Here is a 240,953-nt window from a genome sequence, read left to right on the forward strand (position 1 = left end):
GGTGGCTCTCTAGTCAGCACAGTTTGGTTCACATCACGGCAGAGATAGCCAGGTTGGCCTCCTGGACTGAACAGCTCCTTCTGTTGTTGAGACAATATGGGCACTGGGGGTCTGGGTGCTGCTGGGAGACATGCATGCGGGTGAGTCCCCATGTACTGTCTGCCTCCCCTACCCTTAGTTGACAGCCGTGTGGGCCTGAATGACATTTTCAAAATATTTTGCGGGCTGGACTGGGGATGTGCCCAGGCTATAGAGTTTGAGACCCCTGCTATACAGTGTTTGTAACTGTAGCTTAGGGAAGAAATAATAAGTACCCCCCAACGGATTATGTGTGTTCTATTTAATTCACCTAGGGGCTTACCAGCAGCTGAATGAGGAGCCCATTCACAGAGAAAAATGAGAAAAGCAGTTCATGGCTGGCATAAACAGGTAGCAGCTTTCTTTGAAGTTAATGGGATAGAACCCATTTATTCCATATGTGGACTTGGCCCATGCCAAGAGAAACACACAGCATAGGCACAATCATGCAAAGTGCTGCGCCCCTTACATTTCCATGTAAGTCAGTGAGAATTGAAGAATATTCCACTCCTCCTGGAGAGAGGCTCTAGCCTACAAAGTGGTCATAAACAAATAATGATGGGCAGGTGAGATGGGGGGAGATGCTCTTGTATTTAAAACACTGGATTAGAACTCTGGAAAACAGGGGTTGATCCTCAGTTGTACCACAGATTTTCCTGTCTGACTTTGGCCAAACTACTTAATCTCTTTGTGCCTCAAATTCCATGTCTGTAAAATGGAAAAGTAATACATTACTAATATCCCATGCTTTGTCTATCTTCTCTATTTATACCATAAATGCTTTGTGCAGGGATTATCTCTGATTATGTCAATATGCATGATCTAGCCCTATGTGGGCCAGTATTCTGAACTGATACAAATATGATATTTATACAGTTATTATAACATTTCTTGTTAAGTCATTACAAACTTATTTGCTCTTTAATTGAATGTTAAGATTTGGCTTAAATTATGTCACAGCTAGGATGCTTTGGAACCTAACAAAACATGTTTAGCTAGTTATGCTACAAAATATTAAAGCCAATCAAAGAGCTTGCAAAAGGCTTTGCTTCTATATTTCAAGGATAAACACAAATCAAGAGGCTATACCATATAAAAACGTTCCTGTTTCAAGAAGCGATTTGATTGTGAAAGGAATGTAAGGTATGTAATCAGAACAATAAGTCTAGATAAAGTACCAACCTTCACCTGCTTGCCTGCTTGCATTCTTAAAGTTTTAGAGGAAAACATGTAGCTGAAAATGTTCTAAACTTTTATTTCTTAATGCTGAAGTGAAGACATCTCTGTGAAATGCAGACATGTTAGCCAAATGCAAAGCTCCTATTATAGTTCCTAATGTCACTGCTATGTAAATGGCCATATGCTTTATGTACTACCATGTAATGTAATGACTTTGCTAAGCTAATGACGAATGCAAGAAGCTATTTACATATATAATATTTATATTAATGGAGAATTAATTACCTCAAAGGAAAATAAAAAGAATCATCATGCTAAAAGTTGTCATGGCAGAATCAACCATTTTAATTTTAAGACTATTTTGAGAATTGAAAACTTTGTAGGAAGTAGCGTTTAGACTTTTTGAAAACAGAATTTTGCTTACTCTTCATACTAATCAAATTGAAAGAATATTCAGCGCATTCAAAGCTAGTTAAAACTACCTTTGAAACTTATTTAATGATTGCCTGCCCCTAGAAGAACAATGATGATTAAAGAAATACTGGATATTCATTAATAAACTACATATTCATAGATGGAGCACCTAAAGACAAACCATTAGACATGAAGCCAATGAAAGAGTGACAGCAGCCATTTTGAATCCAAGTAAGCCTGAAAAAGGTGTATTTTCCTATAATTTCATGAAAATAAGGAGTGTGTATAAAAAAAGACTCTAAAGTGAGCACTTTCCTCACTGATACTCTTCTTAGACAGCAAGCACTCCATAACTCAGCCTGTCTACACGCAAGCTGCCAAGAACAGAGACGGAAAATGGAGACGGCTATAGGAGAAACCAAACCTCCCTAAGACTTCAACATGGCTCGGTGAGAGAAAGTTCAAACACTGCCAAAGGATTAGATTTAAGATTTTGTAACAATTGTATTGAGCTATGAAAACACTGTTGAAAGTTAAATTACCAAATGTTTCTCCTGTTAATCACCCAGGGTTAGACGATGAATTCCTGAAGGGACTGCAGGAACTACGCAATGGTAATCAGAGAAACTGGGATTTTAAGATTCTTAATATTCATTAATTGGCCTGTCTCAAGACAGCTTCCTAATGGAGTCTTCTGAGTAAGTAATATAAAGATTTTCTTCGATTCCATAAATTAAGAGTTCATACTTTGCCCAATTTTAAACTGGCTGGCTATTTATTAATAACCAACAGGCTTTAAACATATTATTTTGCCTGTAAACAAACCATTCATGTATCTAATAAAATACTAAGCTGAATTCACTATTATTTTGGAAACAACATATGGTGGTCTTCGCTGACCAAATGAAAAATGCACCAGAGCCAGTTCCTTCTCCAAGGTGTAATCTCTGACAAAGCTCTTCACAGATTATCACATGTTCTGTCATTTGTGTTTCGTCTGATGCTTTATTTTCCTTTCTTTAATAATAAAACAGCCACAGTTAATAACTGATTATTTTGCTTTGTCTTGATCATGCTGTCCCATAATCCTTGTAAAAAAAACTCCTGTGATTTAGCACTGGAAGCCATATCCATGTGACAAAGTGGGGATTTTATTCACTTTGTTATATTGCAAATATAACATTGCAATAAATATTGCAAATTTGTGAGTTTCTCTATCGTATAGGAACTCTGTGTGTGTGCTTCAGTTTCCCTGGGCACTGTACTAATACCTAGGAGGTGATAGGAATTTCAGTGTGATAGCTTCCCATACATAAACACAGTGGCTGATTCCCTCCATAACCTGAGCCTGGGACGGAGTGCAACTAGGCAACACCTTTTTCTAGGAAAGCAGGACAAAGGCTAGAGCAGGGCCCCACTGGGAACTAGGTGCTGGGAGTGAGTCAGTCTCAGCTGGCTTGGGAGGCAAAGGGAAGCCCACAGTCCTGGCACTGAGTCCCCCCTTTCCCAGAGATGGATTGTACTGAGTGCTTCTGCTTTCTGCGCTGACAAGTCTGTTCTACTCTGTGTCCCTGCTGACTAATAAACCTTCTCTTCTATCTGCTGGCTGACAGTCACATCTGACTGCGGATGTGGGGTGCAAGGCTCAGTGACTCCTCCACATTTTGATGATACCACTATGTTGGCAATTTGAGAAACAATTTGAAAGAGCTGGACTGCCCTTTCTTGTTTCTCTGGACTAAATACTTTTTAGGATTTTTTAAAACAAAATTATCTGGCATCCAATAATTTCAAATTACCTTTTCCCACTCCATATAGGCACTGTTGCATTCCCCCAATGTGAAGACGAGGAACAGACATACTATCAGAGAAGCTACAGTTAAACCATCAAAGAGGATGATTTGATTGCAGCTTTTTAGGTGTATTGACAGGTATAGGAAGAAGGGAGGCCAGAATCCAGAAGACTGCACTAGGTAAAACAGGATAACGAAGACATGAATCAGGCTTTTTGCAGTGAAGACAGTTGGGAGAGAGGGTAGGTTGTACACAAATAATGTGGACAAAAAACTGATGGGTTTTGGCAAGAGTCAAATTCTCATTCCGTTTCCATATTAGTAAGTAAAGTGTTTATGTTCAATCCCAGGTTTCACAGGAGACTGGCTGGCACTTTGATTAGTACACTAGTTAACTGCAGATTATAAAATCAAAGATCAAAGCTTAAGGGAAATCCTGTCATGTTTGGAAATCTTTTCGTTTGCCCCTTGCTGTGTAGGCAACCTTTGGCTAATACATTACTTAGGATGCATTCTAACATTGCAAATAACTGCCTTGCTCCGTCTAGACCTTCCTCTCAGATCCCCAGTGGGCAGTAGCATTGACATGCTGTTGCTTACTAAGTAAGAACTTTGAAATCTTGCATAGCTCTCTCTTTTCCAGTCAATTTAAATGGATTCTGGACTCCTGGGCTCCCCTTCATGTGAGGAACATCATAGACATGATAGTCTGACATCTCAAGGGCAGGAAAGCAGACCCTAATACTTTATGATCATACACAACTGCCATGGGGGAACAGGAGGCTCTAATACCTAGTTCTTATGTAGCACTTTTCACCAGCACATCTCAAGGCGCTTTACAAGAAGGCCATCCAGTGTTATGAGATTTCTCTGAAAGTCCTAAGTCTGCTTTGGACTTAACTATCTGGTGTAGTTTAGTTTGCAAACATTGCTGTTTCACTGTTCACTCCCTTTTCCAGATCATTAATGAATATGTTGAACATAACATAAGAACGGGAGTACAGAGTCAGACGAAAGATCCATCTAGCCCTGTATCCTGTCTTCCGACAGTGGTCAATGCCAGATGTCCCCAGAGGGAGTGAACAGAACAAGTAATCATCATGTGATCCCTCTCCTATCACCCATTCCCAGCTTCTGATAAACAGAAGCTAGGGACACCATTCTTACCCATCCTGGCTAAAAGTACAGTACCAGCACTACTACAGATCCTTGGGGGACTCCACTGTTCACCTCTCTTCATTGTGAAATTGACCATTTATTCCTATCCTTTGTTTCCTGTCTTACAATGAGTTACTGATCCATGAGATAGAAAGTCTCAGAGGGGTAGCCATGTTAGTCTTAACTTAAAAAACATGTAGTTCTGTGACACTTTAGGCTGTGTCTAGACTACATGCCTCTGTGGTCAGAGGCATGTAGATTAGACACATAGGCAAAGTCAAATGAAGCCGCGATTTAAATGATCACGGCTTCATTTAAATTTACATGGCTGCCGCGCTGAGCCGACAAACAGCTGATCAGCTGTTTGTCCGCTCAGCGCGCTAGTCTGGACACTCCCCTGCCGACATCAAAGCCCTTTGTCGGCAGCCCCGTTATTCCTCGTGGGATGAGGTTTACCGGGGCTGCTGACAAAGGGCTTTGATGTCGGCTGGGGAGCGTCCAGACTAGCGCGCTGAGCGGACAAACAGCTGATCAGCTGTTTGTCGGCTCAGCGCGGCAGCCATGTAAATTTAAATGAAGCCGCGATCATTTAAATCGCAGCTTCATTTGACTTTGCCAAAACAACAAATCTACATGGCTCCGTCGACGGAGCCATGTAGTTTAGACGTACCCTTAGAGGCTAACAAAAATATATAGTGTCATGATCTTTTGTGGGTAAAACCCACTTCTTCAAATGATGAAGTGGGTTTTACCCACAAAAGTTCATGATGCTATATATTTTTGTTAGCCTCTAAGGCACCACAAGACTACTCGTTGATCCATGAGATGACAATTGCAACTTGCTTATGAGAAATGCTTTCGTAACTCATAAAAATGTTTAGCCCATATGATTATGTATGATTTATATACAAAGTAGTCTGGAGCAATGTTCACTTGTTGTCATTTATATTTCTTAGAGGACGAGTGAAAAAACAGAATTCAGCTGCTGAATAAAAACTGAATTTTTTATCTAGTGAATGAAGACCAAACATTTTGACAATCTGCCAGAAAATGACTGGGTGTTTGTCACTGATTTGTATCTGTATGACTATAGCCAAGATTCACTCTGAAATTCCAGGATACAATTTTGCACTTGTTGAGTCTGTTCCTTTTAAAGTGGTGAAAGTGAATCCTCTGCCCATTAGAGACACTATCAGCTGATCAAGATTAAATGGTTCCCTATTGTAAAGACAAGTCACAGCCATTTTAAACAGCCTGATATCTTTGAATCTCAGCTGCTTAATGTAAGAGCTGCTCATATCATGTAAATGGTGTGACAGAGTGCTGGGGAACACTCTGGTCATTGGAGCTTTAACTAATTACTTGAGAGCAGACTTTATTAAGAAGAGCTGTGCCTAACTGGGGTGGAGCTGACCCAGTAGGCTAATTAGGTCATTAGGTGATACAAAAAGCACAGAAAGAAAGGAGGAAGCAAAAAGGGAGTCTCTCTATTTCATGAATGTCAAGATTTCCCTGCATTTTGAGCTACACACAGAACATGGGCTGCAGACTTTATAACATTTAATCCTGAAAATGAGGTGTTAATTGGTATTAAGGGAGATCATAGAAACAGCAGCAGGATATTTTAATGCTCCCTCTAATTAGCTAGCTCACAGGGATCAAGAAGATTTCTGTCAAATACCAACAGATTTCATATAGAGGTAATAGTTATGCTAACATCTAAAATTGTTAAATTGCTGAGTAATAGACCTAACAGAATGCCTGGACATGGAGCTATCATGCAAAGAAAATAGAACAGATTTATAATAAGATACATATCAGAAATAAAATTAATAAAAATAATGGACAATAATAGTGTTGTATCATCACAGGTAATTAAGGTGTCCAAACTTGAACTTTCTGATTGTCCTTGTTTCCTTTTTTAAAATAACAAACCAAAAGCCCTCTTTAAAGATGATTTAATACAGCAAACAATGTTAATAGGGATAAGAAAACAAGGTAACTAACTGAACAGGCTTTTGGAGCTAATTTCAGTACCAGCAGTTTCCAAACTGTAATATATGCAGTGTATATTGAATAGTAAAATTTGATTTTTTTTTTTATTTGCCAGTAAGCTGGATCTGATTATCCTTTGCTGGCACCACATCAGAAATAATTTCGAACTGGTTCCATAAATATTTCCTTTACAAATACTTCCTATGCCTAGCTAACATGACTTAGACCACTACAATGAGCTCTACATAGGCACCATATTACCAATCAGGGCCTGGAGGCGGGGGAGCTTGCAAAGACTCCTCCTGTCCAGCCAGAAGCGCGTGCGCTTCTAAGTGCCCCATGCTCCTCGCAGGGCGGGGACAAGGCGGAGGAAACTTTGGGTGCTCTCCCCAACCTCAGGCCCTACTTGGCATGGTGGCGGGGGAGTGGCAGGGCCTCCGCGAGCTGGATCAACCTGGTTGGTGGGCCAGATCCAGCTTGCGGAGGCTCTTTTGCCCACCCCTTATCTACATGATCATTAACATGTGTCTGTCTAACCCGCTCTTAATCTCCTGTGATGGAGATTCCACAACCACCCTAGGCAATTTATTCCAGTGTTTAACCACCCTGACAGGAAGTTTTTTCTAATGTCCAACCTAAGCCTCCCTTGTTGCAATTTAAGCCTATTGCTCCTTGTCCTGTCATCAGAAGTCAAGGAGAATAGTTTTTCTTCCTCCTGTCTGTAACAACCTTTTTGGTACTTGAAAGCTATCATCATGTCTCCTTCTCAGGGCATGTCTACACTAGGAAATTATTTCAAAATAATTACATTTGAAATAATAACTTCCAAAGTAACTATTTCAAAATAGCGTGTCTGCACTACAGGAAAGCCTTGAAATTAGCCCAACGCAGGCTCCCTTAATATGGAAGAGCTATCTCAACTTAGAGTCCCGGGAAGCACTAGGGAGTAATTACTTTGAATGGCCCTGGGAAGTAGTTATTTCAAAATAGCAGCAGTGGAGCATCCATACTACCGCTATTTTGAAATAACTATTTCGAAATAAGCGTTATTCCTCATGGAAAGCAGGATTTGTTATTTTGAAATAACCAGTCCGCTATTTCAAAATAACAGGCTCAGTAGTCTGGACATTCCACTTATCATTTCAGAATAAGGGGAGTTACTTCAAAATAACTCCCTAGTCTAGACCAAGGCTCAGTCTTCTCTTTTCCAGACTAAATAAATCCAGTTATTTCGATCTTCTTTTGGAGGTTATGTTTTCTAGACTTTTAATCATTTTTGTTACTCTTCTCTGGAACTTCTTCATTTTGTCCACATCTTTCCTGAAATGTGGCACCCAGAACTGGACACAATACTCCAGTTGAGGCCTAATTAGCGCAGAGTAGAATAGAAGAATTGCTTCCATGCTTTGCTCACAACCCTTCTGTTAATGCAGCCCAGAATGAGGTTTGCTTTGTTTTACAATAGTATCACACTGTTGACTCATATTTAGCTTGTGATTCACTATGACCCCTACGTCCCTTTCTGTAATACTCCTTTCTAGGCTTTCCTTTCCCATTTTGTACATATGTAATGGATTGTTTCTTCCTATGTGGAGTATTTTGCATTGTCCTTATTGAATTTCACCCTATTTAACTCAGACCTTTTCTCATAGCTATGTCCCCTGCAATCAGCCATATTTAAGTCGTCTTCAACTTCTCTGCACTGACCCCCCCCCCCTCCCAAATGCTCTCTCCTGCTTTGGTGTGAATATCAGTCAAATCTGCAAAGCATTAAATAGAGCACTCAAGTACAACAGGAGGGGCACTCAATAGGGCCCACAAAGCATAATTTGGGGCTCTAATGCTCAGGACCTGGGTTCATTTGGAGCAGTAAATATGGCCTCAAACACACAATTCAGGGTGCTAAACAAAGCCCCAAATTCACCATTTAGAGAAAAAAAATGGGCCTCCAAGTAAACCATTTGGAGCAATAAACAGAGAAAGCTAAGACCCCAGAATAGTGCAGAATAAAGAAAAATAAAATAAATAAATATAAACATCAGGGCTCTGTGTGGGCCCCTATCAGGCCTGAGTTCAGTTGCACCCCCCCCCCCCCCCCCCGGATTAGGGATGTTAACATGTGTGTATTTGTGTAAGCGTGTAACCACTGAATTTTTCAGCGGTTATACATTTACACATGAGGGACGGGGTGTGCAAGCACTATCTCCCATTCCCTCCTCCTCCCACCCCACTGCTGCCTATGTATCAGAGGCAACAGCGTAGGGGCAGGCAGCTCCGTGGAAGTCGGTGCTCAAGCAAGCACCAGCTCACTCCATCCCTCATGCTGCTCGTTGGTTAACAGTGCACGCTAATCCCCAGATTAATCGGTTAGCAATGTACTCAGCTACACTTCTATATTCCTACCTTCGATACAACATGGTAATGACACTAGTTGTGCTAGACAGCTGGCTAATTAGTAGATGGCCAGAGGACATGTATCCATACTATTACTTTGAAATCTATGAATGGCCTTTAAGCAACAAAGATCATGAGATTTGGATAATGATACACAACTCTTCACCTCATTAAATTCAACTAGTCCATTTGCACTGGTGTCTCCAGTCCCCTGATGGGTGACTTGCCCTAACTTCTCTTTTGAATATGACTCTTCAAATGAGAGGCTTTGAGAAGAGGCAAAGAGGAGAAAGCTATGTTTACAAAATGCACATTCCTAATATGTGAAAAATGTATGTAGAGATGCCTGGCTCACATGGTGAAAACTGCTTTAAAATACAGGGTAGCATCATAAAATTCTATAAAATCTAGAACATAGCCTAGGCCATCTGCCTGCCAGATCAGGACTTCAGTCTCCATGACTGTAAATTCAACATTTTAAACAAGTATTAAAACCAGCTTGTGTTTTAAAGATCAAAAACAATAAATGCAGAATGTTGTACAGCAATGGTGTAATTTGGCCACCATTGTGCATCACTAGCTCCGTATAGCAACTAAATTGTACCAGTATATGCAATGGGGTCTCTCAAGCCTTCTCTCCCCCTGCTGAATTTGACACTCCTCCTCATCTACAAAAAATCAGCTCAGACCAGTTGACTAACAGACAATCCCCAGAGCAGTGGTTCTCAATCAGGAATATGGGTCTTCCAGGGGGTACTCAATTTATGTAAATCAGTCTCTCTCAATCTGTGAGTTGTAGGGATGTAAGATCCCAATTAATCAGTTAACCGGTTAAATGTTATAGTTAACTGGTTAACCAATTAAATGGTGTTGAGTGGGGGCTGCTCCAGCCTACCGGTTAACCATAACAGGTAAGCACCACTCAGTAAGGATGATGCTTACTGATTAACCATTCACATCCCTAGTGGGTTGCAGCCCCTAGGGGAGTCATGGGATGGGTTTGGGGGGGTTGCAAGTGCAGGGCCAGCAGTAGGGGGGCAAGCAGAGCAATTGCTCGGAGCCTCATGCCACAGGGGGTCCTACAAAGCTAAGTTACATGCTTCAGCCATGCCAGCTGGGACTCAGGCTTCAAAGAAGGCTCACAAGTAAAAAACAGGCTCAAGTATCACACTGAAATGTAAGTATAATATTTATATTCCGATCCATTTATTTTATAATTACATAGTAAATATGGGAAAGTAACCAATTGTTCAGTACTGGTGTGCTGTGATGCTTTTGTATTTTATGTTTTATTTTGTAAGCAAGTTATTGTTCAGTAAGGTGCCATTTGGGGGTATGCAAGATAAAGCAGACTCCTGAAAGGGGTACAGTTGTTAGGAAAGGTTGAGAACTACTGCTCTAGAGATCTAGAAGGGCCTGGAGAAAATACTGACCAACTCAGAACCATCAGGCCAGTTAAGAAGGCTCACCTGTATTTGCTCAGGGTCAGAGCTAGGTGACACTGGGTCAGAAGAGGAGCGAATCAGAGTGAGCCCTTGCTCAGCAACCAAGTGCTTGCATTTTGAAAGCTTTTTTCCCCTTTTTTTCTTTAAGGGTACAGATAACAACTCCAGAGTCCACTGTTTTATTACTTGATTGTTTAGAGCAGTGATGCTCAAACAGACTGGCTGTGACCCACAAGGGGCTCTTTAATGTGTCTCAGGTGGCTCTTTGCAACACAAGATGTTAAAACACCCTGTGATGTAATTATTAACCAATTTAAGTCAGGATGCTTTTATTATGTGAACCAACTGTAGTTGATAAAATAATATTTGGTCAGTCACTTTGCTGTGAGAATAATTAGGAAATATTTAATTGATATATAATATTATCATATTATTTAAATATGAATATACAGTACGTGAAACAATGAATTCCCACTATTGTGGCTCTTTTAAGTAATGCTGAGCACTGATTTGTCTCCTGGACCACTGAGGCCTTAATATCATTTAGGGTGTGTCTAGACTACAGGGTTTTGTCGACAAAAGTGGACTTTTGTTGACAAAACTATACCTGCGTCCACACTACCGCTGAGTTCTGTCGACATAACGTCGACAGAACTCAGCAGTTTTGTCGACGCTGGTAAACCTCATTTTACGAGGCATAACACCTTCTGTCGACAGAGTTTCTGTCGACAGAAGGTGTTATTGCATGTAAACTGTCCTTTGCGTCTACACTACCATGTCGACAAAGCAGCTTGCTTTGTCGACAGAACTCAATGTAGTCTAGACGCTCTTTGTCGACAGAAGTTTTGTCGACAGTATCTGTTGACAAAACTTCTGTCGACAGAAGCCTGTAATCTAGACGTACCCATAGGGTGCACAGCAGGACTTAACTTTAAATAAACTACGCAAATTGAGCTACAGTAGAATCCCAATTATCCGACCTAAACAGGACCGCCAGGTGGTTGGATTACTGAAAGGCTGTGTCTACACTGCACCCCTTTTCCGGAAAAGACAAGTCGGAATTATGCAAATGAAGCGGGGGATATTTAAATCCCCTGCTTCATTTGCAATTCCAACTTGTCTCATCTGCATCCCTTTTCCGGAAAAGGGGTGCAGTGTAGACACAGCCCACATGTCGGATGATAGGGACTCTACTGTAACTGGAGCCCCTTGGTCCCCATCCCTGCCTGGCCCTGGCCCCTTCCCTCCCTGCATCTCCTGGGGTGTGTGCCAGGAGAATGACCCCGCTCGCTGCCCCGTCGCTCTCCTGTAGCCGCTGATGCCTGCAGCTCCCGGGGACAAAGCGGTGCTGCGGCATCAGCGGCTCCAGGGCGCGAGCTGGGAGAATGGCTCCACTCGCTGCCCCGTCGCTCTCCTGGAGCCGCTGATGCCGCTCCTGCAGGCGCCGCTTCGTCCCCGGGAGCTGCAGGCATCAGCGGCTCCAGGAGAGTGACTGGGCAGCGAGTGGGGCCATTCTCCTGGCCCACGCTCTGGAGCCACTGGTGCCTCTCTTGCCGGCACCGCTTTGTCCCCGGGAGCTGCAGAGTCGGATAAAGCGGAATGTCGGATTACTGAAGGTCAGATAATCCGGACTCTACTGTACATCAATTGCATATCTTATTTCAAAATAGGGAGTGTCTACACAGCACTTATTTCAAAACTACACAGCACTTATTTCAAAACAGACTACCCTTCCTCTAACTTCCCCTACTCCTCATACAATGAAGGTTACAGAAGTCAGAGTAAGAAGTACTCCAGCGTGACAGGATTTTGACACTATGTCAAAATAACTGCCTGCTGTGTAAACGCAGACTAAGTCATTTCAGAATAATGCTAGTTATTTCGAAATAGTGTTGCAGTGTAGACGTACCCTAATTAGAGACTGACACCAAGTTTATGAGCTTCAGGGGTAGCCGAGTTAGTCTGTACAGGAAAAAACAACAAATGGTCTGGTAGCACTTTATAGACTAACAAAACATGTAGATGTTGTCTTGAGCTTTCGTGGGCACCGCCCACTTCTTCAGATGACCAGAGTTTATGGTACAAATTCCCATGCTTTAAGCATGGGTACAGACTGGGGTGTGCCTGCAGTACCATGTGTTCCCTGAAGAGAGCTTTACAGAGCAGCCCAACCTATCACAGTGCTTTACCACAAAATGTTATAGATGGAAAATGCAGGGTTGATAGCTTTGCTCTTAAGCTGAATAGCTGAAGAACAATAAAAGTGAAAATGTATTGATTTTGCCATCTTTTCCCTGCCCACATGCACACCTACTCACAAACTTTACTTTATTCTGACTCATTAACTGTTATAGATATTACTTTCATACTTTTTTTCAGCTTGAGACATGTTGAGCATTATATGTGAAGTTCATTCCTGGTCAAAGCTCATGTACAACCTATAGCCCACTAAATCCCTCAGATTAGGACTTAGATGTGATTTAAGAAGTGCTTAGGCCTTGCACTGACCCTCTGCACTGAGGGACTCTCACTGTCTTCGAGTAAACAAAATACAGGACTATGTAGCACTTTAAAGTCTTACAGTAATGTTCTTAAATAAAATTCCTCTAACCAAGAATCAATTTACAATTAAAAAGATGTTTTCAAAATGCACAAGTATAATTCAATGGCTCAGAAGCCATTAACAACATAAAAATGAAAGTTACTGGAGACTTATTAGCCTTCCAGACCCATTTGTTTACATTCATTCCCTTTCAGACTCTCGGGCTAGCATATCGCAATCAGTAAAACTGGAGCCAGAAGGCCTGTGTTCTCTGGAAGGACTGCTATTGACAGAGCACCAGTGGAAATAGGGACCACTAGGAAGTTAGGTTGCAAGGAACTCAACTATACAGATAGAGCAGTGCAGAGAGTGTAATAAAATTCCAGTTCAACTTTCAGCTTCACTTCTTGGCAGCAGTGTCTGAGAGTATGTCTACATCCGTGGTCCCCAACACGGTGCACGCGGGCGCCATGGTGCCCGCGGGGGCATTTGCATGCGCCCGCCAGGTGCTCGGGGCTGGCCTGGCCCCGGGCACAAGGCGCGCGGCGCTTGGCGGGGGGAGCGCCGGCCCCGGGCGCGCGGCGCTTGCGGAGGGAAGGGGGAGCGCCGGCCCCGGGCGCGCGGCACTTGGAGGGGGCCCCGCCCCCGGGCATGCAGCTATGGGGGGGCCCCCCCCGGGCGCCCGGCGGGCAAACGGCCACGCCCCCTGGCGTCCGACAACCTGAAAAGGTTGGGGACCACTGGTCTACATGATGCAGTTTTTGCAACAATACTGTTGACACAGCCTTGTCACTAACCATCAGTTTGTGTGAACTCTATTGGCATGTCTGAGCTGTGTGTGAACTCTGTCTTTCTCTGACACATTTTACTGACACATTTTATTTAGGGTGTTTCACTTTGTTGGCAGGAGAGTGCGCTTGCTCACAAAGCAGTGTCCATACTTTCACTTGTCATGGCAAAACTGTCATTCGTGGGGGGGAGGGGAAGAGGGAGGGAGTTAAGCACCTGTGCAGGACAACAGTTTTGTTGATCAAGTGCCAGTGTAGACAAACCCTGAGCTGTGAGTTCTCTGATGTGCAGCGGCAGGCAACATGAGCTGTGGACCTTGGTCTGAAGTCCCTAAAGCTTTGGATTTGCAGATATAAACCTAGCTGTTAGCCGGTGGCTGGGGTAATGAGTGGTTTGTGAGCCCTATCACATCCGAGTCTTTAACTGCTAGGACAGAGTCCCTTCGCAGCGGGCAGCCAGGGGGCTGACGGGTGCCCCAAGAGTCTGCCCCATAGAGGCAGCACAACTCAACGCTCAGCTCTTACTGCGTTTGCCCCTGACCGCGGGAAGATAGCCAAACCGGCTATGGTTCTTTTGATTGTGTTCGGTTCTGTTACAGCAACAGGAGGAGTCAGGTTAAAGCTTAAACAGTAACTATTTTATTGTTACAAGGCAAGCTTAGCTGTTAAATGTTACTGCTGTGTTACAGATAACACAGTCACTACAAACACAAGACAGAAAAATACAATAAAAGTCACTTAAAGGTACCGTGGAACCCTTTTGGTTCTCTGAGCTCTTATTGAAATGTGCGCAAAATAGACACCTAGCAGGTATATTCTCACCCCTGCGATCCTTACTCCGGCAAAGCCAGTGTTCCTCTCAATCCCAATGAGAAGCAGTCAGTACGAAACGAAGGCGTCCCTAAAGTCTCGGGGGTCCAAGACCACCTGGCCAGCAGGTATGTGATTGGATCTCCAATTAGAGAGGGGCACAGGGCCCCACTTTATACCCCTGTGGTCATGTACATGCTTCTCTTGTCATTAAAATGCCAATTAAGTTGGAACGTCTTTATGACGCCCATTCTCACAGAGGGTCCAAAGCTTAATTTGCACCTGTGAGGTGCAGGTAACTAAATCATTAGGGCTGGACATTCTTTTTGATGGGGTGGCAGATTCCTCTTCTGGGATGGTGTGTGTAGGCGTATCAATACTGCTACCAGCCAAGGGCAGCCCGAGGCCCCAATAGTCTGCTGGCCTACTTGCCGCTGTTATCTGGGTCCTGTCTAGCATCCAGGGCCATAGTTATTCCAGCACCTCTGGAGGCCCTGGAGGCTTTGAAGACAGAGTTTCGTAGGGACGGGGGGCGGTTCTGTCTGGCTACACTAGCTCAGTGATGAACGCAGTGGAAGGAGGTGGTGGAAGTGTACACAGACTTTGCCATACAGGAGAATGACAAGAATAGGAAAGTAAAACTGTTATTTTGCCTTATTGGGGAACAAGGTGGAGGGGTCTGCAGGGTTCTGTAGCTCACCACTGCCTCAAACCTCACAGCAGTCCCAAGAGCCTGTTGGCCCTACTCCTTTCCTAGGCAGAAGAAGGCTGTGGAGTGATACAGGTTTTCCATGAGAGACCTATTGGAAGGGGGCGGTGTGGATATTCCCCTATGTTATTACATTACCCACATTGGCTGCTACATGCAATTTTGGAACACTTCCTTAATAAGGACAGGAATAATAATCTGCAATGCTTAGTCACCACCTAAGGGAGCAGCTTCTCCAGCAGGGTGATCTCGCACTAGACCAGGGGTGGGCAATAATTTTTGACTGGGGGACATTTCAGAAATTTTTGAAAGGGACGGGGTCAGGACACTTCCATGCTTCCCCACCCACAGACCCTGATTGGTCTAGGGGTGGGGCGGTGCATGAAGGCTTTGCCCTTCCTCCCAGAGTGAACCACCAGCTGTTATGAAAAGCTAGCAGTTCCCTCTAGGTACCCATGCCCCTGGAGGGGGGAGGAGACTGCTCACTCCCCTGCCCCCAAATCAATCAGGGCCTGGGGAAGGGGAGCATGTGAAGTCTCTCACTCCCTGCCCCTGCCCTGCAAGGGAGCGCTGTGCTTAGAGTCGACCGCCAGCTGAGCAGCAGCTGGCAGTTGACTTTAAGTGCTGAGCCCCTTGCAAGATGGGAGGAGACTTCACGCCTCTCCCCCTCCCCCCCCAAACCCTAATTGGCCTGGGGGCAGGGGGAGTGAGCGACATCTCCTCCCACCCTGCCCCTGTCCTACAAGGAGTGCGTGGTTCTTTGAAGTTCCGGGTCCTTCGGAGAGCGGGAGGAGACTTTGTATGTTCCCTCCCCCTCCAGTCCCCAGGTCCTAATTAGCCTGAGGGTGAGGAGAGCAGCAGGGCATCCGGAGGCCGGATCAACTTGCTTGGTGGGCCGGATTCAGCCCGTGGAGTCCTTTTTGCCCACCCCTGACCAATAGTGTGACTACCTACCTTTGACTTTAACAGCAACACACAGTTTCTGTTGCCCATTTGGTTTCTGGGTTAGGCTCCAAATGCCTGATGGGAGGAAAAACATTGCGGTGGGTGTTTCTGGGTACATGTTGCCAGCTTCCCATAATGCACGTATCTCCTCCCTCCCGTCCTACTTGAAAGCAACAGCAAAAAATCTTTTCTCACGCTTTTCTCCATAGTTATCCGTGCAGTCGTCATAGTACAGCAAGCATGGACCCTGCTCAGCTGCAAACTGCTGTGGCAAGCATTGCAAACACATCATGCAGCAGTTTGTCCAGAGCTGGCCCCAGGCTCCCTGCAGCACCCCCCTTCAGCCCGCTGCCTCTATGACTAGGCAGCAAGGGGGGAACAGGAGCTGGTGCTAGGGGGAGCCGGTTTAAAATCCGGTTCCCTCAGCACTGTCTCCAGGGTGCCACCTGATCCCACTCCACTGCTTCTATCAGAGGCGGTGGGGGGAATAAGGGAGGCTGCTGCGAAGCAGCCCCTGTCTGTAGGGGTCCCAGCGGGGAGCTGGGCTCTCTCGTGGACAGGGGCTGCTGCCACCAAGCAGCCCATGTTCACAGCAGCCAGGTCTGGCAATGGGTAGGGGTGCTTTGGCACCAGCCCCTGGTCACGGCAGCCAGGGCTGGCCGCAGACAGGGGCTGCTGGACTCAGTGCAAGACAAGACCAAGCAGTCCCGGCTTACGCCGATCACTGCACCTCTGCATTTTAAATCTAGTAAGAGCCTGCCCATATCCACGTACATGCAGGTAAATATAGCAGCTGTCGCCCACCAAGGGCTAACACTAAGGAACCAAATCTGGTCTGGGGGGGCTGGTATTTGCCCACCCTTGCCTACTTGCTTGGTTCAAGTCTACAAAGGATGTTTGCATCACAGCTGGGATTAAAATTCAGGAATGCCTAGGCCCCTGTTCTTAGTGGGAACTGCTATGGTTATTCATTAAATTCATTGCTGGTAATTGATCACAGTGTAAGAAATTTTAGCTTTGATGCAAAAGAATTAAAATGTTAAGTGAATGAGAAATTAGTAAGTCCTGTAGCATCAAGTGGTGTTGTGCATGCCCAGCATTAAATAACAGTTGATACCTGTGTGATAACTTGAATTTTTCATGGATTAACATGCTACTCAGTAATGTAATTGTCCCTAAGGTTAAAATAGGCTTTTATGAGAAGATTGTATTTCCTGTTATCTCTTGAAGTGTTTGTCTCTGAGCTGCCCTCCGTTCTTGCATAGATTTGATTTGGGTTTTCAGATAATCATGGGTAACTTCATTTGACCTTAGCTGGCCTATCCTTTTATTACAATTTACAGATCGTGAAATAGGCAAAAATCAAAATTGAACTAATATGCTATGTCTAGGGACTAAGCTCTCTGAAGTCCCTATTGTTGAATAAAGATGTTTTCTATATTCTTGCATATGATACAATACCTATGTTGTTGAAGTTCTGTACAGAATGTAATTTTGGTTGCCTTCCACTAGACCCTTTTCAATGCATCCACATCCTTTCTGTAGTGTGGGGCCCAGAATTGGATGCAATACTCCAGATGTGGCCTCACCAGTGCCAAATAAAGGGGAATAATCACTTCTCTAGATCTGCTGGAAATGCTCTTCCTAATGCACCCTAATATGCAATTAGCCTTCTTGGCTACAAGGGCATATTGTTGACTCATATCCAGCTTCTCATCCACTGTAATCCCCAGGTCCTTTTCTGCTGAACTGTTACTTAGCCAGTCATCCCCAGCCTGTAACAATGCTTGGGATTCTTCCGACCCAAGTGCAGTACTCTGTACTTGTTGTTGTTGAACCTCATCAGATTTTTTGACCCAATCCTTTAATCTGTCTAGGTCACTGTGGACCCTATCCCTACCCTCCAACATATCTACCTCTCCCCCTAGTTTAGTGTCATCCGCAAACTTGCTAAGGGTGCAATCTATCCCCTCATCCAGGTCATTAATAAAGATATAGAACAAAACCAGCCCTAGAACCAGTTCTTGGGGCACTCCACTTGAAACTGACTGCCAACCAGACATCGAGCAGTTGATTACTACCTGTTGGGTCCAACAATCTAGCCAGCTTTCTATCCAATCCATACTTCCTTAACTTGCTGGCAAGAATATTGTGGGAGACCATATCAAAAGCTTTGCTAAAGTTAAGGTATATCACATCCACCGACTTCCCCATGTCCCCAAAGCCAGATACCTCATCATTAAAGCTAATCAGATTGGTCAGGCATGACTTGCCCTTCGTGAATCCATGTTGACTATTCCTGATCACTTTTCCCTCTTCCAAGTGCTTCAAAATGGGTTCCTTGAGGATCCTCTCCATGATTTTTTTTTCAGGGACTGAGGTGAGGCTGACTGATCTGTAGTTCCCTGGATTGTCCTTCCCGTTTTTAAAGATGGGCACTACATTTGCCTTTTTCCAATCATCTGGGACCTCTCCCGATCGCCACGAGTTTTCAAAGATAATGGCCAAAGACTCTGCAATGACACTTGCCGACTCCTTCAGTACCTTCAGATGCATTAAATCCGGACCCACTGGATTGAGAAGTGTAAGGTGAGTCTACAGAAGAGTTTCTCCTGTTGACCTCCTCCCCCCACCCTCCCCAAAGTGGAGATGCTGCAGTAACTCAGTCTAAGGTATGTTGACTCCAGCTACCCTATTCATATAGCTGAAGTTGCATACCTTAGTTTGACATTGTCCCCTTGCATAGACCTGGCCTTAGAATCATACTGTCCGCAACATCCCAAAGATAGATAGAGAAGAAAAATTTTCCTTGTTTATTTTTACTGTTTTCTTCAAGATATAGGATAGTGATTGCCAACCAGAAGAATAGTAGAACCTCAGACTTACAAACACCAGAGTTACAATCTGATGTGTGGTCAACCACACATTTCATTAGGAACCAGAATGAAATCTGGCAACAGCAGACAAATAAGAAAGCAAATACAGCATAGTACTGTGTAAAATGTAAACTGCTAGAAATATAAAGGGAAAGTTTTAAAAGAAAAGATTTGACAAGGTAAAGAAATTGTTCCTGTGCCTGTTTCATTTAAATTAAAATGGTTACAAACTCCATTTCTTTTCTCCATAGTAAGGTTTCAATGCTGCATTAAATCAATGTTCAGTTGTAAACTTTTGAATGAACACCCATAATGTTTTATTCAGAGTTACTAATACTTCAGAGTTATGAACAATCTCCATTGTTTGTAATTCTGAAATCCTACTATACATGGACAAGATTTTGCAGCCTTATGTGGTTCTAAGCAGACACCCACCCTGATCCTGGAGCATCTCCCTTCCTACTGTAGAGAAGAACTTGAGATTCAGATGTGTCTCTGTCAGACTCTGAAACAGCTTCTCAAGATGACATTTTTGCATTGTGTGGTGAGCAATGGAAATCTTGGATGTCCCCAAATGGGGTCCACTCCTCCAAACACTTTGGGCTGGATTCACAAAAAAACACAGACATGGCGACATTCAGCATCACCACGCCTAACTAGAAAATCACTGGGATTCGCAAAGCCTAAGTTCATCACCTAAGAAATACCTTCTATGAAATGGATGGAGAGAGATACCTTCAGCCATGTCTACATCACAGATGCAATTACATTCCGCAGCTGCGCCACTGTAGTGTTCGCACTTCCCACATCTACAGAAGGCATGTTCTTGTATCAGAGTGTAGGGGAGCCTGGACTACCCTGCCTTGACAATAAATGCCTTGAGCACTGTGCGGATTACTAAAAAGCAAAACCCAGGCCTGTCTCAAGTCTGGTGCACAGGCACACAGACAAAGTTTGGGAGGCAGGAATGTTTTGAATAATAATACAGATTAAGCCTGGTACACGAGACCACATCAAGAACACACGACAAGCAACCTTGTGCTGGTACTTCTGTTTCTGATAAGCAAAAATTACAGAAGCAGCCATGAAACTGTCAGCTACGCACGTAGTTTCGGCAACATCCTGTGTAGCAGGATGAACTCCAAATTGGGCATTGAGCATTTTAGGTATCTTACACAATACGTAATCAATTGGTAAATATTAGAATGACCAAGTCTCGGTTTGCTATAAAATGGGCTTAGTAAGGAGAATCGATGGGAGGGAATGGGTAGGATTGACCCACAGGCCCTGCTCGATGTAACTAGAAGAAAATAGCCTCTTCACACCAGCAACCCCAATGCATGGTGTTCCTATGCGTGGGAATCAAAGGAACCACGACCCCCTGCCTGGTACTGTAGGTAACATACAGGTGAAGTGTAAGTGAACTAGGTTTTATTATTGTATTATAGTAGATCTTCTATCAATTGCTTTTGCATTGCTTTGTGCTGCATTAATTGCTTTAGAATTTATAATATTTAAGGTTTAAATTGTATAGTAATACAATTATGTTAACTGCTTAAAGCTTGCAATAAATAAGAAAGTGGTTAAGTCTCCCTGAAGTGTCCCAGTTTCCCTTGGATCTAAAATAAATTGACCCACGCGACACAGTGTAATTATTAATCTACTTCTCCAGGTGGTGGTAACTAGGTTGCTAAAATAATCTTTTCAACTCCCTACTCTGCTCTACACTGGAAGTTAGGTCAACTTAAATATGTTGTCCAGAGAGTGAAATTTTGCATAACTGTGAACAATGTAGCTAGGTCAATCTAAATGTCAGGTGTGAACCAAGCCATGGAATGAATTCACAAAAGTCAGCATTGTAGGAAGTGCCTCACCTAAAATAACCAGTGGGAGGAGCCAAGCTGAGGGATGTGTGCTAAGCCCTGCCCTTCTCTCAGAAATAGGTGTCTACGTCCAGGCTGCAGGAAGGCACTTCCCTCTGCTAGGGATTCTCAACTGGAATGGGAACCTTCTCTTAGCAGTGGAGGCGGCAGAGCCAAATCTCTTAGCCTGGTCTAGTGGTTATTGCATTTTTGGTGGCCTCAGTGCAGCCACCAACTCTTGCTAGTGGCTGCTCTGACAATTGTTCTCCCATCCGGGGGCTGAAGCCCATAGCCCTGCCATCCCTGGGAAGGTGGATTAGGAATTCACTGACTGTCTGCATAATCCCAGGTTTCTCTGGCATTATGCACACCATCTACATATGTCTCTAGAGGCAATGTTTGGAGGCCCCTGATGAGGCTGCATGGTGCAGGATACCAATTCCTGCTGGCAGTGCCAGCAATCACCAATATAGCATATCCAGGGTTAACAGCTGGGTGTGCTGGGAGGGGCTGATAACTTAACCCTCCCAATCTTTGCCCAGGAGTCTGCTGTGGGAGCAAAATATTAGCTGGTGGCAGCATTTGAGAAATACTACTCACCTGGGACATGGGAAACTCCTGGCTAAAATCTCCCTTTTACCTGATGAGGCAAAAGGATCTGAACGGAATCTACCACTTCTTAGAGTGCTTTAACCATTGGGTTACTGAATTGTCAGTTCTGGGGGGAGGTACCACAGTCTTTTCTGTTGAAAGTGTTCCACACTGAGGCTGTGTCTAGACTACATGCCTCTGTCGGCAGAGGCATGTAGATTAGACAGATCAGCAAAGGCAAATGAAGCCGCGATTTAAATGATCGCAGCTTCATTTACATTTACATGGCTGCCGCGCTGAGCCGACAAACAGCTGATCAGCTGTTTGTCGGCTCGCCGCTAGTCTGGACGTTCCTCCTGTCGACATCAAAGCCCTTTGTCGGCAGCCCCGTTATTCCTCATGGAATGAGGTTTACCGGGGCTGCTGACAAAGGGCTTTGATGTCGACAGGGGGAACGTCCAGACTAGCGGCGAGCCGACAAACAGCTAATCAGCTGTTTGTCGGCTCAGCGCGGCAGCCATGTAAATGTAAATGAAGCCGCGATCATTTAAATCGCGGCTTCATTTACCTTTGCTGAACAAACAAATCTACTTGCCTCTGCCGACAGAGGCATGTAGTTTAGACGTACCCTGAACGAATAATGCAAGACTCACTGGGCAAGACAAAGAAAGAGTTTGTGACCTGGTAATCAGAACACCCATCAGGGAGGTGGGAGACTCAGGATCTAGTCACCCTGCTGCAAAGGCTCTTTAAATTATATATTTACTGTGTGGGTACAGCTTCCATGGGAGAGAGTGAGGCAGCGCCACATCAAAACGAGCCAGAGCTGTGTGGTTAGGGCACTCCCCTGAGAATAGCAGATCACAGTTCAAATCCCTTCTTGTTTGGGAGAGGGGTGACTTGAAATAGGGGTCTCCCCCAGGGGAGTACTCTAAACACTGACCTAAAAGTTACGAGGGAACATATATCAAATGATGAGGGGTGGACGATAAGCTCAGCTATAGTGGCTCAGTCTAAAAGGCAAACTCTGAGCATGCTTACCAGATTTGGCCCATGAGTTACGCAGGAAAAAGCCCATCTTTCCCCTGTTCATGATCCCTTTGGGGCTTAGGCATCAGGATGAATGGGCTGCAGCATGCAGGCTCAGTGGTGGGGATGTTAAATTTCAACTAATAAGCTATTTGAGTAGTCAATGGATTTTCCATCATCTACTCAATTAGTTGATAAGGGAGGAGTGGGGTGCTCGCTATCCCATCTGTTCTATGCCTTTTAAATGTAGCAAGAGCCCCATGAGGCAGAGGAGCAGCAGTAGGATCCAGCACAGTCCCCGCTTGCCCTGGGTTCCCCACTGCACCTCTGTCTTTTAAATGTAACAAGAGCCCAATTGGGCCCTTGCTACATTTAAAAGGCTGAGGTGCAGCAGTTGGACCCAGCAGAAGTGGGAACTGCTTGAGTCCCCACTAGTGTTGTTTCCCCTACTGTGCCTCTGCCTCCCCTGCCCCCACAGAGAGACAGTGCTGGGGGCAGGGGCGGATATAGGGCAGGGCAAGCGGGGTGGCCGCCCCGGGCCCCGCGCTTCAAGAAGCCCCGCGCATGCGCCGTGGCAAAGGGGGGTCCTGCGAAATTGGGCTGCCCTGGGTCCCGCAAAATGGTAATCTTCCCCTGGCTGGGGGAACCAGCTTTTAAGCCAGCTCCCCCCCCGAGCACCGGCTCCTGCTCCCACTCCTCACTCCCCACTCCTCAGAGGCAGCAAGTGAGGGAGAAGATATTAGTTGAGTAGTGACACAACTGCCTGATAAGCCTAGGCTTATCGGGTTGTTGACTAGTCACTTAGGGTATGTCTACACTACCCCCCAGTTCGAACTAGGGGCGGGTAATGTAGTCATACGGAGTTACAAATGAAGCCCGGGATTTGAATTTCCCGGGCTTCATTTGCATAAAGCCGGCCGGCGCCATTTTTAAATTACATTTAAATTCCTAGGAAGCCTAATCCAAACTAGCTAGTCCATGCCACGTGTAGCCGCGCGGCACGGGGTCCGACCTAGACGGCATTTAAAAATGGCGCCGGCTTTATGCAAATAAAGCCCGGGAAATTCAAATCCCGGGCTTCATTTGCAACTCCGTATGACTACATTACCCCCCCTAGTTCGAACTAGGGGGGTAGTGTAGACATACCCTTACATCCCTACCCAGTGGTGGCAGAAACAAAGGTGGTTAAGGAACTTTTATTGCAAATGTTTAGGCACCCACAAGGTTCAAGGGCTCTGTGAATCCCAGTAGTGCCTGCTTCTGGGATTTAAGTGCCTAAAGTAAGGCTTCTATGTTCTTTTATGAATCTAACCCTTATTATCATGAAATGTTCTTATTGTAGTAAGCACCACCAGCAGCAATAAATGTTTGCAGAACAGGACAATTGTTTGCAGGACAGGACAATTGTAAGTGCAGAGTATTTATCAAATTATCTGACATTTATATTATAAAGCAACAAATAATACTGCTGTTTTATTTTCACATCCTTTCCTAATAAATTAACAGAAGTGTAATAAGAGCATATTTGTAGAGCTCTGCAAATTTGTGGATATCAGGTTTATAACTGTGAATCATTTTTGCGGATCAGATGTGGATAAAAATCCACACAGGGCTCTACATATTGTCTAGTCGGTAGCTCTTCCATAAGAATTTTAAGAGGCAATTCAATTAGTTCAGTGTTATTCCAGATTATCTCTTCCTATAAGCAAATGAAATATATAAGTAGATTTTCAGAAAGAGAAAAATGATTTTTCCTGCAATGAATGGATTAAAGAGATAGTACAAAAGTCTGTCTAAGTGATTGGCTGTAATCTTGATGACAAGCTTGGAAAATATAGGTCAGTATATTTAAAGAAAAGTATTTTAAAAAACAGTTTAAAGCATGTTTAAAAAACACACCAAAATTCTATATAAAAACTGGATGTGGGTTGATATTTTTAAATGTTTCTTACAGTTTAGTATCACACAAAACACCCTCTTTGTTACAGTCAGCTTTTGCCACCCTTACTCACTCTGAGTTGTACTTTCCTCTATAAATAATCCTCTTTAAATTAATGGAACTACTAACAGAGATAAGACTGTACTCAGTGTTACCAGGAGGGCAAAATCTGTTTCTTATTTGCTGCCAGTATATTAAGTTGAAAAACAAATAAAGAACCAGATTCTAATACCTTTACTCTGAATATGTGGAGTAAGATACTTCCGATTCTTGTGGAGTAAGATACTTCCCAGCATCAATGAAGGTGAGGGTGGGCAATAATTTTTGAAGGGGGGGCATTTCACAAATTTTGGAAGTGATCGTGGGCTGCCCTGGAAAGGGCAGGGCCTCAGACAGAAGGGGCAGGGCCAGGAGACTTTATGAGCTCCCCTGCCCACAGACCGTGATTGGCCTGGAGGTAGGGGAGGACGTGAACTCTTTGCCCTCTGCCCTCACCTTGCCAGGGATGTGCGGTGCCTAGAGAGAACTGCCAGCTCTTTTGAACAGCTGGCAGTTCCCTCTAGGGGCTACACACCCCTGGCAGCAGAAGATTTCATGCACTCCTCCAGAACAATCAGGGCCTGGAGGCGGGAGAGTATACAAAGTCTCTCGCCCCCAACCCCACCCTTCCAGGGGCATGTGGTGCCTAGAGGGAACCACCAGCCATTTTGAACAGCTGGCATTTTGCTCTGGTGCTGTGTGCCTCTGGCAGGGGGGAGGACACTTTGCACACTCCCCCATCACCAGGTCTCAATTGGCCTGAGAGCAGGGGAGTGGCAGGCAGGCTATGGGCTGGATCAACTGGCTTGGTGGGCTGGATTCAGTCCGCGGATGCTGTCTTGCCCATCCCTGAATTAAGGATATTGGAATCTGGACACAACTAAGGTTACTTTGATTCAGTTAACCTTCCTATTTAACATAGCCCCTCTTTAAATAAATACATTTGTCCTGCTTTTCTCAAAGTGACAAAAGCAATGAGGAGTCCTGTGGCACCTTATAGACTAACTGAAGTGTAGGAGCATAAGCTTTTGTGGGCAAAGACCCACTTCGTCAGATGCATGTAGTGGAAATTTCCAGAGGCAGGTATAAATATGCAGGCCAGAATCAGGCTGGAGATGACGAGGTGGATCCAATCAAGGAGGATGAGGCCCACTTCTAGCAACTGATCTGGAGGTGTGAATTCCAAGAGAGCAGAAGCTGCTTTTGTAGTTAGCGAGCCATTCACAGTCTTTTGTTTAATCCAGAGTTGATTGTGTCAAACTTAAAGATGAACTGTAGCTCAGCAGTTTTTCTTTGAAGTCTGGTCCTGAAGTTTTTTTGCTGCAGGATGGCTACTTTTAGATCTGCAATTATGTGTCCAGGAAGATTGAAGTGTTCCCCTACAGGTTTTTGTATGTTGCTATTCCTAATATCAGATTTGTGTCCATTGATTCTTTTACGTTCATCTTTAAGTCTGACACAATCAACTCTGGATTAAACAAAGACTGTGAATGGCTCGCTAACTACAAAAGCAGCTTCTGCTCTCTTGGAATTCACACCTCCAGATCAGCTGCTAGAAGTGGGCCTCATCCTCCTTGATTGGATCCACCTCGTCATCTCCAGCCTGATCCTGGCCTGCATATTTATACCTGCCTCTGGAAATTTCCACTACATGCATCTGACGAAGTGGGTCTTTGCCCACAAAAGCTTATGCTCCTACACTTCAGTTAGTCTATAAGGTGCCACAGGACTCCTCGTCGCTTTTGCAGATTCAGACTAACACGGCTACCCCTCTGATATCAAAGTGACAAATGACTGTATATCTAGTTTTCTATTTCTGATAACTTTTGGGCTCACACTGATGAACCTTATTGAGCTTCAATCTATTTAGCTTCATAGAAGATCATTTACATGAAAGTTCCTTGAAAGCTACACTTCCAAAGCAGCTTAAGCAGCTGTGGCACCTAGTGCTGTTGATTCTTCACAAAAAATGAATGTACATAATTTTAAGGTTTGTCCTGATGTTGATCCCAGACAGCTAACTGACATCTGACAATCTGTAGCTGATCTGAGAATTCACATATATAGCCACGCTGAAACTTACTCATGCAAAGATTTGGGATGGAATAAGTAGTTGAGAAACTCTAGTCACTGTCACTTAATAAGAGTCAGGAAGAGACAATGGTATCAATCTCCTACTCCTTACACTGAGATAAAGCAGGCATAATTCCATGGGCCTTAATGAAATAACATTCATGTAAGAGAGAATAGAATCAGGCCTGTGCTTATTACATTTTTTGTGTGTGTGGCATAAAGGTTATAATTGAAGTATATATGATAGATGTACACAGCAAAGCAGAAGGCTTATACGGGGTAAAATATATTTTTAGTAACGTAAGATACACAGATATACAAAGAAAAAATATATCATCCGGCTCTAGGCACTGTGTTATATAACCAGAAGTTTTTCATTTCCACTCCATTTGAACAAAAGGGTAAAAATGCAGTCAATGGTTGCCAGCAGCAAAAGGATACAATCAACAGAAAAAATATTTCTTGTTTCCTGTGCAAACTCATAGTAATTACAATTATTAACTGCATTCTTTAGACAACTGGATAAGATGTTGTTTTCCAGCCAGAGGCAGAATTAATTATGCTGCTTTTAGATTGTCTTCATTGATTTTTGTATTTTCCTCATTAGTTCAGGGTTTGTTTGGGGTTTTTTAGCAAAACAGTTATTGGCCTTATTTCTGGGCTATTGCCAGGGAAACCCAAAGGAGCAGAAACTTTATAAAAATTCCACCATATATTGCATGGTTCAATGTATTGTGCATATGCTGTGATAGTGCCCACTATACAAACCTATAGGCAGACACAATCCCTACCTGTTCATTTGATTCAGTTTATTTTTAATTTGCTATTTTAGCAGTTAGATTCCTAAATAATATGCTAATTTGGTAGCAGCAGTGCTTGAACTACCCACTCCCTGATCCTGAAAATGCTTGTCCATGTGCTTATCTTTACTCATACAAGTTACATGCTTCCATGACACTTCTCGAGCGTATAAAGTTAAACATTTGCAGAAATGTCTGTAAGAAAGGGACTCAAAAATTTTGCATGGTTTAGGATCCCATTTCCACCACTAAAAGGAACTATAGTATAACTACCTAGACAAGGTTGTAGTTTAACTGGGCTCTTAATATAAGCATGCGGGATAGGTTATGTAGATGTAAGCAAGATCTGAATGAATGCTTCCCTGACAGCTAGCTGGGAAGAGGGGAAGAGATTCTGGGTGTGTTTATATAAATACAGTTGCCCCTATTTTGCTTAAATTTGTTAGATATTCAGTTGATGGAAGGATGTTTTGCTCTTTGTAATTAATTTGGCTGGTGTTTAATCACAAGCATATTAGTTCTAAGTGCAGGAATTGTTCATAAGGAGTCTCTTTTTTATTGCTCCATTAGAGCTGAAATCATTTGAGATGGGGTAGCATTTCTGTCCAGCCTGCAAAATTAAGAGACTGATGTACAGAAGTCACAATGAGAGATGGATAGCCATGATGCTGATTGATGGCCAGCAGGGCAGCAATAGAGAGGCATGATGAGCAGCCAGCAGGGTAGTGGCAGAGAGACATGACAAGCAGCCAGCAGGGCGACGGAGGACAACAGTGAGCAGGCGGATGCTGAGCACCCAGGAGTGTGAGTAAGATGGCTCTTTACCTCCCTCTCATCCAGGGTGAAAAGTGATCTCTGAAGATGCACCTATAAACTCTGGGGCTGTGTCTACATTGGCACCCTTTTCCGGAAAAGGGATGCTAATGAGACAAGTCGGAATTGCAAATGCCGTGGGGGATTTAAATATCCCCCGCGGCATTTGCATGAACATGGCTGCCGCTTTTTTCCGGCTCGGGGCTTTGCCGGAGAAAAGCGCCAGTCTAGACAGGATCTTTCGGAAAATAAAGCCTTTTCCGGAAGATCCTTTATTCCTGATTTTGATATTTAAATCCCCCGCGGCATTTGCAATTCCAACTTGTTTCATTAGCATCCCTTTTCCGGAAAAGGGTGCCAATGTAGACACAGCCTGGGTCTGTGAGTGGGGTGCATAGAAGGGTTGGGCATGTGAAGGGGAATTTTAGGTTGCTGGACTTAAGAACCTGAGAAGAAAAGGGCACTGTCCAACCTATCTGGGGTGGGTCTTTAATTCATAGCTTCTCTTTATGAACCCTGTTTGTGGTGTTTCTCAAATTAATAGCAAGATATTTCCCTCCCTTTATTTAAAGGGTTTTTTATACACTTTTAGAATCTGTACTTGTGAATAGGGAAGACCTCTTCGAGGCACCCCAGGGTGGTGTGTGAATTTCCCAGTTTACTGGATGGGTGCTCAATACAGTTGTATTGGATAGATGGAGAGGAACCCCTAGATATTGAACCTGGCCTTGGCTACTGCTGGCTCCACCTGGCAGAAGGGTTACATACATAATATGTGATTTGTTTTCAAAACTGTATTTAAAAGCCACTAGTTATTATGGTGATTGATACTAAGCAAGTTAATATATGTTTGGTAATTTTCTGGAGACAATAAACTTAAAAAACAACAAATAGTCTTACAGCACCTTAGAAACTAACCAGAAATGTAGATGGTATCATGAGTAAGGATGTTAAAGACTAGTTGACTAGTCAACTATCCAATAAGCATTTACTTATCAGATAGTCTTTTGACTAGTAGACTAGTCAATAGGCACTTCCACATTCCTCCTTTGAAATGTACAAGAGCCCCCGCTGAGGCTCCTGTACATTTCAAAGGAGGAATGCAGAACTCAGCATACAGCCTGGGGCCAGCAGGAAGTCCTGTTGACTCTAGGCTGCATGTGGGTGCATTCTTTGAAATGCCCAAGAGGCCCCAGTGGGGGCTCGTGTGCATTTCAAAGCCATGGAGCCTGGGATCAGCAGGGGAACCCGAGTACCCCACTGACCCTGGGGTACATGCTATGCTGCATGCCACTAGGAGCCCGCACTCAGCTGGGTATTCCCCAGCTGATCCCAGGCTCCTAGCAGTATTTTCCAGGGAGCCCAGGGTCAGCTCACAGCCCAGGAAATGCCGCAGGGGAGCCCGGGATCAGTTGGGGAGTCCCCAGCTGATCCCGGGCTCCTAGCGGCATGCAGCATAGCATAGAGCCAAGGGTCAGCTTGGCTCTGAGTCCCCTCTTGGGCATTTCAAAGAAGGGTCAGCTTGGTTCTGAGTCCCCTCTTGGGCATTTCAAAGAAGGCACCCGCATGCAGCCCGGAGTCAGTGGGACTTCCCACTGGTCCTGGGCTGTAGCATTTCTCCTTTGAAATGTACAAGAGCTCCTCTGGGGGCTCTTGTACATTTCAAAGGAGGAATGCGGAAGTGCCTATTGACTAGTTAACTAGTCGATGGAACTTCCATCAACTAGTCGACTACTCAATTAACCGCATTTTAACATCCTTAATCATGAGCTTTTGGTTCATCTGAAGAAGTGGGTTGTGCCCACAAAAGCTCATGATACCATCTACATTTTTTATTAGTCTCTAAGGTGCTGCAAGACTACTTGTTGTTTTTTAAGTTTTTTCAGTTACAGACTAACACAGCTACCCCTCTGAAATTTCTGGAGACACTATTTTGCTCCTCCCCTTCTGTTACTAGTGCCACAGTTCATGGTCCAGCAAAGGTACCCACTCCAGGCTTCTTACCCATCACTTCACTTGGGACGAGCTCCAGGTCTCTCCGTCCTGACCTGGATTTTTCCAGGTTGCACATTGCCCTGCCATGATGCTTCTGAGAGCACCAAAGGTTGAAAGTCCACTTATTGTCAATTGCTTTCAGCATGAGGGAGTCTTGACTGTCTAGCTCTTAGTTCAAGCCTGTCAGCCACTCAAGCACTTTCTTCTGGGTGACAACAAATACTAGTTGACAATAGAAACACTCAAGTCCCTTCAAAATGTCCCCTCTTTGTATCATTGGATACCCACAGACATCCCAGATCCTCCATTCCCAAAGGAACAGTGTACCTCACGTTATCAAGTCTCCGAGAGGCAGCTGTGTTAGTCTGTAACTGAAAAAAAACCTTAAACAATGAATAGTTCTGCAGCGCCGTCTACTAATCCTAGCCTTTCTCATTCAGACACATCTGCTCATCTTCGTTTCCCTGCACCACCCTTTCCCATGTGTCCTTATAGCCTCCATCAGCCACACATCCCTCTCCTCCACATCTCTATGTATCCTTGCACTGCCACTACCATTCAGCCCTTGCCCCAGTCTGTCTCCCCACTAATCCTTCTGAACCTGTCTGTGACACCACTCCCAGCAACCCCATGCAGTTACTCTCCCCATATCCTGTGCCTCCTCATCTGGCTTCTCTGGCAGGATGCTGTAATAAACACACCCTCTTCTCTATTCACTGCTGGGGCTGCTTGTGCCTGGGAGCAGTGGCTCTATTCTGATGCCACAGCATTTCCTGGTGGATAAAAAGTGTAACTGCAGCACCTCTCCGGCATAAATGCTGTGAGAGAGATTCATTCTGTACATGTGCAGTGATGCAGAATTCCCTCAGGAGTAATGGATGCAGTGTCTTTCTCTGACCTGTAATATCCGGAATCAATCTTTCGTCTTTATTCACAGATGGGGTAACCCTTTGCTGTCATATCATTCCATTTCACTTCTAAGTCGTTTCAATGCTTATGGGTTGGTTTTAATGGTTTTCCATTGACTATTCTGGGTTGATGAAATAGTGGACAACTGAGTAATACATTATTTAATCAGTGAGCCATGGAGGGATAACTCCTGTTTCAATGTGCTATTACCAAGATATATGATTCCCTGGAAACTCTTTCACTACAAGACCATAAGGACATAATTTTCTATATAGTTACATTATTCCTTAATTAATATTTATTGTTATTACCTATGCACACACCTTGCAATAAGTATCCATAAGTTACAAACTTTCAGAAAAGCTCTCATATGCTACCTTTTATGGATAAATGCCATGAAAGTGGTGTTTTGAGTGTAAGAGTTGCTTACAAGAACAGAAAATCCTTTGCCAGTTGGCACCAAAAAGCTTGTGTGTCATACCTGTTTACGCTGTGAGTTCCTCAGCAAGGCAGCCTAAGCAGGCCAGCATCTGAGCTTTTTCTTTTAAGTAATAAATAATTGCCACACAGCCCTAAATAAGCACATTTGTTTCCAAGGTGAAAACTGTTATGGCAACATATTCCAAACAATAAAAGTACACGCATACTAATAAGTTGACTAGAGATCACCCCACCATGAGTCTTGAGCTCTGATAGAATTCAGGCCTTCAAACTCTACTAATGGTTATTCTGTAGTCACAAGTTCATAATAGCTTTTGCTCAGAACAAGAAATTCTATATGTACGTTAGCCCAATGTTTCTCAACCAGTGGTATGAGTACCCTTAGTACAACTGAAATTTGGAGAAAACAGAATTTTTAAGTTTTACAGTGCTTTATTATTTTTGTACTTTTTACACCTAAAAATTCCATTGCCTGCCAGGCTACAATTAAGTTGTTTAAACAAATGTGTTGCAATGGTAGAATAAAATGTGTGTGTCTAAAAACTGTAGGGGCTGGGGGTACTTATAATTATTTTTTTGAAAAAGGGGTACTTTATAAAAAAAAAAGGTTGAGAAACACTGTGATAGCCCTTCCACTTTGCAAGTGGGGGGTTTGGTATCCAGAGACTGTGAATAGGTAATCTTTCAAGCAACTGTTTTCTCCTTCAGAAGGCTAGGTCTAGAAGTGGACATTTGCCTTTATTTTGCCCCAACTATTTCTTTTTTTGTCTCAAAAATTTATTTTTGTCTGCCACTTTGTTTAAAATAATCTTTTGATAATCATAACACTTCCCAGGATTTACTTTGGTCATGTCTCCCTGAGAGAAGTAACGCACATTTTCATATTAATACATAAAGTTTGCATTTATGAGACAATGGACTCCACAGTTATTTAAAGTTAATTAAGAAATCACCCTCTTTCTCACAACTACCTTTAGGATTCAAAACCTCTAGCCAATTTTGTGGGTAAAGTTTTAGGTGAAGGCTGAGGTTGGATCTTATTTTATTTACACATTCTGCCTCCATATTGGTAGTCTTCAGTCCTGCCAGGAGCACAGGGGACTGGATTAGAGGATCTTTCAAGGTTCCTTCAGCTACATCTACACTGTAAGTTATTTCAGAATAAATTAGCTTATTTTGAAATAGCAAGTCTACACTATAACACTACACACGCAGGCTATGTGTACACTCGCGGCTTCATGCACAAGTATGGCCATTCTTGTGCAAGAATCGGTAGAGCGTCCACACTGCCTGCCCACTCTTGTGCAAGGAAATTTACAGTATGGCATGGTAAGAGAGGGTTTCTTGCACAAGAGCGACACTCTTTTTTTTTTAACAGGTGTAAGCCCTTTTGTGCAGGAGTTCTTGTGCAAGAGGGCAATGTGGATGCGTGGCAGGGATTTCTTGCGCAAGAAAGCCCTAAGGCTAAAATGGCCATCAGAGCTTTTTTGGGCAAGAGATTGTCCACACTGCTATGGGCGCTCTTGCGTAAAAGCACAGCTTGCACATGGCAGTGTGGACGTTTTCTTGCGCAAGACTTCTTGCACAAGAATCCTTGTGCAAGATGTTCTTGCACAAGAAGTCACCAGAATAGCCCAAAGGTGGCTGAAAGTTGTTTTTTTTTTACTCCAGTCCCACTCACTGGCATTCACCTTCCTTCACCCCCCCCCCCCATCCCCCTTCTGTTCTGTAATGTGATTTGTCCTTTTCATGTGTGTTCATTTTTTTTAATTGTATCCTTTGGTATATATGGTTGTGACTATTTTCTTCCCCTATTTGATCTGAGGAAGTGGGTCTGGCCCACGAAAGCTCATCATCTAATAAACCATCTTGTTAGTCTTTAAAGTGCTACCTTGTCCTGCATTTTGCTTCAGCTACCCCAGACTAACACGGCTACATTTCTATCACTATCCATCTCCAGTGGCCCGATGCACGATGAGGGGGGTTTTCACCAGGGATGTTAAAATGCCTGTAGCTGGTTAACCGTGTAACGCCCCGTGACACGCTGGGAGGGAGCCAGCCCGCCGGGAGCAGGGCGTAGCAGTTTGGGTAACGGAGACGCATGCGCGTCGGTTACCCGTTTACACGGCTGCACACTGACACGCCTCCTTTGCGGGGGGAGGCGGAGACCACGCGCTGCGAGCCCGGCTCTGACAGGGAGCAATGGCCCTAGCGGCCTCTGGAGCTGCCTGCCCGCCCCGGGCGAGCTTGCGGATTCCCGCTGGGCACTAGCTGGCGCGCGGGGCAGCGGCTGCGCCTGAGACCCCCCGAGCCCCCGGGGCGGATCCGCGCCCGCCCAGCACTGGGGCGGAGGGGAGGGCACGGGGCGGAACGGGCGGCGCGCGCCCCCCCCCCCCCGCCCATGTCGCGAGGCGGCACCTATGGCAGGGGCGGAGCCTGGCCGCACGAGCCGCGACATCCGCCCATTCTTCCCTCCCCGCGATGTCGCAGCAGGGCCGGAGGGGACCCCCCCCCCCAATGCTCCGCCCCTTCCCCCATGGCTCCTCCCTCGAGCTGTGGGCGGTTTCTGCGTCGGCGCCGGTTAAAAAAAATGGCGGCGCCCAGTGGGCAAGCGGAAGCTGGTAGGAGCGCGTGAGGGGCGGACACCCGCAGCCGGGGCTTGCGCGCAGGTAACACGAGCCTCCTGGCCTCGCGGCCACCCCCTCCCATTCTCCGTCGGCATAACGGCCCCGAGTTCCCGCCGCCCCACGTGACCCCGTAACGGCCCCAACCGCCCCATGGCACCCAGCTCCCCGCCCCAGCCTGTAGCATTGCCAGTCTGCCCGGCGCTGTACAGGAGTAGCCTCCGCCGAGCATCCTACCAACAGTTCTCTGCCCAAATCTCCTCTCCTGTAACCTAGATCCCCAGCCCTAATTAGGGGTGCCAGATGGTTTCAACAAAAATAGGGGACACACTTGACGTTACATCACAATCTACATGACATCTGATTTAGAAAACACCGGACATTTCTATTTTCTCAGTTACGTTTTCTCAATTTGTTTCCCAAACAGAAAGTTCAAATACTGGACTGTTGGGTTCAGAACTGGACACTTGGCAATCGTACTCCTAAGCGAGAACTCTCATAATTTCCTCTTCCCCCCAAAATGCTCCAATGTTGGCATTGCTACTCCAAACTAGAAGCCCATAACTATGGCTCTTTAAACCACCCTCTCGTCTAGAACTCCCAAAGGTTATGTCTACACTGGGGGGTTCTTGTGCAAGAACACGTCCACACTGCCATGTGCTTTTGTGCAAGAGCATCTGTGGTAGTGGGGACGCTCTCTTGCAAAAGAAAGCTCTGATGGCCATGTTAGCCATAGGGCTTTCTTGTGCAAGAAACCCCTGCCGCGCATCCACACTGTTCTCTTGCGCAAGAGCGCTTACACTTGTTAGAAAAGAGTGCAGCTCTTGCGCAAGAAGCTCTCTCTTCCCATGCTTTATTGTAAATCTTCTTGTGCAAGAGTGGGCGGGTTGTGTAGACAGTCTGCGGAATAACAGCCATTCTTGCGCAAGAACCCACCAGGGTAGAAGTAGCCAGGGTGTTCTCAGCCCACAACTCCCACCCCAAACTAGAATCCCTGAAACTTCCTCCTCCCCAGAGCATCCCATCCCAGAACCTTCCTCCTGTAACCTAGTATCCTCCTAACTACCACCCAAAACATTCCCAAGCCCCCATCCTAACACAGAACCCCCTATAGCTGCTTCTAGAGTCCTGTGGGGATACAAAAATAAGTGTCTGCATCTGATTTTCAATCCACCAAAGCTGTCCCTGGATATCTCTGGACTTGCAGGCCTCTCTGTGACTTCTGCCAAGGGGTGAGGTGTGGCTTGGAGCCACAACCTGTCCATGCTAAGAGCCAGGTGGGCAGCTACAAGGAGCTGTAGTGGACCATCCACCTATCTTGGACAGGGAACTCTACAGCTCTGCTCATCTCCCGGGCCACGCCAGTGTGGAGTGTAACTGGGGAACCATAGCAGACCCTCCACTTGCCTAAGGAGAGGAGGGGATGGAGAGTAGCTGCCAGCTGTGTCCCTGTCCCCTAGAATCCCCTTCCAGGCAGATGGGGAGGGTCTATATTATGGTTCCTCATAGCTGCCTGCTCTCTTTTTTCAGATTCCTGCACATATTCACAAAATGTGTATCTGCATCAATGTTGCTGTCTGCAAAAATGATCCATAGATATAAAACAAGTACCCCCAAATTTGCAGAGCTCTAACTACTTCCTCTGTAAAGCATTTCACGCCCCCCCCTTCAATCACCATGCTGATGACAAGTACTGTTGTGTAGCTAACTCTTCTCTCCCAAGCTGCCCCCCATTACAATATGCTGTCCCACATCAGTACACCCCTAGAGGAGTGTTTACACAAAGTTTTATCCTTTTTTTTTTTTTTTTTTTTGTTCTTGTTCAGAATTAAATACAGGGAAAATGACTTGTTTCAGTTATTTATTAATAATTACTACTTATATTAAAACTGCAATAGGTTATTCATTTGGGGGGCACTTCTGTTAACCAGATGAAAGATTTAGAGACCCTACTGCAAATTAAAACTTTCAGGGACTTGATTCCATTCCACATGAATGATTTGTCTCTTCTCAGAGAAGGATTCAATTATAATAGATACAGTGGGAAGAAGAAGTTTGTGTAATAGTAATTAGGGATGTGAAGATTTAATCAGGTGAGGCTTACCAGTTAAAGATTAATGTGGGCAAGGGGCTGCTGCAGGGACAGGATGCTGAAACAGCCTCTGTCCATGGCAGGCCAGGACTCCACACAGGCAGGGGCTCTTCTGACCAGGATGCCAGAGCATCCTCTGCCTGCAGTGGTGGGTGGGGAGAGGCATTCCAGCTGGGCTAGAGTGCCCCCCCCACTCATTTTCCTTTAATTGTTTAATCATTTAAACAATATGGCTATGTCTACAGTGGGAGGTTGTTGTGCCAGAGATATGCGAATGAGGCGAAGTGTGGAATATCGCTGAGCCTCATTTGCATACCTAATGAGCCGCCATTTTGCGGAAGAGGCTCTTGTGCTAGAAGGAGCTGTCTCCACTGCCCCTTCTTGTGCAAGAAAAACCCTCTTGCGCAATGCCGTTATTCCTGAAAATAATCAGCGTAGCGGCATTGCGCAAGAGGGTTTTTCTTGCGCAAGAAGGGGCAGTGTACACGCTCCTTCTAGCGTAAGAGCCTCTTCTGCAAAAATGGCAGTTCATTAGATATGCAAATGAGGCTCGATGATATTCCACGCTTAGCCTCATTTGCATATCTCTGGCGCAACAACCCGCCACTGTAGACGTAGCCTAAGTGTAACCAGTTAGCCAGTTAACAGGATTTTACATCCCTAGTAGTAATGCTGAAGATGACCACTTATGGGGAGGAGAGGAAAAAATAGTTTGCAGCAAAATGGCCAATGTATTTTTGAGCTGTATAGATAGACATTACATCATGGAATGAGTGTGATAGTAAAATACCATCTGATGCTTACATAGCACTTTACAAAGGAAGTCAGTATCATTACCGATTTTATTAATGAGGAAATGGATGTATAGAAAGGTGAAATGGCATGCCCAAAATCATCTGAGGAAGTGGGTCTGGCCCACGAAAGCTCATCATCTAATAAACCATCTTGTTAGTCTTTAAAGTGCTACATTGTCCTGCATATTGCTTCAAAATCATCCAGAAAGTCAGGAGTACCCAGATCTCCTGAGTGCAGGCTCCCTAGCTATTTTCTGTATTTTTTTAAAAAAATTACACCTCTAACTGAAACAGTTATACCACCCAACTTTCAAGAGTAGTCTAGGTGTAAGGATGGAGAAGAATTGGCATGGCACAAGGGATACTAAGGAGTGCTTGTCATCAGCATGGTGATAGAAGAGGGTGTGGAATGCTTTACAGTAGGAATTTTAAATATCGAGTAATTGACTAATCAAATAGTCGATAGGGCGCCTCCGCCTTTAGAGTGTAGCAACATCCCTAGGGCTTCAAAGATGAATAGGGTTACCAGGTGTCCGGTTTTGAACTGGGCAGTCCAGTATTTGAGCTTTCTGTTTGGGAAACAAATTGACAAAATATAAAATGAGAAAATATGTCCGGTATTTTCTAAATAAGATGTAATATAGACTGTGGTGTACTGTCAAGTGTGTCCGATATTTTTGTTAAAACCATCTGGCAACCCTAAAGACGAAAGCCCCGCATGAAGCCTAGGGTCAGCTGGGGTCTCTAGCGCTTACCCTGGGGTTCCATGTGGCACTGCCACTTTGAAGCACCGCGGGGAGCCTGACACTGGGCTCCCCACAACGTTTCAAAGCAACAGGGTTCCGTGGAGCCTGGGGTCTGGCCCCAGCTCCATGTGGAGCTGCTGCTTTGAAGTACTCCCACCTCTTCCCTCCGTCCTTGCTGCTGCTTTCTGATGCATTTGCTTATTGGTTAGTCGACTAATCTTTCACATCCCTAATTTACAGAGGAAGTAGTTAGCAAGGAATAATGGGATGAGATTTTTTAAATGGGTAATGGTTGTTTTTAAGACTGGGTAATATTCTTTTCATATAAGTGAGAAAAACTGCTAGTCCTGGCAACACTGCTATTGGGAGCAATCCTGCACTTGCAGTGAGATGGTCTAATAGGTATTTTCCATCTTTGACTTCTTTTTGTGATAACTGGATTGAGACTTTCCAAAGTGTGTGAAGAAAAGTTTCCATAACTTGGGTATTTTCTGAGAAAATTGGGACACATTATTATCATCATCATCATCCTGACTTGCTGAACCATAGTAAATTAAGTTTTAAATGTGTAGGATTTCAACCTCAAGCATTATTCATTTTATTGAATAATTACCATACCTAGTAAATTTGAATCAGAAACTCTGAATTAGTGAAGAAAATTAACTGGTGTTGGTCAAAATAAATATCAAACTATAACAAAATAAAAAATTACATTGAAATAAGTCTCTTGGTGCATAAAAATCTTTAGACAATGATATCAAACAATCAATTCCTATTCTTTATGATATTCATCATGCAAAATACCTTTTTCGATGTTCATATTTGTTTTATTGTTTACCTCAAGAATGGAAGTCTTATTAAATAAAGCTTCCATTACTCTTTCTGTAACTAATTTGAATTACTTTGTGGTTTGTAACAGTAAAAATTTTCTTTGCACTAAAATGAGTTGAATAGGTGATTTGGTTTTAATTTTGTTAGCAAATAGTTTTATGAACTGTAATCAATGATCATAATAATCATGTATTTCTGATGAACAACAAAAATAATTATTTAAACCTTTCACCCAGCATATTGGTGTGTAAAAAGTTGTGCATTTCAGCTAATTTAAGTGTCAAGACTGTTTATGAAAAATTTTGGTATCTGTAGGTAATCACAAAGTATGACTTTATTTTGAACAAACAAATCCACAAACAAGCTCTTCAAAATATATAGTATATTGCAAAACTAGTTTCATGTTGGTGCCCCTCCCAGGGTCAGATCCAGTTCTTTAGAGTTAATTGAGAGCTTTAACAACTTACAGTATTTGAAATATGAAGTACAATCTGAAATAATAAAATATTGTTTAAACCATGCTTAAAATACATTTCATTACAACAAAATTGTCATACAAATTTCTCCTGTGGTACTCATTGCTTGACCTTGGATTAAAAGTTATATTTGTGTATTTTTCAGAACAGCCATTGTATCCTAAAGAATGCAGTCTGCTTGGCAGAGATACGGAGTTTGTTCCTCATGTCTGAAAAGGCAGCTAAATGATTTAATTAAATGGCAAAGGAGATTGGTTCCAGGATGCATCAGATCTATTTACAGTGAGACGGGCAAGTGGGAAAGAAACTATGGATTAGAAACAAGAAAGAAAATTGAGAAGTGGTGGCTTCCGAGAATGAAGGAACAGTTTTGCAAAACATCAGAAATAGATGTAAGCTTTTTGAGAAACTTGAAAAATTCAGATTTAATTTTTTTTTTAAAGTGAAATGTTTTTGAAGCGTCCATCTGGAGTATTTTAATGTAGATGTTTTAAATAGTGTTTTCCCCACATGTAATCTACTTGGCAAAATATATATCTTGTAATGGACTATTTGAAAAAGTTATAGTAAGAAAAGTGAATAAGGACACAATATGGTTAATGACATAAAGAATTTTTAAATATATGGCTCCCATTTAATAGTTTTCTTCAAACAAAATATTTACTGGCAGTAAAACCAACATATTTTGTTTGTTTTTTAAAAATACTACTTTCATGCTAGGAGTAATAAAAAAAAATCCTGAGTTGGGGTGCAGTGGAAGCAATAGGACACCAACAGAGAAATGCAAATAGACCATTCTTGAAAGAAAACTATAATAAAGAAAAATAAGACGTCTTAAAAGGGCCAGCAATTAGAAAGACATTGAGAACAAAGCTTTCCTGGTTATGGACAAGAAAATGAGACAACTGTGAGTTGTGCAACAAATGTGAGTTGTGCAACAAATTCCCCAAATTATTAATAAATAGGTATTTAGATGTTTGGATTTATCTAAATATATGCAGATGTCTTTCTAGATTTTTATGAACTTAAACTAAGTTGTCATCATTTCTAGGATTAGTTTTACATAAGAGGAGCAAGTAATGTTTGTGAAGCAGTAAAACTAATGAGAATAGAAGGTGATTGCCAGCAGAGAGTCATGTAGAATCAATTTGTACAATGACAAAAAATAACTTTTTTTTTTTTTTTGGAGGGGAAAGTTCTCTGTACCACAAAGGTGCCAGTAAACTGAAGGGAAATTACAGAAAAGCAACAAAAGTAATTACAGTGCTTGCAGAACTCATATGAGGAAAGATTAAAAACTAAGGTTCAATTCCATAATCCAGTAACATGAGTGCAGGAGTCCTCCCACACAAACTGGATTTCCTTTGACTTTCATTGACTTTAGAGGTACAGGAGCTCACCCATGGTGATTGGATTTCTACATTAGGACTTAAATATGTATATTTGGTAAAATGATTATTAAGGCCCTGATTCTTGTAATTCCTACAACATGTGCTTAATTTTATATACACAAGTAGTTTTGTTAATTTCACAGGGACTACTTGCATATATAAACCTGTGTGTATACGCATATGTAAGAGTTGCTGGTTTGGGGTTGAAAGTGACTATGCTAACTGAATGCAACTGTTAGAAGACTGTAAACACTATAGCTACGTCTATACTGCAGGCATCTTGTGCAAGAACTGTTTTGCACAAGAGTTCTTGCACAAGAGTGCATCCGCACTGCCATGTGCTTTTGTGCAAGAGATGTGCTTTTGTGCAAGAGCATCCATGACAGTGTGGACGCTCTCTTGCGCAAGAAAGCTCTGATGGCCATTTTAGCCTGTCGCCTGTCCGCACTGCTCTTGCACAAGAGGGCTTATTCCTCATGGGAAGAGGAATAACTCTTGTGCGAGAAGCCCTCTTTTCTGATGCTTTACTGTAAATTTACTGTAAAAACGCACGTTCAGTGTAGACGCTCCAAGTTTTTGCACAAGAATGGTCATTCTTGCACAAAAAGCCTGCAGTGTAGAAGTAGCCTAAGATTATGCTTAAAACACCAGAATAGTGCTTTAGTGTAGACACTTGCTGCAGTGAAAAGAGCGATTCTAATGTTTGCTGTAGTTAACCCACATCTCTGCGAGACCGTAGCTAGATCGACAGAAGAATTGTCAACCTAGTGCTGTCTACATTGACGGTTAGATTAGCATATTTGTGTGTCTAAGGGGTGTGGATTTTTCCCACCACTAAGAGATGTAGCTATATTGATACAAGTTTTTAGTGTAGAAAAACAGAAAGGAATTGCTAGTACAAGATAAAATCAACCGAGTTATATTTTAGGCTGACTGAGAGACGTTTTCTTAAAAGAGGTATCTATTTTGCTGTGACAATCTCCCAAAGGAAAGGACAGATATTTCCATTGTTAGAGGGGTTTTTTTAATTGGGGAGTACAAAGCACTCAAAAATACTATAAAAATTAATCCTAGATTGAGAAGAGAGATTTAGGTAATACAAATCTATGATCCTAATTTCCATAGTTCTGTGATTGGGTAATACTTAATCATCTCACCCGCAAGGGAGCCATTTCTAAAGTAAATCATTTTCCTCTGAACACTTCAAAAAATGAAGAAAAAGCCTTTGAGATTGTAAACTTTGAAAGAAATCAGTTTTCCCAGGGCGGTTTGGCTTCACTGACCAACTGCAAAAATATATTGTCCCACTAGTGTGACATGTTAAATTTACATTTAGGGAAGCTTGTTTCTCAGAGTTTTTCTGTAATTGAAAGCATCCTAGGAACATTGATTGTCTTTAGAAAAATCCTCCCCACACTGCAAAGATCTTTGACAAACAATTTTAATATATATTCTGTCTCTAATACAATTCTGTTTCTTTTTCACTCTTATCTATGTTCAATCACATAGCTGTAAAATCTCATTCTTCCTTCTCATTTGCTTCTTTTCTCCCCATACCTGCCCTCCCTTAGACAGAAAACAGAAGTCATTACATTGTCACAAAGATAGAAAGATGACCAGACTTGCATGGAGAAGAAAAGTAAAATGAGAATTGTATGTGTATTCCAAGGGAAGCATTGATTTAAATGCATACTTTTTAATACCAGACAGCAATCTAGAAAGCATTCATAAATATGCAAAACTCATAGGATTATTTTTTAATATTTGTTCTATTCCTGGTATTAATGTGACATTTAATAAAATCCAGGGTTAAGGTGCTAGTTGTCTGTAATATCCCAGTAAACCATTTCAATTCCTTTCATTTTGCAGTTTACTGGAGAAACAAAAGGGAAAATCTGAAGGGCCAAATATTTTTGGAAGAATGTTTATTAAATAGGAATACAGAGTAATAATCATTGTACAATAGAACCTCAGTGTTACGAACACCAGAGTTAGAAATTGACTAGTCAACCACACATCTCATTTGGAACTGAAGTATACAGTTAGCAGCAGAGACTGGGGGGAAGAGAAGGGGCAGAGAGGGAGCAAATACAGGGTGAATTGCAGCCAAGGGGAGCCACAGAAATCAGCACAGACCAGGCTGTTGCTTTCCATGGTTCCCCTTGGCTGCAAACGGTGAACAGTAGTCGATGGAAGCCACAAGGCTCTGTGGCTGCCAAGCCAGTAAATAAACAAGTGGGAGCGGCCAGTTATCAGGTTTCTCAGAGTGGATCTGTGGACCACTTTGAGAAACACTGCTTATTTGTTTTTAAAGTTTTTTTTTTTTTTTTTTTAAATTAAAATACCGTACTTCTGTTTCTCTAGGTTTGTATTTTTACAAAACCTAAAATCTGGGGCAATTTTGACCACACCTTCTTAAAATATAGCACAAATTACAGTTTTAAATTAACAGTCATTTCTGTTTTCCTTTGTTATGTAAAATAATCTTCTTGTAAAAATAGGTGTATGCAAAACCCCCATGAATGTTTGCATTTAACTTCTGAGCTAAAACACTAGGTTCCAAATTCTCTATTCATGTAAATTGGTACAAAGCAATTGACTTTTAGAGCATTGCCGGTTTATACCACTAGGGAATTTATCTCGAATGTTTTTTATTCAAACCATATTTTTGCCTTTGTGTAACATTACTTTGTTTTCATACTGTTGCGTATAAAGTGCTGACTGATTTTTTTTTTCCCCCAAAAATTAAATGCTAGCTTACTTGGATTTAATTTTTTTAATTCTTCCTAGAAATCAAGACCAAAGTTTTATGTGCTTTCAATGTTCCCATACCCTTCTGGAAAGCTTCACATGGGCCATGTTCGTGTCTATACCATCAGTGACACAATAGCACGGTTCCAGAAAATGAGAGGGATGCAGGTAAGGAAAGAACCTTATAGCTATGAATGTTATTAATAACTGAATACAACATTATGGCTTCTTTCAAAAGTTTACGACTGAATATTGACTTAGTAAAGTTTTGAAGCTTTACTAGGCAGAAGAAAAATGCTGTTTTGACCATCTCTCAATTTAAATATTTAAATGAGACTGGCACAGAAACAGCTCCCTTACCTTGTCAGACCTTTTTAATAAACTTTCCCTTTATTTCTTTAGTAATTTCTTATATTTGCTCTGTGTGGGGGGTTTTTTGTTTGTTTGTTTGTTTTATCTTGTCTTGTCTCTGCTGTTTGATTCCATATATCTGGTTCCAAATGAAGTCTGTCCTTGACTGGTTGGTTCATAACTCCAAGGTTCAATTGTAAGTCATTGGTTCAGGAGTATATTTATACATGTACGGCAAGCCCTGTACAATTCTTAGAAATACCCAAAATTCCAGGCCCAGAAAACATTACTGTGGCTGAATGTTAAAGGGCTCTTTCGATGCCTCTGTTAACTTCATAGCTTCACACTGGGCTTTATAAATGTCCCTTGTATCTGGCCGTTCATCCTCAGGCTAAAGCTTCCCATCTTTGCTCTCCATTCTTGTGGCAACTTGTGTCCCTTTGCAGGTATTGTGCAGGATGCAACAGAAAGCTATAATCCTCACTGAGGTCCAGTCTATGGATGTAGATTAATTAACTAATCGAATAGTTGATGTTTTTTTTTTAACTATTTGATTAGTCGATAAGGACTTCTTCCCCCTTTGAACTGTAGCAGGAGCCCTGCAGAATCACAGCAGAATCAGTGCGAGCAGAGACTGCTTCAGTCTGCATTTGTGCCATTTCCTGCTGTGACTCTACCTCCTCTGCCCTCCCTGGAGACGGTGCTGGAGGGAACTGACTTTTAATTCAGCTTCCCCCAAAACCGGCTCCTGCTTCCTTCCCCCTCCCCCCTTACTGCCTCTGTCTGATAGAGGCAGCAAGAGAGTGGGAGAAGGGACTAGTCACATCACTAGTCAGCTATCCGATAAGGTTTTGCTTATCAGTCAACTAGTCACTTACATCCCTAGTCCAGTCTAGTGAGTAAATGCCACCACAGTCTCTTTGATCTACCAAAAACATATTCAGCAATTATTCTGTACCTGCTGAGCTGGTAGTTGAATTTGAGCTTTCTAGTGGCTGGTATGACTCCATCAGCAAAGGAACATGGGGTAGGTGTGGTCACTATTGGCATTTCAGTATTGCCAATGGTAATCCCCCATCTTGGAAAGAATGTCTGATTGTAGGTCTCTGAAGAGTCCTGAGTTCTTAAGAATGTGATTATCATGCATCTTCTTTGACCAGCCACATCGATGGCAGAGAAGTGTGTTCCCCTTGATCCGCCAGTGCTTGCAAAACCATAAAAAAATAGCCTTTTTCTGTTATGGTATGCCTATACGGCTGTGTTGTTTCAGAATAATTTACATTATTCCGAAATAACATTGTCTGCATCTACACCACAAGCAGTTATTTCGAAATAATGTCGAGCTGGAGGACTGCTTACTCCAACTCTTGTAAACCTCCATTTTATGAGGAGTAAGGGAAGTCAGAGGAAGAGTGCTCTTCCTCAGACTTCCTGCTGTATAGACAGCATCATAAGCTGAAATAAACTATTTCGACTTAAGCTGTGCTATTGACGTAGCTGAAGTTGCTTAGCTTTTTTTTACTTTAGTCCTGCTGCATAGACGTGCCCTTAATGTATTCTCTGTCAAAGTGGGCTGGTGTCAAAATAGGGATATGCATGCTGTCGCAATGCAGTCTGGGATACCATTGCTACAAATCCATGCACTGTGCCCTGCACGTTGCTGAGTGTCAGTCTTTTTGTAGCAGGAAATGATTCATGACTTGACTTAATAGTCCCCACGTAGATTTTCAAACTCCAAAATTATTTGCTGCTGGTCAGTGGGAATCTGGAATTGTAACTTTTCATAGTGTAATCACTAGTTGCTTCTCCACTGTCAATGCAACTCTCATCTGGTGGTGTTCTGCTGGGAAGCGGGAATAAGCTCATTACACAGACACAGGAATGAGGCCTTTTACATCTGAAAGTTCTTCAGCCAGTGTTCTTTGTCCCAGGCCTGCATTATGATGTGATCTGAGCAGTCAGTGCCATTTCTCAGACCCAGAAGCAGCGCTCCATCACTACAACTGATCCATAAATACAACCAACAATTTTGAATCTTTTACATTCTATCCCTTAGCAAATTGTGCTAGAAAAAACTGTCAAGTCCCCCAGTGTTGTTGTACTTCCTCTGGGTCTGCCAAGACAAAAGAATCACGTGTTTTCTATGTGCAGTGTTCATGAGAATAGTTATTATTTACTTACGGTATATTGCATTTTCCATTAAGAGTAGTACTAGTGAGTATACACAACACTGATGCAAGAAGCCAACTATGCACATGCCCGAGAAATATACAAATTTTGGTGGTAGAAGATGAAGTTAAATTGCATCCACCAAAGTTTGTGGCTATCTCATTTTCATTCCAAAAGTTGGTCTTTATTTCTGAGGTTGCCTCACTTTCATTATCTGAGGAGTTCTGAAAGAATTTTCTCCCAACCAGTTTTTATCTGATGAAGTTTCAGACCTCGTACTTCATATTCTTTTTTTCTTTCATGTGAAAAAAGACTGTGAAGTGTATTAGAAGCAGTGGTTGCAGAACACTGAATTTCCTAGGGAGCTATAAATAGGCATATCTTTGCCTTTGTTAACCTGCTTGAACATCTGTTTATGACTAATGATGATCAGCCAAAGAATTCAATCTTCAGATACCATAACAGACATAAAAGGTCTCTTCCGTGATTTTCATTGTGTGTCAAACTCAGAGCTGTTAGGTCATGATGAATTTTTGCATGAAAAGAAATGTTCTGGAGCCTTTTTGAAGTTACGAGCTTTACTAATTCCTACAATGTAGGAATCACTGTCATCACTCTTGAATTTCTCCTTTATATAGATTAATTTCTGAATCCTTGTCTGTATTTTCAAGAAACAGTCTCTGTTTCTAATCTTTTACAGGTTTGCTATATGTGATGATTACAACAGACAAGGGATTCAGAGTTTCCATTTGAAAACCAAGAGAAATTAATTAATTTCCTTACATGATGGGATTTTATTAAATATGCAGTACAGGTTGTGAACCACTCTAATACAGCACTCTCTGGTCCGGCAACATCCATGGTCTGACATGATTTTAGTTAGCCAGATGTCTACTTGTCATGGGTGTGGCCAAGTTTCCCATGGTCCCATAAATTTTGTTTACAGCCACCAGTCCTGGCTCTTGGTGTTCTGTGCCGTTATATCATAGAATCATAGAGTTGGAAGAGACCTCAGGAGGTCGAGTCCAACCCCCTGCCCAAAGGAGGACAAACCCTAGCAAGATATTTAGCTCTAATTTTCCCCTGAATGTCTCTAAGAGCCCAGTAAACAGTGAAAGTGTTGATGTTGCTGCTGGATAATATTGACTTCCCATGGATCCGCAAATTCTCTGCTTCAGCACCAGAGAGGTTCAACCTGTAAATGCATGACAATTTTAAAAAAATAACAAACCAAAATGTATTTTTGAAAGCATGAATTGGAGAGTTTTTTTTTTTATTTTATTTTATTTTATACAGCAAAAAAGCAAATTTGAATTTTGCCAGGCTATAAGTTCTTACATCTCTTCCCAATAGAAATTATTAACTTTTGTATTATGGCACATTTTATTTTGAAATGTTTTTCTGGGTGAAAATATTAAAGTTAGAGAACAATGCCATTTATATTTGCTTGCTTTCCTCAAGAAATGGATATAGTAGAAAAGATAATCTTTTTTTAACATTTTCACATTTAAGGTTTCTGCATGAAGATGAAGAACTATTCTTCTGTCTGATCTAGGTCCATTAGCACTAACATAGAATACAAATGAAGTCTATTTTATGTCACCTGAGCATCTGGCCCATGATCCATTGGGAATGACTCCACTTAATCTTCTGACAGAACTGTGGTTATATGTAAACCTAAAGTCCTGTCTGGCTCCTGGGTTAGGTTGTTGAATAAAAGGTTTCTAATGTAACATTCATTATAGGACAAATAGTTTACATTTTAATTACTGAAGACAAATATTTTACTGTTAACACTACAGATTATACTGTTTTTAAAAAATGTGACCTTAAAGTAATAATCTTATTTCTCAGATACAAATACTGTTAAAATAGATCTTCAGATATATAGTATTAATTACAAATCTTGTTACAAAACTTATTTTTCAAAAGTGCTATGGAGAAATCAATGTGTAGATTTTAATTTACAAGAAAAGTATTCCCTAAATCAACTAGCTTCAAACAGAAATAAATGTTAATTTATACTTTATTTCTTAATGAATTTATACATACTCTTCTGTAAATTCAATGAGAGATGATTTGGACCAACCTATCACATTTTCTTTTCAGTATTTAAAAAAAAATCTTTATTTTGAGGGCATTGTGGACTTTATAAATCTTGAAAAATGTCAGAAATATTTTTAAAGTCATCCAGCTTGCCTCCATTTGAGGCAAAAAATTCTACCATAAATGTTGTTATCAAGATGATTTAAATCTTGATTTAATTCACCAGGTGAATAAATAGTTGATTTTAATACACTTTTGCATATGTACTACTTTATTTTCCAAAGACGGGTGCATTCTCATTCATTGATAGAGCCATTAAAACATGTTTCTTTACAACTAAATAGAGCCTTTACACTGCATTTGGTATATCTTTTTGCTACCTAGGAGGATGCACTGTAACGACATACATTTATTTAAGCAATTATATAACTTCATATTTTCAGATTTATTATACATTTTACTGTGTTAGAAGGTGAATTAAGTATTGCTTATTTTACTAGATAATTAACTTTTTGTTCATAATTTGTCTCAAGCTGTATTATATGTTAACTGGACTTTAAACCCACAAAACAGCATGTCACATTTGTTTTTATAACTCAAAACAACCTTTAAGTGTTTTGTATATATAAATTTCATATATCAAAATGTTTCACATTTACAACAAAATGGTTTATTAAATAGAGTGATTAAATGTAGTTAATGAATTAATTATTTCAGGTCATCCTGGGAAAATTTTCAAATATGCCCAAGGGAAAGTGATTGGAAAGTTTCTTCTTGCCTAAGCCTCTTGAAAATGTTGCATTCTCCTAATTTACATAGGCTGACCTGTTTTGCCATATTTAAAAAGCCCTAACTTGATCTCACAAGTTATGTTTTCCCCTTATTGTTTCTTTATATAGAAAAGAACCTTAGCTCTAACTTAGTTCTTGATAGTGGATCATGGACTGAGCATGCTTGTTACTGAAATGTTTTAAGAATTTATAAAAGTTATGGCTTTAACATAATTTGTATAAATTCGGTTATCCTTTTAAACAGGTTTAATTTTAAAAAGGAGGATATATAATTTTAAATAGCAAATTAAAAATTCTGATTTAAATAAAATGCTTTTTAATTTTTTTCAAATAAATCAGTGATTTCTGTCTACAGTGTTTCTATCAAATTCCTACACAAATTGACCATATGTGTCCTTCCAGGGTCTAAGAATAATTCTCTTAAGAATGAGTAAACACAGAGAAATCCAGTTAATTTGTTTCCATGATGTTATTTTAATAGAATTATAGATTAAAATTAATACCATAAGTGAGAGTACCAATTTTTGTATCAATGACTGGCAATCATACTGTAGTGATAGTCTGAAAATTATTATAAGATTTTTTTTCAGTTGGAAGTGACTACTTCTCCATTCCTCTGCATTGTGGATAGATTTATTTTAATTATAGTTAAAAAAAATTTCCTAATGGATGGGATTCCAGACCTACTTTGAATGTTTCTGGTATCATTTCCATATCCCAAAGGGACTTGAAATGATTTTTCCCTCATAACCACATCACAAATTCCTTCTTTGAAATGGCTTGAGATTCTTGTCATGTCTGTCTTATGCTAGTGCTTTTGGAAATGTAGGCAGTTGATGGTATTGAAGACAGGCAAACAGATCTACCTAAGCCTTATAATGCACTTGTCACAATGACATGTTATACCATTGCACTTCAGTTCTGATCATTGTTAGCTTTTACTTCTACTAGCTTCTCCTGAGGAAATGTTGCCCCTTTTGTTAAATTGTTAGATGGTTACTGTATTTCAGATTAAGTGGATAGCACCATATACATCTCATGAGAACTAAGTCAAATTTGAATCCAGTTTTCCAAAGGCACATAACTAAGATGTTGATTAGCTGACTGACTTTGACATTAAAAAAAGAGAAATTTTTGGGGGATGCAATTAAACATGATAAGAACTTAAAAGACTGAGGATGACAGAGACCTCATTGTGTTGTCTAAGCAGTTTTTGTTGTGTATGGACATAGAGTAAGAGAATAATTTTGCATTTTTTATTTCTTTTGGGAGCAAGAATAGAAATAAATTAGAGCATTACATAAGCATAGTTATTATGATGATAGAAGTCTGTGGGTTGATTTTTCTTTTAATTGGGCAGTAGATTAGTGGAATGTTATAAAATGACACTCTGTTGCAGAGAATTATTGAAATAATGCTGCTTACATGATCATACATAGTAGTCAGATATTCACAGTTTTGGGGTTTCCAGTTCCTTGTCTTCCTGATTTTTAGCTTCTACATATCAGATTCTGTTAGCTGATTGTCTTCAAATTGCCTTTTAAGTTTATCTCAGATGGAAAGCTTATTTTTAAATATCATTCTCACTCAAATGTATAGGTAAGTAGAGGAATGTAGGATCTGTCAAAACATACTAGGCCATTGGTCCTTCAAATTCTTTATCACTTAAACAATAACATTTGTTTTTGTCTGAGGTTGTCTTCTCCTTCCAGCTTTAAAATAAATAATATCTATATGCAGGTTGAATCTCTCTAGTCTGGCACACTTTGATCCAGCAACAGCTATGGTCTAGCATGATTTTAGTTACCTTGAGGTCCAGTTATGCATGTGGCCAACTTTCTCGTGATCCCATAAAGTTTGTTTACAGCCACCAGTCCTGGCTCCCAGTGTTCTGTGCTGTTATTTAACTCTAATTTACCCCCAAAATGTCTTCTAAAAGCTAGGAATGTTAAGTTGTGATTAATTAGCTAATTGAGTAATAGTTGATTGAATTTCCATATATTAATCAATTAGTCGATAAGAGGAGGGCTGCTTGCCACCCCTACCGCAGCACTGAAGTTTAAATGTAGTAGGAGCCAGGCGCACAGGCAGCCTAGTTCCTACTATATTTAAAATTCATAGCTGCAACGGGGTTAACTCTTGGGGGCGGTATGAGCCAAGACTGAATCAGGCTTTTCCTCCTCTGTCTTCCCTCCCCCCACACCACAGAGACGCTGATGGGGGGGGGGAACTGCTTTTAAGCCGACTCCCTCCAGCACTGGCTGACACAGAGGCAGCAAGGAGGGAGAAGTGAGTAGTCATCTCGACTACTCAATAAGCATAAGCTCTTCGGGTAGTCGACTACTTCCTTACATCCCTACTAAGATCCCTGTAAGCAGTGAAAGTATTGGTAATGCTGGTAGATAATATTTACCCTCCCATGGTTTGGCAAATTCTCTGGTTCAGCACCAGTTAGACCCCAAGAGTACTGGACTAGAAAGGTTCAACCTGTATAAAGTTTATTAAATAGATGTAATTTTTGGTACATTTATAAGTTTTCATAACGGAATGCAGCACATCATGAAAGAAGAACTACAGGGCAGCTTATGACACACTATTCCTTATATACCAACTAAGGATGTTAAGTATCGTGTAATTGACTAATCGAGTAGTTGATTAATTTTTGCATCAACTATTCGATTAGTCAATAGGGCGATGCTGCCCCTTTGAAACTTCGCATCAGTTTCAAAGCAGCAGCACTGCACGGAGCCTGGGTCTCACCCCGCCTCTTGCTGCCTCTATAAAATAGAGGCGGGGGAAGGGGGATGGAAGCGACTAGTCAACTATCCTGTCGACTATCTGATAAGCATATGCTTATTGGATAGTTGACTAGTCCTTAACATCCCTAATACCAACGACTCCAAAAATGCAAACAAGCCCTTTGTTTCCTTTTAGCAATTAAGCAAAGGGCTTTCAATCATTTTTCATGCCTTCTTTAGTCAAATCGATAGGGAGATAAAGTTGAATATTATCAGAATATTGACAGTGTTATCATGTAGCATTCTTGATCTCACCCAACAATTTCACACAAACATGAAATAAGGTGTCTGTCAAGACAGAACATAAAGAGATTGCACAGTTGAAAACTTTCCAAGAGGAGGGGTCTGAAATCTCTGAGAGGAATGGATGAAACTATCTTAAATCTTCCTCTTTCAATTCTGTAATCATGTTAACAGGGCCTCCTGGTTAACAGTCATTTATCACTGACAGAAGCACCTGGGCATCTGAGTTCTGTCCCATTGTCCTGAGATTATGGACCACATCATGAAACTAACACGGTTTCTGTGCCATGACCTAATGTTAAGCTTGATTCTTTGGAATCTAAAAATCTTTCAATATATCACTTTCTGTTAGAGTTGGCCCAATTGCACCCTTCTCAGAAATTTTCTCTAGAAGAGACAAGAGATTGTGTGTGGTAATGGTCAGGAACATGATATTAAGTAACCTTTATTGAGGTAACTTCATGGGCCCATGTAAAAATGCAGATTACAGAATACCAGTTTCTGAATAGCAGTTGCTTCCTAATAATAGGAGTAGTTTTTGGCCACAAGCTTGTTGTGCTTTCCTTCCTCTATATGAGCTCACCTACTGCTTGTTAGGTTAAAATCGCTGATGAGGGAATGTGGAACAAAGAGCATACTTATTTGGTTAAGCGCTTTCTTCCTTTCTGCTAATGCTCTCTCTCAGAACTGACTTATTACTGTCTCTAAATGTCCTTTCTGCTGACTCTCTCACTTAATAAGTGTAGACCTCCTGAGAATTACAGAAAAGAGCCTGAACTGGGAGATGGGTCTATTACAGTGATGGACAATCAAGGCTAATGAGTGGGCCACATAAATGGCCCTCCTTCATGTCAGTGGGCTGCAGGATTGTTGTAATCAAGACATCTCCTAGGATAAGGTAGTTTTGCTAATGGTGCTTGTATACCTACAATTTGCAGGGGGTGCCAATTGAACCATAGCATCACTTTTTTTTTTTTTGGATGCAGAGGGAGCACATGGCTCTTTCAGTCAATGTTGTGTGCAAGCATCATGAACCTCATGTCATTTGCCCTTGTGTGTCACGCTAGTAATACTGGCAAGAAAAAAAACTATGAAGATGGAAACCAGCAGGATGTTTTGCAGGCCACACGTAGAACTTGATGGGCTAGAGGTTGCCCACTACGGGTGTATTTTTTTCTTGCTATCTGGTGGGTTAGGGAACACCTATCATATTAATGGGTAGCAGGTTTAAAACTAATAAAAGAAAGTTCTTCACACAGCGTGTAGTCAACCTGTGGAACTCCTTGCCAGAGGAGGCTGTGAAGGCTAGGACTATAACAGAGTTTAAAGAGAAGCTAGATAATTTCATGGAGGTTAGGTCCATGAAAGGCTATTAGCCAGGGGATAGAAATGGTGTCCCTGACCTCTGTGTGTCAGAGGCTGGAGAAGGATGGCAGGAGACAAATCGCTTGATCATTGTCTTCGGTCCACCCTCTCTGGGGCACCTGGTGCTGGCAACTGTCGGCTGACAGGCTACTGGGCTAGATGGACCTTTGGTCTGACCCAGTACGTCCGTTCTTATGTTCATATAACAAGACTTCTCAGCCCAGGAAGAGGCTACTGCTGTGCTCAATGATCTCTTAGTAAGCAGAATTGGTCAGTCAGTTGTATAACCACAAGATATAGTGACCTTATTCTGAAGTCAATGTCAAGTCAATATATAAGAAAGTGATTGACTTTCTCACATTTCATTGGTTCATCTGTAATCATGGGGGAAATAGTGTGTTTTCTGATGGTGCCTGAATCACTGTACATAACTAAGGAACTGATGCACATATCCATATGCCTTACAAATTATTTTCTTTTTGTCCCTGATTTGTTTGTTTTCTTTTTAGAAAATGACAGTAGTAAAACTGTCCTTATATCTTCTCAGTATTATTTGAGTTTGATGTATCTTCTGATTTACAAGTAAGGTGTGTATTTCAGATGCTCTTCTCTGATTTCTATCCTGTATTCAGTACTATAGGAATCATACTCAGTTGAATAGGCATCTTTCTCTTGTGCTGTGTCCATGTTACTTGAGTGGACAAGGATAGTGTTGAGAGCTGTGTGGGAACTATTGTAATCTGTAGATTCCCTGATTTTGGTCAAAAGGAACAGACATCTTACTATTTAGACAAGTGCATTTCACAAACCTTTCTAATCCATTCTTACTATAGAGCAGGGGTGGAGAGCTTAAGGCCTGGGGGCCGAATTCAGCCCTCCCCCCCACCACTGGGGACCCTGCACCAGCATCGCCCACTCCCCAACCCTACTACTGCACCCCTTCCTGCCCTCACTCCTGCATCCCTAGCCTGCTCCTGCCCTCTCAGATACCCCAACCCCCAGCCCACTCCTGCAAGCTCCTTCTGCTCACATTATGCACCCCTCCTCCCACTCAGGACTCACCCCTGCCCTCCACCACTTCAAGCCTGCTTCCTGGCATCCCACTCCCCCACACTGAACTCTTCATGTTTGGCCCTACCCCAGAGTCTAAGGAGACCCACAAAATCTATTAGCCCTAGGCTATGGTACGTAAGGGGAATGTGGAAAGTGTCTTTCTGCTTCTTAGTTGGGGGCCACATCAGTGAGTGTTTTTGTTTTTCTTTTTGCTTCTCACTTTGGTGTAGCCCCCAACTGACTTTTCTGTTCATCAGTGGCCCCTGACCCAAAAAAGGTTCCTCACCCCGGTATAGAGATAAAAGAGACAGTGAACTTGAAATGATTTTCTGTAATATATTATGTGCACTACATTAGTCTCTATGGCAACTACATAGACACATCTATTCTGGAGTTTGACTTGCGAATATTTGTAATATGTCTCTAAAACTAAGGCTTCAGTAAAACCTCAAATGTAAATATTTCTTTGGTCCTTAAATTTTAGGGTCACCTTAGATACCTATTAGAGCAAAATATCTTTTGCTGTTGAAACTCTTAAATTGATGTCCTAATAAGAATAAGAATTCCAGATATTGATTAAAAAAAATCTGTGAGGAGATATCAGTACTGTATCACCTCAGAAAAATAAATGTTAAAATTTCCTCCAAGATTGATAGACCTAAATAGGAAGGCACAGAGTACAATGATTGCATGGTTTTTTTATTGTGATGAGCGGCCTAGTGCATTAGGTAAGATCTCTTATTGGACCAGCTTCTGTTGGTGAAAAAGATAAGCTTTCAAACTTCAGAGTTCTTCAGTCTGAAAAAGATAATTAGAGTGTCACAGCTAAATACGACGTGGGGCAAATCGTTAAGGATAAGGCATAAACACATGTTGTAAAAGACTTTTTAAATTGAAGTGGACAGTTAGGAGAAGGAAGGGTTAGTGGGTTACAGCGTGTTGTAACAAGTCATAAAACAAGTAACTCTTGAGTCCATGATTCTTAGTGTCTAGTGGAGTTGTGAATTCAAGCTCCTAGGCTCATCTTTGGAAGATATTGTGCAGGTTTCCTTTGAAGACAAAGACTGATATGTCAGATATGGAGGGATTGCTTTGCGAAAAGAGTTTGTCCTCGAGTGATAGCAATCGTTTTATCATTTACCATGATCAGAGTGTCTTTTATCGTGTTTCTGAGTTCATTTGAGAACGTAGTGATTGTCAAGTTTTATTTACATAGTTATTGAGGCATTTCATGCATTGGATGGAACATATCACATGTTGTGATAGGCATATGTAGGACCATGGATTTTAAAGGTGTGTTGTTATGAGGGTTATTGATCACTTTCGCAGTAGAGATATGTGGAGGTTTTCCATCTGTTATTGCAAGGTCAGGTGCCACTTAGAATCCTTGTGTTCTGTTGGGAGCTTCCTTCTGTTTGAAGACCACAAAAGTGGGGTCCAGGAAAGATTTCTTTCAGGATGCAGTCCCCATCAAGGATGGCTTGTAACTGTATAATGCACTGGTGGGGAACTTTTTTTGAGTTGGGGGCCCATTGACCCACAGAAAAATCAATCTGGGGCTGCACACAAAAACTCCTCACACACTAGAGCCTGGGAGACCCAGTCTTGTAGATTTGTGTGCTCCAGTCTCCCCAGCTGCTCCACCACAGGGCTAGAATGCCAGCACAGGGTCCCCAATGCAGGAAGGGTCCTGAGCCTCAGGGGCCGGATCCAGACAAGTCAGGAGCTACGGTTCTCTGCCCATGATTTAATGGTACCCTGTATGGGTTTCGGTATGGAATGGTAGGTGATGACTAAGTGTGCATGGTCTGTGGTTTGGTTTGGTTTGGTTTTCTGTGGCCCCATATGGTTTGTTTAGAGCCACCAGTCCTGGCTCTCAGTGTTCTGTGCTGTTATTTAGCTCTAATTTACCCCTAAATGTCTTCTAACATCCCAGTAAGCAGTGGAAGTGTTGGTAATGCTGCTAGACAATATTGACCTTCCATGGTCTGGCAGATTTGTTTAGGCACTGGTCAGGTCTCGAGTGTGCCAAACTATGGGTTGAACCTCCCTGGTATGCACGCTCAGGACCTGACCAATCCCAAAGGAGGGAGTTTGCCAGACAAAGGTAGGTCAGGCCCCTCTGCTGACAAATCCTGGGAGAGCTTGGAGTTTATCGGCAAATCACCAGGCTCTCCTGCATCTAGGGCCACCAGGCTCCCAGCTCCTTTACTAGCCCCAGGGTAGCTGGGGCTCCACTGCTCTAAAGCTGCCGGACTCCACAGCCGCGGGGCTATGCTGTAGTGCTCTGGTCCAGCAACATCCATGGTCCTGCAACAGCAGCAGTATTAAGGTGTTAAATTAAACCATTTGTACACAGTTACCAGACTTTCAGGAAAATAAAAAAGCTTCTTGAATTTACCTTGTACTTCTGACTGACTAATCGGATAGTTATCCGTTCGAAAGTTATAGTTTCCCCCACTTTAAATCAACCTCTTTATTTCTGTTGTATTTTAAAGACTAACAAGATGGTTTAATAGATGATGAGCTTTTCTATGGTCATGCCAATTCTCTTCCAGAATATAATCTGAGGAAGTGGGTCTGGCCCACAAAAGCTCATCACCTGTTAAACCATCTTGTTAGTCTTTAAAGTGCTACATAGTTTTTCCTTTTGTTTTAGCAAGATCAGACTAACATGGTTATCTCTCTATTACTATTTCTGTTGTGTTTTTCAGTTGTCTTTTAATTGACATCTTTCTAAAATATTGTGTGTAAAAGTCTTCAGCCAAAATTCCCAAGATTGTTTTCAGCAAAACTTGTTTAGGGTCTCTGTGTATGTTTTGTTTTGCCTGAATTATTTAGGGCTATTTGAAACTCTTTCCTTCCTCTTGGTTCTCACTTAAACCAAAATACAAGAATTGGATGAAAAGGCACGCTACAGGTTCAGATTTGACCAGGAGCTATGCAACAGGTTCTCCGATCCAGGAATTTGTGTCCAGATATACTGGTTCTTCATTTTTTCCCCCTTTTCTAGTACAAAGATTTGTATTACAACTGCTTCTTCAGACTCGTAATGTCAGTTGTTTTGCCTTCTGGCATAGTAACCAATTACAGAGGGCTGATGTTGTTAATGTTAACCCATTACTGAAATAATGATTTAGAAGCACTATGCGAGTGATCTATAAATTAACTACTCCTACTTCATTCATATTCCCTATGTCACCAAACTACAGCAGGCAGATATTTCTCATATTTCCATTAAAGCTGAATTAGTCTCAGTGGGCACTTTTTGGAGTGACTCAAATCAGGGAAAGCAAATGTTGAAATGTGAAACAGTTCATTATTTTGAGCCCTGAAGGTGTTACTAACTTCACTCCAGAAAGTGACAAAGGATAACATTTTTCAATTTTTGTTACAAGGTGATAAATCCAATGGGATGGGATGCATTTGGATTACCTGCAGAAAATGCTGCAATTGAACATGGGCTGCACCCAGCAAACTGGACACAAAGGTATGTTTTATCTACTAGGTACTTATCAGATTCACAATATAAATAATGAATTGTACTGTTGCTTAAATTTTTAAAAGCTGAAGTATAGCACTGTGATTTTATAAACTCGAAAGGTGGTCTACTCCAGATGGCAAGTTGTAGAAGACATAGTAGCTGAATAGTATAAATGTGACATTTCCCAAACTCTGAGATCAGCATAAGTAGGTTTTGAATTTGTTCTTGAATAAAAATTGCTAGAGTACATAACTAAGGGAGATGAATTATCTGGGTGGATTTGCTGACATTTTCACGATCAAATTGAGGGTGGAAGATGATTGGCCCTTCATTTGGGCCTGACCCTAGGACATGACAAGCACTTATATTTCCTACTAAGTTCAGTGCGAGTTGTGTGTTCCAAACCTCTCAAAATTGGGCTCTATTTCTCCCATTATTGTTTGTTTTTGTTTTGTTTTGTTTTTGTTTTGTTCCACTCAGTAGTATTAACATTCTCAGAAGTGTTTTTCTTTGCAAAATAATCAAACATATGAACGGCTCATTAATATGCATGCACACAGTGGCACAGTATTCTCCCAGGAGTAAATCATGTACTACATAAAGGTAGTTCAGAGGAAAGTGTAAACTGCTGAGCTCATAGAATTATTGCCACCCTTCTCCATCCACCTTGGGATTCTTGTGTGTGTAGGAATTATTATTATTACTATTATTATCATTACTTTTTGTATACTTAGATAAGTTTGGGATTAATTATGTTAATGACATTTTGGGAAGGAATTCAAGTGATTTGTGTTCTTACTGTAGTGTTTGCTGTGGTGATCATAATCATTATTCCATTAGCAATAAAACTATTTTCTAGTTCATTCCTTGAGCTGAGGTGGTGTTGTGGTTGGTCGTCTGTTGACCTCAAGAGGAAGAGACTTGTGGTTCCACGGAATTGTAATCTGGGATAGAGGGCGAATTTAGATCTATTCTAATCAGATTGGCCAGCCTTACTCATGTAAAATTTTCACAAAACTCTTTCCCAGGCTACAATCCCTACCCCCACCTCCATTCCTATACTCACCCATCCTCCCTAACCTCTCCTCCTCCCCACCCTACACTGCTCATCCCCCTCCAGCCATCCCTACCCCCACCTCCTTCCTCCATTCCTACATCCCCATCCTTCCCTAATCCCTCCAAATCCCCACCCCATACTGCCCATCCCCCTGCCTCCATTCCCATATCTCCCTGACCCCCACCTTCCCCCCTTACTGCACTGCCCATCTCCACATACACTCTATCCCTTCCTGCCTCCCTACACACACCCTGTCCCCTCCCACAAATTTGTCGAGCGGTGCGCCCCGTTCCTCAGGAGCACCACCAGACCGTGTAGCACAGCCCCGGGTAGCACAGCCCCAGCCACCACAGCAGGAACCACAGCCCACCCGCAGCCCAGCCTTTCTGAACAGGTCTATTGGGGCATCTTTGCACCATGGCGAGCTCAGGGAGCCCAGAGTGCAGAGTGGCGCTCTGGAGAGCTGGGAAGGCGGCTGGGGTGCAGTGTGACTGTGCCATCCCTAAAGAGCAGGGTGTGCAGTGTGGCCAAGACCTGCCCAGCTCGTGGTGGGCTCAGAAGAGAGCCTCTGAGCCAGGGGTCTGGCCCCAGGTCACTGGTACACACCGGAGCCTCTCATTTGGGGGGAAACCTGCAGCCCGTCCCCAAAGTGCTATAAGCAGGCCCAGGCCGCACAGAAGAAAGCTGCGTGGCAGGTGCATGGGATGGGCAGGTTGGGGATGATCCCAGAGGCAGGCAGACACTGCTTCAGGAGGTGTGCAGGGATGGAGCCACCATCCTCCCACCCCATTTTGCAGAGGCCAGTCAGTGGAGAAGCCTGCCAGCAGCTTTGGTAGTGTGGCAAGAGGTCAGGGGGCAGAGGGCAGTGTTTGAGCAGGCTGTGGATGCAGAGTCTTGGCTGAGGGGGATGAGTGAGGAGGCTGGGGGTGGCACACAGAGGAGCTGCAGCCAGTAGGGCTGCAGGCGAAGAAGCCAGTCAAAGGGGAAGCCTCTGATGGTGCTGTTAGCATGGCAAGAGGCTATTTCCGGAGTAGGGGGCATGTTCTGGGCTTGGAGTTGGGGGTGTGGTGATGCAGAATGACGTGTGTGCATGTGCGCGCACACATAGCAAGAGAGAGAACAAAACAAACTAAGGTCAGGTCTACACTGGAATTTTTTTATTTAAATTGCAAAACACACAGTAAATAATCATGGAAAAGCATTTTTTCCAAAACTAAAAAGTTGGCCTCCTCTCTTCAGTTACACTCAAAGTATAGGCAAAAATCAGTGTGTAGTTCAGATGGTCATTAAAAGTTGAACAAAAATGCATTGGAAGCCTTTAAGTTTAAAGTGTTCACATAAGAAAGATTTGCCTGTTAGACAACTACTTTCATTGGACTGTTTATGTAGTTTAATGATATTTGACTCTTCTGTTGTACCTTTCTGGTTCAAAGAGTTTTACAGGCATCTGATAACAAGTGCATTACATAATAAAAAATAGCTAGATATATTCTTTAATGTGCTTGTTTCATATTTTTCTTTTGCAGTAATATTAAACACATGCGGGATCAGCTTGATGCACTGGGTCTGTCTTTTAGCTGGGAACGGGTAAGCTTTTTTTCCTGTAAGATTTTACGTCTTTTTAAATGTATGAAAATAGTGCAAAATAGAATAATAACTCCATAATTGTATAATGTTAGGTAAAAAAGAAACTGTATAATATGTAAATCTGGGATGATTACTGCTTCAGACTACTACACAGCATGAATATACTTGAAACAAATTTGGAAAACTTAGTTACCAAACTTTCCCCACTTTTGAGATAATCACTGACACCGCTTCCCCTCCACCCCATCCCCCATAATGTGGGGGGTGAAGGGAACACTGCTTTTTTTTTTGGCAACTGAAACATTAACAGTTTTATTTGGGCATAAACTTTTGTGGGGAAAAACCCACAAAAGCTTATGTCCAAATAAATCGGTTAGTCTTTAAGGTGCCACAGGATTCCTTGTTATTTTTGCACGTACAGACTAACACTGATTCCCCTCTGAGCCTGTTCATCTCATTTGTGCATTAGAATAATTTTTCCCTTAGTTTTTTGGGCCATCTTTTATAAGATGTATATTTTCAGATATGCTTTTTAATATGCACATATTTATCGTGTGCTGGGAGTGAAGAAATTGTTCAAAATAGTATCTTTAAATGCTGGATTATTCTGTTTAAGAGACTATAAAGCATTGGCTTGTATTATCATAGTTGTCTGTATCACCACAGGAGGGAGGGTGGGAGGAAAGCACATTGGAAGCTGGAAGATCTATTTAAAACAGAAGTGCTTGAGAAGCAGCTGTTACTAAGGCTTTTAAGGTAAAGAAAATCAGACAAAAGACTGTGCAATTATGGAGATAAGAATGAAAATGTATTTCTTTCTGAAGCACTTACATTGCAGGGTTATTGCATTTATCAACAGATTGAAGTTATTCACTATCTTTGTATTCTCACTGGTAAACTCTGCTTATTACGTTAGTATGATTCTGCATAGAAAGGCAAAGATGTTAACAGTGGGTTTTTATGGCAGGACTACAGCTCTAAAAGTAAAGAGGGTTTGTTTTCTACCTACCAGTGTAAGACTGCTCTCTATTTTCATTAGATTTAGAGCTAAGGACGTTGAATTACATGGCAAAAATCTGAAAATCATGCTACTGTGTGTGGCAATGAGATCCTCACTGTTGCAGTTTAAGTAAGATAAGTGTCCTGCATAGCCAAGAAGTGGCTTTGGGAAGAACAGGCTGAGAGAGTGCATCTAACACATGGTTTACACTTAAATGTTTTCATGCATTTGTAAGCCTTTTTGTGTCAGAGAGCTTTTCTATCCATATTATGATAAAACTTTCAAATTGGGTAAACCTGTGTGTGCCTACTGTAATGTATTATAAAGAGTTAAGTATAATATTGCAGACAGTCCTTCAGGAGAAGTAAGAACATTTATCTACTATTTAGATCTTTAACATAACTTTATCTATTAGCCAGTTTTACAACATTGGCCATATCTAGGATGTTGGCAACTGAAAAGGGAAGGGTATATGGCTGCTGTGAGGTAAGATTGTCAGACTAAGTGAAATGAGTCCAACCAAATTCTCCTATTGTGGATTGTGGCTAGTCTATGACCTTTGCCCTTGCTTCCCTTACAGCTTATTTAAATATGCCCCCCCTTGTTAATTGCTGACCTTTCAGATGTCTCTAAATATTTGTGACAGGTTCTGACACACATCTGTTTTAGCCCTTGTATTGATGGAATGATTTAAAATGTGCTAGGGACATTTTCGCTTATGGGTCCTATGCAACGTTTTCTGAAATGGGCAAAAAAAGAGTTAATATAAATTCATATAGAAGTTGTTACATAGGAAAATAAGCTGGTGAGCTCTATTTTGTTTTACTTAATTTCAGATGGCTGGTTCTTTGCAAATATTTAACTAAGATGTTTAATGGCCTGAACAGCTGTGCAGAAATGAAGATATATACTTATTTAATGGAAAAATCAGCCAACATTGCCAGAGCCACATCTCCTGAAAAATGATAGGAAAATACTCTTTATTATGGGTTGATCAAACTACCCATGGCTCTTTGACAAACAGGAGTTTCCTGTTTTAGTGGAAATGTATTGATTTTGCTTAAATATGTGCCTCCTCTATTTCAATAGAGCTTGACAGGTAACACATATATACTAGAAGAGCATGGTAAAAACAAAATTTAATAAAAACGAAATTGTAATACTTAAAATGCACAACTGTACTTACCAAGCTGACTAAATGTAAAATTATCTTTGGCTATGTTGCAAACTCCTGTGCAAGACTAGTGGAACCCAGATGTGGTTTTATTACTTAACTGAGGTATAACGTAGATAAGGAATTTCCTATTGTGTCTAGATACTGGAGGTCAGCCTCTTGTATACTTGTTTTTATTAGTTTCTGTCACAACCTAAAAGATACCATTTTATGTTTTGGTTTGCATATTGTGGTCAGTAAAATTGCACAGATAGAACACTGCAGGATCTCATGGTCAGCTTTATAACATTATCAGAATATTATAGCAACATTATTTCAGAGAGCCAGTAACTCAGATCTCTTAGTATATTGTTTGCATTTAAAACAAACATAATTAATGGAATTAGTGGAATTAGTAGTAATGGTCTATACCAGTGGTCCCCAACCTTTCGGGGCTGTCGCGCGCCCGGGGGCGGGGCCAGCCCAGATCATTCAGCAGGCGCACATAAATGCCCCAGCGGGCGCCATGGCACCTGCGGGCACCGCGTTGGGGACCACTGGTCTACACTATTACACAGAAGGAAGAGGTCCTGGCCTTTAAGGAGTTTGGCCAGTAAAATTACTGCGAACATGTGGTGAGAGAAACTTGGGTTTGAATTTAACATAAATTGTTAATAGGGTTGCCAGATAGTTTCACAAAAAATACCGAACATGGCAGGGAAAAAAAATTGGTTGAGCTGGGACAGGGGGGGGAGGACCTGCAGACACAGCAGGGAAAAACTGTCCCCACCTGCCTTCCATCCAAGAGAAACAGAAAATACAGGTATTTTCTGGGTTTTTTTTTTTTTTTTTTTTTTTTTTTTTAAACCGGACAGAAGACACAATTGCCGGACTGTCCAGGTGAAAACCACACACCTGGCAATCCTAACCCCATGGAGGGAAGGGGTGAGGGGGCTTCTCTTCCCTCCCCCGCTTACAAGGTATTCCCCCCCCCCCCCCCCCCGCCTTTCCCTCAGGTTCCACATGCCTCCTTAACAGTTAAGGAGGCATTGCGTCCAGTGTAGGGCTAGCTTAGGCTACAAGACACTGCTCCTTGATGCAACCAGCTTATTGCAGGGAAGGAGTTCTGGGGCTTGCCCAGATGTGGCCACCCCTTCCTCCCTAAATGCACCTCATGCAGGGAAGGGGCTGGGGGCGATTCTCTTCCTTCCCACTCCTGCAATGTATCCCCCCACCCCCGCTCCAGTCCTGCATGCCTCTCTTAACAGAGGCTAGCCAGCCTATTCAGGGAAGGGAGCGGGACGAGGGGAGAAGCTGGCCCTGCTGTGGCTTCCCCTTAGTTCCAAAAGGTGCCGCATGCAGTGAAGGGGCTCAGGGCCTTCCCTTCCCTCCCACTTTGAGAATGGATCCCCTCCCCTTTCCTCTCATTCTGCTCACGGCAAAAGGAGTTTTGCTGGCAGCCGCCTGGGCCTGGGCCTGGGAAGGAGCAGCCACCTCTTTCCCTGCCGCCTGCCTGACGTGCCACAGGGCTCCAGCACGTGGAGCTTCTCCCTCGGGCCAGATCTCCTGTGGGGCCTCTCCCACGTGCAGGAGAGGAACCAGAAGTATCTGGCCATGCGGCAGGGGAGGCTGGGGAAAGTGTTTTAAGTGGCCCCAGGGACACCCCTTCCCCCCCGCCAGACGCGGCAGGGGAAAAATGTCCCCACCAGCCTTCCATCCGAGAAAAACAAAAAATACCAGACATTTTGCATGTCTGGTATTTTCTGTGTTTTGTTGGGGTTTTTTTTTTTACTGGACAGAAGACACAATTCCCCAACACCTAGCAACCCTAACTGTTTAGTTAGGCACCAGTTTCATTTTATCTTTATTTTTCTTGTAACCAGTTTTTACTTTTATGCCTCATTATTTGTATTCACTTAAAAGTCTATCATTTATTTATTTATTTATAGTTAATAAACTTGTTTTATCTAAACCAGTGTGATTGAATTGAAATGTTTGAGAAACTCCACTTGAGATAACAGAATTTATGCATAGTTTCTGTTAATAGAATGATGGCCTTCTTATGAGCTTACATTGTCCAGGAGAGAGCTGAACAGTACAAGACCTGTACTTTTGGGAAAAAGCTTTGGGACTAGGAGTGTGCGGAGATCACCCCGCACTGCAGTAATAGTCAGGCTGGTAATAACCTGGGTGAAACTGGCAGACTACAAGTGCATAACTGGGAATGATTTATATGCCAGAGGCTGTTTGTGAGCAGTTCAGGAGTGGAGACAAGAAGAACAAAGCATTGTTAAGGGGGCAGTCCAAGTTAATCTAGATTGTATACTGTGTATGTCGCAGGCAGTGTACTCAGTGTGCAAGTTTCACGAATTGAATACAACACAGCACTTGACTTATGAGTTTATATTTTTTAAACCTTCATGTTAAACGTACAAGAATATTTATTTGTCTGACAAGTATTTTAAGAAGTCTAAAAAATAACTTGCAGCAGATGGACTCCATTTTCAGTATGCTATAATTTGCCTATTGAGGGCATTTAGGTTGCAGATGAGGACAGGATGGGATCACTATTGCCTACTTATGTATTTGAACACCTACAATCCAACATTCAAGGAGTTTGTTCCCTTAGAAGACAGACTAAAATCATTGTGTTAGAATCATGTGGTTCTTGTTTGAGTAGTGGCCTTGTGGGTGCACTATTCTAGGTGTCTTTGCATCTCTGTGCCCTAAGATGACAGATTTTTGGTAGCAGTGCCTGTTTAGGCTGCATATGGGCTGTCCATGTCTCATACCTTGGTCAGATGCAATATTGCCATTCTTGTCTTGAGACAAGAGTCTGTTCCTTGTGAATTGCTTTAGTAAATCCCTTTGTTAATCGTGGTAGTGTTTGCAGTTAGACTTAATAATCTCTCTCACACAGGAGAGGCAGCATTTAAACCCAGGGGACCTAGGCATACCCCTGTTTAGATGTCACTTCCCTAAAGGGAAGACAAAGGGAAGGGTAAATTGTCCTATTCGATAGTTAATATGAAAAAAAATTAAAGATAAAGATAACGGCACCATTGCCACTTACTTCTGCGGAGCTCATGCCCATTATGGTACTGTAGGAATTTCGATTTCCAAAGGATTTACTGGTCTTGGAAATGTCCAACTCTCCACTGCTGGGTACTGACATAATTGCAGTATGTATCACATCCCCCGACTTAAATGAAGTACTGACACAGTCTATTCTGCTGTCTGTAACTGGTCTTCCACCCCCTTTAGTGATGTCAAAAAGGAAGCTAACATTTATTCAGTCTCAACCCAGGACTCTCCATCATAACATGAGCTACCCAGATTGAACCTTATTGAACTACTTCCAATACAAATCAACTTTCAGAGTGTTCTCTAGAATCCTTTCTGTGTTAGCGGCACAAGGAATTTCCGTATTTAGGCGATTGCCTTCTCAAAGTAAGTTCTCTGAACAAGTTGTTAGCAGCCACACAAAACCCATGAGCCTTTTCTTATTACTGGGACTACAGGTACATGCTCAGCAATAAACTTTAACCCCTGTGACACCTTAATACTCCAATATTTACCATTGTCATGTACTTAGGATATGTTTTATACAAAATATAAGTTGTGAGGTATCATTCTAAAAGGCTTGATCTGTTAAACATTCATATCTCATAGGATTGTATGTGTTAGTATTGTATATGAAGTTTGGCTATGTATGTGCTACTAAAAAATGTTGTGAGGTTCAATACACCCACAAGTAGCCTTTCAGGTACAACCGTAAAAAAGCCCAAACTGATGTGAATAGCTTACTGAGGAAATGCATACAAGCACAAGGATTACCCCAGGAACTGTGTGCAGTAGAAACCTCTCAGAGACAGCACTACACGATGGGAACTGTTTGACCTAGGATACAGTAAAAAAGGTTTCCAGCGAATAGGATGTAGATATAAATGGGGGGACAGTGACATTATGGGAAGATCTCACTCACTCTACAACAACACACCTGAGGAACAAAGCCTAAACTGTGGGAAGTCATGGTGGTCCAAGGCTAGAAGGATTTTTTTCTTGGGTATGCTAGAACTTGGAACAGTGTAGCCAGACATGAACCCCATCTTGGTTTCCGCCCTCCCCACCCCCCAGAGAGCAAGAGAAAGGCAGTCTGCCTTTGATGCCCTGGGAACGTAGGTGTGCTGCCTGTCCCTGACTCTACCATAAACAGAAACCAGACAGTAAATGGGCTAGCTGACGACTCGGGGCCTCCCGCCGTCCTGATGGCTAGTACCGGTAATTGACATGCCTGCACTGTCCCAGGAGAGGAATCTTCGCCCATCACATTCCAGAGGTGTCCATTGTCTGCATTTTCCCAGGTGTGAATTATGCTTTGCACCCTTTGTGGGAAATTTGGTGTTCAAAGCCATTTTTCCTAATTGGCCACTTGAGACCAGGAAGAAGCCTACGTGACCCAAGGGGCATAAAGAGGGGTTTAGTAGCCCATCCCATTTGAGCTCCAATCATCTACACCTGCTGACAGGTATTGATTGTCTCCTGAGGTCTGTGGGACGCCCAACCTTGCCCTACTTCTTCCCGAGGGATTGAGAGAAAGATGCTGGCCATGCCAAGTCTGGAATGCAGGGGTAAGAATATATACCTGCTAGGTGTCTATTTTGCATGCATTTAATAAGAGCTCAGAGAACCAAAAGGGTTTCATGGTACCTGTAAGTGACTTATTAGTGTAATTTCTGTCCTGTCCTTTGTAGTGGCTGTGTTATCTGTAACACAGTAGTAGCATTTAACAGCTAAGTTTGCCCTGTAACAATAAAATAGTAACTGTTTAAGCTTTAACCTGACTCCTTCAGTTGCTGTAACACAACCAAGCACAATTTAAAAGAACTTCAGCCGGTCATAAGGGACAGGTATAGGAAGAGCTTGGGCGTTTTGGATTGTGTCACTCCCAGGTGACAGATCCATTGGGGCATCTCTCAGTCTTCCCTAGACTGCCTGCTGTGAAGGGATCCTGTATCCTAGCAGCTGAAATCTGAGGTGTAATAAGCTCTCCCTGTAAACTTCTTGGGGTGCCCGTCAACCTTCTCCAGGTTGCCCGCTGCGAAGGGACCCTGGTCTCAGCAGTTGAAGTCTCGGGTGTATAACACACACACACACTACTCACTGCCCTGACCATCGGCTGACAAACAGTCAGGAAAACTTCTGCCCAGAATCACAGACAAAGATGTAAAGATGACACATAACATGTATGTTCTATATAAATTGGGAGGAGAGGGAGGGAGGACATGCTTAGCAGAAAGTTCTCCCAAGACCGTGAGTGGGAAATAGATGTCATCATTTGACACAGCGTGTTCACATGTTGGGAATTCTGAAGATGAACAACTTTTCCATAGCCAAAAAAACCCCCAAAAAACTCTCAATTCTGCTCCAGAGTAGGCATGTGTCATCAATCTCTCAGGGATGCCTGATTTCTCAAATAGGACAGACATCTTTTATACACATTTCCTCTAATTCTGCTAATATCCAAAATGATACACAAAATGAAGAAAATGACAGAGTTATTGCGATAGCTCCAACATGGCCAAGACAGACATGGTTCTCTTATCCTTTTCCACATGCTCATATGCCCACCAATAACTCTTCACCCATTTATACACCTCTTTCAGGATGCAGGCCAGATCCTTCACCTGTGCCTCAAACTTCACCTAAAAGCATAGCTCCTCAACAGTTCCAAAATATAGAAAGGAAGTACTCTGAAGAGGTAAAAGAAGTCTTTTCACATAGCAAAACAAACAAACACACACATTCATCATACCATAAGAATGGACGTACCGGGTCAGACCAAAAGTCCGTCTAGCCCAATATCTTGTCTTCCAACAGTGGCCAATGCCAGTTTCCCCAGAGGGAGTGACAGAACAGGTAATCATCAAATGATCCCCCTCCTGTCATCCATTTCTAACCCCTGACAAACCGAGGCTAAGGACACCATTCCTACCCATTCCGGCTAAGTATTGATGAACTTAACTTCCATGAATTTATCTAGTTCTTTTTTGAACCCCATTAAAGTCCTGGTCTTCACAACATCCTCTGGCAAGGAATTTCACAGGTTGACTTTGTGCTGTGTGAAGAAATACTTCCTTTTATTTGTTTTAAACCGGCTACCTATTAATTTCATTTGGTGACCCCTTGTTTCTTGATTCCTAACATTCTGTTTGCTTTTTTGACTGTTGCTGCACATTGAGTGGATGTTTTCAGAGAACTATCCACAATGACTCCAAGATCTCTCTCGAGTAGTTATAGCTAAATTAGTCCCCATTATTTTGATAGGGTTGCCAGATGGCTTCATCAAAAATACCGGACTCACTTGACATTACATCACAATCTACATTACATCTTATTTAGAAAATACCAGACATTTATCTTTTCTCAATGTGTTTCCCGAACAGAAAGCTCAAATTCTGGACTGACCGGTTCAAAACCAGACACATGGCAACCCTATATTTTGTATGTGTAATTGGGATTGTTTTTTCCAATGTACTTTACTTTGCATTTATCAACATTAAAATTCATTTGCTATTTTGTTGCCCAATCACCTAATTTTGTGAGATCCTTTTGCATACATTCATGCGTGCATCATGCGTACCTTCAGAAACGGAAAAGATTCCAAATCTGGTGTGACACTAACAAGTTACTGCTATATCCCTGTCTTCATTAGTGTTCTCATACTGGCAATAAGATTGTTCCAAAATACCTTCATACTAGACAACTACCTATCACTGTAAAAACAACTTCCTGCCACTATATAAGCTGGCTTTTTAAAACTTTTTTTTTTTTTAAAGAACTAGACAATACAATTTTCATAGAGAAACACATCACCAACAGTAAAAGAAAGATATTATGACAAAACTCTTTCCGTCTTGGACTCTATCACAATGAACGCATAGTCTCATGAAGTCACCAATTCATATCTAGAGTAATTATCAAATTGTATCTCTTTTTACAGGCTCCATTCAAATTTGGTTTGTGAACAATTTCAGCTGGTTTATGATGAATTCTCCTATAATTTTCAAATGTAATATCCTGTTTTGTCTCATTAGTAAATTTTAAAAGATAGTAATTTCTTTGACCAATATTTTTTGTGGGTTAAAGTGACCTCTTTATTGCCTGAAGAACATTTAAGAATTTAACAGTATATGTCGTATCTGCTAATTTTTTCCTCCATCATAGTCATTACTTGTTTACTTATATCCATGTTAAAAATTTAAGGTCACATCTTCAGCTAAGTCAGCACAGTTCCTTTGACTTCAGCTAAAGATCTGGCGATCTGGCCTTAATTTCTCAAGCTGGAATATTTACAGCTATTGGGTTTCTAATGTAAATTTATGAGGTTATAAATAATTTTGGAAAGAGTGAATGAAATGCTACTGTGGAAATACTGGTTTGATATCCAATCATGCTATATATGGTTGAATAGAAAAGGGAACTTTTGAAATTCCACAGCTTATAATATGAGAGTAAAATTGCTTGGAGAATTGCATTCTGCATGGACTATGCATATGATGTAAATAACACATGAAAAAGTAGGTTGCAAGTACTTGAATAACAACTATTTAACTGCTAGGTAGGACATATAGTTTAGTTCTGTGAAAACCAGAAAATTATTTTACTTCCAGCATTCTGGATTCTGCTTAGGTATCTAAAACGCCATATGATGTCCAAATGGACAGGTAAGATATTAAACCAGTGTTTCTTAAACTGTGTTCTTTGGCTCACCGTGCTGCGGAGAACAACAGAGTTCAAAATGGCTGACCTTTCGCCCACTCCCCTTCTCTGCTCAACAAAAAATCCTTGGTGTTCCTCATAAAAAAAAAATTGTTTGGTGTTCCTCAGTCTTAAAAAGTTTAAAAAACACTTTATTCAACACTGTTTAATTTTTTTAATGGTTTGGAGAAATGTGTCCAGATTGTTTGTTTCCTCTTAATAAGAAGAAATTCAAGTACAGTGTGACTGCCTTGATACTTGGATGTGCTAGAAAAGAGTGATTACTAATAAATTAAGAAATGGGTTCCCTCTAGTCTAGTTATGTATTATTCACTAAAGCTAGCTGGGTCACAGCAGGAACAGTTCTCTCTTGCTCTTAAGCTGCATGTATTGCTGATATTAAAAAATACCCGTGGAAATAGCTTAAAGGTAAACTTCAAAAATATTCTCCCTTTTTTAAATGCAGACTGGTTAAGTTCATGGTTCAGTACTAGAAAATGGAATATGTATAGCAGACTTTTAAATGGCAGATGATTACATTATAAAACAAGGTATTTGAAACCAATTCATAAGGACAAACTGATATCTTGCATTGGAATTCTTCAGACCTCTCCATAAGCAACAACCTTAAATATGGATTTCCTATTCTTCCCGTGGTACCTGGAAACAGGCCAGAATTTTGACCTGAACTGGACTTTGAGAGTATATCTGCATAAGGATGAAAGTCCCATGACAGGCATAGATGCTCTTAGTGTAAATGTTTGGACTTGGGATGGAGCCAAAGCTCTGGGATCCTGCACCCTTGAAAAAGCAGCGAAGAGTCCTGTGGCACCTTATAGACTAACCGAAAGCATAAGCTCCAACACTTCGGTTAGTCTATAAGGTGCCACAGGACTCCTTGCCGCTTTTGCAGATTCAGACTAACACGGCTACCCCTCTGATACTTGCATCCTTGAAGGATCCCTGAGCTTGGGCTCCAGCCCAAGTTTGAACATCTACACAACAATCTTGAGCTCTACCAGCCTGAGTCATCTGATCCGGGCCAGCTGTGGCGACACCATAGGTCTTTTAGTCCTGTATAGACCAGGCATGCCAAACAGGTGTCTGGAGGGCCGCATGTGGCCCAATCAAAGTTTTTTGCAGCCCACCACTATGTTTTATAAAAGAATAAAGTGCAACCCACTGGCCGCTTGGAGCATGTGGCTGAGTGCAGATCAAAACTGGCCAGCCGCTCTGTGCACAGTGCCACAGCAACTGCTCATGGCTGGCTCGCAGCTGGCCGCTGTACTCACGCTGCCCCAGCTCCTGAGGAAGAAGTGTGTGGCAGCGACGGTGGCTCCGGGACCCAGGCAATTCGTTTGGGAGGGCTGGTAGTGCTCTGGGGGAGGGGGAAAGCTTTAGGTTAGGGATGCCTGGCTCTGGGGGAGGGGGAAGGTGTTAGGTTAGGAATGAGGCTGGGAGTGCCTGGCTCTGGGGAAAGGTGGAGGTATTGGACCACAGACCTTTAGCTCTTCCCCTTGTATAAGCATACAATTCAGTGTTAATTGAATGGTGTGTTATACTGTTTCTCAAATAATACGATACAGTTTTTTCCACTGAATGGAATGGAATCGAATCAAGAGTACTGTAATACATACACACACACACAAGGGGATGATTTGTGGTTCCCAGTTTAATTTTCATATATCCTGAGTTTTAAGTACCTAACTGTACTGTGTTAATATTTGTTGTCCAATTTCCTTGGAATGTAGGTATTGCCAAATCAGCCAATGGGACCCTCTATTGTAGTCCAGCATTGTAGCTACAAAAGTGGCCAAGACAAGATGTGTCATAGGATGGGGTGTGAGTGTTCTCGCACATATCCACAAGAAACTACAGTGGACATTTATCCCCAGCCAGAGAATGTTTCTTCTTCACTCCCATCAGTTTGTGGCTGGCTTATTACCTGAAACATGAGTGGGTTTTAATTTGTTTTTTATCATACCTATGGTATTTTAGATGTTTTCATTATCAATAAGCCTTCATCTTTTTAAAAATCTTACAAACTTTTGACCTCCCTGCTATTTAATGGCAGTGAGTTCCACAGATGAATTGAGTAAAAAAAGATTCCTTTTATCAATTTTTTGTCATGTTTTGGCAGTTTGCTCATCAATTCTCACTTTGCACACCTGATATCTATCTTACATTTTACCTATCCTTATTTTATTTTCTGCTCTATAGACTTAACTTAGGGTTAAGTTAAGTCTTGGGGTGGGTTTCCACTTTCTGAAAGATACCCATTTGGCTCAAATAATATCTGCTTTAAAGATAAAAAAGGAAAAGAACATTATCCAGTTTTATATCTAAGAAATACCAGCCAGTCAAGGGAAACCAGGGCATACCAATATTGCTAATAAATATGCACTTGTACATCAGGCAGCCAAAGTGCAATTAACTTGTTAGTCTTGCATGGATTTTCTGTGTAAGAATATTACATGTATCTTTGAAAGTGCAAAGTTTAAGAAATCCTAAGGATAGCATAAAAGCCAGCTTTGCAAGCCACTTGATTCATTTTGGTAATCCTTCTGGGGACAAATAGACACTTGGCGGGGCAGGAGAGGATGGATGCAGAATAAGGCAGCCAACACAGATGTCATATTTAAATTCCAGGGCAAAAAAAGAATCCGCATGTACCTGGTTTACACTGTGTTTCTTTAAAGAAAATTCAAGGCTATTGTTTGCCAGGCTGAAGCAATTATTCTGAAATATGAGTCTCTCCCTTTTTGTTTTGGTCTATACTTGGTTTTATTTCAACAAAACAAGTTATGTGTTGTATAAAAATATATAAAGTACCTTAAATTTATATTTAAAAATTATTATATATGAGCAAATAACAATTTTACCCATCAAATTATTGTATTATATGCAAACAAGACCTGAAAAATATTATACAATATACCTAAAACATAATCTATAATAATAAATAATTACGACTTTCCGATAGATAAGTACATTGGTGGCCCTGAAAGCTATCAATTTTCATTAGTGTGGCCCTCAGTAGACTTTGAGTTTGACATGCCTGGTGTAGACAAACCCTAAGACTCCTCTCAGAAACCCTAGCCAATGCAGGAGCCAGAGCAGCACTCCAATCAATTAGAAACTAGCAAAGCTGTTTGTTCACTTAAATTGAGAATTTCTTTGCAACAGAACCTTTAACTGAACTTCAGACAATAGTGATAAGGTGCCAATTAACTGATAATACTAACTCTTCCAGCATAATCCTCTCTGGGTGGGATAAAATATTGGGCATAAATGGAGTAAGAGAGGAAATTTCTGGATAAGAGATTTCCTTCAATATCAAAAAACAGGACTATGTAGCACTTTAAAGACTAACAAGGTGGTTTATTAGGTGATGAGCTTTCGTGGGCCATCACGAAATAAACCTAATTATCACCTAATAAACCATCTTGTTAGTCTTTAAAGTGCTATATAGTCCTGTTTTTTGTTTCAGCTAGACAGACTAACTCGGCTACATATCTATTACTATCCTTCCATATCAGACAGTGTTAAGAGAGTGATATGTTTGGTTATGTCTACACTAGGAAATTTTCAAAATAATAACTTTCAAAATAACAAAATCAAGATAGTGTGTCCCCACTTTGGGGAAGCCTCAAAATTAGTCCAAAGCAGGCTCTGTTATTGTGGATATACTACCTCAACACAGAGTCCCAGAAAAAATACTGGGGAATAAATACTTCAAATTACTGTGGGAAGTAGTAGAGAGGTAGCCGTGTTAGTCTGCTCTTGCTAAAACAAAAGGAAAAACTATGTAGCACTTTAAAGACTAACAAGATGGTTTAATAGGTGATAGCTTTCATGGGCCAGACCCACTTCCTCAGATCATATTCTGAATGAGAATTGGCATGACCATATATACCAAAGGAATACAAGGAAAAAAGTGAACACATTATTAAACTGGCAAATCAGATTTAGAACAGAAGGGGGGGAGGGAATAGCTGTTTATAAGTCAATGAATTGGCTAATCAGGGGGTGATAAGTAGAGAAGCTGTCTTTATTATGTGTAAGGTAATTAGCATCTTTGTTAAGGCCCATTTATAAAGTGTCAAATTTAAGCATGAATGAAAGTTCTGAAGTGTCTCTCTGTAATCTGGTGTTAAAGAGTCTCTGCAGCATCCACACTGACATTATTTCAAATTGACTATTTTGAAATTAGCATTATTCCCTGCGGAAAGCAGGAGTACAGAAAGCAGGAGTACAGCCTGTTTTTTTCCAAGTAACGGGCTTGATATAGTGGACACCACTTATTATTTCAAAATAAGGGGGTTATTTTGAAATAACTCCCTAATGTAGACCAGGCCTTTGTAGCATTGTGTCATTCCTGAGAGAGTACAGCAACGTTAGCTATAAACGATGATACTTTTTAGTGAAAGTAACATATATTTGTGCTTAGCCAGTGAACAAACTGAGGGAGAAAGAACAGGGAGGATCACTTCCCTTAAAAAAAATTTCATCAAACAGCCTGGTGGCATTTTGTCTCTAAATGTGTCACAGAGACTGAGGAATACTTGCAATGACCAAATGAAAAGAATAATTCATTTTTGTAAATATGGAGGATTTTAACATGTATTTATTTTATTTTAATAGGAAAAATGCAAATATTCTAATAGGTGAAAACACATTCACCTGAACTGCTTTGTGTTACAGAATATTTTTCTCTACACCATGCCCAAACGGGTGTTTGTGTATGTATTTATTAGGGATGTTAGTGTGTAATTGAATAGTTGTGTAACTGCATCAGAATTTAGCAGATACATGACTATTCGATAATCCTTGGGGTGGGGCCGGCAGCCAGTGCACTCCCAGCAGCACTTCTGGGGAGCCCCGTGCCATCCCAGGCTACTCCCTTTATACCAGATGCAGCAGCATGGGGTGGCAGGTGGGAGCTGGTCCACAAAGGGAGCTGATTTAAAAACCAGCTTCCCGCACGGAGCAACTCTCACTTGCCGCCCCATGTTGCTGCTTCTGCGGCAGCAGTCCTTACCTATGGGGGTGGTCTGAGCTCCCCGTGGACAGAGGCTTGGGGGGAGCGAATGAATGTAGTTGTCAGGATTAACCAATAAACCCAGATTTATCAGTCATTCATGTAGTTGTCTACACATTGACATCCCTAGTAGTTATTATATACTAGAGGATTGTGCTCACAAGGAAAGGAGCTAAATTTGATTGACTGCAGGAAGAATCCCATTTTGTAGTTTTGCAGACACATTTCATGAATGCTTTCTTGTTAGTTTGTATCTGAAAGGCTGAAGACCTTCAAATCTATGTTGGGGGGTCATTTGAGGCAGCACACATAAAACCTTTAACTCACACCTGTCTTTAATTAAAAATGTTAGCAAGCTAACAAAAGGACATTACCAAAGATACTTTTAGAGTTTTGTAGTTGGGAAATATGCAACTTTAATTTTTTTCTATAAGTCTTAATGTGCTAAACTAAAGGTAGAGGGATCGTTTTTTCACATTGTCTTTGGGGGTGGTTGTTGGCTTGTCATCAGCAGCAACACAATTTCTTGATCTCAGACCTTGTTCATTGTTTAGAAAGTCTCTTTATGCTTGACTTGCAATGATGTTGCTCTATCTTTTTTATTCGTGACATGAATCTTCAGTCCTTTGAGGTTATAATGTTAAATAAATTATGAATTTGACTAACCTCTTTGCTGTTTGGTGATTTGAGAGCAAATCACTTTTAGTGATTTATTCTATTTCATCTCATGAATGGCAAGTCAGGTCACCACCTACAGGAGAGAATACAAATGAGATTCTGACTGCACAGTTGAGATTTTTATTGTGTCGTTCTAAGTGTCCTAACTACCATTTTAAATTGAGAATGTCGTCTCCTGTAGTTTCAAATGATAATCTGCCCATCAGGATCAGAGACAAGCTTCTGTTTCATTACTTTTATCTCAACCTTTTTTGATACATTATTTCATTTGGTTTATAGTGTGAGGCTACTATGATATCCTGATGTATCAAAGAAAAAAGTTCAATTGAGACTGATTCTCTACTCTTTTATATTACTGGTATTTACACTGACATAACTACATTGGCTTTACTGGTACTATGCTAGTATAAAATTGGCATCACAGAGTGGAGAACCAGGCTAAATTAATTGAATTTCATGCAAACAATACCAAATAGATGCTGTATTGTCTAAGACAGGAGTCAGTCTTTTAATGAAGTGGTCCGTTTTCAGCACAGAGTATGAAGTTAATGAATTGCTAAATCTTCACACGTGCTGAAAATTTACCATTAAATTTCTCTCTTTGGTCTTTAAAGCCTTATTTTCAGTTCTGAGACATATTTGCACAAAATGTATTAATTGTTCATAGCTGCAAGTCAAAACTGTAATATTGAAATTGTAGAAAATGAATGAAATTATTATGCAGAGATTATTTCAAAGGCCTTTGAATGTCAGGTGATGTTATACGCATCATGTCACAACTAACGGAGATAAAGGCATTATGTGGTCTATGCTTGTTGACATTTTTTGAAGATTCTAGATCACATTTGCTCAGTTTACAAGTGTAAAGTTTTTACTGTTTTTTCTAATGGCTAATGTTGGAATCTGATAAGTTATGGTCTTTCTGATTTAGTGACCATGATAGGGCCTTAGATAGAATCCAGCTCACACTTCTATTGTGCTGTGTTTGTAAAGCTAACAGAAGGAAAAGTAGTAGAAATGTATTTATATTCCTTAAGCAAGCACATGACTGAATCTAAAAGCAACCGGACAGTGGATCTATTGCACAAGAAAGCTCAGTCACAGGAACTTGACACAGCACCCAGGTGCTCAGCCCCAATGGGACTAGAAACACAGATAAACCCATCTTACTTTTCTTAAAAGTTTTATACAGAGCAAGCTCATAAGTTGTTCTCCCCATTTATCAATGAAGAAGTGATATGCACAGCTGTTGTTTCCCCTGGGTAACAGCAATTTATGCTGTGTTTAATGATAAACCAAAGTGAACATAAGAACGGCCGTACTGGGTCAGACCAAAGGTCCATCTAGCCCAGTATCCTGTCTACCGACAGTGGCCAGCACCAGGTGCCCCAGAGAGGGTGGACCGAAGACAATGATCAAGCGATTTGTCTCCTGCCATCCCTCTCCAGCCTCTGACAAACAGAGGCCAAGGACACCACTTTATCCCCTGGCTAATAGCCTTTTATGGACCTAACCTCCATGAATTTATCCAGCTTCTCTTTAAACTCTATTATAGTCCTAGCCTTCACAGCCTCCTCTGGCAAGGAGTTCCACAGGTTGGCTACACGCTGTGTGAAGAACTTTCTTTTATTAGTTTTAAACCTGCTACCCATTAATTTCATTTGGTGTCCTCTAGTTCTTCTATTATGGGAACTAATAAATAACTTTTCTTTATCAGCCCTCTCCACACCACTCATGATTTTATAGACCTCTATCATATCCCCCCTCAGTCTCCTCTTTTCTAAACTGAAAAGTCCCAGTCGCTTTAACCTCTCCTCATATGGGACCCGTTCCAAATCCCTAATCATTTTAGTTTCCCTTTTCTGAACCCTTTCCAAGGCCAAAATATCTTTTTTGAGGTGATTTTTTTCTATGTATAAAAAGTAGGATTTAAGTGGTTGCAAGTGGTGACAGACAGATCAAAGTAAGTTACTAAACAAAATACAACAGAACATAACAGCTAAACTTAATACTCTAAAACTTGTTACATGCAATTTCTTACCCTAACAGTAGTTTTAATCATCTTTCTGACAAACTAGGCAGCCTCCTAGTTTGAGCCCAATCCTTCTCCTGTTCAGTCTTAGATGTTTCCAGCAGGTGATAAGTAGGGTCACTTGGTGTCTTGCAACTGCCAACTTCCCCAGCTGTGTTCAGCTTCAACTCTTTCATACCTCCATGGAAAAGTACAGCATCCAAAATGGGTTCCAGTATCAGGTGACCTGGCCACATGTCTTGGTAGGACAATCATAGTCCAGACTTACAGGAAAAATAAGATGACTATTCACAGATCATTGTCATGACTTTCAGACCATTAAGATCCTTGAGTACTGTTAATGGGCTTCACTAGCACATCTAGATATTGTCAAAGTCAGACAGGACTCACAGATTTGGCAGACTGCTCTGTTTATTCTGCAAAGCTTTGCTAGAATGCATGGAGGAAATGTGAGTACCATACAAGGTTCAAACCCCTAGATTTTATACAGTCAAAAGGCCAAGTTAACAAGATCAAAGGGTGTGGCAAAACTTCACATTATTAGTGTGATTAAGTATCTTCATTTCAATATTAAGCACACAGCAATCTCCTGGCTATATCTCCCTGATTATCTGGAATTGTTTCCTGTCTAACACTTAATGTTCCTTTTCCTGTTAAACTCAGGCCCAAATTGGCTAGCACCTTGATCTGCATACCTACAATCAACATTAACATACTTTTCTTCTTTCTCTTAAAAAGACAAACAGAATTCCTTCAACTTATTCAGTTATTACAGCACAATTCATCTTTTTCTTACAGTATAATTCTTTCTACTTTCACAATATATAAATGGGTTTATGCTTCATGTTTCTAACCTGCACATGGATTGGATCAAACTCACCCTACTTTCTTGTCTGAACCCCTTTCTGCCCTGCATGGACCTGTATCACATTGAACCGATGGATACTTTGCACAGCAGAAAGGGATACTCACTCAAATTCTCAGCCCTCCTGCCCTTCCACTCCCTTTCTTTGTTGCTCTTCAGGGACCTTCTTGCAAGCAACTCCTGAGAGGAGGTGTACTTGTTTCTATTGCTAGAAGCAGTGGTAAAGATTCCTCAGGAGCTGAAGGTCTATGGCTTCTATCCCAGGTATTTCCTAATGCAGAAAGCCAGAGGTGGGCTCAGGCCCATCCTGGACCTGTGAGAGCTCAAAAGTTTCATGAAGAAACTCAAGTTCCACATGGTCTCTTTGGCCATCATTTCTTCCCTGGATCAAGAGGACTGGTATGCCACCCTCAACTAGAAGTATGCATACTTCCATATAGCAATCACACCATCACACAGAAGGGACCTCAGGTTTGTGGTCAGCGACAGCCCCTACCAATTCACAGTTCTGTTTGCCTTGTCAGTGGCACCTCAAGTATTTTCCAAGAGCATGGGAGTCGTGGCCATGTTTCTATGCAGGCAACAGGAGGACTGGCTGATAAAGGACTACTTCATGGCTTAAATGGAGGTATAGGTCGACTTCATAAGAACAATGTTCGACAAACTAGGCCTTCTCCTGAATGTGGGGAAATCTACATTGCCCTAGTTTAGAAGACAGAATTTATAGGGATATTAGTGGACTCGACCTATGCCAGAGTATACCTTCTGGAAGTGAGGTTCTGGGTCCTGGATGGTATCATTTGAAGTCTCAGGCAGTTCCCAGCCACCCAGCAAAGGAACTGCTTTAAACTCCTGTGACACATAGCAGCTTGTATCTTTGTGGTGCAACATATCAGGCTTAGACTGTGGCTGTTGCAGTCCTGGCTAGCCTCAGCATACCGGCCAGGTCAGGACAATTTAAACAAGGCTGTGACTCTGCCTCACTCAGTCTTTGATTTCTTCCTTTGGTGGCTTGGACCCGTACTCCAGCCCTCAGTCATCCCTCTTGCTAGTGACAGTCAGCCTTGGGATGGAGGGACCTCTGGGAGACCTCAGAACATAAGTCCTCTGATCTCAGATGGAATACACTCTCCACATCAATGTCAGAGAGCTGAGAGAAGTCTGCCTAGCATGCCATGCTTTCCAAGCCCACTTGGCAGGGAGACGCACATCAGTTATGACCAGGGCTCGCTAAGCGGCGGTGAGCTCCGCTTGCCAGCCGCGTGGTTTTGTGCCATTCTACGCATGCTCAGATCGCTCTGTGCCGGCTCTTCCGGGTTGTAATCTACTCGCCATAGGCGAGTAGATTACATTATTTGTCAAGCCCTGGTTATGACATAGCAATGTTTTATATCAACAAACAGGAAGAACAAGCATATTACTCTCCCCTGTGCCAGCTGTGTGCCTTTTGTGGGGAGCATTAAATACACCTGCAAACATCATACCTCCCTGGAATACAGAACAAGTTGGTGAACCATCTCAGCAGGTCCTTCCAAAGCCACAAGTTGTGCCTATGCCCATATGTTGCAAACTCAGTCTTCCAGTGGTAGAGCTTTCCCCATATAGACCTGTTCACCATGCAGCACAACAGGAATTGCTAGCAGTTTTCCTCCTTCCTGAGTCTCAGAGCGGACAGCAGCATGGACACATTCATCTTCCTGTGGGGAGGCCATCTCCTATATACATTTCCTTTCATTCACAGGGTATTCCTCAAGATCCGTAGGGAAGAAGCCTCTGAGGTATTGATAGCTCCAGCCTGGCCTCACGAACACTGGTACACACATCTCCTAGAAATGTCTGACCGATTCTGCTAAGGGAAAAATCTTCTGGCTGCTGTGCCTGTGCACATGCACATACCTGATTAGAATGGACATGAACAACAGTTACAAGAAGAGGAATAACCATTTTTTTCCACTGTCCAGCTCTTGCCTGGACAGCTTAGATATTATATGTCAGTTGCTGCTGCAGGAGGTCATTATACAGTAGTTTACTACTCTAATTGGATTTACCAAACAGTTCAGTTTAACCAAAACAATGGATTAGTTTAGATTTATGACAAGCTTATTTAACTCTAAAGAGAGATTTTAAGTGAGTGAAAGGATAATGTATTAAAGACAGAAATGGTTACAAGAGAAATAAATATAAAATGTTTTCTTGTAGCTAAAACTTAACAAAGTTAAGACTGGGTTCAAGGTAAAATCCTTACCACAAGTTGTCAGCACCATTGCTGACCAAATTCTCAGAACAGGAATTACGCCAAAGTCAGTGGGCTGGTTTCCCATGTTTTCATAGGAGAAAGAGAAAGTGATAAGCTGAGGTGTTTTTGCTCCTCTCTTTTATGGTTCATTTACCTTATGAAATGGATTGTCCTGAGGGTTATGTCTAGATGGACTTCCTTCTCCTTGTGAGGATAGAGTTATGGAGTCTTGTGGTGAAAGAAGTTCCATGTTGTTTGCTAAAATGCCAGTTGATCTGTTCCTGCTCCCCTTTTGTTGCCAAAGGATGGCCATGTGATGGGTGGTTGCCCATCTGTTGATCACACCTCACTAGAGGGGTTGGCTTATTCTTTGTCTTTATGAAACCAGTTTATCCCCTCCTGCTGCCAACTTCAGAAAAATCAACCCGCTCCACCGTGTAATCTCTCCCGTCCTATCTCCTCCAGGGGGCTGGAAAGAAGCATTATAGGAGTATTGCAGCTCCATGGGTTGGCTGTTACTTGAAGGTACTGAGGGACATTCCCCCACAAACCATGATTTCTTTCATTTTGCATATGTACATTTTCAGTCCTGGTGCACATTTTCTAAATTAATGTAATTAATACAGTATGTATTTTCTCTGCAGGTTGCAATTATTTATATGGCTAATCTACAGGCTGCAAATATTTATAAGGTCTACTAAGTAAATCACTTGATTTATGATGTAACAGGAAGATAATAGAATGTTTTCCCCATCTTTTTACAGGAAATAACCACTTGTTTGCCAGAGTACTATAAATGGACACAGCACCTCTTTATTAAGTTATTTGAAGCTGGGTTAGCCTATCAAAAGGAGGTAAGTGCAAACTTTGACCTATAAAATTATACATGTACCTTAAACTTAATGTCTTGACTCTCTCATACTATAGATCTTTTTTCAGGCTCTTCAGTTCATGTTCATTAACAGAACAGATATCTGCATTACTGTGTGTTTTTGTATATCGCTGTAAAAGAAAATGAAATGTTAATGGGTAACATTATGCATTGCTAGGCATAATGGCAGGGCAAATGAATGATCTGTATTATCAAATGGTTTACGCTGTCCCTATTAGTATGCAATATTAGTATGCCAAATGAATGATGTAGATCAAATTTGTTTGTTTATTTTATGGCTCTTGATGTCATAGAACAACTCCTGCTTGCTTATGGTGTTCTCCTCCTCCTAGCAAAGTCAATGGAAGATTTGCCATTAATTTAAATGGGATTGGGATTGACCTCATCATCAATAAGACTCTTCAGTCTGTGCTGAGACCAGTTAATGCGGATCTTCATCTCTGCTTCCAGCACACTTGAGATATTATCTAAAACAGTATTTCTAAACAGCCAGTAGTATCGTTTATTGTTGTTATAAATGGAGTACTAGAAGACTGACTGTGGCTTTGCTAAGGCTATTAAAATGTACTTTTGAGTGAATATGGATGTAAAGCTCCATTCCATTATTGTGAATGCCAGTCCAGGAATTATTAGTTTATACATTAGAATCATAGAATACTAGAACTGGGACGAATCTCAAGAGTTCATTAAGTCCAGTCCCCTACCTTCACGGTAGGACCAACCACCATCTAAATCATCCCTGATAGATTTTTGTCTAATCTGTTCTTAAGTATCTCTAATGATGGGAATTCTACAACTTTCCTAGGCTATTTATTCCAATGCTTAACCATCCTGACAGTTAGGAAGTTTTTCCTAATGTCCAACCTAATTAGTCTTAGAGCTGGAGTCAGTGAAAATCAACAGAATCTGTCTCTGTCTTTCACCCTCAATAAAAAACCGAGTTTATATTCATCACAACAAAATCCTGTCTCTTCTCTAGTGAGAGACTGCATGAGTTCTGAACACTAATGGAGAGGATGCAATAGTGAGATAGAAGGGACAAAACACCGCTTTAAAAATCCCTATGACTTTCAATTACAGGCAGTCCCCGGGTTACGTACAAGATAGGGACTGTAGGTTTGTTCTTAAGTTGAATCTGTATGTAAGTCGGAACTGGCGTCCAGATTCAGCCGCTGCTGAAACTGATCAGCGGCTGATTCCAGGAAGCCCGGGGCAGGGGCTTCCTGTAGTCAGCCACTGGTCAGTTTCAGCAGCGGCTGACTTGGGGACGCCTGGGGCAGAGCAGCTGGGGTGCTGCTGGGTTGGTCCAGTAGCGCCGCCGCTCCTCGGCGCTACTGGACCAACCCAGCAGCACCCAAGCTGCTCTGCCCCAGGCGTCCTGATTCAGCCGCTGCTGAAACTGACCAGCAGTGGCTGAATCAGGACACCTGGGGCAGAGCATCTGGGGTGCTGCCCGGTTGGTCCAGTAGCGCCCAGACTGGCGCTACGGGACCAACTGGCAGCGCCCCAGCTGCTGTACCACAGGTGTCCGGAGCAAAGCCGCGGAGCACGGGGGCAGCGGGACAGCCCAGACGTGCCGTGGCTGTCCTGCTGCCCTCGGGCTCCGTGGCTTTGCTCTGCTTTGCTCTCCGTCCCCCTGGTCTGCAGACCAGGGGAACGGGGAGCAAAGCGGCGGAACACGCGGGCAGCGGACAGCCCAGACGCGTCTGGGCTGTCCGCTGACCGCGCGCTCCGCGGCTTGGCTCTGCTTTGCCCCCGTCCCCCTGGTCTGCAGACCAGGGGGACGGAGGTGGGGAGGGGGCAAAGCAGAGTCAAGCCGTGGAGCGCGCGGTCAGCGGACAGCCCAGACGCAGTATCATGAGCTAGTTTTCTTTTGTTAAATAGCAACAACACATGTAAGTCAGTACAGGCAGTCCCCGAGTACAGGGTACAGGCAGTCCCCGAGTACAGTACAGGTCAGCTGACAGCCCAGAAGCAGTATCATGAGGTAGTTTTCTTTTGTTAAATAGCAACAACACATGTAAGTCAGTACAGGCAGTCCCCGAGTTACGCGGATCCGACTTATGTCGGATCCGCAGTTACGAACGGGGCCCTTCCTCTCCCTGGTCTCCAGCAGACCAGGGAGAGGAAGCAAAGCGGCGGAACAGGCGGGCAGCGGACAGGGCTGTCCGCTGCCCACGTGCTCCGCGGCTTGGCTGTGCTTTGCCCCCCTCCTCCCCCCCGTCTCCCTGGTATGCAGACCAGGGAGACGGGGGGGGGAGGGGGGGAAGCAGAGCCAAGCTGCGGAGCGCGCGGTCAGCTGACAGCCCAGACGCATCTGGGCTGTCAGCTGGCCGCGTGCTCCGCGGCTTGGCTCTGCTTTGCCCCCCCCCCCCCCCCCCGTCTCCCTGGTCTGCAGACCAGGGAGACGGGGGGGCAAAGCAGAGCCAAGCCGCGGAGCACGTGGGCAGCGGACAGCCCTGTCCGCTGCCTGCCTGTTCCGCCGCTTTGCTTCCTCTCCCTGGTCTGCTGGAGACCAGGGAGAGGAAGGGCCCCGTTCGTAACTGCGGATCCGACGTAAGTCGGATCCGCGTAACTCGGGGACTGCCTGTACTGACTTACATGTGTTGTTGTTATTTAGCAAAAGAAAACTAGCTCATGATACTGCTTCATTTTGGCTTTTTAGCGTTTTGTTATTTTTTTAATATTGTCCATTTTATATTAATCAGTGTTTTATTTTAATTATTCTGTTATGGAGTTTTATTTTAATAAAATGGTTGCCATTTTAGAGCCACTTTTACAATATGCCACACCATTATTGAAGAACTGTATTTTGATTGGTTTTGACAATGGATTGTAATAAACTCATGCTATACTATTAATATCTTTTTAATTTAAAAAGTTTGACATTATTAGTAGGAAGGAGATAAAAAGTAGCTAAATCACATTAAGCATGAATTCCCATGAAATACTTGTATTTGTATGAGACTGGTTTGAAGATAGGAATTTAAATTTTTCATCAAAATATCTATCTTTACTTCATTATATCATAATTTATACTGTACAAGTCAATGCAGGCAATCAGATGATGCATAAAAAGTTAGTTAATAACAATAGTATTCCTAAGAGGAAGGGAATGAATCAGCTACCATCTACAGTATTTTCCTTCATACAATTTGTAAAGAGACTTTTGCTTCTTTCCAAGAACAGGCAATGTGCTTAAAGAAGGAAAAAAAAAAGTTTGAAAATTAGAATATTTTGAAAGAAGAATGCTGATAAATATGCAAAATGTAGTAACATGAGAATCAAAATCTCAGAATTTAAATAAGGATTTTCTGTCTTCCCCCTACATCGTATGTGTATTTAATTTATTTTAAATTGTATGTTAATGTGTAAAACATTGTGGAGCAGAGCATTTTTTCAGTTTGAGTGTGAATAGCACAGATGACATTACTAAATAATGCTTCATATCATGGATTCATTTTTGAAATCGGTTTTATTCTTTTCTTGATATTTAAATTTCCATTCATGTTTTTTTAAAATATACACCTGTTAGCATATCTCTTTCATTTACCATGCCATGAGAGTTCTTCAGTCTCTCATAAATGGTCAGCTAGAGGTTCCAATCTTTCAAAATTTATGCATGTCCATTTCTGCTGTTTGTAACATGCAGCATTTGGGATTTAGGCCGAAGTATCACAAAACACAAATTGCGTACATGTGCTTAGGCCTGGACTTGAACACAGATCTTTTCTCCACTGCACTATTTTGTTCTTTCTAGTTTACTTAGATAGCTATAAGTAGGAGAGAGTGATACTAAAATAATGTACGTTGAATAGTCAAATTCACTGCAAGAACTATTAACTCTGTTTAACATACTTATATTTACAGCTGACCAGTATTACTACTTGAACATTTTAATAAGTGACTGTACATCGTCTCGGTTTAGAGCACCTTAGTTATAAATTTTCCCCATTCTTGCCCCCAAAGATTTTTGATCCGTACCAACCTATTTAACATTAGACAATTTTTGCTCTGTAAAGTCAATTAGAATGACATTCAGTTGTGTTTTTACTTCATTACTGTAGATAACAAATGTCCTTGAGTCAGTATACCCCCTTCTAGTACAATCCATTCAAACATTCATGTTTTGACTCTGTAGAAACGTAGTAGGCTTCATTGTTGGCCTTTGAGCTCTGAAGAGCACAGCAGTCAACAGATCCTAAGTCGCATCTCAATTCATGGAGATTACTTTAATGGACATTTTTATGCAGAGATCATGGGAGCCTTGGAAACTGTTTTTATACTGAGTGCTGTCAATTTCTGAAAAGTTAGATCTACTCACGCTGAAACTAGTGTTTTGTTTCCTGGAACATTTTTAGGCCATGGTTAATTGGGACCCAGTGGATCAGACTGTTCTAGCAAATGAACAGGTGGATAAAAATGGCTGTTCATGGCGTTCAGGAGCAAAAGTGGAACAGAAGTACCTTAAACAGTGGTTTATCAAAACTACTGTTTATGCAAAGGTATGAGTATTAGGTTTTTGTACATCAGCCCATATGTATCTCTTCAGCAGACTAGCAAGAGACTATGTTCTGCATGCATGTGTGTACACACTTTTAGTCCTGTTTACCTTTCTCCTCCTCCTCTAAAGTAAGATCTAAATAACTGGTTTAGGATTTAGCAGTGGAGAAATAAAAAATGGGAATGGTTTGTTTTCATCAGTTGGTTCTGTTTGTTTATATCATGTTTTAACTTTCTAACTGTTCATATTTGGCCAATCAAAAAGAGTAGGTTTGCATTTCACACATGCTTCTCATAAGTAAGAATCAGTGTTTTTTTCTCCTTGCTGCTACTTTTGCTTAACCTCCAAGTACGTGCTTAAGTAACCCACCAAATATCAATCATGCACAAGGGATCAATAATGTGTTTTGCAGTTACCTACACTGTTGTATTAGTCAAGTACTATATTTTGTTTATATACTTAACATTCTTTAGGCTTCTAGTATGTCAATTGAGTTGTGTTTTTTTTTAAATTTGGTTACTGTTACTGCACCTATAGTCATTCATTTCTTAAAATACACAAAAATGCTGTTTGTTCATATGGCACTTCATCAATGGTGACACATTTTCGAGGGCAAAAAGAGTGACAATGCTTTAAATTTGTAGCAGGAACCCTTACTTGTTGACTATGCAGATACTATTTTAAGTAATCATGCCCATGTTGTCCCATTTTTCAAAACTATTAGTAAACTTAAGACCATGTCAAATAACTGTTATAGATTCTTTTTAAAGTAAATTTTAACTAGCTTTTTTGTTTTGACAGATTTCTTTGGCAAAAGGATAATAAGCTTAACTGATGGCATTATTATTCAAATTGTTATCTGTGCGTTTTAGAATCTTACACTGAAATATTTAGTTACTATGGTTACTCAGCTAGGACTGTATGCAGCTTCATTGAAAAAGCTATCTGTTGCTTAGTTATTTTTGTATACAACTGTAAAATGGCACTGTTATTTTTTATGAACAGCCAGCCAAGTCTTCAAATAATATGTCAAGTTGGTCTTTGTTAGCCTTCCCCTCTCCTAAATGGGTGCTATGAACATTTCAATAACATTTTGATATTTGGCTTTAAAGGCTTATCACTAAAGAATGGAAAATTGATGCATTTTGAATGTTGCAAAGCGGAGAACAACTTTTAGATTTGATTTTTTTAATTAATTCATATACCTGTTTTTGTCCAACTCTAGAATAGTATATTTATACTTCAACTTAAAAGTGTGGAAATTGTCAGGAACCATAAAATCCTGCCACACTAGTTTATAGCTAAATCTCAGAATCACTTTTTCTGAGTGCATGTTTTTAAAGAGTTATTGAGAGGCACTGGTACACAGGTTCAGTAGCTGGTTAGTACATTATGAAATTTTAGGCATAACTTCCTACCCAATCCATATGTGAGGAAATGGTCAGTGAAGGGACCCACCAGCTTGGCTTCATCTTTACCCTTGGCTTGCCCTTATAGCTAACAGTCCCTTTCTCAGCATTTTGAAGGGAAACCCCTCAAAAGAAGGATTCCTGCTTATAGGAGTTTGTGCCATCTGGCCAGGGGTTAGGCATTCAGCCCTACCAACATCCACACATTCTGGAATCAACTGAATTCCACTGCTATTCCACTGTTTGTCACTTTTTAAGGTAAAGAGCTAAGTGGGTGTCTCTGTGAATGTATTCATGGAGGCAGATGGTTTGTTAAAGTACATAAATTAAACATCAGACGTGAAGAAAAAGATAATGAAGGAATCATATATATAGTAGCCCAATGTCTGAGAGTCTGTAACTCTGAAATGCTGTCTGTTCCTTCTGGGCGGCCCATGCTGCATGGGGAGTGCGGGGCCCAAACGGCCGCTTGCACCGCTTGCTCCCCCGCGGCAGCCTGGCTGAGCGGTGCAGAAGTCGGCCGAGCGCCACAGCGGGAGGCGAAGGGGTGTGGGGCGGGGCGATGACGTGCGGCGTGACAGCAGCTCCAGGCCCTGCCCCCTGGCCGTGAATGTCACCGCCCCGCCTTCATTCGCCTCCCACCGTGGCGCTCTGCTGACTTCTGCGCTGCTCAGCCAGCCTGCCATGTGGTATCAAGTGGCGCAAGCGACCATTTGGACTCCACACTCCTCATGCAGCACAGGTCATTTGGGCTCTGCAGTCCCCCGAATGAGAGGCAGGAGGGGGAGGAGAAGAGAAAGAGAGAGACAGAGAGAGAGGCAGGAGGCGGTGGAGAGCTGAGAGAGAGGGGGGGGGAGGCAGGAGGATGAGGAGGGAGGGTGGGAGAGAGAGAGAGAGAGACCGGAGGCTTAGGAGAGAAGACGACCGATGTGGAGGAGACCTGAAAATCCCGTCTTATGATGGGCTAATTGGCTAGTTGTCTAATATGAGTGAAGCAACAGGAGAAAGTATTTCAGTGTTATCAAATGCAAGATTGAGTTGCTTTTAGAATTAGAATTCTGTACTCCGTGGCAAACCATTGACTGTTCTGTTAATACCAAGGACAAAAGAAATCTGGAAAAATATCTTATATTTTTAAAAAGTTTAATGCTTATTTCTACTGAATGTTTTATCTGTTAGTATTTAGAACAGCATTTCATGCTGAAAAAAGTGACATTTTGTGTGATGTACACAAGTGAGATTAATAATTAACATGCAACCCTTGCAAGGAGAGAGTGCTCAAATTAAAAGCAAATTCTGATTAACTTGTATTAATGGTTTGTTATGCCATAGAAAAGTAATGCTGTCATTTATTTGTCAGCAGTAGTGGTCACATCAAGCATGAAATGTAGGTCCAAATGTAACTAGTCTTGTTTATCCTGATTTAATTCTCTTTATTGTTTTATTTTGCTTTATTTCTGTACTACTGTGCAGAATGTCGCCTCCTCACAATAAAATCAAATCAAATGGTGCATTTTAGTGGAGAATGGATCTTGACAGTATCTCAGCTAAAGTTCCTAATGTAAGGCAAAGTCTTGGAATCCTGAAGAGAATAAAAATATTGCTTTTCAATTTTTCACTCTTTGGGATTTTATGCTTCCCGCACTCAAGGTTCGATGTCATACTTACTATCCCGCTGGCTGAATGAGACTTATACAAATCCCTTTGGAGCCCTTATTCTTGAGTCACTGTCTCCTGCAGAGGCGCCCAGAACACCGTCTCCACAGCTCTCTTGGCGCTTATTAATGCAAGGAGAGAGCCTGTGTGCCCCACATGACAACACAGAAATTACTTACAGGTTTCCAGGCCAGACTGTTCTTTCAGGTTTAATATAAATAAGGTATAGCATTAAATGGTAGAATACTATAGCTTTAAATTCCTATTATATAACAGTAACCAAAGCAATGGACTTTAAGGATTAATTTTTTAAAACAAAAACAACTCTTGGAGTGTTTGGAGTCAGATTTGCAGAATTAATATGACTATTTTTCAGTTTTCCCCAAATGGTATATATTATGTTTATGACTAAAAAATATGGGGAAAAATTATCTTCAGTGTCATAATCAGAAAGAAAGCTGAATATTTTAGGAATTCAGTTATCCTGTCTCTTGCAATTTAGTTATTTATCTCAGTTCTATGTCAGGCAACAGTGTTTATTTGATAATGAGAGAGACGCAAAAACTGCTAAGAATTGAGGCACTGGTTAGTGAGCATTTGAAGCAAGTACAATATCAGTGTTACTGCTCCTTGTGCATATGTATTTTTTCAGCATACCTCACACTTGGGGAAAAAAGATTTGTGTGTGACCTCTAGCAATGTAAGACAATTGAAGGTAGAGGGATAAAATAAGAGTTTGGGAAAAAATTAAAAATCCGTTTTTAAGAAAAAAAAATCAGTAGAGCAGTAAATAAATGAGATGTGTAATATTACTTTTATTTGCCAGCATCTTGTTGTATGATACATTTTAGCAAATTACTTTCTGTAGCCATCATACTATTTTAAATATATTCAGTTACTCTATTGTGAGTATGGCTAAATATAGGTAAGAAATTAATTTCCAGTGTGAATTTAACAAAGCTTGACTATACCCTTGGCTTCACTTTTTTGTATTGTCCTCTCCTAGATTAGAGAGCAGTAAAGTCATCCAATATAGTAAGTGTCAGCAATAAGCAGAATAAAAAGTTTTGGTTTTACAGCTGATATTTAGTTTATTTTCTCAGAAGGTAGATGTATCTGTTTATTTAATTTTCTATCATTGAAGTATCAAAACTCTTCTCATATCTGTATGGATATGATGTTAGGCATCCACCTGTCATAAAATTCTTATTTCCCTAAATTCAGATAGCGATTGAGTTTTCTTTATTTTAAAATCTGTCACCCCAGCCCATCCCTTTTAGTGCAATAGAAGAGGGATCTCTTCTTTTTTGGGAAACTATTAGAAATCCCTTAGCTTTAAGTCTTCTGTACCCTGGATTTATTTGAATAGACTGCTATGTATCGTCACTATCACCATATAATTCTTGACTAGACATTACCAAATTTGACCTGGCTTTACTTTGACGTTGTTTCTGTTAAAGATTGTTATTCATGCCTTGCGTTTCCCATGTCAATTATTACAATTCCTTCTATTATGATCCAACTAAAATTGGTTTTCCTCAACCTTCAGAAAGTCACAGAATGCTGCTACTCTCTTGCTTCAAAGTAGGGCCATCTCAAGGCGATATATTCTCACTGGCTTTAATCTGCCCTTCTGATTTCCATTACTCTCCTTAGACGTCTACTAGTCTCCTTTTTATCTCATTTACCTTCTGTTTTACTCACACATAATTTACTTTGTTCCTCCTTTCTGGTTTTAGAGATTTTTTTTTCTGGTGGTGCTGTCCCTGTTTTGTAAATTTCCTTCTTTCTAGGCCAACCAAAAGAAAGAGAGTTCTATTTAGAAAGAGACTCTGCTCCTTTCTTCTCTTTGGGTTTCTCTTTTTTCAAAGCTTCTTCTTAAGTTGAAGATGTGAAGATGTAATTTATTTCCCTGACAGTTTTATCCTTCTCCGTTTGGCAAATAGAATTTTCTGTTTTTCATACATCGCAGACGCCAATATGATAGCTGTTTTGTTCATTTGTCTGTAAGTAATTTCCAGTGTTAGCTGGTAGCTACATCATAAACTCTACAAAGCTGTTGGCTTCAATAGGAGCTGTTTACTGATTTCTGAGGGCAGAAAATGGCTCCGTGTTGTTTAAGAAATCACAACAAAATGTGTATTAAAGTATTGATAGTAAGAATAATAGATATAATCATATTTAAAGTTAAAAAAATACTGTGTAGTCTACAGGAAATTCCACACTGGCTTATATAAATCATAATATCAGGAATGTTTCAGATCTAAACAAGTTAGACAATTATCTCTTTAAATGAAATTTTATAGCTTTAAATATATATTTAGTACACACAAATATATGCTATATCTATATATACTGTATATATATATTTCTATAAATCTATATATGTGATTTTATATGCTTTTGTGTGAGAGATTATAAAAGTATGAAATGTGCTAATAAATTGATAACATTTTAAGTGTTCCCACATTCTGTCTCTGACTAGCATTTCCAGGATCTTCTCTGTAGTTGATCAGAGTTTTGAGTGTGGTTTATTTGCTCTCTCCTAGCTTTCTTACATATGTGTTAAATTAGCTTATTTACAAATCATGAGTGTTTCCAATAAAGATTTTTTAAAAGTCTGCCAAATCAGTCCTCTACCTTTCTAGTCACTTCCTTCAAAAATAATTCAGATCATGTCCAGCCCTGGAAGATGCTCATATTTCTCAGTCACTTTTTCTGGTTTGGTGGTGTTATTCTTTACCATTTTCTTTTCCTCTCCTAGCAGATCTAGATTTGCTTCTATCATTGGTTGTCTTTTTTTTTTTTGCTTATAAATGTGATCATAGTTTAATCTTTCCAGTACTCTTTGGTGCCTTATTTATGTCTCTTTTAGGGTTGGTCCACATTACAAAGTTAGATCAGTTTACCTACATGACTCAGGGCTATGAAAAATGTCATGTCTGGCATGATGTAATTAAGCTAACCTAAGCCCCTGTGTAGACATTGCTAGATCAATGGAAGAATTCTTCCATCAATCTAGTTACTGCCAGAAGCGGCTTTACTGTAATAATGGAAGAACCACTTCTGTTACTTTAATAAATGCCTATTCCGCAGCACTACAGCAGCACAGCTGCAGAGTTTCTAGTGCAGACATACCCTGACTCTTGGTTTTTATTTCTTTGATCATTTTGCTAGTACAAGCAGTCCCCGGGTTACGTACAAGATAGGGACTGTAGGTTTGTTCTTAAGTTGAATCTGTATGTAAGTCGGAACTGGCGTCAGCCGCTGCTGAAACTGATCAGTTTCAACCGCGGTTGAATCTGGACGCCAGTTTTGACTTACATTCAGATTCAACTTAAGAAACCCAGGCGGCCCCAAGTTAGCTGCTGCTGAAACTGATCAGCGGCTGATTCCAGGAAGCCTGGGGAAGAGCAACTCTGCCTCGGGCTTCCTGTAGTCAGCCGCTGGTCAGTTTCAGCAGCGGCTGACTTGGGGACACCTGAGGCAGAGCAGCTGGGGTGCTGCTGGGTTGCTCCAGTAGCGCGGCTCCTTGGCGCTACTGGAGCAACTCAGCAGCACCCCAGCTGCTCTGCCCCAGGCGTCCTGATTCAGCCGCTGCTGAAACTGACCAGCAGCGGCTGAATCAGGACGCCTGGGGCAGAGCAGCTGGGGTGCTGCCGGGTTGGTCCGGAGCGGCGCTGCGGGACCAACCCGGCAGCCCCCAGCTGCTCTACCCCACGGGTAGGCAAGAAAAGCCTGGTCTGCTGGGGGGGGGGCACTAGCTGCACCCCCCCCCCCCCCCCAGCAGACCAGGGAGACGGGGGTGGCGGGACCACCCAAGTCCTCCACGGTTTTGCTCCGTCTCCCTGGTCTGCTGACCTGGGAGACGCGGAGCAAAGCCGCAGAGCACGCAGGCAGCGGGACAGTCCAGGCGCACCGCGGCTGTCCCACTGCTGGCGTGCTCCGAGGCTTTGCTCCCCATCTCCCTGGTCTGCTGGTCAGACCAGGGAGACGGGGAGCAAAGCCGTGGAGCACGCCCGCAGCGGGACAGCCCAAGCGCGCCTGGGCTGTCCCGCTGCGGGCATGCTCCAAGGCTTTGCTCCCCGTCTCCCTGCAGGCCAGGGAGACGGGGAGCAGCTTTTCTCACCCCGGAGGACGGGGGTGGCAGACCGCGGCGCATCTGGGCGTCCCGCCACTCCTGTCCTTCGGGGCGAGAAAAGCCCCGTTCGTAACTGCGGATCCGACATAAGTCGGATCCGCGTAACTCGGGGACTGCCTGTATGTGAATTGCCAGGGCACAGTTTACACTTCATTACTCTCTTATTTGTCATAGGTCTCTTAACCTTTCCCCTTATGTCCGTTCTCTTTATCACATTTGATTTTACTCAACTCTTTGTCTCAGACTTTGCTTTGCCAGTGTCTGATGAATTTATTTTCTCTACTGTTTTGGTGGCTAACTTAATTACAGAGTAGTCCTGTGGCACCTTAGAGACTAACAAAAATATATGTATAGTATCATGAGCTTTTGTGGGCAAAACCCATTTCATCAAATGAGCTGGAGTTGAAATTTGGCCGTGTGTGTGTGGAGAGAGAGAGAGAGAGAAATATTTTTTTCTCTTTAGTTCCAAATTGTATCTTCTTCGTTTTCAAACAAAGTGAGGGACCAGAATTTTTCAAACTCAGAAGCCTTAAGCTAGACACCTATATCCACATTTCAGGCATCCAGATAAGCATATTGATTTCCAGTGGTGCTGAGCACTTGCATTACTTAATCAGGAGAGTGAAGAAACTAGTATTGCACTTGTTACTGACCTTTTTTTTTTAGCATCCAGTCTATATTAATTTTATTTGGTGATGAAAATTTCAGAAAACATGGAAGCTCTGCCCACATCCTGAAATAGGAGTAGAAAGCCCAAGCAGGAGAAGTTTCTGAAATGAGAACGTCTCCCTATTGCTGACTCCAGTAGCTGTGAGTGTACATACCAAAAATGACAGCTTGGCTGGATGTGTTGTCAGGCTGTTTACACTTCCTGTAACATACAGTGTGGACAGTTACGTTTTTCAACATCGCACCATAAACAAGGCACTAAAGCAATCCAACTTCAGGATGACATTGGGATGCCTGGGGTACAGTAGCTTCAACTCAGGAGTCCCAGGTTTGCACGTGAATTAAAAATTTCTTAACCTGTCCTTGACAATCAGTATAGATGCTCACGTGGTAGGTTCTCCATCCCAGAGTTCTCTGATTAAAGTCCCACTAGCCCTGAGTTTACATTGCACTGTAGACATACCACAGAGTATGTCTATACTGTGGTAAAATCCCCACAGCCCTGAGCACATCCCTAACTCTCAAAGCCCAAAGGGCTTGCAGGCCTCAGGCTACATGGCTATAAAATTGCAATGTAGATGTTTGGGTTGGAGCTGAATCTGAGGCTGTAAGACCCTGTGAGGAGGAAGATTTCTGAGCCCAGGCTCCAGCCTGAAATATTTACACTGTAGTTTTATAGCCCACAGCATGAGTCCTGCAAACCCAAGTCAGTTGAACTGGGCCAGCAATGTTCATGCCACAGGTCTTTTACTGCAGTTTCGATGTACCCACAGAGGTAATTCAAACAGCAAAAAAAACACTCAGGCTGCAGAGAGTGATAGTTATCAGCTGGGGAATTGTACTAACCTGAACTGTAGTTGATATTTTTTGATGAGTTAAAAGCTCACTCAGACTGCTTTTGTGTTTGGAATGGATGTGAGTTGGAGCAATATTCAAATTATAAAGAAAATGCTAATAGTCATGTAGTGGCTTTTGAAGAGACCAGTATCTGTCTAGCCAGTTCTGTGTTGTCTGTTGACTTACTTGCATATTGTTAAAATGTATTTATATAAAATATATATATTTTTTAAATTATCCACTCATTGTTCGCTGGATTCTGTAGATTGGGTTATTATATGTAAGCACTCAATATTCACTGTAGATACAGCCCAGTACTCTTTGAAACAGGATACTAAGTATGATAAATAGCCTTCATGTGTAATATAATAGTACATGGAAAAGTAAAGAGAATTGTTGGTTTATATTCCACTAAAGTCATTACATTATTTTTGTTTTAAAGTAGCAGCAGCAGCTAGGCATTCTTATATCTATAAATCAGCTGAAAAGGAAGTAGTTATTTGAGGATGTAAGAGAAGATTAATATAATAAGGAATAATAATCCAAAACAGTATTAAATTATGGGGTTTGGATGACAAAATGTACTATACAGTACTGTGAATTATAGAGGCACTGTAGTAAAAACACGAGTAGCCAGCAACTAGCATTTGTACTAAGTTTTTAAGAATATAATTTTGGGCATTTCTGAGTATAATTAAAATATAATAATTGAAAAAAGCACATTATGTGTTCAGTAATTATATTCTATGAAGTGGAGCATATTAGTGCTATACAGTATGAATGATCCATGCTGCCTGATAATTCTAAATTAACAAAATAATAAAAGGCTTTCACATTTCCTGTGCAACTTGAAGACAAGTAATACTGCATATTGATTTCCTCCACTTAAAAATTAACTACTGAACATTGTTATCAACTATCTGTCTGACTCATGCCTCCAGTTGTATTTCTTCCAAGGTAAAAGTTTTCAACAATGCTGGAATACTCGTAGCAAAAAATGGCAAATGTTATGTAGTATAGATTGAGATGGGGTTTCTATTATACCTCCCTCTTTTAAATTCTTTGTTTAAATTCCTTGTGTTTCTTTAATTTAAAAAAAAAGTTTCAAATTATGCGAACCATCACTGTGAATGTCTTTATTGTGTGGCTATAATTATATCTGTAATTAGGATTGCCAGGTGTCCCCAGTTTTGAACTGGACAGTCCAGTATTTGAGCTTTCTGTTCAGGAAACAAATTGAGAAAATATAAATGAGAAAATATACATGTCTGGTATATTCTAAATAAGATGTAATGTAATGTCAAGTGTGTCTGGTATTTTTGTTGAAATCATCTGGCAACCCTATCTGTAATACTGTATTAACATAATAACATTTTATATTTAATTTACCCCAGTGTTCTCAATTTATATGATTTGTTTTGCAGAGCAATCAGAGGTCCCATTTAGAATTGGGCCTTCTGATCTAGGTAAAATACAAATAATATTACAAAAATTGCATAAGGTATGTAAAACCAGTGGATAGCATCTACCTCGTTGTTATGGTGTAACTGTTAGTTGAGTTTGAAAAACTTAAGCTAAATGTGACCTCTCTGTATTCAAATCTAGGCTTTTGGCCAGAGAACTAATTCAAATATAGAATTTTGTCCTCAAAACACATATGCATATAAACATGCATATTTTCAGGATGAGAATTACAATTGACAGAGGTTTAAAATGGTATCTTTCTTTGTTTATTTTTTCATCCTAGATTTTCTGTGTTCGCTATGACTGCACCCAAAAGGAAACTGTCTCAAACAATTGAATGAACCATATTTCTGGCCTATGCTGGGTTCCCCTAGTTCTTGAAAGATATGAAATTGGGAGAAGCTGTAGTACAAAAAGACCCTGTTTCTGTTTTCTCTCCTGCAGCCCAATTGCTGTGCCCCTTTTTATAATTAAATTCTAAAGTGTTAATATATGTGTATTAATGCACATTAGACTTCCTAACACCTCCTTTGTATTGTCAGGCCATGCTTGATTCTTTATCTCATCTCCCTGAGTGGTATGGTATAAAGGAAATGCAAGCAAACTGGATAGGTGATTGTGTCGGATGCTACCTTGACTTCATGTTAAAGGTAAGTTTAAAAAGTTTACCATCCCTTTCTTTGTGTGAAATATGCAAAATCACTGAAATGAAGAATGGGATTTCTTTTTCTCTCTAGAAGACTTGAAAGTTAAAGATATTATTACAGGTTGAACTTCTCTAGGCAAGAACTCTCTGGTCTGAAAACATCCATGGTCCGGAATGATTTTGGTTAGCCAGATGTCCACTTTTCATGGGTGTGGCCAAGTTTCCTGTGGTTCCATAAAGTTTGTTTACAGCCATCAGTCCTTACTCTGTGTTCTGTGCTGTTATTTAGCTCTAATTTACCCCTTAGTGCCCTCTTACAGCCCAGTAAGCAGTGGAAGTGTCAGTAATGCTGCTAGACAATATTGATCTCCCTTGGTTCGGCAAATTCTCTGATTCGGAACCGGTCAGGTCCGGAGGGTGCCAGACTAGAGAGGTTCAACCTGTATAAATATATATGTTTATTAAATGTATCATTTTGTATCATTTTTCTTCTTGCTGCACTATAACATTCATAGCTCATTGAAGATTTCCTGCAGAAAGGTTATGGCAGACTTTGGTGTTTTTGTAAGTGAACTTTAGTTAATAACCCAAATCTATGGCTGTTCAGAGTTCACATTGTAACCCAATGCAAATCAAGATGTGAGGTTACTTATATATCAGATTTAATGAGAAGCTACTGTCATGAGATTATATTTAGTCACTAGAAGGAGTACAAAAATAAATATGTAGGATTAAGATAAAACAAAGAGGACAAGTATATTGAATTGTTTCTGAGTGTTCTCATAATGATCATTTCAACTTCTTTGATCATATTTAAAAGGTCTAATGCTTCATTATAATGGAATTTATTCGTGGGAGAAACATAGTAACATTTTAGTAACTTCTCAATATAGAAAGTAAGAAACTGAAATCCTCCACCAAAATGTGGTGTGTGATTTGAGCAGTTTGGAACTTGCACCTGTTCATTTTTGTCTGTCCCCCCTACAGTCCACAAAGTCCACTGAAGAGTGCCAAGAAGCTATGCAGATCTAACTTAGTAGTTGTTCAGTCTCTGACGATTCCCAAGAAAAGCCAGTGTCAAGTATAAGTTTGTTTTTGCTAGTGTGGTTATTGGCTTGTAGGACAAAAGTCATATGAAATTATTATTAGTTCTTATTGGGACTCAAACTCCAGTAGTATTTTGCAACTGAGTCTTTAAAACTATTTTTGGTTAAATGCTTTGGATACAGAAGCTTTCTTTCCTATATATTTGTTTTCTTCCTAACATTGAGATCACAGAGCCTGTCCTGCCAACCCACATGACCGTAAAAACTTTTTAGAGCAATTGGTTGTTGAGGGTGCACACATAACCCTGAAGTCCTTAGATATGAGTGTAGACCAATAGAGTACGGTTTTTTTCCTTTTCTTCCACTGTTGGGAAATCTATGCTAAAGTGAGTTTCTTTACGTTGATAGTGCTATTGTAAGTACTATGTTCAATGCAGACTAGAAAATAACATACTGAAAGCGATGGGGGAAAAAAGAAAGCTAAAGAAAAGTGCCAGTAAAAAAAGAGGAAAGAAGCTACAGAGAACTTAAGAAAAATACAGGTGCACTTGCTCTGTGCTCCGTCCACAGAAAAAAATAGAGAATATTTGACATGCTTTTGCAAAGATGCAAAAATGAAAGACACTTGATGCTCTAGGGAGAGATTTTCAAAGGTACAAATGGTGTTAGGCACATAGCACCCTATCACTTCAGTGAGAGCTAGGTGCTTATTTGCTATGGCCTAACATTTCATAAATGTTTTAATTTCTAGGAGCCCAAAATGAAATATCTTAAAGAAGCTCAGTACATTTGAAAAACAGGCCATTTTAGTTCGAGGCTTCTGCAAATGTATGCCTCTATGTGCACTTGAAAATCACTCTGAGGGCTCCATGTGCTAGAGCATGTAACTGGACCAAAATTCTGCAGCACTCTGGTGTGGCAAACTTGGAATTCTACGGTAGTCTCCTTTTAAATTTTAAAAATATTTTAAATTAATAACATATGATAATAAATACCATCTGTACAGTTTCCCCAGTGTTCATTATATATTACAATTAATTTATTTCATCGTGCCATCTTTTCCAGTTTGTATTGTGTTGTCAGTACAGAAATCTGTAGCATTAAACTTCATTCTAGAAATGTCAGTGTGGAGTCTGGAGATGGAAACAATGAAGGGTGATGCTTCCCCGTTACTTGGTTACCTGGTTGTTATCCGTTAACATCCCTAATAATAACTATCTTTTTGGACAAAAGAGAAGTTAGTTTTGATGGGCTGGAGTTGTTGGTTCAGTAAATCCCATTTCATCCCAGATGGCATTTGGGATTCAGCTGGAGCTGAGAGGTGGCAATGTTATCTGGGCCCCTCTCCCTAGCCCAGTCTGGTTAGGACATCTCAAGATTAGGATAATGAAGACCTGGGGTTCCAGGAGATGAAGGGGATGGAAGCCATGAAGGTGAAGCTTGCTTCAGTAGCCACCATTTCTGTTATTTCACTTTATCAGTTCTTTCTGTATTTTCTTTCCCCCAAAAGTTTGTTACTTTTAGCAAGAAGTGATGGATGGAATAACCCATCTCCACATTAATTTTCACACCATTAGGCCTAATATCTGATACATTTGTTTTAACAAACACAATTTGAACAGTCCTTGGATTATATCAATATATGCATGGCCTTCTCTTTGAACTAATTTAGTCTGTTTCTCTTGCACTTGTTTATAATATTCTTTATTAAAAATAATTTGACCTGCTTTCCACGGTATATCCCTATGCAGGCAAAAGCAATAGAGCAATTGCCACAAAAGGAGGAAATATAAAAAATGCATTTTAATGGAGAAAATTAGCAATAAAACTACTCTGAAATACTTTCTGTCCTTTATCAGGTTAATGGCAAAGAAACAGGAGAGAAATTGGTTGCCTATACATATACACCTGAAGCCATTTATGGTGCTTCCCACTTACATATTTTACCTGATCATAGACTCCTGCATGGGAATAGTAGTGTGAAGGAAGTGTTGCAGAGAGAGTTTGTTCCAGGCAAAGGTGAGTTTTTGCTCAAATTTTTTTTTCTGGAAGTAAGACAGTTTCAGAGCATAATCTTAAAAAAAGTAAGCCTGAGCGTGACAATTCCTGTGGAGGAGAAACAATTCCCTTTGATTCTTTGTACATAGCAAGTAGTATTACTTTTCCTCTCCCTAACTTCAAGTACGGTGGGGTGACAGTAACTGGAATATCAATCTTAGTGTTATAATGGTTGTAAAATCTTTAAAGAAGTCAATTGATTGCATGAAAATAGGGAACTGAATTCCTGTTTCTATTCTGGGACCTTTCTACCATGAATAGTAGAAAGAGTCCACATTCTGGCTGTAGTTGCCCAGTGGAAAATTCTCCTGGTGGAGGGTTGCCTCCACATTGGCATAAAGCTGGCAGGCCTAACCACAAGTGCCTCCTTATTCTGCCCTCCATCCCTGGGGTGTAGAAGACATGTGGGAAAGGATCAGAGTGTGGAGGGCACATGACTAAGGTATGCTTTGTCACACTGATCCTCAGCTGGCATAGGGTCTCAATGGAGTAAATCAGAGTTGGCATTGACTTATTCTGAAGCTGGTACAGACTGTGTTCCAGTGTAAGAGAGTTGTAATTGACTTCTTAGGACACCCTACTCACGAGGGCTAAGTAGAGCTATGGCCCATTGTTTTGTTACATTTGGAAACCCACAATAATAAGAGTAACAAGATGCCTTAAAGCAGATTAAGTACAAAATATATATGATTTATTTCCACTCCATCCTGCTAATACTTGCATTTTTATTAAGTTGAAAAAAATATTACCTACCTTGTGCACACATGTTATAAAATCAACTCCTCTTACATTCAGGGGAACAGATAACCAGTTGTATATAGGGTTACCATCAATATTTTTTGTTAGTCTCTAAGGTGCTGCAGGACTATTTGTTGTTTAAGTTCTGTATTGCTTACTTTTTTCCTGATGTCTCGCTGGGCATAAAATTAAGGCTACTCTAAATTGCAACAGCTCACAATAGTCCATAAAGGGCCATCTGCTTGCTGTGGGTAGTTGGAGCACAGCGCATTTCAGCCACTCGTCCCCACTGTGACATGCTCACTGAACAGAGTGCTGAAGGTGGTATAGGAACTGGCTATGCCAGGTTTACAGCTGTTGGGGATTTGCCCACAAGGGGGAAATCCCCAACAGGAAAGAGATGCCTGATTTCATCACCTTTGCACCACTGGGCACATGGACAAAGCCAACTAGAGAATCTTGAATACTAATTTTTCCACCTCATTCAATGACCGAATACTTGGCTCAGAGCTTGAGGCAGCTGTTTAAGAATTATTTTTATCTTTGCTGCTCAATGTGTGGCTCATTGCCTCATTAGCTTTATATCCTCCAACTTCTGCAGGGAATGAGGAAGGAATCATGCAGGGAAAAAAATGAACATGTAATTAAAGATAGTGTCATAATGCCCATGCACTGGGAGCAGAATTATGACACTTCCTGACTTGAAAGGTTCATTTTTGCAACTTGGATATTTTTTCATATAGAATCAGAAGAAACAGGAATCGGAAGGTATTGGTTATCTCCAGCTTCTTCCATGGAAACCAGGAGAAACAGGTGTTGTGATATCAGAGGGATTCTGCTGTATGATTAAACATCATACTGCCCCTGAAAAATGCACGTTAAGCTCTTAGAATTCACCTAAATCAGAACAGATTTTCATTGGCCCAGAGAAGGGCACAGATGCATCCTAGGGATTACCTCCTTGCCACATTTTATATTCCTGTGCCAGACAACCAGAGTGCAAAAGCTGTGCAATAATGATCATGTGGTTTTTTTATATCTGCAAAATTGTATTTTTACACATTTCCTACACAAAAGTAGTTGAACCATTGTTGCTTCAAGTTGCCCAAAAGAAGTCACCCTCCTGTGAGACCAGATCCATAAAATTTCAGAAATAATGAATGAAAGTTTGAGACAGTTATAAGCAATTGTGAAAAGAACCTATAAAATGGAAACAGTTACACACCTTGTGATGTGCCCCAGTGTATAATCTGGAAGTATGGGACTACTGTGCTCCATCAGTTCTCCTCTCTGGGCTGTCTCATACAATACAGTGGTAGCAACAATCAGCGGAATCCCTCCAGGTGCTGTGATTACTCAGTTAACTGTAGAGACACTTTCAGCTAAGTTGCATGAATGCTCTGTAAGACACTCATGAGTTACACAGAGACCCCACTCAATTTTCCAAGCCTTGCACCCCAGAAATGCACCATTTTGCACAGCTCTCAGTGCAAGCTCACCAGTTAGTTCACTACTTCATTAAAGAAAAGTGGACACTTAACAGCCTTTGAGACATGGGAGTTAGGTAATTACCCTGGGTATGTGCCCTTTCTGAAGAGTCTCTAGAAGAGTGGATTTTTATTGTTGGGCCATCAATACATATCTAACTGGTCCTGATGTACTGTATATCTGTCTTGTCAGTTGCTCCTTTGTTACTACTGAAAGGCAAGCTGTGAGCATTTCCCACTTATCCCATGTTTCAGTAACAAACACAGCAATATTTCATAACTCCACATAAAATGATAGTATGTATAATCCAACATGATAGTAATATTCAACAGATACCTCATTTTAAATGATACCTTACAAGCCATACTGTGTATAAAACATATAATCATATAACTGCAGTGTGCTATTTTGAGGTACAATGTGTCACACATCTACTATAGTACTGCTATGCACTTGTGCTATTATATATGTGTTCATCTGTACATGGACATACTGGCCCCCTTGAAGTCACTTTTGCCATTACCTTGAGTGATGACAGACTTTTACCCCAGATATTCAGATAGAAGTTTTGTATAAAAGCTCTAAAAAAGTGTATCAAATTAGACCTTACCAATGCTTTTAATTGCAGAATAATACATCCCTTTGCTATTAAAAAGGAAGACTTTTAATTTTTGTTTTGGCAAGAAGTGATTTCCTGACACTGCTTTGCATCATTGTGAGTTCTCAATTGCACAGCTGGAAAGATGTGGTTGCCAGGAGAAAAAAGATGTGGTATGGCAAAGTAGCTTAATGTTCTTGTAGTGTTAGCTGGAATGTTCCATTACTTAATATTTTATGTAATTATTGTTTCAAGAGAAGTTAGCAATTAACTTTACAGTGTTTAAGCTTTGGCTCTAGCACAGTATAGTTAGGAAACGAACCTCCATTCAGTATGTATTAATGTGGAGTGTCTTGATGCAAGGATCTGCCCCCTAGATTGTTCATCAGTCAATTTGAGTATATTAATAGATTTGTATAGGTTTATAATTAAAATGTCATCCCTTTGCCATGATTATAATTACGACATGAAGAGACCAAACAAAAAACTGAGATATTAGACTTGAAAATTGTTTCCCAGGCCATTCCAGGCTTCGCCATAAAACTGATTTTTTTTGCTGAGGGACGAGAGAGAGATTTAAAAAGTTGAATCTCCTATACATGAATTTTCTCTTTTTACTTGCTTTCCAAGAATGAAAATGACTCCCCGTTTCCTTTTTTTAATAGAAGAGGAAGACTTTGGGTTATGTTTAGCAGAGGAAATTTTCTGTGAATGCTGATAGTTCAGCATTAAGCTGAATATCCAACAAAGATGAAATCTAGAAAAGTAGTAATCAAGAAAGGGAAAAAAAAGAGTAGTAGCTTGCAAACTGCCAAGAATAGTAACCGTACCCTTTCAGAGCTATTTATTTTACTTCAAGAAAATGTATTGTTTATGTTTTTCTAACAAGACTGAGTTTTCTGCTAAGCTGAATAGAGCTGGTATAACTAAGGGGAAAATATGAGTGGTCTAAGTTTCAGGTTTGCGGTACCATCCTAGACAGATTCAATTCCCAGAAGGATCAACTCAAGTCCCTCTTCCATCCAAGACCGGTGAAATACATGCTAGGCAATTTGCCATGTGAGTGTTTTTCAAACTAGACCTTAAACATTTAGGTCCTTTACATTTTGAATAGACTTTAAAGATCCCACAGCATTTTTAATAAGAGTAGGCATTTGCTTTAGTATCCTTGACTAAAAATTCTCTTCCACTCACAGTTGCATAGTATGCTGAGCAGTGTTCATCTACATCAATGTTTCTCAACCAGTGATACAAGTACCCTTAGGGGTACTCGAGAGAATTCTGGGGGGAGGGGGGTACGTCAGCACAACTGAAATTTGGAGAAAACTGAATTTTTGTTCTAAGTTTTACAGCGCTTTATTATTTTTGTACTTTTTTCACCGAAAAATTTCATTACTCATCTGGCTACGATTAAGTTGTTTAAGCAAATGTGTTGCAATGGTAGAAAAACGTTGTGTCTGAAAACTGTAGGTACTGGGGTTACTTATAATTTTTTTTTCAAAGGGGTACTTTATAAAAAAAAAAAAGGTTGAGAAACACTGATCTACATGACTGTAGAACTCTGCCATGGTGAAAGTAATTTTTAAATGACTTTGATCTGAAGGGCACTGAAAAATTTAGAGATGGGCCTAATTTTCCAAATTCAGATCTGGATTGTGAGCCTTCAGTATTCAACATTTTGTATCGCAGGTTTTAATTTGTCCCACTTACCCTAAATACTGGGAACTTCTGCAAAATGCAGATGTGACTTCAGATTCTGAATTTAATGTCATGTACTTTTCTTTAGTCGGATCTGAAGCAGTATTTTTTCTTAGTTTTGTGGTAATATCCTCTAGCATCCAAGTTAGGTGTTTCTTTTGCTTCTGGCCCCAACCTAAGGCTAGCTCATATGAGTTAATGGTAATCCCTTATTCTGGTTGAGAACTATTTTTCTTTCTTAAATACTAAATTTCTGCTTTCTGTGAAACCTTTTGTGTTTTATTGATTCTTTTGCCTGGAAAGGAAAGTGAGCAACTTCTGTGAGCAACATCTGGGATTGTGAGGGAAGACAGGTAGGAGGTACTGTTATACCCTTCACCTTTGAAGGATAATTTTGTTCAACTATCTCAGCAAAAAGATATGAGAGAGCTTCCAAATCTATTTATGTCAAACTCCTCCGTTCTGCTATACCTACTACTTTTGGCAGGTATCAGGTTGACTAGAATTTATTATTTTAAAGGAACACTTGCTATATATATGTCAGAGGAGTAGTCATGTTAGTCTGTAAGGGTATGTCTACACTACCACCCTAGTTCGAACTAGGGTGGTTAATGTAGGCAACTGGAGTTGCAAATGAAGCCCGGGATTTGAATTTTCCAGGCTTCATTTGCATATTGCCCGGCGCCGCCATTTTTAAATGTCCGTTAGTTCGGACTCCGTGCCCGCGGCTACACGCGGCACGAACTAGGTAGTTCGGATTAGGCTTCCTATTCCGAACTACCGGTACACCTCGTTCCATGAGGAGTAATGGTAATTCGGAATAGGAAGCCTAATCCGAACTACCTTGTTCGTGCCGCGTGTAGCCGCGGGCACGAAGTCCGAACTAGCGGACATTTAAAAATGGCGGCGCCGGGCAATATGCAAATGAAGCCTGGAAAATTCAAATCCCGGGCTTCATTTGCAACTCCGGTTGCCTACATTAACCACCCTAGTTCAAAGTAGGGTGGTAGTGTAGACATACCCTAACTTAAAAAAAAAATACCTTAAAAACAGTGAGTGGTCCTGTAGCACCTTAGAGACTAACAAAAATATATATGGTATCATTAGCTTTTCATGGGCACAACCCATGATAGCTCATGATACCATATTTATTTTACCGTCAATAGTAATGCATTGCTCTGAAATTGTTGTATCTACTGTTGTTTCAAGTAATTTCTAACATGAGTAACCCTGAAAGAGATTGGAGAAAAATAATGTGTTTTACTTGGTTTACTTTGTACAATTGTCTTTGCACATCTGTTCCTTTATTTCTTCTGTATAGTCACTTAGCTTCTTTTATTTGTGGGGATCTTTCAGATGCCATCAGGAAACAGAAAAAGGTTTTAAATCACAAAATTTGGCAATGGAACTTACAGAAGCTTTTAACAGGTTTAAATTCATATTTTGAAGTTGACTAAATTGAGCCTCTCCCTTTAAAAAAAGAAAGTACTTTTTAATTCAATGGATTACTTCATAAGAGATTAGGATGCAAAGCACAGAGATTTTCCTATTAATTAGTGAGATTCTTAGTACTGTTGGTATCATATTTTAATTTTTGTCATGTCTTTTCAGACTGTCTTACTTCAGTGACAGCAGTGAACTTACTTACCAAACAGGAGCTTCCTATAGTCATTTCTGCAAAATCAGATTTTGAGAATTATATTGATACTAAAATAGGTAAGTGACAGTTAAAATATAAGCGCAACAGTGAGTTTTTCAGTAACTATGTTGGAGCACCAGAACTGCTGCTGCAAATGTTTTAAGGTAATGACTGCATTAAGATCTGTAGAGGCCATATTCTTCTTAATTAAGGGAAAGGGAATGAAACTGTAGCTATGTAGGATTTTTTTATTGATCTGAATATGAAGAGGCAGGGTAATATATTATAACAAAAGCGAAAAATATTATAAAAATAAATAAAATTAAAAGCTGTCTTAAGTGAGAAGACCTTCACATTTTCTCTTAAGAATTATAGTGTAAGACATGTCAATATGAGTGCTCTCTTTCTCTCTCTAGCATATTATCATGATCCAAAACAGAACCTCATCAGTGTTTGACGCAAAATATAATCGCAAAAGACCAAAACTTGTAGCAGTATTTTTTTTGCTTTGCCTAAGAACCCCACAAGATAACTGTTAAAAATTTCCTGATATTAATAAATATATCAAACTATCAATCCAATGTGGCTTTATCTAATTATATTTGTTTTTATATCAATGAAATGAATGTAAAGTTATTGTGTTTGATCTTGGTCAGTAATCTCAGAACTGAAAACCTGAATGTAACATTCCCCAGGGCTCTCTGGTCTGTCTTTCCTTGCTGCTTCTAGTCTCTCTTCTGCTTCTTTCTTTGCACCTTATTACTTTTACATCCTGGGGAGTATTAGGCTATGTATGCTACCCCACTGGGCATGACCAGGTGAAATGTGGAATATTAGCGTGGGAGGTGCGGTGTAACATTTTCCTGCCCAAATTTGAAGCTTTCTAAAATACAAGGGCCACTTCTATAATAAAATACAGAATTATAGAGGTTCCTCTTGGTGAGCTCTTTTAAAATCAGTTCTGAAGTTCATTGTATTCTCATAAGCTGCTGATTTTTCTTAGAAATTCTTTGTTAAAAGTTATTAGAAAAATGGATTGACTAAATCAAGAGATGTGACTAGCCTACTAGCTGTGATATTATTAATTTCACAGCGTGGGTTAGAACTTGTTAGCCCAATCATATAATAGGCTGTATTATTATGCCCAGTTTTGAATCAGTAAAATGTAGGTGAGTAATGTGAACTGTTAAAGTGAGAATTTTTTAGGTTGTTTTATCATTTTATTCATCGTATTTTACTTCACAAAATTTTTAGATAGTCTTACAAAGCTGTAAAAGCTTAATACATATTTGGAAGATGTATATGAACAAGTGTGGGGGAGAGCATTGAGAAGGGAAAACAGAAGGGAACAATACATAGCATACATTAAAACTTTTCATTTTATGTGAGAGTTGAAAAATAAACTAGCTCACTCTTCTTAGTCCAAAAAGTGGGGCTTTTTAAATCTTAAAGATTGCATGTATTGTCTTTCCCCTGTGTTTTGCCTGTCTTTCTCATTCACAGTCATTGCCTTCCTTTTCAATATCTCCTTTCCAACCTTTGGAAAGCCAAGCATGGTTGCAAAGTCTGGTAACTTTTTCAAACTATTCATCCTCTTCAAGCTGTTTAAACTAACTTGGCTGTTTTATTAGGAAGAGGCCAGATTTTCAAGAGTCTCCAGATTGGCACATTCAAAAGTTTAGCTGGATGCCAACTGTTGATTTTTGACACAGAATTTTTGACGTCGTCTTCTTGGGGGAAAAAAATAGACTAAAATGTGGGTGCTGCTTTCCTCTGTACAACGTATGGTAAAATCACCTGTGGTAGATTATATGGGGTTCTTTAATTTATTAAGATACTGATATATGGTGCCTTGATATGGATTTAAGAATGGTAATATGATTCTTCTGCTCTGGAGATTACATAGTGATTCCCCATTTTTGGTTTCTTTCTGTTCATTCTTTTGTGTTATATGCTTCTGTATTTCCATATATTGATACAGTTGAAATATTTAACTTAATGGGCAGCTCCATGGATGAATAAGGGTGCTATACTATCCTTTGAACTCAAGTTTGTATTATGATAATTCTAAGGCAGTCAGTGATAATGTTTGAGAGCTCCTAGAACTGCAGTATTTCTAGAAATAGGAAGGAAAAGAGCTAACCTGACATTTAGTTTGGTCAGTAATCTGCTGTTCTGTTAGGGTATGTCCATATGGCAGTTATTCCGAAATAACATAGTCAATGTCTACATTACAAGCAGTTATTTTGACATAAGGTCAAAATAATGTCGAGCTGGAGGACTTCTTACTGTGACTCCTGCAACCCTCATCTTACGAGGAGTAAGGGAAGCCAAAGGAAGAGTGCTCTTTCTCAGACTTCCTGCTGTGTAGACAGCGCCAAAAGCCGAAATAAGCTATTTTGACTTAAGTTACGCAATTGACGTCACTCCAGTTGCATAGCCTAGTTTGGCTTTAGCCCTGCTGTATAGACGTCCCCTCAGAAGCCAAGTAAGTAATGCAGGCTTATTTAAACAAATGATCCCCAAAATGAAAAGCAAACTAATGTGGAAAGATATACCTCATTTTGTTATATAATATACCACACAATCTATAATTAATATTTGAATATAAATATGTATAATAAAAATGGGGATTTCTTAACTAACCACCAAAATGCAGTCCTTATTAGTGAAACACAGCAGCTGCTGAACAGATTGCAGCTGTCAGGTGGCAACATTGTGAACAAGGGTTATTTTAAAATAATATATCACTTTTTGATATTGGTAAATTGCAGCAATAAAAATAATTCTGTGTGGGTGAGAAAGGACTTGTATTGAAAAAGTGTGAATATCCCAGGTAATAAGGCACAGTGGGAAAAGGTGTCATCAGTGGCCTTAAGTTTTCTGATTGAATGGCTTATTCTGGCAGCAGTAGGAAATGCTTTCTTTAGCTTTATTCTTAAAAGAAGGTTGACATTACACTGAATTGGAATTACTGGAGATGACTTTGTAGTGGTAAAAGACAAGATTTTAAAGAGGAACCAGCCGTGTTGAAGGACTTTATCATGTCATACTTTCTTTTTAAAAAATACGACCTTTGTTTTAAATAAAACTTTCAGTTATGAAAATTGATTTTTTTAAATGACTAACTTACTATATATTTATGCTATTTGCTTAGTTTCTGCATCTCTCTGCTTGGTAATGAAAACAGATTAGTCAATTTCAGTTTTATTTTACTCAGTTTCAGACCCATTTACTTTCAGGTTCTTCTGAGCTAGCACAGTGATAATGAGTTTTGGGTTGTAAACACTATAAAATAATGTTTGCTTATAATTGTTGTCACTAATATTTCACAAGCTTGTTTTTATGCATTTTATGAAGTTTTGGCAATATTTAATTTGACCGTATTCTTGTTAAAGCCATTGGAAAGAAGTGCCAATAGATGAAAATATTTTTTCCTCGAAAAATTATGAGGAGCAGCCACATTAACTAGTTATGGAGCTGATTTTTCCCCCCTTCCCTGTCTAGGAATTCCTAGTATTAATCCAGAAGATGCTGCTGTAGCTCAGAATCTGGGTCTATCTTTCTCGGAAGTCATTGAAACACTACCAGATGGTTTGGAGACACTAGTCAACTCCAGAGAGGTTGGTGCACTTGTACTGAGGTTTTTTTTCTCAAGTACAGTGATAGCACAAACTAAAACCCACTACAGGTTGGACCCCTCTAGTCCAGCACCCTCCGGACTTAACCAGTCCCAGACAAGGAAATTTGCCGGACTATACAAAGTCTGGTGGGGAGGGGAGTGCTAGCCTCCCTGCTAGGCTTCTCTCCCCAGCCCTCTGGCACCGAGGCCCCCTGCTGTGGCAACCCTGCAGGCTCCACAGACCTGGTAGCTCCCATAGCCCTGCCAGCTTTGCTTCTCCCAAGCTCCAGGAGCTCCCTGCCAGCTGCAGGTGCTGATGCTCCATGGACTCTGCTGCCCAGCTGGCCCCACTGGCCAACTCTGCTGGAAGCCGCCAGCAACCTGTGCTGCTGAGACTTTCTAGGTTAGCAACATCTGGGGTCTGGCACCAAACCAAAGAGTTCCAGATCACAGAGATTCAACCTGTACCAGGAAAATGCCAGATATTTTGTTTTTGAGGCTTAATCTTCCAAACTTTACATACCTGAAAGAAGAAAAATGCTTTAATTGTCTAAACGTCACAATAGAGAAGGAATAATAAATTCCTTCATGAAAATGGTTTGATGTTTATTCCTGTTCTTCTTTTACACATTTGTTCTTCTTTCAGGTTAAATGTTTAATAAATTAATCCCCTTGGATGTAGTCACTGGAAGTGTTATTACCAGCCATTTCAGAGTTTCATATCTGTGTAATGATGTAACCCTAACACTAGAGTTCTTGTGAGTCTGAATGTGTGAATCAGAGGAGAGATGGGATTGTTGTTCAACAGGAGATGAATTTTGTGACTGTCTAACTTGGGAGGGATATTGAGTGTTTAAAAGAGGAAGAGAAGTATAAAATCACCTCAAATGAATGTGGGGAGAGGTCTGATTTGCTACTTATAGTCTTGCAATATCTGCTTTGGAGTATTAATATGCTGGATGTCTTGCCCTACGGAGATGCCACCTTAACTATAGATATGTGGCCAACAGAGCCCAGGAGTGCTGAACAGGCCCATCCTCAACCAAGATCTGTTCAGCCTGTCAAGGGAGTGACATTTATAGGCTTTGAAGGGAGATTTATCTAATTCTCATGACCACAAGGTTGGTGACTGACATGTAGGAAGCCTATAGTGGAGGGATGTAAAGTAGAAGAAAAATCTGGAACCTCAAAAATGCTTGGGACCCCTTTCCCGTCAGAGTTTGTGTGTTGGATTTGTGTCCTGTGCATATGAAAAATAACATCCTGGGGCTATTGCAGCATTATCAATAGTAGCTTATATCAGTCTGCCTTTCTTTTTATCAGTTCACAGGCATGACTAGGCAGGAAGCTTTAAAAGCCTTAACTCAGAAGGCCAGAAATAAAGGAATAGGTGGCTACCTATCAAGTGACAAGTTAAGAGATTGGTTAATATCTCGACAACGGTACTGGGGAACACCTATTCCTATAATCCATTGCCAGACCTGTGGGACAGTCCCTGTGCCTTATGAGGATTTACCTGTGGAACTTCCCAATATAACCTCCTTTACTGGAAAGGGAGCTTCCCCTCTAGAAACTGTCCCACAGTGGATGAACTGTTCATGTCCAAGGTGAGCAAATATTATATACTGTCCACTTGCAATCATTCTTCTCATATCTTAATGTTTCTTCATATAAGCTATTTTTCTTGATAAATACCTCATGGAGGGAAAGCTCAGTGTTTTTAAGTTAGAGGAAAGAAAATTAGAAAAATAAAATAGGGTTTTTTCCTTTTTTCTCCTCCATTCCTTTATAGTATTGCTTACTTCATTGATTGCAAGGGTTTTTTTTCTCTTCCAGCAGCAGAGTTAAAACAAAGGTTGTAGGGCAGTGATACTCAATCTTCAGCTCACAAACTGCCTGTGTCTCTTTCAGATGTAGCCTGCGGCTCTTCAAGGAGCTTCTGGAGGGCGGGAACCCCTGCTCTGCCCTCTCCGTCCTGGAGAGCCACGAAAACCTAGTTTGTGGCGCTGCTGAATGTAGTGCCTGTTCCACCAACTCCCTCCAGGAACATGGCAAATCAGCTGATTGGAGGAACAGGATTAGTTGAGCTCAGAAACAGAGCAAGCTCCAGGAAGGGAGATTTCTTCTCCTTGTTGGCACTAGCACAAGGGCTGAGGATATAAGTGATATTATAAATAGCACTGCTGCATGAAATGGTAAAGGTGTTGGTGGAGGGAACAAAATTAATAGCCTGGTATGCTCACCCATCCAATGGTTAACTAAATTTATTTTTCCTTGTATTGAAAATGTATTTGAAAATGTTATAAAATATTTGGTTATATTTATAGTTACATATTTTATATTACTGTATATGTGTTTGGTGGAATGGTGCATGAGGCATATAGTAGTCATGTGGCTCTTGATTAATGGTTGTTGCAAATGTGACTCCCAAGATGCATAACTGTGAGTACCACTATTGTAGAGTAAATTGTGTTGTTTTATTTGCTTTTGTGAGACTAACATCTTGATTATTTTTGTTAACAAGTCCAACAACAGAGATAAGATGGTGCTATTGCAGTAGAATCTTTTACAAAGATTCAAAGGCCTGTTACATTTTACATGACAGCAGATAATTCAGACTGAAGGAGTTATTAGTTTATACACCCATGGTTTGGATTTTGATCATACTATTTGTTTCTCGGTTCTTTAAAAACATCATGTAGCTTATATTTAGAAAGATACATATTCCTTAGAGAAAACAAGGATATCCAGTCACTAGAGCTGGTTGGGTGTTGGGTATATTGAAGTCTGCTGGGGGGAGGGAATAGAACCTGGGGAATCCCACAGAGAAACCTTTTACCTTTTCCAGGCATATAGTGAAACCCTGCTGTCAGCAGAGCTGGTCCAGCAAGCAGGGCATTGTCAGGAGATCCATCACACTTCATAACATAGACATTGTAGGGATGTAATAGTGTAATCAATTAACTTATAAGCAAAAGCTTATAAGTTAATGCTATAGACTATGTGCATTTTCCCCCCACTCCTTGCCAGTACATTTTTTAGCAGGCTAGCCAGCAGCTTAGCTCAGTCCTGGCTTGCAGTGGGTCCTGGACCTACCCTCACTGTGGCTCTGCATTTAAAGTCTATTAGGAGCCAGGTGGGCAGACAGCCCAGCTCAGTTCCGGCTCATGCTAGGTCTGGGAGCTCAGACCACTCCCTCCTGGACAGGGGCTGCCTGGGGACTATAGAATAGTTGACTAATTGATAAGAATTCATGAGGTTAATTGACTATTCACTTAACCAATATTTAACATCCTTAAGACATTGTAAATGTGTTAGTTTTGAAGGCTAGAGTATTAGCATGAGTCTCATTTGGAATTAGGTGATTTACACAGAACAGTTCTGTGGCTCACTGGAAACTGGTTTGACTTGTTGATGTTGTATGTTTTAAGCGAGGAAAGACATACGCCTGTGTATTTCTGCAAAGAAAATGTCATTTCAGGTAGTCTTTTTTTATACAATGCACAGTAACAAGCTGAGGAGGATGGATATTTGAGAGGAGTCTGACTAAAGTAATTCTAATGTTAAGTAATGGTCTCAGCAGTGTCTTGTGGTCTGAAATCCTTGACTCTTACTGCAATCTTTGTTGTCAGCACTACAGGCTTTCCACGGATAAATATGTTGAAATTCCTTTGTTGCAAAGAGAGGACACTATGATTCTGATCTCCTCTAGATTATATATTCTAGCTACAGGCAGTATTTAATAGCTGGTATTAAGTGGATTAACAGGATGTGTAGAGATGGGAAACTAAGGTGGCTGTGGCTATGGGCACACAGATGGGGAATTTTGAAGCTATAGCCAATTATGAGTGGACTGGAGGGATGTGCATATTGACTTCATAGTAGTTCAAAATTATTCAGTTAATATGCAAATAATACTGTTTGGCTAGCTATAGGCTATTAGTAGCCAGTGTATAGTGGCTTGCATGCTATAACTATGTTAAGAACATAAGGAGGATAAACTGGGTCAAACCAGAGATCCATTTAGCCTAGTATCCTGTCTTCCAACAGTGATTGATGCAAAATGCTACGGAGGGATGAACAGAGCAGGACAACTTAGCTAGTGATCTATCTCTTGTCAGTCAGTCCCCAGATTTTGGTTACCAGAGGTTTAGGGCAACCAGAACATGAGATCATGTTCCTGACCATCTTGGCTAATAACTGTTGGTTGACCTGTCCTCCATGAACTTATCTAGTGAGTGAGCTGTAGCTAACTAGGGTGAAGGGAATTGCTTAAACTGTTATGTAAAGTATCCCAGAAGTTGATAGGCTGAGACAATTTTGTTATAATATAATAAAGTGTGTGTTTATTTCGTAATAAATGTATTATGTGTGTCTCTGGGCACATGTACAATATTTAATATAATTGTCTCCTTAAACTAAAAAGCCAACTAGAAACAGGATGCCTCCACTACAGTTATCCAGCTATAAGTAATAGCTTGTTACGAGATGGGCCTTGCATAAATATCAGACTGGAGAGAAAATAAGTGGTGGTGTTCCCCTAAGCTCTGCCCACAACCCAAGCTCACGTAGTCATGTTGCCAGAATGAGGCACCACTCAGTGTAAATTGTGCAGATAATTCATGTGAATGCCTCTCTGCAGTCTTGTTTGTTTTGGCTAGTATGCTGTCACTGCGTTAAGACCATAAAGAGGCCAAACCAGGTCAAACCAATGTTTTGCTCAGTTAAAATGTTCTGACACTGAATTATCATTAGGATCCTCTTGAGATGAATGTTTCAGACTGCGGGCAAATTCAGGCAGATGTGACTGTATCAACTTACATTTGGTTGACATTTTGAAGGTTAACTTCACAGTTGTAAAAAATGTTAAGGGAAGTTTATATTCTGGTGCACAAGATAGGAATTACTAAGTAAAAATTCTGTGCTTCTAATCTGACATCACCATGCCAATCCAACTCCTGGCCATGCACCATGCATTTAAAAGTAGCAAACTTGATCTGAGTATTCTGAGAGAGGAAGAGAAAGGCTTTCGACTAATCACACTCAAATACAAGTCCTCTCTGATACTTAACCACTAAGTACATGCACCTCACATGCCTGAGATGACCTGAAGTACTTCAACAAATACACGGAGACACAGGTTGTATCTTAGGCAGTCAGGACCCAAGCCACATAAAGACCATAGGTGCAGGAAGAAGGAGTGCAGGGGGTGCTACAGCACCCCCAAGTTTTGCACCTGGCTTCCCTGAACCTGGGGGCCAGCCCCGCTGCTGGCTATGGGTAGCCCTGTGAGGTTCTGCTGGCCCCACACACTTTGCTGATCCCCCAGGGTCCTGCTGCCAGCCCCATAGGCTCCACTGGCCTTTGGGCCCTGCTGCCTGCTGGTCCTGCTGTGAATGCCACAGCCCACCAGCCCCAGGGTCCTGCTGCTGGCCCAGGGCTCTGCAGCTGCCCCCAGCAGTGGCCCCACGCTGGAGAGATGAGGATTGTCAGCTCTCCCAGGCTGGACAGACCAGAGATCATTTGAAGCAATGAAGTCAGGTCTGTCTGATCCAGGAAAGTTGGCAACCTAGTCTCAATAGGTCTAAACAGGGGGTACAGCTCAGCACCCCAAAATTAGTTCCAGCACCACTAATAAAAACTTTATAGACCAAAGATTCACCATTCCCAGAAGTGGATAGCCAACATTGCTGTCAAAGAGCTTGTTTAATATATTTTCTATGGGTTATACCAGTGAGGGGCAGCCTAGGCTAGTAAGTGGGCCTCCTTCATCTCAGTAGGCCACAAGATGGTTGTAACCGAGACAATCTCCTGGGATAGATCATTTTGCTAACAGCGCTAACATACCTAGAATTTGCAGGGGGTGCCTATCAAACTATAGCAGCACTTCGATTAGATGCAGAGAGAGCACACAGCTCTCTCTGTCAATGTTGTGTGTAATCAGCATGCACCTCATTTCACATGCCCTTGCTTTAAGTGTGTGTCACTGTTGTAATACCGGTAGAAAAAAACTACATGGATGGAAACTAGCAGAATCTGGCAACTCTGTGCATGAAAATGGTAATTAAATGTCTCATGAGCCACACACAAAACCCTAATGGGCCGCATGTGGCCCTCAGGCCACAAATTGCTCACCAGTGGCTTACACTATCAAGCAGGCAGGCACATTTGGCTGTGCAGCTGAAGCTTCCAATCACAGTAACAGATTAAAGTTACAACAGCCTGTTTACATTCTTTGTGTTTATGTATACTGCACACAGGTTTTCAGCTGGCTGCAACATATCATTTGTATTATAAATTTTTCATTTTATCAGAAATAGTCTTAAATATGGAGTAGCTGCAATAAATGCAAACCTAGTTTTAAAAAAATTGCTTCCTGCTGTTTGTTTCCATAAGCAAATTGTTTCTGTTCATGGCAGAAGGAAAAACTATTCCAGCTTTTAACTTCTCATTTTGAATCCATTTTATTTTGTACCTTCAATATAATACCAAGCAAATACTGATTTGTTTTAGCAGCCATCATGAATCAAAATGGTATTACAACGACTAGGAAAGATAGTGGTAGAAATGTAGCCGTGTTAGTCTGGTGGAGCTGAAACAAAAAACAGGACTGTGTAGCACTTTAAAGACTAACAAGATGGTTTAATAGGTGATGAGCTTTCGTGGGCCAGACCCACTTCCTCAGATCAAATAGTGGAAGAAAATTGTCACAACCATATACAGGCAGTCCCCGGGTTACATGGATCCGACTTACATCAGATCCCTACTTACAAACGGGGAGAGGCAACCCTGCACTAGCTGCTTCCCCCCAGCAGACCAGGGAGACGCGAAGCAAGCGCCCCCCTCCAGCAGACCAGGGAGACGCAGAGCGGCTTTTCTCAGCAGACACCTCAGCTTGAGAATAAAAGACTGAGGGAAGTGAGGTGTGGGAGAATAAAACTGAGCTCTGGAGAAATGTTTGGCTAGAGTTTCCCCTACAATATGTACCAGTTCCGACTTACATACAAATTCAACTTAAGAACAAACCTACAGTCCCTATCTTGTACGTAACCCGGGGACTGCCTGTATACCAATTATCTTACCAATTACAAACATAGCTTCCCCAATTATTACCTCTAATATCATTAGCTCACAGACATTTACCTCCCCCCCCCCCCATCTCCCTTCTGTTCTGAAATTTGATTTGTCCTTTTCATATGTGTGGTTTTTTTTTTAATTGTATCCTTTGGTATATATGGTTGTGACATTTTTCTTCCACTATTTGATCTGAGGAAGTGGGTCTGGCCCACGAAAGCTCATTACCTAATAAACTATCTTGTTAGTCTTTAAAGAATTAGGAAAGATGTGATCCTTCTCAATGAAAACTGGAATTAAACTAAATTTGTTTCTCTGCGGAATAAGAAGAATCCCAACTAATCAGGAACAATAGATCCTTATATAAAATGAGAGCCAGTGAAGTGCAGCTCTTTCTACTGGAAATGATCATAAAATTATTCATTTGATAGTACCAGAAGTGTGTGCTGTTTTTTGTATACCGTTCTACTTTTCTTCTCCCTTTCTTTTGAACTTTCATAGAGCATTTGTTTTATTTCTTTAATCTGTGGGGGGAAAAAGTCAGCATGTGATTTTTTTTTTTCACATAGGAGTGCTGAGTATTTTTCTATTCCCCAGGTGCAAAGGACCTGCAAAGAGGGAAACAGACACTATGGACACATTTGTTGATTCATCTTGGTATTACTTCAGATACATTGATCCTCATAATTCTGACAGGTAAGGCATCCAGGCAGCTGGCAAGCTGGCCTTTGGTCATACTGGTGTTCATGTAACCTGGACCTGTTTTATACAGCAGAAATAGAAAGAAAAGAAAAAACAAGTGGCCAGATATTCTGGTAGTTCTACCATCTGGTGGGCACAACAGGATGGGGAAGTTGAATGGGAACCTGCTATGAGTTCCTGATTCTCTTTTTGCTGACAGACACAGCTCAGATTAGAGTAGTTTTGTGAGCAGTTCTGAACGATAGAATAAGGCTATCAGCCCTTAACAGGACATGCAAGGGCTCAGACTGCACACTCAGCTGGTGATTCACAACTTTTACCCCTGAAAAACTTGGTAAATTAAGATGATTGCAGCCTCTCTAGCAATAGACCAAATCTTTTATGTGCATGGACATAAGGGGCTTTCCCGTGAATTAAGGTGGAAACAATCAGTGTAACTTCTATAATATGGACAAAGCCTTTATTTTTATCTTTGTTGTCATTAGTGCTTACGTTGTGCCACTAAGAACAGATCTAACTGGCTTCTTCTGCGATTTTATAGCAATGCATTCAGCTGGCAAGAGCTGATGAAAAATGAAAGAAGTGAGAAATCAATCAATTTCACCCAGAGAATGAAATCTAGAAAACCTCTAATCTATGCTACCTGGAGTCATGTTAATTTTGGTCCAGAGCTAAAATATTGTCATAGTGGTTTATTTCTGTGTTGTTACTTCAGCTAAACACAGTATTACAAAAGGAAACACTAGAGATGCTATGCATTAGTGACTATAAAATAGGGCATATGAAATATGGGCAAAGTTATTTAGCTGTTTACTTGCTCCATTTTCTGTTGGTGCTAGCAAAACTGATGGGTCCTACTGAGGTTCTGTCAAACTCAGTACTAAAGCAGGCTGCACAAAGGCTAACTCAACATTGCAAAATGTATTTTCTGTATGATGTCCAGATTAGATTACTGTCTGCAGTTGCTGGACAGCTAGCTAATTATTACAGTCTCTAAAATATTTTAAGCCATTCTGTAGGCAAAAAGCTTGCCATAAATTAGATAAGAAGTATTACTGTTTGTGTTACTAAGTCTTTACACAGATATGTATGGAAAGTTTTGGATAAAATGGTTTCAGTGTGTCTAATGAATTGTATGTAGTGTGTGATAGGCAAACCCAGCTGTTAGGGTCTGTTTTATTTTAACTGCCAAGGTTTCTGATTTAGAATCTGACTTCCATGGGGTAGGGGAGGAACACATTTTGTTGAAAATTCTCTACCTAAAGAAACATGGTTACTGTTCAGTGTGGGTCTCTTTTGAGACAAACTCAATCTTTAAAACAATTTATGTATTTGATTTGGTTACCTGCTTTTTATTTGACATAAGATACTAAACATCCCCTTGCCTCTCTTGGTGGGAGAGGAAAAGGAGTTGATGAAAAGTTTTAATTATAAAGACTTGGGGAAAGAGACAGAGCTCCATTTATTGGTCCTAGTTGTCTTTCTGTTAAAGTGGTGGTTGTGCCTTGAACACAGTCTAGCTGTATATTGATATACCATTAAGTAACATCTTTAGAATAAAGTAATTAAATTATAGCAGTAATGTATTTTAAATAGAACTGGGCCAACAACAATATTATGAACAGGATCCATAGCTCAAACCAAGATCTTGACTACACATGAACTTTTTTTGGTTTAAAGTAGTGCAACCCCCTGTGTGGGCGCACTCATTTCTCTACAGTTTAAACCTTTTTTAATGGACTTAAGTTAAACTGAAATATCTGAATTATACTGAAATAAGAGTGCTCACACAGCATTTTGCACAGATTTAACTAAATCATTTAAAAATCTAACCTTTGAGTCAGCTCAATGCAACATCAGAACATCAGTCAGGAGCGTGAAAGTATATACCACCCTAACCAGTTTAGCTATCAGGTGACACAAAAACCCAGTGTTAAATTCAGATGTGCCAACAGTGTAGTGTTTCTGTCAGCAGAGCTAATATCATTCAGGGAGATGTTGTTACTATGCCAACAGAAAACCTCCTTCTGTCAGCATCTTCTGTGTCTACAGTAGGGGGCTATGCTGATATAGCTGTAAACCCAACACATTTGTAGTTTAGACAGCACCTAGTTAAAGTGCATATAGAAAACCCCTTTTTTGAGTCACACTCCAAACACCAAATCTGGACACAATTAATTTACAAAAGCTCAGATCTGCATTTTGAAACTTTATGTGCAACAGTTTTCAGATTTGGGTTTATAGACATGTGACGTCCTGATCCAAGGTTTTATTTCAGGCTTGTATCCAATTAAGGAAATGTAACTAATATGTGACACAATAAAATCATGGTTCTGATATTATTTGAGGTCCAATAGATACATTCGCTAAAGAGGGGGTTATAATACATGCCTTAGTGGGTGGGAATGAAAACCATATCTTTGAAGTTTCAGTTACAATGCCCCAAATGAATATTCAGAAATTTATTATAGTATTTAAAAACAGTCATGCTGCCCTCTAATGGTGACAACACAAAGTTTCTGTTTTAAATACATAAATAATTCCAGTATTTTTAAAATTGGCTTATTGTTAAACATTTTGAAGAGTAATATACAGCCATTGTGTGTGTGTGTGTGTGTGTGTGTGTGTATTTTTCCCCTCAAAATATCAATTAGTAAATACAAAAGACTAGACCAGATAACCACAACATCTTTATGAACGTTCTGTAGAAATCAGACAAATATATTTCTATAGAATTTAAATACAGATTTAAGATGACACATGAGAACTCATAGTCATACATCTCAGGTTATGTCCACGCTACAATGATCTATCGGAAAAAACTTTTTTCAATAGTTTTTTTGGAAGAGGCTTTTCTGAAATTTGGCCCATCTACACTGAGCCAAAATTCGGAAAAGCCTCCTCTTTTGGAAGAGCCCTTCTTCCTTGTGGGAGGAGGAAGACAGGGCTTCCGAAAGATCACATTCACTTTTTTTGCGGAAGAGCAGAAGCATTCCCTGGACGCGATGGAGTTTTTCCATAGTGTAGACATAGCCTAAGATGATATATATAAATCATATTTTAGTAGCTCTGTTTCTCTATAGCTTTTAAAATTTTTCACATGGATTTTGTAACGTTATCAAGTGAAACATTGCTTCTTAAACATGAGCAATTAAGCAAATACCAAAATTAATATAATGGAGGTTAAGATGCACATGCCACTCACAGTGAGCAGCCATTTCCAGTCTTATTAGACCTGTTCTAATAAAGTTGGTTCTTTTCTTTTTGCTTTACACTTAATGTGTGTTTTCAAATACTTTGTGTTTTAGGCCTTTTAATAAAGCCTTGGCTGACTACTGGATGCCTGTGGATTTGTACATCGGGGGAAAGGAGCATGCAGTTATGCATTTATACTATGCTAGATTCTTGAGCCATTTTTGCTATAATCAAAAGATGACCAAACACAAGTAAGTACTATTAGATTTCTATGGAAAATTGTTCACGCATCAGTCTCAGACTGCATTTAGCTTCCACGGGCATCTGTGACAGTTTGATACCTCTGCTTCCTCTAGCTCTAAATGTTATTTTCAATAGTATATTTTACATTTCATTGTCTGAGCCTGAATTTTCTTCCTTGTCAAGTTTAGCTAAATGATCAGTTTGTTATAGTCTGTATTGCATTTGTTGTTAGTGCACATATATGTGTGTCTAATATTTTTGGCTCAGAGCTCTAGTAGTAAAATATTGCCATAGGCTCGCATCCTCCACAGAAGTGCATTAACTTTATGCACTGTGAGGAGAGCCATTCATTTGACCATGCTTAACTTTATGTACTGAGTACTTTCATTAATTTAAATGTAACTGTTCTTTATGGAAAATCAAGCACTTGCTTAAGTCTTTGCAGGATTGGGGCTAACAGCATTAAATAGCTCCTGATAACGTAATACTCTGCTTAACTCTTTTGGGATTTTTTAAAATCAAAGGTAATATTTGATAGCAAATTTAAATTGTGTTTCCTTTAACCAGTAGATGGAGTCATCCCAACATTCTTCCTAGGGTGAAATCTTTGTGAGCTACCAGAGAAATTCAGTGCTAATCTGCATTTGTTTTTGACCACTGCTTTCTCCCCCAGATCCTTTTACAGGCTGAACATTTCTGATTTTGGGCATTTCTTCATCCTTCTGTAGTCTCTCACTATAATCAGATATGTTTCCTTTTTTCTTTTTCCCCATACATGGTAAAGTATTTTGCACTGCATCCTTGAACCTCTCCCCCTATAAACAGAAACTGGTTTCTGTTCTTACATGTAACTTTTATCAACATGGCATCTGACCTGAACTAACACTGTCTTATGAAAAGACAAGTGTTCCCTGAAAAATTACCCCCAGTTTGGACAGTTACCCAGTTTTTGGTGCTCTAATTGTTTAGTTAAAGTTCCCATATTAGGTAAAATATGATAGTTATTTAAAAGGCTATTTTAAATTCAAGAGACTGACATATGTATTGCAGAACAAAATTAATCATTTTATTGTTCACCTTTTTGTATTTTTTGAAACTGTTTTAACTAATGGTCTGGGAAGGCTTGCTCTCCTGAATTAAGGGGCAAGGACTCAGTCTATGAATCTCTCATCTTATGATTAACTTGGAAAACAATTAATTTAGATTTGGGTCACTTCTTCCTTTAAGATATTCTCTTGTTCTTATGATGGCAGAATCCATCTATAGCTTTTACATTTTTAAGAGCCTTTAATTTATTGTAGGCAATTAAGCAGTTGACTTATGAAATACCGTCTGGAAGGGCTCATAAAGATACTCAAAAGTATTACTCTGTTAAATTTGGTAGTTATCAAAACCAAAGTTAATAGTTTGGGCTGTGTAACATGTAGAACTTTCTAAATTTACCCGTATCCTACATCTGCCTACTGTGGATATGTCTACACTACAGTGAAATAGTTAATTTGAATTAAGCTAACTCGAAATAACGCATCTAGACACAAACTAATTAGAAATAGCGTTTTTCTAATTCGAAATAGCGTATCCACATTGAATGGACCCTGAATTGAGGGTAAGGCTGGCCGGAACCAGTGCCGGCAGAGCATCAGGGTTGGACTTAGTGTGTGGGGCTGTTGCCTCAGGCTAGCCGAGGTCGGTGCTTAAAGGGACCCTACCCCCCATCCCGGACAGACAGTTCTCAGGTTACTCTGCTTGCTGGTCTACCTCGCTGAGGGACAGCAAAGCATTTGTGTCTGAGTGCTCTGCTTTCCCTCACTTGGGACACCATGGCACTCTGCAACATGGAACCAGACCTCTCCCTTGGCATGCCGGTGCGTCTCATGGGGTCGTTGCCATCAGCCCGGCTGCACTTGCTGCAGGCTGCCATCCGGGAGGTCCATCAGGGGGGCTGACAGGATCCAGGAGGCCCTGTGGGAGAGCGTCCACCCTGAGGAGCCCTCAGAGCCACCCCAGTCCTCCCCACCGGGGGCTCATGCCCCATTCCTCCTTCACGTCCTTCCACTTACCCCTCCCTAGCCCCCCTTCCTGATGTCAAATAAAATACAGTTTTTTTCATAAACACATCTTTATTTAACATGTCTTTATTTAACAAAACTGGGGAGGGGGAATGAAACTCTGGGGAAAGAAGGTGGGAGAGGGGAGGAAAGAGAGTGGGAGAGGGGAGGGGGAAAACTGGGAGGAGGGAGCTGGAAGGGGGAAGCAAGAGGAAGAAGGGGAAGGGAAGCTTCAGCGCTCAGGGGTGGGGGTCTCGTCAGGCCACATGTCTCCCAGCACGGCGGGCGCGGGGGCCTCAGCATCCCCGGGGAAATGGGGAGGAGGGTGTAGAGGTTGAGGTGGGGGGTGTGGAGATTGAGGAGGGAGAGGTGGGAGAGGGGCAGGAGTGGGAAGAGGAACAGTAGCTGGGGGGGCAGCAGGCGCTGGGGAGGCACAGGGCAGCACGCTCTGCAGAAGGGCCTGCAGGTGTGAGCACATGGCACGGTCCTGGGCAAGCTGCTCCCGGTGGAGCTGCAGGTCCTCCTGCACCCAGGCCTGGATGGTGCGGTGCAAGGCTCGCAGGGCCCCCAGGTGCTGGTCCCGGTACCCCTGCTGCGTGCTGGTGGTCTGGAGGAGCCCTCGGTTGCGGGAGCATGTCCCAGGCAGGGTGGTGCGCCCTGCACGTGCAGCTGGTGCGGCTGTGGAGAAAGAAGGGGAGTGGTCATTTCTCCCTGGGCACACAGTGGATGATGCCCAGCACCCCCTGAGAGGTGCGGATGACCGTGCCCTGCACCGTCAGAGCCAACGTGCTTGCACAGAGGCCATGGTCGGGATGTCTGGCTCTCCCCGGGAGTGGGAGCTGCCCCAAGACCGCACCCATGCCCCTGTGCCATGTATTGTGCAGCTGAGGCCCGGGGGGAGATATCCCCTTCCTCTGTGTAGAGAGGGCGTCCTGCTGGGTCCCGCGCCGGGGTCGGCAGTGTCAGGTCTCTTCATACACATGTGTGCCTATTGGGCCACGGCCCCTGGGTGTCATGCAGCTGGAGCCATCTGCCCCCGGGTGGCATGGCACGTGCTCACACATGCACAGGTGGCTGCATGATCCATAGGAGGCATGGCCCACGCGCGCAGTCCCTGGTCTCTCTCTCCGCCTCCTCCTCCGGGTAGGAGACAGTGCTGGCAGTGACCTGGTATGGCCTCCCCGGACGACCCTGCCAACTCCGGTGCCAAGACAGCTGGTGGTGGCCCCTTTGCTGCGCCCGGGTCAGGGTCTTCAGCTCCCGGCTCGCTGCCTCCTGGGCTGGTGCGGACCGCCCCGCCCCCCAGGATTCGGTCGAGGGTGGGGAAGTAGGGGCAGGTGTCAGCCCCTGCTGCGACGACGCCCCGGTGGCCCTGGCGTACACCTGCCGCAACACTTTAATTGAGGTGCACCTGCTCCTGGGTGCACCTGTGGCTTTTCCTGGCCATGGTGGCTGCTATGCGGCCGTAAACGGCCGTGTTCTTCCACCTAGTGCAGAGATCATGGACATTGGGGGCCTCCCCCCAAACCTCAATAAGGTCCATGATTTCCACACTAGTCCACGAGGGTGCGCGCCATCTACGGCCCCTGCCTGGCCCCTGGGTGCTGGGGGACTGGGCGGGGGACGGCTGGCTGCCACTGGATGGCTTTGTGTGGCCACTGGGTGAGGGGCTGCAGCTGCTGGCAGGCCTGGCTCTTGCACATGCCCAGTGGCCAGACTCTACCCTTTTAAGGGCCCCGGGGCTGGGGGAGAGAAGAGTTTTACTGGTTGTGCCCAGAGTGGCCACCAGGGGAAACTGGGAAGGGCTGGAGGCCCCCTAATTCGAAATAAGTGTCTACACAGCACTTATTTCGAATTAGCTATTTCGAATCTGGCGTTATTCCTTGTAGAATGAGGTTTACTAAATTCGAAATAAGTGCTGTTATTTCAAATTAACTTTGTAGTGTAGACATACCCTGTGGGATTCTTGCCCCTTCTTCTGAGTTAACTGGTCCTGGTGACTGTCAGAAATAGGACACTGGACACTGATCCACTATTGCAACTCCTATATTCCTGTGCTGTGGGAACACTCCAAAGGTGTGTAAAAGAGAAAACATTTGTTAAAGCATAAATACTTGAGTGATAGAAGGATGGATGTAGAATGTGACTGGTCAGATTGCTTTTTCATAAATGGTTTTCTCTCTCATTAAAGTCTTGCTATAAAATATCCTTTGACTTTTACAGATGACAACTATTTCAGTTGTCAGTGTGACATTCTTCTTTCATTAAATAATTGTCTAATTGAGTTCAGCATCTAAGGCTTGCTGTAAAATGTGCTTTTGACAACTATTTTCAACAGACAGATTTCCTTTTCCTTTCATCCTCAGGGAGCCTTTTTATAAGCTCTTGGTTCAAGGTCTTATTAAGAGTCAGACATACAAACTAACAACAACAAGCCAATATCTGAAGAGAGAGGAAATTGATCTCACCGGTAAGAAAGCCCGTATGGGACGACCGGCACAGGTGCATCCAGTAAAGTCAAGGGCTAGTTCAGTGAAAAAGGATATACAAGTCATAGTGTATGGAAAAATCATCAGTGAGAAGTGAACCCTTGTAATCATTAAACCGGAGATTGACTTTTGTGTGTATTCTGGACTCATATGCTTAATGCTGAGTCTACATGCAGAGAAAATTAGTACTCCTGTTGCCTGTAACTATTACCAAGTACAGTACTTCTGCCCTATTTGTTTTTACTTCAGTCTGGTTTGTGTCCAAACATGACTTAAAGTGAGTATCTTGTGGCAGCCATTCACTAGCCCATGTGAAAGGAGCTGGTGGTCTCAATTCCATTCCTAATAGATAGATGTCCACATTACAAAATCATTAGCAAAGTCAACACCATGTTAGCCATCAGAACAGATAAGACCTAGAGAGAATGGGCGCAGAATGAACTTCTCTTCCTTCCATACATTTAAGAAAACATACATTTGCAACTGTCTGTATTATACTCGTTCCTTGTATAGAAGACAGAGCTTGTCTGCACTAAGGAAATCTGCACTTGTATACTAGTGCAAACCATCTACTCCCCCAGGTAGATAGATGTATTGTAAAGCAGTGCTTACACGGTTGTGATTTACCCTGGCTGAAACTTGCAAACTTGCTCTATATAAACATTCAAAGAATCAAGGTAAGTTTGCTCCATTGCAAGTGGCATAATACAACAGTGCAGAACATCTACAGAGGAGGTTTGCATTGAGATAGCTACATTAATGCAAAAATCATAATGCTGATGAGTGCTACATCTCCAAATCCAGAACCTTTCATGAGCACTGGATTTAGCTTCATAAAATAGAAGAAATAATTTTTCTCTCCTGTGTGTTGGAAACATAATGTTTCTTCAGTAAAGATATAAAAGTAAAATCATTTTTGTCTTACTCTAATAATTGATTTTTCTCTTTAAATTATGTGGGAATGTTGGGAAAGGGATTAAAAATAACATAGTATTCAATTCTGCAGCTTCAGATGTTTGTGGAACTAAATTCAATATTATTGTATACTTTCTATGTTTAGGGACTGAACCAGTTCATATCAAAACGAAAGAGAAGCTCCAGATTACATGGGAAAAAATGAGTAAATCCAAGCATAATGGAATAGATCCTGAGGAATTAGTTGAGCAGTATGGCATTGACACTATGCGACTGTACATCCTGTTTGCTGCCCCTCCAGAACAAGACATCTTGTGGGATACAAAGAGTAAGTCAAGTTCTTTTGATTCTTTCTTCCTCTTGGTTTATTTCTGTCTGAAATGCAGTTTATTGTTTAGGATTTGGAGAATTTGATGTGAACAGCTGATGATGCAATGAGAAAATTTCATTGGCTGGCTTTCTAAAGCTGGGACCTTTATTGGGATGAAAGATTATGTCAGTTATGTATACATTTAACATTAACAATCAAAACATAGATGGACTTCTGGTTTCATATGCTGATTCACATTTTTCTCTCATGAGTGACCAGTACCAGATGCTCCAGAAGACATTACAGTTTTCCCTTAGTAAGTGGTCTTGGCTTAAGTACTAAAATAATGAGGGTTTATATTATTTCTCAAAAATATTATCCTGCCTCATATAATTATAGATATTCTCAATGTCTATAGAAATGTCTGATTCTTTTCTGAATCCTGATAAGCTATTGGCTTCAGTATCTTATAGCAGGGAGTTCCCTAAGTTAATTCTACCATATTTTTTAAAAATCCCTTTTATCATCTTTACATTTGTTGCCTTTCCATTTCACTAATTGTTCCTTGTTCTTTTGTAATGGGAGCAGGTAAATACAACCATCTGAATGACTTTTATAGGATCATTAATTTCTGATAATGGGTTAATCAGACTTTCACATATAATCAAAAATTAGATTAGGTCATTCTGTTCCAGGCTTCATGTTGAAAAGAATGTTTTGCATTAGGAAAGCTTCCACAATACTGAATAATATTTTCTATAAAGGGTATTCCAATGTGAGGTTACTGCATAGGATCTGAAGCAGTATTAAGGATGATGTTCCCCTATGTTCAAAAAATTTTGAAGTGGTTCTGTCATTTCTTCAGTAGTAATGATAGCCTCTGCCTCAGGCTTTTTATCAGAGGCTAGAAATGCTAATAAGTGCTTAGATGTATGCAGTTGCTGTAATGCCATCTTGGCAGAGAAAATCTGACATTTTTGCTCCTTGACAGTCTACCCAAGAGTAAATACAGGAAAATATAGACAATAGTACTGCAGAACTACATAGGACTTATATGCATCTCTCTAAGACCTTGAATGGTCCCTCATAATATGTGCTAACTACTTATACTAAGCTATCTGTTCAACCTTATTAGTATGGCACCCTGAATACCTTTCCCAGACTTGAGAGAGTGCTCTGTGTAGCTGAATTTTTTTTCTGACTAACAGAAGTTGGTCCATTAAAAGATATTACCTTGGCTATTTTGTCATACATACTGTCTTCTAAAGTTGTTGAAAGCAAGGATCTAAAACAGTGTTTCTCAAAGTGGGTAGCAGGCCTGCTTTGGGAAAGCCACTAGCGGGTTCATGCCACTTTGTTCACCTTAGTCACAGAGCCTCACAGCTCCCATTGGCTCCAGTTCGTTTTTTCCAGCCAAGGGGAGCTGTGGGAAGTGGCGGACTGGGCCTCATCACTTCCCACAGCTCCGCGTGGCTGGAAACAGTGAACCAGAGCCAATGGGAGGTATGAGGCTCCATGGCTAAGGTAAACAAAGCAATGCCGGCCTGCTAGTGACTTTCCCAAAGCGAGCCCACGGCCCACTATGAGAAACACCGATCTATAACAATATGGCCTCTTTACTTCAGACTAGAATATTAGCCTTAGCCAGAAAAAAAGCCTGCAGAAATGTTCCATTATTATGAAGACATTCTGTGCCTTGTGGGAAATGGAAGCAGAGAGGGGGGGAAACTGAGTAACCTTTTATCATTCTTTTCCTTCTGATTTAGCTTATTTGTACTATGATCTTTGTAGTTTATGAAATACTGATGCCATAGAACTACGCAACATGTCCTCTTTGTCAGTTGAGAAAGGTGTCTTTAATAAACTATTTTTGCAAAATAGTGTTAATTGGGCTACAAACTTATTTAGGAAGCATTTCTCTCCCTTTGTCCCTTACAAACTTCTTAAAAACTGAGATTAGGGAGTGTGGAAAAATACATCTTGTAATAATCTATCTATATATTTTAGAAGTGTGTGTCTGTGTCTTTCTCTGTGTCCATCTGTGAATCTGTTTGTTCAAGAACTCCTCTTAAACAGTCAGAGCTAGGACCACCATGTTTGGTAGACAACTTCCTCTTATCATAACTTAAAGAAAGGTCAGAGGTTGGTTGTGCCAATGCAATTTTCATATCAAATGGATAGGCATAGGTGTGAAAGCAGGGACAGTTATACCCACCCTGACCACAGGGGGACAGCAAGCGCCCCAGTGACCAGCCACTGACCGGCAGGACCCACCACTCTGGTGAGCAGCTGCCAGCACCAGCCTGCCCCAGCGAGTAACTGCTGGCTGCCGCAGGCCACCCCCCCCCCAAGAAAAAGCAGGTGCCCACTCCCACCCTTGGTGTGTGTGCACACGCGCACACACACACACGTGTACACGTACGTACACACTCTCTCTCTTTCTCTCTCTCCCTCCTCCCAATCTCCTGCTCTGACTCTTGTACCTCCACCCATGCCCTGAGTCCCCATGCATACACCCCTCCTACCAGTAACCTAGCTTCTCCACAACACCCATCCCTATCTCCTGCTCCCCCATACCTCTGGCCTTCTCCCCTGAGCCCCCCACATCCCTAAGCCCCTGCCCTGATTCCTGCATCCCCACACTGCCAGCCCCCTGCCTTGAAGGATCCGAGCAATGCTGGGTAAGTCTTTTAGTTTCTTTATAAATGGTGAGAGAATGTACAGCTCCAGTTTCTAAATCTCTCATCTGACCAATGACTTAGAAAGCAGTTATTTTAAGATTAGCTCACTTCCTCCTTTTTAATACCGTCTCTCTTGTTTTCATGATGTGAGAATCCATTTGGAGTTTTTGCTTCTTTAAGCTGCTCTAACTTATTCTAGACATTTATGCAATGAAGCCTACCCAAATCAGCTCTGAATACCATTTGAAAGATGATGATAAAGATATGTAGATTGTTATGGTGTTAAATTAGATAATTGTTGAAGCTAGGGTAAATAATGGGGGATGTGCGCGTGCACGCGCACACACATCAAGTACAAGTTTCTGTTTAATTTTACCCCTTAAATATGACTTGCTTGTGGGGCTCTTCCTTTTCTAAATGAAAAGTATGGTGCAGCATCAATGCAATCTTAATTTTAATTTCTTATTTCTGTCTATCTTGCTTTATAATTTTTGCTGTACACTAGAAATTTATGCATTTTAAACAACTTTCTTGTCACATAGAACTTCAATATAACATCTACATGCATTTTTTTAAATGTTTTAAAATGGTTTGTTGTACCTCTTTGTTCTTTTTTGACCAGCGTCTCATAGTGCAACCTATACCAAGCACTCTTAAAGCTGGTATTTATCATTACCTTTTTTATTCACTCTTTACCAAATTATCACTTTTCCAATAACAAACTTTTGAGAGTGGGTTTTATAACCTTTTTATGTTAGTTTCCTATCACAATCAGTTCCTGAAAGCACAAGACTGAGTCAGTAGGTTCTAGTCCCACCTCTCATGGATTCTCCTGCCCTTGCGAACGTTTAGTAGTGCCTTACTCTGCAAGTAATCTTATTGAAATCAGGCTTTAAGTGGGTCATCCGGTTTTACACAGTATTTTTGCTGTTTCCCCTTCTTGAATACGGGAATAATGAACTTTATCCCCCTCCCCCCCTTTTTTTTTAAGTACTGTGCAATTCTTGGATAAAAGGTGTTATTTTGCAAAGTATTATTACAGTTTGGTGTTTATATTACACACAAATTTTTCATAAGTGAAAGCATCTTTTACAATGCTAGGAGAAATCCATTTTGCCATTCAGACAAGACTCTTCTCAAATGCAGAGAAGCACATAAAAATATTTTTGAGAGTGACCTTTTGTTGAGATGTTAAATTTTCAAAAGGAAAATGTAAAGGAAAGATAATGAAAACAGTTTAATAAGCCTTCTGTAAAGCTTGTCATCTCCTTACAGCAACAAAATAATATGCACACTTCCTGAAGGAGCCACACAAGTAAACATGTCATCGGCTTATTTTTGGGAAGAGACTGCACAATATTAATGTAGTAACACTGGTCAGATACTTGGCATCATTACAGCTGCTTTACACTTTTCCCAGGAGGTAGCCATGTTAGTCTGTGACTGCAAAAACAATGAGGAGAGTTGTGGCACCTTAGACACTAACAGATTCATTAGGTCATAAGCCTTTGTGGGTAAAGCCCACTTCATCAGATGAAAGCTTATGTCCTAATAAATCTGTTAGTCTCTAAGGCCATGTCTATACTAGGAAATTGTTTCGAAGTAACTAAATTCAAAATAACTACTCCCGAAATTACAAAATTGAAATAGTGTTATTCCCTGAGGAAAGCAGGAGCACAGATTTTGAAATAACCAGCCTGTTGTTTTGAAATAACAGGCGTGGTAGTGTGGATGCTCCGTTTATTGTTTCGAAATAAGGGGTGATATTTTGAAATAACTCCCTAGTGTAGACCAGGGCTAAGGTGCCACAGGACTCCTTGTTGTGTTTACTCTTTTCCAGTGATGCAAAACAGCCTTAAATCTATTGTAACCAGGGGATCTCCTTGGGGTACAGCAGCTCTTATGCCACAACTCATCCTTCATCACTCCCTTCCTCCTTCCCTCTCATTGCTCTCAACTATAGATGTATGGCCTAAGCATCCTGGCACTTACACTGTCCCCAGGAGCAGCCTCAGAAGCCAAAACAAAAGAGCCCTAACTGGTGGCCCCCAGGATTAGGGGTGACACAAAGGCAGCGTATAGCCACATTTTGCAGTCCCTTCTCCCCAAGCGAAACTGGTGCCAATAGCTGATCTCAAGCAGTCTGGCCTTTTGTCTTTCATTACCATAGCAGCCACATGTCAGCTGAAGTTATTCTTACATTAGCCTGATGGTAGATTGTAGTATACACTTAGGGTCATATATTGAAATGCTATTTAGAAAATATTCTTCATTTCCAGTAGTCCTCCTTTTTCTTTATTAAAGCAACCCAACAATTTTTAAATGTAATTTCAATTACATTGACATTTCTCTTGCAACATGTAATTTTCCCTTCACTGTGTAATAGTATGGAACTCTGTGGTACAATTTTCTTTCTGTTGCTTTTTGATGTGTTGGTGTCATTTGTTATAACTCAAGTCTCACTCTTGTTTTAAATCTGTCATTAAACTCAGCTGATGCTATCCCTGGAGTACGAAGATGGCAGTCACGCCTCTGGTCTCTAACTACCAAATTTATAGAAGCCAGGACTTCCAGCATTGTGGCCAATCCCCAGCTATTGAATGAAAAGGAGAAGGCTGAAGCCAAAAAGATCTGGAAGCAGAAGAACCTTGTGGTCTCTGAGGTTAAAAGGAACTTTTAACTATTTTGAAAATGACTGAATAGATTACTGGTGGTGTTATACAGTATCATGCACCAACAGTGTGCCTGGCTTCTTGTGTTATCAGGTCAAACAGTTTGTCTTTAGATTATTCCATGATAAATAGCTTTAATAGTGAAACTTTCTCTGTTTAAACCTGGGGAGTCCCTAATTACCAGCGACTTCCTTTACCTAAAACCAAATGGGGCGTGATTCGAGGTCTGGATAAGCAAGGCTTTTCACAAATGAATTTATCACAAGAATATCACCACCACTGATTGCACATGGTCTGCATATATATCTGTGGGTGATATTGCTTTGAGAGGGAGGAATACGTACGGACATTGCAATTGGTTAATGTTCTTGTTTTATAAATTAAGAGCCCAGTATATGGAAATTGTAAGTAACTAATAAAAGTGAACATGTTTTGTACAACTAGGTAACAAGTTACTTCACAACAGATTACTTGTTTAATGCTGCAATCTCTCAACTGATGGGCCTCACTAACATACTCTCAGTAAGTATAACATCTAAAAGAGCTTATGCAGTAAACATTTTTTTTCAATCTCTGTGCATACAGCTGTACATCCAAAATAGGAGCATCTTAGGCCTTTGAACATTATATATATACTATCATTAAACTATTGCTTTTATGGCCCCAAAAACTTGCATTACATCAATTCAAATGCACTGCACACTTGTAGCAAGTGTACTATATATTGCCATTAATAGCTTAAAAAGGAATCTGACTAACATTAAAACATTTTTAACTAAGAAGATTATTTAATTTTAAAGTCTTCTACAGATTGCACCTCCCTAAACCAGGACTCTCTCGTCCGGGAACATCCGTGGTCCAGCAGGACCATGCATGTTGCTGAACAGGAGAGCCTAGGGCAGGAGGACCAGCAGCTGAGAACCCCACAAAAGGTGAGGCTCTCAGCTGGTACCAGGGCCAGGGCCTCAGCTTCCTGACAGTGGTAGGGGGCTGTGGTAGCGAGGCAGGGGCAGTCCAGCAACTCAGCTGGGGCCAGAGCAGCCTGTGCGTGCCGACCTGGCAGTGGGGTTGTGCCATGGCAGCTCGAGTGGGGCTGCATGGCGGCCCGGCAGTGGGGACAGAGCCGTGGCAGTCTGGCTGACAGTAAGACCGGGCCGGGGCAGCCCAGCAGGGGAAACCCATCTGGGGCTGTGACAGCTGAGCCAGGGCCGTGTCAACCCTGCTGGAGTCACGGCAGGTTGGTGGCCTGATCAGGGCTACGTGCTGGCCAGCAGCAGGGCTGTTGCTGCGGCAGCCGGGCGTGCTGGCAGTGGAGCTGGAGCAGCACTTATGGTGGCAGGGCTGAGACAACCGTGTCACCCGGTGAGGAGTGGGGCCAAACGAGCTGGTGGCAGGGAGGGGGTGGCAGGCTATGGGGTTGGTGGCAGGGAACCTTCCATGGTTCGATAAATTCCCTCATCCGAAACCTGTACTCCATATGTGGAGCTTTTCAGAGATACATATACACAACATAGATATGATCTAAACCACCTGAGTTGTTGTTGTTTTTTTTTAATCTATGACCAGTAATTTCAAAGTATCTTTTGAATTCATCATTCAGTTTTGTTTTAAATTAAAATTCATCTTTTTAAAGAAATGAGTTACAGTAATAATTCCAATAAATAAAAAAAGAAATTGTTACTACTGATGAGGAAAATCACAAATTCCTTGCATTCCACTGAGATCTCTTTCAACAGTAGAGAGAGTTGGTATTAAGAGAGCCTGGAAATTATCTTACTTTAAAAAATAACTTTAATTTGGCACTTCTAATTTTACTAATTAGAAAATTAGCTAATCTAATTGCAGATCAGACAAGCAGTGATAGGTCAAATATAATAACTCTTGCCTTTACTTGGTTGAGGAAATAATTCTGTTTAATTTTGCAGTGATCTTAATTCCATTTTGAATTAAACACTCATATTTTTCATCTTTGATTGCAGTTAATTATTATTAGAATTAACTTGTGATTTTAAGCCAGTTACTGGTTAAACCACAACACTTAACACAGGTCTCCGTAAGACGTATGCAAATGCTGTATTGAAATAGCAAAAATCCTAGAAACTACATAGTCCATGGGATATTTTTTCTCCAGATCCGAGATTCATATCATTTCAGACGAACATCCAAATACTTTAATACTACTATGAATTCTCTGGTCAAGAAATAAGGGTGGGTATCTTTCAAACACAAGTTTCCTTGTATCATTTTGATACTTCCTCTTTCAGGCTTAGCTGAAACCAGGAAGTGTGCAGATGTGTGAAAATTAAAATCAGAGGGGAAAAAAGAGGTACTAAAATGTATTCAAACCTCAGACAAGGATGAAGAAATGAACATGCATAGAATCTGAACTGTCCTCATCATTGGAGGTAGTTCCCCTAGCTCAGAGTGTAAGAAATCTGACTGGGCAGAGTAGGGGAAAGCTTGTGCAGCTTCTGCTTATGTTCTGCCTTTTCTAGAAAAACGGGAATTTGGTCAATCTGGCACCTTTCACGGGAACTTGTAAAAGAAACATTCATTACCAAAACTACAAAGATTTAAACCACAAAAGATTTTTCTGGTTTTCACTCTGACATCTTTTTACAACTTTTTAGCTCTATATCAGCTTTATCTAAATGAGGCCAGGATTGTATACCGATGAGCCCTATCTCAACAAAACATATGCCATCATTACATGTCTACACGGGCCTAATAGTCTGACAGTTTTTTAAAACTCAACTGTGAACTTGTTGGACACTGCATTTCTGGAGCTAGGTGGGAACACACATTCCAGTGCCCAGAATGCTCTTCAAGGCCCCAGTCCTAAAAGGCTTCCATATGGGCAGACCCCCCCCCCCATACTCACACGGTCTGATCACACTGATCCCTTTTCAGGATCCAAGTTTGTAGCCATTTCATTAGTGTGCTGGTGCCTTAGCTCCAGGTTAGAGTCCTCTGTGTGTGTGCAGCTCTTTCCAATGGTGTGTTTTGTAATCAAAAGTTTGGAATGGTTTCCATTTTCATTCTCTATCTTTTGCTAAGCTTATCATTTATTGTAAAATTGGAATTTTTCTAGACTGAGACATTGATTTATGTTATTATTTCATTCTCTGCACTACAAGCTGCCTTTTTATAGGAATATTTATACTTACAATTTCTTTTTCTCCACCTTTTCCATAGCAAGCCTCTCAGCCTCTAATTCTCCACAGTCCAGAATTTGAAGATGCTTTGGCTACTCTTTGTATTATGGTTGCACCTATGGCCCCGCACATTGCCTCAGAGCTATGGAAAGGTACTTACGTAAAATACTTTTTACTCTGATTGCCAAAAAAAAAAATAGTTGGGGAAATAATATCCAGGCAAGTTGCATAATTAAAACTCTGTAGTAAGTTTGCAAGAAGCATCTTACATATGATGCACTTCACAGACACTTAATAGCCTACAGACCAAGATCTGTCCTCCTCACAGTTACACACAACTTTCCCATCCCAGGGAGTTGGATTCAGTAATGTCCCCAGGCCTCTCATTCCCACTCATCCATATAATTCCCACACTAACCTGAGGCTTACAAATTGATCACTCTCCATTTTTCTGCTTGCATGATTTATTTCTATGGTCACATTGTACTTTTTCTGTGGAAGTGGTGTGATGGGTAAGGAGAAGGTTACATTTCTTTAAGTGAGAAGGGAGAAGAACCTTCCAAACCACTAGGGCTTGTGCAGGCATTCATGGAGGGAAAGACTGACAGCTGGGCCTAAGGAGGGAAACAGTCCTTCTAAAAGAAGGATTTGTCCAGAGAAATGGCCCCTGTTCCAGGTATTGAGTTTGAGCTAAGAGGACTACAGGGCTATGTGCCAAGCAACATGAAAGATTGTGGATTCACAGTACTATTGTTGTAACATTCCCTAGCAGCTAGGAACATGTTGTTGTGAGTTAACTTCTCTAGGGAGATAAAACCTTGCCTACGACTTACATCAACTGTGAACCTTAATATCTAACCCCTAAGTTGGCCTGGAAGGGTAACCATCAGTAGTGTGAGGGATGTACATACCAGAATTCAGAGGTTGGCAATCATATTAATGATATGTTGATAAAAGTGCCAAGAGATAGATGAGAAAATGGGAATGCATTCCCTGTTAAAATTGGCTATGATGGACTCTGTGACCTTAGCGTAGCATTTTATAGAACATTCAAGAGCAAAGTTTTGTCTGAAGAAGATAATCATCCTACATCTTCATGCTGTAGCTGATTGACTCAGAGCTAACAAGCACAAAAACAGTTTCCTTGCCTTGTCAAAAAAAAAATTAATTTTAATTTTAATTTTGTAATAGATTACATTCAACACAGTACTGTGCTGCATTTGCTTTTTTGTGGGGGAGAGATTCTGTGTTGCTGTCTGTTGGCTATCTTCTGGTTCGTAATGAGGTGAATGGTTGACTGTTCAGTTCATAACTCTGGTGTTCATAACTTGGAGGTACTACTGTAAACTGATTATTTTTCAATCACATGTGGCATTGAATACTGCCAGAGAAAAGATTATTTAAGAAAAAAATGAATTTTAGTTGATGGTTTACAGGCAATAGATATTGGAACATTTGTTATGTGGAAGTATTGTATTGCCTTTATAAATCTATAAAATTCCTTTTTCTATTGGTTTACAAAGGCTTTACTATAATTTTCACAATTTGATCTTCCAGTTGTTTAGGGGTTATATTATATCTGCATAATGGAGCCAGGAACCCTAACTATGGCCTCTGGGCAGTATTGAAATACAAATATTATTATTGAAGAAAGAATTATTAAATATGTTTGGTAAAATAATGAAGACTACCAACATGTCTTGTCTTGTATCTCTCTCTGGTCAAACATAGGACCTGACCCTGCAAAATATGAAATGCCTTTAGTTCTCATTTAAAGTCATTGGGAGTTGTAGATGTTCAGCATTTTTCAGGATCTGGCTTACATATGAGACTAGAAGATTTACCCAGCATTGCTTGGGTCCTTAACTCAATTAACTTTGGGGTTTTTTTTTTTTTTTGGAAAATAAATTAAAAACACATGCTTCATTTAAATTGTTACTCTGGGGTAGGGTTCAATATGCAGGCTGCCCCGGGGAAAGAGGACTACCCCAGCCCCCTCTCACCACAGCAGCTTAAGGCCAGGTGAGAAGAGCCTCTAAATGACTGCTGCAGCTCCAGGATCAGCTGGGGACTCCCCCGCTGACCTCGGGCTTCATGCGGTGCTGCCGCTTTGAAATGCTGTGTGCAGCTTGGGGACACATCAGCTGGCCCCAGGCTGCACGTGGCATTTTAAAGTGGCAGTGCTGCATGTAATCCGGGTCTGGCTCTGGGCTCCATGTGGCGCTGCACCTTTGTATTACTCCTACATATCCCCCACCCTTTGCTGCCTCTTTCTCATAGAGGGATTTGCTTATCGGATAGTTGACTAGACCTTTGCATCCCTAGTGCATGTTCATTAGCTGGGGCAGGTCCACGTTTGTCTTCCCCCTGCACTTCCCAGGCAGAGTGAGGAATGCTGCGCACTTTCCTCTCACTCTCTGATGAAGGGGAACAGCCAGGAATGTACAAATCAGGGAGGGTATGTCTAATCCAAACTAGCCTAATCCGAACTAGCTACTCCGTGCCACGTGTAGCCGCGCGGCATGGGGTTCGAACTAGCCAGGATTTAAAAATGGCAGCGCCCAGCTTATGCAAATGAAGCCCGGGAAATTCAAATCCCGGGCTTCATTTGCAAGTGCAATATGCCTACATTACCCCGCTAGTTCGAACTAGCGGGGTAGTGTAGACATACCCGGAGGGAAGTGAGCTTCAGCCCCTTCTCCTGCCCTCCCTAAAAGGCACCTGGTGGGTGGAAGGCTTGGTGCTGGGATAGTCCCAGATGGAAAAGAGGGGGGGCCTGCCCCCAGCTAGCTCTTTTCACCTGCCGCCTGATGATTCTGTCTCTTTTCTGTATGGTTTTATAAGAAGCAATCCCATTCCAGCCACATTCCATCTTCCTGGCCCAAGCAAACCCTTACTTTGCTTTAAGTTATGATGAGAGGAAACTGTATATTGAATTTGATGGTCCTAGCTCTAACTGTTTAGGTCAAAGGATTTCTTGGAAAAAATAAACAGACAGACAGACACAAATAGACAAACTTTCTAAAATAGTGGTTTTCAAACTTTTTTTCTCGTGACCCAGTTGAAGAAAATTGTTCATGGCCACAACCCAACATAATTATATCTTCTGACTAGAATTCAAGCTATGAGGTGGGGCCAGGAATGAGGGAGAAGGCTCAGGGCAGGGGATTGGAGCGCAGGCTTACTTCCAGTGGCTCCAGGTCAGCAGTGCTCCAGGGGTGCTAAGGCAGGTTTCCTGCTTGTCCATGCTGTTCCCCAGAAGCAGGTCTAGCTCCTAGGCAGAGATATGTAAGCAGTTCTGCACACTGTTCTCACTAGCATCCATTACCTCCCTTCGTCCAGCTCTTGTCGGCCAGGAAGCAGCCAACAGGAGTGGGGAGTGGTGCTCTAGGCAGGCACAGCACTTGGATACCCGAAGCCCCCACCTAGGAGCTGTACCTGTTGCTGGCCACTTCAGGGTGCAGCACAGTCACACTACAGCAAGCTGACCCAGTGCCTGACTTTCCAGGATCCACTACTGGGTCACGACCCAGACTTTGAAAACCACTGCTCTAAAATATATAGTAGATATAAATTGTGTTCCTTGGAGAGGATCCAACATTTGTTATTGCTCAATCCAAGACATCTGTGAAAAGTATCCATCTAGAGTAGAGCCAAGTTATTCAACAACAGGGAAGAGGGTTAATGTTCTCAAACATACAAGTCTGCATTCCTGGCCTTCTGAACCTTGGTGATCGGCAATTTAGGCATATTTATTCTTATCTTATTGTATAGGGAGGTAGGGGAGTTAAATTCTTGGATTATTTCAAGAACTATAGTTTTAAGATTTTAAAGACAGTCACACTGTGTCACTTGTATATGAGCATAATTTGTAAAGTTATAACTAATTCATGTTGACTGTATCTTTTACCTGATATTTATCTTTTACAGTTGTAATCATACCTACTGGACAAGAAGTGTTTAATAAGATTTTGAACTTGACACCTAAACATTGTTTTCACTAATTTTTTAGAAAAATGAAAAAATATTAAGATTTTTAAATCCTCCATTTTAAATCGTCCATTGTGTGCTTCAACTCTTCATCTGTAAAATAGGGATAATTCTGTCTGTGCTTTGGCTTTATCTATAAAATAGGAATGGCAGTGTTTTGTTTCTCCACTCTTTCTGTCTCCTGTGTGTTGCTTGTATTCCCTTCAAGACATGATCTCTGTCTCCTACTTTGTGTTTATATAGTACCTAGCATAGTTGAGTCCCATTTTAGCTGGAGGCACTATAATACAACAAATAATAATAAAGCTATATACAGTAAAACTCCAGTAGTCCAGCATCCAATTGTACGGCACTACTGATAGTCCAGCATCAAAATGGCAAGAGCCCAGTGAGTGAGCTTAGGCAACAAATGAGTGAGAAGGCAGCAGCAGCTGAACTGAGTGAAAAGGGTAAAAAAGGGTAAAAAAACCCTAAAACATTACAGTATATTGTATACAGTATGTACAATAAAAAGAGTTAAAACACTTTATATATGGTGTGTGTGTATATATATATATATATATATATATATATATATATATATATATATATATAAACCATTTTATAGTATCTCCTGATAATCCGTCATATCCAATAATCCAGCACCACCTAGGTCCCAAAGGTTCCAGATTATTGGAAGTCTACTGTATTTGTTATCAAACTCTTAATTTTGGCCCTAAAAATATCTGCTTCTATCCCTTAAACTTACTTCTGTTTCAGAAATGAATTTAAGAAGAATGTTCTTTCTAAAGATAGTCGGGCTAGTCTTAATAATTAAATAGATATTTTTCCTGTTGGTTAAGAACAACGTTGAACAGGAAAACTGATTCTTCTGTTTACCATGCATCATGTTACACTCCTCCTTTACTTGAACTACCTTTGAGAAGAAAGGATTTTGCTATATTAATAATATTTTGTAGCTAGGGAATATTTACCGGGTAATTAAATATACCTTACATTTAATGCATTACAACCTTTAAAAAAGAGCACAATTTGAGTGTTTTGCGTAGTATTTTACTGTGTACATAAGCCACTTTCCAGACTGTTACATTCTAATGGTATAATCTTATTAATCTTTTCGACTGCTTCTCATAACTCACTGTGGTAAGCATGGCAGAATGCTTTTTATATATAATTTCAACAGATATTGATTATTTTTAAGTTTTCACAGTTACAGGAAGTTATGGGTCAGACATCATTTATTTAAACATTGAGATTTAAAATATTAAAGCCTTATAAATATATAACTTTATTGTTAGTATCAAACATCAAAATATACAAAGTAAATATCCTTAAATCAATAATCTTCCAATAATTTCTCTAGTATCATTTTCCTTTCTTTGCCTATCTGTGCATTTCTGTGGATATTGAGGCAAATTATTTTTTGTCTGGGTATACATTGAAATTGAGGTGTTCCAACATTTGCCAATAAAAATCTAATCCTTTGAAGCAAGAATGAAGTGTGTAAGAAGAAATCGCAACAGAAAAATTGTGCTTTAAACTATCGTCATTATTTAATTTCAGTTGTACCAAGACTCTTCAATCGGGGCCCCCCTTGTGCTCAACACTATATACACACATCACAAAAAGACAGACCCTCCCCAAGAGAACTTACAATCTACATACATGACAAAAGACGGTAAGAAAAAACAACAGACAGAGAGAACACAAGCTAACATGGAAACAGGTGTAGTTAGTGTGATGAGATTGGTCACAGCACACCAACATCCTAGCTATTGTCAAGTGTTTTGTAGACATCACAACAGAGGTGATTTCTTATGATCCAATAACAAACCACTCACAATCAGGACTCTTGGTTTGATGTCACAGGATCCCTCTGGTGTAATATTTAGCCTTGTATGAGGGTAAGTCAAAAAGTATCCGCAATATATTTATTAAAATTAACACAACAGCAATACAGAACTCTTAAGTGTATCATTTTTCAACATAGTTCCCCTGCTTTTCAACACAGCGTCGCACAAGCTTTTGTATGCCTTCAGAAAAAAATGTTTTCAGCCAGGGCGGCAAGTCATGTATGCACCGCCTCCTTCAAATCATGATTGCTGGCAAAACAACGGCCTCTTAAAGCATCTTTGAGGGGTCTCTCTGATGTTTGCTCTCTGGCTCATAGTGGTGGATCCACGTGTCATCACCAGTGACAATGCGACTCAAAAAAGCTTCACCTTCCTCATGATACCAGTTCAAAAGGTGGTTACAGATGTCTAAACAGTTACGTATGTGCTGTTCCTTAAGTTGTTTGGGATCCCACCTTGCAAAACTTTACTGAAGCGAAGTTTGTGGTGGATTTCACAGGCAGACCAGTGACTAATTTGCAGTTGGTTTGCCACTTCGACAGTCACGCGCCTGTTTTCGAGCATCAGCGCGCAGACTTGTTCAATGTTCCTTTCAGTAGTCGATGTGGATGGGCGCCCTGATCGTTCTTCGTCAGTGATACTTGTTCGGCCATTTTTGAACATGTCAATCCATTTGTACACGCTTTGCTGCGGCAAAACACTGTCACCGTACTGTGCTGATAGTCTTCGATGAATTTCCGCACCTCTTATACCTTCAGCCCACAAAAATCAAATCACTGCACACTGCTCTTCTTTGGTGCATGTGGTAAGCAGAGCGGCCATGTTGACCCCACTAGTGGTGAAAGACATCTGAACAGTCAAGGCCAAATATGTCACTACAATATAGGGAGGTTCCGTGCTTATGGTTGCACACTAATTCAGCAGTTGGGCCAATTGCAAAAACAAAAATGAACACTTTGCGGATACTTTTTGACTTACCCTTGTAATATAACCCTTTTAAAATAGATTATAATGCACAAGAAAGGAACATTTTTGTAAACTAGAATGAAAACTCAATAATTTCTGCACATTGGTGATTGAAAGTTACTTTATTTGTTTGGTGCCATATGAAAATGTGACCATTTTGTTTATATATTTCAAGCAGAACTTTAGCTAAGCAAAGAAACATACATTTTTCCAGTTTGAATAAAGGGAAAGACTGTTTGAATGCAGTCTGATAAATTTATTAACTTTCATCAGTGGCAGAATAACAACTGAGTAGTTACGGTGCTTTGATATTTTTGTATCTTACTTTTTTGGGAAGTAGCCCTTTCTCCAGCTTAGGGCAGGGACTATTACTAGTGTCTCTGATGTGTCATCTTAACTCTGTTACACAGTACATGCTGTGCCATGCAAAAAAAAAAATTAATATAGCCCCTCAATGTGGGAAGAGTTCATCAGGCTGACATACATTTTGGCAGTCTGTGAACACTAACAGGATGAGGAAATCTATTTCCTTCCTGAAACCTTGTATCTGAGGAATATACATGCACCACTGCTAAATTTGAGATTCTTTTTGTGTAGTTGTGTTTGCCCAGTATTTAATCATGCAGGCAATGGTTGTGTAGTTGCTTGTTTTGAGAAGTTTCATTTGTGCTAGACCTGAAAAGATGAAAGCACCATGTGAAAGATACTGGTTAAACAAGCATGGTCACTTCATCCATTTTTTATGATTTATTGACATTGATAATGAGTACTGGTATTTATGATGTCATAATTGTCTTGGCAACAAATTAACAGTCATTACAATAGTCTCATTCTTGAAATCCTGATTCAGTTTTAACTCAGTCCTTGTTTAGGGAAAACCACCACTGGCTGCTGTCAGAGTTTTATCTGAAGAATAAGGGCTAAGTAAAAATTACACTAAAATTACTTAAAGAAAAGGTAATTTTGCTTTGTACTTGCACAAACCACATACTTAACAATTTTGATATTTTTGGTCTTCCTCATCTGAACTCTGCTCTTTGTAGAGCTTTCTTGACAGATTGTGATGCTCTGTACATGCCCTTGAAGAGTCTCCGAGAAGTACCAGGCACAATACTCAGAGAGAGAGAGTGGTGAGGAGTTGTAGAGCTAGAGAAGAGGGTTTCTGAGTCATTTATCCTGTGCAGGAAAGAATGACTCAGGATGGCCTAGGACAATGTACCTCACAAGCCAGGTCAATAATAGTAATTGTGCAAAGCTAGTGTAGGTGCAGTGTGAAATGTTTTTAATTTAGCAATACACTTGTTTTTTCATGGCTCACAAAACCTGAAGGCCTTTGAGTACATTATCTATGTCCTCTCAAAAATCTAAAAGCAGAAACTCCACTATGCAACATGGCCCAATATCAAAATAATCCTGATCCAGTATACAATCCCATACCACCAGTTTCTTGTCAAGCCAAAAATAATAAATCTGCATGAACTTGAGAAAGAAAAGCTATGGTCAGCCATGGTCAGAAAGATAGACTTGGAATAAGCTAAATGGGAGAGCATTCCAAAACTCTGGCTCTAGAGGCCTACACCTCTGTTGGGTGTTCATGGATTCCTGCTGTGCGACATACATGGGAGTCCCCCCATGGGACTATATTCAGCTAAGGTTAGCTTTGGATATCCACTTGTGTAGTACTACGGGTTGGACCTCTTTGGTCCAGCACCCTGGGGACCTAACCGGTCCAGATGAAGGATTTTTGCCAGACCAGAGAAGGTCATTTCTGCCCCCACTCTCTGCCCCCACTCTCCCAGCCCTAGTGGCAACTCGCTGTCCTGCAAGGGTCCCAGCCCTCCACCAGGAACCTGGTCCTGGAGCATTTGTGGTCCTGCCGGACCATGGATGTTGTCCCAGTTTAGAGAGGTTCAACTTATATTGCACAGTTTTCTTCCTAGCTGTTTGGAAACTATGATAGTCACTTAATATCTCAGCTGTTGCATATCCCGTGTGGTCTACAGCTATGCCAAATGTGTATCCTGATATTCCCCTGGTTTGATTTTATGTAATGGGAAAATCATGTGATCACAGTACACTGGAATTAATTGTAGAGATGAATAGCATACTGATAAAACATGAAAATCTGCTAAATATTGTTAATGGCTGTACAGAGCTTCTTGAGAACACTTCATTTGTCCGTGTAATGATATTGTACTCAATTCAGGCTCCCATTATTTTGTCTCTGCCAAACCCAGAGATTGCTAATATAACTCTTGAATAACAAATACTTGCATCACATTTGTTTATGATCACCCTGCGCTGATCCTTCTAATATTTCCATTTCTGCCTAAAACCCCCTTGCCTTAAACTCTGGCCACACCCCTCCACTGGCTTTTTCTCACCACCCATGTTACATTCAATCATTCCTCTTCCATCTCTCCATAGCTCTACCATTTGCTTCTCTGTCTCTGCATACTTCTTTTGACTCCTCTCCCTCCCTCATCCCACGCTACATGCCTCTTTGACCTTATGTATACTAGAAACATTTGTACTCATTTGCCAGCACCAGTGCAGCTTTAGTGCTGCTGGAAAAGTATGGTTACAGTTTTTTTTTGGTTTAATTGCATCCATTGTTTTCATGTGGCCCTGTAAGATTGCAACAACTATGCAAATGTGATTTGTGAACTGCCATGCTTCCCCTTTCCCTCCTCAAATACATTTTATGTAACCAATAATATGTAATTTCTCTACCAAAAAAACAATATTTTATGGGAAGTATTATTCTTGTGATATTCACATGACTTTCACACTACTAATCAAAGCATTTGCCTGATTTTGCTGCTGTAAATCATGTCTTCCCTTCACCATAATCCACTCTTTCATACTCACCAGTGTTTGTTTCCACCTTTTACAGTGTTGCATTTTAACTTGAATCATAGGCCCATAAGCAAGACCAAAGTAATAGTTTCAAAAGATAATTCTGGTAATAGGGTCAAATCATTTTCATATAGTACAGCAGAATGCGTTATTTCAAAAGGAGGCTGTTGATTTGTTCTGAAATTATGTAATAAATGGTGATAGCATTGCCTGTGTTCTGGAGATTACAGAATGTGAATTAAGACAGGAAACCAACTAGGCAGGCATGTGAAACCTTCATTTTGGTTTCCTGTCTAATGCATTTTCTGAAACCAGCCCTGTTGATATTTTTTTCAAATTTTTTTAAATATAGGTGGGCTTAATCTTTGTAACTGGTGACACGTCTTGTAGCAAAAGAATCATTAAAAAAGACTAACACGGCTACCCCTCTGATAATTAAAAAAGAGTGACACTTTTCACTTCATTAATATTCTGGATTGACTGAAGAATATTTTCTTTTTGCTTTTTTATGAGATGATGAGTGACCCAGTTTCTGCCCCTTTGGTGTTGTCTCTCACCTTTAGAAGATACTTTTGCAATAGTGTGAAGAATCCATTTAAACAGGAAAATAAGGAGTGGCCTGTGTGCATGCTTTTCCTCACGGCATGTGATCATTTGGAAAGAAGTGAGCTCATCTCTGCATGCAAAAGCCAAAAGGAGATGAATCTGTAGCAGCTTTTTTTTTTTTTTTTAAGTCAATGGGAAAATGAATCTTCACTTTGAAGATTTCTGCTCTTTGATTTCTTCAGTTTTGCTTTCTTGGTTTCAGTACTCCTGTCACAGAAAAAGCCATACCCCCAATAAAGCATTTTGTCAGATATTTACTTAACAAGATTGGAGCCTCTATTGTCACACTTAGGAAATGCTTGCATAGCTTGTGATCAGAAATAACTCCCACCAATCCACCCCCTTTCTGAGTCATTAAGGAAATAGCTAGCGTATCCATGTCACTTAGAGAAATGGCTTGACTGCAACTTCTTCTGACTTTAATTTTAAGAGAGTTAAACTGTACCTCTCCTTTCATTTGCTTTTATTTGGTACGTTTGCCTGACCTCTAACTATTATGATAAATATATTTGTTATTCCTGGAATACCATGGATTCTCTTTTTGTCTCTATGAAATGCTTTTTTTTCTTCCTTTTTTTAAAATTGCTTCATAAGCTGATTCTGAGCAAATCTCTTAGGGCTATACTTCTTAGACCATTGTTTTTCCTTATTCTATTGTTTGAGTCACTGAAAACGCATATATGTGTTTGACTTTTTTTCCCTCTTGAGTTTGTAACTGTATGTTGACAAGATATGCACATTTTCAACTACACGTCTGGTCAGTTGCTGTGGATTTGCAATTCTGATTTGAATTTTAGTTTAAAAAAATATTTAGAATTGTGTTCTCATTGAAATACATAATGTATTTGTAAGTGGAAAATTACTTGATTTTATAAGAAACAAATAATTACAGTGACAATTGGCAGCATCAGTTTCATTTTCAGATATTTTTGTAGATGTTCAAGTTCATTTCATCACACAACAGGAGTAAATTAAGTATTTTTATTTCCATATTTAAGAATAAAGTCTGTCTGATAAGTAGTATTTATAGAAAGTTAACCTGTAGCAATAGACAAAATGAAAATGTAACACATTTCAGGCAGTGTGAAAGAGTGCAATAATGTTTATACTTAAATTCTATAGAGCCTTTTATTTGAGAGTGTCAGAACACTTTGCAGACATCTGTTACACAGCCTTGCAAATAGTCGAATACGACATCTTATAGAAATAGGGAAATGAGGGTTAGTGATTTAAATGTGAAAAGTATCATATTGAATACATTATGTGAGATTGAGATTAAACTGTGATTATGTAAGAAGAAGGTGCAGTCTTGAAGAGTGTAGAAAATTGACTGGCTGTAAGATTAAAGTCTGTTGTGTGTAACAATGTAGCATCAATTTGAATTAAAACAGAGTAAGAGCTGGCCTTCTATATCTGTGCCTTATGGCAAAGTAGCAAAGGTTTTGGAAATCTAACCATAATCTGAAAAACATTCACATTTGAATCCCTAAATATTATATAAAACAGTCCCTTTCAAAGTTCTGAATACGGTATATCTTTCTGATTGTAATATGCAAAACTAAACCATATTATTTCCTCCCAGTGAATTAGCTTTCAACAAGGTTTAAATTAAATAATCTTTTGACATATTCATCTTTATGAAACTCAAAAGATTTATTGTTTTGGTTAAAGTATGATCAGCAGTTGATCAATTTTATGTTGTAGGTTTGGCACATGTGCAGAATAAACTTTGTATGCATTATAAATGGGATGACGATGTGCTGCATCAGTCTTGGCCTGAAGTGGACCCAGAATACCTTCAACAACCAGATATCATAGAGATGTCTGTTCTGGTAAGAGTTTACAAGCTGAGTTTCATTAGTGGTCAGTAAATACATTACTAGCTTACGTGCTGTTGTTTTTGTTCTTGAGCACCATAGTTGACGTCTTATGTTGCTGATTGACTCAAGAAAGAACGAAAGCTGGATAATTCAGAATTCTGCTGAGATGAAAAAGAGAAGTGGTGATAGGAGATAAACCAAGAATAAAAAATATGAAGTTAACTGTATGACTGTGGTACGTCTACACTGCACACTTATTTTGAAATAGCAACAGTAAAGTGTCTACACACATCTTATTTTTAAATTGAAATTGGCATTGTTCCTCATAAAATGAGGCTTACATATTTTGGAATAAGCCATCCATTATTTCAAGATTATTTTGAATAACAGAATGGCTGTGTAGATGCTCGCATTGTTATTTTGAAATAACGCTAGTTATCGCGAAAAAACGGTGCAGTGTAGATGCACCCTAAGAGATTTGGCTTATGCAAGAGCAAAGCTGAGTGCATCTGAATCAGAAACTATGAACATAGTACTAGCTATGGGACCCCTACATATTTTTAATCTATTAGTCCATTGATGTTGTATCTATACAAAAAGTATGTAATTACAGGCAAAACTGACCACACTGCCTATGGTTAAACTGAATACAAATATCTAAAAACCTCACTAGATATAATTTAGGATTGAGGTTGATTTCATTTATTATCTTCAGAAGTAACATACACATCTGACAGCTTTTATGGTTCTGAATCTTTTAGTTTTAAATTGCGAGGAGGAGGTCAGGAGGGATGTCCACTCTCCTCCCTTTATCTGTTTTATTGGCTGAAATGATCTGCAATGATGAAATGAGGAAAGGTATCCGAAGGGGCCTATTCTATAATTTTAAATAAATCTCTAGGTAGATGTTATTTTGCAGTACTGTATGATTTTGCCATGCTGAAAGAGAGCCAGGATGGAAGTTGTTTTGTAAAGCAGGCAAACAAAGGAAAGCATTACCTTTATGGGGGATGAGTTCCTAGCAGTTGCTCCTAGCTTTGTGGATAATCATCTTGTTAATAAACGGATGTCTATTTTTATAAAATTAGTTTAAGTTTAATCTCTTTTGGAGGTATCTCTTCTGTCCCAATTTTTATTGTAAAATTATGTTGTGGTTTAATATCTATAGTTTATCATTCAACGACAAAGCAAAACTCTGAAGCAGATCATCTAAAATGTCCATCTGCCACAGTTAGGTCTGCTATCTCCTTGTTCAGCTTGTGCAGTTCTCAAACATTTAATATACCACTGTTGTATATTCTGCTGATATTAGAAACCTTCAGTAAGGAGAACTTCATATTGCCATTCTTTCAAGTTACTATAAGCCTATATTGTGAATCAGTCACTCTCCTTTGGGGGTTATTTTTTTTCTTTCTAGCCAAGAATCTCTGCCTCAAAGAAAGAGATAAAGGTTTGGTACCATTCTTTCCTACAAGTATAACAGAGTAGATTGAAGTGTAGCTATGAAGTCCTTAGGACTGAAGTTACTAAACTGGTCCATTCTTGATATCATGTCTCTGTTTTCCAGATCAATAACAAAGCTTTTGGCAAAGTTAGTATGCCTCGCCGAGTAGCCCAGAATGCTGAGGAAGTCCATGAACTTGTTCTTCAGAGTGAGCTGGGAATCAAACACCTCCAAGGACGTGCTATCAAAAAGACTTTTCTGTCTCCAAGAACTACCCTCATCAACTTCCTACTGCAAGAATAATGGGAAAATGTGTTGTCTAAAGCTGCTAGCCCAGGAGTGGCTGATGGAATGCACCAACATGAAGCTCATTGAAAATACCAATCATGTTTATATAAATCTATGATTCTATGAAATCTATTTCACAATGGAGAAACCAGAAAAATCTTTACTGGACAAAACTGTACTGCTGCTGTTCTTGTCAAGTCAGTCTTCATTTAAACATAGAAAAAAACCAAGGTATTGGGGTTTCCTGTTTGATCGGTGATGGAAGCTATTTCACCATATTGTCAGGCTAAGCCAGGATGCTACAGGAAGCAGCAGTATAAGGAAAAGGAGGCAAAAGAACAAAAGAAGGGTGATTTGGGAGAAATATCTGAACCTGCAGTTAAGAGGGCATTAGAAATGGGCACAACCTACAATGTCATCAGTATTCAAGTGTCTTACAGTTCATGGGTATCTGGGCCAATCTCTAAACTGCATCTTACTAGGAAATTGATTTGGCTTCTGTCCATATAAGTAAATGTGATTGAAGAGCCAAACTACTGTAGTGAGTACTTGCTACCCAACTTGTTCAATAAGCCATAATTGAATCATGAGCTGTTGCCTCTGCTTCCTAGATAGGGATCACATTTGGGTTTACTAATATGAAATACCATTTTTCCTGATTCATATTTTTGGAGCCATGTAGTGTTCTTAGGAATCAATTAGCACTATATTGTGGCTAGGGTAATGTAGCCACTAGGATGGATGCTCCCTTACACAGCCTTGCTAGTGCACTTTGGGCATGTTTGACAGCCAAATTAAGACTATAACAAAATACTTTTTGTATATTCTGGTTTAATAGTGTCCTTTATGCTGTATTGTTTCCATCAGGTCACATTTGTCTTTTTCAACTTTCACAAACTATGGAAAGATTCTTCTGAACAGACTAGAATAGAATTTGTTTTTTACACATAGCATGTCTCAGAGCGCTACAGAGGCACTGTAAAAAAGGATGACTTAGATACAATAATGTAGAGCAGGTGAAGGCAAACATAGCATTCTTTTTTGGTTCATCATGAGCTCTCATATTAGAACCCAATTGGCAACTCTTGTTTTTCTGTGGTTTTCATTATGTGCAAATAAAGTTATGTTCCTAAAGTCAATGAGATTGTTTCATAAAACACAGAGTGATTCTCATGAACTGGTTGAGCCATTTTTTTATATAGTACATCACTTGTTATATGCACAAGGAAATGTTAATGAAGGAAGAGGAGGAATTTGCAGTCCTTTGGAAGGGTTTTCTTAAAAAAGAAAATTATAGGCTTTACTGTACGATGACCTTTGTTCTTTACAGGCAGTGAATCAAGTAGCCATATAAAACAGCCACACAGGAGGCATCTTTGCAGCTAGAAAACCAGCCAAAAAAATAAATCAGCTAGCCAAATAAAAAGGTCTGTCAACCCGGGAGCCATTTCAACCAGTCTGTCTCCTAAACTGAAAAGAAACCAGAAAAGTCATGCTGCTCCGTAGTCATAAACAAGTTCATTGCCTAGTCAGTCACCCAAGCAGCTAGAAGCCAGAGATAGATTCAGTTAGAGCCCCACTGCTTCCAGCCTTAAAAGACAGACCAGCCTTAGCAAACAGAATGTGGGGCTGAGTTTTCAATTCCAGAAATTAACTCTCCTGGTTCCCAGCCACTTGGTCTGGCTGTTGGACCAGAGTGACCAACAGTCCTCTGCAACACAGAAACACCAATTAAATATGGCACAGCTGGCATATTTACAATTTATGTAATTCTTTAAAAAACCTGGCCATAAAGAAATGTATCTAGCCAGGTATTCAAACATAGGGTTCAGTTGAAAATTAATTCCAGTCTAATATACACATTGCTATAAATTCTTAAAACTCTGTTCAGTTGCCTCTATAAGGACTAATAAAGAAGTTTTTAAAACTATCATTTAGAACTCCTAGCACAGTTTTGCTTGCAAATATTTACAAAGTCCCTTAGGCAACAATTTTGACAAGGTTTTCATGGAGGTAGGAGGTATTAGAAACTGTCCTCATTTACTAGGAGGAAGAAAGATGCAGTAAGCTCAACAGATCTGTGCCTTTTAATGAAAGCTGCAGTTACTGCCAGCTTGAGCAGCAGAGCACAGTAAATATTGCTGTTAGCACAGGAGTGCTTTCAGGATAAAGTAGTAAACTGTATATTTCACATTGTAATGCATACACGTATAATAGAGGGAAAATGTGTTCCTTATCTTTAAAAAAAATCAGTATTGCCAGTTATGAAAGAGTATGTTAGAAGTCACTGCTGCACGTTTATAGTGAGTCACACCTTGGTTCCTAGTGGGATCTAGAAAGATGGTAGGATAAAGTTCTGAAAAAATAAGTAGGGAAGAGATGAAGATGTGAAAAGCTTAACATAGCTTAATTCCTTATTGAGCATGTATTTGAAAGGTGGTACAGCTGTCAGCTGAGGAGTTTTGTATTTGGCCTATGACAGTTGTTGAAACGTTTCATAAAGTTGACATGCTTCTGACCACTACCATTTTATTTGTCTTATGGCTGTTGTGAATCACAATGTTGTTTCTATATTAATATGCCTAGACTAGGCTGATATTGATGACAACAGTCTGCCAAGCGGTATTTTACTGGTCTAAATTAACTCTTTTGTGGTATTTATTTATTAGCATTTCCTAACCCAAATCTCCTAGAGCGAGGTGTGAGAGGAATGCATGGAATGCAAATACTTTCCCCTCACTCCCTGATAGTCTGGGGAACAGGATGAAAAATAAGCCTCGTCCTGGAGCGCACAGCTGCTGCTCCCTCTACCCTCCTGAAATGGCACCCTTGGGGTGGATCATGTGAATGGCACACTATTAGGAATACCATATCTCTTTAAGTGTATATGACTATCATTATTCCATGCAAGTGATGAACGAAATAAAGCATGGTTATTGGGAGAGTAGCTGTACCCCATGAGAGATACATGCAGTCTATAACAACCAAATAGAAAAGTGACACTTCCAGGAAACATTTCAGTTTTCTGCTGCTTAATAAGAAACCCGTACAAGAACAAGTGGCCATTCAGTGACATTAGAACACAGCAAATTTCAACACTGATAAAAACATTGCATAAAATTAGACCATGGAACTCATTGCCCCAAGATATCGCCGAGGCCACTAATTCAGTGGACTAAAAAAAACCTGGACGTTTATATGGATAATAAATTTGAAGTAACTGTACTATGGATTGAAAACAAAAGTTTGAAAACGATGCAGTCAGAGAAACGTAGGCTTGGAGGGGACCTCAAGAAGTCATCTAGTAGTCCATTCACCTGTACTGAGGCATGGTTAAGTATACCCAGCCCTAGTCCCTGGTGATGAAAGGTATAAAAACAGCTTCCGACAAAAGTGTCAGGAAGAAATTTCCCCTGTAAGTAAACTATTTATAAAAATGTTTCTTGTGCTTTCCTCTGACGTATCTGCTGTTGGTCCTTGGCAGCTGATATAGAACTAGATGGACCACAGCCTGATCCTATCAGGCAGGTTCTGTGTTTCTAAAGAATTAACTTTTGAGTTGCAAAAAAGTTACACTCCCCTTATATCCAAAATCCCCCTCCCTCTCACTTCTACCCAAGAAAAGTTTTACCACCAAAAAGGGAGAAGAGTCAGAGATTTCACGAAGTCCAGTAGGCCTTTGCTGTTGATTTTATGTGGAAGGTGCTCAGATACTGCAGTAACAGACGGCTGTATAAAACCCACAGATAGATTAAATAATATTTAAGCATATTTATTAAACATGGTTGTATGGCTAGTATGATCGGGGGAGTCAAATACTTTGTTTTAGAATGAGGATAAGGCAACATGGTTTAAAAACATATTAGAGAAATCTGTTACAGACCTTGATTGTGAGCTTACTCGATTCTGTAAACATGCCTCAGCCACACTTCAAACAAAAATCTATGCTAGAACACTCTTGAGAATGTGCTTATTTTTCCAGGTCTCTCAGATTAATCCAGAAAGAGATCTGATTGAAAAGCTAAAGCATTTCACTCTTATTTATTAGCTTTTTTAACATTGCCTCAGAACCAAAACACCTGGCTAGCACCGTTTTTTATTTGCCTTATAAAGAACTTTTTTCTCCTTCCCACTGGAGGAATTCTGCCTATTATGACGCTCATAAAGTGCAAGTCTTTGTGTCTGCTCTTTTCAGTGCAGAGCCTCCCATAAGGCTGTGGTCTTTGTCTAAACCTTTTACAATGATTATGAACTGGAAAGAATGTTAAGTAGCAGTTCATTCCTAGAGAGATTTGCAATGTATAGTGCTTTAGTGAAAGCTTCATTGTATCTTACACAGGAGATGTTTCTGGTTGGTTAGACTCTGTGAAAAACCATGTGTCATTTTATATGTCTATTTTAGGGTAATCTATAGAAGGGAATCAACACCCTACGTGTTATTTTAAGCTGTTTTGAGCTTTATGCACAGATTTTCAGGATAGGTGCTTTTTCTCCTGCTTTCTTCGGTGCTTCCTACTATTGGCCATACCTAATTTTATATCAAAGGCCTGTACTGTAGCAGAAATGTTGGCTCGTGATGGTATTGAAACAAAATGAGAACCTACAGAAGATACATGCACCCTCTCATTAGCTTACTGGCCCTGTGTTAGTTTGGGGTCTGATCATCGCTGTTCACAGAAGTACCCATGAACCTACTACCACATTTTTTGTTTTTTGTTTTGGTTTTGGTTTTGGTTTTTTTTGGTCGGACTACTGGATTTGCACCCTCAGAAGAAACATTCGGAGCCAGCCCCTGGTCATGGTTGATCAAATTCAGAGGAATTACAAAAGTATGTTCTTCTGTGTGCAGCAGTGAGAGCAGAACTGGAACGACATGTGTAAAGAGAGCAAAAGATCAGTTATGATCCACACTGCAGACCAAAAAAGAGAGTTTTGCCTGTTAAGAGTCAAATGTGAGAGTTAGATTCATTATCAGAACGCTGTAGTGATGTTATTCCTTTTAGATTTTTTTTTAAGAAATTGACTTTCTAGTATTGTCTAATAGAGCAGTGTTTCTCAAACTTTTTTTAATAAAGTACCCACTTAAAAAAAAAAAGTATGTTCCCCCAGTACCTACAGTTTTCAGACACACACGTTTTCTTTCTAGCATTGCAACCCATTTGTTTAAACAACATAATCATAGCTGGGTGGGTGATGAAATTTTTGGGTGTAAAAAGTACAAAAATAATAACACTGTAAAACTTAAAACAAAAATTCAGTTTTCTCCAAATTTCAGTTGTTGATGTACCCCCCAGACTTCTCTCGAGTATCCCTAAGGGTACTGGTACCACTGGTTGAGAAACACTGTAATAGAGCACTTCCCTAGCCTCTCTGCGCAAAGAATCCCAAAGGATGCAAAACTCTCATCTTGCAGTTCCCCTGGGAAGTGAGTTAACAATATTTATCCACATCTTACAGATGTGGAATCAAATGCAGAGATGAAGGCTGACATTTTCTAGTGTCTGCTGATTTTTTGGTGCCTCCATTTTGGATAGCCTCAGTATGCAGAGGTCCTTTTTGCTCCCTCTGTAATTGAGTTTCTTCAGGGATTCTGAAATGCAGACTGTGGCTATCTCAAGTTCAGCACCATTTAATGGATGTTTTTGACAGTGTAAGCATAAGTGACTTATGGAAAGACACACAACAGTGTTGTGAATAGATGATATGACTCATGTTTTAAAGACAAACCCAGGTCTTCCACAACCTTAGAATTTGCAGCTGAATACTAGACAGAGTGAAATGCTGACATTGAATTTTTGTATTTGTTTTCAATGGAATATCATTTGTCTGCCATAGAGTCATAATGACCTCATCAAAAAATAGCCTGCGATAATGGACAGACATGAGACTCCTTTGTATGTTCTACTGATCTGCAGACCACAGGCAGCAGTATAATCTCTCACTTATCACAACAGCAAATGAATGGAAAAAGCTTCACTGTTATCAACTTAATCAGTTCTTTCTAGCTGTGTTCACGCAAATTCATACTCTGCCTTTCTCATTGTAAAGAATTGTACAGGCTTTGTTTGTTTGTTTGTTTGTTAGTTAATGGTAAAGGCTTGCTTTTCAGTACAATTGCAGGCTGGCACTTACACACATGCAACCATGTACCAATATTGTATATGATGCCATATTAGATGTATATGTGCACAAGTCCCCATTATGCAGGGCAAGTCAGACATTTTGCTAACTTGTAAATCTACACATGTACTCGCAATCAGACTTTGCATTCTATTAATTATTAGAAACCGTCTCCAACCAAGCCACTGGATCCAAACATTCCTGAGCTTTGTTGCAGGAGGATTATCAAATCCAGACCTAAGACCTTGAATCTCCATTTCTCTGTATCTGGTATAGTCATTTACACCAGTCCATAATGGGGGGAAGACGCTTCCATTTTGATTTAGTAGTGCTCTGTACCTACATTTCACTGATGCAAATGACTGCACAAGGTTCAGAGCAATGAGGAATCAGAGCCTACAACTGCAGCTGATCTCTCCTAATTGTGTCATGCCAACAGAAGCCGAAGTTACATGTATGAACATGACAACTATAAACAATGCAAAGCCAGAATCTACAACTATCAACACCCAACACAAATAATGAGGCCAGAAGAGAGAGAGCAACATAATAAAGCACATGACACATTACTGGCATTGGGCATACGGGGGCTTGTTTTCAGGGTAAGGCTAAAAGAACAAGTCTTCAACAGGAAATTAATTTTTTGGTGACAAAGAAAAGGTGATTAGCTTAAAATATCCAGCAGTAGCATTAGAGAATCGTACTAATTGCTGCAAGATGTACTGTTCAGGAACTTATCGTTATATTCCTGGTGTTGTGCAGCCAACAAGTACTGTTAAAAGTTAGAAAGCTTTTTAGAAATAAATATTTTTCTTGAGTATGTGTCATCCCTGGAGTTCCATGTGGACATATCAAATATCAAGGGTGCAACATAAATGTTTATTTTGCAACTTTCCCACATGAATGAGCATTTAAAAAACCATCTGTTGGTCAGCAAGAGCCATCTAGAACATACAGTGAAAGGATGATGGGTGTGTTAGCCACATCTGTTATGTCCTGTGTAAGCCCACTATGTTGAATTAGATCATTGATTAATGACAGGATATCACATGACTTGCAGGGTTCTTTCAAACTTGGAATACAAAGAACCGGGAGCAGTGTTTAAGCAGCTCACAACACTGTATTTATATGTATTAATGGAAGGGCGGGGGGGAGGAGTTGGCAAATTTCCCAAATTTAGTCTCCTTAAAACCAGGATCTTTTTAACAGAAAAGAGAAAATATCGAGCTTGAGCCCCATTCTCTATTCTTTCACATTGGGGTAAATCAAGAAAATTGCAACTGATGCCAACAGAGTACAGGCAGTCCCTGGGTTACGTACAAGATAGGGACTGTAGGTTTGTTCTTAAGTTGAATCTGTATGTAAGTCGGAACTGGCATCCAGATTCAGCCGCTGCTGAAACTGACCGCCAGTTCTGACTTACATACAGATTCAACTTAAGAACCCCAAGCGTCCCCAAGTCAGCTGCTGCTGAAACTGATCAGCCGCTGATTCCAGGAAGCCCGGGGCAGATCAACTGTGCCTCGGGCTTCCTGTAGTCAGCGCTGGTCAGTTTCAGAAACGGCTGATTTGGGGACGCCTGGGGCAGAGCAGCTGGGGTGCTGCTGGGTTGCTCCAGTAGCGCCGCTCCTCGGCGCTACTGGACCAACCCAGCAGCACCTCAGCTGCTCTGCCCCAGGCGTCCTGATTCAGCCGCTGCTGAAACTGACCAGCAGCGGCTGAATCAGGAATGCCCGGGGCAGAGCAGCTGGGGTGCTGCCGGGTTGGTCCAGTAGTGCCCAGAGCGGCGCTGCGGGACCAACCGGCAGCGCCCCAGCTGCTCTGCCCCAGGGTCCACAACAAAAGCCTGGTCTGCTCTGGCAAAGCCTCAGAAGCGCGGGAACCCGCCACTGCTGTGGCTTCGCTCCCGGTGCCCCTGGTCTGCTGGAGATGGTCTCCAGCAGACCAGGGGCACTGGGAGCAGCTTTTCTCGCCCCGGAGGTTGAGGTGGCGGATCGCTGCCTGCGAGCTTCGGGCCGAGAAAGCCCCGTTCGTAAGTGGGGATCCGACGTAAGTCGGGGACTGCCTGTACATCTTGGCTGCGTCTAGATTGGCATGATTTTCCGGCAATGTTTTTAACGGAAAAGTTTCCGTTAAAAGCATTTTTGGAACAGAGCATCTAGATTGGCACGGACCCTTTTCCGCAAAAGCACTTTTTGCGGAAAAGCGTCCGTGGCCAATCTAGACGCGCTTTTGTGCAAAAAAGCCCCGATCGCCATTTTCGTGATCGGGGCTTTTTTGCAGAAAACAAATCTGGGCTGTCTACACTGGCCCTTTTGCACAAAAGTTTTGCGCAAAAGGACTTTTGCCCGAACGGGAGCAACATAGTATTTCCACAAGAACACTGACAATCTTACATGAGATCATCAGTGCTTTTGCGGAAATTCAAGCGGCCAGTGTAGACAGCTGGCAAGTTTTTCCGGAAAAGCAGCTGATTTTCCGGAAAAACTGGCCAATCTAGACACAGCCCTGCAGTCACCAAGAACAGACTTTGAGACTTACAGGGGTGTGAGATCAGAACGAGGCCACAGGCCACTGATGGTGAGTACACCAATCAGCAAGAGAACTCCCATGTCTCTGCTGAGGAAAGGCAGGAAAGCTGAAGAAGCCTGTTGCTTGGCTCTTCCTGAGCCTCCCACTTGAAAGCGCACAGCACCAGGGCCTGGTGTCCTTAACACAAGAGAATTTGCCCCATGTCACCATTAAGCAGCTGTTCCCAGTAGTGACTGGGCTCCCTCTGCCACTTGCCCTGTCTCCACTGATTTGCTGGCGTGCCCAAGACACTCTCACTGGGCCTCACTGTACACGTCTGTCATGGAGATACATGATACATGAATGGTGCTGAGAGATTTATTTACATAGTGCTGTGTGAGCCAGAGAGCCACCTCTGTGGGGCCATTACACCTCTAAAGGGCAAGGGTGTGAAGCTTTGCCAGTGATGGGGGGTACGAAGCTTTTCCTTGAGCGTGATGAGATTTGTGTTTCAAAGTGCACATCCCCCCTCTCCCCGCCAGCTGGGATGGTTTCAGCTGCACGTTCGCAGAATGTTTTCTCTCTAACTGAATTTTGCTACAAAACCAGCTCAAAATGATCAAGGACCTGATGGTGATAAGACCTGAGTTTGGCGGGGTGGGGGAGGAGAGGAATCCCCATAAATGCTATGTGCAGATTTGTCCTCTCAGCCTCTTCCAGGCATTGCCTCGTGTGTGCCCCTTGCATGCTGTGGTGCCTCACCCCGCTTTTCAATGGGGAGTTCGAAGACAGCTGTTGCTGAAAGTGGGGAGAGAGCCCTGAAGTCAGTGCAGGGGTGATACGTGACTCTGGTGCATTCCTAAGGACCTGTGGGGTTTGCAGGCCAAAGCTCAGTTCCCCAGATGGAAGCTTTCAGACAGGGCTCCAGTGAAGCCCTATGAACTGTCTGACTAGTGTATGTGCCCCAGTGCAAGTCCCAGTCGCACCAGTGCAGCACAACAACTCTTGAGGGTTTGCACTGGTGCAGCTCCGTTAGTTGCTAAAACCCTAGTGCAGACAAGCCGTAGCATAAAATGTATCCCTCAAGAACCTGATGCTCTATTGCAGCAGTAGGAAATCTCAGGCCCACGGGCCAGATGTGGCCCCCAGCTTGCCTGGATCCAACCCCCAAGGCTCAGCTCCCCCTCCTCCCCGTACTGGGGAGCCTACATTGGCCCTCCTGCCCTCCCTCCACCCCCATTGCCCCAGCTTGGGGCTGGAGCACACAAGATCTACTGGGCTGGGGCCCCGCTAGGCTCTAGTGCGTGAGGGGAAAGTGGGGAGTGAATTTCTCCTCAGTCGAGGGCACATCAGTGAGATGTTTGTTTCGTTTTTCTTCTCACTTGTGTATGTCACCTAACTAATTTTTCTGGGGTCACTGTCCCCTGACCCAAAAAAAGGTTCCCCACCCTGCTCTAGTGTCTCAGGGGGTTAAAGGAGCAAAAGCGGAAGAAAGTGTCAGGCCTCCCAGAGGAATGCAGAAGCCCTGGGGAGGTGTGGGGGAGGGCAGCTCTAAACATTTCAGTGCATTCTTGGAACTTATGTAAGGTAGGTCTAATGTGAGGCCTCACAGCCTTGGCAGTGCCCTTTAAAACAGCCCAGCAGACTCTCCGACTGTGCCTTGCTCTTTCTTTCCTGCCATCACGCCTCTTGCTCATCTGTAAAGGCATGGAGAGCGGCTGCTTTCCAAGGCTCTTTCCCTCCCTTCTCCACTTGCTTGGTCCCGTACACAAAGAGGCGGCTGCTCTGGCGGCTGGAAGAGTCAGGGGAAAAGGCATCCCTCCCCTCCTCTTCAGAACAGCCTCATGCCTGTTTCTAGAGGAAACATAATGCTTCTAAGACTTTGAGAGCTTGATTTTCATTCAGACGCAGGCAAGGTTACATCACCTGGCTAGTGTGAAGCAGCCTTAAAGTTAGCATAGATTACACACCCACTTGAGGCCCCTTTACAAAGTCACAGGGTCCTAGATAGTCTCCATGCATGGTATGTATTTATGCCCCTCCCCAATAGGGATAGAGAGAGAGAGGATGATCTGAGTGTCCTTATTGTCTCTAGACCGGATGGACATATTCACTTCTGCAACCTGCATCTCTTGATTTGAGCCTGGAAATACATTTTAATTGTTACTTTAGTTTATTATTAGATTTAGTTTATTGTTTTCCCACTAAAATGTAGTGCCTCGGTATTTCAGAGCACTAGTGCTATATGGCCCTTGGTGCAAGGGTACTAGGTAAGGGCTGCTTATTTCTTATTTTCTTTTTCTTATTCTTGTGGCTTTTATTCCTGACAAGTTTTGATTTTGTGGGACATTTTCTGGAATGGCCTGGTTCAGTGGGCTGTGTTTTGCAGGCCCAAACAATTGTGGCCACAGCTAATTACCAAAACTCTTTGCAGCTGTAGTGAATTGTGGATATAGACACTAATAATTAGACTTGTTGATGTACAGAAATCAAATAATGGGAGATTTTGAAAAGCATCCAAGTCAATTGGAATTGTGCTCCAGAATTCCTTAGGTATTTTGGAGAAGCTCTTTCATAGCTGCATATCTATCTGTTATTTGCACCTGCAGTTCTATGTAACACGGCTCTTTAAGGCTCTCTCTCCCTGGAAGACATTTTCTCCAGCTGTAAATCAATGTTTATGGCTCTTTTTTGCACTGTCACCAGTTTCTCACCATCCTTTTTAAAATATTATGAACATGAGATCTTTATGCAGCAGTTCAGTCTCAGTCTCACCAATGCTGTGTACAAAGATAAAATAATCTCCCTGCTCCTCTCTTTATGCAGCCAATGATCCCCATAGCCCTATTTCAATGGGGGTGGGGTGATAATTTGCCAACCCATTCAATGGGGAGCTCCACCTAGTTGTATCTTCTGTATTATCCACATTGCTGTGCTCTCTAAGAACTAGTGATATTACTGTAATATGTGAAAGACAAGTGAGGGTTATGTATTTTGCTTGTGGATGTTGTAGTTACTAGTTATTTTCCAGTTATATATTTGTTACTGAGTTTGAAAAGGGGTGTGTGTGTGAGAGAGAGAGTTTGAAAAGGTGTGTGTGTGTGTGTGTGTGTGTGTTCCCTATGACTGGTGCATCCACACTCTTTTTATTTAAGAGAAAGGGGAACATGCTATACTGAGGTACTCCTTTCAGTTTCCCTGGCTGGCAGCTGCTGCTGCTGCTATGAAAGGGGGCTCAGATGTCCTTCAGGAAACCAGGCAAATTCCTCAGATTCCTTATTAGGAAAGGGTCACATTTGTTCATTGAGGGTTGAAATGTAGCATTTCCCCATACCCTCTAAAGCCTTCTCTGTTTTGGAGTACTATTTTTTCCTCTGGTGCCTGTGTAGATTTTCACTGCACTTTAAGTGATAGTGGTTTGATTCTTTGTAGTGAGGAAATGATTTCAAGTTGCAGGCTGTTGCTATGGTGATGGGGAAACATTTCTTGCTCTTTTGATGCAGTAAGCGGGAAGGAGAGAGAGAATGTTTTTGAAGTGTTTTTAATTATGTCCTCTTGGCCTATGCTCTCTACTGAGCTCACAAGAAATATTGGATCAGCAAGTCCATACCTAGATGGAGATCCAGACAGCTGTAGTAATTATTGCTGGTGACTCAATAGGTGGCACTCTTTCCTCTGAGTCAGTAGTAAAACTATGCTCCTAATATCATACTAGGCAGTGTTGTACTTGGAGAGCTAGTAGATAGAACTTTCACAGTCACTTAAGTGATTTAGGAGCCTCTGTCCCATTTTCAAAATTGCCTTAGCTCCTAAATGCCTTAGCCACTTCTGTAGAAATGACTTGGAAAATTGTACCTATCATCTATAAATGAACATTTCAGCCTTTGCGACAATTAAAAACTCTAGAATACTGCTTACAAGAGTAAGGGCATCCTGACAAAATTCCAGTTCGGGTAATAACTTTTTTTCTGACCTAAAATTCTCTCTAGGTACGTCTACACAGCAGCATTATTTTGGAATAACTGACATTATTCTGAAATAACATAGTGCGTGTCTACACTACAAGCGTTGGTTTCAAAATAATGTCGAGCTAGTGGACTTCTTACTCTGACTCCTGTAACCCGCATTTCATGAGGAGTAAGGGAAGATGAAGAAGAGCATTCTGGTCAACCGCTTACATTCCTACTGTAAACACAAAAGCTTCCATGCAGCTTGAGTTCCAACTTTGTGTGTCTTGTTTATCAGGGACTGGACTCTATTTACAAATCTCTACAACAGAGAGAGATACAATATATGGCAAGTAAAAATAATTATATCCCTTCCCAAGTACAAAGGGAAGGAAATGCTGATTTGATGTTAAGGATTTGTTCAGAAGGAGCAAAGTAGTGACCCAGCACCAAATCTCACAGAGAGAATAAGGACAATGTCCCTTCTCCAAGGAGCTTACAATTAAAGCATGTGTTTGTGCTTATATTGCATAAATAAAGACCTTATAGCTTTACATATATGAGTTTTGGGGTCTTGATGTCTTCCATGTTTTCTAAGCAAGCTTGTTCTTCACACAGCTGATAGTATACTTTGGAATAGGAAGGAAATTTGTCTTACATAGCTGGATAAAGGTCAGCAGTATCAGAGAAGTACATACAGTCAGATGGCTGCTTCCTCAGAGGTGGAGAGCTCTTACAGACCCAGTTATAAATCAACCTCCAGATGTAAAATCATTTTTAAGTAGAATTTTCACAAAGTTTCTGGGTGAATATTATCACTCCAATGCTTTAAAATCCAACCAAACAGAAATAGCAATCGTTTGTGTGAAGTGTGGGTTAGAGTCCATCTGTTTGTCGAAAGCTGAAAGTAACTATTTCTCTACTGTATTATTTCTGTCCCACTAAGAAGTGGATCTAAAGAGCCTGATGTAGCAGTGTGTCAGAAAACAACGGTAATTCATCCTTGAAGGTAACTGACTACTGATGTTCTGGGAAGGAGCTTGCATTTGTTTGCTTAATTTTAGATGCTTTGGTGAAGAAAGGAAAAGAAACTCTGTGAGTGACGTGTAGTTTTGTTTCTGAACACTATTTATCCCATAGCTTTACACTATGGGCTGCATTTAAGTCACAAGAACTGCTCACATAAGTCAGGCAAGCAAGATTTAGCCCTATGTTCTTTCCTGCCTGTTGTATTTACATCTGACCAAGTGGGTCTTTGCCCAGGAAAGCTTATGCCCAAATAAATCTGTTAATCTTTAAGGTGCCACAGGACTCCTTGTTGTATTTACATTTCCTATTAATTTTGATGCTTTTTTCCTTTTGCCGTGAATTGCTTTCCAGTAGTTTTCAGGAACATACATACATTGAACCAATTTAGAAGGTGTAACTAATTGCTTTAATGCTCGCTCATCATGATCTAATTTGGCTCTCTATCTTAAATCCAAAAAGTAAAACTTTCAGTCCCCAAAAGACACTGAACTTGCTATTATTGTTCGTTTTGAGTACATGTCATTTTAAGATCTGTGCCAAATTAAAATTCCCAAATATGTTTGAAGTCAGGGACACGAAGCATATGATAAAGCAAACAGTTATTTACCTCCTAGCAGCTATTCTCTTCTATACTCTGTTCATGATCACTATGGTAGCATTTTATTGAGGGAGGGCAGGATCACATGGTGAAAAATGTGTGACAGGTTAGCTTACTCCCACATCTGTGCTCATCCCCAAATCACCAAACACAATTAGAAAATCATATTCCAGAACACAGTGCTGCAGTCCATAAAGAACTGACTTTGCAAAGCTATGTAGGCCTGTGAAATTCCACAAAAAATATCCCTTGCAACAGTTTCTATTTGGTTTAAATACTCTCTCCCAGGCCCACCCTGGGGGCTAGCGGAATTCACTAGCACAGAGGAAATCTGGGTTCAATTCTCAGCCAGACGGGAGTTGTCAGAGAGGAGTAAATGTTGTATGGCAGCGAACTTTCTGGTCAGTTCAAAAGCAGGGTTAATGGGATTTGAGGGGAGAAACCTCCTATCTTCCTTGGGCAAGTTGGTCACCACAACAAAAGAGGAGGGGACTTGAGATGAAAAAGCCTCAAACCTGTGAAAAGGGTTGTTCTGGGAGGGCCTCAGAGAAGGGAACAGAGTCTTGCATCTGTTTCTGAACCAGGGGTTTCATTAATTTCATCATGTGAAGAGACGTACGAAACCTTCCCCCTAAGTAGGGTGGGAGGAGGAGAGGGCAGAAATAGCTGGACCATTCAACAGTTTCATAAATGTTGTCAGTGAGAATACTTTGGGCAAAAAGCCAGTCCTAAGAGAGAACTCTTCCATCCAAAATGGCCCCTTAGCATTTTCTTTTGCTTCCAGTTTTCCTGAGATCCCACACGTTGTGAAAGAGGCGGTGGCATTACCATGACTGGAGTTATTCAAAGCTGGACTAGACGCATAGATCTACATATCCATGTGCTGCTGGCCCAGGCCAGCTGACTTAGTCTGGGGCTGTAAAACTGCTGCATAGCTTGGGCTGGAGCCCAGGTTCTGGGACCTCCTCACAGGCGGGGGAAAGGCTTAGCAAAAACAAAGCCTAGGGTGAGCCTCTCCAAGCAGTGAACTAAAAAGTGACACAGCAGAGGTGAAAAGTTCCAACCAAATGATTTCTGTTCACACTGCAGGTGCTGTTTGCTCTCTTCTTCCCCTAGGAACAAGCACTGTCCTGCTAGAAGGAGGCCTTTCAATTGGGTTTTAGATCATCCACAACTTTACGTGAAATAAAGGAAGCACAACAAACGCTGCTCTCTGAGTCTACTCTGCTAAGTCTCCTCAGAGAAACCACTGCCTCCACCTCCACACTATGGAAACTCTGAGTGGCCCACTGTGGTCAAAGCATAGAGTAACTCAGCTTCCAGCTGCATTGTTAATGCCCGTTTTCTTCTAGGAAGTAAGCTTTGCACTCACAGGAAACACTGTAACAACAAGACCCCTTCTCTAATTTAAAAATCTAACCAACAGCCTTTTGATATTGACTTAGATTTATTCACACAAGCAGTCCTTTTGAATTGAAGCACAGCCTGATTACTTGACTGACTGACACACTATGCAAAAGACTGCACTTATGCCTTTGTTTCAGTGTTTGCCAGATCAGGTCCTTAAATTTAAGAGCCTAAGTTGTCCCAGATACTTAGGTAAAAAATGTTTAAAAGGAGGCCTTGTGCACTAGTGCAATACCGACTGGTGGAACCGAACCTAGGACTTCTGGAGCTTCATCCATGAGCCTCTCCATCTGGAGCTAAAAGCCAGCTGGCTTTCAGCTAAGGTTGTGTTGAGCAAATTCATTCTCACTCTGTAAGGGTGTATCTACACAGCAAAGTTATTTTGGAATAACGACCGTTATTCCGAAATAACTGCGAGCGTCTACACAGCAATTCTGTTATTTCAAAATAATTTCAAAATAACGGACAGCTTATTCTGACTTCTGTAAACCTCATTGTACAGTATCAAGAATAACGCCAATTCTGAATTAGCTATTTCGAAATAAAGTGGGTGTAGATGCTCCACTTTTGCTATTTCAAAATAGCCCCTTATCAGGCCATTCTAAGTTATTCCTCCAGGGGCTCTAAATGAAAGCAGCACGTCTACATTAGGGAAGCCTGCCTCAGACTAATTTTGAGGCTTCCCTAGTATAGATGTTCTATTTCGAAATAAACTATTTTGGAATCACTTTTCTGGAATAGTTTATTCCGAAATAACTGTGCAGTGTGGATATAGCCTAAGAGGTTAAAGTGCCACTAGATGGGACAGCGAACCACACCCAGTAGGTGTGTAGGTTACACTAGTTCAGATCTGGCTAAAAAGAACAGGGAATAAATATCCTTGGATGCATCTGCATTGCTCTTAGTATTGGGAGCACCTACCGTTGAATAAAGGGGCTCATCTGGCCTTAGAGTAGGGGCATGATCTAGCTGTCCTCATGGGGTCCCAAGTAACTGTCCATTTCTATGATCCTCACCGTCTGGCTCCTCCTCCTTGGCCTTGCACTGATGTCATATTCTGTTGCAAGCAATCCCAGTTTGTTTCCGTGCAAATGGTTTCAGTATCACAAAGTATTCTGTCTATAATATCCTCACCGGATGAAATAACGAGATCTGAGCTGGGAGGAGGCCAGATTCCTCACTTCAGGCACCGCTCCACAAGGCATTGTAAACCAGAGACCGAATTCCATTCCTGCTCCTTCCTTGACTCCGGGGGGATGGGTGGGCAGAGGACAGAAATTTACAGTTGGCCAATAGCAGCATGTGTTCCAGCACCCCCTCCCTGCCACACGGATTCTGTGGGGGAGAAGGGTAGAACCAAGGTTCAGCTCACCCCCAGGCTTCCTGCTGCCTGCCCCCTTGAGGAGGGTGACACTGCAGTCCTGTTCATGCCCATATAAGGTACAGGGAAACCCAGAATTTGACACTCCTGGATGGGTGAGTTTGTTCAAGTCATCATGTAGCTCTTAGGGGAGTTGATGAGGATTAGAGATGGAGCCAGATGAAAACCTTTTAACTGACACACACACACGCCCAACCTTAGCATAATGGGGCAGGCTTTCAAAAGCACATTTTTATCTCCCTCACCAACTAATTCACCCACCATAATCACACCACCGTTCAGAGCACTGGCTCTAGGACCATCCCTTGTGGCCCTTTTTTTTGCACCTCAGGGGCAGCAACTGTAGGTGAGATCCTCCTTCAAGTTTCTACTTCTACCACATTAGGCAGAAGCTGTGAGGTTCACAGGGCCTGAAGCCTAGATTCCCCCTCCTGGACTCTGGGGGCGTGCATAAAATGGAAGGGAGATCTATGCAAAAGTAAACCTTGGCTTCCTCAACCCCAACATTAATAAGAATGACAATAAACCCCTAAAGGGAGAATAAGATTTATATAATTGGATATTTGGAATATTTTCCCATACTGTATACAAAAATCCCAGCTTTGTGTTACTAGTACTTTTACCCGGCATTACTCAGGTCTGTAAGGAGAGGCTTACGGCTGGAAGCTGAGGGTATGAGGAGGTGCAGGAGTGAGGGTTAGTGGGTGAGGAGTTCTGGGTACAGAAGTGTGTGTGGGGGGGGGGGAGAGGAGGAACAGGGACCTAAAGATTCCCCAAGATTTGTACCAGGTCTGCTTGCTCGCTCCTTTCCTCTTCTTTTCAGGGAGTGACAGCAATGTGCTGTCTACTCCCTGTGCTCCCCAACCAGAGTGAGGAACGCAGCAAACTCTGCACTTTCCCCCTACTCCCTGACAAAGGGGAAGAAGCAGCAGCGTCCCTGTACAAATCTGGGGGAGGGGAGGGAGGAGCTTCAGCCTCCTTCGCCCTGCACTTCCTAAAGGGTTCTTGGTGGGTGAGAGGCTCAGGGCTGGCGGGTGAAGGTGCACCCCAGGCAGCCCCTTTCTCCTGCCTGGTGATTCTCTTTTCTCTTTGCTTTTATGAGAGGCAGCCCCATTCCTAACACATCCCAGTTTCCCAGCACAGGAAACCCTTACCTTGGTTTAATTTATGATAAAAGGAAGCTGCATTCTGAATTTGGTGGTCCTAGCACTTATCATTTAGGAGGATTCCTGAGCAAAGAGAGAGTCAGACACATTTTCTGAAATATATCAGGAATGTAAAATCCCATTAAAAAAGTTAACTGGACCACCTTGGTGCACCACGGGAAGGGGGCTGCTCCAGCCTGCCTGGGCCTGCTGTACCATGCTGAGGACCGGATCTGGCCTGGCCAAGCTGAAGCACCCCTTGGGTGGCTGCTTCAGCCAGGCTGGGTGCCAGTTAACCCGTTACTGGTAAGTATCACCTAGTAAGGATGATGCTTACTGGGTAACCAGTTACCTGTTTACAGCCTTAAAATAGTCAATTGTTAGACACAGCAGTTTACAAAGTGCATATTTCAAAAAATTGATGGTACATATTTGCTTACAGTATGGTGGCAACACACTCAGGGGATCAAATTAATCCTGGGTGTTACCCCATCGATTTCTGTGGAGTTACATTAAGGATGAATTGGGCCCCATATTCCCACCTTTGCACAGTACCTTTCTTAGGAAATAACAGGTGGCTTCCTTATGAGCAGTTTATGTTCAAACTGTCTTTCAAAGGTACAAAGCATCTAAGGCCAACATAAGCCTACCTTATATTGGCACTGCCCACCGTCACTTTCGCTAAGGGTCTTTGGCATTTACATTTTAAAGAAAACATCTTTTCAAGGGATTTTTTAACCACTGTTTTAAAACACTTCAGTCTGAAAGTTGCAGTAACATTTGCTCAGATCTGGCAAAATAGTCACAGTTGGGTAAGCAGTGTTTTTGTAACTGCTAAAAAAGGGTGGAGATCTTAGCTCCTGATGTTTTTGGGCATTTGCCAGTTTTAAAAGTCTGCTTGGTGATTAATAAAGGGAATGAACATTTGCACACTCCCCGGCATCTGGCCTCAGCTCATCAATCTGAAACAGGATTTCAACAAAATCCTTGGTAAAATGTTTATGAAGTTCTACAGAGAGCTCAGAAATTGCATAGCACTAATCTGGCATTTTTCATCAGATAGCATGGCTGTGACCCATCGTACCTCAAAGTAATACCTTGTAACCCCCATATTCACCATGGTCGCGATATTTCATACACAGCAAGTCATAGCATTGGAAAAGTCATGATCTGCTGAGTGCTGAAACCCATTGTTCTGTCCAAATATGTACATCATTAGCGTGTATGAAGTTATAAGAGTTTGCTGACTGTAGTAAATATGGGAGTCATCCATTGCTAGTTCTCCAGTGACTACAAAGCAGGTGTTAAATGACCATTAAACAACAGAGAGTTGTAAACAAAATAATTATGCTTCTGTAAGAGAAGCACCATGTTACGGGAATTGCTCAGGCCTGTCTCAGCAAGGCCCATCAGGAATGCCTGGGCTAGTTTCTTTCCATGGAGGACATGGACTCAGTATAAAATAAGAGACAGTGGCATCATGAGTGCACCTTTCTCTTTCCCCACCTACAGTGGGAGCCACAAAAATGCTGGGAAGACAAAGATCTAAACTCAGGAGACTGGTCCCAGGTTTAAAGGGGAAGCCTGTGTGTATTAAGGACTGTAACATACCTGCAACATCCAGTGGGGTCAGAAAAACTGTTTGATCCAAATAGTGCCTAATCTAATAAGGTCTAGGATTTAGACTGTGCATTTACCTTTTATTTTCTTGGAAACTCTCTCGTACCTTTTGTGCCTACCACTTATAATTGCTTCAAATCTAACTGTCTGAAGTTAATAAATCTGTGTTATATTTTACCTAACACGGTGTGTTTTATGTGAAGTGCTCGGGAAATCTCAGCTCAGGTTACAAAGACTAGTGTGTGTGTGCTCCACATTGAGGGAGGGATGGACACTGGTCAGGCTTCTGAACAAGGCAAGATGGTACAGCTCTGGGATGCAAGGCTAGGGGCTTAGGAGATTTGCTGGTCCTCTTTTTTTGTGTGATTTGTGAGTGGCTCAGGACATTCATGCAATTTAGTGGGGCGTGGACTCTATGTACCATTGTACTGAGTGATAACAGAGCAGGCATTGTGAGAGGCAGTCCAGGCTGGAGAGTTAAGGAGCATAGTGGTATCCCAGTTCCAGGTTGTACCTTGGGGATCCCATCACAACTACACAACCAAATACTTTCAAGACTGGCAGGGCTCAGCTGAGACCGAGCACCTTTGTTTTTCACAGGTGGGTTCATTTTGCACCACAGGCAGTGCGGGATTGGTATATATTTCAGTATCCTCATGACATTAAAAATATGGGGCCACCTGCTGCCACCCAGCCCTCCGCCTCTTCTCGGGACCAGGCTGGCGGCTCCCAGGAGCCTGCCCGGGGCCGCAAGAGGCAGGCACCCGCCTGGTCTAGTGCGGACATCGTGGATCTCATCCACGACCTCCACACTAGGCACAGGAAAGTGGCCGTCTAGGGCAGGAGAGCTGCCAGCCTGGCCACCTAGGAGCAGGTGTGCATGAAAATCAAGGTGGTCCAGTGAGACCCCCGACCCTGAGCCCTGAGCTTAGAATGTCCGTACTGGGTCAGACCAAAGGTCCATCTAGCCCAGTAGCCTGTCTGCCGACAGTGGCCAACACCAGCTACCCCGGAGGGGATGGACCAAAGACAGTGACCAAGCCATTTTTCTTGTGCCATCCCTCTCCAGCCTTCCACAAACCTTGGGCAGGGACACCACTCCTACCCCCTGGCTAATAGCACTCAATGGACCCAACCTCCATGACTTGATCTCACTTCCCTTTAAACTCTGTTCTAGTTGTAGCCTTCACAGCCTCCTGCAGCAAGGAGTTCCACAGGTTGACTCTGCTTTGTGAAGAACAACTTTCTGTTACTAGTTTGAAGCCCGCTACCCATTCCTTTCCTTTGGTGTCCTCTAGTCCTTCTTTATGGGAACTATTGAAGAACTTTTCTGTATGCACCCTCTCCACCCAACTCCTGCTTTTAGAGACCTCTATCCTGTCTCCCCTCCGTCTCCTCTTTTCTAAGCTGAAAAGTCCCAGTCTCTTTAGCCTCTCTTCATATGGGACCTGTTCCCAACCCCTGATCATTTTAGTTGCCCTCCCCTCTCTCAGCCTCTCTCTTCCCCTCTCCCACCTCCTTTTCCCAGTCTCCCCCAGTTTTGTTCAATAAAGACAGATTCCATTTTGGAAGACACGTTATCTTTATTTTGTACATCAAGAAGAGGGGCTAGGGAGGGGTAAGTGGAAGGAGGTGAGGGAGGAATGGGGTACGAGCCCCCGATGGGGAGGACTGGGCTGGCTCTGCGGGCTTCTGGGAGTGGAAGCTCTCCTGCAGCCCCCCAATTGCCCCCTCTCCCCAGATGGCAGCCTGCGGCAAGTGCAGCCGGTCTGATGGCCGAGTGCTGTGATGTGCCCAGTGTGGGCACTCCGGGCACTCCAAGCCAGGACTGGTTTGCAAGCAGGGCACCCCTGAGAACTGTCTGTCCGGGGTGGGGGTTGGGACCCTTTAAGCACAGCCCTCGGCTAGCCTGAGACAGCATCTCCACGCTCTAAGTCCTCCTCTGATGCCCTGCCGGCACTGCTTCCGGCCATCCTTAACCCCGGTTCAGGGTCCACTTAATGTGGACATGCTAGTTCGAATTAGCAAAATGCTAATTCGAACTAGTTTTTTAGTCTGGATCCGGTAGTTCGAATTAGCTTAGTTCGAATTAGCTAATTCGAACTAAGTTAGTTCGAATTAACGTTGTAGTGTAGACATACCCTCAGTCTCCTCTTTTCTAAGCTGAGAAGTCCCAGTCTCTTTAGTCTCTCTTCATATGGGACCTGTTCCAAACCCCTGATCATTGTAGTTGCCCTCCCCTCTCCCACCCTCTCTTTTCCCCTCTCTCACCTCCTTTTCCCAGTCTCCCTGAGTTTTGTTCAATAAAGAGAGTTTCTATTTTTGAACACGTGTCCTTTATTTTGTACATCAGGAAGGGGGGCTAGGGAGGGGTAAGTGGAAGGAGGTGAGGAAGGAATGGGGTATGAGCCCCCGATGGGGAGGACTGGGGTGGCTCTGTGGGCTCCTCTCCTGCAGCCCCCCGATTGCCCCCCCCTCGGATGGCAGCCTGCGGCAAGTGCAGCCGGGCTGATGGGCGAGTGCTGTGATGTGCCGAGTGTGGGCATTCAGGGCACCCCAAGACAGGACTGCTTTGCTGTCCCTCATCAAGTTAGACAAGTGAGCGGGGCACCCCTGAGAACTGTCTGTCAGGGGTGGAGGTCGGGTCCCTTTAAGCACAGCCCTCAGCTAGCCTGAGACAGCAGCTCCACGCTCTAAGTCCTAATCTGATGCCCTGCCGGCACTGCTTCTGGCCATCCTTAACCTTGGTTCAGGGTCCACTCAATGTGGACATGCTAGTTCGAATTAGCAAAATGCTAATTCGAACTAGTTTTTAGGTCTAGATGCGCTAATTCGAATTAGCTTAGTTCGAATTCACTCATTTGAATTAAGTTAGTTCGAATTAGTGCTGCAGTGTAGACATACCCAAGGATACTACAGGTTGAACCTCCTAAATCCGGCCGAACCACAGATGTTGCTATACCAGAGAGCCCTGACACTCAGGAGTGCAACTGGTCAGGAGTCCAGAAGTGGGGGAGTCCCACCATCGGAACAGGTGAGCCCTGGCCCTGGGGAGTCCTGGCCAGGCGTGGCAGCAGTGGGACCAGCAAGCCCAAACCCAGGGAGCTCCAGCTGGGCATGGCAGCCATAGGGCAGCTGCAGAGCCCCATCCCTGGGAAGCCCTAAAGGGGTGCAACAGCAGCAAGGCCACCAGCAGCCAGTGATCCCCGTCCACAGAAAGCCCAGATGGGGGACTGAGACAGCTGGGGAGCTACATCCCCAGAGAGCCCCAGCCGCCTCGCAGCAGCAGGCTGGAGGCAAGTGACAGTGGGGCCAGAGCAGAGCCAGCCAGAAGGAGTTGCAGTGTTGTGGGAGGCCATTGGCAGCGGACCTCCCTGATCCAGCAAATTCCCTCATTCAGGACAGGTGAGGTCCCGACAGTGCCAGACGAGGGAGGTCCAACCTGCAATGTGCTTGAATAATTGTACAGTGTACTCCTTCTTCATTCCTTTGTGTCCTAAAGTGTGAGAGTTGATTCATTCTGTTTTAGCAAGTTGTGACTATATTCTTCCTGGTCATAAATTATCCAGTGATAGAAATGTAGCCGTGTTAGTCTGGGGTAGCTGAAGCAAAATGCAGGACAATGTAGCACTTTAAAGACTAACAAGATGGTTTATTAGATGATGAGCTTTCGTGGGCCAGACCCACTTCCTCAGATCTTCCACTATTTGATCTGAGGAAGTGGGTCTGGCCCACGAAAGCTCATCATCTAATAAACCATCTTGTTAGTCTTTAAAGTGCTACATTGTCCTGCATTTTGCATAAATTATCCAGTCCCTTTTTAAATCCAATGACTGTGTTTGACTCTGTGATCACCTTCTCCCATGGAAGTTAACGCTACAGGCTGATTATACAATGTGTGTATTTCTTTCTATTATATTTAAATGTACCTACCATACATTTTAATCAAGTATCTTTTGTGCTTATATTATAGGACTGTGTAAAAAGAAGGGGCTGAATCCTTTTCACTCTCATAATCATAAATACCTCACCCATCCTGCTCCAGTTTTGGGCCTGCCTTTACTCAACATAAGCCTTTTTGGCATTGCACACTGTACAGTCCAAGAAAAATACCATAAGAAAGGTTTTTAATTACTGGGGCCAAACTATCATGTCCTGTTACAGCAGTATTACCCCCATTGTCTAGGTCTACACTCGCGGCTTCTTGTGCAAGAAATATGCAAATGAGGCTAAGCATGGAATATCGCCGAGCCTCATTTGCATACCTAATGAGCCACCATTTTTGCAGAAGAGACTCTTGTGCCAGAAGGAGCTGTCTACACTGCCCCTTCTTGTACAAGAAAAACCCTCTTATGCAATGCCACTATGCCGATTATTTTCAGGAATAACGGCATTGCGCAAGAGGGTTTTTCTTGCGCATGAAAGGGCAGTGTAGACGCTCCTTCTGGCACAACAGCCTCTTCAGCAAAAATGGTGGCTCATTAGGTATGCAAATGAGGCTCGGCGATATTCCGTGCTTAGCCTCATTTGCATATTTCTCATGCAAGAAGCCGCGAGTGTAGACATAGCCATTGAATTTGCTAGGGCCAGAATTTGCTCCCAGGTTTTATTGCTGCACTGTTGAATAGGGAGCCAGACCTCCACAAGGATTTCTTCATCCTAAGGCTATGGCTACACTACAGAGCTTACTTGTGGTTAAGCTGCTGGAGTAGGACTAAGGTGCTATTTGTTCAGTTGCCCTAGGCACTAATGTCCTTCTATAACCCTAAATGGCTTCAAACCCCTTCCCACATCCTGCAAATAGCTCTGTGCAGATGGAGTCCTGACCAATGGGAGCCTTCCTCTCACTTGTTTCAGTTCCCCATCTGTAACGTGGGGATAATTCTTCTTCCTTTGTCTGTCCTTTCTGTGTAGACCAGGGCTACTCAATACGTGGGACACGGGACGCACGAGGCCCATAGCCCATATGTTTGCAGCTTGGGTTTACGCAGGGTTTGGGTTTACACAGGGCTCAGGTTTACGCAGGGCTCAACCCGTGGCCCGCCAGTGGGATCCTTTGAACATGGCCTCCACTGGGAACATGCTTCACAATGGTGAGGGGTTTCCCAGGCGGGGTGAGCATTGAAAGATGTAAGTGGAACAGACGGGTACAGGGTTTCGGCCCCCAAGGAGGAGGTGCCGGGAGCGCTGGGGCATTGTGGGAAGTGCTTTGTATTCATGCCTGTCAGTGTGAAAGAAGCTGTTTGCATATATTTGCATGTATATACAACCACACTTAAGTTGTGGCCCTCGGTATGTGCTGTGAGTATCATTGTGACCCCCGGGGCTTCCAGAGTTGAGTAGCCCTGGAGTAGACTATATGCTCTTCAGGGCAGAGACTGTTTCTCACTATGGCTGTGTGTAGCCTTGCCAGTTTTTCCGGAAAATCAGCCGCTTTTCTGGAAAAACTTGCCAGCTGTCTACACTGGCCGCTTGAATTTCTGCAAAAGCACTGACTTCCTACTGTCTGAAATCAGTGCTTCTTGCGGAAATACTATGCTGCTCCCATTCAGGCAAAAGGGCCAGTGTAGACAGCTCAGATTTGTTTTCCGCAAAAAAGCCCCGATCGCGAAAATGGCAATCGGGGCTTTTTTGCGGAAAAGCGCGACTAGATTGGCACGGACGCTTTTCTGCAAAAAGTGCTTTTGCGGAAAAGTGTCCATGCCAATCTAGACACTCTTTTCCGAAAATGTTTTTAACGGAAAACTTTTCTGTTAAAAGCATTTCTGGAAAATCATGCCAGTCTAGACGTAGCCTATGTGTTCGCACAGCATCTTTCACACTAGGGCCTGATCTCAGCTGGAGTATTAGCATAACACAAATAATAATGGTCATAGAATATTATTAGAAAAGTGGCAACATACAACAATAATGTTGGGAAATGAACATAACTTTTGAATGTGATTCTTTTTTTTGTGGGGAGGGGTGGGAGAAACAGGGGCAAAGTTGGCCAGCCCCATCATGTTGTGGACCCAGCAATTTATTTTTCAGTGACACAGATATCTGGAGGTTGCAATCTGCCTCTCTAGTTCTCAAGTACAGTCTTGCAAATAGTCCTGCACAGTTATTTTCTTGCTAGTCAAATACCTGGAGGAAAGCAGGTGTTTGAGGATTTTTTTTCCTTTTCCTTCAATGGTTCAATAGGAATTTCCCCCTTCAAGGCTTCTGACTGATTAATCATAAACTAAGTCACATGAGTTTGGCTTGAGTACAACAATTACCCTGCGAAAGGAAAGAGGATGGATGTGTGAAAAATAAAATAAACCAACAAGCAAAAATAGAGATTTTTGTCTCTTTTCTCCCACTCCACTCATTTTACAGAGAAGGAAATGATTTGACCACCTCCCTGAAGGTTGTTTCGCTATTAGTGTGAACAAGATACATTGTGGAATATTCCTCCCTTTGTTTTATGATTTGCTTTATCTTGTAGTTTTGCAAACAGTTTGCAGTCAGGATTGTTTCCTGAAGCAGTCAAGGTTAATAAGAAACCAAAAAAAAAAAAAAAAAACCCCAGCTAACCAACCAATGTAAATAAGGGGGTCTTCCCACATTTCCTAGATTCCCCAGAGCCTGATGGGACCACTGTCATCATCTGGTCTGCATAACATGGGTCATGGAACTCCCCGAAAATAATTCCTATTTGAACTAGAGAATATAATGTGGAAAAACATCCAAGCTTGATTGCCCGTGAAGAATCTACCACAACCCTTTAGCCAATGCTTAATCACCCTCAGGGTTAAAAATGTATGCCTTATTTCCAGTCTTAATTTATTTTGCTTCAATTTCCAGACATTGTATCACATTCAGAGGTGAAACTAACTTAAATTTCTTACTGGTAGGGTTGTATTGCACACCCTCCTGGGGGGGTCAGGGCAGAGAGTGGAGGGGTGTTGTGATACAACAGGATGTGTAAGAAATGTAAGTGTGGGGTGGCGTGTGAAGACTCAAGACAGGGTTGTGGTGGGTGAGGGGGGCTCAGGACTGGGGATGGGAATATGGGGGGTGCAGGAGTCAGGGCAGGGGCTTGGAGTGATGGGGGCTCAAGGCAGAGAGCAGAATATGTGTGAGGGGTACAGAAGTCAGGGATGGACCGGGTGTGAGGAGGGACTCAGCAGAATGTTGAGGTGTGTCGGGGGTGCAGGACTCAGGGCTGTGGGTATGAGGAGAGGCTCAAGGAAGAGTGTGTGCGTGGAGGGGTACAGGAGTCAGGGTTAGGAGTGTAAGGAGGAGCTCAGAGCAGGGGGCTGTGTGTGTGGAAGGAGTGCAGGAGAGCAAGAATGCTATTTAGGGAGAGCTGGGGGCCTGAAGTCTCCTGCCTCCTCCAGATTCGTACAAGATGCCGCTTGCTATTTCTCTCCATTATTGGAGAGCAAAAGCATTTCACACAGCATGGGTCACTCCCTCCCTTCTCTGTCCCCTCCCCTTCCGTCCACCAGGGGAGAGAGTAGTACAGGGACAAATGCTGACAGAAGGGGAATAGCAGCAGCATCTTGGTACCTATCTTGAGGGAGGGGCCTTCACTCCTTCTTGTCCTCCCTAAATAGCACCCTGGGGGAGGGGGACAGGGATAGAGCAGACCCTACTAGTGTGGGGGCAGGAGACATGCCTTTCGCCAACTCCTGTAACTTGTTGGGCTGCCTGCTATTTAGTGCTGCAGCTTTCAGGAGACCCCCAGGAGCCAGGCAGGGAGCCCGCCCCACCTCCTGGAGCCCAGTTTGCCAGCTGGCTTGAGTTGCACCAGGGCACACCATTATACTTTCACCTCTGCTGTTTCCAGTGCAGGTACTTATAAGCTGTGATAAAGATAAGCTAAATATATTAAGTCTATAAGAATGCTTTGCAATCCTTTATTTGTTCTCAGGCCTTCTTGATTTGGGGACTGAACCCTCTCAGCCTTCTTGATTTGAGGACACCAAAATTGGACACAATATTCTAGCAGCATCTGCAGTGGTGCCAAAAACAGAGGTAAAATAACCTCACTGCGCCTACTTCAGATTCCTCTGGTCATGCATCCTAGGTTCACATTACTTTTTTGGCCACAGCATCACACTGGGAGCTCATATTCAACCGATTATCCACTACACTCTTTTTCAGAGATACTGGTTCCCAGGATAAAGTTCCCTATTATGAGGCATGGCCCTCCCCTAAGTTCAGTGTTCCTGGCTGTACACATTTACATTTAGCCACATTAGCATATTGTTTGTTTTCACCCTCTTCATTATTTACCACTTCTGCAATCTTTGGATCTGTGCAGGCAGAACCCTGCCTTGAATGATGACTATGACCCTGACAAAGCAAACACTTTATGCAGGTGAAAAAAAAATGACTCATCTGAGAAGTCAGTGGAATTTCCCGTGTGAATAAAGTTACAAACACTGGTTGCTAGTTCCTGGCCTAAGGCTCTGATCCTGCAGTGAGCTCCTAATCGGCAAGCCCTTAAGCCTGCCTGGAGCCCCACGCACTTCAGTGGAGTTGTGTCATCAGGGCGGTGCGTTGTAGTTAGGTTACTGAAGAACTGCATAGCTGTGCCAAAAACGGTGTGCCACTTCCTTCTGAAAGCATCAGCAATTGCCAGCCAGGTTTGCAGGCTAACACGCAGTTGCTGGCAGTTGAACAGCTGGTCTTGTCTTTTCCTCCCCAGCTGCACCACAGGTCCTCAGCGGATCCAATGCGCATGGAAATGTCCTGGAGCAGCGTGGGGTGTGTTTTTTTGTTGTTTTTGCAGGATCGGGCCACTCTAGGCTTCTCCTCCAGCCAGCGGGGTCTATTTTTATTTGATCAAAACATTCCCCAGCAGGGCTGGTAACCCAGCCCCTCCTGACACGTGTTTCGCGCACAAGGACTTGAAAGCAGACTGGCCTGAACACGGGCCAGCAGCAACAAGGACTCCTCGAGCCAGGGAAGCCCCAGTTACCAAGCCGCTCTCGAGGCTCCGCTTTCACCGTGCGGCCGAGCAGCGAACGGAGCGCACGTCCCGGGGCTGGGGGGGGAGGCCAAGGGGGGCAGGTGCCCGGGAGCCGCTCCCCGCGTTGCCCCTTTGCCAAGCGCTGGGACCGGCTCCCCCAGGCCCGGCCCAGCAGCTGCCCCGCCGCCCCCTCCCCAGCCCGAGCGCGCCCGGCTCCGCCCCGCGGCGGCGGGAAGGGGGCGAGGCCGCGACGCGGGCGGGGCAGGGCGAAGCGGCAGCGAGTCCCGCAGAGCAGCCGCCGCCGGGGAGCCCCAGCCCGGCCCGGGGAGGAGCCGCGTTCCCGGAGGCCACGTGGGAGTCCCCAGGAGGTGCGTGGGGCTCCCGGCAACCCCCCCTCTGCGCGCTGCCGGGCCCCTCCCCGCGGTCCCTGGGCGGGGGCTGGCTCTGCTCCCCGCGAGTCGGGACGGGCCCCCCCCCCCCCCCCCCGGTGCCTGGGCCTCCCCGCCCCGGCTGCCCTGAGGCGGGAGGGAAGGGCTGAGCCGTGTGTGCGCCCACGAGGCGCTTGCAAACTCTCTCCCCGAGCCTGCCTCCTGCTAGCTCAGGCTGAATTGAGCCCGCATGGCGGGGTGAACGGGAGACCGCCTCGCCTCTGGGCCAGCAGCCCTCTCCCCGCTGGCTTCTTGGAGGGGTCCCCCCCCTCCCCTCGCCCAGATTGGCAATAAAAATCGAAGCTGCATTTTTGTTTGTTTGTTCCTTAGGGTAGGAAGCCACTATTGCTGCGGAGCCGGGAGAGCCAAGCTGAGGTCTGTTTGCCTCCGTTTTTTCGAGAACTCCAGAAAATGGATTGTTTTTACAAAGCGTGGGAACTCCTATAACCTTTTTTTTTTTTTGGAGCTGAGCACATAAAGCAGAGGATTGCTAAGTAACGTGAATTCAGCCCTGACGGGTGCTAGAGGCCTGGATGGCTTCCAGCTTTCAACATTAAATTGCGCCCAGTGGAAGGGGGACGCTAGTGAATTTATAAAAATGGATAAATATGATGATCTAGGCCTGGAGGCGAGTAAGTTCATAGAAGATCTCAATTTGTACGAAGCCTCCAAGGATGGGCTCTTTCGGGTGGACAAAGCTGCTGGTAACAACCCGGAATTTGAGGAAACTAGGAGAGTTTTTGCCACCAAAATGGCTAAAATCCATCTCCAGCAACAACAGCAGCAGCAAGAAGAAGAGCTGATGTTGGCTGGCTCTGGCTCTCTCAATGGTGGGGCCAGTTTCAGTGCCCAGCAGCAACTTCCAAACCTTCCTGTGCAAAAACTAGCTGCAGGAGCCAGTAAGTTGCATTCAGGAGAAAATATTGCCAAACCTCCTCTGGCCACAGCATCAGTGTGTGCAGCTCACCAGCTTGCTTTTCCACACCATCCGCAAGCTGTTCCTGAGGGGCAGCGAACAAAGTTATACCAAGATGGCAAAACAGCTGGCAAAGAATATGGCTGTAGTGAGAATCTGGGGGATTCAGAGGTCTCTGAAGGACATGGGCTCCACAGAGAAGCCCATATGAATCCCAGTGCTGCAGGGTCATCTTTTCCTCCGTCTCTTCCCCATGGGCAGCATTATACTGAGGAGAACCGGACTGGCATCTCATCTTGGGGAGGAGATGCTGGTAAGTTTTCCATCCCAAAATCCAGCATGGGGAGTTCACGGTCAAATTATAATCATAGTGATCAGTTACCAAGGAGTCCTACAAAAACCCACGCTGATCCTCACCCTTACCAGCATCAGCAGTCACTGAACTCCTGCAGGTCTTCAGAAAGTGGGTATGGAAGCCAGGAAAATGGGAATGAAAGCAATAGGCTCAGTCGAGGCTATGACCAAAACCCAGCCAGTCAGAGATCTTCCTCTTTTGCACTTACGCTGACCCCCTTCTCCACTTGTCCAGGGTTTGAGGATGAGACACCAGGGGGACTTCAGCAGCCGAGATCTTCCTCCTTCTCAACCCCATCAACATTGCCTGCTCAAGGGTTTTCAGGTCAGTCTAATCAATTTAGCTCAAACCCTGAGAGTGAGGTCACCAGTCATGACCACCCATTACGGTACCATGACAATTCTAGCTCTTTCACTTCTTCATCTCCTACTCCATTGCCTCCAAGTGTAGATTATCAGCAAGAAACGGCTTACCCCAAGTCTCCTAGCCATTTCATCGTTCATGGACAAAATCACTGGCTTAATTGTCCTGGCTCTGGGATAAGTCCTGAGCAGAATGCTATCAGTGTAGCTTCACACAGGTCAATGGTTTCTGATGCTCCAAGTTCTCCATTTAAAGAGAACATAAGCAGTCTGCAGCATGATCCTGGACACCAGGAGAATTCCAGTTCTACAAAAATAAAATTACCCTGTCAGACCCTCCTTCCACAACAGGAACAAGGGCCGTCTGCAGCTGAATTAAAATTAGAAGCACTTACCCAGCGTCTGGAGCAAGAGATGGATGCTCGTCCTAAGGCTGACTACTTTGGTGAGTATAGATTTCTACAGTTACAATCTGTAAATTGTCATAATGCCTCTAGCAGTATTAATTACTGTAGGGTTCACTCCTTCAGAGACTCGGAGGGGTGCGCTTTTTTTTTTTGCTCTCCTTTAGTGGTTTATTTTTGTACTTACGTGTCATTCACTGTACAGGCTAGAAATTTTATTTTGACTGAAATATTTTTCAGAATCACTTGTTTTTAAAACAAAGCTTCCGTAGCAACTTCAGGAGAGGATGATGGGAGTCGGGTGAGGTGGAAGGGTTCTGACTTTTGAAATACCTTAATTCATTTTTGATTGCAATTTAACACCTTTTGAAGATTACCTCCTTTACTAAAAATAGTATGTGATTCAGCTTTAATTAAAACTTAGTGTTGTAATCAATCAAAAAGTTGGATAAAGCTAAGGCTGCAGATATTTAACAACTTGAATGAGCACATCCAAAAATCAGGCTGTAAATAGACTACATTTTAAAGTTATAGCTCAGATCCATATGCTCCAAAGTATACTTATGCCATGTAGTTAAGAGAGGAGAACTTAACCTAAGAGTGTGCCAGAGTAAGAATTTAAAATATTCTGTTGATTTCAGTCCATTTGATATCATAGGTGGCAATGATCTCTTGATGAGTTCAATAATATATTTTCTCGCTCTCTCTCACAGCTATATCATAGCTTCATGAGATGGTGGCTGTTTAGTCTGGTTACCAGATCTTAGAAATAGCAGTTCTTGGAGACAGTGAGTCTCATCCTGTTTCCATTGAATTTAGTGAGAATTTTGCAATTAACTTAAGTAGAAGCAGGATCATGCGTTCTATGACTTATTCTTCCCTGTTTTAGGCCTGGTCTGCACACTGCACTTACAGAATTATATTGATCTACGGCTTAAATTGACCTAGCCTTGCCCTCGCTGGTGGCTTACTACACCTTCGTAACAACTCTTCCTCCAAGAGAGACGTAGGGCTTATGTTGGTGGTATTAGGGCGACAGTGTCTGTGTAGACACTGCATTCTTGAGATCATCTGTAGCAGTCCTAATTGTCAATTTCATGGCTCCCTAATGGAGCCATTGAATTGATGAGAGAGGCTCATGGCTCCCTGCTGTGGATCCTGCACTGGGATCCAATGTTTCCTCCAATTTGTTTCCATCCATGTGTGGAATACATTTTGTTAAGTGCAACAAGGCATGTGCAAATGTGTTCCACCAATAGAAATACATGCTGCTGGCTGTGGGAGATTTGGGTGCTCTGCTAATCAGCTGGGTGGCATTGGAATCTCCTGGGCTGCTGCCCAAGTGCTCAGCTTACAGGGAAAACTGCTGGGATCACTGCTCAGTCTGTTGCCCTGGAGTGGTGGGGGGGCTCCTGGCTTCCCACAGCCCTGCTGCTTCCCAGGCTCTTGCGTCCTTCCTCCCACCACTGAGCCTGACTGTCATCGGGGCTAGAAGCCCAGAGCCTGGATGACAGCTGCACTTGGAGTAGGGAGCTGGGAGTCTGAAGAGGCACCTAGGCTTGGAGCAGGAAGCTCTACCAAAAGCAGTGAGCCTAGCTCTCAGCCCCCCACACTGCATCTCTGAAGTCAGAGCAAGTGCTCCAGGTCATAGTTCCCTCTAAGCTGCATGGCCATGTGGCCGCACAGCTGCCTAATAAGCCCCATGCAGGGGCTCAGGGCTGCCGTGCATGCGTGGAGCTGCCATGGCTGGTGGAGAGGTGCCTCTCTCCTCATTGTGGGAGCTCCCTGCTGGAGTCAGAGGGGAGGCACACTCCTCCAGCCCCAGCAGGGAGCTCCCATGGCCTGGGGAGAGGCTCGTACCATCTCAGAGTTCTGCCCCTCCCCCCCCCCCCCCCCCCCCACCGCCCCAGCAGCACAGATCTGCCATAGCTGGGAGAGAGTCACACCTCCCCAAGCCCGGCCTAGCCTCACCGGAGCTGCCACAGCCAGAAGAGAGGCGCATATCTCACCTGGCATGGAGCTGCTGGGGAAGCCCCCTCTCCTGGAGCAGCCTGTACCCAAAACCCCTCATCCCCTGCCCCAGCACAGAACCTGCATGCCCAGCCACAGCCTTTATCTCTGCACCCCAGCTCTCTGCCCCAGGCTTGAGCCCCCTCCAGCACACCAGAGCTTGCATCCCCAACCAGAGCCCTCATCCTCTTCAACCCTGAGCCCCCTCCCATACTCCAATCCCCCCCCCCCCACGATCGTCCATATGCAGAATGAATTTTATGTGCACCAATGTGTAGGGGAACACATTACCTCCGTATTGGTGTACATAACAAATTAGAACACTTCTAGTGAGGATTAGCTTCACCAACAGGAGGAGGGTCATGTGGATATGAAAAACCACAATAATTACTAAGGTGGTTTAAGATTGTAGTGTAGGCATGCCCATAGATAACATGGGTTGAACACCCCAAACACAGCAGTAGATTGAACTCTCCTGCCTTTTTCCCCCTCTGTGCTGCTTGATCCTTGTGCAGACTTGCAGGTACAAACTAGGGGAAGGCCTTTACGCTTCCAGCTTACTTCTGCTGCTCCATGAAGGCCACTATTGTTGGCACCAGCGCAAGCAGTCAATACACTAGTGACACTTGAGCATTCTGTTTTTGCCAACCTTACCATGAACTTCATAATAAATATTGTGCAAGCTAGGTAGCTGCCAAAGTTGGTATACAAAGGACAGAGAGATTGTTTTTCCCAGTGGTTAGGTAGGAACTTATGGAAAATAATACTCCAGAATAGGGATATAAATGGGTAACAAGTTAACTGGAACCCACCCCAACCAGAGCGCTGCCCTACCTGTGGCTGCTCCAGCTTGGTTGGGCCCACTGTGCCACGGAGTGACTTGTTTCAGTGGCTCCTGCGCAGGGTGCAACACAGCAGATCGGTTAACCAGTTAAACATCATATTTTAAATGGGATTTTACATCGTTATTCTAGAATAGAGACCATAGTTGTAATCAAATTTAGTTCTGTGAAAGGGCACATAGAGTAAAATGCTTATTGACATTCTCATTTTGCGTGGCAGTGTCTTTGTGCTTTTTGGGAATAGTGTTTTAAATACTCCTCTGAATATAGAATATTCCACTGACTGGGTTGTGAGAGTCTCGTCAGTAGAGGATGTGTTTTGGATTCACAGTGGTTTGAATGGGTGAACAGAGGAGCTAGATTATACTGTATTTTAATGTGTGTAAAGGAAGTAAGTGCATGCCAGAGCAGACGGATATACGGATGGTTAGATTTTTGCCACCTTTAAATTGGCAGTAATGCAAGGAATGTGCCTTTTAACTTTCAGGAAGTATGCAGCAATGTAATGGTATTTTGGTAACATGCAAGGTCAGATGGTGAGTCATCAAATTGTTTTTATTAGGATTGTAGGGGAAGAGATGGAGGCTTCTTAGTTCCCAGGATCCAGTGACCTACTCCTAGCAGGAAGCTATACACAGGGATGGGCAATGCAACCAACTGAGAATAACATGTAAGGGAGCAAAAATGCTAAGGGAAGAGGTAGAATTTGCAGCAGCTTTTGAGTCCCAGATCTATGGAGGGAAGTTTAGTGGTCACTTCCTGGAATATTTTGAAAGAATTGATGTAGTACAGAGCTCTTCTTAACTATGGCTTGCTTTTTTTATTTTCACTTTTATGCATTCAGTAAACTATTTGTTATTCAAGGATAAGCACAGAGTTAGACTAGGTGGATATGAGAGTATTGTTTTATTGATGAAAGAGACAAACTTTTGAAGCACACATCCTCAAACTTGACACTCACCAACAGAAAAACTTAAAAAATGAGTGTCCTATAGCACCTTAGAAACAAACAAAAGTGTGTGTGTGTGTGTGTGTGTGTATATATATATATATATATATATATATATATACACACACACACACTGTATATAGTATGATGAGCTTTCGTGGGCACAACCCACTTCTCATCTGAAGAAGTGGATGGTGCCCATGAAAGCTCATTTGTCTCTCTCTCTAAAAAATGTTTTTCCTGTGGGAAGACAGAGTAATGTCATGGCACTCTGCCTCCCGCCACCCCCTCTGCCCTCAACCTCCCTGCTTCCTCCTCCCTCGGGAGGGGGGGAGATCAGGGAGCCTCGCGCCCTCCCCAGACCCCCATCACACACACACTTGGCCAAGACCCCGCACCCCTAGGCCCTTCACTCACCACCCTGCTGAAACCCTGCATCCCTAGCCCCCCTCACTAACTTCTTCCACTGAGATCCTGCACCTCCAGCCTGCTCCTGCCCCCAGCTAGATATCTACCCCCAGAGAGAGGTGGGTTGGTGAGTGTAGCGAGCAGGGGGTGTAGCCCCCTAGTGATACTCTTTTTGTAGTCTGTAGGTGCTACAGGACCACTCTTTTTTCATTTTTTTTAAGTTACAGACTAACAAGGCTACCCCTCTGAGACTCACCAACAGAAGCTGGTGCAATAAAAGATGTACTATTTTCTCTACCTTGTCTCTCTAATATCCTGCTATCAGCATGGCTACAGCTACATTGCAAACAACAGGCTAAGGATTCTAGGTATTACAAATCTGTTTTTTCACTAAGCCAGTTCCTCAAGACACAATTATTTTTATTAAACTGATTTAAAAAAAAAAAGAACAGCAATAGGTTTTCAGGGTTTTTTTGTTTGAAATGTCCCCTTGCATTATTATGAACTCAAATGCAACACCTCTTCTATGGCCTCGGGGCCAGGAACTGAAATAGGTTAGAAACACAAGCACAAGTAATTGTTTCTTAGCATTTCAGATTACCAAACACAGCAGCATTCTATTACAAGCACAGATGAGATTTTTAAAAATGATATTGTTTATTCTACTGCTGTTAGGAGTGGATATGTGTAATAAAGAGTTCTGCTCCTAGCAAGGGAGATGCAGTAGAAGATAAGATACAGTGTGAAAACCAGCTTTGGTAAACGGAAGCTTTTTTTTTTTTAAAGACTAAATCCAATGTAAATTAATTCCTTTGAGGAGTAAAAGACTGTCTAGTTGTCTGCCAACACAAGATTACCAGATTACCATACATACCATACAAAATACTTCTGGATTTTCAAACCATATATGGTACGACAAAGGAAGGAACGAACCAAAGAAGTTAGGATTTTGTAATAGTGTATAATATAAGCTGTCAGAAAAACGAGACTTGCTTGGATCTCTGGAGTTGGCTTTTTGATTGTTTTTAAGAGTATTTTCTGAAATGTTAATTTCACTGCTATGAATTATGCAGTATCTTAAGAGGCACAAGGAATCTCAGGAGCTATGTTGACTGTTACAATCAAAGGCTATTATCCAACTTATAGATTGGGAGAGAAAAGCATAGATGAATCTCTCCATTTGAGTAGAAACAAAGAGCCACATGAAAGAGATCTGGAAATCAATACTGATTTTATCAGCGTTTTTTTTAGACTGCCACTATCAAGAAAGCCTGAGGGAGTTAGGTGCCTGAATCCAATAGAATTTCTGTGGGATTTGGGTGCTTAATATTTTCTTCATCTGCTCTCAGCAGCTAAAGTTAAGGCCAACATTTCAGGTATAAGCACAGCAGGAGGACTGCAGAAATATGTATGTGCCCACTGTGCAGGAGAATTCAGACTTCTGAATGAAAATCTAATGGTTCCATGATTATGCTGACTGTCCATTTGTATGTGTAGTTACCCAGTTTACATGTAAAGACTTGGATTTTTGTAGGTGAAACAGGTGTGCATACATGTAATGAGTGTACCTCTTGCATTCGTAGGTGGAAATTTTGGCTTTTAGTTTTTAAAGACAGTGGTTGTCAGTAGCATTTTAAACCAAACTCTGGGGTTTTGTTTAATGTATTCTTACTTTAAGGTCTAAATCAGATGTCTTAAATTCCCAGCCTGTGGACCAGTCCTGGCTAGAGCGATTGCACAGTCCGGCCCAGGACTCCTGGGGTGACTGTCCTTTACAGTCCACCAAGCTCTGCCCCTTCTCGCCATTGCCCCGTCCTCTGCCCCATGGCACCCCGTCCTCTGAGCACACGGCTTTGGGGATCACCAGGGGAAGGCCTGTTGCTGTGCAGTGGCAGTGGTTGTGCTCCCCTGCACTCCTCACGTTGACAGGAGCTGTGGGGAAGCAGAGCACAGTGGAGCGAGTTCACTTGCCCATTACACTGTTTCCACTGCGGCTCCTGCCTCTGTCTGGAGAATACAGGGGGGGAGGAACCACTGTTGCCATGTGGCACCTGATATCCCCCTTCCCTTAGTGATCCCCAAAGCTGCTTGCTCAGGGGCGAGGTGCCATGAGGGGAAAGGGCGGGGTAATGGTGGGAAGGGGCGGGACTTGGGGTCTGGTAACAGACAGTTCTCCCTGCCCCCAGCTCATCGGGAGTCACAGGCTAGATTGTGCAATCACTCACTGGCCCATGAGCTAGGAGTTTGAGATCCCAGATCTAAATCCTGTGATGGATGGAGCTTTTCAGGATGGAGCTGATATGCTGTTGGTATTTTATCAGAGTCCCAGGTATCCTAGTTTGAAATTGTACGCTGAGAAGCTTTGTAGCAGACAGAGTGAATCTTGTAGTTGAGTTTGAGGGTTTTCTCTTTCACCAAATTAGAATGCAAGATGAATCATTCATCCCAAGCGGAGACTTGGACTCTTGGCACATACAGATGGGTATACTGAGTTGTCAGAGCAAGGGGAGTTGTGCAGTGAACTTGCTCCAGCACTCGTTACAATCTGACAGCTGGTATTGACTGCAGATTTTAACAGAATGTTACTGATGCCGAAAAGATAATTTAAGGGCTGCTGCAATGGGAACCTCACGTAAAAACAGAAGGGTTTTCTGATGCTTTGTTTTAAAGGCCCATGTTGTGGGCTGGAGATAAGGGCAACTTTCCCTTTGGAAATGTGTTCATTTCTGCCTACTAGATGCATGCCTGATTCTGGAAAAGTTCTAAAGCTGGAAGAACTTTCATGTGCAGTACTGGGCGAAGGGGGCAGGAAGAGAGGAATCGGGCACTAACTCTTCCAGCATTCTTAGTTGCAGAGCATGAATTAGTACACTTGTGGGACTTGGATCCAGAGAACAAGAGCATGAAACCTGTCGCTCCTGGGTGCATGCACATGGGAGAAAACACATAGAAAATGTATTGGAGGCATTTCCATGGAAACAACTTGACTTTTCTTTCCATTGCTTCTTGTCCTATCATCAGAGGCCAAGAAGAACCTCCTCCTCCTCCCTGTAGCATCCTTTTAGATACCTGAAAACTGTTGTCATGTCCCTTCTCAGTCTTGTCTCTTCTAAACTGAACAAGCCCAATTCCTTCAGCCTTCCCTCATAGCTCATGTTCTCTAGACCAGTGTTTCTCAACCAGTGGTACAAGTACCCTGAGGGGTACTTGAGAGAAGTCTGGGGGGTACATCAACACAACTGAAATTTGGAGAGAACTGAATTTTTGTTTTAAGTTTTATGCGCTTTCTTATTTTTGTACTTTTTACATGCAAAAATTTCACCTCCCACCCGGCTACGATTACGTTTTTTAAACAAATGTGTTGCAATGGCAAAAAAAAAAAAAAATAAATAAAAAAAATGTGTATGTCTGAAAACTGTAGGTACTAGGGGTACTTATAATTTTTTTTAAAAAAGGGAGGTATTCTACAAATTTTGTGTTTAAAAAAGGAGTACTTTAGTTTAAAAAAGGTTGAGAAACACTGCTGTAGACCTTTAATCATTTTTGTTGCTCTTCTCTGTACCTTCTCCAGTTTCTCCACACCTTTCTTGAAATGTGGTGCCCAGAACTGGACACAATACTCCATCTGAGGCCTAATCAGTGCAGAGTAGAGTGGAAGAATGAGTTCTTGGGTCTAGCTCACAACAGCATCAAAGAGTCATGTTTGCTTTTTTGCAACAGTGTGATACTGTTGTCTCATATTTAGCTTGTGGTCCACTATGACTCCTAGATCCCTTTCTTCAGTACTCCCTCCTAGGAAATCACTTCCCATTCTGTATGTGTGAAACGGATTGTTCCTTCCTAAGTGAAGTACTTTACATTAGTCCTTATTAAATGTCATCCTAATTACATCAGGCCATTTCTCCAGTTTGTCCAGATCATTTTGAATTATGACCCTATTCTCCAAAGCAGTTGCAACCCCTCCCAGCTTGGTATCATCTGCAAACTTAATAAGCGTACTCTCTATGCCATCGTCTAAATCGTTGATGAAGATATTGAACAGAACCGGTCCCAAAACAGATGCCTGCGGAACCCCACTTGTTATGCCCTCCCAGCACGAGTCTGACCCGTTAACCGTTCTCAGAGAGTAGTTATTATCCAGCCAGTTATCCATCCACCTTATAGTAGTCCCATATAAGTTGTATTTCCCTAGTTTATTGATAAGACAGTCATGCGAAACTGTATCAGATGCCTTACTAAAGTCTAGGTATACCATGTCCACTGCTTTTCCCTTATCCACAAGACTTCTTTGTCCTGTCAAAGAAAGCTATCAGATTGGTTTGACATGATTTGTTCTTTACAAATCCATGCTGGCTATTACCTATCACCCTATTTTTTTCCAGAGGTTTGCAGATGAATTCCTTAATTACCTGCTCCATTATCTTCCTTGGCACAGAAGTTAAAACTGACTGGTCTGTAGTTTTCTGGGTTGTTCTTATGTCCCTTTTTATAGATGGGCACTATATTTGTCCTTTTCCAGTCTTCTGGGATCTCTCCCAACTTTCATGATTTTTCAAAGATGATATCTAAAGGCTTAGATACCTCTTCTGTCAGCTCCTTGAGTATTTTAGGATCCATTTCATCAGGCCCTGGTAACTTGCAGACATCTAACTTCTCTAAGTAATTTTTAACTTTTATTATATCACTTTGGTCTCGTGTCATCCAAGACTACTATGAGTCATGCCCAAGCTGTTTCCTCCTTATCAGAGGCTGTGTTGGAGAATGTTGCCTGTCATCTGAGCCCAAGTTTCACACCTTCATGTTCTCCCCTCTGTGTCTTAGGCTTCTGGCTGAGGAAGTGCGGAGGGGCACATCTGTAAATGTGGTCATGCAATATTTTGATTTGGACGCTGTGTCCCAAAAGGTCACTTAACCTGAAAATCAGACAGTTTTTCAACAGCCTACGGTGGATGGAAGTGTAATGCCCCAATCAGTCCTACACGATGCTACTCTTCAGCATCGTTTTGCTGAACCCAGAGCAAGTTAGAGATTAGAAAGAACTAGAAGTGAAGTAGCAACATTTGGAGGAGAAAATGTCATTTAGACTTTGAAGTTTGCAGCAGACAGAAACCCAGTTGTTGAACTTAGTGGGTAGGACTGACATTTCAGATAATATCAGATGATCATATGCTGCTGCTGACACCTCTTGGGACCTCTTCTGGCTTGCTGGACATGTGAGCCTGGGCTGTTTCCGGCAGCAGCGTTTCTGATGCATTAGAATGAAGAAATCAAATGTAAGAGTTGAGAGACAGTTTGCAAGGCTTGTTTTCAGTCCCAGCTGTGCTCCAAAGGCCCTGTTGTTCAAAGTCTCAGATGTTACTTGGGGCAGTTACTTTCCACATGATGCCAAATGGAACAGTGGCTTCTTTGTTGTTCAGAGGCAAGCTGCCCTAGAAGCAGAAACTAAACTGAAGTCAGCAGTTCTATGACCCTTCTCTTTCCAAGCATGGCTACCGCCCTACCAGAGCACTTGAGTGTGAACTTGCTAGTGCTTCACCTGTGTGATTCAGGCTTGTTGTAGTGTGGATGAAAGGGATACCTTAGAGCAGCGGTTTTCAAACTACTGGTCGCGATCCGGTACTGGGTTGTAGAATGTCAGGCACTGGGTCTCGTTGCTGCAGGTGATCTATGGGGCTGCTAACACAGGCTTCCTCCTTGTCTTGGCACTGCAGACTGTGCTGCACCCCAGAAGTGACCAGCAACAGGCTTGGCTTGTAGGTGGGGGAGGAGAGCGCACAAGGTGCTGTGCACTGCCTGTACCCCAAGCACTAGCTCTACGCTCCCATTGGTTGCGAACCTGCTGCTGGCTGCTTCTGAGGCACTGCATGGTTTGCAGTGCCAGGAGAGGCAGGAAACCTGCCTTTGCACCCCTTCTGCACTGCTGACTGGGATGCCACTCGAGGTAAGCCCCGCAGCCCTGACCCCTCCCAAAGCCAGAGTCCCCTCCCTACACTCCAAAGCTCTCATCCTCAGCCCCACCCCAGAATCCCCACTCTAGTCAAATTATGTTGGGTCGTGGGCATCGTCCTTTCCACCCCTCCCTTACAGGGTCATGAGAAAAAAAGTTTGAAAACCACTGCCTCAGAGTACATTTTAATACTCTGTGGATAACTTAGCAGAACATCCTCAACCACCATTTAGATGCGCAGGTTGATGCTTGCACAAATACTGTAGAGATCTGAGCATCTAAATGTAGCATACAGGCATCCTAGTAAGGCACCCGTTTTAAAAATGTAAACATAGACACAGTATTCAGCCTTATGCTTGACGTTGCGGAATAAGATTTATCCTACTAATCTGTAGGAGGAAATGCCCCTCTTGCCACTGGTGAGTGTCAGTAAAGTGTAGCTGAAATGATGGTGATGACAGTTATACTGGTGGTGTAGGCCAGGAGAAAGCATGCTCAGCAGCATTGAAAAAGCCTGGAGTTAAGTCTTGTTTGGAGCAGAGTCTAACTAAGGTTCTGAAATGGAGTTGAACTTTGTGCACACTGCTCTCCGCTGGCAATTAACGTGTGGTTTGCAGTAGCTCAGCACACATGTTGCTGATGCTTTGTCCTAAGAGAAGAGCAGGTTCATCATGGCAGTAGGGGGTGAGCTGAGAGGGTTCAAGAGAGTAAATAGTGTAAGGTAAAAATCATAATTAATTCTGTAGTTTTTTATGTGGAAGGGGTCAGGTTAAAATGAGAGAGAAACTTTCTAATATACAGCATTGCTACCGCCACCTTAGCACAGTAAAATGGATAGAAATAAACACCCAACCCTGAAGTAATATCACTGACCTGTATTATATCAAGGATTAATTTGGCCCAATATTTTCTTTTTGTTTTTAAAAGAACCTTACGGACTGTAGTGTGATAGGTTGTCATTGACTATGATAGTAGTAGCATTTAAATAGTCCTGTGTAGGTGGGACATTCAACACATCTGTGAAATGAAACTGGATGGTGGTGAGGGTTGTGTTTCTTGTGCTGCTATCCTATGGCTAAGAGACAGCCTTGCGGAAGACTAAATAGGTGCTGTGTTACACTTGTGTGCCAGTATTCCATTGGACCTCTGTCACTGTCACACGGATCTACCTGTTACATGATGCAGCAGGGAAGGTGTGTTTTATTCCACCTGCACAGTGTATTAAATGTTAAGCACTTAAGACAGAGCCATCTCTGCTGTTTAATTATCAGGGCGTGGCATAATTTGGCTAAAACTATTTTAGTACATTTCAGGATGAACTACATATAACTTCCTTTTCTGAATTGTAGTTGTTGTTAATTCATATTGAGTTTCATAACTCTGGGAGAACTTTCTGTAGGGGAAGAAATTATGTTCTGGAGACTTCATGGAACAAAAGTTACATTTGTATGTAAAAGGAAAACAGTTAGGCATTTTTAAAATAAAATAAATACATAGATACTTAAGAAAAAACAGTAACTGTTGTGGAAGGATCTTAAAACTGCAAAAAAAGCGGTTTTCCTGCTTTTCAGCATCACAGGATCTAGGCAACAGGGAATCTTACAAATCAGCCTTGAGCTATGCATGTCAGATGGTAGGACAAAAGGTTGGGTTGTACCATACTTTAATTTGTTATAGATGCATTTGAAAGCTCAGATTTTCCTTTCTTAATGTCCCAAATGCCTGCAAAGCTTATCTTATCTTCCATTCTGTCTGTCGTTCTTATTTTGCTTTCAGATATTTCATGCTTTAATAAGTGTATAAAATAGCTGTGCTCTGAGAAGATCTGGCAAGTTTTGTGAAGTGACTGGCATGTTGGTATGGATCCATAACAAGCCTGGTGTGTTTGTTCAGACCACACTTGGACAAGTGAAATAGCTTTCTATTCTCAGTCTTATGATGGGATTCTTTCCATTCTGCTCTTTGTATCTTATCCCCACTAGGGCTTGGAATTGTGTTTGAAACAATTTTCAGAGTTCTAGCTTAATACATTTGTAATGTGCTTTCCATACTCAGGGATACTATGTGTGCAGTAGGAAGATTAATAGGAAGCAACAGTGCAAGTGTAGCCGTAGAGAGATCTCTGGCATTTTTATCACTGAATGATGAAAACTTGCTGCCAGTGTTAGCAGGAAGGAGAACATTTGCCAAAAATCCAGAGCCAGCATGGTTCTGCCAGAGCCATTGTTGACAATGCCTTTTGGACACTGTTGCAAATAGGTTTGTTTTGCTCCTAAAATGGACCAGACCTTTCAGTAACTGCACATTATCTTGGATTCTCAAATCCAATATGCAATCAGTTGTTCAGTTAGCAGTGTCTATAAACTCCAAATGGAGCCAGGATCTCCCTGTGTTAGGTACTGTGTCCATGCAAAGAAAGAGACAGTATCTGCTCCAGACAGTTTGACAGTCTGAATAGATCAGAGAGGTTGGAAGGAGAAACAGATTTACGGGAATGAATTGACATGCCCATGACCATCTTGAGGTCAGTGTAGAAGCAGAAATCAACCCCAGGTCTGTACCCCATCTCTCTTGGTACAGTGAAGTAAACATGGATTACAACACTGTAATCAGCCGGCCCTGCTAAAAATGTTGCCTGTGAATTTTTCAGCTCATTTGAGCCTGATTTTTCATTAAAGCTGGTCTGTCGTGGTCATGTGAGAATGTTTAGTACAGACAAGCTAGCTCCACTTGGCATTTATCTTGAAACAATAACGTCTCCTTCTCTGTCAGTCAGACAGCAGTTTTCCGGCATGCCTTTCATCATGGATTCTACACAGTACTAGAGCAACGAGGAATATTCCCACTCAGATCCATGAAGGAAATGGATAAGGGTGATTGTCCCTCCCCTCAAAATATGTCATTTGCCATGCATCACCCCAGCCCTTTTATGCTTTTGCTGTTTTTGAACGTAAGAAAGTAACAATAATTTATAATGCAGACAGTTCCCATTCAGTTGCAGAATTCCTGGTCCTATTATTGCCATGTTCATTTTAATTGTAATCTCATTTCACTATCAAAAAAGATTTCTTTGGAAATCAAGCAGGGCAGGCATACATTAAACATAACTGCAGGGAGAGGGCTAAGCAGACCAATTATAGGTTGTTTTTTTATTGCTTGTGAGGCAGTATCTGCTTATGTCTCAAGGAAGATACAAGGCCAAGTCCAGCCATCAGTAGGCACTGCCCCCAAATTGAAATATATTCATTCTTAAAATGGGGCTAACATAACCTCAAGACTTCTTGTGATCGTTTCCTAATGTAGCCCTCCTCTTCCTCCTACACACCTCTTCTCCCCTACTTCCCCCCCCCCCCCCATTGCCATCTTTTACTGTACTGTGTCAATTCAAGGCCTGATTCCTGAAACTCCATGCTTTTATAGCCTCATGGATGTTCATGCATGGGTACCTTTAAATAGTGGGCTCCATGGTAGAAGGCCCTGTCCTTTTGTTATTTGCCTGCATGGCATCTTGCAACACCCAGACTGCTATATACTGAACAATAATAATAAAGCACAATGATTTTTTGAGTAAACAGCTAAGTAAATGCATATACAAATTACTTGCATGGAGCTACATTGTCCTCTAGGCACTGGGGATGTAAGTGACTAGTTGTGACTAGCAAATGCTTATCATATAGTCGACTCGTGGTTTGACTAGTTGCTTTCTTCCCTTGCTGCCTCTATCAGAGAGAGGCAGCAAAGGGGGAGCCAGGATCCAGTGCTGGGTGGAGCTGGTTTAAAAGCCAGTTCTCCCCTCCCCCCTGGTACCGTCGCCATGGGGAGAAGGGGAAGGGACACAGCGGGGAACTGGCAGTGCTCAAAAGCAGAAGCGCTTAGGGTGAGCTGAGGACTCAGTCTTCTGCTGGCCCCAGGCTCCCTCCTTTTGAAATGTACTAGAGTCCCAGGAGGGCTGCTGTACATTTCGAAAGTAAAGCACTGCAGGGAGCAGGGAACTGCTTGAGTCCACCACTAACCCTGGTCCCCCATGGGGCTTCAGCCTTTGAAATGTAGCAAGAACCAGTGGGGCTGTTGCTGCAGTTCAAAGGTGGAGGCTCCCTTATCGACTAATCGAATAGTCGATGAAATTACATTCACTATTCGATTAGTTGATTAATCTGAATTTAGCATCCTTGCTAGGCACTAGCCTGACCAAAGGGCAATGCACAAACCAAGCTGCCTTAGGGAGGTATCCTGTTCAGAGATACCCTCTCCCCTTCAAGAAGCAAACAAGATAGAGGGGAGTAAGTCGCTGCAGTTTACAACTCCACTTGGGCTGGCCAGCTACTTTTTGCCAGTGAAAGGGAGTAGAGAGAAAGCTGTGTGTGCTCCTTGACCCCTTGTTTGCAGTGGGGAGTGTTTGGAGAGTTGAGCTGCTACTTTGCAACAGAGTCCATCTGGATACCTGTGTTAGTCTTGCTTGGCTGAGCAGCAGGGTGTGAGGGTTACTCTCCGCTATTCTGCTTGAGTGAGTATGAAAAGGACGTAGGCTAGTCCAGTGGTCCCCAACCTTCTGGGGCTGCTGGGCGCCCAGAGGCGGGGCCACACATACGCTGCGTGGCGAGGGCCGGCTCGAGCCATTCCTGTGCCCTGGGCAGAGGGTGTGCGATGCATGCGCGGCTCCGTCCCTGGGCACATGGTGCATGCGTGGCCCCGGCGCGCTGTGCACCTTACAGCTGCAATCGGGCGCGTGGCGCTGATGGCAGATCTAAGGGGTGCCATGCAGCCCCGGCGCCTGATGGCAGCTCTAAGGAGCGCTGGGCAGCCGGGCGCTCAGCGCCTCTTACAGCTGCCATCAGGCGCCCTCCATAGGTTGGCGCCCCGGGCAGCTGCCTGGCTAGCCCCCACCTTAATCCGGCCCTGCGCGTGCCCAGGGGCAGGGCCGCACATGTGCCGCATGCCTGGGGCCCAGGGCGCAAGAATGGCTCGTGCCGGCCCTGGTCCCTCGGCGGGCGCACATAAATGCCCCAGCAGGTGCCATGGCGTCTGTGGGCACCATGTTGGGGGCCACTGCTAGTCCTTTAAACTTTGCTTCCCAGTCAACGCATTTAGTTTCATTTTTACATTTCCTCTGTCATAGCACACTGTGTGTGGGTGGATCTGTAGGCCAGCTCAGGCTAGCCTTTGTAATTATGATCCCCGTATTCAGAGCCAAGAGATGTCGGTAGAGTTTTAGCTCCTAAGGCTAAATCAGTATGTGCATGCCCTAGCTGCTCTTCATTCTGCAGGCTATTCTGAGAATCAAGTCCATACTAGCTTTCTTCATTGCTGTTGCCAGCAAACATCTGCTCCGCCAGATGGAATTTTTTTTCATATGAGGGGGTGATGGTGGGGAAACCTCGCCCAGCATACATTTTATATAGAGTAGTCACACAGACTTCCCTTTCAGAAGGTGTCTGGGAAAGGAAAAAGATGTAGATTTAATGTTCCGTCCAGAGGCCGGGTTAGTGGAAAATTTCATGGTTTTTGTGTTCATCTGAAGAGGTAATAGGCTGAAATAGCTGAAGATTTAAATTGATCAATTAAAAGAAAATCCTAGTGTCCTTTAGCCATTGTAACAATCAAGAGAGAGATTCTACACTGAGAGAGTAGAATCTATTTGTCCTTGAACTAGGGATGTTAGACTAGTCGACTATCCGATAAGCATTTGCTTATCAGATAGTCTTTTGACTAGTCGATATTCTCCCCTCCTGCCCCCCGCTGCCTTTATGAGAGAGAGGCAGCAAAGGGGGGAGAAGGGGTACTTCAAAGTGGCAGTGCTGCACAGCTCTGCGGTGCTGCCACTTTGAAACCCCAAGGTGGCGTTTCAAAGGAGCAGCTGCTGCCCCTTTAAAACTGCCTCTGTGTTTCAAAGGAGCAACCATGGAGCCTGGCGTCAGCTGGAGAATCCCCCTCGGCATTTCCCTTGAACCCAGGATCCACTGGGGACTCTTGTGCATTTCAGAGCAGGCACCCGTGTGCAGCCTGGAGTCAGAAGGACTTCCCGCTCGTCCTGGGTTGCATGCGGCATTCCTCCTTTGAAATTTACAAAAGCCCCAGCAGAGGCTCTGGTACGTTTCAAAGGAGGAATGTGAAAGTGACTATGGACTAGTCAATTAACTGCATTTTAACATCCTTACCTTGAACAACTCAAATTTTCCCCAGTGTTTTTTTTTTTTTACAGTCTGTATGAGGTTACTGGGGAAGGATGAGTGTGGAGAGGGAACTGAGTCTTGAGAGTCTTTTGCATTATTTACACTGACGTTAAAGGTTGATGCTGTCATCAGATTTGTGAAGTAGGGATGTTAAGTGTAGATTAATCAACTAATCGAATAGTCGATGCAGTTTGCATCGACTATTCAATTAGTGGGTAAGGGCGCCTCCACCTTTGAAATGTAGCAAGAGCCCTGTTGGCTCTTGCTACATTTCAAAGGTGGAAGTGCTGCGGGGAGAACGGGGCCAGAAGGGGACTCAAGCAGTCCCCCGCTGGCTCCGTGCTTCCTGCTTTTGAAATGTACAAAAGGGGCTCTTGGTACATTTCAAAGGAGGAAACTCCACCAGTTCCCTACTGCGCCCCTACTCCTTCCTTTCCCCACCCCCAGAGACAGAACTGGGAGGAACCAGCTTTTAAGTCGGCTCCCCCCAGCATTAGCTCCTGCTCCTCCCACCCTCGTAGCCTCTCCCAGATAGAGGCAGCATGTAGGGGAGAAAACGACTAGTCGAGTCACTAGTCCAGTTGGCTGTCCGATAAGCATATGCTTATCGGGTAGTTGACTAGTTGCTTTCATCTCGATTGTGAAGTGCACAGTAGTTTGCAATATTGCAAAATATACATATGCATAATACTGAAATTGCCTAGCTTCCCTCGCTGTGACAACTGTATCTACCTTCTGCTTTTTGTTGGTCAATATGAATATATTTAATGAGCCAGCGTGTCCTTTCCAGGAAAAGAGTCTCTGCAGCTAAGCCATCTCTTTCCTTTGTGTGCACTTGTCATGTTATGACTGTCTATTTCTGATTTCTCTTTGTTCTTATTTCATTTTCAGGAACATGTGTGAAGTGCAGCAAAGGTGTGTACGGAGCAAGCCAGGCTTGCCAAGCCATGGGAAATCTCTACCACGATGGCTGCTTCACCTGTGGAGCATGTAGTAAGTGTGTGTTTGCCTGTGTGGTAAGGGGAAGCATTGCACGTGCGGGAATGGAGCTTTACAGCAAATGAGTTTTCAGATTTTTTTCAAAACATGTAGGGATGTAAAATTTTGCTTAATTAGCTAATCGAATAGTCGGGCAATTTGCATCAGATATTTGATAAGGGTGTCTCTGCCTTTGAAGTCAAAGGCGAAAGCACTGCGAGGAGAATGGGGCCAGCAGGAGACTCAAGCAGGCTGCATGGCACCTGATGTCACCAGGGGAGTCCCCAGCTGACCCTGGGCTCCATGCTGCGCTGCCGCTTTGAAATGCTACGTGGAGCCCAGGATCTGGCCCCGAGCTCCATGTGGCGCTGCCACTTTGAAGCACCCCTTCCTTCCCCTCCATTGCTGCATCTTTCTGATAGAGGCAGCAAGGGGAGAGGTGGGAAGCGACTAGTTAACTAGCATGTCGACTAGTCATTCACATACCTAAACATATGGTTATTTTATTTACATGACAGATTGCATGTACCTGATGGATTCTGTTGCTGCTCTTTTAATTTTTTATATTACTTCTGGGACATCATTTAGATGAGGTGGTTTTGGATTATGCTTGTTTTCTACTATGTAAAAAGCAAGAGAGGGCCCTTTGGGTATTTTTAAGTGCCTGTTCTCTACTAATGCAGCTGTATCTTATTTATTATTTAACTTCTAAAGCAACATGGGTGTACATGGAACTTCATAAACCTAGAATGCTAGACACAGGAACCACTGGATGAAATTCCATGGCCTGTCTTGTACGTGTCAGACTAGATGATCTTATGATCCCATCTAGCCTTAAAATCTAGGGCCTGGTCTACACTTAGCACCTTAGTCCAAAATAAGCCCCTGAAGGTTAATTTTTGTAAGCGATGCGTACACACCACCAACGCTGTTGTTCCACAATAAGGGGCTGTAGAATTCGAACTCGGTAGTCCTGTTTTCATGAGGAATAATGCTATTCCCAAGCTTGCAAGTCCAAAATAATCTTAGTTTGGACACTCTAGTGCCACTAATTCTAACTAATTGGCCTCTGGAAGGCCTCTTGTAGCTCCCCAGAGTGCTTCCTGGAGCTCTGAATCCGAAGTAGTGTCTCCACATTAGTGTAGCCTGCCTCTGACTACATTCAATACTTCCCTGTGGTGAGGACCTGAAACTTCGGATTTGTAAAACTGGGTGCCCAGAAGTTGAATTTAGTAAATGCGAAATAATCTCCTAGTTTAGACAAAGCCTAGGTGTCTGTGAGGGAAACTCCCTGCCCAGAAGATTTTACAGCAGGGGTGAGCAATAATTATTGGCCAGGGGCCACTTCAGAAATTTTTAAAGTGCTCCTGGGCTGCCCAGAAGGGGTGGGGCCTAAACCGAAAGGGGCAGGGCCAGGATGCTTACGGGCTGCCCCACCCACAGATCCTGATTGGTCCGGGAGTGGGGGAGCCCCTTTTCTCTCCCCTCCCCCTTCCCACTAGGAACCCACTGTGCCTTGGCGCGAATCCGACCCGCGGAGGCCCTTTTGCCCATCACTGCTTTAGTTTGAGGACCAGGATATGTGAGTTCTGCATGTGAAGGGGTAGCAGAATTGGTCCGAAGTTAAGTTATGAATAGCCTTGTAAAGTAAGATACGCCTTTTTAGATTTAGAGCTACTTCACCTTCTAACTTCACTTTGTCTCGGTCAAGATTTTATGTCCCTCCCTTGATTTTACCATTTTCACCTGTGACCGTGCTACATCTTGTTATGTTACACAGATGGCAGGATACATGCTACACTTCTATAAAACTACCTGTGATGATTCTCCTCCCTCCCCCCACCAATGTTTTATGAAAATTGGCTTATGAATATAAATTATAAATATGCATAACTCAAAGATGCTGTAGACAAATTACCTCGTGTAATCTATCAATGTCATAATCTGCTGAATCTGTGTATCCTGTTTTGATGCAGCTACACACAAGCATGATAAAGTTAGAAATATGAAGTATGAAACTGTTTATAGTTTTCAGTGTGCTGAGGAGAGCCATCCCTTGTGCTTTGGAAGCCATAACACCTTGGTGATCAACCTCATAGACTCATAGACTTTAAGGTCAGAAGAGACCATTATGATCATCTTGTCTGACCCCCTGCACAGTGCAGGCCACAGAATCTCACCCACCCCTCCCAGAATAATCCTCTCACTTATATCTCAGATATTGAAGCCATCAACCTAATGACTTGTAAAGAGCCTTGTTTTTCCTATAAGTCCAAATGCTACTGGGCTAGTAAGACATGTGACCTCACCATTTGGTATTGGGATTCCATTTTGACCCTTGTATTTTTCCGTGGAAGGGAGGATGTAGAACAAAAGATTCCTGCCCTGGAGAAAAGTCTATTTAAGCAACGGAAAGCTATCAACCGTTTGTCTTTGGCTGATGTGGCACACTCCAAACAAGGCTGGGAACCAAGTTAGAATAAAAGATCATCTTTGACTTGAAGACTATGTCAGGAACAAGAACAGCTCTTTAGGATAAGAATCTGCTTCCAATAGTTTTTAGTGAACTGGAACTAGCTATACATTTTCTTTTCATTTTAATTTAGTAGTTTACTTTGATCTGTCTGTTTTCACTTGGAACCACTTAAATCCTACTGTTTGTACTTTGTGAAAATACTTGTATTTACTGTCAGGCTCAGAGTAAGTAACCGGGAAAACTATCAGTTTACATATCCCTCTTCCATTGATAAAGAAGGCTCAGGAGCTTTCCTGGTGTAAAACTTTTACCCAGAGAAAGATGGATTTATTTGGGATTTTGGTCTCTTTAGGGCAGGGTTTCCCAGCCTATGGGTCGGGACCCAAATATGGGTCAGCATTACATTTCAAAAGGGTCACCAAGTGTCTCCCCAGGTGGCTGTGCCCTCCCTCCTCCCCCCATTTTTGAATTGCCTTGGGTCACCAAGTCTTTCTGAATTGTCAAAATGAGTCCACACCTAGAAAAGATTGGGAACCGCTGCTTTAGGGGTTAGTTTCCTGGGTGCTGTATCCTAAAATTACATTGTCCCAGAGCTGAAGTGGGTCAGTGTCTGAATTGCTCTTCATGGATTGGTAACCCCAACTCTGTGCCTTGTCTGGGAGAGATCAGAGGATCTGGTCCAGCAGGACAGGGAAGCCCTAGAGAGCAAGAAGGTGAGTGTCAGTGGCATGATCAGCACACCAGAGAACAATCCTAAGGGGCCTTTTGTGACGGGGTACATGTTGGTTTCCAGGATGGATTAAACATTGAAATTGCTGACCTTGCCATTCGCTGATAAATGGGCTACAATGAAGAAATAGTGGAACTGCTGGCATTTATTCATAAATATTGCCCTCTACTCTCTGCCCCCCATCCTCCCACATGCAAGTTCATACCTCTTCTTTCACTCTTTTCTCTTTCCTGTGTGCCAAACATCTTTGATGTCTGTCATCTTGCAAATCTATCCTCAAAACCCATGTCTCTTGCCTTGCCTCCTGCTGTAGACTGCGCAGGACTGGAAGATGGCTTTTACCTAACAACTCATTCTGTAGTATGTAACACAAATTACTGATCTTTTTTAATCCCTGCTTCCTTTGTCTAGTCTCGTGTTCCATGGTTTTTTGTTTTAGACTGTAAGTTTTTTGAGTGGAGGTAGGGAGCCTCAGTGTGCTTTATTTTAATAATCTCCATAATAATCTGCAAATTTATGATGCTAATAATTTTTTCCTGTGAATAATAAAAGTAATGGCTTTGTACTTCTATAAGACGTTCCATCTGAGGCTCTCAAAGTATTTTATAATGACTGATGAATTAAGCTTTGCAATGCATCAGTGAGGCAAGTAGTTGTGTTTGCTCCATTTCACCAATGGAGAAACAGCCCCAGAAAGACTAAGGGCACGTCTAGACTGTTTTTCTTTCGAAAAGATATGCAAATTGGCGCGAATTTGCATATCTTCGGATTGCTTTTTCAAAAAAGGTTTTTTCAAAAAAGCAAGTGGTCTAGACGTGATTCTTTTGGAAAAAAAATCCTTTTTGGAAAGAACGTTGTAAACCTCCTTTTTTGAGGAAGAAGGGTTCTTCCAAAAAACGGTTTTTTTAAACTGCATCTAGACTGCTTGCTTTTTCGAAAAAACCTTTCAAAAAAGTGATTGGAAGAAGATATGCAAATTTGCGCCGAATTAGCATATCTTCTTTCGAAAGAAAAATGTAGTGACTGCATGGCCTGTAGGTGGGAGCCAAAACAAAAAAGTAGTGCATATAGTAGTCTTCTGTTGATATTAGAGTTGCCAGATGATTTAACCAAAAATACTGAAAGTCTCCCCCCCTCCCCACCACCAAAAAAAGCACTGGGAGAAAAATAGTGTTGGGGTGGGGGAAGGGGGGAAACTAAAGTTGTTTAGCACAAAAAACAAACAAACAAAAGCCAGAAGACAGTGCCCTTGTGGAACCAGGTAAGCAAAGAGGCCGGGGTCTGGGCCCAGTTGCTGAGTATGTGTAGGGTTCCCGGACAGGAGGTGAAAATACTATCTGGGTCAGTACCGGACACCTGGCAACCCCAGTTGATATAAGTTTTAGTACTTATATGTCTGGCCTGCCATTGCTCATTAAAAGTGATGTCATATGGATGGAAATTGTGTAAATATAGCATTTTATTAATATCCGCCTGTGTGTTGTGTAGTGTTGTCTTAATCTTTGTATTCATGTCCACCAGTGTGAAAAGCTATTTACATAAATATTTGCATATATCTGCAACCACACTTAAGTTGCGGTCCTCAGCATGTGCTGTGAGTATCACTGTGGCTTCTGGGGCTTCCAAATTTGAGTAGCCCTGTTCTAAAGGCCATGCTCTGTCCATTATACATCCTTGCTAGTATGAATTTAGAAATGTAGCTCCTTGTAGTGCATTTTGTAACAGTACGATCACATGGTGCCTTTGCATAGCTGGAGTTTTATTTTCCAAGATAAGGATTTCTTTTTTCTGTTGCATTTAGAATTGTAAGCTTATCAAGGCTACGGGAGATGTTTCTTATCTGTAGCCTTAAATTGAGAGTAAATTTTAGAGAGCTGTATACATTTCAAAAAAAATATACTAGTTCAAACTTAAACTCTGCTTGTCACCCAGCTGTTAAACGCTTACTGCATCCTTCATTTAAGTGTTCATTTATATACACTGCTCCCCTGTCCTAAAATAAAAATATGACTCCAGAAAGAGAAGGGGCCGCTTACAGAGGACATCGATTTTTAGAACATTCAGAAGGCAACTTCTTCCTCTTTCACCCCCTCTTCTCAGCTCATTTGGAATCCTGTGCATTTACTCCTTCATAGCCCCTTGGCATGGCTTTTACCAGTGGAACCCATACTTCCAGGCCATCCTGGGCTCCTATGAAAAATAATTCAATAACGAAGTCTGGCTGTCCTGAGCTTTCAAAATTACTTCTGTACAACTGTTGCTCAATAAATGTGAACATTACACTGTCATTTTAGAGTTATTTGTATTCTGTTTATATGGAGATCAGCTCTGAAGGCTTAACTATAATTGCTGCAATGTATATTTACATCTGTTCTAGCCCAGTGGAAACAGGAATCGGGGTTAAGCCATTTTCCAAATGTACCGGCAGGGTGGGCTTGCTTTTTTCCTTCTAGACTGTAAAAATGACTGATTGCTTCAACTGCTGATCCTAAATCACAGACCACCTTTTTTAACACTTTTCAGTGCAAGATAAAATTATTTGCATTTCAGAATAGACCATAGAGATGGATTTATCTATGCCATTCCAGCAAGGGAAAGACTGCTTTTCCCTGCCAAGGCTGTAGCCAAAAACTTAATCTGGACAGGAATCAGTGCAAAAAAATTCATATGGAAGTGACCAGTGGGAGCACTCAGTAAAATAGATTTCAACATGTGAGGAGAATACAGCATCAGACCCATAATTCCAAAGCCTGCATTTTAACATGTCATGCAGTCAGTAGCTGTTCATTTGCTTCAGGAAGTGGGTAGAAACCTTTATTTTTTTATTATGAGACAGTACAGGAAACACGTTCTGACCAGTGTCAAAAATAAGGAATGTAACAGACCTCTAGAAATCCATTTGCTTATACTAGAAAGTGTAATAGACAGGCATTCCTGACTTAGCCTGATTGTGTCCAATTATAGCATCTGGAAAAAAAAATAAAAAACAACAGATGGTCTTATAGCATCTTAGAGACCAACCAAAAATGTAGACGGTATCATGAGCTTTTGTGGGCATAACCCACTTCTTCAGATGACCAATATGGAGCAAGGGGTCCAGGTGTACAAATACATGTTTGAAAGGGAAGGGGAAAATCCTGTCAAAGTGTCAGTGCTAAACGAGGCTAATTGTGTGGGCTATAAGTGCCCAATACTTAGCTTTTGATGTTGTTTGGGTGTTGAATATAACAGCCCATCCAAGACATATCTTTGTTCAGTCCTTGGGTGAATGTGTCAAATTTGCATATAAAGGCCAGTTCCGCAGACTCTCTCTAGCTGGTTCTTGAAATTGCTTTGTAAGAGGATAGCCATTTTTAGATCCATTAGTGCCATGCTGTCCAACATGCTAGCCATGAGTCGTGTGGCTATTTGGCTGGTTGAGTGTGGCTAGTTCACTATAGCAGTAGCCACTCATGTGGCTACTGATTCAGAACTGTTTGGACACCACAGCATTAGTGAGTCTCCAGGCAAGTTAAAATGTTCCCCAACAAGTTTCTATATGTTACCATTTCAAATATCTAATTTGTGTCCATTAATCATTTTAATTTGCCCTTCTTGCTTTCCATAGGTGTGGCAGCAGACTATGTGTGTGTTTTTGTTTTATTTTTGGGAAGAATCTTTATTATATCTTTGGGGTTGTGTTTGAGTCTTTCCTTTCATGTTAGTCATCAGCAAATAAACAGAAATGGTCATGCTTTGTAGGTCAAAGTAACTATTTCCCTGGCTGAATTGTTGGTAACAGAGAAAAGGAAACACAGTTTAAACATTATACACTGACACTAACATAGTTCCGTGCTCTTTCCTGTTTTAACACTGATTTTAATTCAAAAGTATTAGCTCTGTTTTTTTAATGTTTTGGTGTTTCTGTTAGTTGGTATTTTTGTCTGCATTACTCTGAATTATTTTAGAACCAATAAAAAGTGGCTCTGCAGGAGCTGTTATGACTTAAAAGCCGGCTCCCCATGAGCACCGATTCTTGCCTGTCTCCCCTCCCCCCCCCCCCATCTCACGCTGTTGCTTCTGTATCAGAAGCAGTGGCGTCGGGGGGGGGGAGGGGGGAGACATCTCCCTTGTGCTCCTACCTTGCTGCCTCTAATACAGAGGCAGTGAGGGGGGTGGGGCAGAGACTTTGTGTGTAACTGTGAAGGTTAACCAATGAGCTCATTGGTTAACCATTTACATATACACTGTCACATCCCTAGTTTAAATATTGGAGTAATAAGGTGTTGCATTTTTCTTATGAGCTGTATGTTTTGTTGATATGCCTGGGATTCTGGATTTGCACATGTTCTGTTTGTGAGACAAGTCTCTGTGGATTTCACTCTAATTGATTTTTTTTTTCCAGATGATTTGCTTTGTCCTGTCTTGCCTTGCAATTATTGGTGAAATATACCTATAAGGACCTTTTTTCTCTTCTATTTTGGTCCCTAGCCTGTAATGGTGCAGATTAAAGTAATTATGTCTCTTGACCACAATTCAGATTAAAGTAGTATAGATCTGTCATCAAGCAAGGGATAATGTATGCCTTCCTGCATGCTCACTCTGCACTATACTATTGAAACGCTGTGGTAGATTGTAAGAAATTTTCCAGTGCCAGTAAAATAAATGTTTGACGGGACTGTATTGTCTTTCTAGCTGCAAACCATGTGTTTGAACAGCGTATGCAGAAATGCTGGCCTCTCTCTGAACAGAAAGAAGTTTGATTGTGGCAGGTCAAGTGAAGTTCATCTTGGACAACATCCAGTAAAAAATGTCATTGAGATGTCAATATCGTCCATGGTATCAGTCCTTAAATTGTGCAGGGATAGAATGGAGAATCTCTGCACTAAAATAAATTAAATAGATTTACTACTAAAGATAAAATGCAGTTGTCAGCCAAAATTCCAGTTAACTATATTTGCTGTCTCACTAGTTTCATTTTAGCAATGACCTCTAATTTTGTTTCTTGCTGGATTTCTGTCCAAGTGCTGCTTTGGTTTCCCAGACATGGGTTCAGTTGGCAGGGAAAACATCAGCAACTGTTATCTGAGACACTGGTATAGTATGGAAAATTTGACTTGGAGGTAAAACAGATTTAAAATGATTAATTACTTTGGCACTCATTCTATTAATTGTTTATTACAAGACAAGCATGCAAACAGAATCATTTTTAACGGATAAAGCCCATAAACCTTTAGGCAGGCAATTTGTTTTTGTTGTCCGTATACATATCTGCCTTACATTAAACCTGTGGAGGTAAGTCAAAAATATAGCCACTTCCTGCATGCCCATGATGTCTGCTAGCTTGTTGGTTTTTAGTCTGTAGACCAGACCTTCAGTCATTAGTTTATTCAACTTTAACCATTCAGCTTGCTATGCAGCAGCTGTGCTGCATAGCACATTTGATATGAAAAATATCTATACACTTATAATTTGTGTTGTGTGTGCACTCAGAGTAATAAAGAAGGTATGTCCAGGTAATAAGGGACTTGAAAAATATTTCCATATGATTTTCTGTGTGTGTATTGGGGTTAACCAAATAATGTTTCTCTAAACTAATGCATCAGTTTAGTGCTTTTTAAATCCTGATATGACAGAAGTTTGGTCGTAGGTTTATAGGACCACAAATGCTTCTTGCTCCAGTACTGCACTATCATTGCAGACACTTTTTAGAACATATTATTTTGAAATTTGAACTCGTGGAGCTCTGAGGTTCTCAGAGGAAATACAAAGGCAAAAAAAGTGAAAAGGAAGAGCAAGGAATGACTGATGGAAATTGTAGGTGTGGAAGGAAGTAAAAAAGTAGAGAATTGATGGGGAGTGATGGGATGGAGAGGAGATCAAGTAGCAGATGGAAAGCAGAAAATCCAAAAATGGAGGCCAGAGATCTGATCTTCCATTGGAAATGAGCAAGATTAGTGTCTGATGGCAGAATTTGACCCTTCATGTTTATCTTAAAAAAATCTAGCATGAACATAATGTTTGTGAAAGGGGGACAGGTGTCTAGAAGTAGGTGAGAATCACTGGCCTGTAGGAATGTAAATAGGTACCCAGTTACCCTTAATGGGTGATGCTTACTGAGTAATGGTTAAACTGGTACCCAGGAGTAGCCCACTACCAGCCCCACTGGGCCCAAGCCCCCCCCCACCCCCCCGCCCTCACCCCCATAAGCAATGGTTGGAAGCTTAGAGGGCAGTGTGCACAGTTCTCTGAAATGTATATTATGTGGCTGCTACATGTATGAATGGAGAAATAGTGGTCAGCAGTTGAAGTTTAAATGTAAAATACTAGAAGACCTACCCAGTGTTGCTTGGGCCTTTCAGGGCAGGGGGCTGGTGGTGGGGGGTGTGCAGGAGTCAGAGCAGGGGGTAGGGATATTAATGGTTAACTGGTAAGTCTCACTCTTAGGGTTGACCAATAGGGGCTGGAGTCCTGCACGGCCCACCAGAGCAGCCCCAGTTCATGGTGGGCCTGGTCTGGTGTTTCCTCTCCACCCTCCTCCACCCCCTGGCTGCAGGTTACATGCTGGCTCCCTGAGAGCTTGCAGCGAACCCTCCCTGGGAGCAGGGCTGGCAGCAGCCCTTGCCAGTTCTGCTCTGAGGGAGGTAGCTTTGCTGCAGCTGGGAAGCCTCCCCAGGAGTGGGGCTGGCTGGGGCTGCCATTCCAGCTTTACAGCGCAGAGCCTGCCGCCCTGTGACCACTATGATTTTTAGCCATTGCACTGTTACGTTTGTAAACTAATGTTTACATCCCTAGTGTGGAGGGGCTCAGGGCAGGGGGTAGGGGCACAGGGAATCAAGGCGGGGGGCTGGGACATGTGGGGGGCTCAGGCTGAGAGGTCTGGGTGGACTGACCAGAGCCGCCCACGGTGGCGATGGTGCCAGCGAGGATGGCGCTGCAGCTGCCGTCTCCCAACTTTTTTGTGGGGGGAGGGGACACTAGTGCCCAGCCCTGGCCACTGGCTGCAGTGTCTGGCCCTAGAGGTACTCCTCGGTGGCTGGGCTGTGTTGCCTGGTCCCAGCCTTCAGCTTCTTGGTGGGCGGGGAGGAGGCAGTGTTCTGCTGCCTGGCCCCAGTTTGTGACTCTGGCAGTACAGTGGGGCTGCTAGCTGGTGGGGCTCCTCCCCATCCCAATCCAGTGCTGTGGCCGAGGGCAGGGAGTGAGTGGGGTTTGGGGCACTTACCTGGGGCCGGTAGCTGGCAACGTGGAGGCCCTGGTCCCAGCTGGCCACACTCTTCCTGCTGAGGCCACTCTCCTATAGTCACTCTGCAGTATAGCTGCTCCCTGTGCTTGCCTGCTCTCAGTGGTCACTTTGCAGTGGTCACTTTGCAGTATTATTATCCCTCCTATCAGCCTCCTCCCTTTCCATGTTATGGAAACCAATCCCATTTCAGTCGCATCCCATTTTCCTTGCACAAACAATCCCTTACCTTGCTTTAACTTATGACAAGTGGAAGTTACATACCACATTTGGTGGTAGTAGCTCTTACTCTTTAGGAGGAATTCTTAAACAAATGTACTCACAGTCTTATGGACAGACAGATGCACAAATTCTCTAAAATACATAGAGAGATGTTTAGGGGAAGATGAAAGCTGAGACTGGAACCTTTAAATGAATATTCCTCCAGGTTTTCTTATGTCTAACTTTTTATTTTAAAAAATTATATTCTTCTAATGTGCATGTTTAAATAAGATATGTCTATAAACCAATCTCTGATACAGGGTTCATTAGGTAGAAATTTCCTTCAAAAGTTTGAGAATATTTATACATTTTCTAGCTGTGGTTCCAGTATTCACTGAGACTTCCACACACGCCCTCAGGAATTTCAAAAAATTAATTTCTAATAATTTGGTGTTTCCACTCAACCTTAGTAAAAATAGCATATTGTACTTCCATTGAGGGCAAATGAAGCTATAGTATTTTAGTACAAGCCATTTTGGAAAGATAGTACTGAGTGGTGGCTTTTTGTTGTGAAAGGTAAGACTTTTCTCAAAAAAGGAAAAAAATTGCCCTTTTGAAACTTCTCACAAACTCCTTTCCCAATTAACCTCAAACTTCCTCAAAGCGATTCTTTGCTGGCTCTATTTCACAAATGAGAATGTTTAATGAAAAAGGATCTTTTTCCTCCTCAGCTCCTCAAGAAAGTTAGAGCCCTCTGCATGTAGGCAGATAATAGAAACTGTGTGAACAGCCTTAAGTATGGAATTACAGACATGGTTCCACAGGGTCTTTGGTGTGGAGGAGAATAGCACATCTCTCTACTGGAGGAAAGTGAGAGAGAGATCGAGGATCAAGCGGGGTTTCAGGAGTTTAACCCGGTTCCCAGCGTGAGTTTGCTTTATCTGTAAATAGCAGTGCTATTGGGGTATGTATATATGTTGTATAGGGCTGTCATAAATAAATACATGCATCAAGCAGAGCTATGGAACTTATTTCAGAGATCTGTCATCAGCAGCGTAGGAGAAACTTTATTTACCGGTGACATGGCCGGTAGTGGTTTCCTGCTTTTGCGGCTCACACCTGTGGTTGTAATTAAAGAGTGCCTGTCTTTCAGTTCCCCTGAGATGCATGTTTGAGCTCAGACATCACACTCCTTTCTCCCACTTCATTTTTTTGCTGACCCAAATGTTTTCTGAGTAGACGACAAAGTTTTGTGATTTTTTTTTTTTTTTTACAGTGTGCTTTCTGTAGCTAAATAATTTAAATGAGAGGAAGGAGTCCTTGCAATGTACATGTAAAGTGTTACTGGTATGTATGTCTTTAAAAGAGCCTTGGGACATAAGGAGAGGTATTTTTGAGAAGAAACTGCCCCCTCAGCTTAAGCAAACCTGTATCTAACTTTCCTTAACCTGGGCCGAGATGCCTGCAAAGGTCATGGAACCCTGAACTCACCCTGACTCGGGGTAGATTCAGGTTTCTATAAGAACCTTTCATGTAACCCTAATTAAGAATTGATTGTAGCTGAATATTCTGGGTAAGTTTCTCTCATGCATGCAGGAGGGATGTGAAAGTGTAACTGCTGACAGGTAACTGGGGAGCCTGGACTCATCATTGTCATGTACAGTTACATGCCATGTCCTCCCATGTGCTGCTGCCTCCGTGAGAGCTTTTAAGCTGGCTCCTGCGGAGCCACCTGGCCCCACCCCCTATGCTGCTGCCTCTGTATTAGGGCTGCATGATTAAATAAGTAAATGCATTTTCACCTCCCTAGTATCTAACCTCCAGTGAGCACAGCAGAGGCTAGGAGCCAGCAGGAGCCAACTATCATAGAAATATAGGGCTGTCCGGGACCTGAGTAGTCATCAAGTCCAGCCCAATGTGTTGAGGCAAGACCAGGTAAACCTAGACCCATCCTTGAGTGGTGTTTGCCCAGCCTGTTCTTAAAAACCTCCAGGAACGGGGATTCTACAACCTTCCTAGGAAGGCTATTCCAGAGCTTAACATCCCTTTATAGTTAGAAAGTATGTTCTAATATCTAACCTAAATCTCCCTTGCTGCAGATTAAGTTCATTACACCTTGACCTACAGTCAGTGGACATAGAGAAGAATCGATCAGTCCTTTTTTTTTTAAGCAGCCATTAACATATTTAAAGACTGTTACCAGGTTTCGCTTTCTTCCCCTATGTTTAGGGCCCTACCATATTCACAGCCATGGGGGGAGGGGGAGGCGAAGCATCATGGACCACACAATTTGGTCTGTCCCATGAAATCTTGTCTTTGGTGTTATTTTACCCTGTACCAGGGCTACTCAGCACACGGCCCGCAAGTGGGATCCTTTGAACATGGCTTCCACTGGGAACACGCTCCACAATGGTGAGGTGTCTCCCAGGCAGGGTGAGGATTAAAAGAGCTGGCATTCATTGTGCTTCCCTGCCTCTGAAGCATCCTACACAAGGGGTTTCAGGGAATGTGGTGTGGGACCTGAGGGAATCCCAGTTGGAAGTGAATCTGTACTTGCGCTGCCTGAGTACCAGGAAGGGAACAGAGTTAGGCAGACAATCTGCGCTTCATTTCCCTCAGTAAAACTTAAATAGGAACATGCAGCTTTGCTTCCTGGCTCCCAGGCTGAGCAAGGAGCATTGCTCCTGACTCTTTAATCCTTAGAATGCTGGCATTTTCCAGACTACCCACCATGTGGGTTATTAGGAGGTGATACTCTCTATGAACTTAAATCTTTTGCTTTTTAAAAAAATCTGCAAGCTGTAATTACAGCAGAAGGTTCATTTTATAACAGTAAGGCTGTGCTAAAGTGAATAAACTTTTAATTACACACATTGAGATGAAAACTTTGTGGCAAACAATAACTTTTTACCTTTGAACAGGGACTTGTGATCAGGAGAAACCAATTAAAAAAAAAAAACCTTTGGACAAATTTAAACTCTGGGGCTATGTCTATACTGCACTCCCTTGTGTAAGAAAATATGCAAATGAGGCATAGTGGTGAATATCGCCACACCTCATTTGCATACTTAATGAGCCGCCATTTTGCGCAAAGGATTTTTGTGCAAGAGCCATTCTGCCGCTTTTTTGCAGACAGAACGGCTCTTGAGGAAGAGGGGGTTTTTGCGCAAAAAGGAGCCATATAGACGGCTCCTTTTTTCGCCAAAGCCTCTTGCACAAAATGGCGGCTCATTAAGTATGCAAATGAGGCGTGGTGATATTCACTTCACCTCATTTGCATATTTTCTTGCACAAGAGAGCACAGTATAGCAGTAGCCTCAGGGTTCAATCCAGCTTCTACACAGTTCAGTGGAAATCTCTGACCTCTGAGAGAGCAGTAGTAGATTCAGAGTATGTAAGTAATGTAAGTGTCGGATCCGTAATGTGAAACTATAGAAGCCAGAAAGCATTAGCATTCTGGAAGTTCAACCTGACATTCTGGTTACTACCAATTGCAGAACAAAGAGTAGCTTGTTGGAGCATAAAGATACCTCTGACAGTTATAAGTAGTATTAACACAGTTCTTAAATACCATGGGGACAGCCATATGATAGGTCCCATAGCTAAATGGATTAGATATCCATCAGTCCTGTGTAGGCTATATAGAGGTATGAGGAGCAAAGTTCCTAATGTGTGAAAAATCTTGTAATAAGTGTGTCAGAGATGGGATGGTAGAGATGTGGAAATATTTTAATGCTCTACTGCATTTCGCTGATAACCAAGTGATGGGACGGTGAAATTAGTGCCAGGAGCTAGCAGCTCAAGCCACAGATCATTGTAGTATTTCATTCTCAAAGTGACAACCCGTGAATGAAACATTCTAGCGGGCAAGCCAGGGCATCGTTCCAGCAACAGTATCAATGTAATCTCAACAATATTTGAGATGTGGATTTTTAAAATAAAAAGTTGGAATGAAAAATGACATACAGCTTTCTGACCTCTTGATCTGATGTCACTTTTAAGATGCATTACAGCAGTTTTCAAACTAGATATTTGCCTAGTTTTACAACAGGATACATGAAAAGTACTGATGAAGTCAGTACAAACTAGATTTCAGACAGGCAATGACTTGTTTACACAGCTTTATATACTGTATCAGTGTTTCTCAACCAGGGGAGGAGAGTTGTGATTTATAATTTATACAGTAAAGAGAAAGCCAGCAATGTTTCAGTTTTAGTGTGCTGTGACACTTTTTTATTTTCGTGTCTGATTTTGTAAGCAAGCAGTTTTTAAGTATGGTGAGACTTGGGTTATTCAAGACAAAATCAGTCTCTTGAAAGGGGTATGGTAGTTTGGAGAGGTTCTAGAACCACTAGTAAAGTACAAAGTAGCACCTCCGAATTACAAACACCTCGGGAATAGAGGTTGCTTATAACTCTGAAGTGTTCATAATTCCAAACAAATATATCATGTCTGCTCTTTCAGAAGCTTACAGATGAACATTGACTCAATATAGCTTTGAAACTTTACTATGCAGAAGAAAAATGCCGCTTTTCACCATCTTCAGTTAAACGAAACAAGCACAGAAATAGTTGTCTTATCTTGTCAAACCTTTTTGTAACTTTCCCTTTGTATTTTAGTAGTTTATGTTTAACACGGTACTGTGCTGTATTTGCTGTTTTAAAAAAAATCTCTGTTGCTGCCTGATTGTGTACTTAACTCTGAGGTTCTGTTGTATAAGCTTCTGATCCTACCAGTTGTTGAAATGACTTCAGGGGGGCTTGTGCTCCAGAAGACCCTAGTGCTGAGGTGAATGAGGAGGACCGATGTCTGCAAGCTGTGTATTTGGGAGGCTGCCCAGGAGAGATTCAAAGACAGCCCAGCTGATTAGTAGAGCACCCATGGCTGGCAGCAACTGGCAGCATGTGTTTCTATTGATGGTACACATCTGCACATGCCTCAGTGCACAATATAAAATTTATTCCACACTATGATGGAAAAAAAATTAGAGGTAACACTGAGGAGGATCCAAGAATATAACTTTTTGAAAGGCTTTGCCTTATTTGAGGTTTGCATAGTGTTCTGGTGACTTATGGACCCCAACACATTGACCCAGTAAAATAAAACAAAAGTTTTCTAAGAAGTAAGAGTCATTTTCAAATGTGGGCATATGAGTTCTATCTATAAGACTTGTTGTTGGCTTCTGGGATATCTATGGTTTCTGTTGGCACCTGGAAAAAATACACATGCATCTATTATGTAAAGTCTTATGCTTGTATCCCCACAACAAATAACAAGGAGCCTTGTGATTTAAGGCACTGGCCCTGGGACCTGAGAGATTTCAATCCCTAGCTTTCCTGTAGATTTCCTTTGTGATGCTGGGGAAGTCTGTCTCTGTGCATCTGTTAAATAGGGATACTGTCTTGCCTCACAAGGATGTTGGAGGCTAAATCTGTTAATGTTTGCAAGGCGCTTTGGCTCTTTTGATGTTGAGTGGTAGAAGTCAGTAAATAGCCTACCCTGTCTTTACATGCAGTTCCCTGATTTGTGTGTCTGCGTGGAGGTTCTGTGCCTGCTCTTTAAATGTGATCACTCTTTCCCTTTTAACTCTTTGCTCGCCTTACCCCAACACTCTTTCTTTAAACATCTGGCAGAAATGTAATGTGAATTTTTTCTAAAAGTCACCTCTGTCCCTTCCCCAAAAGCAAAAAAAAAAAAAAGAAAAAAATGTTTTCCTTTAGTGTGTTCTGGGGAGTAGCACCTCTTGTGCATCTATCCACTTAAAATGTTGACAGCCAAATTGTGTATGCCTTCCAAAGGGGCTTACCGTGCTGCTAAATGAGCTTATAAAGAAAACACTGACACACAACATTAACTGTGGCCACCCCATTGGGGTTTGCATTAATAAATCTTGACTGCTAGTGTCAGGGGTTAAAAATACACAGTGTTTGGTGCCTGTGAAATGTCTGTTGTCATTTGTCAAAGAATGACTGTGGCAGTAATCCAACCTGTGTCCCTCTGTAGCAAGGGGTGTCGTTAGCACATGGGTCAGGGCCTTCATCCAACATCAAGCATAGCCTTCCTGTCTTTTCTCTCTCTCTGTCTCCCCCTCCTCCTCCGCAAGCTGTCCTTATGGAGATACAGCACGTATAACAAGACAATCATGTAGACATCTGCACATTTTGCTATGCCGTTATGCGTGCTAGCTTGTAACTGTAAAAAAAAAAAAAAACCTTGAATGTTTCAATTTTTTTTTTTTTTTAAAGATCTGCCCTACACTCCGGGAAAATTTTTGTTGACTTTAGGCAATGTTTTGTGAGTAAAGACTGTGTTTTGGCCTCTTGTTAAATTGCTCCTGAAGCTACGTGGCATGGGTGCTGCTGACTCCTGGGTGTGCGGCGTATGGACATCCCCGCCCCTGGACACATGGCACAGGAGCGGCAGGCAGAGGGCTACTCAGCCTCCACTGATTAACCATAACCAGTAGGCCTCATGTGTTAAGGGTGAGGCTGACTAGTTAACCTTTCACATCCTTGGGGAGGGCAGAGGGCCAGAACCTTATCTCTTAAACAGCTTCTTCCCCTCCCTTCCCCTGTGCAGCTCCAGTGGAATGTTGGTCTCTCCTTTCTCCACCAGCAGCATTATGGCCACTTCAGGCATAGGCTAGGGAGCCAGGGAGATCCCTCCACCACCAGCTCTTTTACCCTGCCGTGCACCTCTGCAAGGCAGCCTGAACCTATAGTGGGGATTCTTCTATCTTGTGCAAATGTGCTGTACTGTGAGCATGTCTGTGTCTGCTGTATACAGGGAGAATTCAATACCAGGAACTAGTTTGGATTATTACTGGGGTGGGCCTCCTGACAATGAAGACTGCTTGTTAAGGAATCCTAGCAATAGTTTGACATGTCATTGTTTTCATGCTATATATATTGCAACTTTCACTGGCCTTGAAGCCTGCAATAGTGCATCTGTTTGTATGCTCCATGCTACAGGTTGAAATTCTCTAGAATGGAACCCTCAAACCCTGACTGGTTCTGACTGAGATAATTTGCTGGATTACAGGAGGTCAGTATTATCTAGCAGCATTACCAACACTTCCACTGCTTACTGGGCTGTTAGAGGACACTTAGAGAGAAATTAGAGCTAAGGAGCAGTACGGAACACTGAGAGCCAGGATTGGTGGCTGTAAACAAACTTTATGGGGCCATGGGAAACTTGACCATATCCATGAGAAGTGTCTGGACAAGAGAGTTCTGGATTAAAGAAGTTCAACCTGTAGTTTATCTGGAGAATCAACTTGTCAAAGTGAGCTGCGTTCATAAATTCTACTTGGGCCCAGAGTGCAAACCCCTGTCTGCTCACAGAAGTGCGTGTTATAGGCACTTTCCTCCCTGCCCCAATGAAACACTGAAGTTTGTCAGGCTATTACCCAGTGGGTTTTTGAAACACATGTCTGTTTTCCTGTCCAGGCTGTCTGAAACTTCTGACCTTGCTGAACAGTGGTTTTGGCCAAGGCTAAGACCTAGTCTGGAACATTGTTTCCTAATATGGTTAACAAGCTGTGCTTTCCTATCCCACTTGGCAATAAAAAGCTATAGTAACTCAGTTGTCCTTTAGTGTGACAGACAATCCTGTCTAGTACATGTGGTTCTTGTATCATAGCTAGTCCCTTAAGTGCACTTGTTACCTATCTGTACTTTTTATAAAATTGGCTGCTGCTTATGCAAACAGTAGCTGATTTTTCATGCAATATGTCTGGAATATTTTTTGCGCTCTTCCAGATCGAGCGCTACAGACAAAGGGTGAAATCCTGACCCAACTGAAGTCATTGGCAAAGCTCCCACAAACTTCAATAAGGCCATGCTTTCACCTTGTATTCTGTACAAACATTTGATTTTTTCCATCTAGTAGTGCATGATATTTTCTGGCCTGTCTGAAAGCGCCCTCTGGTGCACATGCCATATGATAGATTACACAATAAAGTTGTTTTATTCATTTTTCTCCTTTCTTAATTTTGTGTTTTATAGTGAGTGGCATTGTTATTTGGTGAATGCCAACATTGTGTTTCATGCTGAACAGAATCTAGAGGAGACCATGAATCCTGTCCGTAGGAACTTTCACTGTAAGCAAAGCAACGTACAATAATCTGACAGTCTTTGCTTTCTTAGACAATAATTTCCACATGCAGTGTATCAAATGGGATGTTCTGTCCTGCTCCTAGCATTATACTTCCTTTTCCTTACCTACTTTTCATGTTTGTGCCTGAAATCAGACTCTGGCCATGTAGGTTCTAATCAGGAATAGGGATGTCATAGTGTAGTCAAGTGGTTGCAGGGCTGCCAGGGGTCCTGGCCCTGTGAGGCTGATGATGCTCCTAGCCCCGTGAGGCTACCAAGGCTCCCGACTCCCATGGGGCTGCCGGCAGCCCTATGAAGAGTTTAACAGCTGTTGATAGCCAATAAGTGTAAGTTTATGGGTTAACTGGTTAAACTTTTACGTCCCTAGACAGTCTGGTTTGTCCAGTGTAAATGGCAGAGGGGCATTGCTGGCACATATCACATTAGTCGATGTGCAGGTGAACGAGCCTTTGATGGTATGGCTGCTGTGCTTCCGTCCTATGATGGTGTCACTAGGGTAGATATGTGGACTAGGGATGTAGACGGTTAACTGGTTACCTGGTGACCATTAGGCTCACCAGAATGTTTACCTGGTAACCAGTTGACCAGACTGCCAGCCTCATAGAGCTGCCTGGGCAAGAACCCCAACCAGGTCAGAATGGCAGGCAGGACCCCAGCCGTGCTGCAGTAGCCCCAGATTGCAGCCTCGCCTGCAGATCCTGACCCAGCAGCCCAGGGCCTGACCATGTCACTGTGACCACAGGCCCCAGATCCCAGCCATGGCTCCTGACCACGGGCCCGGCTCCTGGACTCGCCTTCCACCAGGCTGCAGCTCCCAGCTGCAGCCCCAGACCAGGCTGCGTTGCAGCAGACTCGGACTTGGACGTGCCACATTGCAGTGGCTTTGGACCCAGCTCCCAGCACCACCTGCAATGCAGAGGCCCTGGCGCTGGCTACACCACGGCCCCAGTGGCTCTGGACCCGGCCACACTGCAGCGGACCTGGCAGCAACAGTAAGATCCCTGTCCTGGCTGCCCTACGCCCACCAACAGTTAACCAGTTAAACCAGATAATTGTAATTGTTTCACTGGTTAACTGTTTTGATCAATATTTACATCCTTAGCGTGGGCAGCCTTGGCAACGGGTGAGAGATGGCGTTTTGTGGCTTTATGCCGTATGTTGTGCTGAGATCATTTCTTAGGTAAGTTTTATTCAGTAAAAGGATGTTGAGGTTTTGATAACCATCCAGCCGCGTGGAATGTGAAACTCTCCTTGTTGGAAAACCACCCTCCTTGCAACCTGGTGATTAGAGACCAAAGCTCACAGGACTGTTGTTGTTAAAAAGAAATCTTGGTTAGTGGCATTCTGGGTTTAGAATGGTTTTAAAATTCAGCTCTGTTGAATATTAATAATGGTATAATTGCTGCTGTTTTGACTGTAGCATGTAGGAGCTCTAGTCAAGAACTAGTGCCCCATTGTGCGAGGTGTTGCACCAACACAGAACACAAAGGCTCTCCCTATCCCAAATGCCTCTCTGGTATCAGCTTTTGATGATATTTTCCCCCATCTATCTACTGACCTGTATTTTCTCTCTTCTTGTTGCTTCCTAGGTCGAAAACTGAGAGGAAAAGCCTTTTATTTTGTTAATGGAAAGGTGTTCTGTGAAGAAGATTTCCTGGTGAGTGCATTGCTGCCTAGTGCTTCTCCCATTGAAGACTGTAAAGGAAGCCGCTCACAGAACCATCCAACTGATGTTTCAGCAAAAGACTGTCAACAAGCAGCAGTCCCTGGAAAAAGAGCTGGGTTGTGTGTTTAGATATGGTGGGGATGAGGGCATGATAAGCAGATGGTTAGAGGAAAAATAAGGGAGGGAAAAGATTTTTTTCTCTCAACTTTCTCTGACTGGGCATTTCTGAGAGAGAGGAGACACCCTGATGTGCTGTGGTCAAAGGAAGTGGAGCAATGCTTACAAATATTTATTAAATATCTGTCTGATTTAGGTGCATTGCATAATAACACCTTGAAACACAATTAAGGCTTCTGCTGCTCTTTCACACAGCTGTGGAAGTGACACACTTAGAGCCCATTGACAAAGTCCATTGATGTCAATGGGCTTTGGGACCAGACCCTTACTTTGAGTACAGACAGTCCCCGGGTTACATACAAGATAGGGACTGTAGGTTTGTTCTTAAGTTGAATCTGTATGTAAGTCGGAACTGGCGTCCAGATTCAGCCGCTGCTGAAACTGACCGCCAGTTCTGACTTACATACAGATTCAACTTAAGAACCCCAAGCTTCCCCAAGTCAGCTGCTGCTGAAACTGATGAGCGCTGATTCCAGGAAGCCTGGGGCAGAGTAACTCTGCCTCGGGCTTCCTGTAGTCAGCCCCTGGTCAGTTTCAGCAGCGGCTGACTTGGGGACGCCTGGGGCAGAGCAACTGGGGTGCTGCTGGGTTGGTCCAGTAGCACCCCTCGGCGCTACTGGACCAACCCAGCAGCACCCCAGCTGCTCTGCCCCAGGCGTCCTGATTCAGCCACTGCTGAAACTGACCAGCAGCGGCTGAATCAGGACCTGGGGCAGAGCAGCTGGGATGCTGCCGGGTTGGTCCAGTAGTGCCCAGAGCGGGTGCTGCAGGACCAATCCGCAGCGCCCCAGCTGCTCTGCTCCAGGGTCCAAAACAAAAGCCTGGTCTGCTGGGGGAGGCACACTATCCGCACCCCCCTTCCCCCAGCAAACCAGGGACACGGGGAGCAGAGCGGCAGCGGGGTGCCGCGCCTCTGAGGCTTTGCTCTGGCAAAATCTCAGAGGCGCGGGACTCCTCCCCCCCCCCCCCGTGGCTGCGGCTTCAGTCCCGGTGCCTGTGGTCTGCTGGGGACCGTCCCCAGCAGACCACAGGCACCGGGACCCAAGCGGCAGCAGCGGGTGGGTTCCCGCGCTTCTGAGGCTTTGCCAGAGCAAAGCCTCAGAAGCGCGGGAAACCGCCGCTGCTGCCGCTTGAAACCCGGTGCCAGAGCAAAGCCTCAGAAGCCCGGGAACCCGCCCGCTGCTGCCGCTTGGGTCCCGGTGCCTGTGGTCTGCTGGGGACGGTCCCCAGCAGACCACAGGCACCGGGTCTCAAGCGGCAGCAGCAGCGGTTCCCGCGCTTCTGAGGCTTTGCTCTGGCAAAGCCTCAGAAGCGCGGGAACCCGCCCGGTGCCCCTGGTCTGCTGGAGATGGTCTCCAGCAGACCAGGGGCACCAGAGCAGCTTACGAACGGGGCTTTCTCGCCCCGGAGCTTGCAGGTAGCAATCCGCTACCTCGACCTCCGGGGCGAGAAAGCCCCGTTCGTAAGTGCGGATCCGACATAAGTCGGATCCGCGTAAGTCGGGGACTGCCTGTACTGGGCTGAACTAGGTGAATACTATTTCACTAGAAACATTCCTCTGGTCGTTTATGGAATATGGTCTGTACCATATGTAGGTGCATCTACCGAGTGCAGCAATAACCTAGAATACAGAAACGGTCTTGACTCCAGACACAGAGATGGCTAGTTCTTGGACACACTGGAAAAACAACATGTAAGGGGGAGAAGACCAGGGAAAAATAAGTTATTCTGTGGGTCTTTAAGACCTTTAGAAAGGTGGTTTTTGTTTTGTGAGTGAGTTAGTTTGTTGGTAATTGGTTGTTAGTAAATTGTCAGTGAACAAGTTCATTCTGCTCTCCCCCACCTCCTTCCAGAGCCCTCTAATTGATCGACCTCAGCGATTGCTGTTGGGGAGGAGTCAATTCTCCCCCACCGGTGTACTTAAAAGCAATAGATGTTAATAATCCAAGCGTTGAGACATGTACAGTCTAACTAAATGCATTAAAATACTTCGTGAGTCTGATGCTTTCTACCAGTCATACTATGTAGGGCAGTCGTAGAGGATGCCAGTGACATTTGGTGTGAGTAATGTTAAAGTAGCATTAATGTACTTAACAGTCAGGTCCATTTGTTTAGTTCTTAACAAAAAGAATCCTCTGGGCCAAATTATATTTTGAATTATACTAGTATTAAGATGGCACAGTGCCACTGACTTCATTAACATTCATGTTACATTTACATCAGTGTAACTGAAAGTAGAATTTGGCAAGTTTATATTTATGGGCCTAGTGAGATTGTGGGCCAGATTTTTCAAGTTAGGTCAGTATCTATCTGTATATACCTAATTTGCAAATACAAATATGAGATGTACATGCATAATAAATACCTGATATGTGTGCGCACATCGCCAAGTAAGCGCACATCCATTACCAGTGTATCCTTAATTTGCATGTGCACATCTGGTACTGTCAACTGACATATGTTAAATTCAGTTTAAACTTAAATTGTCAGTCTAATGTTAGGAGAATTTCGATACACTCGACATTTTGAAAATCAGACCCTGTAACTTTGGCACATTCGAATGATAGCCTACACAATAACCGTTGTTCAGACAAAACAAAAATAAGTTTTGTTGTGCGTTACCCAGCCTTGTAAAATGTTAAGCTATTTTTTTTTCTTCCTTGCAGTATTCTGGTTTCCAGCAGTCAGCTGACAGGTGTTTCATTTGTGGTCATTTGATAATGGACATGGTAAGTGATGCTGGCCTCAGAGAGAAAACAGCACTTTAGAACGGTGCCTATAGGGCAAAAGAAATGCAAATATAGAATTGCCTCATTTGATCTGTCAGTCTAGTTGGTGTGTTCACTTGGGACAGTGAAAGAACCCTAATCCTCTGGCTTGCCATTGCTGGAAGTAAAACTATCATCCGTTCACGCTTGTTGCACTGACACGTTTTCAGCATCTGTTCCAAATGAACGTTGCTTTGAGGAGCAGGTTATTTTAAAAACACACTGACTTCTTGTGAGCTCTTGTGGCAGTTTATTGATGATCCTGTCCATACCCACTGCATAAGACAACGGCTCCCTGCAGCCTATTGAGCTGGGAGCGGGTGGGGCATTGGTGGGCTGGGGCCTGGCCTATAGTATCTGTTATGAATGCTGGGCCTCCCTTTGTTACATTTGTCTCAGCCTGTTGCAGAAGAGTGGAAAGAGAGATTTTCATATGTGGTGTCCCCATAGCCTTAAGTTTTTGGACAGGGTTTAAAGGAAAAATCAGTCGTTTTTTCCCTTTCACATTTTTGTAATTTAGAATCTCTAAATCTAGCCCCTGCCAACTCTTATTTTCCAGCTAAGCAATCCTAGTCTTTGGAATGTCTTGTTGCATGTAGATCTCAGCTGCTCTTCTTTGGACCATTTCTATCTCTGCTAAATCATTCCTAGAATTACATTTACTAAAATAGGACATAGTATTTCAGATGACACGGCACCATTTTCTGGTGTAATGTCACAAGTATTCTGTGTTCATGAGCACATAAGAATGGTCATACTGGGTCAGATCAATAGTCCACCTAGCCCAGTATCCTGTCTGCTGACAGTGGCTGGTGCCAGTTGCTTGGAGGGAGTGAACAGAACAGGGCAATTTATCCAGTGATCCATCCCATGTCATCTTGTCCCAGTGTCTGGCAGTCAGATAGTTAGTGATACCCAAAGCATAGGTTTGCATCACTGACCACTTCGCTAATAGTGGTGGTTGGAGCTATTCTCCATGAATTTATTTAATTCTTTTTTTAACCCAGTTATACTTTTGGTCTTTAACAACATCCCCTGGCAAGGAGTTCCATAGGGACTGTATTGTATGAAGACATACTTCCTTTTGCTGTTTTAAATCCGCTGCCCATTAATTTCATTGGGTGGCCTCTGGTGTGTTTGGGTTATATGATGGGCTAAATAACACTTCCTTGATCATTTTCTCTACACCAGATGTAATTTTTAGACCTGTACTTTTATCTCCTCTTAGTCACCTCTTTTCTAAGAAGAACTGCCCCTGTGTCTTTAATCTCTTCTCCTATGGAAGCAGTTTCACACCCCTAATCATTTTTGTTGCCCTTCTCTGTACTTCTACCAATCCCTAAATAGCCTTTTTGAGGTGGGGCAACCAGAACTGTCCTCACTTTTCCAGGTGTGGATGCAGCAGAGATTTATTTAGTAGCATTATATTTTCTCTCCCTTTTCTAACACTTTATTAGTTTTTTTGATCCTCTTATTTTTTTTAATGCGGGTGATACATTTAATTTGATCCTCTCTTGTGGTGTGTTAAACAAGTTTCCATGCTGTTTGAAGATATTTCACTCTTGTGATTATTTCTTTTCATTTCTGCTTAAATAGATTCATTATTTCAGTGTAATTTCCTTTTTTTCTAAGTTAAATGCTACTGTAGTGCCTTTCTTTGGTATTTCCCCTCTGCCAAGGTGATAAATTTAATTGCAGGTTGAACCTCTCTGGTCCGGCATGATTTTAGTTAGCTGGATGTCCACTTATGGGACAAGTTTCCCGCAGTCCCACAAAGTTTATTTACAGCCACCAGTCCTGGTTCTCAGTGTTCAGTGCTGTTGTTTAGCTCTAATTTACCCCTAAATGTTCTCTAACAGCCCACTAAGCAGTGGAAGTGTTGGTGATGCTGCCGGACAATATAGACCTCCTGTGGTTCTGCAAATTCTCTGGTTTGGCACCAGTCACGTCCCAAGGGCACCAGACTAGAGAGGTTCAATCTGTATGTTGTTGTTGCTGCTACTCAATGGTTCAGCTATAGTTCCCTCTCGGACTAGATTCTGTGCTCCATTTCAGATGAAATTAAGAATTGCCTCTCCACGTGTGTGTTCCAGAATTGCTCTCTTCTCCCCCTCCCCGCCCGCCCACCCCTTCCCCCTTGCTGCACATGGTATTTCAAAGTGGCAGCACCGCATGGAGCATAGAGTCATCTGGGCACTCCCCTGCTTGCCTCATGCTCCCTTCAGTGCTTTTGCCTTTGAAGTGGGGCTGTTGCTACACTTCAAAGCCAGAGGTGCCCTTATTGACTAATCGAATAGTTGATGCAAATTAATCTAAATTAATTTAAATTTAATCTAAATTTAACATCCCTATTCCAGAACCAGCTGCTCGAAGAAACAGTCATTAATGGTGACTAGAAATTTTATCTCTGCTGCCCATCCTGAGGTGACATGTACCCTGTAAACATGAAGATAGTTGAAACCTTCCATTATTACTGAGTTTTCTGTTTTTGTAGCCTCTCTAATCTTCCTTAGCATTTCACAGTCACCAACCCTATTCTGGCCAAGTCGTTGGTAGTGTTGCTTCTACTGCTATACTCCTCATTTTTTTAATGCCTGTTTGTGAGCGCTCTTTGTCTTTGTTTTATTGCAGATCCTGCAGGCTCTAGGGAAATCATACCATCCAGGCTGCTTCCGTTGTGTGATCTGTAACGAATGTCTGGATGGAGTGCCATTCACTGTAGACACTGAGAACAAAATCTACTGTGTCAGAGATTACCACAAGTAAGAAAGTGAACAGCTAAGTATGCCTAGTCAGAAACCATTAAAACCTTCAAAATAGTGTGGGTATTTGGACTAGTGGGATGAGCCATGGGACTGGGTGCTAGGAACTCCTGATCACTTCCCTTCGTTTTGTCACTGACTTCCAATATGGCCTTGGGTAAGTCATTTAACACCATTTGGAAAATTGATGTAATACCTCAACTATCTCATAGGAGGATTGTATAATTCAGTCAGTTAATGTTTGTGAAGTGTTTTAAGGGAGTAAGAACTAAATCTGCCCTGAAGTAAATCAGTCAGTCCCTTTGAAGCCAATGGGAACTACGCTCAGTTGCACCAGGGGCTGAGTCTGGCTTGTAAGAGCAAAATGTAATTAGAACGTCAATGCTGAATATATATGTGTGTGTGGGGGGGGGGTTAGTATCCAGCTTTGTATACAGTTAGTTAAACAAATGATGAATCCTAAAAAAAAATCTACTAGTGATTTGTGAGTAATGTACTGTCTAGGGCAGGGGTGGGCAATAATTTTTTGCCGGGGGCCACTTTGGAAATTTGTGAAGGGGCAGGGCATCAAGAGGAAGGGGCGAGGCCAAGATACTTCCTGGTTTCCCCACCCCAAGACAATGATTAGTCTGGGGACGAGGGAGTGCCTTTGCCCCCCGCCACATTCCCCCTAGGTGACCGTGCCCCAGGCATGGGAGGAGACTTCCTGTACTCCCCTGCCCTTAGGCCAAATAGGACCTGGGAGTGCGCAAAGCCTCCTCTGCTCTCCCCCCGCCCTGCGAGCAGCGCAAGGCGCTTCAAAACGCCACGTGCTCCTGGCAGGGTGGGAGGAGGCTTTGCACTCTCTCCTGCCCCCAGGCTCTAATTGGCCTGGGGGCGGAGGAGCAGCAGGGCCTCCGCCAGCCGAATCCACCTGTTTGGCGGGTCAAATCAGGCCCGTAGAGGCCCTTTTACCCACCTCTGATCTAGGGAGATTGAAGAGCCGCTGTTGTAGCTGCTACACATAATATTAGACCCACCAGTTGACAGGCACTTTGATCCATCCACTTGCTCCATTCTGCTGCTGCTTTCCTCTAATGATCAGCAGGGTATTAAAATATACCCTATACCTGCTCTCAAATGCTCCATTGAATTATCTTATGTTGCTCTTGAGACAAGGTTTTAATTTCTTGTTGATGAAACAATTATTATAAAAGAATGCATACTCCCTTGCCTCTAAAATGATTAGACCCACCCACAATGCTACACACAGCTTGATCCTGCCCTGGTGCAATGAAGTTGTAGCCCGTATCTTTTAATATGGCTGTGAATGGACGATCCTTGTGTCTGACTTTCCTTATCCCCACTTCCACCTCTCTGAGTAACCATTGTTAGCAGTTCCTACTTCTGTTGTTTTCAGGCAGATAATGCAATAGTGTCCGATTCCTTCTTCCTAGTTCTTTGTCACATGAGGCTCATTGCTCTTTCAAAGACTACTTCTTCCATCTGAAACCTACTCCTGAATGGCTGAACATTCTGCAAGTAAATAGTATGTGTAGATGAAAGGTAAATCCTAGGGCCAGACCATGAAATTTTCAAATATCCAGACTATCTTTACACAGGAAGCAAATTGCTACTCTAAGCTGGCAGTCTACTATTACGTTGTATGTGGTCCATTAAAGATGGCTTGTGTGCTTTAGGGCAGGGGTGGGAACCTTTTTTGGCTTGGAGGCCAGTGACCCACAGTAAAATCAGTCAAGGACCGCGCACAAAAAAAACCCCTCACTAACCTGGCGCCCGACTGAGAAATAGAAAGACACTCCCCACATTCCCCTCACACACCAGAGCCTAGAGGGGCCCAGCCTAATAGTCTTTTTGTGTGCTCCAGCACCGTGGTGGGGCAGCGGGGAGGCTGGAGTACCAGCACAGGCTCCCCAGTGAATGGTGGAAGGGCTCGGGAGCTGGATCCAGAGACGTCCAGGGGCCACATCCAGCTTCCAGGCCTGAGGTTACCACCCCTGCTCTAGGGACAGACTACTATGATCTGGAGATCTGCAGCTGCTAGCTTTCTTTGGCTCCTTCAGAGAATATCTAGCCATGCTCACCGCTCCTGAAAGAAAGATTTCAGTTTTGAAAAACATGTCTAAACACATGCATCTGACGAAGTGGGTCTTTGCCCACAAAAGCTTATGCTCCAACACTTCGGTTAGTCTATAAGGTGCCACAGGACTCCTCGCCGCTTATGTCTGAACACAGTTGCCCTTGCCTTCTAGAGGGGAAACAGAATATTAAGAGCTGGCCTCAGAAATAGATTCTAACAAGTATTTAGTGCAAAATGACAGCTCTTCATATGAAAGCAATTTCTGTCAGTCACACCTGGATATAACTGACACAAATGAAATTTTTAATGTATCATGTACAACATTCATTGATAAATAGTCCGGATGCTCCATGTCTCAGATGTATGAAGAACTTGGAGATTGGCCTTGGAATTTACTATTTCCTCAATAAATAATGTTGATTGCAGATTGTGCAGCCATTTGAACCAATATGGGGGTTATGTGGTGGTATCCAATTTGTTAAAAAGTGAACTACTGAACAGTGCAATGAAAAGCTCTTCACTATCCTTGCAAATAAAGTAAAAAACATTACTGTCAAAAAGTCATTAAAGTAAAAAAGATTACCTCTGTCAGAATGTACAAGCCTCTTTCCTACTGATGGGTGGGTGGGTGGGTGTGTGTGTGTGTGTGTGTGTGTGTGTGTGTGTGTGTGTGTGTGTGTGTAACTTCAGTTTCTCATTGCTCTTATAGAGTTTTAGCTCCAAAATGTGCAGCATGTGGACATCCCATTTTGCCAAATGAGGTAAGAGCCTTTTTTTCTATTGCTTACACTTTTTCCTCCACTGGTTTCATGGGGACTCCTAGGATCATGTTACTTTCCCCCTTTGTGCCTCATCCTCTGTCAAACAGAATGCTTTCTGGGCTCACTAGAGCTGTACACTTCCTCCGGAGTGTGGCCGTCACATCAATCTCTGCCTCTGTAGGCCCAAAGTTAAGGGGCAATGTTTTAGACTCATTGGTTCCTTTGTATGATAATTCAGTTTGCTACCACTGGGTTAACCTGGTCTTTTCAACCTCTGTGAGATTTCATTGCCGTTACTGTTAGGTCAGACTAACTTCTCCCTTAGTGAATACAAAGTTGCTGATTTTGAAGAGTGTTCCATGTATGAGAGAGTGCTCTCTACTTTATCGAGTGCTTATTCATAATTATCTTGTTAATGTAACTCTTTTGATAGAACCAGTTAAAAATGCTGGGGCACTTTCTCAGAAATGTGAAATATGGAAGGATTTCATATACTCCTTGGCGTATCCACTTGAGATTGACCTGGGCAGCAGAAACCTTTCTTTTAATCTCTGATGTTTAATTTTCCAGAGATGCCTAGAGTAAAAAGATGACAAAGCTTTGCTAAAAGCATATCTGCGGCAGGTTTATTTGAGGTTTTCTACCAGGGCTCATCTACTTTGCATTCCTTTTTCAAAAGAGGAATGCAAATGAAGCAGATCAAAAATTCAAATGGAGCGTGGATTTACAAATCTTGTGCTTCATTTGCATAATCGCATTTGAGCGCTTTTTCGAAAAAGGGTTTTTTGTAAAACCCCCTGCAGTCTAGACAGGGTTCTTTTGGGTGAAAGGAAGAAATTCCAGTTTTCAAAAGAACCCATACTGCTGAAAAACTGAGGTGAATGGGTTCTTTGGAAAAAGTGGGGTTTTTTTCTGAAAGAACCCTGTCTAGACTGCAGGGGTTTTTCCGAAAAATCCTTTTTCAAAAAAGCTCTTGGATGCGATTATGCAAATGAAGTGCGAGATTTGTAAATCTGCACTTCATTTCAATTTTCGATCTGCTTAATTTGCATTCCTCTTTAGAGAGAGGAATGCAGTCTGGACATAGCCCCAGTGGCTCACGTGCATTTATTCACTATCCATATTGTTGCAGCAAGAAATTCACAGAACCCATGTGTCATTTCCTCCTTTAATCCCTCCCCATCTGTTTAATGTATCTTTTCCTTTTAATGTGTTGTTTTTATATCTTTTACAGGGGTCCGATGAAACCATTCGAGTTGTATCCATGGACAAGGATTACCATGTGGAATGTTATCGATGTGAGGTGGGTCAGTAAGTTCCCACGGTCAATGTGAAAAATATTACTATTTTTAAAAGACACAAAATACACAGGTATCTTGGGAACTCAGCAGATCAACAACTACAATCTCATGTTGTTAAGTTCCTACTGCAATTATCAACTACTGGAAGATGTGCAAGATAATATGTCTACGGACTAACGTTTCCAAGGAGATATCCAGATTCTGATGTGACTTACTACCTGGAAATTCAATCTTGGGAGATTTGATTTTCATTTTGCTTTTGATTTGACAGGTTTGGCACAGCTCCCCTAATGGGAGCATTTATTATTACAGGACTTGAGCAGAATCAGGCATATTCTCCATGTTGTCTAGACTTCTGAGCAAGTTTAGGTGTCACAATGGTCATCTAAATGCCTGTATCTCCATTGCTAATGTTGAGGAACTGTATTAGCAATGCAACAATAGGAAGCCCTGATAGTTTTACACTGGTGTAATTCTGTTGACTTAAATAGAGAACATAAGAACGGCCATACTGGGTCAGACCAAAGGTCCATCTAGCCCAGTATCCTATTGTGGCAAGGTCCTTGCACAGGCCCCTTGCCTTGGGACCCCTTCTTGGGTCACAAATCAACCAGAGATCCTTTCTGGTGCAGTCACCTGGGCCTTTTATTGTCAGTGCCCATTTCCCACCACTTTCTCTTTACAGAGTTTTTGTTCACAGCGCAAACAGCCAGCCTCTCCTTCTGGCTGGGGAGCCCACTCAGCCACACTCTGGTTCCCTCTCTTCACTTCCCCTCTGGCTGCCTTCTGTTGCCCTCTGGCTAATGAGGCCCACAGCTGCTTCCATTAGCCCTTCAGGCATGGACTCACTCAGCTGACTGTAATTGGCCTTTTCAGCCACGCTGTAGTGGCAGAGCTCTGGCTTAGCCAGCAATCTGTCACACGTCTTCCAACAGTGGCCAATGCTAGATGCCCCAAAGGGAATGAACACATGTAATCATCACATGATCCCTTTCCTGTCATCCATTTCCAGCTTCTGACAAACCGAGGCTAGAGATGACATTCTTATCCATATTGGCTAATAGCCATGGATGGATGTAACCTCCATGAATTTATCTAGTTCTTTTTTGAACCCTGTTAGTCCTGGTCTTTACAACATCCTCTGTCAAGGAGTTCCACAGGTTGACACTGCGCTGCATAAAGAAAAACTTCCTATTTTTGTTTTAAACATGGTACCTATTAATTTAGTCTGGTGACCCCTAGTTTTTATGTTATGGGAACAAGTTAATAACTTTTCCTTATTCACTTTTTCCACACCAGTCATGATTTTAAAAACCTCAAGTCTCCTATTTTCTAAGCTTAAAAGTCCCAGTCTTTTAAATCTCTCTTCATATGGGACCAATTCCAAACCCCTAATCATTTTTGTTGCCCTTTCCTGAACCTTTTCCAATGCCAGTATATCTTTTTTGAGATGAGGTGACCACATCTGTATACAGTATTCAAGATGTGGGTGCACCATGGATATATATAGAGAGCAATAAGATATTCTCTATCCTTTTTTTAATGATTCCTAACTTTGTTTGCTTTTTTGTCTGCCGCTGCACATTGAGTGAATATTTTCAGAGAACTATCCACGAGTCCAAGTTCTCTCTAAGTGGTTATAGCTAAATTAGTCCTTATCATATTGTATGTATAGTTGGGATTATTTTTTCCAGTGTGCATTACTTTACATTTATCAACATTAAAATAAATTTTCCATTTTGTGAGATCTTTTTGAAGCTCTTCACAGTCTGCTTTGGACTTAATTATCTTGAGCAGTTTAGTATCCTCTGCAAATTTTGCCACCTTGCTGTTTACTCCTTTCTCCAGATCATTTATAAATGGGTTGAACAGGATTCGTCCTTACCTCTCTCCATTCTGAAAACTTACCATTTATTTCTACCCTTGTTTCCTGTCTTTTAACCAGTTATCAATCCATGGGAGGACCTTCCCTCTTATCCCATGACAACTTACTTTACTTACGAACCTTTGGCGAGGACCTTGTCAAAGGCTTTCTGGAAATCTAAGTACACTATAGCCACTAGATCTCCCTTGCCACATGTTTGTTGACCCCTCTCTTTCCCCCCAAAGGACTCTGGTAGATCATTAAAGCATGTTTTCCCTTTACAGAAACCATGTTGATTTTTTCCCCAACAAATTATGTCCATCTATGTGTCTGACAATTTTATTCTTTACTATAGTTTCAACTAATTTTCCTGGTATGATGTTAGACTTACCGATCTGTAATTGCCAAGATCACCTCTAGAGCCCTTTTTAAGTAGTGGTGTCACATTAGCTATCTTCCAGTCATTAGATACAGAAGCTGATTTAAGGGATAGGTTACAAACCACAGTTAATAGTTCCTCAGTCTCACATTTAAGTTCTTTCAGAACTCTTGGGTAAATGCCATCTGGTCCCAGTGACTTGTTACTGTTAAGTTTATCACTTTGTTCCAAACCCACCTCTAATGACGCCTCCATCTGAGACAATTCCTTAGATTTGTCACCTAAAAAGAATGGCTCAGGTTTGAGCATCTCCCTAACATTCTCGGATGTGAAGGCTAAAGCAAAGAATTCATTTAGTTTCTCCACGATTACCTTATTTGTCTTTTGAGTGCTCCTTTAGCATCTTGATCGTTCAAGGGTCCCACTGGTTGTTTAGCAGGCTTCCTGCTTCTGACGTATTTAAAAACCATTTTGCTATTACTTTTTTTAGAGTAAGACCGTGACCTCAGCCTTTAAGAAAAATACTAATGTATTTAAAACTTATAGGGACATAACTTACCATAAAATACTAAATCAGAGCAACCTTACCATACTGGTGGTTGAATCTTATAGATGTGGATGATGGATGCTTTCCTGTCTATGATAAATCTAGATACTTGGGGCTTATTTTGAAAGAGCTGTCAACATGTACTCACTACTGGGGTAAGATACTAGTTTGATTCTTGCATCAGAAAGCAAATGCACATTTGAATAGCCACTCTGTCTCTTTGTAGGATTGCGGGATGGAACTCAATGATGAAGATGGACATCGCTGTTATCCGCTAGATGAACATTTGCTTTGTCACACTTGTCACCTAAAGCATATAGAGAAAGGCACAACTCCAGCAGCCATGTACCAGCATCACTACTAATCAGTACTGCTAATTCCCAGAAGCCTGTCAGAGGACTTGTTACAATGCACATTTTCTCCCCATAGATTTCCCGTATGCATTTCCCCCAATCAGTAATTTACAGTCAGAGGATACAAAGGTGCAAGCTACATTTTTTTTTCCAAGATTTTTATGTATGTGAACTCCACTCGTATCAAAAATATGTTTATTCGAACATATGTTTTCTAGGCTGGACAGTTTATTTTCACGTGCCTTTTTCTGATCTCAAGACCTCTTTGCTTTCACTTGAGAAGATTTTTTTTTTCAGTAAAAGCACAACCATCTATCACATCAGTGAGCTTACATCATGCCATGCAGTTAACAAGCCATTGACCTATCTACCTGCCTGCTGTGAACATTGTTTCCGTCTGCTAAGTGATTCCTGACAAGCACGTTTTAATACCGATTCTTAAAATCTTTTTTAAGTCTTTAGAAAAAGGGCTCTGTGCACAAAAGCACATTCAGACCCTTTTTTGTTCCCAGAACACCGATGCCAGAAACAGTTGTGACGCAGAATAGCAATTTGAGCACAAACAAAACAGGCACCTCTCTTGGCTGCTGAATGTCCACATTCCAACAGTGAGGGGTTTGTTTTTTTTAAACTGCAGGAAGATATAGAAAGACATCTTGGCAGCTATGGACCTGTGCTGCTGCTTTTGCATTGGTATCAGTTAGTTGTACAAGTCTGAGCAACAAATTACATTTGAAAAGATCTGGATGCTGCAAATGTGTGCATGAGGGCACCCCGCTGTTTTCTCTTGCAAAGGTCACTTCAGAAAAGAGCTCTGTGCATACAGACATTTCCTAGCCTTTCATTTCGTTCCTGGAGCTCAGATACCAACACTGCTGTGAAAAAGGTGAGAGTCAAGAAGGCTCAATACTCACTTCTGCAGTGTTTATCTAGCTCATATGTATTTCATAGTGGTGCTTAGTTAGCATTCTGGGATCAGCTTCAGGAACATGATGAGGGCTTTGCACAGATTTAGAGCCTAACTCGGCCACCCTCAATCGTGAGAGCGCCCATTGACACACGTGGATTTGCTCACATGAATGATTACTCAAGAACAGGGGTTGCAGGATTAGAGAGTCTTATTTTTTTGTCTGTTTAGAAAGCAAAAATGGCAGATGGTTTTCCTTTTTATACATCCGTGCATTTTAATCAAAGAAAATGGTGTGTGTGTGTGTGTGTGTGTGTGTGTGAGAGAGATATTATTTTCAATACACATACCATGCATATTGAAGCCTTGCAGAAACTGGTGTCCAAGGTACGTTTTTTCAATTTAACAAAACAGCTGTTTTGACTGCTGTTTAGTGTCTGTTAACTGACCTTCCCAAAATATTCAAAGTATATTGAGGACTAATTAAATACTAACTAAATCTTTTTGCATCAGTGCTAAGCTATTTATTCATCTCTGACCGTAGGGTATACCGTTTCCTCATAGATCCACCATGAAACAATGCCGACTAAATTAGCTAACCAGTGGTAACTACGTTCCAGGAATGAGCCTGAGCAAAGCAGCACTACTCTTCAGCCAAACATTTCCCCTAATAACAGCTTTTTGTCACTAGCAAAGTGCTTGAAGTTAAAAATCTAGGGTTGGATTCTGCCACTCTTACTCACATTGCATAGTATTTTACTCTGGGAGTAGTCCCACTGACATGAGTGAATTAACAATTGTTACTCAGCTAAGGAGGTCAGAATCTGGCTCTCAGTTGATACTATAATGTGTATATTTCTTCTGCTCCTACCCTCGCATTTTCCCCCTTAAAGCTGATAAGAGCTTTCTACAAGTTGGACAGCACATTCAACTTCACATGGCAGAATTAGGCGTGGCTGGGTTTTTTTCCAGCAAATGTCATGAGTTGAGGCATTTTGGCCTATAAACCAATAGCTCTCTACCTCCTACCCAAAGTAACCCTCTGTCACTATTTCCCATGACAATAGCAACTTCCAGGTGCAGCAGGCACTTAGTGGTGAGGACCGATAGGGCTCTTTCCGAGCTATTAATAATGCTGTTTTTCCTGCTAGAGAGGATGCAAGAATGCACTGCAGATTGCTCCACTGTAGCCCATGGCCTGGAGACAAGCAACTTTCACATCTTCCCACTCTCCTTTCATTCTCTTCCCCTCATGCACATGCGATCTCTAAGGCTGTCTAAACCAGTGGAGGAAACTTTTGCTGTGTCTTTTAACACTTTAAATACTAATCTGCATTAATGACTTACTACTTACCCTCATTTGCTACAGTGTGAGTAGAAATAAACAACCCAGCAATATCAGGGTTTTTTATGCTGAGATCATTCAGCCACATGCAGATTTAATCAATTGCACAAGAAAGCAGAGTCAGTGGAGAGTGTCTGCAGGGGAGAACTACGATGTGATTAGTGATGGGCAGGTTTCCAGTCCTATGCCTCAGTTTGTCTTCACTGCCCTGCTCTGGCCAGAAACTCTACACAGGTCTGGACTCTGATTTTGGCCCAGGGCTCGGTCACATCAGCAAACATCCAGCAAAGAACAGCAGACTGATATATATGACCCTCTGTTAGATCAGTGGTTTTCAAACTACGGGTTGTGACCCAGTGCTGGGTCTCGTTGATGCAGAGTGATCAGGTGACCAGTGGGGGTGCAGAGGCAGGCTACTTGCCTGTCCTGGCGCCACAGACTGCGCTGTGTCAGAAATGGCCAGCAACAGGATTGGCTCCTAGAGGAGCACTAGCTCCCTGAGCACTAGCTCCACACTCCCACTGGCTGGGAACCTGCTGCTGGCTGTGTCTGGGGGACAGCATGATCTGCGGTGCCAGGAGAGGCAGGAAGCTGCCTTAGCACCCCCACTGCACTGCTGCCTGGGAGCCACTTAAGATAAGCCCCTCCTGACCCAGACTTGACACCCTCCATGCAAGACTAGAGCCCGTCCCATAATTCAGAGTTCTCATCTTCAGCCCCACCTCAAAGCCCACACTCCTATCAGATTATGTTGGGTTGTGGGCATCAACAATTTTCTTCAACTGAGTCATGAGGGGGAAAAAAAAGTTTGAAAACTACCGTATTAGAGGGATGTGTTTGCACGTACTTCATTGTGGCTGCTGGCCTTGGACGCTGACACTGGAATAGGGTTGGCAAACAAATCATGCAACATAGACCAGAAGGGATGGTGGGTTAGGGCTGTTCAGCAGGTTATTGAACAAGTGGGATAGTTTAGCTCTGAAGCCCCAATATTCCCAAAGACTTACAGCCTCCAGATGAATGAGGAAGGAATATTATTAAGGACTAGTGGTCACTGCATTAGTATTGAGAGGAAGATTCCTCTGCTAGTGCCTGTGACTCTGAGGCAGAGGTGGGCAATCATTTTTGAAAGGGGGCCACTTCACAAATTTTGGACGTGGCCGCAGGCTGACCTGGAAGGGGCGGAACTTGGGCAGAAGGGGCGGGGTTGAGAGCTACCGTGCTGGGAGCTTTGCTTGGCCTGGGGTCCCTGACCAATGGAAGGAACCTGGAGCCAAGGGGAGGGTGCTGGGGGCCTTTTGAATAGAAATAGGGGCTTATGGCTCCCAGGCAATGGGCTAGTGGGATTGAGAGCCACAAGTCCTTTCACTTTTTTGATCTGAGGAAGTGGGTCTGGCCCACGAAAGCTCATCATCTAATAAACCATCTTGTTAGTCTTTAAAGTGCTACATTGTCCTGCATTTTGCTTCAAGTCCTTTCACCTGATTCTTAAAGGGCTTGCACCTGCCGGGTGGCCACTAGGGTTGCCAGGTGTCTGGTTTTCGCCCAAACTGTCCGTTATTCGGGTCCCCCGCCTGGTAAAAAAAAACAGAAAATACCAGACGTGAAATGTCGGGTATTTCCTGTTTCCCTCGGATGGAAGCCCAGTGGAGACAATTTTCCTCTGGCAGGGGTGGGGCAGTGAGAGCATGGGGCCAAAAGTGCCCCCCTCTTTTTTGCTCACTAACTTTGTTCCCCCCCCTTTTTTTTGAGGGGTGTGTGTTTGTGCGCGCACAGTATTTTTTGTTAAACCATCTGGCAACCCTACTGGCTGCCAGGCAATGCAGCTGCCCAGCAAGCATGAGGCCTTTAAATAGAAGTAGTTGAAAGGGCTTGCGCATCTCGGGCTCCCAGGCAACACGCTAGGGGGTGGGGCCTGGAACTGCCTTGTGGGCTGGATCAAAGCCCTAGGCGGGCCGGATCTGGGCCACTGAGTGGCTTTTGCCCACTCCTGCTCTGAGGCATGATGGGGAGTTTTATACCTGATCTCAGCAGGCACAGAATCATCCCTAAAATATTTAAGAACTAAAACATCTAACCAGGGGTTCAGTAGGCAGCTGTTGAATAGCCAAGGGGTGCGTGCTGGTGAGGGAAAGCAGCAGTTGTGCTATATGTAAGAAGTCTGAGCCAGGTGTAGTAACATATGGGCCAAATACTGCCAAGTGCTGAGCACTCTTGACTCAATTTTCTGTAATGGAAGTTGAATCTGCTCAGCTCTGCACAAGATCCAACCCCCCATAGTGCTTGCAGCCACACCCAGCAATTGCAATCTAAGATTGTGCCAAGGTCCTTGGGCTGGAAGCAATGTAAATGAGCAGCCAATGAACATCCTTGTAAACTAAAGCATTCTCAGTGTAGAATGCTTAAATCACGTTCATAGGGATGAGGCAGAAATGCCAGGCCTTGCAGGCCTGCTCTATGCTCAAAAGATCAGCGATCCCATGGCTAAATTTTATTATATTCATTTTCAGAGCGCATTGGTATGCACACATTTCTGGTCATAGTTTGGTAAAGAGCTGAAAACGCGAACAAGCACTGGATTCTCTTTTAAACAAAACCACCATTTAGGACAACCTGTGAGTGATGCAGAACAGAGATTGATGGGGTTATTTTGGGCAGCAGTCAGGCCAGAGGAAAAACAATCTCACAAGAAGTAGTTTTAAAACTATGCCCATGGAAAACTAGTCAGGGATGCTCAAGTACAGGACCACCTTACTGATCAGTAGATAATGGCTTTGAACCTCTTGGCTTTAAACTGTCACTCTGCTCTCTAACATGAAGAGGGGAGGGAAATGAGAGAATGAAAAAGTTATTCCATAGAAAGCCTCCAGAAAGCCATTCTGCTGTGAGTTACACTGGAGAAGATTCCTCTAAACTGATGGAAGATTCAGCTGCCAGTTCCACCTGGTGTCTTGTTTCTCATGTGAGCGCTCCCAAAGCTTGCATCATGGTCTTACTGTCATTTTTTAAGTTCCACGAATTATGAGCGGGGTGAACTTTTATTTTTTCTTGTGTGTGTTTACAGAGAGCGAGGCGGCGGCATTAAGCAATGGGAATGGAGTGTATGTGCTTGTGGTTTTGAAGTGTGAGTGTACTGACTTGCATTGCTCACCTGCCTGTTTTAACTTGTGCTGTTTGATCTTTGTCAGTTTGAAATGAATTTAAGATGCTTTTTTTTATTCCTGTTATTTGAGGAAGGTATTTACAGGTTTGCTTTAATGTCTGATGTGCATTTTCATCTGAGTTCCCTGTTTGCCGAGGCTCTCTTCCCCTCTGCATGGAGGGGAGACAGAAGACTTCACCAGAAGGCTGTAGTGGGCTGCCTTTAGAGTGTCATGGAACCCCATAGAACTCCTTCCACGAGCACTCTGCAGGACTGGGAGCCGTGATAGTGGCTAAAACCTGTCCTCCCAACATTTTCCCCTTCCAAGGCGGTAGATATCTGAACCTAGACTGATGCTGCTTGTAGTGGCCATTCTGCCCCTGTATCTGCCAGGGGAGTTATGCAGGCCATACAGAGCCTGAAAGCGATCCAGTCAGGGGAGAGGGAGGAGTGGGATCTCGGAGGAAGTGGGGAATTTCCTTCCTCATGGATCCAGAGATCCACTCCCTGTCCTCAAACATCTCCCTCAAGGGAATAATGCCAGGAAACTCTGAACCTGCAAGATGCTGAACAGCCTACCTGCTGCTGACTTTGCTGGGAATTGAGGGCACTCGGCACTTTGCAAGACCAAGGCTTCTGCAAGGTCAACCTGGCACACTTTCCTGGGCCATCTGTATCTTTTGCCTTGGGCATTTTGGCAGGAGAGGGAGAGTAGGTCTTAAGCCATTTAAATCTGCCTCTGTGGAGAGGTAAGAGAAAGATAGAGCTATCACAAGAAGTGCAAGCAATTCTGGCTTAAATTGCCTGGCTTATAAACATGATATCTCTATTGTTAACATGCACATGCAGTCTTTTGTTAAATGAGCTCTTGAAAACAGTATCAGCTGAGAACAGCATCATGCTCTGAAAGTTAGTCTAGCCTTTACCTGTGGAAACAGCTTTGCTCTTTTAATTTGCTTTTAAGGTAAAGGATATTTTCAAATCCCCATTTTGCATATGATTATTCATCACAGCCAAAGAGTTATTTAAATTAAAACTACCTAGGGTTTCCTTTCAAAAACTCAAGTTTAATAGATTTTTAGCTCAGCTCATGCTCTTAAACACATATATGAAAAATTGCAGTAAAGACATGTGTGTTTTAAAATAGCATGAAAAGTAGTTAGTCTAAAAAATTCACAGAACTGTAGTGTCTATTAAAAGATTCCTGATTCTGCACTACTGAAGTCTAATGGAGGTTTGTCATTTCCGTGGGAGCAGAATTGAGGTTTTTTGGTTTTTTTGGGTTTTTTTTTAAGGCATGTTGTCAAAAATGCTCTGGTTGTGGGTGAGAATACAGTGACTTATGATCAGGGAGAAATAAGGGTCTTTGGGGGACAATTGTTCATCGTATTACCATAAAATTAATTAATGGATTTTTTAAACATTTTTTTTCATTGGATAGAGAGGGCACAGCCCTGCTTCTTCTAACTTCAGGGCAAGGAGTATGAGGCCCCCAAAGCAAAACACCGTGCTTTCTTCTTCTGTCTTTGTGTATGTCTGTGGAATTACAATGGGCTGGTGCTTTGTATAATAGAACTGCCAAGTGCGTGATGTCACTGAGACCTCCTTGTAGTGATAGCAAGTATCTCTAGGTTTCTGGGCTAGCTTTTGCAGGTGAATGTGGGATTCATTGGTCCTTGCTTATACTGGGCTGCATGATTGTGTCACACACTGCTGAAGTCATTACAGCAGGGATGGGATGGGTCAACAACATATGCTGTCCCCATCTTAAAATATTGCCTGAGCATGAGATTGGGGCACTGTGAGAGGACTTTCCCTTATCCCATCACATGGCATGTCCACTTTCTATGGCACTTGCTGTATGGCACTGTTCTGTGAACCGTAAGAAAGGCAGAGCTAGCAGTCTGCTCATGGGCTTCTGGAAATACTGGCCTTTTGAAAGAGCCACTAAGGGCACGTCTACACTGGGAAATGATTTCAAAATAATTTACTTTGAAATAACTCCCAAAATAACTATTTTGAATGTGTCCACATTAAAGGGAAGCCTCAAAATTAGTCCAAGGCAGGCTCCCTTAATATGGACGCACTACCTCGACTTAGAGCCCCAGGAAGTCCTGGGGCATAATTATTTTGAGTGACCGTGGGGAGTAGTTATTTCAAAATAGCAGCACCGGCGTGTCCACACTAGCGCCATTTCAAAATAACTATTTTGAAATAAGCGTTATTCCTCATGGAAAGCAGGAGTTATTTTGAAATAACCAGCCCCTTATTTTGAAATAACAGGCTTGGTAATGTGGATGCTTGTCTTATTTCAAAATAAGGGGGGTTATTTCAAAATAACTCCCTAGTGGAGACCTGGGCCAAGAGGGTTCACAGGGACATAGACTGAGGATCAAATTCAGGCTTTTCTAATTCTAAAATTCCTGAGCCCAATAAAAGGGAAACAGATGTTCGTGCAGCAGAGTGCACCACCTGCCAGCCTGAGGATAGAAGTTAGGCATAATTTGTGCCCTATGTGAAAATATAACATATAATCTAGTTCAATTAGATAAGTCACCTCATAGAGACTGTCCCCCATATACCTCTAGTGCTTGCTGCAAAAATAAATTAATAACTTGTTTCCAGAACTATTTTTATGCCCTTACTAATAAGGATCCTTGTTCTCAATGCAGCTGGTCTGCAGTATACACTCGAGCTCAGGCACACACAGGAATTACACTGCTTTCTACTCTACAAAGTAAATTCAGGAGCCAGGAGCCAATACTGAATGGTACTAATTTTTGTTTCCTTAAAACTCTAATCCAGAAGAGAGGGTTTTTAGAACAGTGTAACTAACCATGGCTACATGTGAATATGGTTTTCTTTCTTCTATGCTGTTAAATATTTATAATGAAGGCCTGTAGCAATGTCAAATCTTCTGGCCTGCTGTGATTTCAGTGATTAAAAGATAATACAATAACGTTGAGTCTGAATTCTTGTCTACCATGATTTAACAGGCTTTAGGAGAGTCAGAAATTGAGGGGGAGCATTATACATTGTGAACTGGGGGGTTGGGTCATGGATCTGCAATGGAAAACAAATATTTGATTAAGCAAGTTTTATCTATACGCCTTTATACTTTAGTGTACAGAGATTCCAGCCACAATTAATTCCCCATCCTTTCCCTCCCCCAGTTTCAACAATGAAACCTAGCTCAGGCTTAGTCCATCTTTTTAGTAACCGTGTGTGCTCTGTCCCTTGGGTAGACTTCTGTAGGAAGTTAATGTTCTAAGGGAGGAGGGGTTTTCCACAGAAAACTCAGTCTGGAGCTGCACACAAATGAGAAGGGGGGGGGGAACCCTCACTGTGGCCTCCCAATGAGGAGAAAGACACTCCCCACATTCTCCTCACACACCAGAGCCTGAGGCCTCCAGCCTAATAGATCTTGTGTGCTCCAGCCTCATGGGGAGGAAGCAGGGGGGCTGGAGCACCAGCACTGGCTCCCCAATTTTGGGGGGGCCCTGAGCCTTGGGGGATGGATCCAGGCAAGCCAAGGGCTGCATCTGGCCCCCAGGCCTGAGTCTCCCCACCTCTGTTCTAAGGTTTCCTTCTGAGAGCTAGCTAAAGCCTGTTTTCCTCCTTGGTCCTATAAGTGTTTTCCTAAAAGCATTCTTATCTTTTAAAAAAAGGTTTTAAGTGGTTGTTTACATAAACATATTCCAAAATGTGTCATTTATGTCAGGTGTGAAAAATAAAAGTACCGTTCATTTTGAAATTTGCCCAAGGTCACCTTGAAGCATCTGATGTTGTCTTGAGCACATTTTTTTCACTAATTATGCCTCACTTTCCCAGCCTAGAGAGTGGAATTCCCTGTCAGGATATTATCTAAACTTACGCCTGTAAGGAAACAGTTTCACTCCAAAAACTGGAAAACAACCCGGGGAAAAACTATCTGTGCCGATTTGTGAGATATGTGGAATTAGCACCGTGCCATGGGTATATTGTTAGCTACAAATCTCAGGCTATTTGGGACTATTAATTAAAGTGGTGTTTCAGTCTGACCATGAAAAGTGCCATATAACTTCTGTTACTAGTCTGGTACCGAATTACTATTATTTAAGGAAAAAACTTACAAAAATAACTTGTGTGAATCCTGGTAGCCTGGCAGAACAGGAGAAACCTCACTGACTTGTCAACTCCTAACTAGCCCTCCTCCACCATTACTTCTGAATTTTCCCCACAACAGACTAGAAGTGGTTTG

The 240,953-nt window shown here is 42.4% G+C and overlaps 2 protein-coding genes and 1 long non-coding RNA gene across 5 annotated transcripts; 2 read left to right on the top strand and 1 right to left on the bottom strand.

The window, feature by feature from the left end:
• The first annotated feature begins 34,130 nt into the window (after nt 1–34,130).
• LARS2 (leucyl-tRNA synthetase 2, mitochondrial) lies at nt 34,131–150,586 on the top strand. Its single transcript, XM_075921874.1, has 21 exons — nt 34,131–34,286; nt 39,326–39,572; nt 43,362–43,490; nt 57,537–57,628; nt 60,206–60,266; nt 81,797–81,886; nt 86,286–86,429; nt 97,147–97,254; nt 100,156–100,315; nt 106,488–106,592; nt 110,023–110,138; nt 111,461–111,744; nt 117,809–117,907; nt 121,222–121,359; nt 125,766–125,869; nt 126,949–127,131; nt 132,287–132,456; nt 132,911–132,988; nt 135,662–135,773; nt 147,600–147,727; nt 149,283–150,586. Exons 2-21 carry the CDS (start codon nt 39,348–39,350, stop codon nt 149,460–149,462), a joined length of 2,706 nt encoding a protein of 901 aa, XP_075777989.1. The 5' UTR covers nt 34,131–34,286; nt 39,326–39,347; the 3' UTR covers nt 149,463–150,586.
• On the bottom strand, nt 123,940–125,968 carry LOC142827280 (uncharacterized). The gene is made up of 3 exons (XR_012901910.1): nt 125,868–125,968; nt 125,354–125,467; nt 123,940–124,077 (listed from the first exon to the last, which is right to left on the bottom strand). It is a non-coding gene; the product is annotated as an uncharacterized LOC142827280 (long non-coding RNA).
• A 27,179-nt stretch (nt 150,587–177,765) lies between the features above and the next one.
• On the top strand, nt 177,766–239,672 carry LIMD1 (LIM domain containing 1). 3 transcript variants are annotated; one of them, XM_075921877.1, is made up of 10 exons: nt 177,766–178,517; nt 178,908–179,806; nt 180,083–180,655; nt 197,832–197,933; nt 218,251–218,318; nt 221,171–221,233; nt 223,904–224,034; nt 226,824–226,875; nt 228,110–228,178; nt 231,193–239,672. In XM_075921877.1, the coding sequence occupies exons 2-10, from the start codon at nt 179,176–179,178 to the stop codon at nt 231,328–231,330; spliced, it is 1,827 nt and encodes a 608-aa protein (XP_075777992.1). In that variant the 5' UTR covers nt 177,766–178,517; nt 178,908–179,175; the 3' UTR covers nt 231,331–239,672. The 3 variants fall into 3 exon arrangements, with proteins under 3 accessions (XP_075777992.1, XP_075777990.1, XP_075777991.1); XM_075921875.1 differs by having other exon boundaries at nt 177,767–178,517; nt 178,908–180,655; XM_075921876.1 differs by having other exon boundaries at nt 177,767–178,517; nt 178,913–180,655.
• The last annotated feature ends 1,281 nt before the right edge of the window (nt 239,673–240,953 follow it).

The sequence above is a fragment of the Pelodiscus sinensis genome, chromosome 2, assembly GCF_049634645.1.
Source record: "Pelodiscus sinensis isolate JC-2024 chromosome 2, ASM4963464v1, whole genome shotgun sequence".
NCBI classification, from domain to species: domain Eukaryota; kingdom Metazoa; phylum Chordata; order Testudines; family Trionychidae; genus Pelodiscus; species Pelodiscus sinensis.

Excerpts from the sequence above, each read along its gene's own strand:
- LARS2 (XM_075921874.1), top strand. The coding sequence starts at position 39,348 with ATGCAGTCTGCTTGGCAGAGATACGGAGTTTGTTCCTCATGTCTGAAA. Across the intron at positions 100,316-106,487 it reads AGAGTTTGTTCCAGGCAAAG|ACTGTCTTACTTCAGTGACA; the intron begins GTGAGTTTTTGC and ends ATGTCTTTTCAG. Across the intron at positions 132,989-135,661 it reads GCCTCACTAACATACTCTCA|CAAGCCTCTCAGCCTCTAAT; the intron begins GTAAGTATAACA and ends CCTTTTCCATAG.
- LIMD1 (XM_075921875.1), top strand. The coding sequence starts at position 179,176 with ATGGATAAATATGATGATCTAGGCCTGGAGGCGAGTAAGTTCATAGAA. Across the intron at positions 180,656-197,831 it reads TCCTAAGGCTGACTACTTTG|GAACATGTGTGAAGTGCAGC; the intron begins GTGAGTATAGAT and ends TTTCATTTTCAG. Across the intron at positions 226,876-228,109 it reads ATCCCATTTTGCCAAATGAG|GGGTCCGATGAAACCATTCG; the intron begins GTAAGAGCCTTT and ends TATCTTTTACAG.